A 263,871-nucleotide genomic window follows, 5' to 3' on the forward strand; every position below is an offset into this window, starting at 1 on the left:
GAAAACGAATTATTTTCCTCTTCATTCCTTTCCCTTTTGCCATGTCTTTCCTTTCCAGGTGACATGGCAGAAGGAAAAGGAATCCAGAGGAAAATGCTTCATTTTTCCTGGAGAGCCTCTTTCCGATATATTTAATCGGAAAGCAAATCTCAAGTAACAAGGAAAAAGTCAATTTTCATGTCATTTTTAGCTTTTAAATAAGAAATTCCATATTTGATAATAGTTTTATCTGAAAAAGAAGTGAACACATAAATTTTGTCTCATCAAGGTCTTGTCAGGGAAGAAAAAGGCATGTGGAATTTCTTATTTAAAAGCTAAAAATGACGTGGAAATTAACTTTTTCCTTGTTACTTGAGATTTGCTTTCCGATTAAATATATCGGAAAGAGGCTTTCCAGGGAAAATGAAGCCTTTTCCTCTGGATTCCTTTTCCTTCTGACATGTCACCTGGAAAGGAAAGGAAAACGAAATCCTTTCCTTTCCTTTCCGGGGAAAAGAAGTGACACTCACGAGATAAACGGTTTGATTCAGGACAACACGAGTGCCATCCATTTTCTTGTAAGCATTTTTTAATGCGATTAGGTTTTTTATTTAACAGGCGGACAAAAGTCTTGCCCATTTTTGCAAACCCATCTTGATCCCCTCAATCCATAAACCTTTGCTTAATGTTCTGTTATGAAAATCTAAACAGTTGTTTTTGTCAGCCCGAAATGATCTCCATTCAGCCTGAAATCTGAACCATTGGTTCATTTTCATGCTAGTCTAGAAGATCAGCCATCGAGATTACACATGTAATGACGAGTGCCATCCTTCTTCTTTTTTTTCAAATTTTTGGATGTGACAGGTTTTTTTATCAACTCTTGCCCATTTCCGCAGACCAATCTTGATCGGACGGTCCAAATCCCTTGATCCTTCAACGTTTGCTTAAGATTCAACCAAAAAAATTTAAACCATTGATTTTTGTCATCTGGAAAGGATCTCCATTCGGTGTGAAATCAGATTGGTTCACTTTCTATGCTAGTCTCAAATATCAGCTATCTAGATTACACAAATAAAGACTGTCTGATCCAAATTAAATAATGTTGAATATTATGATTATATTGATCGATTTTGGGCGGTTAAAGATCCGCCATGGACCTACTTCGCAGATTGACGATCTAGATCATCCAAAGGTGGGGCCCACTGTGTGCTGCTGAAACAATCCTCATACTGAATGGGAAAAGAAAGTGACAAACACGACTTCTCTTTTGGCGTGCGACGAAGTTGCAATTGAAACGTTGTTCTTATTTTACTTTTCCAATTTTGGGTTCAAATATACGTTTACGGAACATGATGCGAGAAACCCGAGGAAAAAAACTTCCAGTCTGTGCATCCTCTATTTGACCTCGCAATCCATTTTCTGCCTTTCTAGAAGACCCACCAACCTCACATAAAATACCCTCTCCAGCCTTTTTTTATTCTACACCTCAGGAATCTGAGCTCGCAATTTTCTCTTTTTATCTTCTTTCCAGCTCCAAAGAACTGAGCTTTTTCTCCTATTGCTATTTCTGTTTGGGTTCATCTTTTGGGATTCTAGAAGAGGGTTTTCAATTTTTCCTCATTCAATCTCTTCTGGGCTTTGTTTTGTGTTCGATTCTAGGACTACTCTATTTGAGATTTCTGGGTTTTCTGCCCCTTTGAGGAATTTTTCTAGATTTATTAGGGGTTTTGGGTTTTCTATACTGGAGAAAGATCTGGGATTTTTAAGGGCAACCCAATACCCTAATATGCCTCCATTTGCAGGTCCTTTACCTCCCTCATATGGGTTTTTTCAGAAAAAGTCAGAATCAAATGTCATCACCATAAATGTTGGAGGGCAGCTTTTTCAGACCACCCCACAAACCCTAACCCTAGCAGGCTCAAAATCCATCCTTTCTACCTTCTCCCACAACCCTTTTGCTCAATCTGATATCCCTTTCATAGACAGAGACCCTGAACTATTCTCCATCCTACTTTCCCTTCTCAGAACAGGCAACCTCCCTTCCAAATCCAAAGCCTTTGATCTCCAAGACTTAATCTCAGAAGCCCAATTCTATAATCTCCAATCCCACCTCATCTCAGCCCTCTCAAATCCTTCTCAATTCGACGCATTCAACCTTGAAAAATCCCTAATTCTCCCCCTAAATGGTAGAGACTCCCCCTCTGCAATCTCAACTACTTCTTATGGTTCAATTCACGTCGCCCATGGAAGCAAAATCACATCTTTTGATTGGTCTCTGCGTAAAAAATCCACAATTCTCACTCAATTTTCGGCCATCGATTCCCTCCTCGCACTTTCACCTTCGATTGCGGCCGCAGGAGCTACCGACTTTTCAGGCCTACAAATTCTAGACCTTGATAAGGGTTTTGTTAAAGAAACGCTGAATTGGGAGAATCAGACTAAGTCTAGTTCTACGGTTTTGGGGATTGGTTCCTCGCCCGAATTCCTATTCACGAGTTTCGAATCAGGCCGTAGGAATTCAAATTCAATCATGGTTTTCGATCTTGGAGGAAGTTTTAGACCAGTTTCAGAGATTGCCCATCAAGAAATATATGGTGCAGAGCTTGATTCCGCGATACCTTCGACTAAATTGGAGTGGATTTCTAGTCTTAATCTGTTAATTGCGTCTGGGTCTCACGGAGGGCCTTTTGGGCTGTTGGGTAATATCAAATTGTGGGATATAAGGTCTTGTAAAGTGGCATGGGAGTTGAAGGAGAAGGTGGATTGTTTTTCTGATGTTACTGTTTCGGATAGTCTGAATGCAATTTTTAAAGTGGGTGTGAATTCAGGAGAGGTTTTTATGGCTGATTTGAGGATGCTTAATGTTGAGAATCCATGGGTTTGTCTTGGTGAGGGAAAAAGGGTGAATGGTAAGAAAGAAGGGGCTGGTTGTAAGATTGAAAGTCATGGAAATCAGGTGTTTTGTAGTAAGGGAGGGGATGTTGAGTTGTGGTCTGAGGTGTTGATGGGTTCTACAAGAAGTAGAGAAGATGAGTTGGAGGACAGGGTTTTTAGGAGGAATTTGATGGGGAGGGTGAAGGATATGGGTGGGTGTAAGATAACCCATATGGGCTTTGGTGGAAATAAGATGGTTTTGACAAGGAAGGATCAGCAATCTGTTGAGGTATGGCAGAGTTCAGTCAGGGTTTGATTCAAAATGTATATTTGACTGATACAAAATCATAAATTGGTGCAAACTGGTTCATCAATTTTGTATTTATTCTTATTTAGATTCTTTTGTAAATGAGATGCTGTTGTTCTGATCAATGAAGCCAAATGGCTTTGCTGCTCAGTCTGTAAGCAAATGCTTTGGTTGTATATATGCCTCATGTAGCAGTTCCTTTGTAGAGCTTTTTATGTTGGTTTTATGTAGATGAATGCAACTTGCTTTACCACATGGTGGGCTGAAGCTCAATCAATTGATGTGTCTGTTGAGAGAGAGAGAGAGAGAGAGTTAATTGGTAATCGGTCAGGTGTTATAAAATCCTGCAAAGGCTGTTGAATGTAGCCCTTTTTGCCATTGACTGGGGCTAAAATACTTTCAAGAGACCTATACAATCCTCAATCTATTGATGTGTCTGTGTGAATCTCAGAGAGAGAGAGAGAGAGAGAGAGAGAGAGAGAGAGAGAGAGGGGTCTGTAATTGGTCAATTTAACTAAAGGACGTGATCTAAAATGCATCTTTAAATAGAAGTCATATATGGGTATTGAATGTAAGTTGTTCTCTGCAATTAAACTGACTGAAGTACTTTGAAGTGCCCTATGAAATTGCTTACTCAATTGCTGCTGCTGTGTAAGAGAGAGAGAGATGTCTGTAACTGGTTAGGTTTAACTAAAGCAGGTGATCTAAAATACATCTCTAAATAGAAGTCCTATATGGGTGTTAAATGTAGGTTATTCTGCCATTGAACAGACTAAAATACTTTGAAGTGCCCTATGAAATTGCCTATTCAATTGATGCTGATGTGTAAGAGAGAGAGAGAGAGAGAGAGATTGTTTTTTTGGGATTAGGTTGTCCTATTCGACGGTTGGAAACACGAGGAAACAATATGGCCGTTCAGGAAATGATTGCTCACTCTCATAACCATGGATATAATAAGGAAAAATTGCCAATCGGTGATATAAAAACACACTTTTGAAAAATTGTTAAATAGGGTTGATAAACCCCCTTTTGAGAGTTTGATAACCCCATTTAGAGGATTGATAACCCCTTTTAGAGACATGATAACCCTATTTCGTCCCTCTCTAACAATTTTTCAAAAGTGTGTCCTTTGTTGGCAATACTCGTATTTTGATGTCCCCCACTGGCAATTTTTCCTGGATATAATATATGTTCATGAGGTGTCAAGGGAAGTAGTTGGGTGCGCAGTGAGCTACCATCCCAACTAACACAAATTATAAAAAGCAACCCATGTGGAGAAGCTAATTGCAGTTGGCTATTCATAAAGTTTGGTAGAGGTCAACAAGTATTTACTTATATTTATATAGCTCTATTTTATGTAAAATATTGGTTGTGGGAAATCTTTTCTGCTTATACGAATAAGCCTTCAAATGAAGGATGTTCTTAGGCAACTGTGCAATTAAATTAAGCCTAATGAAGCATCTTAGAATTAGAAACATTGAACTCAACGAAGGGTAAATTCATATATGCATTTAACAAAGCCTAATCCAATAGTCTTGGCATCCTAGACTAAGAAGTCTTCCGCTCAATGGAGTTGATTGGAGTATGAGGGAGAGAGAGAGAGGCAAAGTCTTAATTTGATTATTGAAATATCCAGTGGACATTAGTCGGAAGTAGACCCAGTCTTCATTTCATTATTGAAATATCTAGTTGACAATCGTTCAAAAAGACCCAATCGTCCAAAAGGGAAGTGATATCAGCATACTAAATAAAGGAATTTGCTAGGAATTTCAGGAAAAGCCATTACACTGCCGACTTCTGCATGAGAGAAAAGCTACACATGCTCTCTTTTCAACATATGTTTCTCTTATTCATTTAGTTCTTCCGTGGTGCCTGTTCTCTCATGCAAAAGTCTGCCGAAATGGCTTTCCTCGAAATTGCCTAGAAAAATACTATATGTCTATATGTGAAATCATATTAGGAGGTAGGAACATATGAAGGAGAGACATCCACTTTAATATGACATCGATTTGATTTAGAATGCTCATTTGGTAGGCCCTTCCTGTGAGATGACATAGGCTCAAATTCGGACATCACATCAGAAGTCATTCCAAGTCCTACCAAGGGCTTGCAAACGTAGATCAACTAAACTAAGATCAATCCACATTCCATTCCCCAATCAGGTAGCCAAGATGTTATCTCTACATTAGAGCATAATGCTGAGAGTTGCATCACGTAATATCGCGTAAGGTCTCCTTGGTTGCAGGGTACGTAGTGGAATCAGGCGGCATTTTGTTGTTAAAGGCTCTTTTGTTATGTAAAATTCCTATTTCCGCATATCTTTCGATTGATTACAATTAGTCATAATCAATGTTTAGTATAAAGCACTCGAGATAAGCATGCGAATATAAGGTAAAGATAAGAAAAAGAATATCTTAATCGTAATCCATCTAAGTTACCTAATCCATCCAAAATTCTTGATCCACCACACACAATCCAACTTTCAGATCTGAGAATCCCTGACATTCCTCCTCAAACATATGTGGATTGAAAAATTTACATCCGTTTGATATTACAATACAACTTGCAAATTAAAATTCCTAATTTGATGCACAAAAATGAAAACTGAGAGACCATCTACTGAAGATGTTTCTATGTTGCTGAAGATGATGATTTTCTCTTGCTTGATGACTGATGCTTGTTGCCGAAGAGTATGTACCTTGGAAGATAAAGCTTAATAGGCTTGCTGTGACTCTAGCCTCCATGTACGACCTTTCATGGACCGATTTTTTGTTAGTAAAGGTGCCCTAAAAATGGGATTTCTTCCTAATATTAAGGGTTAGATAGGAAAGATATGATTATTAAAATATCTTATTATTTAAGATAAAATTAAAAGGAATATAAGTTGCATAAGGAAACTTCTTTCCTTGGAGATAAAGAGAGAGGATCTCATGGGAGATTTTTTAGGAGATTCTTATGGAGTTTTAAATGCAAACAAATTTGTGTATAAACAAATCACACACCCAACTTGGGCATGCAAAACGTCCAAAATTTGTTGGACTTTGTTTTTTTTTAAAAAGGTGAAAAAGTTGCACACAACTTTGGGTAAATCTTATTTGAGATCTTTTAGGATTTCAAAAAGCAAAACAAATACAAACTCTAAATATATATAAAGGGGTGGACATTTGTTTTTAGAGTAGATTTGCTTTTAGAAAACCTCCCAAAAGTGAAAATGTTTCTCCATCTCTCTCTCTCTCTCTCTCTCTCTCTCTCTCTCTCTCTCTCCATTACTTCTATTTAATACTCTTAAAGCTCCATATAGGATTGAGATAATCCCACCCATTATATCTGATTTAGATCAGATCCCTAAATAGAAAAAGATTTGTTCTATCCTTTTGTGTAAAGATCAAAGGATCCCATCAGATCAACTTGCGGCGTTCGCGAAGAATGGTTCGTTCGTGACGATTCGGGGAGTAGATCAAGCAGACGATATTCTTCGTGGTAATTTCTACAAATGTATGATTTTTATCTGTTTATTTTATCTCAAAAATATAATCTAGTTCCTAGAAATCCTGGGCTAAGGGCAGAATTGAAAAATGAATAATTATATTATGCGATTTAATCCGCTGCGCATAGCGATTTTGCCTAGGGATTATACGACCCTTCTAACAAGTGGTATTAGAGCAAACTAGGGATTATATTAGGAGGCTAACGAACCAAAGATAAGTCATGCGATTACCCGTTGTAAGTCCGGACGATTATCTCGGTATCCGAGGTTCCTAATCTTTGTGATTTTAATAGACATAGGACTATTTTTAGAAAACAGCGAATCTAATCTGTTTGCTGGATTTTACGGATGATCGCTTTACGTGGTTGGATATTACACTTGAATACGAGTCCAACGCATTAAGAATCATCGAAATCCGACGGGCGGATTAGGAGATATGATTTTTTGAATTTGCATGTAATTTGCTGGAATTGCTGGAATTTTGGTGCGAAAATTAAAACAGGTTTTTGATTTTCACCCCAAACAAGTTTGAAAAACCTGTAACCCATGTATGGACTTTTCATACAATGTCTTGGGGAGTTTGTAGCATGATCAGAACCATGATAGGTCTTTTCGGATAATTGAATCCCACTCAAAGTTATCCAAAAGGTCATGCTATCCGGATTATGTCCCTGGTACAGGACAAATTTTTGTTTTTCCTATCAAACGATATTGTTTTCGCTCAAAATTTTTTATGGTGATTTCTTATTTCTTATAAAAGTGGTTTATGATGATTCTAATGGAAATCAGGATGGTTATGTATTAATTAAAAATTAATCAACCCATTAAAAGTGCAAAATAATAGCTTAAGGTGAATATTGGGTAGAAAGGGAGTTTGGACCTCAACTTGTGCGCTACAAGCATAAGTTAATTTATAGTTTTATGTGCTGATGTGCAAGTGATTTATCTTATCATTCGTGGTTTGTTCCACATATTGTCCACAATGCATAATTTTAGTTTTATTTAATTGTTATACTCCCTCTAGGCAGCTGGGCGGACAACTGATTTCCCATAGAGATTTGATCATTATGTATAGATTACTAAGGCTACTGTAGGATACTAGGGTAGTTTATTTTATATTCAAATAAGCTCAATTAATGATCGGATCATTGACTTGGAGGCTGACGAACGGATCAAATCAACCGGGGCATGGAGATGCTTTAGAAGGTCTGGCAAAGGATGGTGGTTTTTTATTCGACCAAGGACAGACATATATGTTGATGTCGCTGATTTATTTAGCAATTTTTGAGGGGGCATATATCTAAAATTCACCCCTTTGGATGATTCGCCTTGAGGTCGGAGAATTTTCTTAGTGCGAAAGCACTTAGTTACCCAAAATTCACCCTTGGTTTGGTAATGTGGAGTCGTGGGGATACCCTTATTATAATAAGGTTAGTGGGAGTTCCCTACAACCCAAATACCAAATTGAGCCTATGGTTTGGATGGATGTGTTCATGTGATGGATGCCTTATGATTGCTTTATGCTTGTTTAATGTGCATGTTTTATTCCATTAAATGGTTGTTTGCTTAAAACATGCAAGTAATGTTATATTCACACTCCAACTATAAAAATACCCTCATTATAATATTAAGTTGTTAAATGGAGTTCAAATTGAAAGAATTAAACTCCATGGCCTTTCATATCCATCTAGTGGTTGGCTAATCAAGAGAATAGAACGTCACATGCCAAAGTATAAGCCGATTCCATTCCCTTGGATAGAATAACTGTTAGATTCCCATGGGGATAAGGGAAACATGCAAAAATGCAAAAGTCACATGCCAAAGCAGAAGATTTTGTAAATTTACATTATTTTTCTAGGCAATGGGTCTAACTTAACCATTCAAAGGGTATTGAAGCCCAAAGGATAAACATACCGCGATGCTTGGAGGCCAAAAAGGAAAATCGGATATTATGTGAGACATAATGGATTAGAAGAATCCGCTTGTTTAAAGTTATGAATACGTTTCTGATACCCATTGGAGAAATTACAAATTTCTTTTGATTTACGAGGTTGAGGGGCTCGTGAATGAGACGTACAATTGGTGGTACCATCGTAGATCGAAAACCAAGATCCGATGGAAATATGTCATGAAATTAATGAACTTAAATTTGGTAGTCTTACTAATGTGTGTCTCTCTTTTTCATTGAATTTAGATTAATGACTTCCTTCAACTCACTAGCTAGAATCCTAGAAGATAATAAGTTAACCGACCCTAATTACATTGACTGGAAAAGGAATTTGATGCCAGTTTTAACAGCTGCGAAACTTTACTGGTTCTTACGACTGCTGAACCTGAAAAAGCCTACTAACGATGCCTCACAGGCTAAAAGGGATAGGAGGCAGAAATGGACTGATGATAATGAAATAGCTAAGTGTTATATCCTTGGCTCCATATCCAATGTGTTGCAACAGCAACATGTTGGAATGGCTACAACGATGGAAATAATGATTAATCTAAAAGAATTATTTGGAGAGTAGAATCGCACAGTTACACCGATTGCGATAAAGGGCCTTGTATCCACTAAGATGGTAGAGGGAACCCCGGTCAGGGACCATATGTTAAAGATGATGGATTTTCTTAATGAACTCGACATCTTGGGGGCCATCATGGATGCAGAAACATAGATAGACATTGTTCTTGCTTCCCTACCAGGGTCATTCAAAGAGTTTGTAATGGCCTATCATATGAACAAGTTGACAATGACGTTGACTAAGCTATTAAACCAACTCCAGTCAACTGAAGATCTGCAGAAGGTAAATAAGAAGAGTGTCTTCTTAGCTGAGGATAATGTAACTTCAGTCTCCAAACCGAAAGATAAGGGGAAAAGAAGGAGAAAAGGCCAAGCCTCCAAGAAAAGGGCTCTAGTAGTTAAGAATAAGAAAACTTTTAAGAAAAAGTCAACCAAAAGCAACGATGCATGCTTCCATTGTGGCAACCCTGGACATTGAAAGAGGAACTGCAGGAGCTACTTAGCTAGCAAGCAAGGCGACAAGCCTTCTCAAGGTATGTCGCAAGTTTTTGTTGCTGAAACCAATATGATTGGTCCTGCATTTTCCTGGTGTGTAGATACTGGTGCGACCTCACACATCTGCAATGTTTTGTAGGGGTTAAGGATAAGCAGAAGGCTGACTGATGACGAACTCAACCTACAGGTTGGAACTGAAGCAACTGTTGCAGTTCAGGCTGTGGGTGATTACTATTTGGCATTTTCTAGGAGATACTTACTATTAAAAGATTGTCTTTATGTTCCTTTCGTAAGAAGGAATTTGATTTCTATCTCTAAACTTATTTCAGATGGATATTTAGTAGATTTTAATAAAAGTTCAGTTTTTATTAAAAGAGAAAATTCTATTATTGTGGAAGGTGCACTAGTAGATAGTTTGTATCTGATTGACGCAAAATAAAATGTGAGTAACATTAAAAGTATTCCAATCGTTGATGTTCCGAATATCAAAAGGGCATGGAACACTATAATTCCAACTCAACTTTGGCATCTTCGATTAGGTCATATTGGTGCAGAACGGATCACAAGGTTAGTGAAAGATGGTCCATTGAATTCTATTCAAGTGGAACCATTTCCAACTTGTGAATCCTGTCTACAGGGCAAAATGACCAAAATTCCTTTTAAAGGCAAGAGTGCAAGAAGTGCAAGTGTGTTGGAGTTAATACATACGGATGTTTGTGGACCTCTTTCTCATCGGGTTTGTCTACTTTGTGACTTTCATGGATGACCATTCAAGGTACGAATATCTATACCTAATGCGACGTAAGTCTGAGACCATTGAAAAGTTCAAGGAGTTCAAGAATGAAATAGAAAACCAGTTCAACAAGAAAATCAAGACTCTTCGCTTGGATCGGGGAGGAGAGAATCTCTCGGATGAGTCTAATGACTACTTAAAAGAACATGGAATAACGTCTCAATGGACTCCACCTGCCACACCCGAGTTGAATGGTTTGTGAGCAAGAAGGAATCAAACTTTGTTAGACATGGTTCGATCCATGATGAGTTTTGCCAAGGCAACACTGTTTCTTTGGGGGTATGCCATAGAAACAACATTCTATATCCTTAATCGAGTCCCAACTAAGTCAGTACCAATGACTCCATATGAGTTATGGTATGGTAGAAAACCCTCATTGAATCACATGAGGATATGGGGCTGTCCTGCCCATGTTAAAAAGATAAGTCTTGACAAGTTAGAGACTCGAACCGAAATGTGTCTCTTTATTGGATATCCTAAGAAAACAAAGGGTTATTGGTTTTATAACCCTGGTGAACAAATTTGTGTTGTAAGCCGGAATGCCACATTCTTAGAAGAAGAGTTCATCCAAGATGCAGGTGAGATGGAGATGATTGCTTTAGAAGAGCAATCTGATAATCCAATAGAGAGATATGAGGAAACTGAGAAAGAATCTAATGAGCCTACTCCGTCACTTCGACATAGTATTAGGGAGCTCAGAAGACCCAATAGATATCTCTATATGGGTGAGGAAATTAATCCAAACATAGAAGAAACGGATCCCCTTAACTATAGAGAGGTGATGTTAGACATCAATGCAAGAAAATGGTTAGATGCTATGAAATTCGAAATGGACTCTATGTATTCCAACAAGGTCTGAACTCTGGTTGATCCACCAGAGGTTTTAAGCCCATTGGATGCAAATGGATCTTCAAGAGGAAGAAGGGCCCGATGGAAAGGTGGAGACCTATAAGGCACGGTTTGTGGCAAAGGGTTATATTCAAAATGCTAGAATTGATTATGAGAAAACCTTCTCGCCTGTAGCTATGTTAAAGTCCATCAGGATTTTGTTACTTATCGCTGCACATTATGATTATGAGATCTGGCAGATAGATGTCAAAACTGCTTTCTTGAATGAAAACGTTCAAGAAGATATTTGTATGGTCCAGCCAGAGAATTTTGAGGCTGCTGGAGAAGATAATCAGAAAGTATGCAAGTTGCAAAGATTCATTTATGGACAAAAGCAAGCATCTCGCAGTTGGAATCATCGTTTTGATCAAGCAGTCAAAGAGTTTGGCTTCTTTCAAAATGTTGATGAGGATTGTGTATACAAGAAGGTCAATGTGAGTGCCGTAACCTTTTTGGTTCTATACGTGGATGACATTCTACTCATTGGGAATGATGTAGGAATGTTATCTAACACAAAGTTATGGCTTTCCAGTACATTTGCAATGAAAGATCCGCGTGAAGCTTCTTATATATTAGGACTTAAATTGTTTAGGGACCCAAAAAGTAGGAAGCTTGGGCTATCACATGAGGCTTACGTAGACAAAATATTGGCAAGGTTTAATATGGCAGATTCCAAAAAGGGATTAATCTCCTTCAGGCATGGAATCAGGCTATCCAAGAAGATGTCTCCAATGACATATAAGGAGAAGCAGATGATGAATAAAGTTCACTATGCTTCGGCTGTGGTAAGTCTTATGTACGCCATGTTATGTACGAGGCCATATATCTGTCATTTTGTACATGTGGTTAGCAAATATCAGTCAGACCTAGGTCCTCAGCATTGGATGACATTTAAATATATTTTAAATAGCTTAGGAGAACCAAACATTATTGTTTGGTTTATGGGGTAGACGAGTTAGTCATTTTTGGCTTTACCGACGCGGACTTTCAGTCTGACGTTGATGGCATGAAGTCTTCTTCAAGCTTTATTTTCACTTTGGCTAGTGGAGCAATATCTTAGAGGAGTTGTAAACAAGACACCACAGCAGATTCAACCACTGAAGCGGAATATATCGCTGCCAATGAAGCGGCAAAAGAGGCAGTATGGCTGCGGAAGTTTTGGATGACCTTGGTGTCGTTCCCTCTGTTGAGAGACCAATTATGCTGTATTGTGATAACAGTGGGGATATTGCTGAAGCAAAGGAACAAAGATCTCATCAGAAGTCTAAGCACGTCTTTCAGAAGTATCATGTGATACGGGAGATCATAGATAGAGGAGATGTTTCCATAGCAAAGGTAGCTTCGGCGGATAATGTGGCAAACCCTTTCACTAAGTCCCTTAGTTAAAAAGTGTTTGACAAGCATGTAGAGGGAATGGGTCTAAGATATATGCACGACTGGATCTAAAGTCAGTGGGAGATTACTTTAAATTCTAGTGTATCTTGCATTTTTTTAATAAAGAATTATTTCATGACATCTTTGGGTGCTATTTTGTTAATATGTGAGATGTGCATGTTTTTACACATATTAGTCCTTAGGTAGCAAAGTAGGAATACCATGCTCAAGGATTCACAGATCTTAGGGAGCAGGGAGATATGAAATTTCAGTTCTTTGCAAACCTTAAAAGTTCCTGATTGGGGTGGAGATTGGACATCTTCTCCTGTACACAACCAGCACCAGTCTTGCTAACATGCACGTGTCGTCGGGTGACTTATCTCAGTCATTTGGCTAGTGGACCCTAAGCAAGAAGAGTGGGAGCAGCGATTGGGAGCGCGCTCTGAACTGGATCTCATTGGAATAGCCTGTGGACAGGAGATAGTAAGGCTATTCCACCAGACATGACCCTTTACATGTCCTTTGACCCGTGGGCCCGTCCCGTTATCTTGGTCCATCTTACAATGGTTCTCTTATGAATCATTTAGGGGTGGTACTGGAATCGTTGACAAACCTATGAGACTAATAGTGATAGCCGACAAGAAATTCTTCACCTCATATACATGAGGGTACCATCTACAGTTTTGGTTAGAGCAGTAGGCCTATAAAATAACTGGCCAGGTGGATTTGATAAATGTTTTATCAAATATTTTTACGAAAATATTTTGATTGGTTTTAGCAAATGCATTTGCGGGCCTAAGTTACTTGACTGAAAGGTATACCTAGAGTGGGCCCAGGGGTAGTATATGTCCACCCCTTGTAGGACCCAACTCTGTAGATGGAGAATGGAGAAAGGACTTACGCATATTGGATGTGATTAGGGGTAAGATAATTTGACGGTCATCTTCAGGGTTACGTCTCGATGAAGGCCACTGACTCAATGTGATTGTGGTTTTAGAACTACGGAGAAATATTGCAGTGGGGCCCACCATTGGGCTCTGCAGGATCGACCGTTGAATCCATGCAACTATCCCACTCACAACTCGAATGACCAAATGTATTTATTAGATATGGTCCCACATTTATTTGATTGTACAAACAAACTTGTTTCGTTGCATTTGATGCAAAAAGGGAACGGATATCATAGTGTATGTACACTATGTGATAGATTGGAATACCAAATTGGTTAAGTGTTAACCAAAAAGGTATTAAAGGTATTATATAATGTCTAAATGGATCTTTATTCTCATTGGATTGAATCATTTATTTTATTGGAAGAATTAAATAAATATTTGAAAAGGTGCCCTAAAATGAAATTTCCTCCTAATATTAAGGGTTATATAGGAAATATATGACTATTAAAATATCTTATTATTTAAGATAAAATTAAAAGGAATACTAGTTGCATAAGGAAACTTCTTTCCTTGGAGATAAAGAGAGAGGATCTTTTAGGAGATTATTATGGAGTTTTAAATGCCAACAAATTTATGTATAAACAAATCACACACCTGACTTGGGCATGAAAAACATCCAAAATTTGTTAGACTTTATTTTTTTTTAAAGGTGGAAAAGTTGCACACAACTTTGGGTAAATCTTACTTGAAATCTTTCAGGATTTCAAAAAGTCAAAACAAATATAAACTCTAAATATATATAAAGGGGTGGACGTTTGTTTTCAGAGTAGATTTGCTTTTGGAAAATCTCACAAAAGTGAAAACGTTTCTCCATCTCTCTCTCTCTCTCCATTACTTCTATTCAACACTATTAAAATTCCATATAGTATTTAGATAATCCCATCCATTGGATCTGATTTAGATCATATCCCTAAATAGAACAAGAGTTGTTCTATCCCTTTGTGTGAAGATCAAAGGATTCCCATCTGATCAACTTGCGGCGTTCGCGAAGAAGGGTTCGTTTGTGACGATTCAGGGAGTAGATCAAGCAGATGACCTTCTTCGTGGTAATTTCTACGAAGGTATGACTTTTATCTTTTTATTTTATCACGAAAATATAATCTAGTTCCTAGAAATCCTGGGCTAAGGGCAGAATTGAAAAATTAATAATTATACTATGCGATTTAATTCCGCTGCGCATAACGATTTTGCCCGCGGGTTATACGACACTTCTAACATTTTTAAATATCGATCTTCAAGGAAGGAAATGGGTCATAATGGACCAAGCCTCAAAGGACAAATTATCATGGTTGCTTTTACTTACCGATCCTCATGGAATTAGACATCATGGGTCAGCTTTTCTGCTGATCGTCATGGAATTGGAAACTACTTAGGCATGCGCCTCAATAAATCGAGGCACGTCAACTGGGTAGAGCTCCAATTTCATGTACGCATTTCAAAGAGGTACCACGACTGAAATGAATGAGATTTAAAAAAAAGGAGAAAAAAGTAAATGAGATGAGCAACAACAAATGGCTTGCGGAAAATATCAATGAAAAAAGTATAGAGAAAAATGTAGACTGCATGATATTTTTGTTTGGTAGGTAGCAATATCAAATTTGAGGGTGTACTAATGGAAGGTGGGGCTCTGCTATGAAATCCTAGAATGCAACATCTGTTTTTAAGGGAGGTGTTAATATCTGTAGACACCCCCATTTTACTACGCTTTAAAAAGCGAAAGATTCGGTAGTATCTTGAGTCCGTATTCAGCATTAGATTAGGCATCCATGCTTTAGGGTAGATTTCACCTCATTATGGGAGTTTTGAAGTTGATTTGCGATCCTGAAGGTCTCTTTTGGCCTCCGGAAGATGTAAAATCAAGTTTCTAAGCAAGTGAAAAACCTGTTATTTTTAGAATTTTCAGGGTTTCCCTCATTTTTGCCCATTTTGCACTACAGGGGTATTTTGGTCATTCCTGATGTGTCCCGTTTGAACCCCGAGCTGTGTCCGAGAGATCTTGAGCGATTACATGAATTTTGAAAAAGCTGCTATTTTTAGAAACTCATGGGGCTTCCACATTTTCATCATCTTATTGATATTTCAATCATTTCTCATATATCCAAAACCATCTCGAGGGTACGGCTGATGGATTAGGAGTAATTTTGTAAGATTTGGAAAACCTGCTAAATTTAGATCTCTTAAGATTTTCTCTTAGTCTTGCACTTCGGGGATATTTTAGACATTTCCAACATATCATATCTGGTCCCTAAGTTGTGTCTAAGAAATCTTGAGTCCGTTCATAAATTTCAGAAAATCTGTTATTTTTGGAATTTCTCATGGTTTTTCCTAGTCTCGCCAAATTCTAGCACCTCGGGATAATTTGGCATTTTCCTGTGTAATTCTTTTGATTCCCAAAATATGTCTGAGAGATTATGAATGATTTCCTGAATTTTGGAAAACCTGCTAAATTTAGAATTTCTCAGGGGTTTCGCTTAATTTGAAAATTCTAAGTGTTGAGGGCATTTTGGGTATTTTTAGGGGATACCAAATGATCATGTTTAATATTGCTCACCGAAATGACCCAATTTTAAAAGTTTCTATTTTTTATGTTTGACCACAAAGACTTTTCATTTATAATTTTTCCCTTTAGGGGGAACCAATCTGAGGGTATTTTGGTCGCATTTGGATGTCTAACAGTCAAATATGGGCATTTTGGTCCGAAAAGTTATTTTCCAAAAAAGATGGTCTGGTCATGTGCGAGGGATGCACCATAAATGTCAAATGGGTTGGGTCCATATATAGAATGTTGAATTTAGAAAGATTTTATTGAATTTTTACAGAAAAACCCGAAACCTGTGTGAAATGGCCCATTGGGCTAAAGCCCGCAAAAATGGAGCTCATGTGGGTTCACCCATATGGGTCGACCACCATGGTGGGCACCCCACATGGCTGACCCACATGAGTTGAGCACCCAACCTTGATGATGTCACAATGGTGACATCATATTTGTTAAAAGAAAAATAAAAAGAATAAAAAAAAAAGAAAAGAAGGAAAAAGGAAAAGATGAATGATTGCTTAAAAATATTTTCTTCCAAAGAAGCAATGTGAAATGAGAATAGCATGTCTTGATTGACAAGAAATTAAGATTGGAATCAAATCAAATTTGGAAACAAAAAAGAAAGAAAGCAAGAGGGGAAAATTGGAAACAAGCCAAAAAGGGAGCTCTCACATTGGAAACTACTATTTCTCTCTTAATCCTAACTTTTTTGTATAAAAATCAAAGCAAACAATCCTAGAAAGGATTAAAAAAAAATCCAAATTCGTCCTTTTTCTCTCTCCTCCCAAAAAAAAAACCTCTTCTCTCTTAAACTGTGTTTATCTCTCTCAAAGATTTTTCACAAAAGGGATTCTTGAATTCCCTTTTCTTCTTCAACAAATCTCATATCAAGGATCTTTGGGGTATTCTTTTGGGTTTTCTTCATCATACCAAAGGGTTGGATAAAGTGAATATCTCGGATTACCAACCCAAGAGACAAGGAGCGCGATCAACGGTATGTTCTTTATCTTTGTAATATCAAAAGTAGGAAAGCATGCTAGGGTTTTGTGGACCCCGATCCGAGAGAGGCGGGGGGGCGAGCCCCCCTAGAAAGTCTCTAAATCATCCACGTGAAGGAGAGCTCCACCAAGGAACTCTCGAAAGAGTGCCCCTCACAGCATGAGCGGTGATGTAAAGTGAGATACCTCTCGATTCGGGGACTAGCCCGGATTCGAGGCGTACCTCAAACAAAGAAAGAGTCGCCATCCAAGGAAGTAGGCCCTGGATCCCATGCTGTGCTCTGTCGCAACAGATAACCAGAGATACAAAAGGTCCGCGCCTGATGACGAATGGGAAAGGGGTTAGGCGCCCCCAATTCGCCCAAGTGCAAGCACCTGGTCTCTTATGCCATTTATTATTAACTTTGAAGACTTTTGGGCGAAAATCATGCGAAATGGGAACGAATATCCCCGAGATAACGTCTAGGTAATCATGCATGTCTCAGAGATGAATAAGAAGCACACACAAAAGAAATGGAAGACATGTCACCTAAGAATAGTTAGGTTATGAGTGTCATGCCTAATTGGTGTCTGAGTTCTGATGGACAAACTCATGCATGCTACAGCTAAAGGTATAAAGTCTATACATGAAATTAAGAAAACACAGCAAAACACATAACATGACAAACCCTAGACTCTAATGCGATACTTGACTCGGACCAAGATGGCCATCCATCCTGGCTGCACTACGTATCCCGGCCTCGAGAAGAATCAGAGTCAACGTAGTTCGGTGACCTATGCTAAACTACAATGCCTAACCCTCCAGGACCGCTATCCTAGACTCGATCAACTAGACTCGACTAGTTTTTAAAGCTTCTTGCTACTACTTAAGTTCAAGTGAATTGTAATTTTTAGGACTCTCTATATGCTCTAACTAATGCAGGTGGGCCCTACACCCTATGTGTGACTAGGCTGTGTGTCCTAAGGAAAACCATGGGCTATCTAAGCGCATTCTAGTCTAGCCATCGGCTCGACTAAGTGTCTAACCGACCACGACTCGAGACCTCCTAACTCTGAGGACACTCACACGACAAGACTCAGCATATCAACACAAACAGGACAGACTCCTAACTCTAAGATACCCCAATCGCCTAGGACAGACTCCTAACTCTATGGGAAGATCTTTTGAAAATTGTTGGTAAGGTTATTTTGAAGAATTTTTATAGTTTTGGAAGGTTTGAAAGGTTTTGAAGCTTATAGAAGTTTCTGAAGTTATGAAGTTATGACTGAACTCGGGATGCCAGCTGCAAGCCCGAGCTGCCTACGTACCCCTCAGCTAGGGATCAAGCCATCCGTAGTTCGGACTAGATTTTCCTAACTACACTCTTAAAGACTCAAGATTTTTGAGATTTTTGATGTTTTGAAGTGTTTTTGTTATTTTTGACACAAGAGGACAGAATCCTATCATCATAAGGGTATGACAGACTCCTGATATCCCGCAAAGGTTGGACAGCATCCTATGCTTTACGGGGGAATTGGACAGAATCACGACTCTGCAAGGGTTGGACAACATCCTATACCTTGCAAGAGCGGATAAAAATCACATGACTTGATGAGAGGATGGACAGAATCCTAACCTCTATGATGATAGGACAGACTCCTGAAAGATTGACTCTCTAAGTAAGGACAGACTCCTATGCTAAAGGACTGACTCTGAAAGATGGAAGGACGGAATCCTAAACTTTATGAAGGGATAGGACAGAATCCTAAACTCTACAAGGGTAGGACAGACTCCTAAACTCTCTATGACAGACTCTAAAGAGGAAGAAATCCCTTAACCTGGGAAAACTCTAAGGCAGGAAAGGAAAGGGTTGGCTCAAGAAGCATTCCGTCATAGCCTCCCCGGAGGAAAGGAATTTTGAAACCAAAAGAAAACACGAAAACGAAGGAAACCCCCGAACCCGATATATGGATCCCGCGAAGAGAAAGAAAGGAAGGGGAAGATGGTATGAATGCTACCGTGTTTGGATAATGATATCAAGCTCGCCTTGCTTCCCATCACATAACTCCTCTCAAGAAAGAAGTTTTGCTCGACGATTTCGCGAAAAGCCATTTCACAACCAATTCTTGCATGTAACATCAGTTGCCCCCTTTTGGACTGAATGAATAGAACAAAATGTGCTCAATTGTCATCTATGTATTATGGTTCTCACACACAAGAGCTGACAGCAAAACGGCTTTACATGAACTCGCCTAGCAAATCCCAAAAATATAATAACCCCTTGCTGAATAAAATCCTAGGAAAGGGTCAATTGACATACAAGATAAAAAGAAAGAACCGGTCCTATAAAATCAATACCCTTCAACTTCCTATGTAAAATAGAAAGAGAGAGGGTAAGGCTATGCAACAGTATTATCAATGCTGTGATTATGCTTTCTACATGAGACACCATGTCCAAATATTTGAAGAGTATGCAGAGAACATCACTACAATTAACAGAAAACATCTCCAAGACAGTTAAGAAAGAAGAGACGCTGGATTTATTGTAATGCATAAAGCCAAAATTCCCATACTCCAGGCTCAGGCTCAATTCAATGAATGAAGAACAAATACAAGCCCAAGTAAATCGATACATACTTATATATGAATTAATGCTCAACCACAGTCATGGACCTGATGGAATAATGTTTATACAATTTGTAAAGCCCATTTAATTATCATGACCAAGATTCTATCACTGGATTGAAAGACAAATGTAGGGTACGAGCCATGAAACCACTTTAGTAGTCACAAAATTATTCCAAAGCAATAATCATGTTCCAAAACTACATATCTAATATTCACATGACAAATTGCGAGAAACGACTACGAATTTTACTATGAATTATCCCCTAAATTGAATCCAAGAGTTCTAGAACATGAGAGCTAATAAAACACATATCAATCAATCAAAATTAGACCAACTCATGCTTTCAAGAATCTCCATAATTGTATAAGCCGTGAACCAGATGTTATGCTTCTCGAGGCTCAAATATTATTATTGCAGGACCATAGAATCCAAGCAAAACAAAGACATGGATCAAGATAAGATTCTATGGTACTTGAGCATATACTTTTCCGAGATAAAACCATTTTACAACAAGAAGACAATCTGAAATCTAATCATGTATTAAACATCATTCCATCAAAGAGAAAATTGGAAGAGGAATAGTTAGAGAAAACTCAAATTTTACCTGAGTGTATTGAATAGACTTGGACTCACCTTTTCCCCTTCTTTTCTCAGATCTTTCTTTCTCAGCCACTCCCATTTGATTTCTCCCTCTCTCCAGCTATTGATCTGTCCTCTTCTCTTGATCTCTCAACCCTTCTCCACTAAAACTCCAAATGAAGAGAAAAAGATGAGAATTGCCTTTTGATGTTTCAAAGTGAAAAAGAGAAGAGGCTTTGGTGGTCCGATTCAATTGCAATCGGTCGGATTTTGCAGAGGATATAGAGAGATAAAAAAACGGGGAAGATATTAGTGTTGATGGTGGAGGAAATGAAGAGTTTTTAGGGATTTAGGGTAGCTGAAATGACGGAATGGGTGCCGGATTCCAGCACAGTTTGCCGGAGAAGAAGGCTCTCTCTCTCTCTCTCTCTCTCTCTCTCTCTCTCTCTCTCTCTCTCTCTCTCTCTGTTTCTTTCTTGGGGATGAGGAAGCAGATGGGTTCAGATTGGGGTAGAAATGAAGAGGGTTTGAAGTGAAAATGGTGGTGGTCCGGCCGGAATTAATGGAGAGGGCCTTACCGGAGGTGGCGGTTGGAGGAAGGAGAAGAGAGGGGTGGTGGAGGTTGGCTGAGATGGCAGTGGAAGATGGGTGTGCCCGTTAATGGTGGAGGCGCAGCCAGAGTTGGGAGAGTTTGGGTTTTCGAAAATGGGTTTTGGGAAAAACGGCTGAGATGGAGAAGAGGGTTTGGATGGTGTGGGTAAGGGTGTCAATTTTGGCTCGGGCTCGGGCTCGGAAGCTCGCTCGAGCTCAGCTCGAATCCTTAACCAGTCGAGCCGAGCTGGCTCGTTAAGCTTAACGAGCCGAGCCCGAGTTAGGCCAGGCTCGGCTCGGCTCGGCTCGTTAAGGCTCGTTAAGAATTTAATATATTTAAATATATATATATATATATATATATATATTATATATTAATATATACATTAAAAGGGTTGTCCATGGAGTGAAAGGGGGGGGGCAAAATATGTCACTTCATTTTTGGAACCCCATTTGTTACTAGGACCACCCCCCATAGTGTAAAAAAAGTAGTCAAATTACACTAGTAGGGCTGTCCAGGGAAGATGAGGGGTGTGAACATAATATAACCCGAGCTCGGTAAGGCTCACGAGCCTGGCCGAGCCGAGCCCGAGCCGAGCCTCACTTGTGAGCTTAACGAGCCGAGCCGAGCCTGGCCAAGCTCGGCTCGGCTCGGCTCGTTTACACCCCTAGGTGTGCGTGATGGAGATGAGGAAGAAAATGAGGGTTATGGAGGCTCGGATTTCGGTGAGTGGCTGGACGGAGAGGAAGAAGAGGATGGTCGGTGGATTATTGAAAATGGGTTTGGGGAAATGGCAGAGATGGCCGGTGGGGGGAGGTTGCTGAGAAGGGGGTTTGATGGTGGTGGTGGTGGAGTAGTCCTGCGAAGGCCGGCCGGAGAAGGTGGGGTGGGTAGGTTGTAGAGATGGGTTTTAATGGGGTTTTGATGGTGTAGGAGATGGGGATGGTGGCTGAGAAGGGGGTGGAGATGAATGGAGGAAGAAGATGGAGAGGTTGTGGGGGTGGAGGTGGTCGGTGATGGTAGCTAGTGGAGGCACGGCCGGTGAAGGAGCCGGAGCTTCTTTTTTTTTTCTTTCTTTTCTTCTCTGCTCTCTCGCAGCAACGAGTAAAAATGAGAATGTGAGAGCCCCTCCCCAAAACCCTAATTAAATGGCATTTTATAGATGGGGTGAGGTTTTCTTGACAAAAAAGAAATTGAATTTTCACAACCCTTTCTTTCCCAGAACAACCCTCTTTTGGGTTATTCTCACTAGCTTTTCTCTGCCCAGGGCACCCCCTGACTTGACTAATTCAACCCTTTTCTGCACTATTTTTGAAATAAACCCCATTACCCAGGTAAATTCTGTCGAATCTCGACGAAACTTCATAGGGCCCAATTACGGTGTCGAGCTATCCCAGATTTAACCCTGGAGCCTTAAGCTGCTAATTTATAGGTTATTATTATTTATTTTTTTCTTTTCTTTTCTCGAGGACTTATCCGGGTCGAGCTGCTCAGGGATTTTCCAATTTTTTGTTTTTTTATTTTTTTTTGTTTTTGTTTTTAGGGCTTCGTCAAAATGGGGTGTCTACAGGTTTTACTTCTGATAGATCAAATCAATGAATTTTTCCTTCAAATTCCAGTATGTTATAATATAGATTATCATTTTTCAAAATCCAAAATTTCACCAAAAAATTAATTTTCCTCCATTTAATAATGATTTTCTTTCATTTTTTATTCAATATGGATTTAAATCGGATTATTAAAGCAAGAGTTTGAGAACGTGGGTTTATTTAAAAACTGATATTTTTTGGGATTTCTATAAAATAAAATACTACCGTAAACTTAATTTCTAATCGCGGTTTGGCCGTTTTAATTTTCATTCTATTTTTCAAAAAATAACCCTAAAAGGGGTTATTTCTTGATGAACGAAACCAAAAGTATATCAAACCATTTCTAAAATTTGTTAAATTGTTTTTCCAAACCAATTTTTTGATTTCCAGACCACCCAAAAATTTTTGGATATTTTTGAATTTTTTTAATCCGGTTTTAAATTGTTTTAAATTTCGGTCATTTTTAATAAATATTAAAAGGTTTTAAAAATTGATGAAACTTTCCAGAATTAATGTTCAATAATAACTTGAATTTCTCATGAAATTTTGGTTTTTTGAAAAAAGGTTTTTTTATTTGTTTTCTAATCGCTTCTTCGTTTTATGTGTCGTAATTCTTTTTTATATTAAATTGATGAAATTTTGAATTTTTTTCCTACAAACCAGTATTTTAGGCCATTAGAAGGTTAGTGAAATTTTTTTAAAATATTTTACAAAGGTTTAATATGATTTCATAATTTTCTTTTAAAAAACAGGTTTTAATTATAGGAAACGAAATCCCCTTTCTATTTAAAAATTGATTTTATGGAGAAGATTTAATTTTTAAGTTTTGAAATTTTGATAGGAATTTTTATAATCCATTATATATCTACTGGAATTTTTAATTTGATTTTAGGATACCATTAGGGTTGCTTTTAAATAATTCTTTAGTTTCATCCGATTTTTGTCTGAATTTCAATTGGCATCAAATCATAATTAAAACCCATAAAAGTCATACAGTAGTCTAAGTCCATGATTATCTTTATACTGTAAGAGTTTGAGTTGATTTGAAATTGATATGATATAGGTTGCTGTGTTAATCTATAATCTGATTTGAATATTTAAAAATCAAAAATTGATATCAAATCTTAATGATAATTCATTTACATTGTTCAGTAAGCCACAATCATCCATATCTTGTTACTGAAAACTTTTCAACTGATTTGGAGTTCGATTGCCTAGGGTTACTGTGTAATCCTAGCAATATGGTCTTAATGATATTAAATCACAATTTAATAGAAAATTAATACAAAAGTCAGTAAAAATCTCAAAAAAACCTTAACTTTTCATTATAAATTCAATCTCTAACTTTTTTGAAACAGAAACCTTAGGTTTCATAGATTGCCTTTGTAAATTGGCTATGCTGTGACAATTTAACTGCCGAGATCGTAACCATAATCGTATACTAATTGCGATCGATCCAGCATAATTGGAGTGCGTAAATTATAGTATGTTATTGGCTCCGAGGTCCACTGTCCATGGAAATCCTGAGAAATATGCCAGGAAATCATTAAGTTTAACAAATCGAATTAACTTGATCCGCGTCTTAGGAGCCGTTGAATTACGGTCTCATATCGTAGGAACCTTTAGGGCCCCTTAGGAATACTTACGTCACGTTGTGTCCTAAGTTTTAGGGAGTCATAGAGTTAGGGGTCTAGCCTCATCACGGCCGTTTACTATGGATGGCAACCGTGCCATAGATCTAGTTATACTAGTCACCCAATTTTTCCCTAGGATAAACCTAGTTACCGAGGATCTAGCTTAACCTGCATTAGTCTAAGGGACGTCTTGCACTTAGATAGGACCATATAGCATCTTAGACGAAGTCCTAGGATAATAAAATCTTCAACTTGAACTAAACAATTTCTCTTAAACTATTAAAACAGTAAATCCAGTCTAGATCGGTGTCCTAGATGAGTTAGGCATAAGTAACTTAGTTCAGGTGCACCGAACTACGATCGACTCTGATTCCAGTGAGGTTGGGATACGTAGGCAACTTGGATACTTGAGTGGCATACCAAGCCCGAGTCGGCTCCACACATAAGTGGTAGGATTTTGTACATTAATCCTTAAATTAAAAATAATTAAATCACTTAGGACTTTTCATGAAATTAGAATTTTATGAGAACTTTCACTTAGATTTAATTCAAACAAATTAAGAAAATCAAGATACATATTTAGGAATTACACTGAAATTAGATCTTAGGATGCATGTCATGTAGTTCGCACATTAATATAGAGTTAAATGAGCCATTTAAAAGAAATTCAAAAGAGTTAACTTTTGGAATTGAAGACCGATTATCGGGCAGGAATGGTGCATGTGGTGGTAACTCCCCATACCTTCCATTCTCGTAACCAGGTAACGAGTCTAGATTTCTGGTCAATTATGGGTCCTAGATCCCTCATCTAGGTGGCAACTCTGTCACTCTCTTTTGCGTGGAATTCGGATTGCCTTAGTCATCCCAAGTTCACGGAAAAGATGAATTAAATCACACCTTGCTAGCTCGGCGGCTTACCCCTGCCCTTATGGGTACTAGGTTGCACGTTTGTTTGTACCCTACGGCTTGGTTGCTGCCTGCGTGGAGGGTAATTAAAATCAATAATAAAAAGCACACGCCATTCGCGTGGGCACGAGAGACCAAGAGAGAACGTGGCGGCTCGCGCCTCACCCCTCTCGCGGGATCGGGTCCCACAGTTTGGCGACTCTCCTGGGGACCACCTAACTTCATTAAAACTTCAAAGGATAACTCATTTGAATTTAATTTAAATGGCTCATAAAACACTCTATCTTATATCTTATACTTGTTAGATTAGTTGTATGTTTTATTTTCTCATCACATTTTACTCAAATTTAATCTAACAAAACCTGAAGGCATCATAGATTGCGCAAACTTATTGCACACACTTACATCACTTGCATCTAAATCCTTGCATCTCACATGCACATACGTCCTATTTTAGGAACCTGGAGTGTTATCTAGCATGATTGACTGGGATTTCATCACTTGGTACCTCTGTGCTAGAGAAGAATTTCACTCTTAGCCTAGTACCTTTATGGTGCGTAAACGGATCTCTTGTTCAAGTACTGATACGCCGGACATTGGTACAGTGTATTGAGTACGGATTCACACTAAGGGAACTCTTGGCCTTACCCCAAGATTAACCCATACATGCATATAATATACGAACACACGTGCACCATGTGTGTAAGCCTAGTTTAGGATATCCTACCCATTTTTGTCTAGATTAGGTAGTAGTCCATCTTCCAATGGCTACGATCGATCCTTAGGTACACAAACAAAGTCAAGAGTCGAGATTCTTTCTCCACTCCGCTAGATAAGGATTAGGATTGATGCCTTCAGGTAGCACTTGTTAAAATGTAAGAAGATTAAAAAGCTTTTCCTTTGGGATTAGGATATAAATTCCATCATTCCAAAGATTTCATAGGATAGCTTCTTCTTGATCTATCTCTCAGATATATCTTGCACGATCTTGCTAAATCATATGATTATGATATCCTGATTTCTCTCTCTCAATGGCCTAGTCATGCTTGTGTCATTATAGGTCGTGTGACCTATCGCTTAGGCTTTCCCTAGGGCAGTTCATACATCTGGGATGTAGTTTACATATTCAGATTGTTTAGCCTAGATCGTTTTTCTCTTAAGATCATTGCATTAAGGTCAATTCCTTCTGACTCTTGGGGGAACCTTTTTCAAGATCATCTTCTAAATTCCTTCAGAGTTCATTCCGATAATCCTTAAACCAGAGGCATCCCCATGTGCTATGATGTCATCATTGTTATGTTTATTTTTTTTGAGGAACCATCCTTTTATCTCCCATTCCTTAACTAGTCGTATCATAATTATCATATCAATCATAGAAAAGAAAAATTCCCTGAATGTCAAGCTTACATCTCGTGTTTATTATTTCTATGTCAGGATTGGTCATCACTGAGAATCTTGGAAAATTTCTTGGGTTTGAACTTATTCTGGATTAAGTGAGAAAATTTAACTCCCCATTTGTGTTGAAAGTCTCTCTATCCACTTTTTTTTACTAATGGCAGATTCTATGGAAAATTTCCAACTCTTTCATGTCACAGAAACCCTGGCTCTGCTTGTCCAGCAGATGAAAGAACTTAAGGAAGAGAATCAATACATTAAGGCTCAGCTGGATGAGAAACTTGGCCCAGCCATTATTGCTTTTAAGGACAAAAATCATAGCCTTTATGATGCATTGAAATCGTCTCAAAATGATGCGTTCATAAAGATGGAGAAATTCTTCATGAACCTCTCTCTGCAGACAGCCATGGTAGTTGGCGAAGTCCGTCAAGTGAAGAATCAGATACATTATATGTCCACCCATTGTTGTCAATGTCAAAGTTCTGAGCACTTCATCAACATGGATATTATGACTGAAGATGTCACTGCCCAAGGCAGTATTGTCAAAAATTGCGAAAAATCTCTCGAGACTCTAGTCTGTAAGGAAGAGAACCCAGCTTCAAAACAGAGAAGAAAATTCATTGATTTGCCTATCCCACGATCTGGTATCTTGAAAGGGTTTAAGGAAAGGGAAAAGGGGATTAACTGGTCACATGAGCCTATGATAATCGAATATAATCAACCAAGACCTACACCTCAGCAAAAGCCCGATAGGCAATTCGACCCCCTCCCGCTTCCACCATCTGTTATATTGCAACAAGGGTTGGCTTCAGGCGATATCTATTTACCTCGCATTAGGGATCCTCCTAATCCACTCCCCAGGACATGGAAGGCAGATGAACACTGCGACTTTCACCGAAGATCAGGGCACACCATCGATCAGTGTATAACTTTGAGACATGTGATCCAAAAATTGATTGATGAGCGCAAGCTATCATTCCAGCAAACGCCAAATGTTGTGTCGAACCATGCCGCATCATCGCCAGATAAGGGTTAGACACATCGAAGTTTGAGAAGCTCAGGTTTAACTGCAGTAGAACAGTAAGAATCCAAAATTGAAAGTATCAGCCATGATAATGATTCAGAACGAACCAGCCTTCGCCGAGCCTTCAACACCGACAGTCGCAACTGTTAGTCTTAGTCCATCTGCTATTTTTATTGAGTCTAGTCATCTAGTTTTGTCTTCTGAAGTTTGAATAAATTTTTATTTCGGTCATGTCAGTTAAGTCACTGTCAGTGCCTTGTCCAAGCGAGTCCTTTTCTGATAATGTAAATCTTGAGCTTGTTCAGGATGAGTCCAATAATGATATAATTTCTTTCCATTCAATAAAGCTTGCTTCTTCATACATTCTAGTGTGTTTGCTTATAAATTTCATAACAATAAAAATAAGACTCCCGTCTCGAATGAGGAAAGAAATGCCGACGAAACTCCCCTTAGTTTGTAGCATATGCGCAAATAAGAGGAGCGTCGAGCTTGGCCTCTTAAAGATAAAACTGAAGTGATAAACATTGTCATTGAAACTTTGATTCAGTGAATGCCGATTAAAAGTACATTACCCTCTGAAGAGTGTGGAGAATTGATAAACTTATTTCAAGAATAAGAAGATTGTCTAGAAACGCTACAACCGATACTAGGGGCAAGACATAGATAGAAAGCTCAAGAGAATGAAGAAAGTGAGAGACATATGCTATACAAGGGGCATAGAGTGGAAACAACTTTCATATTTCCAATCAATGACCTTGGTTCTCAAATTCATAACATGAAGCTAACAAATTCAAGATAAGAAGTTCAAGAGCAAGCATTGAAAAGTGATCATCAAGTATCAAGAGTTACAAATCCATAGATGGAGCATGTCAAAGAACAAGTTTCGCTCTATGAAAGTCGAAAGCACATATTAGAATCTTGAAAGAAGAAGATCCATTATCTCCTACCTGAAAATGCCGTCAAACTCCGAAAAAAAAAGAAATAATAATAAAGAGAACTCATCAACCTAGATCAATTCCAAACCTGAACATGGGAAGGCCTCCTCTGGCCGAACATATCCCAGAATCATAACCCAATGTCAAAACAAATACCGGTTTGCAAACCCTTTGAGCCTGAATGAAATTTTCTTGAAAACCCATCAAACTAGGGGCATCCGTCCCGAACTACGTGAGACCTGATCCCTACACTGGAGTACGTAGGCAGCTCAGTTAAATCGAGTTCGGTCGATTCAAAAGAAAAGAAAAGAAATTCAATCGTTCAAGAAAAAAAAGATGGACAAGTTCCAAAAGAAGAGAAGGCAATCAATCCAGAAAGAAAGAAAAAAAGAAAAATTAATTAACCTTCAAACAATTTATCTTCAAACTAGGGGCATTCACCCTGAACTACGCACGACCTGATTCCTATCCTGGGATACGTAGGCAACATGTTCACAGGTTCGATCGAAATCTTTGTTAGTTTGAAGATCTGCTAGACTGAAAACCTGAAAAGGCGGTCTAGGCAAAATTTAAGATCATTCCCCTACTAAGTTGAAAACCCGAAAGGGCGGCTTAGGCAAAAGCTAAGGAGATAGCCTGCTAGATTGAAAACCTAGAAAGGCGGTTCCGGCAAAAGTTAAGGCTAGCACGGTCTGCCAAGTTAAAAACCCTGAAGAGATGACTTGGTCACGGTAAGAGAATCATTATAAGAAGGCTACAGCCGGTGTCAAGACTGAAGATCAAAAAGAAGTTCAAGCGAGTTCAAGTGTCATCCTAGAAATTGGGAGCATTGAAACCAAGCAATCCTAGGAATGGTAACCAAATCCTTGAGGCATTACTGTTTTAAGGAAGAAGTCCAGTGTTTATTAATTGAGAAACTACTCTTTGAAAAGATAGACTTACCAAACAAAATGTTAACTAAGTTAGAAGCATCACTGTGTCTGTCAGTGTAGTTAGTCAATCTTTGTCATTCTAAGTTCACTCTTTCGGAATTTCTCAATCCTTTGAATAGTGTCATTTACCCAAATTTCCTCTTTAAGAAGAGTCAGCCGTCGTCCTTGTGTCCAAATGATGCAACTGTCTCGGTGAAATAGGTCCGGTGTCATCAGCTCCCTGCGATTGTACCTGCGCCAAGTTAATCATAAAGAAAAGATCTCGAGAATCTAGTCAAAGAGCTTCGTTTTAAAGAAGATCAGCTTAGAAGCATTCCGAAGTAGAAACATTGGGAAGTGGAGTTTCCATAAGAGGACCATGCCCCAGAAAGGCACCTGAGGCATGGAGGATTTCATATGTGATGATGATTGGGCCAGTTTCTCAGAAAGATGAACCCTTAAAAATTTTAATTTCCTTCCTGGTAGTTGAATATTATCCTGCCTAAGAAGTGTTTATCTAAACACATGTCAAAGGAAAAATCTCATTTCCTAATTTTCAGTATCCAAGAGAGCCGTTGTTCTAGATTACCAATACCAGGTAGTTAGGTCAAGGTTTCAGTTATCAAAATCCCCAGAAGAAAAGACAGACAATCTCTTTGCGAAAAAAAAATCATATTGAAGCTTCCTGATAGCGTTCCTAAACCATTATCGTTAATCATGTTGCATAGTTCATAAGGTTTGTCGTCTCGTCATTCGTCAAAGTCTTAGTTTCCCATATCTTCATCGGGCACGATTTCTATTGTCCCCGATTTCATCCTATACCAATTTCAAGCGTCTAAAATTCATCAAATTCGAGTTTACCTCAAATTCAAGTTTATGAAAAATCTACAAATTCTTCATTGTCGAATTCATTAATTCATCTCAACCGAAGTTGTCTCATCTCTTTTGAACCCGTACAACTACGGTGTCTCATTCTCTTTGAGTCCATATGACTATGAACTCTTATCCTTTTAGGCCTGTATGACTACATTGTCCTATTCCCTTTGAGGCTGTATAACTACAGTGTCTCATTCCCTTCAGGGTCCGTATAATTACGGCGTCATGTTCCTTCCGAGTCCGTACAATTACGGTCTCATTTCTTTGGAATCCGTATAAATACGGTATTTCATTCTCTCTAAGTCCATTCGAAAATGGTCTCTTATTCTCTTTGAGCATCATATAAATACGATGTCTCATTTCCTTGGAATTCGTATAAATACGGTGTTTCATTTTCTCTGAGTCCATTCGAAAATGGTCTCTTATTCTCTTTGAGCATCATACAAATATGATGTCTCATTTCCTTGGAATCCGTATAAATACGGTATTTCATTTTATCTGAGTCCATTCGAAAATGGTCTCTTATTCTCTTTGAGCATCATACAAATATGATGTCTCATTTCCTTGGAATCCGTATAAATATGGTGTTTCATCTTCTCTGAGTCCATTCGAAAATGGTCTCTTCTTCCCTTTGAGCATCATTCAAATATGATGTCTCATTTCCTTAGAGTCCTTATAAATACGGTATTTCATTCATTCTGAGTCCATTTGTGAATGGTCTCATGTTCTCCTTGAGCCCGTTTGTGAACGGTGTCTCATTTTCTGAGTCCATTTGTGAATGGTCTCATGTCCTCCTTGAGCCCGTTTGTAAACGGTCTCATTTTTCGAGTCCATTTGTTAATGGCCTCATATCTTCTTTGAGCCCGTTTGTGAACGGTATCTCATTTTCTGAGTCCATTTGTGAATGGTCTCATGTTCTCCTTGAGCCCGTTTGTGAAAGGTGTCTCATTTTCTGAGTCCATTTGTGAATGGTCTCATATCCTCCTTGAGCCCAATTGTGAATGGTGTCTCATTTTCCGAGTCCATTTGGGAATGCCTCTTATCTTCTTTGAGCCCGTTTGTGAACAGTGTCTCATTTTTCGAGTCCATTTGTGAATGATCTCTTATCCTCTTTGAGCCCGTTTGTGAATGGTGTCTCATTTTCTGAGTCCATTTGTGAATGGTCTCATGTCCTCCTTGAGCCCATTTGTGAACGGTGTCTCATTTTCTGAGTCCATTTGTGAATGGTCTCTTATCCTCTTTGAGGCCGTTTGTGAACGGTGTCTCATTTTTCGAGTCCATTTGTGAATGGCCTCATATCCTCTTTGAGCCCGTTTGTGAACGGTATCTCATTTTCTGAGTCCATTTGTGAATGGTCTCATGTTCTCCTTGAGCCCGTTTGTGAACGGTGTCTCATTTTCTGAGTCCATTTGTGAATGGTCTCATGTCCTCCTTGAGTCCGTTTATGAACTGTCTCATTTTTCGAGTCCATTTGTGAATGGCCTCATATCCTCTTTGAGCCCGTTTGTGAACGGTATCTCATTTTCTGAGTCCATTTGTGAATGGTCTCATGTTCTCCTTGAGCCCGTTTGTGAAAGGTGTCTCATTTTCTGAGTCCATTTCTGAATGGTCTCATATCCTCCTTGAGCCCGTTTGTGAACGGTGTCTCATTTTTAAAGTCCATTTGTGAATGGTCTCTTATTCTCTTTGAGCCCGTTTGTGAACTGCGTCTCATTTTTCAAATCCATTTGTGAATGGCCTCATATCCTCTTTGAGGCCGTTTATGAATGGTATCTTATTTTCTGAGTCCATTTGTGAATGGTTTCATGCTCTCCTTGAGCTCGTTTGGGAGCGGTGTCTCATTTTCTGAGTCCATTTGTGAATGGTCTCATGTCCTCCTTCAGCCCGTTTGTGAACGGTGTCTCATTTTCTGAGTCTATTTGTGAATGGTCTCCTATCCTCCTTGAGGCCGTTTGTGAATGGTGCCTCATTGTCCGACTCTATTTGGGAATGCCTCTTATCCTCCTTGAGCCCGCTTGTGAACAGAGTCTCATTTTCTTCTAAAACCCGTTTGAGAAGGATCTTTGTTCCTTCTCTTCAGAATCCATTCGAAAATGATATCTCATTCTCTCATTGCCCTTTTGTGAACGGCGACGCATCGGGATTATTTTTCATTCTAAGTTTCGTGATTTTCTTTCTTAGATTGAATTCATTTCTCCATTTATTATGAACTACCAACTCATGATAGCAAAAATAAAAATGATTTTTTACTACATTCCAATTCTAGGACTTCGTTTAGGGTCTTGCATTAGGTAGTATATGTTTGCGTCTATGTTGCATTTTGTCTAGAGTCATTTGTTGATTAAAGCTGCGCAAAATGGCTCTGTCACTTTTCCTTTGGTATTCGATGACTACATCATCTCTACCAAAGAAGGACATCTGTAGACACCCCCATTTTGCTACGCTTTAAAAAGCGAAAGATTCGGTAGTATCATCGAGTCTTGAGTCCGTATTCAGCATTAGATTAGGCATCCATGCATTTTAGGGTAGATTTCACCTCATTATGGGAGTTTTGAAGTTGATTCGCGATCCTGAAGGTCTCCTTTGGCCTCCGGAAGATGTAAAATCAAGTTTCCAAGCAAGTGAAAAAACCTGCTATTTTTATAATTTTCAGGGTTTCCCTCTTTTTTGCCCATTTTACACTACAGGGGTATTTTGGTCATTCCTGATGTGTCCCGTTTGAACTCCGAGCTGTGTCCGAGAGAACTTAAGCGATTACATGAATTTTGAAAAAGCTGCTATTTTTAGAAACTCATGGGGCTTCCACATTTTCGTCATCTTATTGATATTTCAATCATTTCTCATATATCCAAAACCATCTCGAGGGTACGGCTGATGGATTAGGAGTAATTTCGTAAGATTTGGGAAACCTGTTAAATTTAAATCTCTCAAGATTTTCTCTTAGTCTTGCACTTCGGGGGTATTTTAGACATTTCCAACATATCATATCTGGTCCTTAAGTTGTGTCTAAGAAATCTTGAGTCCGTTCATAAATTTCCGGAAATCTACTATTTTTTGAATTTCTCAGGGTTTTCCCTAGTCTCGCCAAATTCTAGCACCTCGGGGTAATTTGGTCTTTTCCTGTGTAATTCTTTTGATCCCCAAAATATGTCTGAGAGATTATGAATGATTTCCTGAATTTTGGAAAACCGGCTAAATTTAGAATTTCTCAGTGGTTTCACTTAATTTGAAAATTTTAAGTGTTGAGGGCATTTTGGGTATTTTCAGGGGATACCAAATGATCATGTTTGATATTGCTCGCCGAAAGGACCCAATTTTAAAAGTTTCTACTTTTGAAGTTTGACCACAAAGACTTTCCATTTTTAATTTTTCCCTTTAGGGGTGAACCAATCTGAGGGTATTTTTGTCCGAAAAGTTGTTTTCCAAAAAAGATGGTCAGGTCATGTGTGAGGGATGCACCATAAATGTCAAATGGGTTGGGTCCATATATAGAATGTTGAATTTAGAAAGATTTTATTAAATTTTTACGGAAAAACACGAAACCTGTGTGAAATGGCCCATTGGGCTAAAGCCCGCAAAGATGAAGCTCATGTGGGTTCACCCATATGGGTCGACCACCATGGTGGGCACCCCACATGGCTGACCCACATGAGTTGAGCACCCAACCTTAATGATGTCACAATGGGGACATCATATTTGTTAAAAGAAAAATAAAAAGAATAAAAAAAAAGAAAAGAAGGAAAAAGGAAAAAAGGAATGATTGCTTAAAAAGTTTTCTTCCAAAGAAGCAATGTGAAATGAGAATAGCATGTCTTGATTGACAAGAAATTAAGATTGGAATCAAATCAAATTTGGAAACAAGAAAGAAAGAAAGAAAGAAAGCAAGAGGAAAAAATTGAAAACAAGCCAAAAAGGGAGCTCTCACATTGGAAACTACTATTTCTCTCTTAACCCTAGCTTTTTTGTATAAAAATCAAAGCAAACAATTCTAGGAAGGATTAAAAAAAATCCAAATTCGTCCTTTTTCTCTCTCCTCCGAAAAAAAAAACCTCTTCTCTCTTGAACTGTGTTTATCTCTCTCAAAGGTTCTTCACAAAAGGGATTCTTGAATTTCCTTTTCTTCTTTAAAAAATCGCATATCAAGGATCTTTGGGGTGTTCTTTGGATTTTCTTCATCATACCAAAGGGTTGGACAAAGCGAATATCTCGGATTATCAACCCAAGAGACAAGGAGCGCGATCAACAGTAGGATCTTTATCTTTGTAATATGAAAAGTAGAAAAGCATGGTAGGGTTTTACTTTTGATAGATTAAATCAATGAATTTTCCTTGAAATTCTAATATGTTATAATATAGATTATAACTTTTGAAAATCCAACTTTTAAATTTCGGCCATTTTTAATAAATATTAAAAGGTTTTAAAAATTGGTGAAACTCTCCAGAATTAATGTTTAATAATAAATTAAATTTCTCATGAAACTTTGTTTTTTGAAAAAATGTTTTTTTATTTGTTTTCTAATCGCTTCTTCGTTTTACGTGTCGTACTTCTTTTTTATATTAAATTAATGAAATTTTGAATCTTTTTCCTACAAACCAGTAGTTTAGGCCATTAGAAGATTAGTAAAAAAAAATTATAAGATTTTACGAAGGTTTAATATGATTTCACAATTTTCTTTTAAAAAAACGGGTTTTAATTCTAGGAAATGAAATCCCCTTTCTATTTAAAAATCAATTTTATGGAGAAGATTTAATTTTTAAGTTTTGAAATTTTAATAGGAATTTTTATAATCCATTATATATCTACTTGAATTTTTAATTTGATTTTAGGATACCTTTAGGGTTGCTTTTTAAGTAATTCTTTGGTTTCATCCGATTTTTGTCTGAATTTGAATTGGCATCAAATCATAATTAAAATCCATAAAAGTCATACAGTAGTCTAAGGCCATGATTATCTTTATACGGTAAGAATTTGAGTTGATTTGAAATTGATATGCTATAGGTTGCTGTGTTAATCTATAATCTAATTTGAATTTTGGAAAATCGGAACTTGATATCACATCTTACTGATAATTCATTAAAAAATTTTCATAAGCTCTAATCATCTATATATTTATTCTATAAAAGTTTGGAGTAATTTAAAATTAATCTGATATAGGTTACTGTGTTAATCTATAATCTGATTTGAATTTTAAAAAATTAGAAATTGATATCAAATCTTAATGATAATTCATGAAATTTTCCAGTAAGCCACAATCATCCATATCTTATTACTGCAAAAGTTTCAACTGATTTGGAGTTCGATTGCTTAGGGTTACTGTGTAATCCTAGCAATCTGGTCTTAATGATATTAAATCACAATTTAATAGCAAATCAATACAAAAGTCAGTAAAAATCTCCAAAAAACCTTAAATTTTCATCATAAATTCAATCCCTAACGTTTTTTAAACAGAAACCTTAGGTTTCATAGATTGCCTTTGTAAATTGGCTATGCTGTGACAATTTAGCTGCCTAGATCGTAACCATAATCGTATACTAATTGCGATCGATCCAGCATAATTGGAGTGCGTAAATTATAGTATGTTAATGGCTCCGCGGTCCACGGAAATCCTGAGAAACATGGCAGGCAATAAGATACTATAACTTACGTGCTAAATTATACAAGGGTTGAGAACATGATTCTGTCCCATGGTTGCGATTTAAGGCCGAAACTTGCGAACCATAGAGCTTTTGGTATTCCTTAGATGTTTAGGAATAAAAAATTTTCAAAAATTGAAAATCATTAAGTTCAACAAATCGAATTAACTCGATCCGCGTCTTAGGAGTCGTTGGATTACGGTCTCCTATCGTAGGATCCTTTAGGGCCCCTTAGGAATACTTACATCACGTTGTGTCCTAAGTTTAAGGGAGTCCTAGAGTTAGGAGTCCAGCCTCATCACGGCCGTTTGCTATAGATCTAGTTACACTAGTCACCCAATTTTCCCCTAGGACAAACCTAGTTACCTATACTGGGGATGATTCAAGAATTTCACGCTGGTTTAATGTCTCGGGGGACTCATACTGCTTTGGGTTGGATTGCTTCAGGGGTCTTATGTATGTTTGGGTCGCCTCGGGGGACTCACATTTCTTTGGATTGGATTGCCTCATAGGTCTTATGTTTGTTTGGGCTGCCTCAGGGGACTCACATTTGTTTGGATTGCCTCAGGGGACTCACAATGGTTTGGATTGGATTGCCTCAGGGGTCTAATGTTTGTTTGGGTTGCCTCAGGAGTCTTTAGAATGACTTTGTTGGGGATTGGTTATGGACTCCGCTGGGGAATTGGTTACAAAATCTCCGCTGGGAATTTGATTATAAACTCCACTGAGAATTTGATTATAAACTCCACTAGGGAATTGGTTACAAACTCCGCTGGGGGTTTGCTTTGTAAAATCCGCTGGAAATTTGATTATAAACTCCGCTGGGAAATTGGCTAAAGAATCTGGGAACGTGTGTCCTTTATTAAGGACAGGGTTCAAATGACTCTCCTGAGATATGAAGTGCTTGACTTTCTGGGGATATGAGGTGTTTGACTCTCTGGGGATATGAGGTGGTATATGTTTGTCCTGGACTTGGTCGGGAAGACCGTACGAACTAACACAGTTGGCATGCTCATTTGAGCACCTTTAATCAGCTGAGAGTCAATCAGAGTTGATTCTGATGAAGGGAAACTGAATGTATCGGGGATTTGATGTTATACTGATGAATTTTGAAAGATTAACACTGATGAGGATGGTGAACATCGACGAATAGTGTCAGAATTGGTCGTGTTTGACCGAATCTTGAGTCTGTTTGACAAACGGATTCCCGAGCAGGGGGTTCTCATTTTGGGAACACCTGAAACACATTTGTTTGTCTTGATTCTGGGGGAATGGTTGCTCTATTGGAGAGGTTTTGGATGGCAAAAAACTGCCTCAGAATATTTCCAATAGTAATTGAATGTTGATACACTCAGTTGGGGAAAGATCAGAAAGATTCCGTGCCTTGGATTAGATTCGACATGATGTGAAACTCCTTTGGAGTGATTGAACTTTGCCAGTGATGATGCAAGATATGATGGATTGTCTCCAAGGATCTCGGCATCCTGTTGAAAAAGATTTTTGGACGGCATTGGCTACCTCAAGAGTGCCTTATGTGGACTCTGCGGGGAAGATGTGTATCTTCGGCTATTCGGGTATACAAGCAGCTTAAATCTGCCAGGAGGGCATTGAATGAAAAACACTTGGAATCCCTAGGGAATGCCCAGAGGGTTGATTAATCCATTGTTGAAAGATTCTTGGAATTTGCGGACGAATAACAATCGTATAGGCCGAAACGAGGTGAAAACAGACGAAATTGGGGGAACATTCCCCGAAACTGGGGGAATATTCCCCAAATTTCACCCCAGACGAAATAGGATGTCGCCCCAGGCAAATCCCAATTTCAACCTGGGCAAAATTGGAGGTGTCGTACGGATATAAATATCTGTACGACGCTTATTTCATTCATTTTCAACTCGTTCGAGTTCGTTTTCGCTCTGAAATTTTTGGATTTTCTTCGCGTACTTCGCGCATTTTCTGAGTTTTCCTTGGTTCTCAGCAGACATGGTGCGTCGGCCCCACATTCGAGGGAGGAGGGATATAGGGAGGGAGTCCTCTGGGGATGAGGAGCGGGATCGTGCTCCGTGGTATCAGGGTACGCTTCTGACACGTACGGCTGAACATCTTTCAAGGTTCTACCACGCCGAAGAGGTATGTCTTTTGGATCAAAAGCTCTACAGAAAGATTCCTAACAACATGGTGAAGATCTTGTGTTAGAAGGTTGGAATCCCTTCCTTTTGAGAATGTCACTCTCCTTATTTCTTCCACATGTTGTTTTGCTACTGAATCAACCATAGATTTCATGGAGTCCATTACTCTACGCTCAGTGCACACAAGGTGGTGGTATTCCTGTTGAGAGACCGAGGGAACCAGGGGAGTCTTCAGTCTCTCAGCCTAGGACAGACGCTGCGTCCACCCCAATATCACTATAAGTTAAGGTTAGAGTTTACCAATCATCAAGTGAGGAGGAGGAAAGAAGAGAAGACACACCACAATGAGGAGACACAAGATTTTTATAGTGGTTTGGTCTATCAACAAGACCTACTCCACTTTTTCAACTTTAGCTCATTGGGTAATCCACTAGTGTTGAGATTTTAAGCCTAATCTCTAACCTTTACAACTTCTTCTTCACCTTCAAGGGAACAAACCCTTTTCTCTTCGGATTCTCCTTTGTTATCTGACCGAATCCAAGACCCTCTTAAAATCAAGCTTCTCCTTAAGGCCGAAGCGAAAATCCCTCTCACAACTTCAAGATTCACCATTCTTAACGGACCGAATTGGAGACCCTCAATACAATGAAGAACAAAGAAAAGAAAAACTCGCAAGCCTCTTAATAGGCGGATTACAAAGATAATAATAGCTCACATAAACTCTCCAAAAGATAGCAAAGATAAAGTCTATGGAGATCCTCTTGATAAATGTAAATGCACAAATCAAAGTATGAAGAGGATTAACTAAAAACCTTTGGATTTGAAAGTGTAAGCTTAATAAGATGGGAAATGATCTTTCAAAAGGTTGATTAGATTGTCTAGGATAGGGTTTAAATAGTCCATGAGGAAATATGACTGTTTGGGGGCAAACCGTAAAAAACAGAGTTCAAAAAGTCAAACTGTGCATGCCCCAACGGCTACTTTTTTATATCGGCGCGGTCGACCGAGGTGTCGCGGTCACCAGCCCTATCGGGGGCTCTCTTTTTATTTTCAAATTTCAAACTGGCGCGGTCGACCGGGTAATGGTGGTCGCCCGGCGAGAGCAACCTGGATTTTCATATTTTTGTCAAGTTCCCTATCCACGGTCGCCCGGCCCGACAATGATGGATTGTTTCTAGCTTTCCAGAAACACATCCACGGTCGCCAGAGATGGCCCGGTCGACCGGCCCGCTGTGTTTCGACAAGTGCTGGATTTCCAGCCACTTGCCGCGGTCGCCCGGGAAACCCTGGCCAACCGGCCCTGTTTAAAATTCCATTTTTAAAGTTAAAATCTCAGAGACTTTGGGTCGTGGTCTTTGGGCTTTTGTCCAAGGTTTTCAAACACCTTTTGGGGAGTGTGGATTGTTTCTAAAGATATCAAATTTATTTTAAGAAACCATTTCGAAAACCTTTGAAAGTGCAAATATAAATTTAAAACAAGAGGACTACAAATACAATCTAAAAAGATAAAACCTTGAGTCTTCTTGGATTGATTGGCTCCTCCACACTTGCTTGGACATCTTTGACTTGCGAGTGAACTCTTCGACTTGCTTCGGCTCTTATGGCTTCCTCCATTCTTTGAATATCTTCAGTGGTCTATGAGGTGGTCACCAAGGCTGGTTCATCTCCAAGCTTCTACTAGCACTTTGCTAGGCAACTTGTGGGATCTTTAACTTGAGCTCTTTGACTTGAACATCTTCCACGGATGATGTCTCCAATGTATGTGCAAGCTCTTTGGTCCATTGTGCATATTGATTTTCAAGCCATGTGTTGTGTTGAGTTGTGTAATTACGATATGACATGTGTGGGACCCACCCGATCCCGCGAGAGGGTTGCGGCGCGAGCCGCCACGCTCTCTCTTGGTCTCTCGTACCCACGCGAATGGCGTGTGTTTTTTATTATTGATTTTAATTACCCAACCAAACAGGCAGCAACCAAGCCATAGGGTGCAAACAAATGTGCAACCCAGTACCCATAAGGGCAGGGGTAAGCCGCCGAGCCTAGCATGGTGTGATTTAATTCATCTTTTCCGTGAACTTGGGATCACTAAGGCAATCCGAATTCCACACAAAAGAGAGTGACAGAGTCGCCACCTAGATGAGGGATCTATGACCCATAATTGACCAGAAATCTAGACTCGTTACCTGATTACGAGAATGGAAGGTATGGGGAGTTACCACCACATGCACCATTCCTGCCCGATAATCGGTCTTCAATTCCAAAAGATAACTCTTTTGAATTTCTTTTAAATGGCTCATTTAACTCTATATTAATGTGCGAACTATGTGACATGCATCCTAAGATCTAATTTCAATGTAATTCCTAAATGTGTATCTTGATTTTCTTAATTTGTTTGAATTCAATCTAAGTCAAAGTTCTCCTAAAATTCTAATTTCATGAAAAGTCCTAAGAGATTTAATTATTTTTAATTTAAGGATTAATGTATAGAACCCCACCACTTATGTGTGGAGCAGACTCGGGCTTGGTATGCCACTCAAGTATCCAAGTTGCCTACGTATCCCAGCCTCACTGGAATCAGAGTCGATCGTAGTTCGGTGCACCTGAACTAACCTACATATGCCTAACTCATCTAGGACGCCGATCTAGACTGGATTGACTGTTTCAACAGTTTTAAGAGAAATTATTTAATTCAAGTTGAAGATTTTATTATCCTAGGACTTCATCTAAGATGCTATATGGTTCTATCTAAGTGCAAGACGTCCCTTAGACTAATGCAGGTTAACCTACATCCTAGGTAACTAGGTTTGTCCTAGGGGAAAAGTGAGGTGACTAGTGTAACTAGATCTATGGCACGATTGCTATCCATAGCAAACGCCCGTGATGAGGCTGGACTCCTAACTCTAGGACTCCCTAAAACTTAGGACACAACGTGACGTAAGTGTTCTTAAGGGGCCCTAAAGGTTCCTACGATAGGAGACCGTAATCCAACGGCTCCTAAGACACGGATCGAGTTAATTCGATTTGTTGAACTTAATGATTTTCAATTTTTGAGGATTTTTCATTCTTAAACATCTAAGGATTACCAAAGGCTCTATGGTTCGCAAGTTTCGGCCTCGAATCGCAACCATGGAAGGGAATCGTGCTCTCAACACCTGTATAATTTAGCACGTAAATTATAGTATCTTATTGCCTGGCATATTTCTCAGAATTTTCGTGGACAGTGGACCTCGGAGCCAATATCATACTATAATTTACGCACTCCAATTATGCAGGATTAATAGCAATTAGTATACGATTACGGTTACGATCTCGGCAGTTAAATTGTCACAGAATAGCCAATTTACAAAAGCAATCTATGAACCCTAAGGTTTCTGCTTCAAAAAAATGAAGGATTGAATTTATAATGAAAATTTAAGATTTTTTGGAGATTTTTACTGACTTTTATATTGATTTGCTATTAAATTGTGATTTAATATCATTAAGACCAGATTGCTAGGATTAGACAGTAACCATAAGCAATCGAACTCCAACTCAGTTGAAACTTTTCCAGTAACAAGATATGGATGATTGTGGCTTACGGGAAAATTTTCATGAATTATCATTAAGATTTGATATCAATTTCGGATTTTTTAAAATTCAAATCAGATTATAGATTAACACAGTAACCTATATCATATCAATTTTAAGTTACTCCAAACTTTTACAGAATAAAGATATAGATGATTAAATCTTACTGAAAAATTTGCATGAATTATCATTAAGATTAGATATCAATTTCTGATTTTTCAAAATTCAAATCAGATTATAGATTAACGCAGCAACCTATAGCATATCAATTTCAAATCAACTTAAACTCTTACAGTCAAAATATAATTATGATATTAGACTACTGTATGACTTTCATCGATTTTTATTACGATTTGATGCCCATTTAAATTCACACAAAAATAAGATGAAACCAAAGAATTACTTAAAAAGCAAACCTAATGATATCCTAAAATCAAATAAAAACTTCCAGTAGATATATAATAGATTATAAATTTTCTATCAAAATTGCAAAACTTAAAAATTAAATCTCCTCCAAAAAATTGGTTTTTAAATATAAGAGATCAATTTGTTTCCTAGGCATTAAAACCTGTTTATTAAAATAAATTGTAAAACCTTATCAAATCTTTGCAAAATTAATTAAAAATATTTCTCTAACATTCCAATAACCAAAGTTACTGGTTTGTAAGGAAAAAATTTGAAAATATATTAATTTAATAAGAAAAAGAATTATTGCACGTAAAACGGGGAAACGATTAGAAAATAGTAAAAACCATATTTTTTTAAAAATATTTTTTAATAAAAACCTTCATTTATCATTAATATTTAATTCTGGAAAGTTTCATCTATTTTTAAAACCATTTGGTATTTATAAAAAATAGCCAAAATTTAAAATAATTAATAATCCTATTAAACAAACTCCAAAAAATATGAAACTTTTTGGGTGATCTAAAAACCTTGTAAAATTACTGGAAATTTTTTTTCACTAAATTGGGACATGATTTGATATACTTTTGGCTCCATTCATCAAGAAATAATCCTTTTCGGGGTTATTCTTTGAAAAATAGAATGAAAAATAAAACGGCCGAACCGCAGTTGGAAATTAAGTTTCCAGTAGTTTTGTATTTTATATAAAACCCAGAAAATATCAGTTTTTAAAAAGAACCATGTTTTCAAACACTTGCTTTCATAATCTAATTTAAATCCATATTGAATAAAAACAAAAGAAAACCATTTTTAAATGGAGAAAAATTAATTTTTGGATCAAATTTTGGATTTTGAAAACTCATAATCTATATTATAACATACTGGAATTTTAAAGAAAAACTCGTTGATTTGATCCATCAAAATTAAAACCCTAGCATGCTTTTTCTACTTCACAAAGATGAGGAATCCTTACCGTTGATCGCGATCCTTGTTTCTAGGGTTGTTGATCCAAGATATACGCTTTATCCAACCCTTTTATATGCTAAAAAAGATCGAAAGAACACTCCAATAATTCTTGATTGTGTGATGCCTTGGAGAAGAAGAAGGAATTCAAGAATTCCTTTTTTGAAGAACACTTGAGAGAGATATCACACTTAAAGAAAGAAGAGGTTTTTTTTTTTTTTAGGAGGAGAGAGAAAAAGGACGAATTTGGATTTTTTCTAATCCTTTCTAGCATTGTTTGCTTTGATTTTTATACAAAAAAAAAAAGCTAGGGTTAAGAGAGAAATAGTAATTTCTAATGTGAGAGCTCCCTTTTTGGCTTTTTTCCAATTTTCCCCTCTTGCTTTCTTTCTTTCTTATTTTCAAATTGGATTTGATTCCAATCTAAATTTCTTGTCAATCAAGACATGCTATTCTCATTCCACATTGCTTCTTTGGAAGAAATTTTTTTTAAGCAATCATTTATCTTTTCCTTCTATCCTTTTTTTCATTTTTTATTCTTTTTATTTTTTCTTTTAACAAATATGATGTCTCCATTGTGACATCATCAAAGTTGGGTGCTCAACTCATGTAGATCAACCATGTGGGCCGCCCACCATGGTGGTTGACCCATCTGGGTGAACCCACATGAGCTCCATCTTTGCGGGCTTTAGCCCAATGGGCCATTTCACATGGGTTTCGGATTTTTCCGTAAAAAATCAATAAAATCTTTCTAAATTCAACATTCTATATATGGCCCCAACCCATTTGACATTTATGGTGCATCCCTCACACATGATCGGACCATCTTTTTTGGGAAATAACTTTTTGGACCAAAATGCCCTTATTTGACCGTTAGACATCCAAACGCGACCAAAATACCCTCAGATTGATTCACCCATAAAGGGAAAAATTAAAAATGAAAAGTCTTTGTGGTCAAACTTCAAAAATAGAAACTTTTAAAATTGAGTCTTTTCGGCGAGCAATATTAAACAGGATCATTTGGTATCCCCTGAAAATACTCAAAATGCCCTCAACACTTAGAATTTCCAAATTAAGCGAAACACCTGAGAAATTCTAAATTTACCAGGTTTTCCAAAAGTCAGGAAATCATTAATAATCTCTCAGACATATTTCGGGGATCAAAAGAAGTACACAGGAAAAGACCAAATTACCCCGAGGTGCTAGAATTTGGCGAGACTAGGGAAAACCCTAAGAAATTCTTTAAATAGCAGATTTTCGAAAATTTATGAGCGGACTCAAGATTTCTTAGACACAACTTAGGGACCAAATATGATATGTTTGGAAATGTCTAAAATACCCCCGAAGTGCAAGACTAAGAGAAAATCTTGAGAGATCTAAATTTAGCCGGTTTCCCAAATCTTACGAAATTACTCTTAATCCATCAGCCGTACCCTCGAGATAGTTTTTGACATATGAGAAATGATTGAAATATCCATAAGATGATGAAAATGTGGAAGCCCCATGAGTTTCTAAAAATAGAAGCTTTTTCAAAATTTGTAAAATCACTCAAGATTTCTCAAATATAACTTGAGGGTCAAATGAGACACATCGGGAATGACCAAAATACCCCTGCAGTTCAAAATAGGCAAAAATGAGGGAAACCCTGAAATTTCTAAAAATAGCAGGTTTTTTCATTTGCTTGGAAACTTGAACTTTCATCTTCTAGGGGCCAAAGGAACCCCCTAGAGACCTTCAGGATCGCAAATCAACTTCAAAACTCCCATAATGAAATGAGATCTACCCTAAAATGCATGGATGCCTAATCTATTGCTGAATACGGATTCAAGATTCGATGATACTACCAAATCTTTTGCTTTTTAAAGCGTAGCAAAATGGGGGTGTCTACAGATGCCCCTCTTTGGTAGAGGCGACGTAGTCATTGAATACCAAAGCAAAAAGTGACAGAACCGTTTTGCACAGCTTTAATCAACAAAGGACTCTAGACAAAATGCAACCTAGACGAAAATATATACTCCCTAATGCAAGACCCTAAATGAGGTCCTAGAATTGGAATGTAATAAAAAATTATTTATTCTCGCTACCATGAGCTGGTAGTTCAGAATAAATGGAGGAATGAATTCAATCTACGAGCGAAAGTCACGCAACTTAGAATGAAAAATAATCCCGATGCGGCGCCGTTCACAAACGGGCAATGAAAGAATGAGATATCATTTTCGAAAGGATTCTGAAGAGAAGGAACAAAGATCGTTGTCAAACGGTTTTTAGAAGAAAATGAGACACCGTTCACAAGCGGGCTCAAAGAGGATAAGAGATCATTCACAAATGGACATGGAAAACGAGACACCGTTCACAAACGGGCTCAAAAAGGATATGAGGCCATTCACAAATGGACTCGGAAAATGAGACACCGTTTACAAACGGGCTCAAAGAGGATAAGGGACCATTCACAAATGGACTCGAAAAATGAGACACCGTTCACAAACAGGCCCAAGGAGGACATGAGACCATTCGCAAATGGACTTCAAAAATGAGACACCGTTCACAAATGGGCTCAGGATAAGAGACCATTCACAAATGGACTCGGAAAATGAGACACCGTTCACAAACGGGCTCAAAGAGGATATGAGGCCATTCATAAATGGACTCAGGAAATGAGACACCGTTCACAAACGGGCTCCAGGAAGACATGAGACCATTCACAAATGGACTCAGAATATGAGATACCGTTCACAAACGAGCTCAAAGAGGATATGGGGCCCTTCACAAAAGGACTTGGAAAATGAGACATCGTTCACAAACGGACTCAAGGAGGACATGAGACTATTCACAAATGGACTCAGAAAATGAGACACCGTTCACAAACGGGCTCAAAGAGGATTAGAGACCATTCACAAATGGGCTCAAGGAGATGAGACACTGTTCACAAACGGGCTTAAAGAGGATACGAGACCATTCACAAATGGACTCAGAAATGAGACACCGCTCATAAACGGGCTCAAAGAGGATAAGAGACCATTCACAAATGGACTCGGAAAATGAGATACCGTTCACAAACGGGCGGGTAGAAGATAAGAGACCATTCCCAAATGGACTCAAAAAATGAGACACCATTCCCAAACGGGCTCGAAGATAAGAGACCATTCCCAAATGGATTCAAAAAATGTGATACCGTTCACAAACAGGCTCGAAGAATTTTAAGAGACCATTCCCAAACGGACTCAAAAAATGAGACACCGTTCCCAAACGGGCTCAAAGAAATGAAATAGCTTCGATTGATGAATTCAACAACGAAGAATTTAGAGATTTTTCATGAATTTGATTTTGACGTAAGATTGGATTTGATGAATTTTAGATTTTTTGAATTCAATGAAATCAGGGATAATAGAGATCGTGCCCGATAAAGATATTGGAAACTAAGATTTTGACGAATGATGAGACGACAAACCTTAGGAACGAAGAAGCATGACTAACGAGAATGGTTTATGAACACTTTCATGAAGTTTCAATAAGATTTTTCGCAAAGAGACTGTTGGTCTTGTCTTCTGGGGATTTTGATAACTGAAACCTTGATCTAAATATTTGAAATTGGTAATCTAGAATAACGGTTCTCTTGGATACTAATATGGAAAAGTGAGATTTGCCTCTTGACAGGTGTTTAGATATACATTTCTTGACCAGGATAGTATTTAACTAACTGGAAGGAAATTCTGAATTTTAATGGTTCATCTTTCTGAGAAATTGGCTCAACCACCATTGCATCTGAGGTTCTTCCAAGCTTAAGGTGCCTTCCTAGGGTATGATCTTCTTACTAGAATTGGGCTTTCTGATGTTTCTACTTCTGTATTCTTCTAAGTTGATCTTCTTTTGAAATGAAGCTGTTTAACTAGATGCTCGAGCTCTTTCAGGTACAATCGCAGGGAGCTGACGAGGCTGGGCGTCCTTCACCGAGACAGTTGCATCATTTGGACATAAGGACAACGATTGACTCTTTCTAAAGAGAAAAATTAGATAAAAGGCACTACTCAAAGGATTGAGGAGCTCTGAAAGAGTGAACTTAGAATAACAAAGATTGACTGACTATACTAACAAATAGAGTGATGCTTCTGACTTAGTTAATATTTTGTTTAGTAAGTCTATCCTTTCGAGGAATAGTTTCTCAATTGGTAAACACTAAACTTTTTTCTTAAAACAGTAATGCCTCAAGGATTTAATTACGACTCCTAAGATTGCTTAGTTTCAATGCCCCCATTTTTTAGGATGGCACTTGAATTTGCCTCAACTTCTGTTGATCTTCAGTCTTGATACCGGCTGTAGCCTTCTTATATTGATTCTTTTACCGTGACTAAGTCATCTCTTCTGAGTTTTTAACTTGGCGGACCGTGTTAGCCTTAACTTTTGCCTGAACCACCTTTCTAGGTTTTCGATCCAGCAGGCTATCCCCTTAGCTTTTGCCTAAGCCGCCCTTTCAGGTTTTCAACTTAGCAGGGGAATGATCTTAAATTTTGCCTAGACCGCCCTTTCAGGTTTTCAATCTAGCAGATCTTCAAATTCTGTTTTTTTTTCTTTTTCACTTTTTGTGTTTCGGGACCTAGATCATTAATTCTCAACACCGGAAGGACTTTATAAGTAGGATAGGGCTTTTCAAAGAATGGCTTAAGATTCAACAAAGATTTCGACCGAACCTGTGAACAGGTTTTGTTAGATTAAATTTAAGTATGATGTGATGAGAAAATAAAACATGCAAACTAATCTAACAAGCATACAAGATATAAGATAGAGTTTTTATGAGCCAATAAATCAAATTCAAAGGAATTATTTTTTAAAATTTTAATGAAGTTAGGTGGTCCCCAGCAGAGTCGCCAAACTGTGGGACCCGATCCCGCGAGAGGGTCGCGAGCGCGCGATGCGCCACGCTCTCTCTTGGTCTCTCGTACCCACGCGAATGTCGTGTGTTTTTTATTATTGATTTTAATTACCCAACCAAACAGGCAGCAAACAAGCCATAGGGTGCAAACAAATGTGCAACCCAGTACCCATAAGGGCAGGGGTAAGCCGCCGAGCCTAGCAAGGTGTGATTTAATTCATCTTTTTCGTGAACTTGGGATCACTAAGGCACTCAGAATTCCACACAAAAGAGAGTGACAGAGTCGCCACCTAGGTGAGGGATCTAGGACCCATAATTGACCAGAAATCTAGACTCGTTACCTGGTTACGAGAATGGAAGGTATGGGGAGTTACCACCACATGCACCATTCTTGCCCGATAATCGGTCTTCAATTCCAAAAGTTAACTCTTTTGAATTTCTTTTAAATGGCTCATTTAACTCTATATTAATGTGCGAACTATGTGACATGCATCCTAAGATCTAATTTTAATGTAATTCCTAAATGTGTATCTTGATTTTCTTAATTTGTTTGAATTCAATCTAAGTGAAAGTTCTCCTAAAATTTGAATTTCATGGAAAGTCCTAAGAGATTTAATTATTTTTAATTTAAGGATTAATGTACAAAACCCCACCACTTATGTGTGGAGCAGACTCGGGCTTGGTATGCCACTCAAGTATCCAAGTTGCCTACGTATCCCAGCCTCACTGGAATCAGAGTCGATCGTAGTTTGGTGCACCTGAACTAAGCTATTTATGCCTAACTCATCTAGTACACCGATATAGACTGGATTGACTGTTTCAACAGTTTTAAGAGAAATTATTTAATTCAAGTTGAAGATTTTATTATCCTAGGACTTCATCCAAGATGCTATATGGTCCTATTTAAGTGCAAGACGTCCCTTAGACTAATGCAGGTTAACCTACATCCTAGGTAACTAGGTTTGTCCTAGGGGAAAAGTGAGGTGACTAGTGTAACTAGATCTATGGCATGGTTGCTATCCATAGCAAACGCCCGTGATGAGGCTGGACTCCTAACTCTAGGACTTCCTAAAACTTAGGACACAACGTGACGTAAGTGTTCCTAAGGGGCCCTAAAGGTTCCTACGATAGGAGACCGTAATCCAACGGCTCCTAAGACACGGATCGAGTTAATTCGATTTGTTGAACTTAATGATTTTCAATTTTTGAGGATTTTTTATTCCTAAACATCTAAGGAGTACCAAAGGCTCTATGGTTCGCAAGTTTCGGCCTCGAATCGCAACCATGGAAGGGAATCGTGTTCTCAACACTTGTATAATTTAGCACGTAAATTATAGTATCTTATTGCCTGGCATATTTCTCAGGATTTTCGTGGACAGTGGACCTCGGAGCCAATATCATACTATAATTTACTCACTCCAATTATGCAGGATTAATCGCAATTAGTATACGATTACGGTTACGATCTCGGCAGTTAAATTGTCACAGAATAGCCAATTTACAAAAGCAATCTATGAACCCTAAGGTTTCTGCTTCAAAAAAGTTAAGGATTGAATTTATGATGAAAAGTTAAGGTTTTTTGGAAATTTTTACTGACTTTTGTATTGATTTGCTATTAAATTGTGATTTAATATCATTAAGACCAGATTGCTAGGATTAGACAGTAACCCTAAGCAATCGAACTCCAACTCAGTTGAAACTTTTCCAGAAACAAGATATGGATGATTGTGGCTTACGGGAAATATTTCATGAATTATCATTAAGATTTGATATCAATTTTGGATTTTTTAAAATTCAAATCAGATTATAGATTAACACAGTAACCTATATCATATCAATTTTAAATTACTCCAAAATTTTACAGAATAAAGATATAGATGATTAAATCTTACTGAAAATTTTTCATGAATTATCATTAAGATTAGATATCAATTTCGGATTTTTCAAAATTCAGATCAGATTATAGATTAACACACTAACCTATAGCATATCAATTTCAAATCAACTTAAACTCTTACAGTCTAAAGATAATCATGAGATTAGACTACTGTATGACTTTCATGGATTTTTATTACGATTTGATGCCCATTTAAATTCACACAAAAATAAGATGAAACCAAAGAATTACTTAAAAAGCAAACATAATGGTATCCTAAAATCAAATAAAAACTTCCAGTAGATATATAATAGATTATAAATTTTCTATCAAAATTTCAAAACTTAAAAATTAAATCTCTTCCTTAAAATTGGTTTTTAAATATAAGAGATCAATTTGTTTCCAAGGCATTAAAACCCATTTATTAAAATAAATTGTAAAACCTTATCAAATCTTTGCAAAATTAATTGAAAATATTTCTCTAACGTTCCAGTAACCAAAGTTACTAGTTTGTAAGGAAAAAATTTGAAAATTTATTAATTTAATAAGAAAAAGAATTATGGCATGTAAAACGGGGAAGCGATTAGAAAACAGTAAAAACCATATTTGTTTTAAAATATTTTTCAATAGAAACCTTCATTTATCATTAATATTTAATTCTGAAAAGTTTCATCAATTTTTAAAACCATTTGGTATTTATTAAACATAGCCGAAATTTAAAATAATTAATAATCCGATTAAACAAATTCCAAATAATATGAAAATTTTTGGGTGATCTAAAAACCTTGTAAAATTACTGGAAACAAACTTTCACTAAATTGAGACATGATTTGATATACTTTTGGCTCCATTCATCAAGAAATAACCCTTTTCGGGGTTATTCTTTGAAAAATAGAATGAAAAATAAAACGGCCGAACCACAGTTGGAAATTAAGTTTCCAGTAGTTTTGTATTTTATATAAAACTCATAAAATATCAGTTTTTAAAAAGAACCATGTTTTCAAAATTAAAACCCTAGCATGCTTTTTCTACTTCATAAAGATGAGGAATCCTTACCATTGATCGCGATCCTTGTCTCTAGGGTTGGTGATCCAAGATATACGGTTTGTCCAGCCCTTTTAAATGCTAAAAAAGATCGAAAGAACACTCCAATAATTCTTGATTGTGTGATGCCTTGGAGAAGAAGAAGAAATTTAAGAATTCCTTTTTTGAAGAACACTTGAGAGAGAAATCACACTTAAAGAAAGAAGAGGTTTTTGTTTTTTTTTTTTTGGGGAGGAGAGAGAAAAAGAACGAATTTGGATTTTTTCCAATCCTTTCTAGCATTGTTTGCTTTGATTTTTATACAAAAAAAAAGAGCTAGGGTTAAGAGAGAAATAGTAATTTCTAAAGTGAGAGCTCCCTTTTTGGCTTTTTTCCAATTTTCCACTCTTGCTTTCTTTCTTTCTTATTTTCAAATTGGATTTGATTCCAATCTAAATTTCTTGTCAGTCAAGACATGCTATTCTCATTCCACATTGCTTCTTTGGAAGAAAACTTTTTTAAGCAATCATTCATCTTTTCCTTCTTTCCTTTTTTTTTATTTTTTATTCTTTTTATTTTTCTTTTAACAAATATGATGTCACCATTGTGACATCATCAAGGTTGGGTGCTCAACTCATGTGGGTCAACCATGTGGGCCGCCCACCATGGTGGTTGACCCATATGGGTGAACCCACATGAGCTCCATCTTTGCGAGCTTTAGCCCAATGGGCCATTTCACACGGGTTTCGGGTTTTTCCGTAAAAAATCAATAAAATCTTTCTAAATTCAACATTCTATATATGGACCCAACCCATTTGACATTTATGGTGCATCCCTCACACATGATCCGACCAACTTTTTTGGAAAATAACTTTTCGGACCAAAATGCCCCTATTTGACCGTTAGACATCCAAATGCGACCAAAATACCCTCAGATTGATTCACCCCTAAAGGAAAAAATTAAAAATGGAAAGTCTTTGTGGTCAAACTTAAAAAATAGAAACTTTTAAAATTGGGTCCTTTCGGTGAGCAATATTAAACAGGATCATTTGGTATCTCCTGAAAATACACAAATGCCCTCAACACTTAGAATTTCCAAATTAAGCGAAACACCTTAGAAATTCTAAATTTACCAGGTTTTTCAAAAGTCAGGAAATCATTCATAATCTCTCAGACATATTTCGGGGATCAAAAGAATTACACAGGAAAAGACCAAATTACCCCGAGGTGCTAGAATTTGGCGAGACTTGGGAAAACCCTGAGAAATTCTAAAAATAGTAGATTTTCGAAAATTTATGAACGGACTCAAGATTTCTTAGACACAACTTAGGGACCAAATATGATATGTTTGGAAATGTCTAAAATACTCCCGAAGTGCAAGACTAAGAGAAAATCTTGAGAGATCTAAATTTAGCAGGTTTCTCAAATCTTACGAAATTACTCTTAATCCATCAGCCGTACCCTCAAGATGGTTTTTGACATATGAGAAATGATTGAAATATCCATAAGATGATGAAAATGTGGAAGCCCCATGAGTTTCTAAAAATAGCAGCTTTTTCAAAATTTGTAAAATCACTCAAGATTTCTCAAATATAACTCGGGGGTTAAATGAGACACATCGGGAATGACCAAAATACCCCTACAGTTCAAAATAGGCAAAAATGAGGGAAACCCTGAAATTTCTAAAAATAGCAGGTTTTTTTCATTTGCCTGGAAACTTGAACTTTCATCTTCTAGAGGCCAAAGGAAGTCCCTAGAGACCTTCAGGATCCCGAATCAACTTCAAAATTCCCATAATGAAATGAGGTCTACCCTAAAATGCATGGATGCCTAATCTAATGCTGAATACGGATTCAAGACTCGATGATACTACCAAATCTTTTGCTTTTTAAAGCGTAACAAAATGGGGGTGTCTACAACATGTCGAGTTCCTGTCTAGGACACAACACTCAAAGACAACACATTAGTCCATAAAGACTAATCAATTTAGGTTTGCTAGCACCAAAACAACCAGGTAAAGGTGAATGATTAAACTAATGGGAACCCTTGAGCCTTCAATATGTTGAATGTATTAAATATGCGAAAGCACTTTGTGAAGAACCAAGTGGAAGAGAGAAATTGTTAAATTTTCTAGAGAAAGGCCTAAGGTTGTGCTTGCTTTGTTTTTATTGAAAAAGTTAAGGTTAGATTGGATTTGAAAGTTTCCAATGTGAGGACTCCTATCATTAGTTAGTTTCCAATTTGTGCTTTGATTTTCTCATTCTTTGATTTCCATATTGAAATTATTTCTAAACCTTGTTTCTTGCAAGCTAAGCAATGCTAAATTACACAATGGAGATCCTTCAAGGTCAATCTAGAAGCTTTCTCACATAGGAAACTAGCTTTTATGAATGATTTGTGTCCAAAAATGGCTGCCCTAACTTTGAGCTCGTTTTTTACCTATTTATAGGCTGATTCAGGAAAAGTCATAAACTAGAAAGTTGTAGATCTTTTCGATAAGTTCGAAACAGGTATAATTACAAATTTTTTGGACAAGAAGGTAAAACATTATTGCCATTTTACTAACCTGACCGTACTAGTCCTTTTTAATTATAGCTCTTCCTTTATTATTTTTTCAAAATAAATATGATGTCACCAACCACCTCACCCCATGTTGGACGTTTTTGCATGTGGCATCCCCATGTGGGGAGCCCACTTATGTGGCCGACCCACATGGCTGGGTCCACATGAACTCGGACCTTGTGGGCTTTAGCCCAATGGGCCTTATGATATGTATTTTGGTTTTTTATTCCAATGAAAATTCAATAAAATCCTTTAAATTCAAAAATTTTATTGACGAACCCAACCCATATGACATTTATGGTGCACCCTCGACATATGGTCAAACCATCCCCTTTAGAAGAAATAATTTTTCGGACCAAAATGCCCATGTTTGATCATTACACACCCAAAGGCGACTAAAATGACCTTAAATTGGATTGCCCCCAAGGGGAAAGTTAAAAAATAGAAAGTCTTCATAGTCAAACCTAAAATTAGAAAGTTTTTAAATTTGCTTCTTTTAGTGGGTGATATCAAACAGGATCACTTGGAATCCCCTGAAAATGCCCAAAATGCCCTCGACACACAAAATTTCTAATCAAGCGAAAGCCCTGAGAAATTCAAAATTTAGCAAGTTTTCCAAAATTCATGAAATGACTCGTGACTCCTTAGATACACTCTAGAGATCAAATGAAACACATTGAAAATGACCAAATTACCCCCGAGGTGCAAAAATAGGCAAAAATGAGGGAAACCCTGAGAAACCAAAAAATAGTAGGTTTTCTTACTTGATTGGAAACTTGAATTCTCATCTTCTGGACACTAATGGAACCCCCTAGAGACCTTCGTGATTGCTAATCAACTTCAAAACACCTAAAATGTGGTGAAATTCACCGTAAAATGCAAGAATGCCTAACTTAATGCAGATGACTGACACACACCAAACAAACATTTTGCTTTTTAAAGTGTAGCGAAATGGGGATGTCTACAGATGCCCCTCTTTGGTAGAGATGACATAGTCATTGAATACCAAAGTAAAAGTGACAGAGCCATTTTGTGTAGCTTTAAATTAACAAAATATTCACAACACACATTGCAACCTAAATGCTTCCTAAAGCAAGACCCTAGACGAAGTCCTAGTTTTTTGAGAAATTGGATTATTCGGATGAAATTCTTTGTCATAGAGGCACTAAGCTTTTTCTCTACGGCAGAAGAAAGAATCTTTTTGGTTTAGAAGCTCCTGCGCTTTTACTCTAAACCAAAAGGAAGAAGAATATCTCGATTCAGAGGCACTTTCGCTTTTATCTGAAAAGAGGAGAAATTGAAGATGGAATTTTGATCTAAAGGCACTTTCGCTTTTTCTCTGAAAGGAAAAGGAATTTTCAATCCAGAGGCATCTTCGCATTTTCTCTGAAAAGAAGGGAAAAAGAATTTTCAATCAAGTGGCACCTTTGTTTTTTCTCTGAAAAGAACGAAAAGGGGATTTTCAATCCAGAGGCACCTTCGCTTTTTCTCTGAAAAGAAGGGAAAATGAATGTTCAATCCAGAGGCACCTTCGTTTTTTCTCTAAAAAGAAGGGAAAAGGAATTTTCCATCCAGAGGCACCTTCATTTTTTCTTTGAAAAGAAAGGAAGACGAATTTTCAAATTAGAGGCACCTTTGCTTCTTTTTTTTTGAAAGAAAGGAGAGAGAATTTTCAATCCAGAGGCACCTCGCTTTTTCTCTGAAAAGAAATGATAGAGAATTTTCAATCTAGAGGCACCTTCACTTTTTCTCTGAAAAGAAAGGATTTTCGATTTAGAGGCACTTTCGCTTTTTCTCTGAAAAGAAAATGGAAGATAGATTTTCGATCTAGAGGCACTTTCGCTTTTTCTCTGAAAAGAAAATGAGGATGAATTTCGATCCAGAGGCACTTTCTCTTTTTCTCTGAAAAGAAAAGGAGGTTGAATTTCGATCTAGAGGCACTTTCGCTTTTTCTCTGAAAAGAAAAGGAAGATGGATTTTCGATCCAGAGACACCTTCATTTTTCTCTGAAAAGAAAGGAAAAAGAATTTTCAATCAATAGGCACTTTCACTTTTTCTCTGAAAAGAAAGGATTTTCAATCCATAGTTATTTTTGTTTTTTCTCTGAAAAGAAAGGAAAATGAATTTTCGATCCAGAGGCACTTTCGCTTTTTCACTGAAAAGAAAATGGAAGATGAATTTCGATCCAGAGGCACTTTCATTTTTTCTCTGAAAAGAAAATGATGATGAATTTCGATCCAGAGGCACTTTCGCTTTTTCTCTGAAAAGAAAATGAGGTTGAACTTCGATCCAGAGGCACTTTCGGTTTGTCTCCGAAATAAAAAGGAAGATAAATTTTCAATTCAGAGGCACTTTCGCTTTTTCTCTGAAAAAAAGGAAAAAGGATTTTCAATCGCGAGGCACTTTCGCTTTTTTCTGAAAAGAAATGGAAAATGGATTTCGAAATTTAATCTGAACTTGATTTGATGACCTGAAATGAACTTGAAAATTTGAAATGGACTTGAGTTGATGATTTGAAATAAACTTGAATTTGAAAATTTGAAATGGACTTGAGTTGATGATTTGAAATGAACTTGAACTTGGAGATTTGAGCATGAACTTGAATTTGATAAATTTGAAAATTGATGAACTTTAGATATGTGAAATTGGATTCGAGGACAAATAGATATTGTGGAAGACCAAAATTCAAACGAATGACAAGGCAACGCATATCAGGAGCTAAATGCAATCGCTATCAACATTTATCCCTAGAGAAAAAATGATGAAACATGACTTATGAGAATTGCTAAGAATGCTTTCAAGAACTTCAAAGAAGAGGTTACTGCTTAAAAACCATTTGTCTTCATTGCTGGAGATTCTTGGTATTCATAATTGAAACCCTGATCTAAATACCTGAACTGGTAATCTAGAACAATGGCTCTCTTGGATACTAAAATTGGAAGGTGGGATTTTTTCTGGCAGGTATTTTGACAAACGTTTCTCGATGGTAATGGTATGCAATACGCTGGAAAAAAATTCTGAATTTTAATGTTTAATCTTGCTGAGGAGTCGGTCCAACCATCGTCAAGTATGAGAGTCTCCCAAGCCTATGGTGCCTTTCTGGGACATGGTCTTCTTATGGAAACTGTGCCTTCTGACGTTCTGCTTCTAAATTCTTTCTGAAGTGGTTTGCTTAAACCGAATCTTTTATATGACGACTCATGGAGTTCTTCCATCAAGATTTGTATGGCTCAAGTGCAGTTGCAGATAAGCTGACGCATTACCTCTTTCACCAAGGCAGTTGCAACCTTTGGACTCAAGGACAATGACCGACTCTATTCAAAGGAAAAATCTAGTAAAAGACATTATTCGAATAATTGAGGATTTCTGAAAGAATAGAAATGGATGGACTGACTAGACCAACTCAAAGTGATGCTTCTGACTTAGTTAATATTTTGTTTGGTAGATCTGGGCTTTAAAAGAGTAATTTTGCAATTGATAAATACTGGACTTCTCCTTTTACAACAGTAATAGTCCAAGGATTTGATTACTACTCCTTGGATTGCTTGGTCTCATGCCCCTAGTTTCGAGGATGCAAAGTGTGCCTGCTTGAACTTCTTGAATCCTCGATCTTGATCCTGAATATAGCTTTTTGGATATTTTCTCCTACCATGACTAAGTCGTCCTTTTCAGGTTTTCAACTTGGCAGACCGTTTGACCTTAACTTTTACCTGAATCGCCCGTTCGGATTTTCAACTCAGCAGGCTATCCCCTTAGCTTTTGCCTAAGCCGCCCTTTCGGGTTTTCAACTTAGCAGGGGATCATCTTAAATTTTGCTTAGACCGCCCTTTCAGGTTTTCAGTCTAGCAAATCTTCAAACTCTGTTCTTTTCTTTGTTTTTTGTTTGTTTTTTGCATTGGAACTTAAATCCTTGATTCTGAACACCGGAAGGACTTTATAGGTAGTATGAGCTTTTTCAAAGAAAAGGCTTATGGCTTTGCAAAAATTTCGACCCAACCTGTAAATAGGTTGCCTACGTATCCCAGTGTGGGATCAGGTCGCGCGTAGTTCAGGGCAGATGCCCCTGGCTTGAAGGTAAACTGATTTTTCTTTTCTTTTCTTCATTTTTTCTTGATTGACTCTATTTCTTTTCTTTTTTTTTCGATTGACTTCTTTCTTTTGATTGATTGACTCTTACTTTTCTTCTTTTTGGAACTATTAAATTTTTTCTTTTGAAACGACCGAACTCGGTTTGACCAAACTGCCTACGTACCCTAATGTAGGGATCAGGTCTCGCGTAATTCGGGGTTGATGCCCTTAGTATAATAGGTTTTGAAAGAAAATATTATTCACGCCCAAAGGGGTTTGCAAAAAGGGTATTCTTTTTCACACTAGGTCATGAACTTGGGATTTGTTCGGCCAAAGGGGGCCTTCCAATGTTCAGGGTTGGAATTGATCTAGGATGATAAATTTTCTTTATTATTTTTTCGTAGAGTTTGACGGCATTTTCAAGGGATAATGGGTCTTCTTCTTTCAAGATTATGATATGGACTTTTGACTTTGATTGAGCGAAACTTGTTCTTTAACATCCTCCATTTATGAATCGGTAACTTTTGATATTTAACGATCGCTTTTCAATACTTGCACTTGAACTCTTAACTTAAATTTGTTGGTTTCATATTATGAATTTGGGAACCAAGGTCATTGACTGGAGATATGAAAGTTGTTTCCAATACATGCCCCTTGTATAGTATATGTCTCTCACTTCCTTCATTCTCTTTAGCTTTATATATATGTCTTGCCCCTAGTATCGGTTATAGCGCTTCTAGATAATCCTCTTATCCTCGAAATGAGTTTATTTCGTGCTCTTTTGGAGGGTAATGCATTTCCAGTTGGCATTTACTGGATAAAATTTTCGTGCCAATGTTTATCATTTTAATTTCCTCTTTGAGAGGCTGGGCCCGGCGCTCCTCCTCTTGTTTGAACATATGCTGCCAATCAAGGAGAGTTTCGTCGGTGTCTTTTTCCTCATTTGGAGAGGGAGTCTCATTTTTATTTATTAAGATCAGAAGCAATCACTGAAACATTATTGGGAAGTAAATTTCATTTAATAGAAAGACACTACAAATGATGACTTATCCTGAGCATGCTCAGGATTCACAATTTTTAGACTTGAAAATAAATGAAGAAAAAGACTCACCGACTAAGCGTTGACTCTATAACCTTGTAAGACTAGACTCAATTTCTGAACTAAGATATTGACCAACTCAACACAAAATAGTAAATGACTAAAACTTTAACTTTAAACGCTGCAAAGGTCCGGCTTTGGAGGCTCAGCAAAGGTTGGCTCATGACTGGTACTTTCACCCCCTTCTTCACTGCAACTGAACATGTGCTTCTTTGAACCCTGGGTTGTCTTAAGCATTGGCCGGTGATGGTACTGCATGAGTCGGCATAGGATTATTGACGACGTTCAGCCTTTGTTGAAATGCTAATTTTTTCTCATCAATCAGCTTCTGGATCACATACTTTAAGGCTGTGCATCGATCAGTGATGTGGCCCGGGCCCTAGTGGTCATCGCAGTGCTCATGTGCTCTCCAACTTCGGGGTAAAGGATTGGGAGGTAGTCTAAAGGGAGGCAAAATGATGCACCCTGAGGCTAAACAATCTTGTAGGATTTTAGAAGGTGGAACAGGTAGAGGATTAAAATCCTTCTTTGGTTGCTGCTGGGGAGCGACCATGGGTTGATCATAATCTATGACAATAGGGTTCTGAGGTCTCGGCAGTTGAGGATTGGCACGAGAGACACTACCAACCTCTTTGACCTGTGCGGGTGCAGGCTTCTTAAAATTCTGGGTATAAGGATTGCTTCGGTTATACACCCCTTGTGACATTGCTTCTTCAATTTGTATGCCAGCATTAATGAGGTGCTCGAAGTCAGGATAATAATGGAAAGACATGTGATAATAGAGCTGAGGGGACAGGTTTTTTAGTATCATCTGAACTTTTGCTCTTTCTCAGTAGGACGGTCAATCATCTGTGCTGCCAACCCCCTCCATCTTTTCACAAATGTCAAGAAAGACTCCCATGAATCTTGTTTGGTCTTTTCCAAGTCTTTCTTAGTAATCTCTGCCCCGTCATCATACTTGAATTGCCTCACAAACTGTTCAGCAATGTCTTTCCATGTCCAATAGCGGGTCTTGTCCAATCCCAAAAACCACCTCCTGATTACCTTAGTTAAAGAAACAGGGAAAAGCTGAGCCATTTGTTCAGGAGATAAGTTTTGAGGTTGGCACATGATAGTGAACATCTGGAGATGGGAAGTAGGGCACCCCGTGCCATCATACTTGTCAAAGTCTGGCATCTGAAAATTCTTCAAAAGCCGGATTTCTGGGAAGAGTGTGAGTTTATTTAAGTTAAAGGCCCATTGCTCTTGAATCTGCATACTATCAACCTTCTTAGTTAGCTATTCCAACTTCTCCATAACCGACTTATCAACTGGCAATGAGACCGGGTTGTAGTTCTCTTCACGATATTGTTCTTCATCAGTAACATCAAATGAGCCTTGAGGAATGGTAATCACCATAGGCTTAGGATGAAGCTCTGACATGACAGGGTTCATGGGTTCTTTGCCCTTTGAAGGTGAAGGAAATTATGGACCAAATTTCTCGGCGAATTAGGCTTTAAGAAATTGATTATCTTCTTTGATTCCTTTCATTTGTTTAAGAAATGCGGCCATCATAACTTCAAGGTTATTGGTCTGATGGTTCTCAATGTGTTATGCCATGGGTGTAGATGGAGATAATGGAGAAGCTTCCAAAGGAGATGGAGGAGGTGACTTCCTGACCAGACGAGAGTCTATTCGAACCCAAGTTGCTTGAGCGGGATCAATGGTGAATGCTCCTGACATGGAAACAATAATCACAAGGTATAAGATTGAGATTCAGCAAGTATTTTTTCTCAATGATTAGAGATGACTGTGGCCTTTGCAAGCAATGGGATGACAGAATGAATCCTGAAATGAGAAAGGTATGACAATTGCAACATGATAAGTAAAGGGGAATACCACTAGTCTAAGGACTATGCAAATGAACACTCAGTTATTAAGAGATAAGATTTGAATAATGCCCCTAGTGCAAAGTAACATAATCTTATACTAGGAATGCAATGAGCTCAAACTCGGGTGTCATGGAATAGACTTTCTTGACTAGAATGAGACCAATGAGTTCTTCTAATACAGCCTTAGGTATGAGAGACGAATAGACAGACAATTGAGAGGAAATGATAACCGTGACAATGATCCGAACAAATACTGACGAGGTAATAGACCTATGAAATGGGCTTTCTAAACCTCAAGATGATGAATATTAAGCAAGAAAAATTTAGAAGATGAAACTAATGAAAGCTACGGGATCAGATTTAATGGGACCATAAATATGGAGATAAAATCATCGTTCTTAAGAGATGGATCATAGATAAAGAATGATACAATCACGATGAGATCGTATATAAGGGATAATCTAAGAAGATAACCTATGAGATCTTGGGAAAAGATGAGATTTATATCCTAATCTCAAAAGAAAAGTTTTTTAATCTTTTTACATTTTATGCAATGTTACCAAAGGCATCAAGTCCTAACCCTGATCTAGCGGAGTGGAGAGAGGATCTCGACTTATGACCTTGTTTGTGTACCTAAAACCGATCGTAGCCATTGGAAGATGAACTACAGCCTAGGATATCCTAACCTAGGCTCACACACGTGATGCATGTGTGTTTGTACTATATGCATGTGTGGGGTAATCTAGGGGTAAGGCCAAGAGTTCCCTTAGCGCGAATCTGTGCTCAATATACTGTACTAGTATCCGGCGTATCAGTACGTGAACAAGAGATCCGTTTACGCACCATAAAGGTACTAACTTAAGAGTGGAATGCCTCTCTAGCACAGAGGCACTAGGTGATGAAATCCCAGTCAACCATGCTAGATAACACTCTGGTTCCTAAAATACGACGTGTGTGCATGTGAGATGCAAGTGATATAAGTCTGTGAAATAAGATTGCGCAATCTATGATGCCTTCAGGTTTTGTTAGATTAAATTTGATTAGGATGTGGTGAGAAAATAAAATATACAAACTAATCTATCAAGCATATAAGATATAAGAAAGAGTTTTCATGAGCAAATTAAAATTAATTCAAATGAGTTATCCTTTGAAATTTTAATGAAGTTAGGTGGTCCCCAGCAGAGTTGCCAGTCTGTAGGACCCGATCCCACGAGATGGGAGCGGCGCGTGACCCGCCTCTCTTGGTCTCTCGTACCCAAGCGAATGGCATATGCCGTTTTTTATTATTGATTTAATTCATCTTTTCCGTGAACTTGGGATCACTAAAGCAATCCGAATTTCATGCAAAAGAGAATGACAGAGTCGCCACCTAGATGAGAGATCTAGAACCCATAATTGACCAGAAATCTAGATTTATTACCTGATTAAGAGAGTGGAAGGTATCGGGAGTTACCACCACATGCACCATTCTTGCCCGATAATCCGGTCTTTAATTTCAAAAGTTAACTCTCTTCAATTTCTTTTAAATGGCTCATTTAACTCTATATTAATGTGCGAACTATATGACATGCATCCTAAGATCTAATTTCAATGCATTTCCTAATGTGTATCTTGATTTTCTTAATTCATTTGGATTCAATCTATGTGAATGTTCTCCTAAAATTCTAATTTGAGGGAAATCATATATATTTAGTTAAGAATTTATATAAAAAAACAAACAAATAAAATCCCACCATTTATGGTGGGCCGACTCGTGCACGGTATGCCATTCGAAGCATCCCCAGCTGCCTACATATCCAAGCCTCACTGGAATCAGAGTCGATCGTAGTTTGGTGCCTGAACTAAGCTACATGCCTAAGACATCTATGACACCAATCTAGACTAGAATGATTGTTTCAACAGTTTAAGAGAGATTATTTAGTTCAAGTTTAGTAGATTTTATTATCGTATGACTCCATCTAAGATGATATATGGTCCTCTCTAAGTTCAAGACATCCCTTAGACTAATGAATGTGAACCTACATCCTAAGTAACTAGGCTTGTCCTATGGGAAAAAGGGGTAATTAGTGTAACTAGATCTATGACTCAGTTGCTAATAATAGCAATCGGTTGTGATGAAGCTGAACTCCCTAACTCTAAGACACTGAAATTCCAAGGGTGGTCCCGAGTACTTACTCTAATGGCAACTTATGAGGAGAAAAAATTAGGTTGCTAACAAGTTTTAACCTTTTGAAAACTCAAACCCAATTTCGAAGATTAAGAGATCAAGAATGAAATTTGAAGCACATGAGTTAAATCCTAAGGTGCAATGCAAATGTAAAGGAAGAGATTAAGAGAGAGTGCACCCGAGATTTAAAGTGGTTCGATCCTCCAACGCGAGGCCTACTGCACTCCACCAACCAAACTCGTTGATGGCTTCACTATTTGATCTTCTTAACTTCGGCGAAGATCAATGCCGATTACAATTCTGATCGCCTTTAACCTTGGTGGCAATCTTCACCACGGAGAGTGGGCTCCGCTTCTCCGAATACTCACCCAATACAATGTTCTTGATAAGAAAGAAAGAACAAAAAAATCCCTCACAAGGGTTTACAAGATTTGTCGAAGATGTACAAATTTGAGCCTAATGATCCAAATCCTAAATCTAGAGGATGAGAGGCATAAACAAGTTTGATTCGCTCTTAGGATCTTCAAGTAGGTTTTTAGAGTGTTAGGATTGATAATTGGGAAGTTTAGAATGCCCATATATATAGAAAAATCCAATATGACAGTTTGAGTGGCATAGTGGTAATTCTGTCAAAAATCCAAACGGCTATAATTCTTCCCGTTATAGTGGTCTCGGAGTTCCGAGAAATTTTCTCGGAGTTTCGAGAATTTATCTCGGAGTTCCGGGAATACAAACAGAAGTTGGAAAATTTCTACTGGACCAAATCTCAGAGCTCCGAGGATTTCTCAGAGTTCCGAGCTCGGAGCTCCGAGAATTCTCTCGGAGTTCCAAGCTCGGAGCTCCGAGAATTCTCTCGGAGTTCCGAGAAGCCTATCAGCAGCATATTTTCAATTCTATTTCTTGGGCTTCCAATTCTACTCTAAGTTGGGATTGCTATGAGGGTTCCAAAGTGTTTGGAACACCACAAAGACAATCTCTTATACATTTAGGGTGTGTGAGATTAACTTAATTTATGCCTCTAAACACGTAACCTAGGATTGGATCTTATACATTCTAAATTGACTTTGATCTTCAATGCGATTCTTCAAGTCTTCATTCGTCTTGGATCTTCGATGTCTTTGGCCTTCCGAATGTGGTCTAATGAGAGCTTCTTGGCCTCAATCCAAGCAATCTTGTCTTAGCACATTTAAGATCTACAACTTAGACACACAAACACATTAGTGATCTTAAATCACTTGTGTATTGGAATCATCAAAAGAAGACGGGAATGCTAATGTGGGAACCATTGGGCTTACAATCTCCCCCTTTTTTATGATGACAAGCACAAGAGATTTTCCAATAAAAGCATACATAAATTTCCTTACACTAGATTTCTCTCCTCCTTTGGCATCTATCAAAAAGATAGGGTAAAAGAAAATTAAAGGGATAAAATTTACAATTTTAAGCTCCCCCTTTTTCAAGGAAAAAGACAATCATAGAACTCCCCCTATTTAAAGTTTTTATTCAACACAAGAGGGGATCTTTATAAAACCATAAAAAGATTTTCAATTTTAAGACCTAGCCCCTAATCTAAGCACATATGAGGAGAATCATATGGGGGCTTTAGGAACCCAAGCTTTCTTGGTTCCACCACAATTCCTAATTTTAGATGCACATTGGAATTGGTAATAACCATTTATTCCACAATAATGGCATCTAACATGAGGGTTAGATAGACTAGTCCTATCATAAAATGCATGATTAGGTCTATGACTAGCCTTCTTCAAGATTATGTCAATAATTTTACCACCATTGAGGAATCCATGGAGACATAATCTTAACCTTTCATTTTCATTATGAAGATGTGTTATTTGATTTAGAAAATCATTAGTGTCATCTTCATAAGATTTGGAAGAGCTTGCCACATTTTGAAATTGTACTAATTGGCAAGATTTCTCATCCAAATTACCCTTAAGGGTTTCAATCTCAAGTTTAAAATTTTCAATTTGTGCTTGAGATTCAGATATGGAATAAGTTGACTCATTTTTCAAAGCATCAAGTTCATTTTCTAATTTTGAAATAGATTTTTTAATAACTTTATTTATAGAAATTTGAGAATGCAAAGTAGTGCACAATTCATCATAAGATATGTTTCCACTATCACTACTTGATGAATAGCAAGAGGGGTTAGAATTTACCTTAATTTCATGGGTGAGTGCCATGAAGCAAAGATTATCCTTATTAGCTTCCCCTTCGCTTGAGCTTTTGCCCGACGTGCTTGACGCATCCCAAGCGCCGACGAGACCCTTATGTTTCTTCCAATCCTTCTTCTTTCCCTTGTACTTTGAGGAAGATGACTTGAGAAGTGGAAACTCCGGTTTTTTGTGTCCCGTTTTCTTGCAATTGTAACACCTTATTCCTCCTTCTACTTCACTTTCTTCTTTCTTCTTCTTTTTGTCCGTTTTGTGCTTCCTTCTCCATAAGCTTTTAAATTTTCTTAAAGCTTCTTCCTCATCACTATCCGCTTCACTTGAGGATGAGTCCATCTTGGAGGCCTTTAGAGCTAGAGATCGACTTTCTTTTACTTTCTCCTTCGGCTTCTTTTCTTCTCGACGGCTAGTAAGGAGCATCTAATGTGTGATAAGAGATCCTACAAGCTCTTCCATAGTTAGTGTCTTGAGATCCTTTGATTCTTGAATGGCGGTGACTTTTGGATCCCAATGTGGAGGAAGTGACCTAAGCAACTTACTCACAAGCTCATCAGTAGGATAAGATTTACCAAGATTAGCTAATTCATTAGAAATTTTAGAAAATCGGGTATACATTTCGAAAATATTTTCATTTTGACCCATTCTAAACATTTCATATTTGCTCTTTAACAAGCTTATTTTGGAATCCTTGACTTGTGATGTTCCCTCATGGGTAACGGAAAGAGTATCCCAAATAACCTTGGCGGAATCAAAAAGAGCTACTCTATTAAACTCCTCCGTAGATAGGGCGCAAAACAAAGAATTTATAGCTTTGTAATTTAAATTTGCATGCCTTTTCTCTACGGCATTCCATTCTTCAAATGGTTTGGAAGGCAAAATGTATCCATTTTCAACAATATACCAAAGTTCAACATCTATCGAAAGGAGATAAATGCGCATCCTTGTCTTCCAATGTCCATAGTTGGACCCATCAAAGAAAGGAGGTCTAGTTGTGTAATGGCCCTCCGGAAGTCCGGTTCCATTTTTGTTTGCCATTTCACAATTAGAAAAGTTGCCAAAGATCTTATGATATTTCTCTTGTTAAAATTTTTAACAAAAATTTACCAAAGATTTTAAGAAAATGAAAATCTTTTAAGAGCCAAGGTTCTGATACCAAGTAAAATTCCAAGGGTGGTCCCGAGTACTTACTCTAATGGCAACTTATGAGGAGAAAAAATTAGGTTGCTAATAAGTTTTAACCTTTTGAAAACTCAAACCCAATTTTGAAGATTAAGAGATCAAGAATGAAATTTGAAGCACAGGAGTTAAATCCTAAGGTACAATGCAAATGTAAAGAAAGATATTAAGAGAGAGTGCACCCGAGATTTAAAGTGGTTCGGTCCTCCAACGCGAGGCCTACTGCACTCCACCAACCAAACCCGTTGATGGCTTCACTAATTGATTTTCTTAACTTCGGCGAAGATCAATGCCGATTACAATTCCGATCGCCTTTAACCTTGGTGGCAATCTTCACCACGGAGAGTGGGCTCCGCTTCTCCGAATACTCGCCCAATACAATGTTCTTGATAAGAAAGAAAGAACAAAAAAATCCCTCACAAGGGTTTACAAGATTTGTAGAAGATGTACAAATTTGAGTCTAATGATCCAAATCCTAAATCTAGAGGATGAGAGGCATAAACAAGTTTGATTCACTCTTAGGATCTTCAAGTAGGTTTTTAGAGTGTTAGGATTGATAATTGGGAAGTTTAGAATGCCCATATATATAGAAAAACCCAATATGACCGTTTGAGTGGCATAGTGGTAATTCTGTCAAAAATCCAAACGGCTATAATTCTTCCCGCTATAGTGGTCTCGGAGTTCCGAGAAATTTTATCGGAGTTCCGAGAATTTATCTCGAAGTTCCGGAAATACAAACAGAAGTTGGAAAATTTCTACTGGACCAAATCTCGGAGCTCCGAGGATTTCTCAGAGTTCTCAGAGTTCCGAGCTCGGAGCTCCGAGAATTCTCTCGGAGTTCCGAGAAGCCTATCAGCAGCAGATTTTCAATTCTATTTCTTGGGCTTCCAACTCTACTCTAAATTGGGATTGCTATGAGGGTTCCAAAGTGTTTAGAACACCACAAAGACAATCTCTTATACATTTAGGGTGTGTGAGATTAACTTAATTTATGCCTCTAAACACCTAACCTAGGATTGGATCTTATACATTCTAAATTGACTTTGATCTTCAATACGATTCTTCAAGTCTTCATTCGTCTTGGATCTTCGATGTCTTTGGCCTTCCGAATATGGTCCAATGAGAGCTTCTTGGCCTCAATCCAAGCAATCTTGTCTTAGCACATTTAAGATCTACAACTTAGACACACAAATACATTAGTGATCTTAAATCACTTGTGTATTGGAATCATCAAAAGAATATGGGAATGCCAAGGTGGGAACCATTGTGCTTATAGACACCCTAAAACCTAAGATACAACTTGACGTAAGTGTTCCTAATTGGTTCTAAAAGTTCCTACGAAGTGATACCGTTATCCAACAGTTCCAAAAGCATATATCAAATGATCTTAATTTATTAAGTTAATGATTTTTAATTTTTCAAAGATTTTCGATTCCTAACATCTAAGGAATACTAATGGCTCTATTATTGGCAAGTTTTAGCCTCGAGTTGCATTCGTGGAAGGAAATCGTGCTTTCTACCCTTCCATAATTTAACACGTAAGTTATAGTAAGTTATTGCCTGGCATAGTTCTTAGGATTTTCGTGGACAGTGGACCTCGGAGCCAACAACCTACTATAATTTAAATGCTCAAATTATTAAGGATTGATCGCAATTAAGATACGATTATGAACGCAATCTTGGCGATTAAACTATCGTAGTACTACAAATTTACAAAGAAAATCAATGATTCCTAAGGTTTCTGTTTCAATAGTTTAAAGATTGAATACATGATGCGGTATTAGAATTCTCTCAAAAATTTTATAACAAATTAAATTTATTTCGATTTTATTAAGGATTTCAAAAATTTTAGGTCAGATTATAGATTTACACATCAACTTATAGCAAATATTTTCGGATTAAGCTGAAATATTTACAGTATCTTTCTCTTGACCAGATAAGATTAATGTAAAATTTTCATGGATTATAAATATGCTTTGCTATCAGTTTTACAATGTTGAAGAGTTCTGTCCAGATTATTGATTTACACAGTAACTCATAGAAAATCTATTCTAAATAAGTTCAAATTTTTACAGTAACGTAATCTTGACAAAAGAAGGTTTTTGTACAATGTTCATGAATTGTAAATGTGATTTACTATCAAATTTTGAATTTAAAAGTGTTTGTCCAGATTATGAGTTGTCAAAGAAAAACATAGTAAATCTAATTGAAACAAGATAAAAATTTTACCGTACATTTCTCTCAACTAGAGAGGATTACTATAAAATTTTCATGAATTTTAAAGTAGATTTACGATCAATTTTTCAATTTTAAAAGTATCTGTCCAGATTATGAATTTACAAAAAAACCCATAGTAACTCTAATCCAAATCAATCCAAACTTTGTGAACACATGTACTTACAACAGTAAATCTCAATAAAATATTTCCAAACATTTTCATCGCAATTTGCTATTTGTTTATGATTTAATATGGCATGCTTGATTTGAGATAAAAAATCGTAAACAAGTATGTAACAACAACCAAAAATCTTACAAAATTCACAGGAGATTAGATCAAGTCTTAGTTACGTCTCATCTAAATTTTAATCTCTGGAAACTCTATATATCTTTCAAAAATTAGATTTTTCCAAAAATACCCTTAGGATTAAATAATTTTGTAAACCCCTTAAATTAAATCCAAAATTCTTCAAAAACTTCGTACTGTTTTAAAACCTTAAAAGTCTATTATGTTTAAATTTTCATTGATTTTTAATCTGTTTTGACATCTTTTTAAATTTGATCTTGAGAATTTTAACCCTTTAAGAGTAAAGTTCAAAAGGTCAAATCGTGGTAAAAACGGAGTCAAAATTTCTGCAAATTTCAGATTTCTATGCTTTTTAATACACAAAAGACTCAGACATTGAGAAATTCAAGAAATTTCAAAGGTTTATTAAAGTTGCCTTGTAAAGTGAATTTAACCCTCTTAATTTCAAATTTTGGATTTTAATATTAAAAAATAGATTTTTCAAGAAAAAATTTAGATTATGAAATAACCTACACCTGATCTCATCTCCACAAAATTTCACATGCAAACAATTTCATATTCATAGCTTTTCAAAGAAAATTACAAATTCAATTCTAGCATGCTTTTAGTTTAAACTACATGAAAGAGGGTTTTGGAAGACCAACATTGGTAGCTCTCATTGTCTCTAGGGTAAGTAATCATTGGATAAACGCTTTGACTTACCATTTTAATCGCAAAAGAAAACCCAAAGAATCATAAATCAGCCTTCAATATGTTGAATGTATTGAATATGTGAAAGCACTTTATGAAGGACGAAGAGATAAAGGGATGAATCTTCTAGAAAAAGGCCAAAGGTTATTCTTGCTTTTTTTTATAGAAAACGTTAGGGTTAGATTGGATTTGGAAGTTTCCAATGTGAGGACTCTTACCTTTAATTAGTTTTCAATTTGTGCTTTCATTTTCTCATTCTTTGATTTTCATATTGAACTTATTTCTAAACCTTATTTCTTACAAGCTAAGCAATGATAAATTACACAATGGAGATCCTTCAAGATCAATCTAGAAGCCTTCTCACAAAGGAAACTAGCTTTTATTATTGATTTTCTTCCAAAAAGGGCACCCCGAAGTTTGAGCTCATTTTTTACATATTTAAAGGCTGATTAAGGAAAAGTCATAAACCATAAAATTGTAGATCTTTTCAAGAAGTTTGAAACAAGTATAATTACAAATTTGTTGGACAAGAAGGTAAAAAGTTATGGCCATTTTACTAACCTGACCATTCTAGCCCTTTCTAATTATAGCTCTTCCTTTCTTTATTATTTTTACAAAATAAATATGATGTCACCAACCACCTCATCCCATGTTGGACGTTTTTGCATGTGGCCTCCCCACGTGGGGATCCCACTTATGTGGCTGACCCACTTGGGTGGCTCCACATGGACTCTCACCTTGTGGGCTTTAGCCCAATGGGCCTTATGACAAGTATTTTGGTTTTTTTTTCAATGAAAATTCAATAAAATCCTTTAAATTCAAAATTTTTATTGATAAACCCAACCCATATGACATTTATGGTGCACCCTCGACATATGGTCGAACCATCCCCTTTAGAAGAAACAATTTTCGGACCAGAATGCCCATGTTTAATCATTACGCACCCAAAGGCGATTAAAATGACCTTAAATTGGATTGCTCCCAAAGGGGAAAGTTAAAAATAGAAAGTCTTCATGGTCAAACCTAAAAATGGGAAGTTGTTAAGTTTGCTTCCTTTGGTGGGTGATATCAAACAGGATCACTTCGAATCCCCTGAAAATGCCCAAAATGCACTCGACACACAAAGATTTCAAATCAAGCAAAACCCCTGAGAAATTCCAAATTTAGTAGGTTTTCCAAAATTCAAGAAATGACTCGTGACTCCTTAGACACACTCTAGAGATCAAGTGAAACACATTAAAAATGACCAAATTACCCCCGAGGTGCAAAAATAGGCAAAAATGAGAGAAACCCAAAAATAGCAGGTTTTCTTACTTGATTGGAAACTTGAATTCTCATCTTCCGAAAACTAATGGAACCCCATAGAGACCTTCGTAATTGCTAATCAACTTCAAAATACCTAAAATGAGGTGAAATTCACCCTAAAATGCAAGAATGCCTAACCTAATGCAGATGACTGACACAGACCAAACAAACCTTTCATTTTTTAAGTGTAGCGAAATGGGGGTGTCTACAGATGTCTCTCTTTGGTAGAGATGACATAGTCATTGAATACCAAAGTAAAAGTAACAGAGCCATTTTGCGTAGCTTTAATTAACAAAAGATTCATAACACATAATGCAACCTAAATGCTTCCTAATGCAATACCCTGGACGAAGTCCTAGAATTTTGAGAAATTGGATTATTCTGATGAAATTCTTTGTCATAGAGGCACTAAGCTTTTTCTCTATGGCAGAAGAAAGAATTTTTTTGGTTTAGAAGCTCCTGCGCTTTTACTCTAAACGAAAAGGAAGAAGAATATCTCGATTCAGAGGCACTTTCGCATTTATCTGAAAAGAGGAGAAATGGAAGATGGAATTTTGATCGAGAGGCACGTTCGCTTTTTCTCTAAAAGGAAAAGAAATTTTCAATCAATAGGCACCTTCGTTTTTTCTCTAAAAAGAAGGGAAAAGAATTTTCAATGGAACCACATAAATGTGGGACCTCTATCCAATAGTTTATAATATGTCAATCGGGTAGTGAGTGGGATCGTAGCAGGGATTTAACGGTAGATCATGCAGAAACCATAAGTGGGCCCCACTGCGATTATTGCCCCGTGGCTAATGCTACAATCGCATTGAGTCAGTGGCCTCCATCGAGACGTAATCCTAAAGATAACCTTCAAATCATCATACATCTAATCACATCAAATGTGCAAGTCCTTTCTCCAAGTCGACATCTACCGAGTTGAGTCCTACGGGGAGTGGAAATTAACTACCCCTTGGGCTCACTCATGGTATACCTTTCAGTCAAGTAGTGTCGATCTGCAAATACATTTGTTAAAACCATTTCAAAACTTATTTTATGAAATTCTTTTGATAAACATTTATCAAATCCACCTGGCCAGGTATTTTTTTAGGCCTACTGCTCTGACCAAAACCGTAGATGTTATCATATTAAATAGGCAAAGAATTCCATGTCGGGTATCACTATTGACCTCGAAGGTTTGTCCAACACTCCAGTACTACCCTCTGGTGACTCCAAGAGAATCACGGTTAGATAGACAAAAAATGAGAGACTCACCAACAGACCAATATGACCCCTCAAATAAAAGGACATGTAAAGGGTCTTGTCTGGTAGAATAGCTCAACATTCTCCTGTCCACAAGGTATTCTAATGTGATCATGTTCAATACGTGTTAGCCAAAGGGTTCCCATGGGTTCAACTATTTATCTTTACCTTCTTGTTTCGATGCTAGCAAACCCAAATTGATTAGTCTTTATGGACTAATGTGTTGCTTTGGAGTGTTGTGCCTTAAATAGGAACTTCATATGTCATATCGCATTACACAATACAACACAACACAAGGCTTGAGGATCAACATGAGCAAAGGAACTAAGAGAGCTTGCACACATTGGAGACACCATTCTTGAAAGATGTCAAAGCGTAGAGCTCAAGTTAAGGATCTCACAAGCAAGCCTAGCATATGCCAAGAGGAGCTTGAAGATGAACAAGTGTTGGTGACTATCTCAAGCATTCAAAGTGAAGATGATTGAAAAAGAGGAAGTCACATGTACCAAAGCATTCTCAAGTGTTGGCTTACAAGCCAAAAGCCCAAGGAAGACCTTTGAAGATAATACGATCAAGGTGCTAAGTAGTTTAACTTTATAGATTGTATTGGAGATCTTTTTCAAATGATGTTGCATTTCAAAGTGTTTTTCAATATTTTTTCAAAACCAACCTTGAAACCTATTTTTATTTCATGTAAAAATATTTTCAAAGGTCCTAAATATTATTAAAACAAAAGTCCATAGCCCAAGAACGAAAGCCCAAGTACTAACTAAAGTTTACAAATGAAAATGACTGACATTAGCACTTGAATTGTGAAAATAATAGCTTAAAACTGATTTAAATAGTTCAAAACATTTTCAAATATTTTTGAAAATATTTTTAACGGATAGCTCTCATTTTTCTCATGTTCGTAGAGTATAAGAACATCAAAATCCGATAAGAAACGAGGGAGATATGAATTTTACAAGAAATGACTGAAAAACTATTTTTTTCTCGAATTCCAGCAGACCAGCAGCAAGCTACCGCCCTACCGCGGTCGACCGGGCACCCCCACGGGCTACCGCGGCTGGGTGAAAAACTAGTCGTTGGGGCATAACAGCTAGTTGCTTTTTTATCCGTTTTTTGTCTTTTGTTTCACAAACTACCCCCAAACATTGAGCAATCATTGTGGGCTATAAATATGATGTTTTCTCATGGATTCCAAGACTTTTGGACTTATTAAAAACCTCATTTGAGCTTTAACCTTCAAATCCATTGATTTCTTCAAAGAACTTTGAACTTGCTCATCTATTTGAAGAATATCTCCTTAGGCTTCATTGTTTTCTATTCTTGGAGAGATTTGTGAGCTATCTTTGTATTTGCCTACCTATAGGCTAAGAGATTTTTTCATTTACTGTTTAAAATTCCAACGATAGGCCCAAATATTCTTAATGGCAACTTAGGAGGAGAGAGATTAGGTTAATTGTAAAAAAAAAAAATTACCCTTTGGAAAACTCTTAACCCAATTAAATATTAAGAGATCAAAAAACAATTTAAGCAACTAAGTTAAATCTAAAGTGCAAATTCAAATAAAAGAGCAAGAGTCAAGAAAGAATGTACCCGAGATTTAAAGTGGTTCGGTCCTCAAACACGAGGCCTACTCCACTCCACCAACAAAACACGTTAACCTTAGCGAAGACCAGTGCCAATTACAATCTCCAATAGCTTTAACCTTGGTGGCAATCCTCACCATGGAGAGAGGACTTCACTTATCCGAACACTCGCCAAATACACAGTTTATCAAGAAAGAAAGAACAAAGAAAAAATCCCTTCCAAAGGGTTACAATCTTGAAGAAGATGTACAAATGAGAGCCTATGATCCAAATCCTAAATCTAGAGGATGAGAGGCATAAATGAGTTTGATTCACTCTTAGGATGTTCCAATAATGTTTTAGAGTGTTAGGATTGATGTGTGTGAAGTTTAGAACTCGCATATATATAGAAAACCCAAAATATGACCGTTTGGGGGCATAGTCGTAATTCTGGGAAAAACCCCAACGGCTATAATTTTTCACTCGACATAGTGTTCTCGGAGTTTCGGGAATACAAACAGAAGATGAAAAAAATGTTACTAGACCATTTCTCGGAGCTCCGAGAACTTCCTCGGAGTTCCGAGAAGCCTATTTCCAGCAGATTTTCAAGTGTGAAATGCTGATTTGTTTTGGGCTTCAAGGGTTTCCAATTCTATACTTAGATGGGATTGTTATGAGAGTTCCAAAGTGTTGGAACACCACAAGGACAATCACTTGAACATGTTAGTCCATTTAGGGGTGTGTAATTACTTCATTTATGCTTCTCAAAAACCTAAACTAGGATTGAATCAATACAATCTGAAAAAAGACTTAAAATGGTCTTCACTTTGCAATGCTTCAAGTCTTCTTGCTTCTTTGATCGCCAATGACTTTGGCCTTCCGAATGTGGTCCAATTAGAGCTTCTTTGTCTCAATCCAAGCAACCTTGATATAGAACAATCATGATCTACAACTTAAGACAATCAAACACATTAGTGACATAAAATCACTTGAGTTTGAAATCATCAAAAGAAGATGGGAAGGCCAAGGTGGGAGCCATTGGGCTTACAATCTCCCCCTTTTTGATGATGACAAGCACAAGGGATTTTCCAATAAAAGCAAACATATTTTTCTTACTCTAGATTTTTCTCCCCCTTTGTCATCAACAAAAAGATGGGTAAAAAAAATTAAAGAGATAAAATTTTCAATTTTAAGCTCCCCCTTTTTCAAAGAAAAATTCAAACATTGAACTCCCCCTAATTGGAATACTAATTCAACACAAGAGGGGGGTTTTAAAAACCATAATAGAATGATGTTCAAATTGAAGTGCTAGCCCCTAATCTAAAACAAAATATGAATAGAATCATATTGGGGCTTTGGGAACCCAAGCTTTCTTGGTCCCACCACAATCCCTAATCTTAGATGCACATTGGAATTGATTGTGACCATAAATTCCACAATAATGGCATCTAACATGAGGGTTAGATAGACTAGTCTTGTCATAAAACATATGCTTAGGTCCATGACTAGCTTTCTTCAAGATTATGTCAATGATTTTACCACCATTTAAAAATCCATGAAGACATAATCTTAATCTTTCATTTTCATTATGAAGATGGGTTATTTGATTAAAAAAATCATTATTGGATTTCTCATCCAAACTACCCTTAAGGGTTTCAATCTCAAGTTTAAGATTTTCAATTTGTACTTGAGCTTGAGATTTGGAAAAAGATGATTCATTTTTAAAATATCAAGTTCATTTTCTAATTTGGAAATAGATTTCTTAAGAACTTTATTTTTTGAAATTTGGGAATGCAAAGTATTACACAATTCATCATAAGATATGTTTCCACTATCACTACTAGATGAACTATGAGAAGGGTCTGAATTTACCTCATCGTCATGGGAGAGTGCCATGAAGAATAGATCATCTTTATTTGCTTCATTTTCACTTGAGCTCTTGCTTGAAGAGCTTGATGCATCCCAAGCGGCTACAAGCCCTTTGTTCTTCTTCCAATCATTCTTCTTTCCTTTATACTTTGAGGGTGATGACTTGAGAAGTGGACACTTCGATCTTTTGTGCCCCGTCTTCTTACAATTGTAACATCTTATTCCACTTTCTAAGTCACTTTCTTTTTCTTTTTATCTTTCTTGTGCTTCTTTCTCCATAAGCTTTTGAATTTGCTTAATGCTTCTTCTTCATCACTATCCGCTTCACTTGAGAAAGATGAGTCCGCCTTGGAGGCTTTGAGTGCTAGAGACCTACTCCCTTTTTCTTTTGGCTTCTTCTCCTCTTGTCGGCTAGTGAGGAGCATCTCATGAGGGGTAAGAGATCCTAAAAGCTCCTCCATAATGAGCTTATAGAGATCCTTCAATTCTTGTACGGCGGTAACCTTTGGATCCGAATGTGGAGGAAGTGACCTAAGCAACTTACCCACAAGCTCATCATTAGGATAAGATTTACTAAGATTAGCTAATTCATTTGTAATTTTAGAAAATCGGGTAAAAATTTTGGAAATACTTTCATTTAAATTCATTTAAAACATTTCATATTTGCTCTTTAACAAGTTTACTTTGGAATCCTTGACTTGAAATGTTCCCTCATGGGTAATGGCAAGAGTATCCCAAATAATCTTGGCGGAATAAAAAAGAGCTACCCTATTAAACTCCTCCGTACATAAGGCACAAAATAAAGAATTAATAGCTTTGTAATTCAAGTTTGCTTGCCTTTTCTCAACAACATTCCATTCTTCAAATGGCTTGGAAGGCAAAGTATATCCATTGTAAACAAAATGCCAAAGCTCCACATCTATCGAAAGAAGATAGATGCGCATCCTTGTCATCCAATGTCTATAGTTTGACCCATCAAAGAAAGGAGGTGTAATTGTGGAATTGCTTTTCGGAAGTCCGGTTCCAATGTTTGTCATTTCACAAATAGAAAAGTTGCCAACGATCTTTCCCTTGTTACATTTAGAAAAATCTTACCAAAGTTTAAAAAATCCAAATTAAGAGCCAAGGCTCTGATACCAAGTGAAATTCCAACGATGGGCAATGGTAACTTAGGAGGAGGGAGATTAGGTTAATTGTAAAAACATATTTTTACCCTTTTAAAAACTTTTAACCCAATTAAAAATTAAGAGATCAAAAAATAATTTTATCAACTAAGTTAAATCTAAAGTGCAAATTCAAATAAAAGAACAAGAGTCAAGAAAGAATGCACCCGAGATTTAAAGTGGTTCGGTCCTCAAACACGAGGCCTACTCCACTCCACCAATCAAACACGTTGATGGCTTCACTATGTTGATCTTCTTAACCTTGGCGAAGACCGGTGCCAATTACAATCTCTAATAGCTTTAACCTTGGTGGCAATCCTCACCATAGAGAGAGGGCTTCGCTTCTCTGAACACTCGCCCAAATACACGGTTTATCAAGAAAGAAAGAACAAAGAAAAAATCACTTCCAAAGGGTTACAATCTTGAAGAAGATGTACAAATGAGAGCCTATGATCCAAATCCTAAATCTAGAGGATGAGAGGCATAAATGAGTTTGATTCACTCTTAGGATGTTCCAATAATGTTTTAGAGTGTTAGGATTGATGTGTGTGAAGTTTAGAACTCACATATATATAGAAAACCCAAAATATGACTGTTTGGGGGCATAGTCGTAACTCTGGGAAAACCACTCGACATAGTGTTCTCGGAGTTTCGAGAGACTTTCTTGGAGTTCCGAGAATTTCTCTCGGAGTTCCGGGAATACAAATAGAAGATGAAAAATGTTACTAGACCATTTCTCGGAGCTCCAAGAACTTCCTCGGAGTTCCGAGAAGCCTATTTCCAGCAGATTTTCAAGTGTGAAATGCTGATTTGTTTTGGGCTTCAAGGGTTTCCAATTCTATACTTAGATGGGATTGTTATGAGGGTTCCAAAGTGTTGGAACACCACAAGGACAATCACTTGAACATGTTAGTCCATTTAGTGGTGTGTGATTACTTCATTTATGCTTCTCAAAAACCTAAACTAGGATTGAATCAATACAATCTAAAAAAGACTTAAAATGGTCTTCACTTTGCAATGCTTCAAGTCTTCTTGCTTCTTTGATCGCCAATGACTTTGGCCTTCCGAATGTGGTCCAATTAGAGCTTCTTGGCCTCAATCCAAGCAACCTTGATATAAAACAATCATGATCAACAACTTAAGACAATCAAACACATTAGTGACATAAAATCACTTGAGTTTAGAATCATCAAAAGAAGAGGGGAATGCCAAGGTGGGAACCATTGGGCTTACACTGTTCTTCATTGTATTGAGGGTCTTCGATTCGACCCGTTAAGAAAGGCGAATCAAGATTGTGAAGAGGGCTTATGCTTCGGCCTTTGAGAAAGGAGAAGCTTGATTGTAATCGTGGGTCTACGATTCGACCCGTTAACAAAAGTGAATCCGGTGCGAAGAGAGTTTGTTCCCTTGGAGGTGGAGAAGGTGTTTGTACGGCTAGGAGATTCGGCTATTGTGGAATCTCAACATTAGTGGAGTACTTAATGAGATAAACTTGGAAGAGTATAGTAGGTCTTGTTGATAGATCGAACCACGATAAAAATTTCTTGTTCCTTGTGGTGTGCTTCTTCTCCTTTCATTGCACTTGGTGATTGGTAATATCTGAACCTTCATTTATGTTTATGCTTAATTGAACAAGGTTAGATTCAAACTTGTAATGCTTTTCAAAATCCTAATTAAACCTATAATTGCTAATTGTTAAATTAGTTTTAACATTACACTTAATAAGGCAAAATTTTTAAATTAACCAATTCACCCCCCTCCACCTCTTGGGTTGCCCTATTAGGATTTCAGTAAGCAATCTCATTGTCGTACGCATTCTATCTTGCTTATGGTTCAGTAACCAAGTGATTGAGATAAGTCACTCCACATCTCGTGCATGTAGGCAAGATAGATGCTAGTTGTGTACAGGAGGAGGTGTCTAACCTCAACCCCAACAAGGAACTACTAAGGTCTGGAAAGAACCGGAATCTCATATCTCCTTGCTCCCTAGGATCTGTGAATCCATGAGCATGAGTTTATTACCTTGCTACCTAAGAACAAATACATGTTAATAACAACATACGACATATATTTAAATTTTAGTACCCATAAATGTCATGAAAAATAAACTTTTATTGATTAACGTGCGAAATATACTGGGTTTTAGGGAACCAACTCTAATAGTCTCCCACTTGCCCTCAAAGCCAATTTATGCATATATCTTAGACCCATCCCCTCAACATGCATGTTAAACACTTTTTGATTAAGAGGCTTGGTAAAAGGGTCTGCAACGTTATCCGCTGAAGTAACCTTTGCAATAACCACATCTCCTCTGTCAATGATTTCGTGTATCACATGATACTTTCGAAGTACATGCTTGGACTTCTGATGAGACCTCGGTTCCTTTGCTTGAGCAATCGCTCCGTTGTTGCCACAATACAGCATAATGGGTCTCTCTATAGAGGGTACGACTCCAAGGTCGTGCAAAAACTTTTGCAGTCATACTACCTCCTTCGTTGGTTCGCTCGCAGCGATATACTCAGCCTCAATCGTGGCATCTGCTATGGTGTCTTGCTTGCAACTTCTCCAAGACACTGCCCCATTCGCTAAGCTGAACACAAAACCTAATGATAATTCCATGTCATCAACGTCAAACTGAAAGTCTACATCGGTAAAACCATAAACGACCAACTTGTCTGCACCGTAAACGAAACAAAAATGTTTAGTAATCCTAAGATACTTGAAAATACGTTTAATTGTTGTCCAATGCTCCATACCTGGGTCCGACTCATATTTGCTAACCACACTTACAGAGTGACAAACATCTGGTCTTGTACTTAACATAGTATACATATGACTTCCCACAGCCAAAACGTATGGAATGTTGTTCTTAACCTGCTTATCCTCAGGTGTCTTGGGAGACATCTTCTTGGATAGCCTGATTATATGCCTCAAAGGAACTAATCCCTTCTTGAAATCTGTCATGTTGTACCTTGCCAATATCTTATCTACGTAAGTTTATTGTAATAGCCCAAGCTTCCTATTCTTACGGTCCCTAAATAATTTAAGTCCTAGAATGTATGAAGCTTCTACCAAATCTTTCATAGCAAACTTGCTTGAAAGCCATAACTTTGTACTTGATAACATTCCTACAGCATTCCCAATGAGTAGGATGTCATCTACATATAGAACCAATAATGTTACCGCACTCCCACTGACTTTCTTGTAAACACAAACCTCATCCACGTTTTGATAGAAGCCAAACTCTTTGACTGCTTGATCAAAACGAAGGTTTCAACTACATAAAGAATCATAGGGTCCATCCATTTTCCCGCATCGATGTCTAACATAGCCTCTTTGTAGTGAAGGGGATCTGTATCTTCTGTGTTCGCTTCACCCAAGTAGAAAGTCTATCGGGTTGTTTGACCTCCCTACTACTACATAGAAGTGTTGGAATATGTTTATGGGTACTTTCTCAACTTTCTCATATCTCTCCACTAGATTTTTGGGGTTGCTCTTCTAAGGCAATCATATCCTTTCAGCTTGCATCTTGAATGAACTCTTCTTCTAAGAATGTGGCATTCCGGCTTACAAAATAATTTTACACGCCCGGGTTATAAAACATATAACCATTCGTTTCTTTAGGATATCCAATAAAGAGACACCTAATGGTTCGTGCCTCCAACTTTTCAACACCTATCTTTTTAACATGGGCAGGACAACCCCATATCCTCATATGATTCAATGTGGGTTTTCTGACCGTCCATATCTCATATAGAGTCCTTGGTACTGATTTAGTTGGTACTCGATTAAGGATGTAGAGCGTCGTTTCTAGGGCGAATCCCCATAGAAACATAGGTGCTTGTGCAAAGCTCATCATAGATTGAATCATGTTTAACAATGTTCGATTTCTCCTTTCTGACACACCGTTTAACTCTGGTGTTGCAAGTGGAGTCCATTGAGAAACTATTCAATTTTCTATTAAGTAGTCCTTAAACTCATTAGAGAGGTATTCTCCTCCCCTGTCGGCGCGAAGTATCTTAATCTTCTTATTTAACTGGTTTTCTACTTCACTCTTGAACTCTTTGAACTTTTCAAAGGTCTCAGACTTACGTCGCATTTGGTACAGGTAACTGTACCTTGAATGGTCATCTGCGAAAGTCACGTAGTTCACAAACCCTCCTCTCGCAGGATGAGAAAGAGGACCACATACATCAGTATGTATTAGTTCCAATATAGTTAAGCTTCTTCCACTCTTACCCTTGAAGGGAATTTTAGTCATTTTGCCTTGGAGACATGGCTCACAAGTTGGAAAGGGTTCCACTTGGATTTAATCCAATGGACCATCTTTCACTAACCTTATGATCCGCTCTAGGCCAATGTGACCTAATCAAAGATGCTAAAGGTGTGTTGGAATATTCTCAACATTACTTATGTCCTCAAAGGCGTTAATTAAGTATAACCCATGACTCATTGTATCTTCCACAATCAAGGAATTTTCCTTTTTAATAAAAACAGAACTTTTATTAAAATTAGTAGAATATTCATCGTCAAATAACTTTGAAACTGAAATTAAATTCCTTCTTATTAAAGGTACATAGAGAGAATCCTTTAATATTAGATAACTGCCTGAGAACGTCAAAACGTAGTCTCCTACAACTTGGACCGCAACTGTTGCTTTAGTTTCAACCTGTAGGGTGAGCTCGCCCTTAATCAACCTTTTAATTTTTCTGAACCCTTGCAAAACATTGCAGATGTGTGAGGTTGCACCTGTGTCAACACACCAGGAAAATAAAAGACCAATCATATTGGTTTTAGCAGTAAAAACTTAAAACATATCTGAGATAGGCTTGTTGCCCTGCTTGGTGGCTAGATAGCTCCTGCAGTTCCGCTTCCAATGTCCAGTCTTTCCACAATGGAAGCAACCGTCGTTGCCTTTGGTTGACTTCTACTTTTTAAAGTTCTTCTTATTCTTTACCACTAGCATGTTCTTCTTACAGCCTTGGCTTTTTGCTCTTCGTTTTTCTTTACCTTTCGGCTTAGGTGTTGAGGGTCCATTACCCTCTGCTAGGAACTGTAAGCCAAATGGTTCCCACCTTGGCATTACCTTTTATTTTGATGATTCCAAACACAAGTTGATTTGTGCTGTTTTCTAATATGTTTGATGTTTCAAAGTGCATGTATTAGAAATCAAGAAATCAAACACCAAAGTCATGGAAGCATGGATCGTGGCATGAACCAATTGAAGACATCTCATTGGAAGGCAAAGGAATTCGAAGGCTTGGAGAAATCAAGGAGACATCTTGAAGAGCCAAAGAATCAAAGAGAAGATCCATGGAACTAACCAAGACATGAAGAGCTTCAAAGTTGAAGATTTGTTTGTAATTGTCTTGTGTTAGAATGTAAGTCTAATCCCACTTAGACATCCAATTTAGAGGCACAAGTAATTGAGTTTCAAAGGCCTTAAAATTATTTGAAATTAATTTGAAAATATATTTGAAAGCATAGGGAAAAACCCAAAGACCTTGGCCCAAAAGCCCCTCAAGTTTTAAAGTAAAAATGGAATTTTTACCAGGGCCGGTCGACAGGGGTTTACCAGGCGACCGCAGAAGCAAATCTGGAAATCTAGACTTGGCTTTCAATAGTGGCCCGGTCGACCGAGGGTGTTTCGGTAGACCGCGGATGTGTTTCTGAAAATCCAGAAACAATACAGTAATGTCGAGCCGATCAACCGCCAATAGCCGGGCGACCGCGGATAAAAATCTGGACAAAAATAAATATGTCCAGGTTGCTCTCCCTGGACGACCGCCATGGCCCAGTCGACCGCTGCGGTTTGAAATTTGAAAATAAAAAGATGACCCAGATAAGGGCGGGCTACCACTGTGGCCCGATCGACCGCGACGGCCTGGCAATGTAGCCGTTGCAGCCTGCAGGGCTTGACTTTTTCAACCCAGTTTTTTACCTTTTTGCCTTCAAACGGTCATATTTTCAAATGAGCTATATATACTTCATCCAAGACCTTTTAGAAAATAACTCTCCCATTCCTAAACATGTTTTAATCTTTGTGAAGTGTTATTAACACCTTTGTGCCTCATTTGGGATATATCTAAAGGGATTAGATCTAGAGCTTCAATTTGTACATCTTTTGAGCAAGTTTTATTTGTATAAGCTTGAGAGCTTCATCTACCCTTGAAGACAGTTTTGTATTTTCATTTTCTTTTACATCTTTGTATATTCGGCGAGTGCGAAGGGACACGGAGCCATCCTAAGAGCGAGTGTTGGAGACGCGGAGCTTTCTCCGGTTCGTGGCGAGTCTTGGGAGGCGTAGCCGAACCAAGTTGTAATTGGGTTGATTCCTCGCCATTAAAGGAATCCATAGTAGAGCCATCAACGGCTATGTTGGTGGAGTGGAGTAGGTCCGAGGTTGGGACCTAACCACTTAAAAATCTCGGTGCACTCTTTCTCTCTCACTCTATTTACTTTTGTGTTGTGCATTGGATTTTTACTTTGTGGGCTTGATTATTTATTTGCCATTTGATTTCTCTTCCGCATTTATTTTTGGCAAGAATTTTTTAATACCCAATTCACCTCCCCTCTTGGGTTGCCATCACCCCTTGGATTTCACTTGGTATCAGAGCTCAATGCTCTTATCTAGGAATTTTTGAATTGTCAAAAATTTAAAAGAGAAAAGATTTTTTGGCATCCCTTGGATTTTCATCTTAGCCAATCAATTTTAGATCCACCTATCTTTGATGAAAATAATTTTAACAAATAGAAAATTCGTATGAGTTTCTTTTGAGAATCCTTAAATTATGATATCTTGGGTGTGCTTGAAAATGATTTATCTTTTTCTAAAAGGAAAAGGGGGAAAATTGATTCCAAATGGCTTGATTTGAATGCTAAAGCTTTAATCGTCATTTGTTGCTCGTTGTCTCCTCATGTATTTGAGAAAGTTTTAAAATGTAAAAATGTTCATGAAATTTGGACTAAACTTGAAAATATCTATAAATCTCATGATTGTCAATTTGCATTTGTAAATTCTAATGCATCTCATGTACATGATTGTGTTGTGAATCCTAATGTGCATTCAAAGTCTTTTGATTGAAAGATTTCAAGATTTCAATTTCCAACATGCAAAAAGAAATTGATTCTTTAAAAATAAAAATTGATAATTTTTCGCTCAAAAATGATGCTTTGAATCAAAACTTGATAAGTGCTAATTTTGATTTGATTCAAAGATACAATTCATTTGAGGAAGAAAATGAAAAATTGGTTTTTGAAAACCATGATTTGCAAGAAGAGAAGAAAACGCTTGAAAATCATAAATCATCTTGTGAGTTTACATGTCCTTCTACATGTTGTGCTAAATGCAATTTTTGTGGTAAAATAGGACATTATAAAAATGAATGTGTGTTTAGAACTTTACCTAAAACTAAAGTGATTTGGATTGAAAAGAACACTTTGGGTAAATCTAAACCATTTGGAACCAAATGGTGTGGGTTCCAAAGGCCCCAATCTAGTTTTCTATGCTTTTGCATTAGATTATGGGCTTGTGCTTTAACTTGAATATCTTTATGATTTTTATAGTTTGTGCCAATGGTTCTCGTCTAGATTGTTATATCTATACCTTGGCAATGTGTTTAGATGATCCCCTCATATATTCTATTTGTATTTCAAATAGGGGGAAATTTGATTTTAGGGAAGCTTGAAATTGTGTTATCTTTCAAAACCCCATTTATGTATCTAAACCCTCCATGTTTTGAATTTTATTTTTAAATAGGGGGAGTTTTAGATTGTTTCATTCCTTGACAAAGGGGGAGTTTTATTTGTATATCTTATACCCTTATGCTTAAACTCTCACCCCATCCTTTTTTGTTGATGACAAGGGGGAGAAGTATTAGGTTTAATGTGCTTAGATGTGGCAATCACCTTGTGTGTTGTCATCAATAAAAATGGGGAAAATGTAAGCCAAATGGTTCCCACCTTTGCATTACCTTCTTGTTTTGATGATTCCAAACACAAGTTGATTTGTGTTGTTTATCTAATATGTTTGATGTTTCAAAGTGCATGTATTGGAAATCAAGAAATCAAACACCAAAGTCATGGAAGCATGGATCGTGGCATGAACCAATTGAAAACATCTCATTGAAGCCAAAGGAATTCGAAGGCTTGGAGAAATCAATGAGACATCTTGAAGAGCTAAAGAATCAAAGAGAAGATCCATGGAAGTGACCAAGACATGAAGAGCTTCAAAGTTGAAGATTTGTTTGTAATTGTCTTGTTTTAGAATGTAACTCTAATCCCACTTAGACATCCATTTTAGAGGCACAAGTAATTGAGTTTCAAAGTCCTTAAAAATTATTTGAAATTAATTTGAAAATATATTTGAAAGCATAGGGAAAAGCCCAAAGACCTTGGCCCAAAATCCCCTGAAGTTTTAAAGTTAAAATGGAATTTTTACCAGGGCCGGTCGACCGGGGTTTACCAGGCGACCGCGAAAGCAAGTCTGGAAATCCAGACTTGGCTTTCAATAGTAGGCCGGTCGACCGAGGGTGTTTCGGTCGATCGCGGATGTGTTTCTGGAAATCCAGAAACAATCCAGTAAGGTCGAGCTGGTCGACCGCCAATGGCCGGGTGACTGCGGATAGAAATCTGGACAAAAATAAATATGTCCAGATTGCTCTCCGTGGACGACCGCCATAGCCCGGTCGACCGCTGCGGTTTGAAATTTGAAAATAAAAAGATGAACCCGATAAGGGCGGGCGACCGTTGTGGCTCAGTTGACCATGTTTTAATCTTTGCGAAGAGTGATTAACACCCTTGTGCCTCATTTGGGATATATCTAAAAGGAGTAGATCTAGAGCTTCAATTTGTACATCTTTTGAGCAAGTTTTATTTGTATAAGCTTGAGAGCTTCATCCACCCTTGAAGAGGGTTTTGTATTTTTATTTTCTTTTACATCTCTGTATATTCGGCTAGTACGAAGGGACGCCGAGCCATCCCAAGAGCGAGTGTTGGAGGCGCAGAGCTTTCTCTGGTTCGTGGAAAGTCTTACGAGGCATAGCCGAACCAAGTTGTAATTGGATTGATTCCTCGCCATTAAAGGAATCCATAGTGAAGCTATCAACTGTTTTGTTGGTGGAGTGGAGTAGGTCCGAGGTTGGGACCGAACCACTTAAAAATCTCGGTGCACCCTTTCTCTCTCACTCTATTTACTTTTGTGTTGTGCATTAGATTTTTACTTTGTGGGCTTGATTGTTTATTTGCCATTTGATTTTGCTTCCGCATTTGTTTTTGGCAAGAATTTTTTAATACCCAATTCACCCCCCCTCTTGGGTTGCCATCACCCCTGGGATTTCAGGAAGGCTCTTTTCTTATTACTCTTTTGCAGATCCTCAGTTGTCTGAAGTTGATTCATCAGCTCTGTTAAGGTCATTTCCATTTTGTTCATGTGGTAGGCCATAACAAACTCTTTGAATGCCCACATAGGGAATACATGACAATGTCAATCTGCATTTCGGCATCCATGATGGCCCCCAAGAAGTCGAGCTCGTTTAGATAGTCCATCATTTTTAGCATGTGGTCCCTAACTGGGGTTCCCTCTACCATCTTGGTGGATATTAGGCCTCTAATCGCCAACAACATAGCTGTGCGATGTTGCTATCCAAACAATTCTTTAATAGTAAGCATTATATTCGAAGCTGCTGCCATTCCAATATGTTGCTGCTGCAGCACATTGGACATAGAGCCAAGGATGTAACACTTTGCCATCTCATTGTCCTCAAGCCACTTAGACTTTCTATCGTGGTATGCTTGAGGCGCATCGAGACCAGGTAGTTCAGTCTCATCAGTGGTAAGAACCCAATAAATTTTAGCAGTTGTGAGCGCTAGCATTGGGTCCAATTTTCAATCGAGGTAATTTGGACCAGTTAACTTATTTTCATCTAGGATCTTAGCTAATGGGTTGAATGAAGCCATGGTATCTGTGCGCAAAGGAAAGATGTATAATTAGTAAAACTACCATTTAGTTAATTTCATGACATATCCATCGGATCTGGGATTTTGGTCTACAACGGAACCGCCCATTGGAGGTCTCATTCACAGGCTCCTCAACCTCGTGAATCAGGAGAAATGTATAATTTCTTCAATGGGCATCGTAAACTTATTCAACAACTTTGAATAAGTGGATTCATCTAATCCTATGAGATCCAATTTATGTTCGGCCTCCAAGCATTGCCGTATGTATATCCTTTGGGTGTTAATACCCTTTGGTTGGTTAAGTTATACCCACCGCCTGGAAAACTATGCAAATCTACAATGGCTTCTGCTTTGGCATGTGACCAATCTATCATGCACATTCTCCTTCTCCTAGTAGGAATCTAATGGTTACTCTAGTCAAGAAACATGATCGACTTCTACTTTGGCATGTGACCGTCCTATTTCCTAGACTAGCTAACGGTTAGATGGCTATGGAAGGTCACAAGGTCTTGTCCTTTCGACTGAACCCCGTTTATCAACTTAATATTATTAAGAGGGTTATTTAATATGGGAGTAATGATTATCATTATGTATGTTTGATTAGGCAACCATTGCATAAAAGAAAAACATACATAGCAAACCTAACCATGACATCCATCATATGAAAAGGAAACAAACAAACTATGGAAATATACACACACCATCCATAAAACCTAATTTGGCATCTTGGATCATAGGGATTCTTCACTTAACCTTACTTGAATAAGGGAATCCTTACAACACTATATTGCAAAATTGAGGGTGAATTATGGGCAACTTTGTGCAACAGCATAAAGAGAATTTCGCTGACCTCAAAGCAAATTCCCAAAGGAGTGTAATCAAATTTGCCTCATTATATGAAAAATAATAACATCATCAACATCAGCAAGTGCGTCCCTCTTTGGTTGGATCAAATCCGCCTCAATCTGCCAGTCAATCTAGAGCATTCTTATGCCGCAGTATCCACGATCCAGCGATTGAGTTCCAAGAGAATGATTTCATCCTCAATTGGTCTTGGCAAAAAATATAAACTACCCTAGTGTCCTACACTAACCTAGGTAATCTATACATCATCATCAATCACCATAGGAAACGAGTCGTCCGCCCAATTGCCCAGAGGGAGTACATTAGAAACTGAAATTATTAAATTACAACGCTGACTTTAATATTACAAACCATAATATAAACCATCAGATCACAACATCAATAGAAAAATCATGCATCCCATGCATGAGGTAAGGTCCAATCTCCCTTTTGCCCATCTTTCACCAATAGCAATCAATTCACACAAAAATTAGGTTAATTCAATTTTGATTAACACATAACCATCCTGATTTTAATTAGAAATATCATAAAACACTTTTATATAGTCTAATAAATCAGCGTAAAAAATTTTGCATGAAAACAAGATCGTTTGATTTTAGAAAAAAACAAAATTGTTCCATATCGGGAACACAATCCGGATAACATGATCTTTCGAGTAACTTTTAGTGGGATATAGTTACTCGAATCCTTTCTCAAGGATCTGATCATCCTACATACACCCCAAGATATTATTTGAAAAGTCTATGCCTATGTTTTAGGCTTTACAAATCGTTTCGGGGTGGAGAAACAAAAGCCCAATTCAATTTTCAGAATTAATTTCCTGAATTTCGGTAACTTGTACCAAACTTTGAAAAATCATTACTCCTAAACTGCTCTTTGGATTTCGATGATTCTTGATGCGTTGGATTCGTATTCGAGTCTACTTTCTAACCATGTAAAGAGATAAGTCCAAAAATCCACCATGCGGTTCAGTTTTGCTGTTTTTTGACAGATAGTCATATGATTATTAAAACAAACAAAGACTAAGAACCTTGGATAGCCAGGAAAAACGTCGGGCTCACCGCAGATTACCGCATCATCTATCGTTGGTTCATTAGCCTCCTAATCTATTCTGTAGTTAGCTTTGATACCACTTGTTAGAAAATGTTGAAAACCCCCGAGAAAAATCGCTACACGTAGCGAAAGAATAAACTATGTAGAACAAAAAAAATTCCTCTAACCCAGGATTCATTGCGACTAATTGATTTTTATTATGATTTAATAAAAAATAAATATAAATACCTTTAAGTTGTTGTAGAGAAGAACTCGCCTGCTTGATCTACTACTTGAAAATTCGTCGACGATCTAATCGACACGAAACCGCAAGTTGAATCGATGGATTCCTTTTGTTGTACAAAGGATCTTGTAAACAACTCTTTGTTTACTTTATAACCTAATTTTAATCAGATTATAATATGTGAATTATTGTTTAGAACAATGGAGATTAGTTGGATGAATGCCTTTGGGTTAAAAAACCCAAAACTAGTTGGTGAATAGAGAGAGAGAACAAAGGGGATGAATTTTCTTGTGTGTCTCTTTTAATTTCCAACACATGGATTATGAAAGAGTTGTGTAAAACTCTATTATTTTGTCTTGTATTTATAGAGATTTGAATTGCCTTTGATACAATCCAAAGTTTCTAGTGAATTTTCAAAAATAAGGAAACTAGTCAAAATTGGGAGCTTCCAATTTGGAAACAAGCTACCCACAATGGGAAACCCGCTATATTACTGTTGGTCAAATCTCAACTTCATTTTTGTACAAGTAAATGGACGAATTAGAAAAAATCATAAACTACAAAGTTGTAGATCAATCAAAGTTTTTCAAAACGAGTACGTACACATTAATTTTGGCAAAAAGGTGGGTAAGTTATTACTATTTTAGTAAAACGAGTCTATAAGCTAAACTTACAATTGTTTATTTAATTTTTTTAATTAAATAAACATATTTCCTCTCATCCAATGGGATAAAAGCTCCATCCTTATTTTTTTATAATTTCCAAAATACCCTTTAGTTAGCATTTAAGTAAATTGTTATTCTCATTGTGTCCCATAGTGCATATACACTATATACATTGTATATATCCTTTCAATGCATCCAATGCCACGAAACTAGTTCGTGCAAGCAACCAAATAAATGCAGGACCTCTATCCAATAGATTATAATAGATCAATGAGTAGTGAGTGGGATCATAGCAGGGATTTAACGGTAGATCCTGCAGAAACTACAAGTGGGCCCCACTACGATTATTGCCCTGTAGCTAATGCTACAATCGCATTTAGCCAGTGGCCTCCATCGAGACGTAACCCTGAATATAACTGTCAAATCATCATACCCTCAATCACATCAAATGTGCAAGTCCTTTCTCCAATTCCACATCTACTGAGTTGAGTCCTACGGGGAGTGGATATTAACTACCCCCTGGGCTCACTCATGATATGCCTTTCAGTCAAGTAGTATCGGCCCGCAAATGCATTTGCTAAAACTATTTCAAAACTTATTTTATGAAATCCTTTTGATAAACATCTTATCAAATCCACCTGGCTAGGTATTTTTCTAGGCCTACTGCTCTTACCAAAACCGTAAATGGTATCCTATTAAATAGGCGGAGAATTCCATGTCGGGTATTACTATTGACCTCGAAGGTTTGTCCAACACTCTAGTACTATCCTCTGGTAACTCCAAGATAATCACGGTTAGACAGATAAAAAATGAGAGACTCGCCAACAGACCAATATGACCCCTCAGAGCAAAGGACATGTAAAGGGTCATGTTTGGTAGAATAGCTTAACGTTCTCCTATCCACAAGCTATTCTAATGTAATCCTGTTCAGTACGCAATCTCATTGTCGTACCGATTCTATCTTGCTTAGGGTCCACTACCTAAGTGATTGAGATAAGTCACTCAACATCTCGTGCATGTAGGCAAGATAGATGCTAGTTGTGTACAGGAGGAGGTGTCCAACCTCAACCCCGACTAGGAACTACTAAGGTCTGGAAAGAACCGGAATCCCATATCACCTTGCTCCCTAGGATCTGTGAATCCATGAGCATGGGTTTCCTACTTTGCTACCTAAAGACAAATAGGTATTAATAACAAGTAGCATATCACACATTTAAATTTTAGTACACATAAATATCATGAAAAAAAAAATTATCGATTAACATGCGAAATATACTGGGTTTTAGGGCACCAACTCTAACACTATCTATCTTAATCATTTTAGTGTTGTTGTTTACAAACACACTTGATTAAAGAAGTTCCTTTTAATGTAAATAAAGTGCTTGACAAAGGTCACTTCCTTAAATCCGGTTATTTGTACGCAATAAACAATCTGATTAACAATAGGTTGTTCTTCTCAATATTCGATACAAAGAAGCATGGGCCTAGATGCCCCCCTCGATATCAGGAATCTGCAGTACAGTCTATGTCATTCATTTTTAGTGTCCTTGTCTACAAACACACTAGATTAAAGAACTTCCCTTTAATATAAATAAAGTGCTTGACAAAGGCTATTTCTCTAAATTCGGTTATTTGTACAGAACAAACAATCTGATTAAAGATCTTCCCGATGCTTGTACAACGAAGTGTTGTGTCGTCTATCTTAATCTTTTTAGTCTTATTGTCTGCAAACACATTTGATTAAAGAAGTTCTCTTTAATGTAAATAAAGTCCTTAGTAAACGATATTTCCTTAAATCCGGTTATTTGCACGCAACAAATAATCTGGTTAAAGATAGACCTTCCTTCTCGTTGCCTATACAACGAAGTGTTGTGCTGTCTATCTTAATCTTTTTAATGTTGTTCTCTACAAACACACTAGATTAAAGAAGTTTCCTTTAATGTAAATAAAGTATTTAAAAAAGGATATTTTTTAAATCCGGTTATTTATACGCAACAAACAATCTTATTAACGATAGACTTTTCTTCTCGGTAGTCAGTACGGGGAAGCATGGGCCTCGATTCCCCCTATATCAGGAATATGCAGTACAATCTATCTCAATCATTTTAGTGTTGTTCCTTATAAACACACTTTATTAAAGAAGCGCCCTTAATTGTTTAAATAAAAAGCCCTTTTCCCTCTCTTCATAAAGACTTTCCTTTAATTTTCACTTTTCGTCTTCAGTAATCAGCTAGCTTGTGATTGCCTCCGCTTAGGGGTGCAACTCAAGTCCTGTTGGGTCAAGTTGAGGCAAACCTAACCCAACCCGAGGAACCCATTTTTCCAACCCGGACTCGACCCGACCCGACCCGATTTCCAACCCAACGAGTTTCAACCCGACCCGACCCGACCCGAGGAACCCTTTTTCTAACCCGACCCGAGTTTTTAAGCTTAAAAATAAAAAATGATAAAAAAATGTCGAGTTTCACTCGGGTCAGGTTGCCGAACCCTCAACCTGAACCCAACCTAAATTCAACCCGGGTTGGAAAAACTCAACCCGAACCCGACCCAAACTCAACTCAACCCTACCCGACCCGACCTTTCTTCGGGTTCAACCCGACCCAAGTTGCACCCCTACCTCCGCTTCTAGGTGCTCATTTGACTTGTTTAAGATGGCTTACGCCTAAGAAGTAGATTTAGGAGCGATCTCAATCTTTTCAAAATTACCATTCACCGGAGATTGAATTAAAGAAAACCCTTTAATTTTTTGTAGAAAATAAAAAAAAGCTTTCTTTCATTTCTACTTGCTTTCTTTACTGCTTTACGCATTTGTATTCAATAACAAGCAAAAGACCTCATTTCCTTACTGTTTTTACCTTTCTTTCTATTTGAAATCCAACTCGGGAATAAGCTTAATCTTAAAAAGAGTGTAAATCATTCTTGCTAAAGTTTTCCTAATATCCACCAATTCAAGTCAAGAGACCGGGTTTCCTGGGGATGAGGGGTGCCTAACACCTTCCCCTCACGTAACCATATCCCTTACCCAGATTTCTGTCAAGACCATGCCGAAATCAGAGTTAATCAGGGGTTTAGGCCCCAACTAGACGGCAACGTCAAACCTTGCATTTCTCGTGAAATTCGGATTCGTATCCCTAATTCACTAGAAATGCAGATCACGGGTCCTGGGCCCTAATCTAGATGGTGATTCTGAAAAGTGAAAACCTCTCTTTTCCTGTGAAATTCGGATCCTTATCCCAAGTTCACAAGAAACACAGTCATAAACACACCCCTGACTAAAAAAGGGACCAAAAGATAACAACACACCAGCAACGCGCACACCCCCGAGTGTGGGGAGACGAGCGAAGGCACAACACGCAGCGACAACCCCCCATCCAGGATCCACATTTCCTATTTAGGGATGGTGTCATGTACCCCTACTGGCTATCTAATAAACTGGTAGGGCTCTCCATCAAACCCTATCTTACCTATCAAAAAAATCTGTAATAATTGGTAGGTTTTTATACTTTTCAAAGATCAGTCCTTTGTCTCTGTGTTTTCACATCGAGAATTCTTTGCAGATGGAGAGATGTCGAAGGGGCTTATTACTTCCCAAAGAAATCCTTCGATCGAGATATCATCTGTTTCACCCAAGAAAGATTAATTAAACCATCAATAATTCAATTTTGAGCGTGAAGTGCAATGCAATTAGATCAATTTATTTGTTGGTTGGGATAACTTTGATGGGTGGGTTTTAAAGAAACCCACTATGACAAACTAGTCTTGTGCTCGGTGATCGAAATTATTTATCTCAAGAGCAATGATTTTGAAAAAAAGGGATTTCCTAGCATTCATCGCATAAGGCATTTATTGGATAGTTTGTTGCAACTGACAGCATCCATAAAGGCTCACTTTTCAGTAGATTTTGTTTTCATTCACGAAGTGGCTACTGTCAGATGCAACAGACCATCCGCGAAATGCCTTCTGTGATGGACGCTAGCAAATCCCTGAAAAAAATATGTTTGTAAATGGTAAAATCGCTTTTATAATTTTTGGATGAATGAAATTCTTTGCCAAATGTGAAATAATTTCTTTTTCTTGTAGACCTAAAAGTATTATGATGAATTTTAAAGGTACCCACTAGCGAGACGATCTTGTCTTAACCAACAAAAATGACCCTTAAGTCAATGCACACCAGGCACTTGTGCTCGGTGATGGAGACTATTTGTCTGATTATTGATTACCTTTGATTTTTAAAATAATGGTGTTTGAAAGTGAAAATTTGCTTTTAGGATTGAATGAAACAGAAATTCGAAACAATTATTTGTTTTTTTTATACTTAAAATGTTTGATGATGTTACTTTAAGATACCACTAGCTAGACAATCTCAGTTTGAAAAACAAAAAAGGCTCCTAATCCAAAGCGCGTATGTGCTTAGTGATCCATAGTGTTGATTTGAACTGCATTGATTTTTAAAAAGGGGTTTGAAAGTGGAAAATTCTTTCTCTTAGTGCTGTAGGACACGCTTTGCTAAATTTGATATAATTTCTGGTTTTTTAAACTTAAAACTTTGGCACTGATATTTCCCCCCGTTGGAGGCTATTTTCCTCCTTGACGGCCCACTAATGGGAAAAGTGACACGTAAGTCACGTAACCCATAAAACATGCCCACCCCAAAATATCATTTCCAAAGGATGATCCTAGCCCTCCGATCTAAAGAGAAACTGCAAGTTATAGAAATCTCTATAGATTGGAGGGTTGTGATCATCCCATGGAAATGATTTTTGGGGCACATCCTATTTACATTGTGGCCGATCAAATGGATGGTTTGTATCATCCTATGGTTCAGGTTGTACAGTAACATTAAGCTCAATTGTAGGCCCCACTTATATTTTTTAAAATGAAGTGTACGGTTGTGGACCCCGATCCGAGAGAGGCGGGGGACGAGCCCCACACGAACAGTCTCAGGATCATCCACGTGAATGGAGAGCTCTACCAAGGAACTCTCGAAAGAAGTGCCCCTCACAGCATGAGCGGCGATACAAAGGGTGAGATACCTCTCGATTCGGGGACTAGCCCAGATTCGAGGCGTACCTTTAAACAAAGAAGAGTCGACATCCAAGGAAGTGGGCCAAGAATCCCATACTATGCTCTGTTGCAACGGATAACCAGAGATATAAAAGAAGGTTCGTGCCTGGTTACGAATTTGGAAGGTCCGAAGAGCACCCCGTCCGCCCAAGTGCAAGCACCTGGTCTCTTATGCCATTTATTATTGATTTTGAAGAGTTTTGGGCGAAAGTCATACGAAATGGGAACACATATCTCCGAGAAGACGTCTATCTAGTCATGCATGTCTCGGAGGAATACTAATAATCACACATAAAAGAAAATGAAAGAAGTGTCACCTGAGAATAACTAGGTTATGAGTGTCATACCTAATTGGTGTCTGAGTTTTGGTGTGCAAACACATGCATGCTACAGCTAAAGGTATAGGATCTGTACATGAAAGTAAGAAAACACAGCAAAACATACAACACAAATAAACTCTATATATGACTGGACAAGATGAATCCTAAAACTCTAATGCGACTTGACTCGGACCAAGATGGCCGTCCATCCTAGCTGCTCTACGTATCCCGGTCTCGGGAAGAATCGGAGTCAACGTAGTTCGATGGCCTATTCTAAACTATGATGCCTAACCATCTAGAACCGCTATCCTAGACTCGATCCACTAGCCTTGACTGATTTTTAAAGCTTTTTGCACGATTGCTTAAATTCAAGTGAATTGTAATTTTTAGGACTCTCTATATGCCCTAACTAATGCAAGTTGATTAGCCTTAAGCTAATGCAGGTGGGTCCTACATCCTATGTGTAACTAGGCTGTGCAACCTGATGAAAACCATGGGCTGACTATATGCTTCCTAGTCTAGCCATCGGTTCGACTAAATGTCTAACCGATCGACTCGAGGCCTCCTAACTCTAGGGACACTCACACGACAGGACACACCGTATCAAACAAATCAGGACAGCCTCATAACTCTAAAACACCCCAACTATCTAGGATAGACTCCTAACTCTAGGGGAAGATCTTTTTGAAAAGGTTTTGAAGAGTTTTTTGTATATTTTTAAAAAGTTTGAAATGTTTATTTTTAAAAGTTTGGCTGGACCTGGGATGTGGATCCCAAGCTGCACTACGTACCTCGTGGAAGAGGATCAAGCCAACGTAGTTCGGAAACAGAATTTTCCTAACTACTCTCCTATGACTCAAGATTTTTGAGATTTTTGGTTTTTCAGATGTTTTTGTTATTTTTGACACAAGAGGACAAAATCCTATCATCATAAGGGGAGGACAGACTCCTGATATCCCGCAAAGGTTGGACAGCATCCTATGCTTTGCGGGGGAAAGGAACAGAAACACAGCTCTGCAAGGGTTGGACAGCATCCTATACCTTGCAAAGAACTGGATAAAATCATATGACTTGACTAGAGGTTGGACAGAATCCTAACCCCTATGATGATAGGACAAACTCCTGAAAGAAGGACTGACTCTGAGAAGGGCTCTAATGAGACATGACATGTCTCCTAAAACAAAATGATATGCAGGGCCAATGAGACAAAGCCTGTCTCCAAAAGGATTTGACATTCATGCTGAGACACAGCTTGTCTCTTAAAAGATGAGCTCAAGATGACTCTTTCATTGCCCTTGCAATGATAAGGCTCATAATATACAAGGGATACACACTTAAAAGACTGGGTAAGTCTTTTAAGTAAAGAAGGGAGTGCTACTTGGACTGAGCAAGTCCCCTAAGAATGGGCTTGGGCTAGCGCCTTCATCGCCACTACGATGATAGAGGTGTTAACAATGAAACTTGGATTGTGTCTTAATTGACATGTATACTTGATCAACACACAACATATTGTTATCTTTAAAATCATCTTGAACATAATTGTCAACCCCAAACATAACAAGAACATAGCTTTCAAGCCTATTCTTCTGAAAAACAATCCATAACTTCACATCTTAAATCTTAATAGTTCTATAATCCAAAATCAATTATATATATGGCTTCCTATCTTAAACAATGAATAAGCATGAATGATCAAATAGAGAAAGCTTCATGTTCAACAATAGAAATCCAGTCCAAGAATCCACTTTTTTTTTAGTTCCAACAAGGCAACAACACTAGTTCTATATTTGACTCTTAGAGGCTTAAGTCCCTTCACAAAAATGTAAATTGGTGCAATTTTAAACATCAAGGCTTAGTCCCACTCACAGAGCCATTCAATCGAACACATGGTGGCCATCGAATGTTCACATAGGTGTTTGATCATGAACCAATAGACTGATTCCAACACAAGTTCAACGGTTGAGAAAGAGAAAACTCAACTACTTGTTAATTGTAATGAAACTCAGCTGTAGCATTACAATTCACTTCCAAGTGAATCAAAACTTTGTCCTGAGAGTGAGATTTCAGCCTCGAAACTTATAAAATATACTGGATGCACATCTTCAAATCCTCAAAAAAATGCGACACAAGATTTTCATGGCAAGCAGAAGTTCTTAAACATGCATGTAAGGTACTTCAAGAATTATCAAAGGTCTCTGTGAAACCTCAGGATCAAAATGCTATATAATTGCAGATGAATTTAACAATGCAAGGGCAGAACCGAGCACACAGGAATTGGATATTTCTTGCTAAAAATTACTTTCCAAAAATTCTCTTTTAATTTGGCATACTCAAGTATAGTCTAGAATCAATGATATTTAGTTGGAATAAATGGCGAAACCATCAGAACAAAGGCTCAGAACAAAGGCGAGGTGATCAGAATTCAAAAGAATGGCGACAAAACTTTACAGATCTGATCCGAGGTAGGAGAGCTCGCCGGATATCCAACATATTCACACAAAATCAACAAATTTGGGGGAAAATGACAGAGAATTACCTCAATTGCAGATTTCGGACAGATTTTTGCAAAGAACTTACAGATCCATACAATTAATGTCCTGATTCAGCGTAATCCGAGAACTTCCTTCTTTCCTTCTTCTCCACGGTCTGTAGATCCGCAAAATTCTCAACCTCTGAGATTTCATCAGATTCTCCGAAGGTTCCTTTTAAAGAATAATCACTTGCCTCCTTGAATCTCCTCTGATCTCATTCGGAGCCTTACAAGCAGCTCTCCTCGTCCTTAAATTCCATGGCCTCGCCGCCGATTCTTCCTCTTACTCGCCGGATTCCGGCACCGGAAGATCCTATACGGAATCGCTCAAGAGGCTGAAAATTTTTGGACGGAATCGATGAAGAGAAATGATTCCGCGAGCTCTGATTTTCTGAATAAGCTCTTTTTCCACCGTCTGATTCGGCTTCAGAGGCTGAAGATCTGAGATCGGGAGAGAAGATATCTCCGTTCTGATTCACCTTCATGCAGCAGAGATGCTTCTGGTTCCCCCATTTCAAAAATGGCATGGAAAAGTTGCGGAGTGGCTGAGATTTTGGCACCAGAGCCATTAATCTATGCGGTGTTTCTGTCTCGGACGTGCCGGATATCATCACCATAGATCGGATCGGAAAGATATGTTTGGAAACTTGAAAAAAAATCGGATTCAAGGAAGAGAAAATCGTTTGGAAGGGAGAGTTACAGGGGTTTTCAAGAGAGAGAGAGAGAGAGAGCCATGGAGGTGAAGCCGGAATTAGAGAGGATCTCGACGGCCTTGGGGATGGATCCAGATGAGGGAGAGATGGAAGAGGAGGGAGAGATGAGGGAATTAACCAAAGCAAAGAAGATAGTGGTGATGTGTGGCACTTCGGCGGTCGGATCTCCGGCGGGACATCCGGATTTGGGCGAAATCTCGTCGGAGAAGAAGGCTAGGGTTTGGAGATTTGGGGATCGGTGGATTTTCTTCTCTCTATCTCTTTGAGGTATTTTTTAGAAAATGAAGTCCTCCTCCTCAACAAATCCCACTCGATGGGTTTTATAAGTGTGTGGAGGTGCGCTGATTTCAGCATACCTCCATTTTAGTAATTGCACACTCCCACTTGGCTTCTTCTCTTTAGACATCTCGCATACACAAATTGGTCTTGGTACCCCCAGGTTCTGCTAAACTACTCCCCTTTATATAGAAAATGATATATTTAGACCCTCTTTTTCGTCTCCTGTACAGGCCCTCACGGTATTCATGAATTTTCTTACAATCAAAGAGGGTGGCCTGGGTAGGAAATGGAAATCCTATAGCTAAACTTCTCTTTGCCTTTGGACAACCCTTTTATGTATGACTCACCCCTCTTCTATAAAGGGAAATGACATTAGCACACCTATGCATTTGACAAGCACACTCCTCTAACTTGTCTTTTCTCTCTTGGGCTAAATGAACAATGGAATTGATATGGGGATCTTTGATAAGCCACCATCCTTAAGCTTTGATACTTGCACCACTCATTTTTATATTTCACACCCCTTTTGATTGGTTTTGGGATGAAATAAGGATTGAGGTGCAACTTATGTTAAATTTCCTGAGGTTCGGGTTATTCTTCACTCTCAGGAATTAGGGTCCGGTCAAAATGGGGTGTCTACAACGGTCCACACAATGGAATGACTTAAGCCGTCCATTTGATGGGCCACAACGTAAATAGGTTGTGCCCCCAAAATCATTTCCACAGGATGATCGCAACTCTCCAATCTATAAGGTTTCCATAATATTTTGGGGTGCAACCTATTAACATTGTGGGCCATCGAATGGATGGTTTGCATCATCCTATAGTGGGGCCTACCTTGCTTGATGTACGGGTGTAGAGTAGAGGGGGTGATTTTTTCCTGGAAGGGAAGAGAAAAAGGGAGTGAATGCTTAGCCCGTAAAAAGTAGTAGATAGGAAACGTGCTTTATAGTCAGTGGGCTGTCAAGGTTGGGTGAGTGGGGCCAGGGGAGGAATAGCCTCTGAGGGAATATCAGCGCCCTAAAATTAATTTTGACGATGTGCCTTTTAAAGATACCCAGGAGCTAGATGATCTCATCATAATGAATAAAAATGACCCTCAACCAAATGCACACATTGTAGATGTGCTTGGTGATCGAGACTGTTCATCGGTGGGCCATCCTAAGGGAACCCAGTGGGTCCAAGTTTGATGTTGAACGGAGACATCTTCAATTTTGATGAATGCAAAAAAAAACTATAAGACATCTTGAGGACGTCTATGTTTTCTCATGTTGATCATCTGTCTAGGATCATCTTATGAGGGATAGATCAAGAGCAATAGGTCATACGTACGATGACCAGCATTATTCATAGACCTGATCGTGGCAATGCGTCTTTCCCTAATCAGGTCATTTTCCTTAACCGAGACAATTATCGTTCAAAAAGATACTTGGGAATGTACTTTAAATTTCTTTATTATTTTGAAATTGGAAACAAGGTTGGGAAATGACGTGCAACTCCGGTCGGGTTAGATTTAGTCGAGGCCAACCCTAGCCCAACCCGAGATAGCATTATGTGAACCCCGATCCTGAGATCCTGGGGAGGAAATGAGTCCCCCATCAGTCTTTTGGATCATCCACGTGAAGGTGAGCTCTACCAAGGAACTCTCAAAACAGTGCCACAGTCAAGCATAGCACGAGTGGCGATATAAATGAATGAGATACCTCTTGATCCGGAGCTAGGGCTCGAAACCAAGACGTACTTAAAATAACTCAGAGTCGTCATCCATGGATAGGCCATAGAACCCAAAAACAAATCCTCTGTGCAATGGATAACCATAAATATATATGGGTCATTGCCTGATTACGGATGAGGAAGGTCTGAAGAGCATCTCAATCCGCCCGAGTGCAAGCACTTGGTCTCTTATGCCATTTATTATTAACTTTGAATAGTTTTGGGCAAAAATCATGTGAAATGGGAACAAATATCCCCGAGAAAAATGCCTACCTAAACATGCATGACCCGGGGATAGAAATAATAAGCACACACAAAATAAATGAAAGAATTGTCGCCTAAGCATGGCTAAGTTATGAGTATCATGCCTAATGGGCGTCTAAGTTCTGATGGGCAAACACATGCATGCTACAGCTAAAGGTATAAAGTCTGTACAGGAAAAGAAATCTAAAACTAGCAGTTAATCATGAAATAAATTAAGAATACAGTAAACGAAATAAAGAATAAACAAAATGACAGACAGATAAAAGAATAATGGAATGGAACTTAGGGCGAACACATAGCGCCTATATACATTAGGGCGAACACATAGCGCCTATAAATTAGGGTGAACACATAGTGCCTATTATAATATAAGATCATGTATATGCAGCAAAATGAATATATATGTATATAATGAGATGAACAAATGAAAAAACTACAGCTACACATGAGTTAAGACAATAAAAAAGTGGTGAATAACTTATAATTAAGCAAGAGTATGAGCAGTAATGAAAACTGTAAAGAACAAAAAGGGCTAAGGCTAAGCATGATAAACTACAACTAAACAAGTCTATAGTGAATAGATAACGGCTACAACTAAAAACTGCAAATGACAAATCACTATCAATCAAAGAATGAAAGCACACTAGCATGATCCTATGCAATAAACAGTAGAGAACAACAAACACAACTCCTAAAATACTAATAACAGACCCTAAACTCTAAATGTATTCCTCAACTCTTGGATGGTCTGATGTTCATCCAAGCCGCTTACGTATCCCCGCCTCCACGAGAATCAGAGTCACGTAGTTCTTCGCACCTATTCTAAACTATGATGCCTAAGACATCTAGACCACTAAACTAGACTCAACCTAAAAGACCGGACTGATTTTTAAAGTTTTTGGAACGTTATTTAGGTTAAAGTGAATTGTGAATTTTAGGATTTCCTATATCCCTAACTAAATGCAAGTTAGCTTTAAACTAATACAGGTGGTTCCTATATCCTATGTGTAACTAGGCTGTATGTCTATGTGTAACTAGGCTGTATGTCCTAAGAAAAATAAGGGACAGACTAATGCATCATATTCTAGTCATCAGTCGGCGATGTGGATCGCCAACTGACCGGACGGAGGCGCTCCTAGCTAGGACAAACTCCTAACTCTAATACAAATACACAACAACCAAAACACTCTATCTAAGACAAACTCCTAACTCTAGAGGAAGAGCTTTTTGAAAACAATGTTTATCGAGAAAGTTTTGAAATATTTTTGTATTTTTGAAAGGTTTAAACGGTTTATTTACAAAGTTTGAAATGTTTGTTTTGAAAGGTTTGACTGGACTTGGGATAAGGATCCCAAGCTGCCTACATACCTCGTGTAAGAGGATCAAGCCAACGTAGTTCGGAAAGAAAATTTCCTAATACACTCCTAAAAATTTAACATTTTAAATGGTTTTGAAGTTTTGATGTTTTTGAAATTTTAAAATATTTTTCAAGTGCTTTTGAGTTTCAAATTTCTAATGTTTTTTTTCTTTTTTTAAATTTCAAGTATTTTTAGATTTTTTTTTTAAATGCTTTTACCCTTTTGGTCAAAGGCCAAAGGGAACACACAAAGCAATACCCTAGGACAAAAAACCTTAGGGCTAAAAAGGAAAACCCTAAACAAATAACCTCACTAAAAGTGAAATGATCCCAAAATGAGTGACCTAGTGTCCCAACTATGAAAAATATGGTAAGATCCCAAGTAGGTAAACTCTAATAATACTGATATAGTCTCTAACAAAGAGAAATAGCAAACACACTAAATGACAAACTTCTATGATAGAAGACAAACTAATAGTCTATGAAATAGACTCCTAAACAAACGACATTAAAAGGGGGTACAGGTAAGTCTAAGTATAACTAACACTCTATAAGGGGGTGCAAATAAGTCAAAGACCTCTAATAACGCTAGCAAAGTAAGGGCAAATAAGTCAAAGACTCGCTAATAATTCTACTAAGAATGTGGTGCAAATAAGTCTAAATCTCTCTAATAACGCTACAAAAATGGGTAAATAAGTCAAAGACTCGCTAATAACACTACAAAAAATTTGGGCAAATAAGTCAAAAACTCGCTAATAACACTATCAAAGAATGAGGGGCAAATAAGTCAAAGACACAAGAGTGCTAGTGAGACTGGGCAAGTCTCCTAGACACAAAAATGGGCTCCAAGTATCCCTATCATTGCCCTTGCAATGATAAATATGGACAATGCAACTAACAGACCAAGTTGGTCTTTAACTAAAGGGGTGCAACTTATGAGACTTGAGATAGTCTCTTAACATAACTCATTAATGAGACCACAATGGTCTCCTAAATGGGGGCTCTAAATGACTCTTTCATTGCCCTTGCAATGAATAAAGCTAACTATCTAAAGGTGTCTAAAAGACTGCGCTAGTCTACTAAATATAGAGGGGAGTGCTACTAGGATCGAGTAAGTCCCCTAAGGATGGGCTTGGGTTAACACCTTCATCGCCCTTAAAAATGAAGGGCTATCTAAGATTCGAAAGACATCTAAAAGAATGAACACTCTCTACCTAAAGAAGAGGGAAGAAGAAGACAGGGGGTACTACCATATCCTACTAAGTTCTCCTAATGATCGGCTTGGGCTAACGCCTTCATCGCCTTGCTATGAGGGACGGATTAAAGGAAAAATGATGATGTGTACAAAAGATGTAATCAATGAGCAATGATGCAACCGAGAGGCAAAAGAAGTAAGCAATGGATCTCAAAGACGGAATGAGACATGACATGTCTCCAAGAATGAAACTCGCAAAATTTAGAAGGTTTAAACATGTTTTAGAAGTGATCATAGAAGTTTAGATGTCTAGTTTGACATGTAGCACGGGTTCCATTCATTTAGCATTGAAAAATAAAATAAAAGCACTCTACACAACATGCAAATTTAACAAATAAGGCTCTAAAATACAAAACAAATTATGAAAATTGATCAATATATGATTTGTGACTTGCTAGTATGCTCATCATATCTCAATACAAGCATTAGAATCAATATAGGCTCAAAAGAATCTAAAAAAATGTGAAATTTCCACCCAACATGTAATTTTCACAAAAATGGTCAAAAATGCCAAAAAATTCATGAAAATTATTCAATATATGATTTAAAACTTGCTACCAAGCTCAAAATATCTAAAACAATCATTAAAATTAAATAAAGCTCAAGTTGTCCATAAAAAAATGACATAATTATGACAATAGTGTGAAAAATGCTACTTTCCGTTGAATTTTGGACCTATCAAACATCATAAACACCAAAAACCTCATCATTCAAAGTTGTAGATCCCATCATGAATAACATTCTCTCAGTTGACCACTTCGTCTGGTTCCAGCTGGAAGTGATCGGAAAACGGCCGTTTCCGGCTCATCACCATTAAAAAGCATATTAGTGTTTCAGCTGAAAATTCGCGTTCAGTTTTGACACTCAAAACATTGTTTTTAAAAATTTTACTCAAGTACAAAGTTTTAGGAAATCATTCAAGGAACAACTTCGTCTTACGCGGCTCTGGCCAGATCCTGCCAGAAGCACCCCAAAAATAGCCGACAATCTGTTGTTACAGCAAACACAGTTTTTCCAGAAAACTGAAAGTTTGAAAGTGATTTTTGACACACCGGACATTGCTTCTGAAAAAATGCACACATTGACAAAGTTTTAGGAAATCTCATAACGAACAAATTTGTCTTCTATGGCTCCAGTCAGATCCTGTCAGAAGCACCCCAAAAATAACCGACAATCTGTTGTTACAGCAAATAGTTTTTCCAGAAAACTGAAATTTTGAAAGTGATTTTTGACACACCGGACATTGTTTATTAAAAAATGTACACAATGACAAAGTATTAGGAAATCTCATAACGAACAACTTTGTCTTCTACGGCTCCAGTCAGATCCGGCCAGAAGCGGCCCAGAAGTTACTTGACGCGACAAATTTTCAAAAACTAGAAAAATTAACACATTGGATGGCTAAAACTTAAAAAGAGCATAGCTCTCTCATCCTTCGGCCAAATTTGGGCTGCCATATGTCGAACTAACCGGCTCGATGAGATCTACAAGATTGATATGTTTGTTTTTTAGAAGTTTTGAGCATTTGAGGTAAAAAAAAAAGGAAAAATTCAGAACTGGACAGCATGAGGATCACCATACTGAGGAGAATACAGACACGTACACATATATACACATATACATTCACAAACACATACGCATACACAGACACACATACACACGTAGACTCACACACACATGCACACACATATATACATACTAACACACGTTCACACACACATTCACAAACACATACGCATACACAGACACACATACACACGTAGACTCACACACATGCACACACATATATACATACTAACACACGTTCACACACACTCATATACACATGCATAGATATATACACAGACACATACACTCAGACATATGCGCACATATATACATAGATACACTCAAGTCATAGTACAGGCATGTATATAACAATCAGGACATTTTGGTCCTTTTCAATGAGTAAAAAAAAAAAGAACTATAGTGAACATTTTGGTCACATTGTTGGCTTGACCTGATTTGCAAAATTCATTCAAATGTAATGACTATTTACAGATTTTAAAACTAGCATTCTTTTCGAATATAAAGCAAAGTAGAAGTCTTTTGCAAAAACCCCCCTAAAGAAAAAGGTTTATTTTCGGCCTTTAATAGCCGCCAAAATGTACATAAATCCCTCTAAACTTCACGAGTTTTTATATGGTGTAAGCCTTTAGATCGGAGAGTTGGGATTATACTATGGAAACAATTTTCCGGGTATAATATATTTACATTGTGGCCCATAAAATGGGCGGTTTGGATCATTTTATTGGTAAGCTGTAGAGTACTTTTAAAAAAATGGAAATGATATCACCACTACGATGATCACAATCCTCACATTATTAAAAAGGAGTTTTTATATGATGAAAGGCCTTAGAGTCCATTATTTTTTAGGAAGTACCGTAAGGCCCACACCATAGGATGATCTAAACCGTCCAAAAGATGGGACACAACCTAAATAGGTTGTGCCCCAAAAATCATTTCCTAGGTTGATCCTAACCATCCGATCTATAGAGGGGCCACACATTAGAGGGTCGAACATAGATCGGATGGTTAGGATCAACCTATGGAAACGATTTTTGGGGCACAACCTATTTATGGACCATTTGGATCATCCTATGTGGGCCGTACGGTAGTTTTTGAAAAATAATGGACTCTATGGCCTTTCATCATATAAAAACTCATTAAAATGTAGGATATGGCTTGCACCATAGGATGATTTGAGCCGTCCATTAGATGGCCCACAGCCTAAATATGTTGTGCTCCCAAAATCATTTCCATAGTTTGATCCTAAACCTCTAATCCAAACCATCCATTAGATGGGCCATAGCCTAAATAGGTTATTACCCAAAAATTATTTATAGGTTGATCCTAGCGAAATGATTTGGGGGGGGGGGGGGGCACAACCTATTTATGCTGTGGCTCATCTAATGGACGGTTTGGATCATCCTATGGTGCGGGCAATACCCTACTTTTTAATAAAGTGAGGAGTGCGTTCATCAAAATACGGTAGTGCTGATATCATTACTCTCAAAATAATAGTAGACAATACGGGCTTAGAACCACACATAAAAGTCGCAAATTCCACACTATCCTCTTTTGGACGACAAAATTCCGAATTCGCGCTTTTCCCCGACGCTCGCTGCTCGCCATGGTGAGCAGAAACAAAATCCCTCCCATCCCTTCTTTTACTCCATTTATTAATCTTCTTTGTTAGCGAAGAATCTACGTGTTTACGGTTTCCCTTTCTCTGCAGGATTACCTCAAAACCGTCGTTCCTTCTCAGCTGATCGCCGAACGGGGTTCAAATCTAGTAATCATAAACCCAGGTACCAAAACCCTAACCCTAATTTTAGCAATTTTTTCCACACTAATCTGCTTCCATCTTTTGATTCTGTTATTCCTTGAAGAATTCCGACACTTACAGGTCGACAGGAAAAGGTTTTCTTGCAGAAAAATGCTTTCCTGGTTTTCTTTTCCACCGTTTTCCACCGTTTCCAAGATTTTTTTAGCTATTTGGTTTAGAAACTGAACGAGTTAGAGGGAACTGAGAAATTGAATGGATATCATTATAAATTAATGGTCACTGTAAATATGACTTGAACTCTGGTGGTTCAAGTTACTTTTTTTTTTCATGTTTAATAAAAAATGGAAGAGCATGAAATTTTGGGAATAGTTATTCTTTTCCAAACTTTTCGGAAAAATTTCAACAATTCAAACAGCTCCTAAAACTCTGTAATTGATGTGGTGGACTTTCTACACCTTAGGTATTATAACTAAGCAACTTGATTTGTTAGGATATCATTAAGAATTAATTTTCCGTGTGAATAAGACTTGCACTCTGGTGGTTCAAGTTACCTTTTTTTTTCATGTGTAATGGAAGAACATGAAATTTTGGAAAAAGTTCTTCTTTTCCAAACTTTTCTGAAAAATCCTTGCAATCCAAACAGCCCTAAAACTTTTCTAAAGCTCTCCCTATGCAAGTCAACCCCATGCATGTTACCTTCCCTTCCGATTACAATCAACCTTGCTCTCAAGGCTGGAAATAGGAACAAATAACTCTTTCAACCATAGATACTGGAAACTTACTAATTGGATGGGTAGCTCACATCCACAGAAACTTGCTTCTGAAGCTAAGTTCTCATTGCTTCCCAGATTTAGGGGAAGTGTGCTTACCAGATGCTTCTTACGCTTTTCCTCTTTTTTTTTTTTTGATGGGTAAGCTGGGGTTAGGCGGGACCCCTACCAGATATATTAGATAAAAAAGGAAAACATGAAGCAGGAAAAAACAACCCTCTTACAAACCAAATGGGGAACAACAAAGGAGCCGCACAGGGCAAAACAAACAACAACCACAAGGGCCAAAGCCAGCAGAAAACAACACCAAAACTAACGGAAAGCAAAGAGGCTGATGAAAGGAAGCCCCAAGACGGAGGGCAGCGGAAGGCAGAAAACAAGCAAAACCATAGTGTATAGGCCAGACAAAATGAAACCACGCCAAGCATAGCCAAGAGCGGGAGCCACAACCAAAATACCTCAAATCTTGAAATGACCAGGTATGAGACCCTTGAAGATTGGAGGAGTTCTCATTCCAGGGAGGGAAGGAATTTCCCTTCCTTTTTGAGACTAAATGCCAAGAATCATTTCCATTGGAAGAGGAGGGAATAGAGGGGGAAACCTTCAAAGCATTGTCCCACAGATTGGAACAATCCTCAGATGACTGGTTCCTCTCTTTTTCATCAAGAGTTGAGAATCTGTTGGACTGTTGAAGGGAGGGAACTTCCATGGCAGAAAACTCTCCTGGATGGTCACTTGTGGCTTGGAATCTGTTATCATTAATTTGCTTATGAGAGGAATTCGATCGGGAAAAACTGATATTCCCACTAGTGCTCTCTCTGATATTGGAGGGTAAGATTTTTCCGACTAGAATCCAGCTTGGGAAGAACATCTTCATTTCTTACTTTAGGAACCGGCCTCCACACTTTTTTAGCCTGGTTGCATGCTGGGCCTAGGGGAGTGCAATCTTCCTAGCGATGGCTGAAATCGTTGCAAATTGAACAAGCTTTCGGCTTCCATTCATATATGATTTCTTGGATTTCTTCACCGTTAGAGGTTTTGAGAGTGATTGAATCGGGTAAGGGCTCACCTGCCTTGATTTGAATGCAAACTCTCGCGAAATTGAGCCTAGTAGCCTCAGCAGTATGAGAGTCAATATATAATGGAGTACCTATCATACTAGCAATCCTGCTGAGACAGTGATGTGTCCAGAACTTTAGATGTAGGCCAGGAAGCCTAATCCATACCGGGACTTCAGAGATACGTTTCTTCTGGAAGGTTGTTTCAGGATCCCAGCGCTGAAGGATAAGAGGTTTACCACCAAAACTATGATCAGTGTCTTTGAGGATTCGGGCGCAGTCATTAGGGCTACTGAATTTGAAAAGGAAGAATCCGTGCTCCAAAGTATAGATACGGAATTCCCCTTCCAACTTCCATCTACGAGCAAGGCTGTCCCTTAGAGATAGGAAGAAGGGTGTCTCTTACCTAGGAAATACCCTACAAGACAGTTAGCCCATTTATCTTCAGATTCCTGAATCGCTTCATCTTTAAAGAATAGAACCATTTTTTCTTTCTCACTGGCACAAGGACTAATATGACTGAGCTTAGTAACGGCAGGAGGAGCCTCATTTGGTTTTGAGAATAACATTTTCCAGGAGGGTGGGAGCCCATTTCCTTGGCTCCCTCCAGGGAAAGGAGGCTTGTTACTAACTAGAGAGCCATGATCTGAACAGGGGTTCTGAGCAATAGCCTCAGGATTCTCTTGAGCATTGGATGGTGAAATGCAAGTTGGGGGCCTATCAGCTTTTGAACTTGAGATAGGGGTCCCATAGTTGGATGAGATGACAGGGTAGGTTGAATCCCCACTGGTATTCACAATTGAGGTTGGATTCTTCTTCTTACTGGAACCAGGAGAAGCTAAAGCTTCTACTGTTGCATTTGCTTTTCCAGCATCAGAACTCTTAGAGTTGAAGAGGTCAAGAGGAATTTGATCTGGTGCAGAACCACTCAACAGATTAGAGATGGCGAAAGGTAGCTCGTTTGTGCCTTTAGAATGACCTCGAGATGCTGTTTCAATAGCTGGGGCATCAGGTAAGGCAGAATTTCTTTCCTTAGCCAGCTGGACATTTCCCAAAGCATAAGACTTGGAGGCAACTTCCTGGTCCAGGTCTTTTTGGTTTTGAATATGTTCAGAATTTTGAAATTTGGCTGGGCGGGAATCAGCAGGAAAGAAGGATAAAGAAGAGATTTCCCTGTCATTTTCGTCCTTGGGTGAGAAAACCAAGTCATTGTGGGACTCAACACAAGCCTTCTCAAGGCAAGATGCTGGCATGGAACAGCCTTTGCTGACATTGAGCTGCTGGATAGCTGTCATATTAGGACAAGCGGGGAGAGTCAAGTTGATTTGTCCTTGAGCTGTAGGACTGTTTGGGCTCCCAAGAGCATTGGATTTCGTGGAGGCAACTGATTTGGACTTCACCTGAGAGCCTTGCTGACTGGGAACTGAGCTACAAAAGGCATTGGTCAAAGCTGTCTTCGCTTTCTCCTCAAGACCAATAGCACTGGGAAGTACAGCAGCAGGCACATGAGCATTAAATGTAGAGAGCAGAGGGTCATGAGCTGCATCTGATCTTTCAGTTGTCGTCAGGTTGTAGGGGTCTAAATCAGTATGGCTCAAACCAGGTTGTTGGATTCCAGATACTGGGTGCAAGGAAACCAGAGTGGTTTTATCGAAACCAGAAGTTGGAGAAATGGGATGGTCGTGGGTTGGTTGCAGGATAGAGGTGGAGTCGATCAGATCAGAACTGGTAGGTAATGGCTCCTTTAAAACAGCTGGAGGTACATTCATGAGAGACTTAACTGTGGTTTCATAAGAAATAAACTCCTCCTCAGCAATTTTTTGCTTGAAACCTGCAATTGCCTTCTTCCTGGACTTCTTGGATTTCTTCTTAATGGAGCTACAGGGCTCACTTGAGGTTGAAGAAATTCCTGATGCGGATTTATGTAGAAGTGAAAGCTCATCTTCTACATCTTTGAGGATCCTCATCTTCTCCTTGACCGATAGATCTTTCTCAAAGCCTCCAATATTTGCGTTTTCTCCCATTTTCCTCAGATTATCACTAAGGTGGGATGCACTATTAAGCTTACTGCTAAGGAATTGGGAGAAGGTCACGAGCTGCGGGTCAGACTTTGTTGGAGTCTCCATACCTTTATTCTTGATTCCAGGAGACCGGTTGACATTGAGATTTCCAAATGGATGAGGAGCTAGGTCTTCATCTGAGAACTCACCAAACTGGATATCTGAAGCTTCTTCCATGGATTCAGAGAGATGACTGATCTGAAGGAGAACTGAACAAAACTAGAACTAGAACTGAACAGAGCTTGGACAGACCTAAAACTGAACAAAAGCTAAATCTAAAAAATCTAAAACAATCATAAAACCAGGGCTTAACTAAGAAAAACCAGGGAGAAGAAGAAGAAGGAGGAGAAGGCTAACCCATGCTTCAATCATTTCACAAACTTTTGTTTTTACGACCAGAGCAAATGTTGAAAGGATTTTTTTTTACCACCAGAGCCACCCTTTCCTCTTAATTAAGTGTAGGCTTCCTATTTAGGTGATTATGTCTTCCAAAAGTATATTTTTCTCGTTTTGATAGCAGATTGAGCGTATTTAAAAATTGAAAACTCATCTTATGTTGCAAATGAAAACTATGTGGATATTTTTTTCAAAAAATTTAAATTAAACATACATGAATAAAGTACGTGGAAATGTAAATTCATAAAATTTGTAATTCTAATTAGTCGCGAAGTCTTCTTTTCAACTTGAAATCCTTACCCATATTGACCCTTCTTCCCTAAACTACTACAATCATACTCTTTCTATGTACTTCTTATTTGCTTCCAACGAGGTTTATTTCATGTTTCATAATGACATTCCATTATCCCTCGCATTTACTCTTTACTTTCTTTAGAGCATTTTGCTTCTTGAGTTCTCTCTTTTCTAAACCCCTCGCTTCCCGCTTTCGCTTCTCGCACTCGCTTACGACTTTGGCAACTTTGCTTTCAACTGTCGCCACACTTTCGACTTCGCATTTGTCTCATCCAGGTTTAACCATTTCAAAAAATATCCACAGGCTCAAAACGAATTTGATCACCATCGTTGATCACTAATAGTTCAGTTTGGGGCTTAATTTTGTTTCCCATCTCTTCCAAGGCATGAAACATGGAAAACATAATATACATGTTATTTCGATGATTCCAACTTATATGCCACCTTCCCGATTTCATGCATGGGCAGCCTAGTGCACGAGGCTCCTACCATTGTGGGGTTTGGGGAGGGCTAGATGTACGCAGCCTCACCCCTGCTTTGCAGAGAGGCTGTTTCTGTGACCCGAACCCGTGACCACCAGGTCACAATGGAGCAACCTTCCCCATTTCATGCATGATACTATAAAACTCGTATAGCACGGATGAGCACAGTAGCTTGTTGATATCAACCACATATTCACCCAATCCTTGATGTTAAAGTCTTTTTCTGGACAATGTTTATCCACAAGTTGCTTCTCCTATTTTGAACCTACTGCAAGTTTGCCTCCATGTGCGTAAGGCAGATCTGGTCGTTGGTTCGTCCTATTTTGGAACCTGTAAAAGGACAAGGCCTGATCTACGATGTCAAGGAGTGGGAACCTAAGCCCAACCTTGAAAGCCTCCGCCTAAAAAGCCACCTCTCCTTCCACAGAACTCTCATAGATTCATTCCTCGTCTGATGGAAGACGAAGCTCGTATTCCTCGAAATCTGGTATTTCTTCCGGATATCATCCAAATCCTCTTGCTTCTGTCGACACTCGGAACTCATGGGAGGATCCGGCCTGTAAAGAAGGCCCTCCCCATCGCTCTCGCCCTCAAATCGCTCTGCCTCCTCGAGAGGCTCGGTCTTGATTACCTTACGACCGGCCGCCCCCAGGCTCGACGTTTGGAGGTCTCATATCCCTCACCAGACTCGTCGTGTACCAGCGAAACCCTAACTTGGGAACCACTAATGGCTGTCTCAGAGCCCCCTCCCCCCTCCCTCTATTCCTAGTTCTCTTGGCCACTGGTCCGGGCCCATACCCGCCTTCCCCAACCATGGCTACTGGAAGAGCGTCCACATCAATAACGGGGGCTCTGAGCCCCGGCCAAGTTTGAGAGCTCACTGTTTTGGACATACTAAAAATTCAAAAAGAAAGAAGGGGAAGAGAGAAGGAGAAAATGTAAGGAAGAATGAAGGGAAAAAGACTCATCGACAGTAAAAGAGCTTAGAGGAAAATCTTGCGGAGAAGATTGAGAAATCTCGACGGATAGGTGCCAACGCCACCAGAGAAGATGACCGGAAGTGAGAAAAGCTGCCTAAAAACCAAAACCTTATCTTGAAAAGGGCAAATAACGTATGGAAGAAAGATAACAATCATTCTGTTTATAGAGGAGACCCCAATCGTGCCAAGGGTCCCGTCGCTTCGGAAGGAGTCCCTTGCCATGTGGCACCTTCTGTATTGCTCCTGGGAGCCGCACTCATAAGTATGTCGTCATATCCTCATTAATAGGGATGTGCCATTACACGGAATGCCGCGCCGTCACAACGTTCCCAAAAGACGTTTTCTAAAAGTTGTGACATTTCAATTTCCTGCCAAAGGAAAAGATGCTCAAGTGTTGAATCTCATCCCTTAGGATTGAATTCCGCAAGAAGCCCGATAACCCTAAGATCGGACTCCGAAGCTCTAGAAGTCCTTCAAGGCTCGGGAGCGCTCGGAATCAGGACGCTCAAAGATCGGCATCGAAGAATGTCCGGAAAAACCACCTCCGCCCTTGGATGGGATTACTTTCCTGACCTTCCTACAAGCTCGGGGAAGTAGGGGCAATATGTTGGGGATGAAATCGACGTCTCGCGATGGGATCTCGACATTTGGAATGAAGCACGCTGGCATGTGTCCCCATCCACGTCGTTATCCGCCGCTCCACTGACACAGCTTCACCGCCTGAAACGGAAAGTGACCCCCCACACGCGCGATGCCATCATCATCTCTTATCGTATAGGACCACAACACTTGGTCCACACATTGAAAAACGGTGTAGGAGCTTTGCATTCTACAAAAGCCCCCACACTAGAAGAGATCAGAACTTTTTCTCTCTTCAATTCTTAGACCATCTCCCCATCGTCTTCAACCTTGGAAACCTTCAGATAAGCTTACATTTCTGTCATTTTATATCACTTGGTTTTCACTATTGTATTGATTTCTGACTTGAGTGCAAGGTTTTAAATTTCGGTTTCGGTTTCGAGCCGAAATTTCGGCGATTTCAATGGAAATTTTCGCTATTTCGGTGAATATTTCATAAATTTCAGTGGAAATTATAACATTTCGGTGGATCTCGTAAAAAAGGCTAAAAATGAAATTTCAACCTAAATTTTGGTGACATTTCGGCGAAATTTCGAAATTTGTGAAATTTTGCCGAAATCTTGTAAAGAAACGACTTCATGTAAATTTCGGCTGAAATGAAACGTTTTGGCTGAAATTTAAAACCATGCTTGAGCGTTCGAGTGGCTTCCCGGAGCCAAAGGCCCGGGTCCCCTAACGCTTTCTGTGTGAGTGCAGGACGGTGTAGATTGAACTCCTTCTAGCCCTCGAATCAGAGAACCAGATCTCGCCACTAGGCATGTGGCATCCAAACAGAGCCTTAGTTCCACCTATCTCAGTCCATTCTTCATAGCCATGTTGCGCAACGCTCTCTTCTATCCAGTATTGTCCAATAACATCTAGATTGGACTCGGAAAAAAGGAAGAGGGGTTTAGGTCACTCAAAAGTGCTGTGGTGGGTGCTTTCCAGGTATCTATCATCAAAGGTTGGTTGACAATGAGCAGATTGCTTACTCCTTGAGAAAGAAGGAAAAAGGGTATGGACATCTGGCTCCGACGATCTATGCAAATGTAGAGACACAGGTGAGCGGGGAAGAGGCCGAGATTTTACTGTGATTTCCTATCCGTCCATAGTTTCTGGCGAGAGAGGAGGGTGAGAGAGTTCATTGTGGAGAGGAGAGGAGCCAAGAGTGTGGAGTGTGAACCAAACATTGGAAAATGGTCATAAGTTTGGAAAACCTTTTCCTTTCTTCCATCTTCCTCCATTTTCCTGTCAATCAAACTGGCCCTTAGATTTTTTGGTATTCCATCCCAATCTTCATCGTATATTTAAGAAATGTATGGTTAGTGTAACCACTCGTCTTTTGATACCCACTGTGATGGTTCAGTCTAAAATCTTACCAATTGGTCGGTCCTAATCATTCCATCAGTGGACTTTTGGCCATTGAATGTGAATTTCCGGCTCTTTTGTTTAGAGTGTGCATTTGCAGGCCATTAATCAGATGACCACCGGTGAGATTTTGTACCATGGTCCATCGATGGTGGGTCACACAAGGGTCGAAAAGTTCCAAATGTAGAAAGCGGTCTGAAGACGACTAAATTGACCTCAATTTAGAACATGGAATGGATTATGGAAGAAATAAGAATCAAATTCTTTCATAGTTTTGTTGTGTTTTTCTTTTTCTTGTTAATTTTTTCAATGTAAAAATGAGTTTCAGTTATTCTCAATTTCTTGCTTTGATCTTAGGATTAGGTAGATAATTGTAAATGGAAGTCAATTCCTTCTGTGATCTTAGGATTAGGTAGATAATTGTAAATTGAAGTCAATAATGTTAATTTTTTGATTGTAATTTCATTTTGTAAACAACCTATTTGGTTATTATTATTATTATTATTACTATTCCGTAATTATTTATTTTAGTTTCTGATGGCTTATTCGTTAATGGAATTTTACTTTTGCCTATTTGTTGAACATTTTTCTTGTATATTTAAAGGTTCTGCAAGTGTTCGTATAGGCCTTGCTCATCAGCAAGCTCCTTTTAACATTCCTCAATGTATTGCGCGTTATATGAGTGTATCGGAACAGGGACCTAAAAGAACTGTGCAAGATCAGGTAATAGAAGGATATCATAGAAAAAAAAATTCTTTGTGGATAGAGCCAGTTTTCTACATTCTTAATATCACTTATTTCTTTTTTTGGTTTCACATGTTCATGGTTTTATATATTTAATGCCCTTTTTTTTTCAGATGCTTAATACTCATATTACTCCGTCTCAGCACTTGGAACGTGAGAAGGCTTATGATATTGTATGGAAAAGATCTGCACTTGGGTTTGCTTCTACTTTATTCTAACCTATTGTCTTAGCCCTGTGCTTATTAGAAGATAATAGTTTTGATTAACTCCCTTATACTTTTATTTCAGATTGCGTCATTGCTGAAGATTCCATTTTTGGATGAGGAATCTGTGAACAACTCTTTCCCTCGCAAAGTATGTGTAGCCAGGAACCACTAACTTGGTCTTTCTTAATTTTAGTATGAAACTACAATGGAAGAAGCCGTCTCTAATGTTTCTATGACACCTCCTATATTATAGTTGCATATGCATACCACACTGTTATTTGTTTTTGAATCGTTTTTGTGTATTATTGGTGGTTCCATGATGAAGAGATCGTATTTCACTGTCCCTTGCACATTTAGTTGTCATTTTGGTTTCATTCTTTTCTTTTTTATACCCGGAATTGTGCACTAAGGGCCCGGGGCGGACCCGAAAATTTTATTAATACTCAAAAGATTGATACACTGGTTTTGAGGAACCCATCACGACGGGACCCAAAAGTCCAAAACTAAACAAAAACAGATCTACACTAGACATGTTTCAATAAATGATTAAGGAAAAACTATCATCCTCAGATGAGGTAAGGCCAATTTATCACTTCTTCTAGCTCCTCTCGCTACTCTGGGAAGATCCCTCCATTTGTAGTACTGCCTGTTATTTTGAGTAATACACCCCTCATTGACTAAAGCGCCAGCCGCTCCATTCGCCTCCCGATAAATATGAGATATGGTTGGAGAAAGATCCTGCATTAGCTCCTTAATCTCATTCCAAAAGTATTTTATTCTCCACGGTATATGGAACTTTGATTGGCCTTTTCCACTATAGTTTTGCTATCGGATTCAATAGATATATGATACAAATTTAGTTTTTTACATAATCTTAGGCCATCTAGAAGGGCCCTACACGCTTCCGGCATACTCGATCCAATTCCATAGTAGTGGGAGAATGCCACAACCAAATTAGTAACTTCATCTCTGATCAATCCTCCTCCACCCGATCGCCCTGGATTCCCTTTAGCCGCTCCTTCTATGTTGAGCTTATATGGTCCTGGGGGCTTGAGAGACTAGTAAATAGTCAAAGCTCCTCGACCCTCAGCCTCTATGCTAGTAAGGTTGAACCAGTTCAATATCTCCCAATCAGCCCTACTTATTTCTTGCTTAGCTTTGGCGTGCTTATACTAAGGTCGTAGCTAATTTTTAATCTTCCACTCCTCTATTAATCTGATTTGAGAGTGCTTCCCTTCCATTCTTCTATTACACAGCTTGAGCCATATCTCCCATAGGCCATAGCGTGAAGTGAATAGAGCAGTTGAGATCATCAACTTTGCTATTACCTTATTGTTTCTCCCGTCGGCGAACCTGATCCACGCAATTAATCTGTGGTGAACAGTTTGATTTACGCAACTGTCTTCTTGATATAATCTCATAAATGTTCCCCCACAACGCTTTAGCCATATCACTATCAACAAATAGATGAGTAAGGTTTTCTTCTTTCGGTTGGTGCAACAAACACACCTAGATGCCATGTGCACATGAGCCTCTTTGATCCTGCTGCCCACAGTTGCTGCATTCTTAATTATTTTCCACACAGGGATGCTCACTTTTGAGGGTGCTCCTTCCAAAATGTTTGGAGCCAATTCCACTCTCTCTTTAGTTTCACGAACAAGATCCCAAGCAGTTCTCACTGAAAATGATCCTGAATGGGTAGCGCACCAAACCAATTCATCTCTGTTGTCGTTAATCTTCATTTTTGTGTTTATAATCTTTTGGTAAACTTGGGTTGGAATTAGCTGTTGGAATAAATTTATTTTCCAACTCCTTATCTCTCAACTGCTGGTTCATATCAATACCAACCCTTGAATTTACTAGTTCTATTAGCGGTTGGTTGCCTATCCACTTGTCAGTACAAAAATCCAATGTTCCTTGTCCTACACGTCCTGCAACCCATCTGCTGTTTCGGATCCAGTCTTCACGCACCGTAAGAGTTTCCTTCCAATGCCTCGAGCTAATGGTTCTTATTGGAACCACATTTAAATGTTCCCCTTTGGTAGACATGGCTTTTAACAGTTTGCTCCATAATGAATCACTTTTATGAAGTCGGTGCAATGCTTTCAATCTAAAAGCTCTACAATAGTCCTCAAGAGATTTGATACCAAGACCACCTTCATTTAAAGGTTTGCAAATGTCGTGCCAGGTAATCTAGTGTCGTTTATTTCTCTCCTCTGATATGCCCCACCAAAAATTGGTGATTGTTTTATCTATCTCCTTAATAACAGCCTTGGGAGGGGTGATGGCCGATAATAGGAACATAGGCATGGAGATGAGAGCTGAGTTGATCAAAATTAATTTACCACCACTTGACAACAATTTAGCCTTCCACCCCATCACTCTTTCTCGAATTTTGTTTATCAACTTGTCATAGTAATCCATCCTCATTTTTCCTTTGAATATAGGAGCTGCCAAATAGGACACTGGACCAGTTCTATGCTCAAATCCTGTAGTGTTTCCAAATAATCTCTGCCTTGCAAATGTAGTTTTTCTGGAACAAATAAAGCGACTCTTTGTTTTGTTGATTTTCTGGCCTGAGGCTTTCTCATACCTGGATAGAAATCTCAACACAACACTCAAAGTGGATTTCATAAAAATTATCGCATCATCAGCAAAAAGACTGAGTAATAGGGATGGACCCCCTCGGATGGCCTTACCTTATAGGAAATCTTTGTTAAGGCCCCTACTTAGAGCCTCCTCCACTAAAATGAAGAGACTCGGCGATAGAGGGTCTCCCTGCCGCACACCTTTTGTAGAATGAAGCATCCGTGAGGTTCTCCATTGATGAGGACAGAATACTAACAATTTTGGATGGTTTCCACAATTAAAGATCTCGTCTCTACTGAATCCAAATTTCTCAAGCAATTAAAGAAGAAAATCCCAATTCAGTCTATCATAGGCTTTAGCCATGTCTAGTTTCAGACTAACATTACCACCCCCGCCTCCCCCCCGCCCCCGCGTGAGACACTTTCAATCTATGTGGTGCATCATTTCTTGGGCAATGTTGTTGTCTGTAATACTTCGACCTTCGACAAATGCGCCTTGCTGAGGAGAAATGAGTTTGGGTAGAATAGTAGCCTGCCTTGGCGATAGAGGGTCTCCCTGCCGCACACCTTTTGTGGAATGAAAGCATCCGTGAGGTTCTCCATTGATGAGGACAGAATACTAACAATTTTGGATGGTTTCCACAATTAAAGATCTCGTCTCTACTGAATCCAAATTTCTCAAACAATTAAAGAAGAAAATCCCAATTCAATCTATCATAGGCTTTAGCCATGATAAGTTTCAGACTAACATAACCACCCCTGGCCCCGCCCCCCACCCCCGCGTGAGACACTTTCAATCTATGTGGTGCATCATTTCTTGGGCAATGTTGATGTTGTCTTTAATACTTCGACCTTCGACAAATGCGCCTTGCTGAGGAGAAATGAGTTTGGGTAGAATAGTAGCCTGCCTTTGGACTATAGTTTTAGCTATAATCTTATAACATCACCACCACGCCCGCGCCGGGACACTTTCATTCTGGTTGGAACTTCCAAACAATTCCTATTCAAACATAGTCAAAACTTTCCCTTTTGAATTCCAGAAATTTTGGGGTGTTTTGATTGGATTTCCAAGTTTCGGAAATCCTGGCAAAGAACCCTGTGTTGGTTGGAATCGTAAAAAAATGCAAGAAAAATTCTAATTACGACATTCTATTGGTTCTTTTTTTCAAAAAATTTGCCCCTCAAATGTTGATTGTTTTATGATCGTTCAGGGGCTTTTAATGTAATTTAACCTTACCAATCAAATGGAAGCGTTAAAACACATCGAAACTCCTCTTTTGCATACATTACTATTTTTTAAGTTTCTAAAACCCTATCCGAAGGTCAAAGACGACAATTTCTCAACATATTTTTTGTTCATGCTCTCCTACACCTAACTTTCCATTGCATTCTACAGTTAAGAGTGTCCTATTTGCCTCCATCAAAGTTGTGATTCGAGGTGGTATGCTATTTCTGTTTTCTTTTACCTTATTTCAGTTTTTCCTTCCATTTTCTTATTTGTAGAAGGTACCCCATATATATATATATCCTCGTATATTTTTCGAACCAATTTGGTTCGAAAGCTGTAGCAAATAAGAGCCCTTCTTTTTGGCCTACGATGGACTTTTGAACATGATTTGAGACACGTAATTGTGTAAGGGCACTCAGCTAATGCAATTAGTTGAGCTTTGAATGTTTCAAGGGGTCCGTGGCGGATTCAAGGGCTAATTGCAGAAATCCTGGACCTTATAAGAATTTTGGAACCCAGGATTGAACATAAAAGAAGATCGGCTAATTATGCGCCGGACATCTTAGCAAAAGGAGGAGTATCTAGGGAGACCATGTTGGTCGTTGCTTGTTTTAATTCTGCATCTGTACTTGGCGTGGGACATCTTGTCCCCTCCTTGATTATTAATGAAATTGTCAATTTTCGAAAAAAAAAAAAAAGGATATCATTAAAAAGAGGCATACAGTAAGGATTTTAAAGTGGGAAGCAGGCCTCTTGTCAAGATTTGTAAGTCCTTGAGTGTGGAAGTAGTTGATGAGGTGGGATCATTTTTTTCAAGGGTTATACCATTTAGCGTTGGTGTTGGTAATGTGGCTATAGTAAGATCTTTGATGTGTGAGTCCCTTTTTGTGTCGTATTTAGCTGTGTTTATAGATCAGTAATGTATAGAGTTGTTTGGTTTGGGATTGTAAAGATACTAGAGGTAAGAAGGTGCCATGGGACCTTACTGTTAGGTTTAGGACTTTGAAGGATAATAGGTTGGATATGGTGTATATGAGTCCTTAAGAACTCTCATCAAAATGGATTGGTGGTGGTATGAGAGATCACAAGGGTGGTGTCTGATTAACCATCTCTAGGCCTATTGGTGTTAAGGACTCAAGCGAGGCAAAAATCCTAGCATGCAAACTAGAAATATGAAACTAATGATAGAATAATTTTAGGGTTATTTCCAAGTTGAAGGGGATTTTACCAATGTAAATTATGTGGTTAGAGAAGCTAAGGGAGTTACTTGTCATGCTTTGTAGAATTTGTAGGGAGGGTTCCTGGTAGAGCCAATTAGAATCAACATTCATTACACATTATTCAGGGTTGAACACCAAGGCCGACTCTCCAGCCACGGAGGGATTTACTTATAATTTTTTTGGTTGAGGTTTGTGTCACAATAGTTTTGGTACGAGTTTTCTCCTTTTGTAGTTTTCTCTCATTGTTTTGTTATATGACCATCACAATCATTTGATTTTGTTTTATTCTCTCTCAATTCAACTCAACTCAACTCAACTAAGGCTTTGTCCCAAACTAGTTGGGGTCAGCTAATGAATCCTTTAGAAAATTTTTCATGAAGAAGGTGAAAGAATCTACTCGGCTCAAAGTGACTAAGTCTAATCTCGACACTAGTTGGGTTTGTCTACATGGATCATTTTCTTCCATTCTCTCCTATCCAAGGTCATGTTCTTTGTTATGTTCCTAGCCATCCCGCCTTTCGTCACTGTTTCCACCCAAGTTGTTTTCGGTATGCCCCTACCACTTTTTACTACATCAACTTGGCACGAGTCACTTCTTCTCACTAGAGCATCCAAAGGCCTACCTTGGATATGCCCAAACCATCTTAAGTAGTACTCTCTCATCCAAAGGCCTACGTTGGATATGCCCAAACCATCCAAAGGCCTAGAAATAAAACCTTGGTTCATATTTACAGCAGCAACAACCAAAAAATATAGATGACAATAAAATAGGAAGTAAGGCCCCCTTGATAGATGACAATAATCGGTATTGGCGGTACGACAGAAGTAACGCGCTTGATATTTGATCTGGCGGAAGCACCTTAAAAAGTGCGTTGCTGTTGGATAAAATATCAAGGATGGTACCGCCAACACTGATCTACATGCACATTCACCGTATAAATTCTCCAATAGGGGTATATTAGAATGCATACTTCTTTTGGGCATTTCATCGAACAATAGCAGCGTTCACCGATAGCCTGAATTTCAGATGGTTTCAAGAAGCAGGTGATATACTTGTTGGACTAAATGTCATATGGTTTCAAGAAAGCAGGAACATTTATCGAAGAGGAACATAAAGACTCAAATATATATTCATGGATGGAAATTAAAGAATTATATATATATATATATATATATATATATATATATATATATATATATGAGAAAAGGGTTGCTGGTAACGTTACCATCTAGCTTAGCTGCACTCGAGTGCATAAAACAAGGTCGGGCCCACATGTTTTGGGTGATCCTAAGCATTCATCTCAAAGGCCCCACATGGATGGGGTGTGTACCAAAAATCAGCTCCATTGGATCATCTTAGGGTGTCCATTTGTGGTGGGGAAATGGACAGATACTGTTTGTCCACAAATCTGATCATTTTTTCACGCCACAAATGAAAGGGTTAGGATGATCCAACGGAGCTGATTTTTGGTACACACCCATCCATGATGGGGCCTTTGAGATGAATGCTTAGGATCACCCAAAACATGCTGGCCCACCATGTTTTATACACTCGAGTGTGGGTCCACCATGTTTTATGCACTCGAGTGCAGCTAAGCTAGCTGGTAATATTACCAGCAACCCTTTTCTCTCTCTATATATAGATACTGGGATCCTAATTACCAAACAAAAATAAGGCCCTGGACCCAAAACCCTAGATGCAAAACAGAAATCCCAAAACAGAAACGAAAATAAGGCCCTGGAATAGGCTGTAATGCAAAGGTTGACCCCAATCAATGGCTTCCATAGCCTGCAGGTGAAGGAAATGTCTTACCCAGTACCAACTGCAGAGAAGGTAATAAAAGATGTCATACCAAAGGAAAGTGGAAACTCAGAAATTGATGGAAAGATCCATCTCTACATGATCTTTTTGTTCAAACATTCCCCATTCTCCACGTCAAGCCCTACAATTATCACCAAAACAAAATCAATGAATCAAAAATCTATAAATAAAGAGACAGGATTAGGAAAACAGAGGAAGGAAGAAAAAAATATTTTCTTTGAATCAATAAAATCTCAGAGAAAGAGATCGATTGAGTTAAAGTACCTTGAAATGGGATCCTGAAACTTGGAGAAGCTTCACCAATGTCGAGCATGTGAGCCCTTGTTAAAAAATGCCTCTTTTCTAAGCTCTTTGAACTCTCAGGTTAGGGTTTCTTAAAACCCTATAACCTTCCATGCTTGAAGCACATAAATCACCGAATAGAGGTCTGACGGAGGGGGTATTATCTGAGAGAGAGAGAGAGAGAGAGAGAGAGAGAGAGAGAGAGAGAGAGAGAGAGGGGGGGGGATGCCAAAAAGGGGAAAATCATGGCTTTTGGTAAGTGGCATGCGACATTCATTATTTTACCCTTGCAAATAGATATTGATAGTATAAGAGTAAAGGGGTAGATGGTAAAAAAAAATCGGAAACTGATGGTTGCTTGTAAATTTGACAGAATTTACAAAAAATAGGAAAAAATACTGACTCTTCTGCTATATAGTATATATATATATTGAAATTAATAAATGCTAAAGTATAAAAGAATAAATAACGCCTTAAGCTTTTGAAGAAGTCGGTAAGTTTCTAACATGGTATCAGAGCCAAAGGTCTCGAGTTCAAACCTTCCTGATGTCAAAAAATCCACATGCAGTGGTCCGCCCAAGGTGGGACCACATGTGCCACGCGTTTGCCAAGTGGGCCACACGTGAGGGGGAGTGTTAAAGTATAAAAGATTAAGTACTGCTCTTCTCCAACAGCTTAAGCTTTTGGAGAAGTCGGTAAGTTTCTAACAATATATATAAAAGAAAGGATCGAGAGAATATTAAATTTTTTTTGAATGGCTAAGAAAATATTAATATAAGAAAGGAAATTATCATAATAGTTCCCAAAGATCGAAATTCTTGATCAATGGAGGAACAATATCACCATTTTTTTCAATTATTCTCTTTGAAATTAATATATATATATATATATAAAGAAAAGAATCAAGAAAACTCCAAAACTCCCCAATTTTCACAAAAAATGTCCTAACATGAGCTTCCTACAAAGCCTTGTAGTGGCGTGAATAATGTTTTGAATAATGACGTACAGTGTTGTGAATAGTGACATAATAGTACCGTGGGAGTGGAGTGGGCCTTCTTTTATTCTAATTCATTTAGGAGAATTCAGTGGAACTTAAAACAAATACCTATTATACCCCTATGACTCATTTAGAACCGATAACTTAAATAAAGTTACTTTGGTACTAAGGATGTGCCGCTTCTGAACTTCTCGGCAACCATCATTGAATTGAAATTTTTTTCCTTTTGTGTACTACTTTCTGCCATATATCCTTTTGTGTACTACTTTCTGTCATATATTTCAACTCATCATGGAATGTGAACAATTTTTTGCCCTATAAAGATGCAACTTACATATATGCAAATAGGATCACACCAATTTGTATGCAGATGGGACGTGTGGATGGATATAATCCACAGAGTGGCAGGAGTGATTCAGCTTTTAGTTGGACAAGTGTCATCAAGAAGAATCTTAGTTCTTCTTTGTCAATAGGTAACATTGAAACTGCTTTGACCAATTCAAGTTCATTTAACTATTTTTCTCATGTACTTATCAGTTGGCTATCTTATTGTGTACTTGGATTGGTAAGTGCTTAAATATCGAATGTCGTTTCATCCTTCTCCATATTGAATTCTACGCATCTTTCATTTCTAGTACTTGTTAAGCTTCCAACTCTACCACCCTATGACAAACTGGCATCAGCTAGTACAACTTACCCAATTTTTAGTTGAAAGTGAAGCCAAAGCTTGCCTGCTTTGGGTTCTTGTGATTGCTTCTACTAAACTTAAGCGTGATACACCTCCTGTATGGTCGGATCCAGTAACTGAGAACCTAACACAAGATCAATACTTATGGTACACCTCAAGCTCTGGTCAGCATATATATATATATATATATATATATATATATATATATTTTGAAAATTGACTTCTATTAATCAAGATGAAAATCGGGGGACAAGATGTCCCAAGTCCCAACCATACAGCAATTACATCCCCAATAATAAAACAGAAGAAGTTACAAATGCAGCCAAAAATTAGTGCATTGGTATGTCTGGTTCAAGTATCACAGACATCGACTCCCTCCTCATGCCTTCCTTTGCCAGCCCATCTGCCGTTTCATTTGCTGTTGTCCTCCGATGAGAGATTAGAGGCTGAATGGCCCGCACCAGGTCCCTAATTTCAGAAATCAAATCGTGAATATGCCACGGGCCTTTGCATCGATCATTAGCCCATGATATAGCATTTACATAGTCACCCTCCACCATTAGTTGCCCCTCATGTTTTGATGGAACCATCCCAGTCCAAATAATAATGCTCTAACTTCTGCTTCGTTGGCGTCGCATGATCCCACGGGCCCCGAAAATGACATGATAATCTTTCCGTTTGAATCTGTTATAACCCCTCCGATACCGGCTAAACCAGGGTTGTCAATAACACTACCATCGAAATTCAATTTGAAGCAACCCGGTGGCGGTGCTACCCATCTGGGTAAAATCTTCTCTTTCTTTTTCCACTCCCTTATTATAGTGGCCCAATTCCTTAGCATTTCCACAGTTCCATAGGTGATCTTCTTCTTCTCCTTTACCCATGAGATTAGCTCAATTTTGGTGTTGAGCTTTACCCTATTCAACCCCAAAGATGCATCCTAAAAAATTATGCGATTCCTTTCCTTCCAAATATTCCAGATAGCCGCGTAAGGGGACAGCTTCCACAATGCTAGTCCTGTTTCGTCTAGCGGGATTCCAACTCAGCTTCCTTTCCTTCCAAATATTCCAACTCAGCAACAGACTTCTGATACTCCTTGGAGAGACCCATGCCATCCTGAATGATCTAATAATATCGACCCAAATACTAACATCCTCTTTTTTAGTCTGTCACAGGAGTTTATACATCTGTTAACTACCGTCCAAGCGAAAGTTGCCACTCGCGGAGGGGCATTGGTCTTCCAAATGGTGGCTATTCGTTTAGCACCCCTCCTCCCTTTGTTAAGATCTTCAAAGAATGATTTTACCGAGAAGTCTCCGTCAGGGCTTGGAATCCACACCTTGACGTCGTTAATGAATTGGGAGCAATAGAGTTATTTAAGATATCCAGCATCTCCGCCAAATTGTTAATTTTTGCATCCTTCAGATTTCGCCGGAGCCTGATGTCCCAAAAGCCCCTACCACCATCATTCGCCCGAACCAGGTAATCCAAAATCCGAGCTTCACTGTTGGTTGCTAGCCGAAACAAACTCAGGAAAGCTTTTTCTAACCTCCTGGGCCCAACCCACTGATCCTTCCAGAAATGCACAAAGTTACCCCTACCCACTTTAAATTGGACAAGCTGGTCGAAATTTGATCTTACTTCCGTGACGGATCTCCACACCCCTGACCCTTTTCCTACAGCCGCCCTACGTGCATTCCACCCGCCCCATTCGCTTCCGTATTTGTCCCCAATTACTTTGTGCCACAAACTGTCCTGCTCTTCACCGTACCTCCATAACCACCTCCCAACAAGTGCTTTGTTACGTAGCCGTATTTTTCCGATACCTAATCCCCCATGCTTCTTCAACCTTGTTACTTTGTTCCAATCCAGCAGATGTTTGCTTCGTTTCGATGTTCCCCCACCGTCCCAGATGAAATCCTGTTGAAGCTTTTCAATACGTAGGCCACCTCTGCCGGGATCTTGAACAAAGACATGTAATATACAGGCATGTTGGCTAGAGCGGCTTTGACCAAGGTAATCCTTCCCCCAAACGAGATGTACTTACGTTTCCACATAGCCAATTTTCTTTCCACCCTCTGCACCACCGGGTCCCCCTGAGAAGCAGACGGGATTCCGAACCCAAGGGGCAACCCCAAATATGTAATTGGCAGTGAAGTCGCTACACATTTTAATCTAGATGCGTACCTTTACACCACTGCTTTTTCCAGATTAATCCCTGCAATAGCGCTTTTGCAGAAATTGATCTTTAGTCCCGAAGATATTTCAAACCATTGAAAGACCCTCTTCAAGTTATCAATAGACTCCCCGTCATCTTCCAGAAAAACGAGGGTGTCGTCCGCGAATTGTAGATGAGTCACCGACATTCCTTTTAAGTACCCCCGTGATTCTGCTCTCGCGATCCATCAAGCTTAAAGCCTCAACCATCATGATGGACATATATGGGGAGAGCGGGTCCCCCTGCCGGAGCCCTTTGGAACTTCTGAAATAACCCTCCGCAGAACCGTTCAACATCAGAGAGAAAGAGGCCGTAGATATCAGAGCGTTGACCCATCCCCTTCACTTCGTTCCAAAGCCCATCTTAAGAAGAATAAAGTCCAGAACCTCCCAGTCAACATGGTCGTACGCCTTCTCAATATCAATTTTCACAACTAATCCCCTCTGGCCAGTTCTTTTTGCTGAGTCGAAGATCTCGTTTGCTATAAGAACCCCATCCAGAATCTGCCGTTTGTCTACAAATACTCCCTGGAACTTAGAGATGATATCACCCATTACACCTTTCAACCTTATCGACATTGTTTTCGCCACAATTTTATACATGCTGTGTACCAAACTGATGGGTCTGAAATCCTTAATCTCGGTAGCTCCCTGTTTCTTGGGTATGAGAGTAATAAAGTTTGTATTTGCTTCTCTGCACATAATGCCTCGTTCATGGAACTCGCTTATGAACGAGGCATCTGAAATCCATCTGGTCCAGGGGCTCTATCCTTTACCATACTGGATATAGCCCCCAGAACCTCCTCTTCTGTGAATCCTCTTTCAAGTCCTTCCCTTTGCTGCATGGATATTGAACGGAACTCGAGCCCGGCTAGTTTAGGACGCCAATCATACTCCCTGGAGTACATATTGGAGTAGAAATCAATAAGCTTCCCCTTAATCATCTCCTTATCTTCAATGAGGGTATCGTCGTCAGTGAGATAGTTAATTGCATTGGATCTTCACCGCGCATTTGCTATCCTGTGAAAGAACTTGGTATTCCGATCCCCCGCTTTCAACCAGAGTGCTCTTGAATTCAGCCTCCAGCTGATTTCCTCCCTACGCAATATTTCATCGTATTCCTCCATCAAAGTAATTCTTTCCAATCTGTCCGCTTGCTCAAGGGCTGTCGATTCTTCTTTTATTTGCAGCGACTCAAGAGCTTCCAGAATTTCCTCTTTTCTTAATTGCCTGATCGCCTCCTCCCCCTTTTGCCATTCTTTAATCTTGATCTTCATATCTTTAAGCTTCTTGAAGAAAATGAAACCTTTCCACCCATCATAGGTGCCCTGACTCCACCATGACCGAATCCTATCTTCAAACCCAGGAATTTTGCAAAGAGCAAGGTTGAATCTAAAGGGTCTTGGCCCGCTGGAGAATTCCGTTGCTTCAAATAAGATCGGGTTATGATCAGAGGTGGGACGGGGTAGTGCACGCTGATAAATGAAGGGGTAGGACTCGTCCCATTCTGAGGAGTTTAACACCCGATCAATTTTGCTCATCACAAGACGATCTTGGTTATTAGTCCAAGTAAATTTTGCGCCTTCAAGAGGAAGATCAATGAGTTGGGATTCTAGTATGAAGTTTGAAAAATTCCTCATACTAGTAGATATTCTGGTTACTCTGCTCTTTTCCTCCGGGAACCTGATTGTGTTGAAGTCTCCCCCCACTAGCCATGGCCCCTGCCATTGTTCCCGTGTCTCCTTGAGTTCATCCCACAACCCGCTTCTTTCCACCGCCCTTGCCAGTCTGTATATTGCAGATAAACACCATCTATCCGCCCAGTTAGATGACCTGAAAATAATATTTACTAAGAAACGCTTAATGGAAATATCTTCCAAAGCAAAGTAGTTATCCTTCCATATAGTGATTATTTCGCCAGCCGTAACAACAGCATCCTTTGCAATCCACTCCCTGTTATTTCTTCCCCATATGCTATTGATTAACGATTCCGTAACCCCCATGATTTCGGATTCAAAAATTGTAATCAAATCCAATTTCCCATCATGTATAAAGGCCTTAACAGCATTCTTCTTCCCATCAGAACCCAAACCACGCACATTCCAAAATCTCATCTTCATAGATAACATTTGCAGCCCACAACCCCATCCGTACCTCAGAACAGAGCACGGAGTTCCCTAGACCCCTTCTGGGTTATCATTATCGATCTTGTTTTTGACTCATCACGTAACTCTGGTCAGTATGTAGTCACTTGCAATGCTGCCTTATCTACTGGATTATCCCAACTATGATCTTAAAGTCCTACTATTTCTTTTATGCCATAAACTGCCCATTGTCTTTCCTCTTAAACTCCGAAACATTGCAAAGAATGTAATGGGCCATTTCCCCGCATCATAGACATGGAAAAGTTCCATTGTTTAGTAGGTCTACCCTTAAAACTATCCGAGACCACTGCTGACTAAAACGTGCGAAGGAAGCTCCAAATCTATAATCATAATCCGCAATCGGTCATTAGATAAAAGCTAAGTTATAAATGGACCGGAATTCCGGTTCTGGTTCGGAATCTGGAACGGAACGACCATATTTTTCGTTCCGGTTCAAATTCCTGTCGTTCCGTCCGGAATTCCGTCAAAGTCCGGAATTCCGGATGAAACAGGCGGAATGCCCTGTTTTGTCCGGAATTCCCAATTTTTTGTTTTTTCATCTCTTCTTGGTTTTCTTTTCTTCCTTTTTCTGCTGAGTATTTACATGTAAAGTCATTTACTTAAGATTTACATGTAAATAAGGGAATACCCCCCATTTGGATCTATTAAAAATAATTTCAAGACCCAAATCTAAAAGGATAAAATGTCAACTTTCCAGTTCTAGTACAAAATTCGAAAAAATTGGTCGGGTCAAAATCTTAACTTCCAAACCATGGGGTATTTTTCCAATTTTAAAAATTCATAAATTCTATGATGTCCAAACATTATTAAATCCCAAAAGTCCGGTAAAAAAAATCTCATAATTTGGTCTCTAAAATTTTTTCATCTTGTGAGGCATTGGTCAAAACACTGGTCAACACGCTGGTCAACACAGGCATTTCAACTGATAGTAGTTTTCCTTTAAGTAAATGTTGGATCTTTTACATATTTTGTTCATCTAATTGTTTCTTATATTTTTCTAACAATTTCTGATTTTTTTTGCATTCTTTCATATTTTAACTATTAAAAAAAATTCTCTCGTTGTAGCGGAACAAATTCCAACAAAACGCTGTACGAAACACCGAAACGTTCTGTTCCGGTCGCCAAAATGAAACGGCGAACGAAACGGAATATATAACTTAGGGTAAAAGTAGTTTCTCTACATTGGTGGCAATGTAATCAAGGTGAGAAACCATTGTGGTACCAATTTATTTGTAGTCAGAATCCTAATACTGGCTGTTATATATGAAGAAGTTAATGGCATAGATCTCTATGGTCAACTCCTTTGATACTCATTCTAAATAAGGGTTGAATCGCTCCACAACAAAAGAATTGCCCATTTCATACCAATAAATGTCCATAGTTGCTATTATTCAGGATGCAAATTATATTTCTATCAGTTTTCACTTGATGAAGTGAGTATGCAATTTTTTCAGTTGATTAAGTGAATATTCAACTGATTGAGAAACCTCGAAGTATATTTGCTGTTTTTTATTGTGAAAACCAACAACAAATAAACATACATTTTAAAAAAGTTTAGCTCAACAAAACCTGGCTGAAACGAGTGTGTTTACATTTATAGATTGACCCTTCTCACCTCCAAAATACTTCCTAGACACAATACTCTAGATCTATCCTACGCACTTTCAGTTTTAAACCACTTCTGAAAAGCATTCCTTAAACAAGTTAGAATCCTCTAAGAAAAAAAATAGACTCTCTAGAAACCTAACTCAAATCTGCTCTGAAAATAAGAATTCTATCCTCAACTACTTTAGCTATAAACCAAACCGAACAGCTAAGTGGACTTGTCCCTTAGAGATTTTCATCAAGCTCAATTTGATGGATCCTTCAGAAATCCTGGCCCCACAGGCATAGCTGGAGTTTTTGGTGACCATACAGGTACAGTGAAATTGGCCTTTTCAGCTCCTATCAGGACTAGGGATTCTGATGAGGTCGTCCGTTCTTTCTTCAAGGTTTAAGCTTTTCTATTTGCTTGAATAAATAATTCCAGTTTGTGGAAGTTGATTCGACGAACGGGTCAGGTGGGTGTCTCAAGACTCTATGCTCCCATGGAGGTTGGCATATCCCATTGAAGAGACCCTTGATTTGGCTCATCGACAAAAATAACATAAAAGCGTGATCCAAAAAGAGAACAGGAGCGGGACCCCAAACATCAGAATGTACTATGTCATGAAAAGAAAAAGACGTGTTTTATAGGTAGAATCATATGATAGCTGTTCATGTTTCCTCAAGCTGACAACTATGATGACCTCTATGCTTGGGATCTTAAAATAGATAGACTTTTACCATTAAAAAAAATAAACTGACTTGACAAACAACTATAGATAGCATGATCTAAACGATGATGACAAGGGAACATATGGCATCGAATTAGACAAGGCTTCTAAGTCTAGATGGAAACCAATCAACATGAGGATAGTATTGAAATATTTGCACACTGCAACTATCGAGGAAGTTCCTTGTTTGTAGATCCCTCAGAATGACAATAGTAAACGCAAAATAATAGTTAAGTCTACCAGAGAACCAAAATGAGGTGAGATAGAAGTGGAAAAGGCCCATTAGTGTATATTGAAGCTATGGTGGGATTCCATCGTAATATCATTTTATTTCCAGTAGAATTGACAATTCAAATAATCAAATTACAACCCAAATTGTTATAAGGGGCAACACTTCTTGGGATGCTAGGGTAGAATGTAGTGGGAGGTCCATGGCGTGGTGGAGTGGGAAGAAGTCCGAATTGTGGACCCATATTTCCAGATCTAACAGATGGAGCATATCTTTGTCAAGGTTGATAAGATCGTTGCTTAAAAGATGGCTGGTGTGGCTGATAATAATTGGTGGCTTGACCTTGTTTGTTGCCTCATCCATTCCTTTTGTTGATAATGATCCAATAGAAGAAAGAACCCCATTATTATCAGTTTGAGGGGATTTAGAGTGGGGGCTGTTTCTTTTTTGATTTAGTGGATAAATCAGACCATCATTTTGAAGCAGTAAAATCCCAGAAAAGTGTGGGAAAACTAGGGGAATCACCATTGAAGTAAACCGAAATTTCGGCCGAAATCCGGTAAAAAAAAAGAATTAAATAATCTTTTTGGTAATTTCCACTGAAATTTGGGAAATCCAAAATTTTGGATTTCACAAAATTTCGGTTTCGGTCCCAACTGAAATCCGAAATTGATTTCGGACGAAATTTAAAACTATTATACTAGCTGCAACATATTCCTGACCTGACCAAGTCATCTATATCTGGCTTTGTCTTTATCACCCATGGGTTGCTTTATGGCTGCAAAATGGTCAATTAAATCTTTCATTCAATTCAGAAAATCATGAATGGAGAGAGCTGTTTCTGCAATTCCATTTGAAGGAGCATTATTCCAGCTTTACACTGTTGAGCATATGGAACATACAGAACTTGAATGAGAAACTCAAGTGTTAGGGTTGAGTTGGTTCAAACTATAATCAACTGATCCTTTGCATTTCACTCTGCAAAGTTTTTCTACCATTTAAGAACCATCTCCTCTATCTAATGTGTACTCTGGTGGTGGAATATATGAATCACATAAATGGTCCAAAATTTCTTGTCCACTAGCGATGGACAGATCTGATCCTTCCAAAAGAATTTTTTTCATGGGAATGATTAATGGTCACTGGTCGAGGAAGGGAGAGATACCACCTATAGAAGCACGAGAAAGGAGTATAGAAGGAGAGGAGCAATTGTCAGACCCAAATGGGAGTACAACTGGGTTTTAGAAGAGAAATTAATTTTTCAATGAGAAATTTAGATTTGGATGAGAAAATGAGCCTAATATTTGAGAATGAAACACCTGTTTAATTGAAACGATTCCTCACTTGCTCTTAATCTTGTTGACATGTGCTTAGTCTTAGTTGGGTTCAAATTGGCAAAGGGTCAGTGAGGAAAGATCTTTCGCTTCAAGGAATTAATATTTTGTAGAGAATGGGAATGTTATTTGCAGATGACATAGTATTAATTGACAAAATCAAAGCAAGAGTTAATGCTAAGCTAGAGTTATGGAGAACTACTTTGGAATCCAAAGGTTTTAGGCTGAGTAGGATTAAGACAAAGTATATGGAGTGCAACTTTAGTAATGGAAGGAGGCGGGGTGAGGATGTAGTAAATATGATTGGATAGGAGGTACTTAAGAGGGATATCTTTTGCTATCTGGGTTCAATCCTACATAAGGAAGGAGAGATTGAAGAGGTTGTTAACCACAGAATAAGAGTAGGTTGGTTGAAGTGGAAGCATGCTTCAGGAGTTCTGTGTGACCGTTAAGTACCTACCAAGTTGAAGGGAAAGTTTTATAAGACAGCTGTGAGGCTAGCCATGCTATACGGCTTAGAATGGTTGGGCCATCAAGAAGCAGCATGTGCCTAAGATGAGTGTAGCGGAGATGCGAATGCTTAGATGAATGTGCTGCCACACAAGGTTAGATAGAATTAAAAATGAAGACATCCGTAAAAAGGTGTGGGTGGCACCAATTGAGGAGAAGATGAGAGAGCACCACTTAAGATGGTTTGTGCATATACAACGTAGGCCTTTTGATGCTCCAGTGAGAAGAAGTGACTTGTGCCAAGTTGATGGTGTAAAAAGTAGTAGGGGCAGACCAAAAACAACTTGGGTAGAAACAACGAGGAAAGACTTTGGCTAGGAACATAACAGAGAACATGACCTTGGATAGGAGAGAATGGAAGAAAATGATCCATGTAGACGAACCTAACTAGTGTAAGGATTAGACTTAGTCAATATGAGCCGAGTAGATTCTTTCACCTTCTTCATGAAAATTTTCTAAAGGATTCATTAGCCGACCCCAACTAGTTTGGGACAAAGGCTTAGTTGAGTTGAGTTGAGTTGAGTTGAGTGGAGAATGGGAATGTTAAAAAGAAGGGATGATATGAAGAAGCTGAGAACATTTTCAAGATGATAACTCGAAGTTATGAAAGATTTGAAGAAAGCGAAGATTTTTGAGAGGAGAATGAAAGTGATGCCTTATTTAAAAAATAAAAATAAATGAAAGTGATACCTTGGTCGATGGGAGGAGAATGTAAAGGATACCTTGGTTAATGATTTTTTTTTGCAATAACGATTTGTATTAAGCGAAAAGGGAGCACCCGAGAAGGGCCAGCCCAGAGAACAAAAACAGGAAGAAGAGACAAGAAAGAAGAAAAAAGACAACAAAAATTACAACATCATACTACGGGGGAAGATGATCGAACCAGAGAATGCTCTCCCCACCAACACCCTGCTTAGCTAGCATGTCCGCCTCTTTGTTTGCCGACCTCCAAACATGTTTAAAGACAATAGTAGATCCCGCTAAAAAATCCTCAATTTCATCAAATAACGCCAAAAATCTCCAAGGAGGAACTGCTCCGCCCTTTAAAGACAATAGCAGATACCTTGGTTAATGATAACCAAATGCTTTCATCACAACTTAGCTCTGGTACTCTATGTCATAAATATCGTTATTGGGAATTTCTCGGCAGGGGAAAATCTCGAGATATATTAATCTTTTTTTTGGGTTTATATCGGGGAAAAATCTATAAAATAAAATAATTTAAAAATATATAAATTTAGTAAAAATAAGACATAATTTTTTCGTAAAAATATCATGATATTATCACGGTAAATGAAAATATTACAATATTTTTAAAATTCTCTGGATTTTATCTGGATTTGGTCGTTTTATCCATAGTTGCAGGAAACGCCATACCAAGGTGGGAAATGCGTTTCCATGGAAACGTGTTTCCGAGACGGAAGCGAAACGCATCTTAAAAACAGGGGGAAACATCTGTGAAACGTTCCAGAAACGTCTCCGAAACGCTCCAAAAACGTGTTTTCTTCCACTAAAAAAACACAGATTCTCAAAAAAAAAAAAGCGATGAATCTTACCTGGAACGTTTCGGAAATGACGATATTGAAGGAGATGAAGTTTCACACACCCCTTGGCATAATCTCTGATGGAGATGATAAGATCGAAGATGAGTATAGTCTCTTAGGACCGAATACTCCATCGTTTTCTGCTTTTAGTCCAAAGTGAAAGCCCTAATAAATGGTACTCTGGAAATCCACTACTATTAAATGATAAAGACACCCCCACTTGTTAATTAATATTAAAATACTATCTTTTATTTGATATTGGCACTCCTCGAAGAGGGAACTAAACCTTGTGATTGGATATCATTCATTGCTGGCTTTTTATTAAAAATTTCTTGCATGCGTGACTTGAAAGGCAGGCTTTTTTTGGCATGCATGACTGGCTTGAAAACTGTGAAAAGCAGCTTGAAACCCGTGGAAGGCACCCATTTGTTGTACTTGGGACAGCTCCTTTAGTGAAAAAGAGTAGTCATGAACACACTTAAGGTTTTTGTTGTACTTGGGATAGCCCCCTTTTGGCAATGAATGGAGTAGAGTATCAATGGATTGGCGGCACAGTAGAGTGATTCTGACTGAGACTCCCGCTTGATCTGTTTCGAGGCCCCCAGCCAATGAGCAGTCATAAATACACTAGAGAGGGCTGTCCCAAGTAAGGAAATGGGGTGAATATACCACATTCCTTACATTAAATGCAAAGCATGAGAGCATTAAAAGTATGATCTGAACCGTCCACTTGCCAGCTGTGATCAATATAAATGTTGTGAATATTAAATGTAAAGAATTTATTAAGGGAAATGATGCCAACACTGCCATGTTTTGATATTTCCACCAAAGCATCTTGTCTTTTAGTATTTAAAGAGCTCAAAAAAGGCTATTACAGTTCCCAAAAAGCTCTCCCAATCTGATTAATAAAGAAAAGAAAGGATGGGATCTTGCACTATCAAAACTTGGTTGTGTTGATATCATTTCCCTTACTTTAAATGTAAAGCATTTACTTGCTAGCTGAGAATATTAGTTGTGAATATTAAATGTAAAGCATGTGACTTGAAAGCATGTGACTTGAAAATATGGTCTGAACCATCCACTAGCTGTGAATCACTTTAAATGGTGGATTTTTAGCGTTTCACGTTTCCCCTTTAATTTTTTTCACGTGTTTCACGTTTCCGTTTCACGTTCCGTTTCCCGCATCCGTTTCCCGACCTGGCAACTATGGTTTTATCAAAATATCGGGATACAATTGCTATATTTTTAAAATATCGGAGATATTTGTGACATAGCTGATACTATTTTTAAATAAAGATCCCGTAGGATTGGAACATATAGGAACAGATGAAGAAGCAGATAGCAGTTTGTTTCCTGAATGGGTGGAGAGGAGAATGGTTTTCACATTAAATCAATATGGACAAATGGCCAACCGAAGATACAAGTAATTCACAAAGTGAAAGACTAAAATATCCTTGATAGTAAATTGGAATATTTGAGTTGATGGTTCTATCATGATTTGTCATCAAGCCGGCTTCTGGAAATTTTGCCTGCCCTTGATGCTCTTTTTGCATGAGTTTTGATTTCATATGTGCATTTTATTATTTTCAAATTGGAATATTTGATCTACAATTTTCTTCAGAACATTTGGAGAATGTGGGTGTCAAAGATGAGGCCTTGAACAAACCTGAAGGTGTTGATAGTAGAGAGCATTTTGAATGGAAATTTAAAGAGATTATTTATGGTGATGAAGCACTCAAAATTTCCTCAACTGAGCCATATTGCCTGCGCCGTCCTATTCGCCGAGGTCACTTTAATATTTCTCAGCATTATCCAATGCAACAGGTAATCTCCTTTCCTTCTCTTTTCCGCCTTGTTGGTCACCTCCATGGATTTAAATTTCGGTTTCGGTTTCGGTCCCTACTGAAACCAATTTTTTTCTTTTTTTCAAATTTCAGTCATTTCGGCTGATATTTTTACTATTTCGGTCAAAATGGCCAAATTTCGGCCGAAAACCAAACCGAAATCTGAAATTTTCAGATATCGGTCCCAACCGAAATTTAAAACCAAGTCACTTCATCATAGCAAAGAGTCAAAGATGATGAAGATTTAGATGTAGCTTCTATTATTTCTTGAAAATTCAGGACAAGAGACCGCTTAATATTTTCATGCAAGATTCAATGTGGTCATATCATATCTTCTATTTCACAAGCTACAGAACATACATGCGAAGTTTGGTATATGATATCAATTTCACTAAATCTCGTATCTAGTTATCTTGGAAAAGTGATGAAAATGTATTTTACACTTTATTGTTCATTCATAATCAACCATGATTTGCCACTCAACTACATACTTGTGAGGATCCTAATTTAATAATTTTCTATGTTGCAGGTGCTTGAAGACTTGTATGCAATTTGGGACTGGATTTTGAATGAAAAACTGCATATTCATCGGGATGATAGAAACATGTTCTCTGCTATTCTTGTTGTGCCAGAAACGTTTGATAACCGTGGTGTGTATTCATGATTCTTGGTCTAGTTTTGATGGTATATTTCCTTCAAACTTTTAGGAGCTGTTTGGGTACAAGGATTTTAAAATCCTGGATTTCCTCAAAATCCTGGATGGGAGACAGAAGAAGGAGACCGTCTGTCGTTTTCTGATTTATTGCCCCTTTTTTTGTTGAGTGAGAGAGAGATAGGAGATCGTCCCGTGTTTCTAGGTTTTAGAAGTCTCAGGATGGGGGAGAGATTTCTAAAACCTGTATTTCTTACTTAAAATCAAGAAAACAATTGATATCCAAGATTTTAAAGGAGTCCGTCCATCGTTATCTGAATTCTCGCCCTTCTTTCGCACTGCTTTCAAACTAAAACTTGGATTCTAAAATCCACGTATCCAAACAGCCCCTTATTGTTTTAGACATTCTGTTTCCTTGAAATTGTTCCAGACTAGGTAACGAGATAAATGTAATGCAATTTTCTATTGGTCATAAATGTTGCTCTTTGGTTCTCATGAAAGTTGTTACTTTTTGATCTTGGATGGATGAATTCTTGTTATTGGTAGGCTATGAATTACATTGTTCCATATTTGTTAGTTCTTGATAGCATCAAATTATGATCAGCTTACCGCTTCATAAGCTTCTTCATTCTACACTGCTAAGCCTGCAAAAATTTTGATTACATAATCGTAACATTTTAGAATGCAAATTTTTCATGAAACCTGTGGCTTACATGTGTAGTATTTATATTGATAAAAGTATCCTAGTATTCACTAATATATCCTACAATCATTCCATATTGATGCATTCTATATCCTATGCATTTTATTGCTATATACCCTATGCTTTTCTCATATATTTTTAAGTGGTTAGATGGGGATGTCGAAACATTCATATTTCTATAAACAGTATTGTACTACCATAAGAGAAAGTTTGGGTTTGATGTGTGTACAATCCAAAAGAAAGGGTGAGAAAAGACTAAAAATTCAACAAATAAAACAAATGAACTCAACAAAACTACCTTGGAAGTGAAAGAAAGGGCACTAAAATTCAACTCTAATTTAATGACTGTAAAAATGCATTCTATCTGAAACACACAATAACCTGAATCTTTTTTATTTTATAAGATTGCCACCGAAATTTCCACCCAAACTGTAATATTTGCATTCTTGTGCCGACCGAAACCGAAATTTAAAACCTTGCTGCCACCTTGACCTTTGGGATGAGTGCAATAAAGGTTGCCCGTGTTCCTTTCTGCAGCTTTTGGCCATTGTAAAATTCCTTGAAGAAATTGAGGTCCCCTTTCACATAATCTCATTAACTTTGAAAAAATGCTAGTAAAAAATCGTCAGGTCCTGGAGCTCGGTCCCTTAGAGCAATCAGACCCATTCTTATATCTTCTTCATTGAAGGGTTTCTCTAAAGAGGCCCTATCTCCTTCCAACAATGTGCTAAAAGGCACACCATCTGATATTTGGTTCTTCTTCAAGCTTAATTTCCATAGTCGTTTGATTGGGAACTCTTCTCAAAATATTGTATGGAAGAATTCATCAAGCTCTGGAGCTCTGGATTAGGTACATTTGCGTGATTGAACTTAGTGATGGGCTGAGAGGATAGTTGATTTGCATGAAGAAATTTAGAGAAAGCTGGAAGTAACTCAAAATTTAAACAGGATGTTAATGCTCATCATAGACTCATGATCAAAGAAGGGGACTTAGAAATAGTTTCTTTGTTCAAGGGGATTTAAAAAATGGTTTATTTGTTTAAGGAACAATTTCTGGTTAGGAAACATTTCTAGTTGCCACCTTCAAGAAGTTAAAAACTGAAGAAAGTCGGTTTCAAAATTCTAAAGAAGATTAGCAACGCATATTATTTTGAGCTTCTTTAGGGCCTTAATACATCGTCAACACTCAGTGTACTGATTTTTATTTTTACTATGGTTATAATGAAAATCAAGACGTGACTTGTGATGCGAAGAGATTCAGATGGTGAACAATGCAAGATCAAATTTTAGAGAAGTGAAATTGTTGTTACAACTTATGCTCCTTTTTTTAAAGAAAAAGCAGAAATCACTGATCTGGAACTATTCCCCAAACAACATCATTACAAAGGACCCAAAAGTTGATAATCTATCTGCTTTGGAGTTTCCCTCTCTTCGAATATGGGAGTAGGAGCACCCGAAAAAGCCCTAGCTCAATGATACCATTTCTCTAAAAGCCATCATAACCTCCATAGAGGCTGTGATTTTCCTTTAAGACAATTAATGGTGATTAGGGAATCACTCTCCATTTAAACTTTCACGTAGTTGCATCCATCTCCTGGTCATCAACTGCAAGAATATACAAAATCCATAACTACTCTACTGCTAGGGTTGTAGATAGTTCCCTCATAACAAGCCACTAATAGGCTGGCTGAAGCATCCCCAATTGCATTATTGTTGTCGTCAAAATTTGGTTTGAGCTAGCTAAGAGGAGGGGTGGTGGTGGTGAATTCCACAAGAAGGAGAATAAGACAAGCAAGAACTATCCGAGAATTAAGAGATTTCATTAAAAGGTTACCCTCTAGGGGCTCACTCGGATACTTCAACTACTTTTTCTAAATGACTACTTTTTCAAAATTGACTACTTGAAAGAGGCTGTTAAGATTTACATGTAAATAGTGGAATACCTCCATTTAGATTTATTAAAAATAGTTTCATGACCCAATTCTAAGAGGATAGAAGTAAACTTTCCAGTTATAGTACAAATTTTCTACCTTTTTCGGTCGATTTTGAGTCGGGTCAAAATCTTGATGTCCAAACAATACAGTGTTTTTCCAATTTAAAAAATTCATAAATTCTATCATATTTGTTGAATAATCTACAAGGGTAGTTTAGTCATTATCCTTAGGATAGAGGGTATTGTAGTCTTTGTACTCATGTTGCCCTAGTTGGGCCTATATATACATCATATCACATGGAGAGCTCCTAAGTGGAGAATCTCACCATCTTCTACCTTACTCTTCTTCTTCTCCTCTCATCCTTATCTTCTAATATGGTATCAGAGCTAAGATCCTAACGGAAAGGAAAAGAAGAAGAGATCTCCCATCCCTCTCCCTCTCCCATGCATCTTTCTCTCCCCCTTGCCGTAAATGAGAGTCAATGATCCCGAAGATGCGACGAGACAAGATGCGAGACAAGATACCCCAATCTCACAATCTGAAGACGAGACAAGACGAGACAAATCCCTTTCTTTGTGGATTTTTTCCCTCAACCCTAACCTGATGCAGGAGCATCCCCTAGATTTACTACATCAGCCCATATTTTCTCTCTAGTGTAGGTTTCCTTTGTGTGCTTTTGTCATTTGTACTACTTTCCTATGTAGTAGGGTAGTCTAGTCATTAGACTAGTTGATGAGTAGTTTTTAGTCATTTTCCTTTACTTAGGGATAGTTAGGTCAATTTACTTGTAAATGGTCTATAAAAGGGACTTTTCCCTCCATTTGTAACCTTGTTTGAATTGGGAATAAAAATCTCAGATCTAGACCTGAAAATTAGGTTTTAGTGGGAAATTTTTAGCTTGAGCTGAAATTTTTACTAGAGTCTCCTTTGTCTTTCTTGTAGAATAGAGAATTGAAGGCTGTAATTTCAGTTTTTTCCCTATTCTTCTCATCCCTAAATTTGTAGTTTGCAAGGGTTATAGAAATCTTGCATCTCCTTGCAAGATTCTTGGAGTTTCTTGAAGAAATCATCAAGAAGATCACTAAATTGCAAGATCTACCCTTAAATTTTAGAGTTCTGGAATTCTTGGAGAAATCGGCGAATACCGCTGCATCAAATTGGTATCTGAGCTGGAAAGCAAAGCTTCTCAGCCTTTGCAGTTCCTGGAACCAAAAGGACAGGATCGGATAGAGATTTGGAGTTCTTTCGATGAAAAACTTGAAGGATTTCAGGATCTGTCTAGAAATGCCTAAATCTGCTGCAACCTCAGAATTTCATGTTAGTTTCAATTGATGTCTCATGGAAATCCTTTAGATCTGTAAGTGATCTTACTTTCTTTGATTTTCTCTGCAAGTTGGTGAAAACTAGAATCGTAGTTGTTCTTGGCCATCACTGTAGCAAGCTGAAAAAAAAGGACATTTAGTGTGTTCTTGTTCCAGATCAGGCCCGAAGGATCCTTCTACTAACTGGAATGATTCGATGCCAAAAGATCAACTTCTAGACTTTGAAAGTGCTATTTTAGTATTCCTATGTGTTAGAGCTTTTATAAACCTGTGCTAAATGACATCGATCTGGAGATGTTGGAATTGTTTCTCCAATCCCAAATATTAGATCGTTCTCCTTCTGTTCCGTGAAACGGAATTCTCCCATTTCACAAGCTGCTCTTCAGGATTTTGACAAATATTGAGTTCGAGACAGCTAGCTTGCAATTTCAGATTTGGATCCTATGATCTATAGCACAGACAAATTAAAGAGTCACTTTCTTTAATGGAATTCCAATTTCATGACATTGTATGGGACGAAAACAATTGGCGTGTTTTCAAGTCGCTGAATTCTGTCACCATGTTTATCCTTTTTTTTTTCCGCTGAAGACCTATCAGTTTTAAGCTTCACTGAACCCATGGTAACTCTGTGATGATCTTGTTTGAAAGGCTTTGACTTTGATGAAAGAAGAGGCCTCAATTTAAAGTACATTTCATCAACCATTTCAACCTAGTTGTGGACATTTTGGGGACTGTAGCCCTCTTTTTTGTCAGCTTTAGCAATTAACCGGTGAATGAATTAGTGACAGGGTAGCTAAATTCATCTCAGCCTTCTGTTACAAAGGCAACTAAGCCTATATTGGATGCCGCCTATGACCAGTAGTTCTTGTGATAATTTTTTGAAAGGTAGTGTTTGTGGATACTTCTCAGAAATGCTCTTATAAGGATGGTTTCTGGATGTGAGAGCAGCAAGTGGCATCAAATAAATAAACCCAGCCAACAAGTGGCTTAATGAAGTAGAATTAATTGGCCACCTGTCCTCATCACTTGAAGGCAAGTATAAAGCTAAGCTAGTGTTGCAAGTTGCTTTTGAAAAGAATGTGACACATGGGCATTGTTGCATGATAGCCATTTGGGAGTTATTTGTTGAAAAGCTACTCCATTTGAATGAGTTGTTACTTTGGAACCAAGCGAAGTTAGTGCAATTGACTAGGAAAAGATATATTGACTGATCCTTCTAAGTCAGAACTATTTTATCCATACTCCTAAGTTTCACACTTGCTGTAGTGCAACTGATTGGTCCAAGGATAAATTCATTTCAGGAGCCAGTGTACATCAAATTCAAGTTTAATTTTCTCAAGCTTTATTGCTGCAGTGTTGTGAATTATTGAATATCTCCAGCACTAGAGCCTGAAATCTTCAAGGTTCTGCTAAAGATTACAACTCAAATTTAGTTGGAGTTAGTCAATTCACTTGGTTCCGATTTATAGCTGAAAGAGCCTCTTTCTTGGTTAACATGACCATGAATGCTTTGTATTAGATAGTTGGAGACGTGGCTTCAAGAGAAGTAGATTACAATGCATTGCTTGCAAAATATATGGAAGACGAGAGGAAGATACAAAAAGGATTGTTAGCTATTTTTCAATGCATGAATCAGAAATTCGGCGAGATGTTGGAGTTGCAAGAAGGGGAGACGCACAAGTACAAGTGGGATCGTCACTACAGGTATGGTAATTTTGGCTATTGTATGGAGGAAGATCTTCAGCAAAATCAACCCATGCTAGTGCAAGAAGATGATTATGATGGACATCCACAACTAGAGAGCCATGATACTAGTTACGAGCCGGCTGACCTTGATGATGTGGTTGACGATGATGGTGGTGGTGGTGGTGGTGGTGATCCCATTTCAGGGCATGTCGAGTCTGAGTTTGTCACAGAGGTTATTGTTGAGCCTTCAGAGATAGTGACAGAGGGTGTAATCATTGATGATGCATTGCTAGCGCATGGAGAGCAGGAGCACCTCATTGAGCATAGTGCTAGTATTGATTCCACATTAGATGTTCAGATTGAGCAAGTTGATGAGTCTTTTGTCAAGACAGCAGATTTCAGTCCCCAGGACCATGCCCTTATTGATGATAATCTTGGATTGGTGTTGACTCCACATTAGATGTTCAGAATGAGCAGGTTGATGAGTCTTTTGTCGAGACAGCAGATTTCAGTCCCCAGGACCATCCCCTTATTGATGATAATCTTGGATTGGTGTTGACTCCAGTTATTGCGCTAGTCCAAGAGGAGTATGTGGCAATCTTTCCAGCTTCTATGTTATCCATGAGGGGATTGCATATTTGTGGTTCTTCTTTGATGATATCTGCACCATTGTAACGCCTGTATTTCATGCTACTTCCATGGGCATTATTGGCTTCTTTACAGACAGGCGCCTTCGACGGGTTATTGCTCCTACTGCTAGAGTGGGTCATTTACGTATTTGACCCAGGTGGACTTCCACATTGGAGAGGCTGATGGGGAACTCGAGGATGAGTTCTTTCAAGAAGGGGAGTTTGATGCAGGAGCATCCCCTAGATTTACTACATCAGCCCATATTTTCTCCCTAGTGTAGTTTTCCTTTGTGTCCTTTTGTCATTTGTACTACTTTCCTATGTAGTAAGGTAGTATAGTCATTAGACTAGTTGATGAGTACTTTTTAGTCATTTTCCTTTACTTAGGGATAGTTAGGTCATTTTACTTGTAAATGGTCCATAAAAGGGACTTTTCCCTCCATTTGTAACAAACCTTGTTTGAATTGGAAATAAAAATCTCAGATCTACATATGAAATTAGGTTTTAGTGGGAAATTTTTAGCTTGAGCTGAAATTTCTACTAGAATATCCGTAGTTTTTCTTGAAGAATAGAGAATTGAAGGCTGGAATTTCAGTTTTTTCCCTATTCTTCTCATCCCTAACCTTTTAGTTTGCAACGGTTATAGAAATCTTGCATCTCCTTGCAAGATTCTTTGAGTTTCTTGAAGAAATCATCAGGAAGTTCACTAAATTGCAAGATCTACCCTTAAATTTTAGAAATCTGGAATTCTTGGAGAAATCGACGAATACCGCTGCATCACTAGACGCCCACTCCAACCTATCTTTTTTTGTTTTTTTATCAATCCTTACTCTTGTTGGGATCCTTCTAGTCCCCTATCATTTCTTTCTTTATGGTTTAAATCCTTCCTTTCTTCCTTTTTTGATCCTATCCCCCCATCCACTCCATGCTACTCTTTGTTTTCCTTCTCTATATTCGTTGTATTTCATGGCCTTTATCTTGATCTCAAAGGTGCACACCAAGTGTTTGGTGGAATGTTCGAGAGATGTGTTGTGTGTTGAAGTGGTTCTTTTCGTTGCAAGTTGAAGGTCGTCGGCCTCAACTTGAGGGGGAGTGTTGATGTAGGTTCCATAAATGGAGTGTTGTATTGTTGTCTTAGTGTTATCTTGTTGTCGTTTCTGCATGATGTAGTTTCGTCATCTTTACTGGTAGTTCATTGGTTAGTTGGTTTGTCGGTTGGGTTGATCGTGGTTGTGATCTTGTTGTTGTGGTTCATTGTTGGTTAATTGGTTGTGGTAGGTTGTTGGTCGGCTGGTGGTGTCTTTGCGTACTAATGTGTTGGTTGGTTAGTGATTTGTTAGTGGTTGGTTGGTGATTTGTTGTTTGTTTGTTGTTGTTTAGTTGGTGGCTTGTTCGCACTTTGTTGGTGGTTCGTGCGCCCTATTGGTTGTTGGTTCATTGGTTGGGTTGGTTGGGTTGGTTGTTTTGTTGTTGGTTGTTGTGGTTGGTTGTTTGTGAACTCGCTTTGTGAGTCGTGTTGTTGATGCTTCTACATGGTGAGTGTCGTTGCTTGGCGTAGTGTTACGCCTTGGTTGTTGTTGTTGTTGTTGTTGTAGTGGTTTGCGTTGCAATCCACGTTGTTATTGCTTCTACATAGTGAGTTTAGTTGCTCGACGTAGTTTTACGCCTTTGTTGTGGTTATAGTGGTTTGCATTGCAATCCACTTTGTTAGGGCTATATGTCTGGTCGTTAGCGTTGCTCTCGGCATTATCGTTGTTGGGGCTATATGCCCAACCGTTAGCGTTGCTACCAGCCCTGTTGTTGTTGGGCCTATATGCCTGGTCGTTAGCGTTGCTTTCGACCTTTTCGTTGTTGGGGCTATATAGCCGGTCGTTAACGTTGCTTTCGGTCTGGTCGTTGTTGGGGCTATGTGCTCGGTCGTTAGCGTTGTTTTCGGCCCTATTGTTGTTTCTTCCAAGTGACACGCTGTGTGGCCGTCGTTGGTTGGTTGTTGTAATAGGCTGGTCTTTATATTGCTCTGTTGGTTGGTTGGTTGGTGGTTCTTCTCATAGCGATGTGCTGTTCAACAGATATCTTCTCGTGGTGCTTTGTCGTTACTCGTGTGCGCACCTTTGGTATGCCCCTTTTGCTTGCTGGATAAAAGCTGTTCCTGTCATAACGCCTCCATTGCTTGTTATATGCCGATCTATTCGTCGTGCTCTCATTTAGGGGGAGGCTTTGTTTGATCGCTCTCGCTGTTGTGCTACTTTAGAGGAGCTGCTATTTTTGATGGCCATTGATCTCGATGCTGTTTCCTGTGGCCACTGTTGTCCTTTTTTAAGTGTTATGCTTTCATCATGTATTCATCACACCAGCTTGAAGAGTGTTTTACTAAGCTGGATGTGTGTATGAGCTTATTGTACTTTTTGATGTATGGTCATTTTTGTTGTATTTTTAGTTGTTTGTTGTAGTTCTTTGTAACAAGCTGGAGTTTCATAGTATATACACTCCAGCTTGAGGAAGAGAGTTGAATAATGTACAAGGTAGTAGTTTAGTCATTAGTCTTAGGATAGAGGGTATTGTAGTGTAACGACCCAGATTTTTGGACATAATTTTTTTTTCAACCAGGATCGTTACCCAAAAGAAACAAGCTAAAACTCATTAGATGTAACAACAACTGCTATCTTCTATCCTTTAAACTTATAAACTACAAACTTCAAAATTAAATATTTCTACTGACATCAAACATAAAAAGAGAGACATACCAAGACGGGATATTCCGTCAAGGCCACATAGCCAAACGAACCACTCTGTATACTTCCTCTTTACTTTTCCCTAGTTTCATTAGCATTTGTCTTGATGATGTCGATTGTATCAAAACCTGTGGGGGATTTTTAGGTATTTTTTTCAAAGAACTACGTAGATTCATCCGGTATCCTAAACTAATACAAGTAAACAATTCTTGAATTAAAGTGTATAACTTAAATTCATTATTCAACATGTATCAACAATAGATCTCTAAATGAGCATGAAATATAAATAGAGGAGATATGTAACACTTTCCAACAATAAGGATCAAAACTACTCTAACCGAGCATATAATAAATAACATCAGGAGGTCTAAATATAATATGAATGATGCAATATGAGACGACTCTCCAAGGTAATCCAGCTCCTCATAGCTTTGTTACCTTGCCCTCCAATACGTTCCACTACCCTCGTCTATAGGTAGTGGGCATGTGGGACATTTTACGATGCGCCTACTGGCCGCTCCGCCTCTTTGACTCTTGGTTCCCGAGGATGCATTTACCACCAAGGGGGTGCGCTAAAACCCAAGGCCGACTTGGAATTTAATTATTCCTTGACTCCTCCTCCTCCGCCCAAACCACCATAATCCTCATGCTCATGCATTTATTAGTCTTACCAGTGTACTGGTATAAAATCCTAATTTTTTCCGACTGTTGTTTTTCCCATGTCAGTTTAAGCAATTTTCTTACTTCCAGATTTCATTCGAACATAATAACATGATATCCATACGTCGCAAGCTATTGACATAACAGGAATATGAGAATAACTTGCATAATAAACTGACTGTGAATCAATGATTTCTACATAATCATTATCATAAACAAATCTCTTGCTTGCTAAAGAATTTTCATCATACACATTCAAGTCAACCATTGTTTAAGGTATAAGGTTAGGGTACCGTCACCACCTTGAATTCAAACCTGAGTTATGCGAATGTTGGAAATTTCTTTAAGTGAGATAGGAATGAGAATAACCTGAAAGCAAGAGATCAAACAAATTTAATCTTTCACTAATTCGTAAATTAAATTACATTCTAATGTAGTTGTGGGATCACTAAATTCTAGTTCTTATTCCTTTAAGTTTAGATCCTCAAGATTTTAGCTTTTTTTTCTTCCCGAGCATCTCTTTCTGAAGAAACTTGCAATTTTATCCATTTAAATACATATATGTCTCTTTATACACATGAAGTTTTTAAGTTTGGATATTCTACGCACATACACATATACCGGCTAAAATTCAAGATTTATCTTATGACGCATATGCACATATATGTAACTGATAAAACCAAAATTTTATTTAGGCATGCATGTACGCATAAGTATACTGGTAAAAAAATTAGATTTTATGTAATTATTATTATGTACATGGTATACGTGATAAAAATTGATTATGCGCATAGATATATACTGGTAGAGAAACTCAAAAGAACTTACGTGTGCATGCATGTGCGCATAAGCATATCAATAAAATCAGGGTCATATATATATATATATATATATATATATATATACAACTATTTAGGTTTGGAAAAAATATATATATATATATATATATACAACTATTTAGGTTTGGAAATTAGGATTTATTCAAAAATCAAGAATTTTCGCACTTATAAACAACTGTCAATGGGGTTTTATGTTTATACAAAACCATAGTTTTTCAATTACACATATGCACTGTTAAATCTTCGGAATTGATATATATATATATATATATATAGAGGGAAATGATTGTGAGCTTGAAGCTCATATAGCTTATATGAGCTTGAGGGCCCAAACACATGTGGGCCCACATTGTTAGGATGATCCAAAGCATTCATTTGAAAGGCCCTTACATAGATAGGGTGTGTACAAAAAATCAGCTCTATAGGATCATCCTAACCCATCCAAAAGTGGAGGGCAAAATGGACAGACACCGTTTGTCACAAATCTGCCCATTTTTGCCCTCCACTTTTGGTGGGGTTAGGATGATCCAATGGAGCTGAATTTTGGTACACACCCTATCTATGATGGGACCTTACAAATGAATGGTTTGGATCACCACAAAAAATGTGGGACCCATGTGTTCGGGCCCTCAACCTCATATAAGCTATATGAGCTTCAAGCTCACAATCATGTTCCTCATATATATATATATATATATATATATATATATATATATATATATATATGTATGTATATAAAGATCATAGTTTTTTTAACACCCACTATCAACGGTTAAATTACCTTTTTTTAAACTATTAAATAACAAAGATACTATTTATTATAATTATATTATCTGATTTTATTTTCTGGATTTATTTAAATCCAAAAATACTATTTTTAATCCATATATCAGTGCTTTTATTTTCTGGATTTATTTAAATCCGAAAATACATATTTTAATTTATTTATTAACTGTGTTTATTTGAAATCCATAAATACTGTTTTAAATATATATATATATATATATATATATATATATATATATATATATAGAGAGAGAGAGAGAGAGAGAGAGAGAGAGAGAGAGAGAGAGAGAGAGAGAGAGAGAGAGAAGTGTTCCTGCGTAGCTGCTCAGATAGCTTATCTGAGCAGCTGTTTCAAAAACTCATGTGGCCCCACATTTTTGGGGTGATCCAAAGCATTCATTTGGAAGGCCCTTCCATGAATAGGGTGTGTACAAAAAATGTGCCCTGTAGGATCATCCTAACCCTGCCATTTGTGGAGGGAAAAAATGGTGAGAAACAGTGTCTGTCCATTTCCCCCTCCACCTTTGATTAGGTTAGGATGATCCTATAGGGCTGATTTTTGGTACACACCCTATCCATGGAAGGGCCTTTCAAATGAATGCTTTGGATCACCCAAAAAATGTGGGCCACATGAGTTTTTGAAGCAGCTGTTTAGATAAGCTATCTGAGCAGCTGCGCAGGAACACTATTCTCATATATATATATATATATATATTAATGGATATATTTAATATACTTAGATTCAAGAAAATTTCCTATGTGTGCCTTAGATTTAATCTAGATCTTGAAGATTATTAACCTAGACCCTATATTGTTAAAGAAAAACTACAAAATCGTAACCCTAATGAGAAACGATGGTCACATGATGTGTGCTTACTTGGATTGGACGATGGCGAAACCCTTCTTCCTTATCCTTAATTCTTCTTTCTTTCTTTTCTTCTTCTTCTTCTCACCCAAGTTTTAGGTTTTGGGAAGAGTTGTGAGCACGTTTTCGTGTGGTGGGATTATATGTTCTTTATAGTATTTGTTTTCTATTATCCCTTAACTTTTTTTATTACTTTATCTCTTGCCCTAATTGTAGTTTCCTTATTGGTTAATAAAAGCAAATAGGATTCGTAATTATGTGAAATACTAAACTTGTTTGGATTGTTGAAGTAAGAAAGTGGGGTCTGCTTATCCTTAGAGAAAATACACAACCCATCACGTTTTCCCCTTCCGTGAGTTTCCTAAAAATTTGCTAAAAGACTCTTAAAATAGAAATCCCTTAATAAACCCATATCCCTACCGTAAATGGGCCATAACTTCTCCAAATCATGTTCGAATCGTGAAATCTTGGTTCCGTTGGATAGGTAATCGAAAAACCCATCCAATGAGACCAAAATCAAGTCAAACGGACAAGATTTGATGCCCCAAAAATTGGTTCTACTTAAAAAAAGGAAGATATACTGTGATTTTTGGTCTTGGATCTATGGTCCAGATTTAATTAAGGCTATTAACTTCCTAGGCCCGTGTGGGGCCGGGTCTTTACATTTAGTCTTTGTACTCTTGTTGCCCTAGTTGGGCTTATATATACATCATATTACATGAGAGAGCTCCAATGTGGAGAATCTCACCATCTTCTCCCTCGCTCTTGTTCTCCTCCTCTCATCCTTATCTTCTAACAAAATTCAAACATGATTAAATCCCTGGTAAAAAATCTCATAATTTAGTCTCCAGGTCAGCACATGCATTTCAACGTATAGTGATTTTCCTTTAAGTAAATATTGGATCTTTACAACCTTCATGTTATGATGGATTGAGTTGCAGGAGATGACCTTGTTCCAATTTTAGCAATTATTTTTTTTTGGATTATTTTTAAATTAAACTCTTAAAAACTTTCTCCGATCATACTGTCTTTTCCAAAACGAAACGCCAAAATGTTCTGTTCCACAAACCAAAAATGAAACGAAGGGGTGAACGAAACGAAATTTACAACTAAGATCCCCAATGAGTATCCTTTCATGAGTAACTAGCCAAAGGAATCCAGCAACTCTCAGCGTGGGGTATGAATCCCAAACGATAGGTATACTGAGCTCCAACCTAAAAAGGGAAAGTGAATAATACCAGGTGATAGAAAAATGCTTCAAACTGTCGGGAGACCATATAACCTTATCAAGGATGTCTCTAAGAGAAATATAAACACTTTTTATTGTGTTCGAAAGTTTAAGAAATTCAATACATGTTTAAATAGATGGACCTTCCCTAAGAATTAGATTTGTGACCACTTGAGGATTGCAATGATTGATATAGCCCTCAACCATGGTCACAGGGTTTAAAGCTTTCTTGAACTGGGTGGGATAATCCTTTCCAGAGAGGAATCCCTGCACCATTTATCAAGCCACTTCCAATATTAAATCCAATTTCATAGATGAAAAATTTGCAAACAGGCTTCCAAGACTTCGAGAAATGGGAACCTTAGCATTCCACTCCCTAAGAAAACTAGGAATCCATGGTACTGGTACTTGGCATAAATGATTCTAGTCCAATGGTCATCAAGGTCGGCAAGGAGCCTCCACCATCATTTAGGACTTTTTTGGTGTGGCTGATATTGATCTTTAAATTGGGGGACTTTTTTTACAGTTGACAAAGCTAGATTATTCCATTTTATAATGAACGTTTGCTCTATGAAAAGATCATATTTGATCTCTTGATTTTTTCTTGTTATTTTTTTTTTTTGCAAATAAGTGGGCTTTCATGTGGTGGATTTTCTTGTTTCTCTTCATTAAGAGGATACCTCTTTTCGAGGGTCGTGGTTGGTTTGACTCGAGTTTTGTTCTTTTGCTTCATTGCTTCTTGTACTGCTATTATAGTTTTGTCAAACAACGATGATACAATTTGGTATTTAGATTGTATGTAAACTATTGTAAATTTGAGACACTTTTACTTTCTATCAACAGAAATCAAGGAAACGTTATCAATTTTATTGAGATGATACAATTTGGTCTTTAGATTGTATGTAAGTTGTAAACTATTGTAAATTTGAGACACTTTTACTTTCTATGAGCAGAAATCAAGGAAATGTTATCAATTTTATTGAGAGACTTAAGGTTTGCTTCAGCTGTGGTACATCAGGTATGTGAATTTTTTACATATTGGATATGTTGATCTTCAAACTGACTCTAAATACTTTTAAAGCAACTATTTAAAGATACATTAAATTTTTATTTTTATGCAAAATTTGATAGGGTTACTTATTCCATTTAGGTGTGATGAGAAGTTTTTTACATATTGGATGTGTTGATCTTCAAACTGACTTTAAATACTTTTAAAGCAACTATTTAAAGATACATTAAAATTTTATTTTTATGCAAAATTTGATAGGGTTATTTAATGCATTTAGGTGTGATTATTTTCAGCTGTAGACATTGTAAGTTTCTAAAACAACATACTAGATTAGTAACGATTCCCTTCAAGCTAAAAAATTTGTTACCAAGAATCAAAAGAACAAACAATTGGCTTTGTGAGCGTATGGGACTAATTGAGGCTTTTCTCTGTTGTGGGTGTTCATGTGAATGTCCATCCTTCATAGGATCAAAGGGATAGGAGCTATCAACATCTTGATATTTCTGATAAAACAAAGGTAGAATGTTGCAAATCCATGCACACTAATAACTTGAGTGAATGTATATGTTAGACAATCTACGTTGCTTTGATCATAGGGAATATCTATCATTTTGTAGCTAGTGAATCCTTCATCTAGAACTCAAAGCTCAAGTCAGTTGTTGATACCCACGCGAAATGCTAAACAAGCTAGAGTGAGAAACTAGATGAACTGAATAACTAACGAAATTCGTGTTAGCAACAGAAGTATAGAGCTTGAAAAATACGTGGACTTTTCATAAATAGAGGATTCCATGTGACTGTAGATACCTTCTTGACATGACTCGCACCCTCACCTTCCAGTTGAAGGTGCCTAAGTCTTATTTGGGTGATGTTGTCCTCACTACCTGCTTCTTGGCAATTCGTCTTCCTCCTCTATTGCATAATTAAATCACATTCTTTGTTCTACACCCCTCTTGGAACCCATTTCTACTGCTCCCACAAGTCTTTGGTTGTGTCTTCTTTGTTCATAATTTGTCCCCTGGCTTGGACAACTTAGATCCTCGTGCTGAGAGTGTGTTCCTTGGTTAGTCCTGTACCCAGAAGGGATATATGTTCTACAGTCTTCGCTTGCGGAAGCTCTATGTTTCTCGGATGTCAGTTTCTTTGATATTATACCTTCTCTATTTCTGCAGTTGACACCCTACAACACATTGGACTACTCATTCCTCTTTCATCTACGTCTGTGGACCCTTTCTCTTCTCCTTTATAGGTGTACACTCATGGCCCTCGTCAGATCATGTGTACTCCTGATGATTTTAACCCTTAACCCGATCACCCACATCCCCAGTTTGACAGATCCACATCGGGCCCTTAGGTAACTGATGTTCCTTCTACTTATGTTGATTCTCCCGTTGCATCTCGCACTCGATCACGTAACGTATCCTATCCTATCTCTGACTTTCTTTCCCATGGTCTGATTTCTCCTGATTATCATACATTCATATCTGCTTGGTCTTTTGTTATTGTGCCTAGATTTGTTGCAGATGCCTTAGCTCACCTAGGTTGGTATGCTTCCATGGATGCTGAGATGCGTGCACTACACTCAAATGGTACTTGACAGTTGGTGTCACTTCCTCCTGGTGCTCAGCCTATTGGATGTCGTTGGTTATTCTCAGTTAAATACTAGCCAGATGTGGCGGTTGAACGTCTGAAAGCATGTTTAGTTGTCAAGGGGTACAATTAGACCTTTGGTGTCGATTACACTGAGACTTTTTCTCCGGCTGCAAAAATCCTATCAGTCCGTGTGTTGATATCCTTAGCTGTGAATATGGGCTGGCCAATATATCAATTGGATGTGAAAAATGCATTTCATCATGGTGATCTCAATGAGGAAGTCTCTTAGAGCAACCTCCAGAGTATGTTGCGTAGGGGGAGATGAAGCCCTCTCTATGCCTTCTGTGTAAAGGACTATATGTGCCTAAAAAGTCTCCTAGAGCTTGCTTTCGGAGATTCAATAAGGCAGTTATGCGTTTTCTCATGAATTAATGTGCAGTAGACCACTCGGTTTTCATCTCGCAGTCTGATGGTGGATATGCTTTTCTGGTAGTTTGTGTGGATGAAATCGTTATCATTGGGAGTAATAAGGAAGGCATACAAAAGCTGAAGGACTCCCTTCAGAACGAATTCTATACCAAAGAAAATAAGGCATTTGTACTTAAGGGAGCCTATTCACGTGGTAGACTATCACTGTCTCAAAGAAAATATCTTGGATAGATTAAAAGAGATAGGATCCTTGGGGTGAAACCTGTTGAGGTTCCCATCGACCCTAATGTTAAGCTTTATCCCGATCATGGGGATTTATTAGAGGATTGAGGCAAGTACAAACTATTAGTGGACAAGTTGATCTACTTGACCTTGACTCATCCAGATATTTCGTTTGCGGTGTGTCAATTTATGAGCTCCCTACATACCTCTCATCGAGCAACAATTCAGATAATTTAGTATTTGAAGAGGGCCCCTGGTAAATGTTTATTCTTCAAAAGACATAATCATATGAATTTGGAAGGGTTCACGAATGCAGATTGGGCTGGATGCCCTTCGGATAGAAGGTTGACTATAGGGTATTGCACTTATGGTTTTGAATGGAGAATACACTTCTCTCTCTCTCTCTCTCTCACACACACACACACACACACACACACACACACACACACATTTCTGATTGTTCTCTTTCTTCCATGGAGAGTCGGATACATTGAACATCTCTCTTGGTTGCATTATTATGTGTAAAAACCTAAATCCCTTACCTTGTTTTCCCCCTCCCGATGATCTTTCCTTGTCTTTCCAACTTAAAATCCCCCTCTTAGAGTTAGTGTCCTAAAAGCCAGTACATTTCATATATCGTGTCATTTTAATATTAATAAAGGTTATATTTCATCACATCTATTGGGTATTAAATAAATGAATGTGTGATCTGCTTAATATTAGACACATATTCGTTCTTAGGTAGCAAAGTAGGAATACCATGCTCAAGGATTCACAGATCCTAGGGAGCAAGGAGATATGGCATCCCGGTTCTTTGCGGACCTTAAAGGTTCCTGGATGGGGTCAAGATTGGACATCTCATCCTATATACAACCAGCATCAGTCTTGCCTACATGTCCGTGTCGTGGAGTGTCTTATCTCAGTCACTTGCGTAGTGGACCCTAAGCAAGAAGAGTGGGTGCGACGATAGGATCACGCATTGAACAAGATCACACTAGAGTAGCCCGTGGACAGAAGTTGGTAAGGCTATTCTACCAAACAGGACCCTTTACATGTCCGTAGACCCGAGTGTTCATATTGGTCTGTGGGCCCAGCCTAGATTCTTGGTCTATCTAACCGTGGTCTTTTTATGGGTCACTAGAGGGCAATACGAGAGTCTTTGACAAACCCACAAGGCTAATAGGGATACCCGACATGGAATTCTCCACCCCAATTACGGGGAGATCAACTACAGTTTCGGTCAGAGTAGTAGGCCTATAAAATACCTTGGCAAAGTGGATTTGATAAATGGTTTATCAAATATTTTACTAAAACACTTGAATATTTTTCAAATGCATTTGCGGGCCCTAATTGCTTGATCAGAAGGTATATCACGAGTGGTCTCAGGGGGATACCCCTGTAGGACCCAACTTAGTAGATGTGGAATGAGAAAGGACTGGCACATATTATACGTGATTAGGGGTATGATGATTTCACGGTCATCTTCAGGTTACATCTCGATGGAGGCCACTGATCCAACGCGATTGTAGTTAACTACGGAGCAAGATTGCAGTGGGGCCCATTATTGGGTTCTGCAGGATCGACCGTCAGATCATTGGAACGATCCCACACAACTCGAATGACCCATTTATATCCTTTGGATAAGGGTCTTACATTTAATAGATTGCACGGACGGACTTGTTTCGTTGCCTTTGATTCAAGGGAAAAGATTTACGTGGTTGCTTTGGTGTACACATACCACTGGACACATCTGGAATATCCAAAGTAGTTAATTGTTAACTTAAAGGTATTTTGGGAATTATTGAAAATCTGAATGGTGCTTTTATCTTATTGGATGGGAGGAATTAAGTTTATTTAATTAGAGAATTAAATAACAAGTGTTTATTTAATTACAAAATGAGCTAACAGACACCTACTATTAAAACAACCATATCTCACTAACCATTTGGCCAAATTGAGTGTGTAAATACACTTTGGAAACGACTTTCAAAGGGCTACAACTTCCTAGTTTGTAGCGGGAATAAAATCGGTTAGCAGCTTTGTAGCGGGAATGCACCTCATCGGGGTGGGCCCCACATGCAAAAATGCCCTGCCCAAGCATACCACTTTTTTCCAAGCTTGGGAACATGCCCAATGTTAGTAGGGAACCTCCATAGGTTCCCACTCTGTGTTGGTTTCCAATATTCAAAGTCTAGTTAACTAGTTTTCTCAATTTGAGTCAAATTGTGAGAGAAACTTTATGAATTTTTTAAAGTAGGAAACCAACTATATATAAACCATCATAGCACATTTTTGGAGGCTATTCAAGGATGAAAAATTCATGCTCCCTCATTGGAAAAACATCCAAGACTATTTATCTCTTCTCCTCTCAAGTTTTCTCTCTTTATCTCTTAGTTTTTCAATTCTCGTTCAAATTGTTTTGAGAAAACCTAAAGCTCAATCAAGAAAATTCAAATTCCCATCCAAAGGTACTTATATATATCAGTACATATTTTGAAGAAAAGTACTTCAAAGTCCCTTCACGCAATTTGAAGGAATTCATCAGTTCAACTTGCGGGTCTGCGGCGATCGGATCGTTCGTATCCGTTCGAGGAGTAAATCAAGTAGAGGCTAATATTATGGTCTGTCATAAAGGTATTTTTATGTCTTATATTTTTATTTGAATCACCATCAGATCATCTAGACTTTAGGTTCTTGGGTTAATGGGCGAAATCGACGAGAAATTTTTTGTTCTAGGTCTGTTGTGCATAGAGATTTCGCCTGGGGTGAAAACTCTTCTAACCCCCTCCCCCGGCGCGCGCAATGTGCTATCGTGCACCTTTGATCTCTGTGACAGAGTTTTTTGTTTTCATCATCTACTTTTCTCATATCTTCATTTCTCTCATCTCTAAGCTCTTTCGAAATTAGCTATGATTTGGCCGACACTTCGAATTTATTGTTGACACACGTGTCATGTCGTGTCCGACACACACCCGTGTCCACACGTGTCGACACTCTTTTAGACACTTTTAAATGTCCGCTAGAAGTATAGGTAACTTTATATGTATGTACGTGTATGGGGGTGCCACTATTTCTAGATTTTTAGGGATTAGCCATGTTAGACACCCCATATCCACGTCGAAACTTAGCACACAAATCTATATACACAAATCAAGATTATATATGGTATCTATTTTAGGCATGTCCCCGTTTCTAAATTTTTAGGGGTTTGCCGTGTCCGACACTTCGTGTCCGTGTCAACACGCGACACTCGTGTCTGTGTCCACAAATCATAGGAAATTAGCATCTGATCTACATGACAGTTTTGATCTACTTTTCTCGTGTTTTATTTTCTCTCTTCTCTAAACTCTCTTCCATAACCATAATTTTTCCTTCTCCTCTCTCGTGTACTCTCTTGATTGCATTCTTCCGCGTAAAAACCCTAAATCTCTTCTCTCATTTCAATTTGAATCTCTTTCTATAGTCCCTTACCTTGTTTTCTCCCTCTCGAAGATCTTTCCCTTCTAACTTACAATTGATCATCCTTTTTTGGCTTTCGTGCACCTTACTTTTGTTAGGATACTTAATTGAGTTTGAAATCCACAAACAAGGTAGTAATCCGCTAATCTTTTTTTTTTCTTCATTAAAACAAAGAAAAAGTGGCTATAAGCCGATAACCAATACGAAAGAATCGAACCACAAAAAGTAAAGAATGATAAAGAGATCACAATTCCGACATTTCTTGCTAGACCGCTACATCGTTACAATGAACACCAAAATTGGCCAAACCTATATTATAAAATGGAACGATCTACCCTTCCTCTAGTAACAGCGATATTAAAGACAAGAAAGTAAATAAGCTTCCATAGTGAGAAACAACGTACAATAGCAAGGTCCAACGCAAAGGCATGCTAGACCAAAGTATTGAGTTATGGCTTCTGCTAATGTAGAGTTCAGCTGGTTGGGACATTTTTTATAGAGGCTACACTGGAGGTTTGATTCTTATATCATCTACTGTGATTATCAAACTGCATTAAAGTTTTCTTGGAATCTAGTGTTTCACATCAGGACAAAGCATATACAGACCAATTATCACTTAGTTCATGAGAAGACAGAGAGTGGCGAAGGTCCCTCTATGTTCCAAGGAGCACATAAGCTTGAGGGTGGATGCTGGAAATAATTGTGTAAAATATATTGTGTGCTCTTTGTCGATCAACCCTCACTACATATATCTTGGTCTTTATGTAAATGAGCAAATACTTGTATTTGCGTAAGGTAATGGGAAATTAGAATTTTCTTCTCCTTAGAGAAATTTTGTCTTTTCCTCCTTTGATCTCTCTATTCACCCCAAGGTATTTTTAACATGATCAGAAATTAAAATTTTCTTCTACTAATAGAAATTTTGTCTCTTCCTCCTCGATCTCACTATTCATCCCAAGGTATTTTTAACATGAACAATTCTTGTAGCTTGTTGGATCTTTATATTTGTAGTTTACGTTTAGCGAACTGTTTTCTTTAGGGTAATACGGTTTTAGATCTCATACCGTGTGTTCATGGATATATCTGACATAGTTCTTGTTGCCACGTTTCCCAATTCACCAGAACTGTGATTTTCTTCTTTTCTTTTCCTCAATAGTGAAATGCAGACAGTTTTTTGATGTGATTAATATGTATGGCTTTAGATTACATCCATTTTACTTTGTTTTGATATGTTGCCATTTTGGGATTGAGCCTCTAGCTCGATGCTCAAGGTTTTGTTTTTCAAGCTAGAAATCGGTGGTTCAATCCCAGCTTACCTACCAAAAAAACATGTTGCCATTTCTATTTTAGATTTTTATTTTTCATTTCTTCAATACATCACTCATCAATGTATTTCATGGAAGCAAATAAAGGTATGTGATCTAGTTTTGCTTTTCTTTTCATTGTTCTTTAAATTTGGCCATCCCCTTTTCGTAACAGACCTACTACTTTCTGCTTTAGTCAACCTTGTTTCTAGATTTTGGTTATTTATTTTGATCAATCTTGCATTTGTTAATGCCACCACCCCAGGAAGCTCTTGCTGCAGTTTTTGGGAATGGATTGTCAACGGCATGTGTTGTGAATATGGGTGCTCAAGTGACATCTGTTATCTGCATTGAGGTAAGAGCATTTTCTTTTTCAACTTTTAGTACTTGGGATTTGCAAGCGTCCATTGCAGAAGTCCATTTTACGGAGTATCTGTTGCATGAGAGAGCATCCACATCAGATTACTTAAATGAATAAGACAAAATCTGAGCCTAGGTGGCTGCTCTCTCAGGCAAAAGACGCTCCATGAAAGGCCTTCTGTGATGGACGCTAGCAAATCCCTTAGTACTTATCAATGTTTAAGGCTTGCTGCTCAAACTGCGATGGACGCTAGCAAATCCCTTAATTCCATTTTATATCCTTGCATTTGGGGTATTATGATATTTAGCCATCTCAAACTGTCACATTTGTTGGATTAGGAAGTTTAAAGCTTTCACTCTATGAGGTATATTTCAATAATTGTAATCCTTTTATATGTTCAGGATGGAGCGGCTCTGCCTAATACAGGTGTGACTTTGCCCTATGGTGGAGAGGTAAGCATTACTTGTTTTGTTCATGATTTGCCCCTCATTGTTGCTATTTCATGTTATTTTATCCTTTTTTAGTGGAAGAGATTCCAATTGCAAGTATTATTTAATTAACAACCCATATCTGCTTGGAGCTATGACCTATACAATCGAAATGCTTTGCTACATGCATTGGGTACTGAACTCCTAATCACAGGAATTGATTGATTTCTTCACTCTGCTCATAAATTTCATGGAGAAAACCGTAGTTTGTGTACTGAACTCCATCCTGTCGGCACCAACCAATATCTAGCACTCTGCACACCATAAAAGTCGGCCACAAAGAGCCAAGGTTCAAGGTTTTGGTTTCGGTATGCATTTTGGTCGTGATGGAAATGAAGACATGTCGGTTTCAGTTGAAATTTTAGTGGAAATCTTTTAAAATTGCGGACACGTAGAGAAACATAAGCAAATGATGGACATATCAGATGAAACTTCAATAAGTGCTAAAATAAGCACACGTATATGCTCAAAAACCATCACATAAGCAACATAACTCATAATCGTTTTACAACATCGAACACCTAGTGACATGGCCTGTTGCGCATGTCTGATTATATAGTACACACCAATTTCACTTGTAATTCATATAAATATTTATCCATAATACATACGACACATGTCACATGCCTTGACGATTGAGCTAGAGGCTCAATCCCATTTCACAGGCAGTTCATATCAATATTAGTGTTATATTATATCATTATGAGTTTACATAATTATATTGATATGAGCTGCATGTGAAATTACTTGTGGAATGATGATGACGGGTTCATGATGCCTCCACTATATGCTCACTTGGAATACCGTGGATCGTCAAGCACACTTTACAATGCCGCATGTGCTGGGGCAAACTTTACAATGCCTCATATGGTGGTGCACAAGGTTTTAAATTCCGGTTCGGTTTTGCTCGGCATGGAAACGAGACCATTTCGGTTTTGGTGGAAATTTCGGTGGAAATCGTTTAAAATCACGTAACGTATGGAAACATATGCAAATGATGAAATTTTTTAATCTCTTAGTAAATGATGAAATTTTAAGATGAAACTTTGGGAAATGCTAGAATAAGCACAAATACATACTTATAAACCATCACATATAAACCATCACATAAGAAGAAAGTCATCCATAGTGGCTTAATCACATTGAACACCTAGTGACATGCATTGTTGCGCATGCCTAAAATAGTTAAGTCAATAAAGAAGTAAATGTAGTGAAATATAAGAAAGTACAATGACCGGTCTCCCCTTTAAGGACCCCAACTCTTTGTCAATACCATAGAGTTCTCAACTCAACTCAACTAAGCCTTTGTCCCAAATTAGTTGGGGTGTGCTAATGAATACTCAATTCAATTCAACTAACCCTTTCTCCCAAACTAGTTGGGTTGGCTATTGAATACTTATGAAAATTTTCATGAAGAAGGTGAAAGAATCTAACCGGCTCAGAGTGACTAATCCTGACACTAGTTGGGTTCGTCTACATGGATCATTTTGTTCCATTCTCTCCTATCCAAAGTCATGTTCTCTATCATGTTCCTAACCATCAAGTCTTTCCTCATTGTTTCTACCCAAGTTGTTTTCGGTCTGCCCCTCCCTCTTTTTACTCCATCAACTTGGCACGAGCCACTTCTTCTCGCTGAAGCATCCAAAGGGGCCTATGTTGGATATGCCCAAACCATCTTAAGTGGTGCTCTCTTATCTTCTCCTCAATTGGTGCCACCCCCACCTTTTTACGGATTTGTTCAATTCTAATTCTCTCTAACCTTATGTGGCCGCATATCCATCTAAGCATTCGCATCTCCGCTACTCTCATCTTATGCACATGCTGTTTCTTGGTGGCTCAACATTCTGAGCCGTATAGCATGGTTGGCCTCACAACTGTCTTATAAAACTTTCCCTTCAACTTGTAGGTATTTAACGGTTGCGCAGAACTCCTGAAGCATGCTTCCACTTCGACCAACCTGCTCTTATTATATGGTTAACATCCTCTTCAATCTCTCCTTCCTTATGTAGGATTGAACTAAGATAGCGAAAGATATCCCTCTTAGGCACCTCCTGTCCAATCATATTTACTACATCCTCGCCCCGCCTCCTTACATTACTAAAGTTGCACTCCATATACTCTGTCTTAGTCCTACTCAGTCTAAAACCTTTGGATTCCAAAGTAGTTCTCCATAGCTCTAACTTAGCATTAACTCCTGCTTTGGTTTCGTCAATTAATACTATGTCATCTGCAAATAACATACACCATGGCACCTCATTCTGGATACCCTCCGTGAGTTCATCCATAGCTAGCATAAAAAGATAAGGGCTTAGAGCTGATTCTCAATACCACAAAGAGTTACGAGGTATTATTGGTCCCATGTGACATCCCATGCGTAAGATTCAATTACTTTATTGTGCAGATCAATGATGTTGCCTACCAAATATCATTCTCTACATTAGTGAAACAAAATGCAAATAATATCTTTTCATTTTTTTTGTCGTTCCGATCGTTTCGGGTGAATTTTAGGAATTTCGGTCAAAATTTCATAGAAATAATGACATGAAAGGAAATCATGTAGATTTCGTTTCGGTGGGATGGAAATCAAAACATTTTGGCCGTTTCGGGAAAATTTCAGAGAAATTTAAAACTATAGTGGCGCAAGCTACACAATGCCACAAATAGTGGGCCAAACTTTCGTAGTGCCGCTTAGTGGGGTTGTCACTCTTATATTTTGTGAAATCCTTTTCTATATCATGGTGTTTGTCTATGTACTGTTTGTTTTATGTATATCGCATTCTTTATCCACTTTATATATAGACTTATGTTCTCTCTTTTGTTTATTTTCTGTTTTTCAAAGTTTATGTTTCTTTTAGATGTTTATTTGCACTGTTGAAGTGCAATAATGCCCGCTTGTGATTATTGCTACCTTAAAGATCCTGCATATGTTTATGCAGATGTAATCCAAAACCACAAAGTTGTGTTCCATATGATTTGTGATGCCGCCAAATGTCTTTTCTCCTTCGATTAGTAGTTGTTGATCGTGTTTCTTGAGTGTCATTTATGGGTCTAGAAAGAGATGGAATGAGACTTATCAGATCAAGAGTTTCAGTAGGGGTGCAACTCGGGTTGGGGTGGGTCGGGTTGAGGCCAACCCGACCCAAACCCGAGGAGCTCAACCTCCAACCCTAACCCAACCCAACCCAACTCTCAACCCGGCATTGCTAACCCAACCCAACCCAAATTGGTTTTTCCTTAACCCAAACCCAACCCGAGCCAACCCGAATTCCCAAGTTGGGTTTTTCCCTAAAATGAAAAAATGATGGAATCAGCCCAAATCGAAAATAAGGAAGAAAACCCTAAAACCTAAAACCAAAAAATGATGGAATCAGCCCAAATCTGCACTCATTTTTTGAAACCTAAAATATAAATGCTTTCTCGAGAGAACAAAACACTCAAATGAGAGAGAGGGAGGGAGTCGTACCTGGTTTGTAGAGGAGATGGAGCTTCGGGGCTTCAATGGAGAGAGATGAAGTCTGCTTGAAGAAGATGAAACCGAGCTTCTCAATGGGTTTTTACTTTTAGGGCACGAAAAAAAGACTAAAAAGTTATGGGACTATGCAATCGTTTGAGACTTGAGATCATCCAATGAATCGTTTTTTGCATGCTTCAATCTTGCGGTTGAGATCTCTTCTAGGTTAGGGTTTTTACTTTAGTTTACCTTTAGCCCTTTGCTTTTTGTCCTTTTGTTTTTGATAAGTATCTATTATTATATTTGCAATGATAATGATAGAAACAAAAAACAAAACGTCAGGAACTACACAAAGTCAAAAACCTGTATTTATCTATGCCGGGTTACGGGTCGGGCCGGGTCGGGTCGGGTTGCCTGATGCCCAACCCAACCCAACCCGCCCAAAAATCAGGTTCAACCCGACCCAAGTTGCACCCCTAAGTTTCAGAGACCTTGCTCTGGTACCATGCTAGAGAAGAAGATGATTTGAAGGAATGGAGAATAGATTTGTGTATACACGCTCTATTTAGAAAATGTTTCCAAGAATGCTTTTGGTTTGCTAACTTCCATGGGGCAAAGAAGTAGTTGATATGAAGGAAAATTAGAACGGAAAATATTTGGGCTAGTGAACCGTTTGGTAGCACGGGGTAGTCTATGTGGAAGTCAATTCCTTATTTTCTAATATGGAATATTTGGAAACAGTGAAATAACATGATATTTGGATAAAAGCAGAAGTGGCGGCACCGAATTGTTATTGACATCAAGTTAGCCGTAATAGCATGGACTGGAGAAAAAGGTTGGTTTTACTTATAGTGTTGGAGAAATTCTTAGAAATTGGCTTGTGGTTTTATGGGAAAAGAAAAGAATCTCCTAAGCGGAAGTCCCCTCCGGTGTGTTGGGTCAAGTTGAATTTTGATGGAAGCTCTATCGGTAATCCGGGTTGAGCCGGAATCAGAGGTTTGATTCGTGATGATAGTTGTGTTGTATTGATGTCATTCTCAGGTCCAACTGGAATTTGTGGTGCTAATGACGCTAAAGCTAGAGCTTTGCTATTTGGTCTTAGATGGTCTACAAAGAACAACTTGGGCCCCCTCATTATCGAAGGTGATTCATCAAATGCTCTAGCATGGGCGTCTAACAAGTGTAGGGGTCCTTGGAAGCTTGAAAATGTCATAGTGGTGATTCGGGATTTGGTGCGTTTTCTTTGTCCCAAAATTCAACGTATGAGAAGGTCTGCCAACGAGAAGGCTGATCGATTTAGGGTGTGGAATTGGAAACGGTTGATGTGATTATCCTCCTGCTTCAGGAGGGTGTCGAATAATCTTATGTTTGCATTTCGAAGTTGACGTGTACTTGTTTCTCTTTCTGTTTCTAGGAGTTTTTTGCTTTTTGTTCGGTATTACCTGATGCAGGCAATGTCTGTCTTGTGTCTCACATTTGGGGACAGCTTGTCCCCTTGGCTGTAACAATGTTTCACTTGGAATGATATCATTACCTTTCAAAAAAAATAAAAATAAAAATCAGAACAGAAAATAATGACAGAAAAGCTATGATTTGTCCGACACTTAGAATTTATTGCGTCATGTCGTGTTCGACACGACACCCGTTTCCACACGTGTCGACGCTTCTTTAGACACTTGAAGTGTACTGCTACCAGTGTCAGTAACTTTATATGTATGAACGTGCAACATTGTCAAAATCGTACGATTTACAATTCAAATCGTACGATTTGAATCGAATCGTACCCTTGCCAATTCAAATCGTGGCCAGGAATCGTTTTTGAGCTGAATCGTACGATTCACAATTGAATCGTACGATTCAATTTCGAATCGTGCGATTCATGTGAATCGTGCGATTCATGTGAATCGTGCGATTCATTTTCACTTAGTGTATGTTATAAAAAAAGTGGGTCCACCCAATTAAGTTATAATCCAAAAACGACTTTTACTTTATTCTTCTCGACTCTCTCATTTCCGAGTTTACACGAGAGAGAAAAAAACCCAAATCGACTTAGGGTTTGCTGCTGAGGGTTGCGACTTGCGAGCTTTGGGTTTCGGAGCTAGGGTTTGGGCTCTCCTACCACGGTTCCACCACCTTCCACCACCTTCCAATAGTTTCAAGGACTTAAGCTAAGCTAATTTTTCAGTTTTTTCTCCTCATCTCCTCTTTCTTTCCTCTACTTTCTCATTTTTCTATTTTCTCATCATCTCCTCTTGCGGGTTAGGGTTTTTTTTTTAACTTTAATTAGTTCTTAAAATCCAAAACAAACAGTGTTTAGAGTCCCAAAACAGTGGTTAGGGTTTTTGTTAGGTCATGTTTGGTTTAGATTTTGAGAATCAATTTTTGTTTTGGAGTCCCAAAAAAAGCCTCAAGGCTCTGTTTCTTTTGGATTTGGAGAACCAATTTCGAGGCCAAAACTGATTATTGGACCCAAATTACGTTTAACTTTGGGGAAACTTAATAAGTTCTGGACTCACAATCGGTTCTCAAATTCCTAAGGCACTGTTTGTTTAAGATTAAACAACCGATTGTTAGTACATAACTGATTGTTAGAGCCAATCAGTTCTTAATATTAAGGCTCTGTTTTTTTTTTTTGGAACTGGAATGGGCTCTGTTTGTTTTGGATATTTAGAGTATTTATGTTCCCAAAACAAACAGAGCCTTGGTGAATGATGAGAATATGAATTAAACAGTAATGCTGATATTTCTTAAATCTGACACTCTGAGTAGTTAGAAGAGATGTTAGAAAGAATTTTCAAAAAAACAAAAAAGACAAACAGAGCCTTAATTAACTCACAATCTGTTCCCAAAATCTGTTGCCAAAACAAACAGAGCCTTAATTTTGAGTTCAAAATCTTCATTTATGTTAGTATTTAACTACTTACTAGTTACTACACTCCATGCATGTATTTTGGGAAGATTGTTAAGGTAATTTGCTTTTTAGTGCTGCGAATGCAATCCATTCATGTATTGTAATTTGTCATATATGATCATTCATTTCAGGCATTGAATTTGCAAGTTTGTATTGCTTTGAGAAGTTTGACGTGTAGTATAAAGATGGTTAAATTTAGAGAAGTGGATGTGACATGGGAGATTGTACGGCGGTCGTTCCCAATAACAAGACAAGATTGCGGTGTAATTATTGTGGGAAAGAGTATTCTGGAGGTCTATATAGATTGAAACATCATTTGGGACGTACAAAACAGAATGTAGCTGATTGTACACAAAATTCGGATGACATGGCCGATAAATTTAAGTTACTATTGAAGGAAAATGAAGAAGAGAAGAGAAAAAAGAGTGGCATTATTTCTAGATTTTTAGGACTTTCCATGTCAGATACTTCGTATCCGTGTCGAAACTCGGTACACGAATCTATGTCCACAAATCATGATTATATGTACTTTCTATTTTAGACGTGTTCCCGTTTCTAAATTTTGGGAGTTTGCCGTGTCCGACACTCCGTGTCCGTGTCTGGGTCGACAGGCGACACTCGTGTTCGTGTCCACAAATCATAGCAGAGAAGGAAATATAAATGTCATAAGGGACAAAATGTTTTTTTTGTTTTGAAAGTTGACAAATATATTTATACTATGAGAATTACATTGGGGACCAGAGGTACCAGCTTGCATTACATAGTATATCTGGTCAGGAGCATGCTCCTGAACCATAAGGTAGAACAAAACTTGACCATCTTCTTCCAATTCCGACAGGATGAAGTTAACAATTCAATCATTCCATTTACATTGCAAAAATACCATCTAAATAAACAACCCATCAAGCTTCCCAACAAACCATCAATCATTCCCTCTCAACACCAGTCTCCCCGAAGCCAAGTAAAGATCTCAACAAAAAGCCTCCAAAAGCGAAAGACCAAGGTCTCTCAAGCCGTTGGGGATCTTTTTCGTTATATATGCTCCACTGCTTCCATGATCTTTGAAGCTTGGTGAAGATCTACCTTGTATCAATAGCTCTCTTACTTCCTCCGTAGAATTTCTACTGAATCAATCAGGATCGTATTAAAGTCACCCCCAATGATCTACGCTCCCATCCAGCCATTACGAATATAGCTTAATTCCGGCCAGAGAGTCGATCGCTCACGCGCCTGCGGAGGGCCTTATACCACAGTCAGTAGCCACTGTAAATTGTTGACGGTAGAGGTGAACCTTATTGAGATACTGTGTTCACGAATAACATGATCGTGCATCAGAAACAGATTTTCCTTCCAGACAGTGTTGCATGGATTCGGATTCGCGTGTCGGGATCCAACACGGATTCGAGGTGTCGGATTCGGCAAACCTCCAAAAGGAGGATTCAAATTCGGTATTTTTTAAATAAAATAAATTTTCAAAATAAAAAAAAAAGAAAAAAAAATTATATATATATAGAGGAAAATGATTGTGGGCTTGAAGCTCATATAACTTATATGAGCTTGAGGCCCACATTTTTTGTGGTGATCCAAACCATTTATTTGCAAGGCCCCAACATAGATAGGGTGTGTACCAAAAATCAACTACATTGGATCATCCTAACCCCTCCAAAAGCGGAGGGAAAAAATGGGCAGATTTGTGGCAAACAATGTCTGTCCATTTTGCCCTCCATTTTTGGATGGGTTAGGATGATCCTATGGAGCTGATTTTTTGTACACACCCTATCTATGTAAGGGCCTTTCAAATGAATGCTTTGGATCATCCTAACAATGTGGGCCCACATGTGTTTTGGCCCTCAAGCTCATATAAGCTATATGAGCTTCAAGCTCACAATCATTTTCCTCATATATATTCATGAAAATTTTGAGTGTAGAGGGTTGAGGCGAGTTTTGTATTAAGAGAATTTAAGGAGGAAGGGGGTCGATGTTGGAGGGTCCAGGCGCTAGGGTTTTTATTAAAAGAGTAAGGGTTGTTGTTGCATATAAAAAAAGTTAAAAAGAAAATACGTTAGAGGGAAATTATACGTGACTCGCATTTCAAAAGAGACAACGATGAATCGGATTCGCCCAGAAAAATAGGATTCGTGCGGGACATGGCTACGACAAGAATCCGAGTGTGTCCCATGTGGATCCATGTCCGATTCGGATGCGGAGACGTGTCGACACGGATTCGGCAGAGGGGGGGCAAAGAACCCCTGCAGCATAGCTTCTAAATGACGATTATCCCACCCGATCTTCCTCTAGCATCCTTCGCTACCCACCGTCGATTTTTTCGCCCCCACACCCCGTTGATGGTTGTCGCCTTTGACATAAGTCTTTGACAGTCGTTTTCTTTCTTTCCGCCCCTATCCCTCTAATATTTCTGAAGATTAACTTCATTTTGAAAATAATTTGCCCCCAAATCCCTTGCGAGGATCTCTTAACACAATCCTTTTAACTCCTGCATGCCTCTTCCCGATAATTTTCCTTTTGAACTTGTATACAATATTCCCTCAACAAAGGCATTACCTGATACATTTGGGAATTTGTTTGTTCTTAGATCATGGGGATTTAAGGTAATTGATTTTGTAAAAGTTCAACCTTTAGCATGCTAGGTGAAGTGATTTTCTACAATAATACAATTTGTTGTCAAGCCTAGGCAGGAGCACAAAGCGGATAACTGATGCTCTAAACCAACGACCGCTATTCTTGTGGGCCATGATGCTTGAATACTTGTGTTGGCACGTAGTATTCTGTCAACATAATACAATATCGGTATGAGTACTGAGTGCTTCATGAATATTTTATGGGTCAAAGTGACTGATGTTTGAAAAATGTCACTTTTCATATTAATAGCCATTCTAATTCTTATTAAGTTTATGGTATTTTATTTTACATATCCTATTTTTTATGTCATGGGATGGGATACCAGTATTCTTATCCATGTCTATGTCCATGTCCGTATACTTACAAGTATCTGGGTCTTTAGCTTGTTGGGTTTGAAGCGGTGAAAGAACACTATTTGGATAACTTGTATTTTTTAAAGTTCATAAAATAAACATGAGAAAGGGTTGTACCATTCCTCTTCTCTAATGTATGATGGTACATCTTCCATTGTACTAGGTTTTGTAACCCCGGAGGAACTCCATGAGAGCAAATCATTCATGAACGTCATGGAAGAGATATTGGATCCATATTCTGAGCGTATTATATTGCACAAGGGGCTTCATCTTGGTCGCAGTTACAAAATTGCAACGCTAAAGTAACGTTTTTAGATACAAAATATTTTGGGAAACTATCCCTAAAATTAACTCCAAAAAATTATTAATAGTTATATGTAAAACTTTTTAGAAATACCCTTGGACATTCAAATCAACTTAGTGAAATATTTTGAACACTGGAAAATTTGGGATTTGATCAAATTTGCGTTCAACATAAAAAATTTAGGAGGAAATATCTCCTATCCTACTGCCATTCAAAAAATAATCTCCCATCCCACTAATTATGGAGTAATATCAATTGTAACAAGGTTTTAGGTTTCCATTTCAGTGTGCATTTCGATTATGATGGAAATGGAAACATGTCGGTTTCAGAAGGAAAATTAGTTGGAAATCTTATAAAATCGTGGAATTTCCTTTGTTGGAAATCTTATAAAATCGTGGAAACATACACAACTGATTGATATTGAAGATGAAACTTCATTAAGTGCTAAAATCATCACGGATACACTAAAAGTCATCACATAAGCAACAAAACCACCCATTATTGTTTAACAACATCAATTCAGTTAAAAAAATGGTTTAACAAAATCAAACACCCAGTGACGTGCTATCAGGTATGTACTAATTCAGTACTTACTACAGTCACATGTAATCCATTTAACTATTTATACATAATACATTCAACATATTTCACATGCAATTCATATGAATATAATTATGTAACACATACTTGGGATGCCCATGGACTTGCTTTAACCTTGGAATGCCAGCTTGACTCATTACCCTCCACATACTTGGGGCTTCCGCTGGGGGTAGGTCGACCTAAAAGACCTTATGGGACCCAATTGTTGAGCGGATTGCATGAAGGCTAGATACATGGAAAAGAAACCTTGTTTCTAGAAGGGGCATGCTTACTCTGGTTAAGGCTGTGTTGGCCAATATCCCCATCTACTTCCTTTCTCTGTTCAAATGTCCTATGAGTGTTGTTTTGAGAATTGAACAGATTCTGCGGAGGTTTCTTTGGGGAGGATCTGATGATAAGAAGGGGATGGCACTGGTTACGTGGAAGAAGGTTTGTCTCCCGAGTAAGAATGGTGGTTTTGGGTCTTAGACGAGTTAGAGAATTTAGCCATGCTTTACTGGGTAAGTGGTTGTGGAGATTCGGTGTGGGGCAATCCCAACTTTGGGTTAAGGTGATTGGGAGAAGTATGGTTTTAGGTTTGGGAACTGGGACGCGGACAACCTTTATAATAAGACAGATCTGACTGTGTGGAGAGATATTTGGAGGATGAGTTACGAATTTAACAAATCTAACGGTTCAAGGTATATTCAGGGGATCGTCTCGAATTTTGGAGCGATGCCTGGTGTTCTGTGGAACCTTTAATGGTTCTTTTTCCGGATCTGTATGTTGTAGCTTCCAATGAAGAGGCATTAGTTTGTGAGTGTTTTGACCGTGAAGGAGATCGTTTGGTCTGGAATCTGGGTTTTAGAAGGTATTTTGTTGATAGAGAATTGGAATCGATTCCTCACTTCTTAGAACTCATTGAAGGGTGCTACATTAAACGGACCGGGACCGATAAAAGAGTATGGACCAGGGATTCCTCCGGGGTCTTTTCTGTAAAATCTTTCTATTCCCTCTTGGTGCCTTGTGGGGTACCTTTCATCTCAGCAAAGGTATGGAAATTTCATTGTCCTCCCAGTGTTTGCTTCTTTGCTTGTACGGCGAGTTGCGATTGGATTCAAACGATCAATTTCCTCTGGAAGTGTGGTATGTGGATTTTGGACCATTGCCCAATGTGCCTTGAAGATGGTGAATCAGTAAGTCACTTGTTCATACATTGCAAAGTAGCTATAGAGATTTGGGGTTAAATATTGATGAGGTTTGGCATTTCTTGGGCTTTCCCGTTTACTATTCCCGAGTTGATATTAAGTTGGGAGATGGTGCCTTGGAAATGGAATGTAAAATGTTGTGGATGATTTGTCTTCTGGCCACATGTTGGGTGTTAGGGAAGGAGAGAAATTCTAGGGTGTTGGATGGGGAGTCTAAATCACCTTATTGGCTTTATATTAAAGTCATTGGGGAGTCTAAATCACCTTTCGTGGGCGAAGAGTTTACCGGCATTCCACTTTATATCGGCTTATGATTTGTGGGAAGGATGGCGTGCGGTGTGTGCTAGTAGGGAGATTATACCATGAATAGTGCAAAAGTGGGAGAATCTGCCTTTGGGTTTTCTCAAGCTTAACTTTGACGGATCGAGCTTGGGGAACCCGGGGCCGGCGAGCATAGGGGTTCCTCTTTCCGGATGATCAATATTTCTCAGAACATGGAGTGTGAATCAAACCCATGTTTGAATGTGATTCGGATGGTGCTGTGTTATGGGCTTATTCGGGTCCAATTGGAGTGTGCGATGCTACTGAGTTGGAAGCTACAACGGTATATCAGGGTATTAAATGCCTCAATAGATTTTCTTGGTGGTATTATTGTGGAAGGAGATTCTCAAAATGTGGTTAGATGGCTGAGAGGTTTAGCGGTTCCTCCTTGGAGATTTTCCTCTGATGAAATTTCAGATTTTGACTTTTGGGTCTTCCATTGTATTCATTCATGTGAGGATATCTGCTAATAGTGATGTAGACTCCTTGGCCAGGTCTGGTGTTCATCGGGTAGGTCTCGAGTGGTTTGATTACTTGCCTCCTTGATGTATCTGTATTTGCTTTTTATTTTTTCTTTTCTTTTGTAATTCGGTTGGTCCATCTCGGCCCATTCATTTATTATTGTTATTTTTCACGACTTCAAAAAAAATAAAAATATGTAACACGTACTGGTATAGTAGACCACTAATACACTTATGATTTGGGTTTCGATATGTGTTGCGATGGGGATGGAAATAGAAACATTTTGGTCGTTTCATGTTGGTTTCTTTGGTTTCAATGAAAATTTAAATTCATGGTTATATCCTTCATGTGAATGGTAACCGTGGAAAATCTAGGTGACGAAACCATTAAAAAAATAGAAAATCTAGGTGACGATTATAGTTTGTTAGTATATATTGGCCAGCAAAGAGCTTCGCTCTTTGAATAAATCTTCATTCACGACTTCAATGGGTTGCAATTTCCAGGTTCCTCTTCACATCTCGATGTTGGTAGTGGCCGTGATTGAGAGGGAGTAAATACCGTGGGATGTGTTTTGTTGCATGTGAGTTATTGTGGTTGACTCTTATAGAAGAGATGGTTTTTACTCATTATGTCTCATGATAACCATGAAGCTACTTATATAGTGAGTAATCCGATGTTTCATGAGTAAAACACGCTCTTGGGAGAAGTCAATTTGTTTATTTATTTTTTTTCCAAGCCGGGCATGGATGGTATCTATGCTCTGTCTTGAGAGACGAGAGAAGGGGTGGGGGCTGTTGATATTAAAATGTGTTTTAGTATTAGTAGTAGTAGTAGTAGTAGTATTGTGTGTGTGTGTGTGTGTGTGTGTGTGTGTGTGTGTGTCTATATATATATATATATATATATATATATATATATATATAGAGAGAGAGAGAGAGAGAGAGAGAGTAAAGGGTTCATGCGCTCGAGCTCAGATAACTTATCTGCACTCGAATGCAGAAAACAAGGGTGGGGCCACATTGTTTGGGTGATCCTAAGCATTCATTTGAAAGGCCTTATCATGTATGGGGTGTGTACCAAAAATCAGCTTCATTGGATCATCGTAGGGTGTCCATTTGTGGGGTGTAAATGGACAGATACTGTTTGTCCACTAATCTGCCTATTTTTTCACCCCACAAATGAACACCCTAAGATGATCCAATGGAGCTGATTTTTGGTGGACACCCTATCCATGAAAGGGCCTTCCAATTGAATGCTTTGGATCCCCTCAACAATGTGGGCCCACCCTTGTTCCTGCACTCGAGCGCAGATAAGCTTATATGCGCTCGAGCGCATGAACCCTTTATATATATATATATATATATATATATATATATATATATATCAGCTATATATATATATATATATCAGCTTGAATAACAAGCTATACATTATTAAGGGTATTTATGCATTGGCTTATGGGATTCCTTCACGTTATAAGTTCCAGATAAGCTAAAAAAGACTTCCCTTCTCCTATTAGCTTCTCTTTTAATTAGAGTCCATTCCCTTTTAATGAATTCACCATTTTCTCCCTAGGAGTTGGGGAGGACTTTGATGCTTGTTCTTCGTTGTAGTTCATGCCCCTAATCCTTCAAAGAAGTTCCTCCAGACCCAGCTGGTTTGAAGGACGCTTCCTTTTCCGACTGTCTGAGTAATGAAGCAAGTTACTTTCAAGATTCTGATGTTCCATTCTCCTTACTGTCTGAGTAATGAAGCAAGTTACTTTCAAGATTCTTATATCAAAGCGGTAACCGCCAAATAAGATTAGAAACTAGATGCTAAAACCAATAACCACCCCCTTAACACACGAAGTATGAGGGCTCCAATCTTGATTTGAAAGCATTTATGGAGCTCGATACAATCATGACCAAAGATTCTACCTTTTCAACTTCCGAAGGTAATAAGACAAAAATTCCTGTATTAATGTAAGCATCGGTACAAAGACCCTAGCATGGACTCTGATATGCTTCTAATCATCACCTTCAGATATCCCAAGGCACCATAAATGATCTACTATAAATAATGATGGCTTTAGCCATAGTTGTCAAACTCTTACGAGTCAACTCTCGAGTCGAGTCGCTGGGCTTTCGAGTCTCCTCTGTTGAAGACTCTTACGAGTCGTTACGAGTCGAGTCGAAAAAATAACTCTTACGAGTCAAGTCGAGTCATTGGCCTGGGCATTCTTATTTTGATGGTTGAAAGCTTGGAAGTTGGAACTGAGAACTTTTTTTTTTGAATGGCAATTGCATTAAATGAGGAAAAAAGACCGAGGAGGTCTATACAAATGAAGAGATATAAAAGGAAAGACAAGAACAAGCCCCACTGCAAGGGTCAAGGAGGAAGGAAGTCAAATAGCTCAATTCTCTCCTCAGAGACACCATCTCTAGCTAAATTGTCTGCCACACCATTAGTTGACCGTCTTACATGATGGACGGATATCGATGCATCTCCCAACCTGTTTTGGAACTCATCGAAGAAAGAGGCAAATCTCCAGGGGAAGGATGAGAGCCACAAGCCACCTTATCACAGCAACTCTCCTTCTACCACTACCATATTCAAATCTTCATTCTCAATATACCTTATTCCTTGGTAGATAGCACACATTTCAGCTTCATTAGCGCCAACGACTCCAATGGGACCTGCAAAAGCCCATTTCATAGATCCAAATTCATCCCTCAAGACTCCCCCAATTCCAACAAGACCAGGATTCCCCATGCTAGACCCGTTAAAGTTTAGCTTCAAAAAACCATGTGCGGAAGGCTCCCAGTCTTGGACAATCTTGGGTTCTTGGCCGGAACCAACACAAATTTCCTTCCAAACATACCATAAATCATGGGAGGATACAAATCTAAAGCAAGGAAGGGTTTTCACCCATGATTAAGTTCCAACTAGAACTTAATTATTTTTGTCATGCAAGTTACAAGCATATAATTATTTATATTTTTGGCTTAGTGCATTATCTATGTGCTATTGGGTTATATTTTTTACATGCTTCATCTTTTGATATATAATTATATTCTTTCGACTATATTTCTGTTCTCGTAAAAAACTCTTACGAGTCACGAGTCGAGTCGAGTCACGAGTTATAAAACTAATAAATCGAGTCACGAGTCAAGTCACGGGTTGACAACTATGGCTTCAGCCACTTTAAGAAGGAGCGCCTCACCTCCTTCTTGACCTTTCCGATAATCACGATTTAATGCCTCGATTTTGAGTTCCCAGGTTAGTAGCATACACGACTGACTTACTTTTTCGATTCCCAAAAAACCTAGTCCATCTAGAATTCATAAGGAGCTCCTAAAGATAAAGACCTCTAGGATTAGACATCCAAACACACATGGGCCCCACAGGTCTCCTTGGAGGAAAGCACGGCGGGAACCCCTCCACTGATTAATTTGCCAGGACAGAGAAAGGAAGATGGGAGGGCAATCCAAAAAGGGAAAACAAAATTTACTACGGGATTTGAAATTTGAATTCAACAGGGGGGACCCATAGGAACTACAGTCTTTTTGCCTGTTACCCTCCAGCCAGACGACGCCTGGTTTACACTCGCCTTCGGTAGAGCCAAGGGCGCCGACCGGATACGAGGGACGCTGGGACGATTCAAGGATGGCAATTCTAGAGAGTTCGGCAATGGATAATTTGAGGTTCTATAGGAAACCAAGGATTGTCCCATGCTAAATTCAATACCTATAGTAAAAACCTCATCTAAGACCCAGAGGAGAACAAAAGAGGAGAATTTCCATCTGGGGGCCAGAATTTTAGCAGAAACAAAGCTCATACACTGCCTATGATCTCCCTCCATCCCTACCTCCAAGACTTGACCAAAGATACTTCCCAAAGCTTCCACAGTTGAAGTTGCCCATGCATGTAGGGGGATTCCATAGATGTTGACCCAGGTTTCTTCTGTTCCCTGAATGAAGTCCCGAGACCAAGCTCAGAGGGAAAGTAATTGGTTGCCATATGCTTCCCCTCCTTCAGCTAGGATTTGAGATTCCTGGTCACCTGATTCAAATATAAAGAGAATCTCATCCTTCGCTAACAAACAGGGGCTTGCAAGGGACGGAATACTCCAAAAGCTTTTAGCCCACAACCATAGCTCGTCTAGAGTTCCGTTTGGGTCATTTTTTGTACCCACCAAACATGCTTTTAAGATATTCATTCGAGATCTCAGTTCCTTTCTCGCTACCGATAAGGACGAGACTCCTTTTTCTCTGTGGAAGGAAATTTCTCTAGAATCCGGCCATGATTCCCCCTAAACGGAGGCTCGAGATTGTTGATTGATATGCCCAGGAGGAAGGGGATCTGATTTCTTTCTTTTCTTTTTTAGCTGGGATTACCACCGGTAGTTCGTATGCCATTTGAAGTTGTGATAATGACAATATGGACAATCCCAATTTCCTGGCAATCTTTTTGAATTAGCCTTGGGGGGGGGGGAGGTTATTTGGGGCAGGTTTCTTCCTCCATTCAAATTTCTTCCACCACACATAATTCTTCCTCCACTCAGAACCCCTGAACCCTCCGCTCATTGCTCCAACTTGGGTAACCTTACGTCAGCCTGACAACATTTTCATACAGCGAGAAGACAAAGAGCACCCAGACCAATCTCAACTCAACTAAGCCTTTGTCCCAAACTAGTTGGGGTCGGCTAATGAATCCTTTAGAAGATTTTCATGAAGGAGGTGAAAGGCTTGTGAGAGCTTTTTGGGAACTGTAATAACCATCGACTGATGTTTAAATAATAAAAGACAAGATTAGTTAGTCCAAATATTAAAACATGGTAGTGCCACCTCTTGTTTATTTTGTTGTATGCCTTTGCATTTGAAAAATTTCCCTCAAGATGAGGCTGCTTTCCAAATGAAGACATTCGTAAAAAGGACGGGGTGGCACCGATTGAGGAGAAGATGAGAGAGCACCACTTAAGATGGTTTGGACATATCCAACGTAGGCCTTTGGATGCTCCGGTGAGAAGAGGCGACTCGTGCCAAATTGATGGAGTAAAAAGAGGTAGGGTTAGACTGAAAACAACTTGGTTAGAAACAGTGAGAAAAGACTTGATAGCTAGGAATATAACAGAGAACATGACCTTGGATAGGATAGAATGGAAGAAAATGATCCACGTAGAAGAACCCAACTAGAACTAGGATTAGAGCCGGGCAGATTCCTTTTCACCTTCTTCATGAAATTTTTATAAAGGATTCGTTTAGCCGACCCCAACTAGTTTGGGACAAAAGCTTTCTTGAGTTGAGTTGAGTTGAGGATGAGGCTGCTTTCCAATTAGTGTTGCATCAGTGAGATTTTGTAACGTGCATGAAATAGCCTGATGAGTGGATGCACTTGTAAATTAATGCCAATAGCATGAAGTTTCGGTTTCTCTTGTAAATTGTTGTTTCTTTTGTTTTGATTTAATTCCCTCGCCACTTAGTTAGAGGCCAAAAAGGAGCTGCTGAGATTAATATTTCCTGGCTTCTGATGTTTACACCCTTATGCATTAGAAGGGCTTCTTATCATTTTCTTGTAGGATATGAATATCCACTAATTTCCCGCTGAAATTTTCTGGTTGCAGTTCTTTAAGTGTTTCCTTGTTTTTGCTGAATATTTCTGTTTTGAACAAATAATTAATACATGCATTTCACACAGGATATATCAAGGTGCCTTTTATGGGTTGAGCGACACCATCAGACGTGGCCAACAATTCGTACTGACCCATTGGCGAAGCCCATTGACATGTTGATGCTCAACAAATTAAAAGAGTCATACTGTCAGATTAGAGTATGTATATCTATCTTGTGTTTAACTGGGCCGACTCCTGTAGTGGTTTAGAAATTATCTTTTATTCTGTTGGGCAGCAACAAAATCTTCTCTTCAGTGAAATTTGTCTGCTTTGTGACTGGAGTGTCCCTGTTTTCTTAGACTGTCTTGCAGTATATGAAATGCTCCAGCTGTAAGCCTTGGATATTTATCCTCCAAAAACATTAACTTCCCAACTCCATCTTCTTTGATTTCCCACTGTTTGCATTCGCAAGTTCTTTTGCCATAATTTATTGCAATGATAGGTTAAGGACAAATATTACAATCAATTATCTTGTCATTTCACTCTTGGAAGATTGTTGTTATTTTAGACCTCCATAGTTTCGGTAGCATGTATTCAAATGCTTTCTGATTCATACTGTTTAAATATGAAGGCAAGGACGCCTGTTTCAAGTATTGTAAACAAAATTACTGTTGCTGGTTTCATTGTCTTACAGACTATAAAATCAGCAATTATTAATGCAAATAATAGTTAACTGATACAGTGACATAATTTAACAACATGATGGGTTCTGTGTGTATGAGGGGACTATAAAAAATCTCCAATTGTAGTTATCAAATTCAGATTCATGACCAATGCAGCGAGACTCATCTTCACAAATTTCTGTAAATGTTCGAATAAAGTGAGTTAGGGAAAATTCGGAAAAATCCAATTAATTTTGCATATTTATATTGAGGTTGCTGTTCCTGCACAAGTGTGCAGGTAAGCTTACCTGCACACGAGTGCAGAAACAGGGTAGGGGCCCACATTTTTTGGCGGTCCAATGCATTCACTAGGAAGGCCCGCCCTTCCATGGATAGGGTGTGCCAAAAAATCAGCCCCATTGGATCATCCTAACCAAATCAAAGGTGGGGGAAAAAATAGACAGACACTGTCTGTCCATGTTTCTGCCCATTTTTCCCCTCCACAAATGGCAGGGTTAGGACGATCCAATGGGGCTGATTTTTGGGCCACCCTATCCATGGAAGGGCCTTCCAAGTGAATGGTTTTGATCCCCCAAAAAATGTGGGCCCCCATCGCACTCGTGTGCAGGTAACTTTCCTGCACACTTGTGCAAGAACAATTTTCTCATTTATATTATGTTTTTTTTATTATATAACATATTTAGATTATGAGGCATAGTGGTTAAGTGTGGTGGTTTTATTTTAAGGGTTATCGGTTCAATTCGCAGATGCTTTTAATGGATGTTTAAATCTCTCATTTAATTTCCGAATGAATTGGAAATTATTCTTAAAACCTGATTTCTATTTGGATTTTGTTTTCAAAAAATCGTCAATAATTTAAAATTTCGCGATTTGTGAACAAAAAATGCTCACAAGGAAAATTCACGAATTACTCGCATTTTATCTGAACAATCTTTGGATATGAAAGGTATTGGATAATATCTCATGTTTTTAAATATCTATATATATATATATATATATATCATGTTTTTAAATATCTATATATATATATATATATATATATATATATATATATATATAGAGAGAGAGAGAGAGAGAGAGAGAGAGAGAGAGAGAGAGAGAGAGAGAGAGAGTTGTTATCTACACGCTAGGCTTAAAATACTGTGGGGGCCACATTGTTTGGGGGATCCAAAGCATTCATTTGATGGGCCGTCACATAGATAGGGTGTACCCAAAAAATCAGCTCCATAGGATCATCCTAAACCTTCAAACTATGGAGGCAGAAATGGACAAATTTATGAAGGTTATTACACGTCCACTTTTAACTCCTTGAATCGTAGGGTTGGGACGATCCTATGGATTCGGCATAGGGGGGCAAAGAATCCATCCAGCATAGTATATACTATACACCACATACACACATAAACTACAATGAGTAGAACTTAATTGTAAGTGGCATGCATTATATACATTCATTACAAAAGTGGAATCCTAATTTGTTTAGTTACTGTTCTGTACAGGAAGGGGAGCTTGATGCTGTGGCAGTAGTTCATTCTTATGAGGATGGCAAGCCGGTTGGAGTCCATAGATCAAGGCTATCTGCTCTCAATGTATGTTTCTTAAAAAACCTTCTTGCTTTTGTATTTTTTGATTTACATTTACTATAATACAGATAGGCTTTTATATATATATATATGGGGAAATGTTATCAGTGCTACCATATTTTGATGATATCACTCCTCACTTTATTAAAAAGTAAGGTATGGCCCGCACCATAGGATGATCCAAGCTGTCAATCAGATGGGCCACAGCCTAAATAGGTTGTGCCTCAAAAACCATTTCAATAGGTTGATCCTAACCCTCCGATCTATAGAGGGACTGAATCTTAAAGGGTTGATCCTAATCCTCTGTTAATCGGAGGGTTAGGATCAATCAATTGAAATGATTTTTGGGGCACAACCTATTTAGGCTGTGGCCCATCTGATGGACGGTTTGGATCATCCTATGGTGCGGGCCATACCTTACTTTTTAATAAAGTGAGGAGTGCGATCATCAAAATATGGTAGTGCTGATAACATTTCCCTATATATATATATATATGGGAAAACTGTTTGTGCGCTTGAGCGCATATGAGCTTATATGCGCTCGAGTGCACAAAACAGGGTAGGCCCACATTTTTGTGATCCAAACCATTCAAATCATTTGAAAGGCCTTTACCTAGATAGGGTGTCCACAAAAAATCAAATCCATAGGATCATCCTAACCCCTCCAAAAGTGGAGGGAAACAATGGGCAAATTTGTGGACAAACAGTGTCTGTCCATTTTTTCCTCTACTTTTGGATGGGTTAGGATGATCCTATGGATCTGATTTTTGGTACACACCCTAACTATGGAAGGGCCTTCCAAATGAATGGTTTGGATCACCCTAAAAATATGGGCCCACATGAATTTTGTGCACTCGAGCGCATATAAGCTATATGCGCTTGAGCAAACCGTTTTCAATACACACACACACACACACACACACAGAGAGAGGATACAATGGGGGCACACATTGTTTGGATGATGCAAACCATTCATTTGATGGGGCCCTCACATAGATAGGGTGTGAGCAAAAATTCGACTCCATACGATCATCCCAACCCTTCGATTTGTGGAGGTTAAAATGGACGGGTATAAACCTTCACAAATGTGTCCATTTTTACCTCCACAGTTCGAAGGGTTAGGATGATCCTATAGAGCTGATTTTTTTGGCACACCCTATCTATGTGAGGCCCTATCAAATGAATGGTTTTGATCACCCAAACAATGTGGGCCCACTGTGTTTTAAACCGACGGAGTAGATATGGTTTTGATCATATATGAGTTTTTATATAATGCCCGACCGTGAAGTACCGTCAAAGCGGTACCACCCTTGATATTTGATCCAACAGCAGACCACTTTTTAAGAGGCTGCTGTTGGATCAAATATCAAGGGTGGTACCTCTGACGTACGCCCTTGACGGTACTTCACGGTTGGGCATCATATAATCCTTTGGACCTGATTTTTGGTAGGCACCCTATCCATGTAAGGGCCTTTCAAATAAATGCTTTGAGTCACCCCAAAAATGTGGGTCCACATGAATTTTTGAGCTGGAGCTGAGATAAGCTTTATCTGAGCTCGAGCTCAGAAGCACTTTCCTCACACAGACACACACAGATATATATATATATATATATATGAGAAAATATATATATATATGAGAAAATGGTTTGTGAGCAGCTGCTCATATAGCTTATCTGAGTAGGAGCTCACAAACACATGTAGCCCCACATTTTTGGGGGGATCCAAAGCATCCATTTGGAAGGCCCTTCCATGGATAGGGTGTGTACAAAAAATCAGCCCTATAGGATCATCCTAACCCAATCAAAGGTGGAGGGGAAAATGGACCGATACTGTTTCTGCCCATTTTTTCCCTCCACAAATGGCAGGGTTAGGATGATCCTATAGGGCTGATTTTTGGTACACACCCTATCCATTGAAGGGCCTTCCAAATGAATGCTTTGGATCCCCCTAAATATGTGAGGCCACGTGTGTTTGTGAGCTCCTGCTCAGATAAGCTTATCTGAGCAGCTGCTCACAAACCATTTCCTCTCTCTCTCTCTCTGTATATATATATATATATATATATATATATATATATATATATATATATATATATATATATATATAGCAGAAGAGAAAAGGAGAGAATTATTTGAATTTCTCCCAAAATTCTATGAGAATTACACATCACTTTTTTTGACTTTTTTTTAACAAAGGCACCCATTCAACCCACATAATTTCAATCCTATCCCCTCGTTTATGCTTTTTAACAAAGGCACCCATTAAAGCCACTTAATTTCAATCCTACTCCCCCTCCTTTATGCTTTTTAAATTATGGAAATGATTTTACGGGCACAATCTATTGATGTTGTGTTCATCACATGGACAGTTTGGATCAACCTATGATGTGGTCCGTACAGTTCTTTGTCGGCCCGTGCATTGCACGGGGTTTTGTACTAGTATATATATATATATATATATATATGTATATATATATATAAATGAGAAAAGAGTTCCTACTACCTAGAGTAGATAACTTATCTACTCCTTAGGCTTAAAATACAGTAGGGGCCACATTGTTTGGGTGATCCAAAGCATCCATTTGATTGGCCCTCAAATAGATAGGGTGTTCCCAAAAAAATCAGCTCCATAGGATCATCCCAACCCTTCGTTTTGCGAAGGCAAAAATGGACGTGTATAAACCTTCACAAATCTGTCAATTTTTTGCCTCCACAGTTAGAAGGGTTAGGATGATCCTATGGATCTGATTTTCTAGGCACACCCTATCTATGTGAGGGCCCATCAAATGAATGGTTTGGATCACCCAAACAATGTGACCCCCACTGTATTTTAAGCTAGGGAGTAGATAAGTTATCTACTCTAGGGAGTAGGAACTCTTCTCTCTCTCTCTCTCTCTCTCTCTATATATATATATATATATATATATATATATATATATATAGGGAAATGATATCAACACTTCAATGTTTTGATAACCACGTTCTCCTCGCTTGTCTTTTATATATTGAGAAAACGGTTTCTACACACAAGTGTAGATAAGTTAACTACACACTAGCTTAAAATACAGTGGAGGCCCACATTGTTTGGGTGATCCAAACCATTCATTTGATTGGCCCTCACATAGATAGGGTGTCTACAAAAAATCAGCTTTATAGGATCATCCTAACCCTTCTAACCGTGGAGGCAAAAAATGGACAGATTTGTGAAGGTTTATACACGTCCATTTTACCTCCACAAATCGTAGGGTTGGGATGATCCTATGGAGCTGATTTTTTGTGGACACCTTATCTATGTGAGGGCCAATCAAATGAATGGTTTGGATCACCCAAACAATATGCCCTCCACTGTATTTTAAGCTAGTGTGTAGATAACTTATCTACTCTTGTGTGTAGAAACCGCTTTCTCAATATATAATATATAATATGTGCACGTGCTCATGTGTGTAGGCATTTTCACAGAGAATCGCCACCTCATATGAATTAAATGAACAACACAAATTCAGATATGAGGTGGTGGCTCCTCTCTTCAAAAAGAAGGGCCATGAAATGGCTTTGTGTGAAATTACCTAGACACACACACACACACACACACACACACACACACACACATATATATATATATATATATATATAGGGAAAAGTGAGTATGAGTGGCCTCTCATACTCACTTATATGAGGTGACGGCTAGAAACTTATGTGGGCCCACATTTTTTGGGTGATCCAACCCATTCATTTGATAGGTCCTGACATAGATAGGGTGTGCCCAAAAAGTTAGCTCCATAGGATCATCCCAACCCTTCGAACTTGGGAGGTGACAATGGGCACTTATAAATTTGCGCAAATTTTTCCATTTTTCACTTCCATAGTTCGAAGGGTTGGGATGATCCTATGCAGCTGATTTTTTGGGCACACCCTATCTATGTCAGGGCCTATGAAATGAATGGTTTGGATGACCCCAAAAATGTGGGCCCACCATGTTTCTAGCCGTCTCCTCATATAAGCTTATATGAGGGGCCGCTCACAAACACCTTCCCCTATATATATATATATATATATTGCTTGGGTTTGGCAAGTAGGCACCATCATTTCACATTTTGAATAATGGATGCATGTTCCATGGTTTCTTATCTGTTTTATGGAGATTTCAGTAGGGCATACATAACATAACCAAACCTTTAAGGCCTCGATGAATTAATGTCTCATCTTTGTTCATGCACTGAGTCTAGGCAGTAGTTATGCTTATTCCTTGGAAAATGTTTGTAATTTCTGTTCGTTTTTAATGTATATTTACATTTGTTTCTCTTTCAATTATCAGCTGGCATGCGCTATAGTTGATTTGATAAGTTTAAAGTTCGTCAATATTTTTGTTATTTTATTTTGCGGCCCTCTTTGGAGAAAGCGTTTGATAGGGTTCCCAAGAGTGTTATGTGGCGGGTCCTTAAAAGGAAAAAAGTGCCTACAAAATATGTTGATGTGATTAAGGATATGTACGATGGAGCAGTAACTAGTGTCAGAACCACGGATGGCACGTCTAGTGAGTTTCCAATTACAGTAGGATTGCACAAATGATCGACTCTAAGCCCCTATCTTTTTACGGTAGTTATGGATGAACTTACAGAGGGTATCTAAGATGAGGTATCATGGTGTATGTTATTTGCAGATGACATAGTAACTGCTAGACGAAAGCTCCTCAGTCTCACTATTTCCTTCATAACTCTCAAAATACTAGGAATTTTTCAACTCCGTTTCTTTCGTTGAAAACTAAACTTCGACAGCTTTGATTGGGCGCAAATTTCACTGAATTCTGAGTTGAATTGAGTGAGTTCTGGTCGTCCAATCGGAGGTAGGTCTGAAAACTGCTAGACGAAATCGCGCGAGTCTCACTGGTTCCCTTATAACTCTCAAAATACTTAGAATTTTTCAACTCCGTTTCTTTCGTTGTAAACTAGACTTCGACAGCTTCGATTGGGCGCATATTTCACTGAATTCCGAGTTGAATTGAGTGAGATATGGTCATCCAATCAGAGTTAGAGTTATGGAGAACTACTTTGGAATCCAAAGGTTTTAGACTGAGTAGGACTAAGACAGAGTATATGGAGTGCAACTTTAGTAATGTAAAGAGGCGGGAGGAGGATGTAGTAAATATGACTGGACATGTGGTACTTAAGAGGGATATCTTTCACTACCTTGGTTCAATTCTACATAAGGAAGGAGAGATTGAAGAGGATGTTAACCATAGGATAAGAGCAGGTCAAACAATAAAGAGTTCCGTTAGCGGTCTTCGATAAAAAGAGGCGGGCTAGTAACAGATTCATAGATGAAGCTAGAAGCTTGCCTCAGGAGTTCTGTTCGGTCGTAAAATCCCTATCAAGTTGAAGGGAAAGTTTTATAAGACAGTGTGATGCCAGCCATGCTATACGGCTCAGATTGTTGAGCCACCAAGAAACAGTATGTGCATAAGATGAGTGTAGCGGAGGTCCGAATGCTTAGATGGATGTGCAACCACACAAGGTTAGATCGAATTAAAAATGAAGACATCCGTAAAAGGGTGGTGGTGGCACCAATTGAGGAGAAGATGAGAGAGCACCGCCTAAGATGGTTTGGGCATATCCAACGTAAGCCTTTGGATGCTCCAGTGAGAAGAAGTGACTTGTGACAAGTTGATGGAGTAAAAAGAGGTAGGGGCAGAGCGAAAACAATTTGGGTAGAAACAATGAGGAAAGACTTGAGGGCTAAGAACATAACAGAGAACATGACCTTGGATAGGATATAATGGAAGAAAATGATTAATGTAGACGAACCCAACTAGTGTCAGGAGTAGACTTAGTCATTTTGAACCGGGTAGATCCTTTCACCTTCTTGAAAATTTTCTAAAGGATTCATTAGCCGACCCCAACTAGTTTGGGACAAAGGTTAGTTGAGTTGAGTTGAGTTATTTTGCTGCTCTCTTTATATGTTATGAATTATACTTGCAAAAATCATCGAGTAGTGTTGTCTCACCCTTATATCAGTGGTAACCGTTGAGAGATCAACCCAATCTGGTTGAATTGCAATATGTATGTGGATTTTTAGGAAGTTAGCTTTAGCAATGGATGCTATTACTTGAGAAGGCATTCTAGAGCCTAGTCTTGCATAATTAGATTCAAAGTATCGGCAAATTGGTTCCTGTGAGTATTGTACATGCATGTTGTTGTCAATAATTTCATGAGGTATTCTGAACTGAAGGGCGCCCTTGCAGAAATGGGGTGAAAGGGTGCCTCATTGGTTGCTAGGAGTGGTTATGCATTTAATGCACTTTGACTTTGAGCCATCATAAATGCAGAACTGCTCTTTTCAGCCAATGGGGGCGCCCTTTCACCCCATCTCTACAAGGGGGCCTTCAGTTTAGAATACCTCTAATTTCATATGCCTCTTGAATGAATTTTGCAGGATGTCTGTTCCTAGAAATGGTTGTTTTGTTCTCAGAATTTAGTCTCTTCATTGAAGATAACTTTGTTTTTTGAGTTTCTTGTAGCAAGTATGTTTGATTCATTAAAATTCTATTTCCCTATATGGTTACCTTTGGAGCAGAAATATAAGTTTGGCATATTGTTGCATGTACAAAAATGGTTCCTTTATTTCGACCAATTCCTATGGTTAATTTGTGGTTCATTCTGATTGTTTATTTATTACACATTAGATTCTACATCTCTGAAATACATTCATGATTAATGTCCTTTTTCGGTTCTAATCTGGCACCGCATTTTTCTCTCGTATGCTTGTTAGGGGCTATTTGGCAGAGGACTCGTTGAAATCCAGTTCTTGATTTCTTCAAGTTTTGATTCATTTTCTATTTCCAAAAAAAAAAAGTTCAAAATCCTCACCATTAACTAGCGCTGAGTAGTCAGTTTAGAACCCTTGGGTGCTCTTTCAGATGACTCCTGATCATCTTGTGGGGTTTTTGCTATCCAAGTTCCTTATATACACTTGTCAGAGCTTAACTTCTCAATTTGTAACTGAACTACTGTGCAACTGCTAATTCTGTTAACCAAAATATATTTCCTATTCCGCCTCGTCCAGATATTATAAACTAAAGACACAGTCCAGGGATCATAGTGATCCTTAAATAATATCAACATAATCAAATAGGTTTAGGGTTTTTGTAAATTATGCAGCTTAAATAAAACAGTGATGCTTGAGTTCCATAGGAGTATCTATAGACATCCCGATTTCTTGAAGGCCGAGGACATGTTTTCTTTAAGATATGAAAGTCCCATGCTTTTAATGGATTAGTTCAATTCCAGTTCTCAAAAGATCTTTAGTGTTTGGTACTTGAGTGATGTGGTTTTCAAGGCTTTGATAGGTGTATCATCTTTCCTGTGAGAACAATTTCATCCACCTGCACACAGAGAATTGTTGTTCCCTCTTTCCTTTAATTGAAGAAGAATGAGTAGTCTTCAGTGTAACGGCAACCCCATTTTAACTACGCCTTTTTATCCATTGGTGAGATTTTAGAAAGTTCGCAAGGATTCAGGTAAGCCCTGTTAGGCTTTTTTGTTTATTTTAATGATAGCTAAGCTGAGTTAGGATATGCTCTGCTTGTTATCATACAGTCTATTATGTGCCTTTTGGGGGTTAGAGCTTCTGTTTTTCTCATTCTTCTGAAATTGGAGGTTTCATTTCCATGCTATTCCTATATTTGGACAATGGAATGTAATTTTCCGAAGTGTGTAATTTCAAAATGTATTTGTTCCAATAGAAGTCCAATAAAAGAAAATGATGCTGAACCTTTTTCATTTATCATCCGCCACAGTGAGATTTTCTCTCTCTTTTAATTGTTTTGAATAAATAATAGGAAAATGATGGTGGTAATTTGATTTTTCTCCTGTTTGAGTATGAAATGAATTATGATGGTCTTCAGGAAGCAGCTTGTTTCTAATAGTTTCTAAAATAGGTACCTCCTATGGGTCTGTTCTTCCCATTGCTTTTAGTTCCAGAGGAGTACCCTCCACCGCCTCGTTCTTGGTGAGTTGTGATTCTTTTTTTTTTCTGAATGTTTCTTGGTGTGTTATGATCTTCCTTTTTTTTCATTCAATTGGTTCCTTCCATCGTATACTAGATTTGAAGAATTTCACTTCTTTTATATTTACTTGGATAATTGTTTTGACATTGTTACTAGGTTTCATGACTTTGAGGATATGCTGGAAGATACTTGGCATATGGAGTTTCCAAGACGATCTGACATGTCAGATGGTTTGTTTCTTGGTGTTAATGGTGGATTAAACATGTGGGAAAATTACCCAGTTTTTCCAACTAGACTCAAGAAGGAGGATAACCTTGGCCTTGCAGAGGCAATTACAAGTAGTATTCTATCAACAGGTGAGTTTCGTATTATTCATATTTGGGACGGTAGAACTGTTTCTGTTATTACTACTGACATTGTTTGATACTGTTTTGACAGGGCGTATAGATCTTCAGAGGAAGTTGTTTTGTAGCATACAATTGGTGAGTGGCTTTGGATGATTTTTCTTTTGTATATTCTCTATTTTTTGGAATATTAAATAATAGATTGTTGTTTTTTCGATTCAGATTGGTGGAGTTGCTTTGACTAGTGGTCTTGTTCCAGCAGTGGAGGAAAGGTTCACAGCACCCCTTTAGTAGCAATATTTTATTCACTCATCATTCAAAGGACTTGACTGACTAAATACTAGGGGATTGTTTGATTGCGGGATAATCTAACCTTTAAGACCTTGTCCCGAGCTGCATGTCGTCATGGATAACTTGTCTTGAATTGGTTTATCTTTGGTTTGTTGACATTGTTTTCCATCATGGAATTATTTTTGTCCGTTGTTGTACCATGAAGGAATAAATTATCTAAATGAATGATAAAGTGAAGGGTGATGCTTCAAGAACCCAACGGTAAGGGTGCCCCATTGTATCCACATCACTTACGACCACAACAGGAGCAACCCTACCTTATAAAAATTGACCAAAATACCCATATCTCAAAGAAAATGACCAAAATACCTATGCTATGAAAAATGGCCAAAAATACATCTATCTGATAGCGAACGCATCTCTATCTCATAAAAAATTACAAAAATACCCCTGATCTCTTGGAGGTATTGGTGAAGAAAAGATGACGGTATTTTGGTTACTTTATGAAATATAGAGATATTTTTGTTATTCTGTGAAATAGAAGGGTATTTTGGTAATGATATATGAAATAGCACTGTTTTGGTCATATTTTTTAAGATGTGGGTATTTTGATAATTTTTTGAGACATTATTTTCTTAATTTTTTGGGTGGGGGTATTTTGGTAATTTTCATGATAAGGATATTTTGTTAATTTTCTATGAGATAATGGTACTTTGGTAATTTTCAATAAGATGAGTCTTCCAATGAAATAATATTTTTCTAGGCTTTTTTCCTTTTTATGGATACACAAACTTTATGTAACGGTAGTTTGGTCACATTTGCTATCAGGTAGACATATCTTAGTTAATTTTTCTTTGAGAAGGGTATTTTGGTCATTTTGTATCAGATATTATTATTTTAGTTACTTTTTAAAAGAGTAGAGATATTTTGGTCATTTTCTATGAAATATAGATATTTTGGTCATTTTTTATGACATGGCGTATTTTGGTCATTTTCTGTAAGACAGGTCGTTTAGACATTACATATAAAATATAGTTGTTTTAAAAAATCTCCATTATTTTGCTATGAAATATGGGTATTTTGGTTATTTTTTATGACATGGCGTATTTTGGTCATTTTCGATGAGATAGTAGTAGTTTAGACATTATATATGAAATGTAGGTGTTATAAAAAATTTCCCTTTTAAAAAAAATTATTTTATTGTTCTCATTTTTTTGTCCCAAGTAAGTGAAATTTTATCTTTCATCTTGAATTCGAGTTGCCCTCGTTCTCTAGGTTGAGGCATAAGTTAGGATTATTTCTGTTTGGGATGGTTATTCATCAAATACTGAATAACCACTTACTCTCTAATAAGTACTTCCCTGAAAAAAATTATGCTGCAATCAAACAAGCCCTAAAAGTGATATGATTTATTAGGAATTTTACGGTCTACTTTCACATTAGCAGGAACCTCATATATCATCCCGAATTTAGTTCTCTATATGATATATTCTAACTTGTTACCTACTGTCTGTCTGTGCTAATGTGGGGTTGTTACCGTTTTGATCTGCGTACTCATTTGTTTTAGTAATTTTGCTTATTTACCAAAATTTGAAGAAAGGTTTCATTCATTTGTCGATAGTATATATCATGCAATGTTGAGTCCCATGCCACTTTTAAATTCCAGTATTTATAAGCGAACTCACCTCTTAGCTATTTATTTTTCAATCAGTTACTATTAAATCATTCCATGTGATTTCCTAGCCTCTTTTTCTACAAGTCTTGATTTTATGCCTTTATTATGTGTTTGCAAAGATTTTCTCCTCTCATCACCATTTTTCCATGGCATCTGAGTGGTGATATGTATCTAGTCTCTTCGCTTCTGTTCCTTTTCCATTCCATCTAACATATTGATGCCATCCTGAGAAGGGTTTGCTCGCACCAATCAGTCCAAAATGAACGTTGGAACTTATCCCAACAATCACAGATTGTATGCGATTGACCACAAGACCTTTTGACCACATAAACAATCCCAACCATCCCGCTGTCACTTAAGTAGAATTTCTTCCTAGTAGGGGACTGGAACAAAACGAGAACTGTGACAAGCGAGGTCAAGCTATAGAAGAAAGCTTCTTCCGGTTCAGCAACAGCCTTGCCCGGCCTAAATTGATCAGACTCATAGCTTTGTTGGAAAAGAACAACCTGACGCTTGCACCTCCTCTCGCTCTTCTTTCTAGTGACTCGGGGAGCTGATAAATGCACTTCCAAGGGAGGGAAGAGAGCAGATGGCCAAAAGGAGTGGTCGGGCCTCTCCCTAATTTTTTTGATAAATGAGAACAAAAAATGGTTTTCAGAGGGGTTTTTACCGTTTCAAAGGGCCTTTTCAAATAGATAGGGCCATAGGGGTATGAATAACTACTTATCTTTCATAAGTGACCTTTAGAGTAGAGAAGCTTGGCCTGGTCGGCTGCTTCATGCCTGAGAAAGTCATCATCGGCTGGGAAGCGAAGCTTCTAGAATGCCGACTACATGGGAACAGATTAAGGATAGGTTGATTCATATTCTTGCTGCCCGCTCGATTTCGAGATGTTCCCTAGAAGATCTTGTGAGAAAGCTCGTCAGTGGAAATGGGTAAAAAGTGTTGATTCCGAGGAAGAAGGATCTGTTCCCATGTAGCGCCCTATATCTCGAGATTTCAGCCGAAACACCGGTAAGTGCGGCGGAACGGCCGTTAGCCCTCTCGGATCTTGGGGTCGAACCGTAGGAATTGGATAGATCAATCGATTGGTTCGTTTCTACGTGTATAGGAAGACTGGCAAATCTAAGGGCCCTATTTGCATGGATGTCTATTTGTCGGGCTGCCCACCCAAACGACAGGCAGTTATAGATGCTATAACGAAACTTCGTAAGAAAGTATCTCGATAAATCTATGAAGATCGGTTTTTCTCTAGCCAAATTTCCCACGTTGCAATGTAAGGAAGAAAGGGGATGGGTTTCTCATCTTCAGGTGCCATGCGGATTTGGTTGTACCCCATGTATCTGTCCAGGAAGTACAAGGCTTCATACCCCGTGGTGGCGTCCACTAGTCACCCCGTAATCGGAAGAGTGGGACAAGGCGCTCAGGTACTTCCCTCTGTATTTAAGCTTATAACCACCCCAGATAGTGCAGGGATGGAGTAACAAGAAACTAAAGATGTGTACCTGCCTTGGAACTACGCCTCTCACATAAGGCGTAAGGGACCCCTTCTAGTATAGGGCTTTATAGGGCCCGGCAAGTGCCTGATTCTGCTATTCAATCTATGCTTATATACGTACGTATGCACAAAGATAAGATCAATCTATGCTTATATACGGCTTCGAGGTTATGCAGCTAGAATTAGAGTTGCAGCAAACTTGACTGCTGAACTCTGGGCTTGGGCTGTCCGTACTGGTTTGGGCTGTCTGAACTCAGGAATAAAAACCTACACTGGCTTAGTAACAGATTCAAAGAGTTTAGTTAGTGACATGGTTTAAATTTCGACCGAAATCCGAAATTTCGGTGGAGACCGACACCGAAATCACCCAAAACCGAAACGGTCATTTATTTCAGCAGGAATTTCGGAATTTCGGTCGACATTTCGGAATTTCAGTCGAAATTTCGGTTTTTCCAAAATTTGACCCAAAAAATCTGTTTTTTTTAATATTAATTTAATATTTCACCTAAATTTTGACCGAAATTTCGAAATTTCAGGGTCCGAAACCGGTACCGAAACCGAAATTTTAAACCTTGGTTAGTGGTCCTCGCTCTGGGGATTTGGCTTAGTAACCGTCTCCGTCCACCTTTTCGGCTTAGGTTCTCACGGCTTGCATGTGCAAGATCATAGTGAAATCGCGGCTTCACCGCCGTTCTCGCTGATCCCTAGGGTGCTTTAATTAAGTCGTTGTTGCTTACGTTAGAAGAAGGCGCAGACAAATACGGGAAGTTTGATTTCATTTGATCAAAAGGAGGAAGTACAAACGGAGGAAGGCAGGATAGGCCGGCCGATAGACATAATATTAGATTCCTGAAGAATAATCCAAAAAAAAAAAAAAAACGCATTAAGCATTCCAATATTGAGAGAAGAGAGGAGAGGATATCACTTGCTAGAAGGTAAAGTAGCGAAAGACAATCCTAAAAAGTAGCCAAAGGCAATCCCAATTAGGACAGAATATTAGATTATGGAAGAATAATCCAAAAAAAAGCATGCAGCAATCAAATAATAGAGAGAAGAGAGGAGAACAACTGTATATTATTGGTTTTCCAAATATTTCTTGTTACTGATCAATAAGCTTGCATTATTTTCAAGTACATGACTGTTCCTTACATGGATAGAGATTCACCGGTTGTATTTGATCATTATCCCTCATGAGGGTCTCTTGTTTTCAGTTTTTCATTGCTTGTGTGTAGCCTTTGACTATCTTGCTTGTATGTAGCCTTTTACTATCTTCGGCCACAACTGCCTTTGGCTTCTACCTTAATAAATTTTCCATTAAAAAAAAAAAGCTCGTGTATGTTGGGAGCATAAAAGAAGATAAAAAGGACTAATTAGTAATATAATCCGTCGCGATCATAGAAGCAAATACCAATGACTAATTAGTAATCTAATGCATAGCAATATCTTTTGAAAATATATGTCTCGAAACACTCCCCTTCAAGTTGACAATTGGATGCCATTCATGTCCATCGTGCCCCAGCTGTCATGTATTTAGGGCTGGCAATTTCACCCGAAAAAGCGGGGATCCGCCCCGCCCCGCCCCGTTTGGGGAGGGGATTCCCCGATTTGAAAGGGGAAGGGGAAGGGGAAGGGGAATATAAAAATTCCCCGGTGCGGGGAGGGGAAGGGGAAGGGGATGGAGTTGTCCCCGCCCCGCCCCGCCCCGCCCCGCCCCGCTAATCAATGCCATTTTTTGTAAATTTTTAAGTGTTTTTTTTAAGGAAAACTACTAGAAGCTCTGTGGATCGGCTACAAGATTCCCCCAAACATAAACTTAGCTTGTCTTTTCCTTTTAATTAGCTTCTGAGAGCATTTTGGGAACTATAATAACCTTTTCACAGATGTTGAAATAATAAAGACAAGCTGAGAGCCTGAGACGCTGAGTGTATGCAATTATCAAAAAATCGTAGTGCCAACAGAATTTTAGGGTTGGATTGCAGGTTTTAATTTTCAACAAGAAAAATTTAGCTACTAGAAATTTGTTTCATGTCAGCACTACACTGAATTGCAGTTAAAGAAATAAGTCATTTGTTGATTTTGTTCTCTTCTCCATTCTCATTTCTCATGCTCATCTGGGGGTTAACATGCTATACAGAATGAACTAATGAACATTATTTTGCGTGTGTGAGCGCCCACTTATGGACTTTTAAAGTTCATTGTGACTACTGAAATAGTTACTTTTTGCACATTGGCTGCCTGTTAATGAAGGTAATCCTGGTGCTCATTTCCTATTTATCATTCCATAATTTATGCAGAAAATTGCTGAAAGATGAGGTCCTGTTGTTATTTATGTTTGTTGTCTCATCCATGCATTTCTTATTTTGTCTATCTGTTTGTTGATCACATGAATAGAATCATAGCATTCATCACAATATTGTCTGTAATGGACGTAGAAGAAAGAAGCTCTGTTTGCTGGTTTGGTTGGGTTCCAAAGAGGGGGCGGGGCGGGGATTTTGTTCCCGAAGGATGCGGGGAGAGGAAGGGGAAGGGGAAGGGGAAGGGGATTAGATATTCCCCGCGGGGAGGGGAGGGGGATTCCCCACCATCCCCGCAGAGGGGAAGGGGAAGGGGAGGGGGAAAATTCCCCGCAGAGGGGAAGGGGAAGGGGACCCCAACATCCGGCCCCGCCCCGCCCCGTTGCCACCCCTACATGTATTTGTCATAAGGGTTCAATAACTATGACCATTTCTACTTGGTCTTTGTCCCTCTCATATGGAATTTGTAACACCCGGCCCCACCAAGGGTCGGGAAAGGTAATGATTTTATCTAAATCTAGGCCGTAGATCTTTCAATCAAAGATTAACGGCTAGACCTTCGATTTTGAGTTTTTGAACCGTAGGATATGTAAATTAGATATTGGATCGATCCCCGATTTGTAATATTCTCGTGTATTTCCTATCCCGCATTAGATTAAACGAAGGCGGGGCTAGTGCTTGTTGGGTATTTTGGTTTGACATTGCTTCACACCCAAAAAGTTCCGTCCGACTTGCATGTGTAAGCATGCCACGAACGTTCATCCTGAGCCAAGATCGAACTCTCCATGAGATTCATTGTTGCATTACTTATAGCTTTCTTGTTCGTAGACAAAGCTGATTCGGAAGGTCGTTTATCTGCTTGGCTAGTCAAGCATGAGCTAGTGCATAGATCTTTGGGCATCGATTACCAAGGAATAGAGACTTTACAAATAAAACATGATTTGGTAATACGCCAATTTGGCCACTATTCGTGGATAAATTAATTTCTTTCACCTCTGAATCACAAATAATTCGATTAGGAGTCAGTACACAAAGATAAAACTGCTTACTTATGTCATGATATGAGATAAAAGTTAGGAATCAACTTATGTAGTAGAGTCGATCTACTAAGGTATTGAGCAGCGGTGTAGCATCAGATCCCAAAGATAGTACGTCCTTTCTTTTTTTTGGAGGAAGGAAAATCTTTTTCAAAGATTCTATGTGAATTTCTATATGAATGAAACCGAGATAGTTACCTTTCATAAAATTCTATGGGTAGGGGGAGGATACCTATCCTTCATTCTTCTGAAGGTGGGAGAAAAGATAAAACTGATTTGATTATTGATTCAAATTAGAGTTTGAAACTCATGTAATTCACCTCTTCTCTTCTGGTTAACTCGATAAAAATTGGATCTATTTACGAGAAATCTCATTTAGTTAGATATGGTAGATTAAGATGGGACACCAAAAGAATTGACTATTGAGCCGTATGAGGTAGGAAACTCTCAAGTACGGTTCTAAGGGATTGAATCGACCCACCTATTCCGACCGGGGAGAACAGGCCATTCGACAGGGAGATTCTGAAATTGCAGAGGCTTGGTCCGATCAAGCTGCTGAATATTGGAAACAAGCTATAGCGCTTACTCCAGGTAATTATATTGAAGCACATAACTGGTTGAAGATCACACGACAGTTCGAATAAGAACACTCTCTTTTATAATTCATTATAATGTTGGATCCATCCATCAAATAAAATAGATCGTTCCTCCAGGAAGAGCCAATCAAGGAATTTCATTATATCCCTTCTAAGATCATTGCATTTCACTGGTACCTCATAGAGATAAACGATATGGATACGGATACAGTAAATGACTAATGAATGATCCTTTGATTTGTAATAGAATAATATAATACCTTCCGTGTAAGATTAAGATATGAAGTAGGTCCATCTAAGCACATATACATTGAGATATGAATACACTAGGTTGCACCAAAAAATCTTTTTTGCCGTCTTTTCCTTGAACCTTCCAATCTATGGATAAAATACGATAAACGATGATATTATGAGGACAATAAACCCATTGTTACGTTTCCACATCAAATTGAAATAGAGTACTTAATTTTTCTTTCATTTTATGCCTATTGGTGTTCCAAAAGTACCTTTTCGGAGTGGGTAATGTTGGGGTGAATCAGAAAAATTTGGGTAGAGCCGAATCTAAGTGTTGGCTAGGTAAGCGTCCTGTAGTAAGAGGAGTAGCTATGAACCCTGTAGACCATCCCCATGGGGGTGGTGAAGGGAGGGCCCCAATTGGTAGAAAATGGAATATGACTACCGAAATTGCATTGTACATCTAGAATAGGCCTGAGAAGACATGATACCAGGCAGATACTTGGCATGTCCCCCCTCTTCCAGGTCCGTCACAAGGGAAATGAAAACCAAGATTTGCTTTATCAGGTATCAAATGTGAGCTATGGGCAAATAGAACACCTTTCAGTAGTATTAATACAGTCACATGGATCGTAAATGCATGAATGTGATGTACCAAAAAATCTGCGAATAAACGATCTTAAAAATCAATGATCATAGTGTATTTTCGTCACTTTTTAGTATAACCTATTTTTGGGCATCAAATCTTGTCGGTTCGACATGATTTTGGTCCCAGTAGATGGGTATTTCGAATACCTATCCAACAAACCCATGATTTAGTCATTCAGACGTGATTTGAGTAAGTTATGACCCTTTTTCTATTAGGGATAGGCATAGTTACGAGTTTTGTTTTATTAGGCAACTTTTAGGTTGTTTTATTTAAAAATTGATAAAATCTAAAGTAGCCTATTATAACCTAAATAGTAATAATATATTAGAATAAGCTAGGAATTTCCAATATTGATATTTCCACACCTCTTAAGTTAGTATTAGAATATAATTAGGATTCTAATAGTTAGAAACCTTATTGAAATAAAACTCTCTGGGCTAAGTTTATAAATAAACCCATCTAGGGTTATTTTTAATCACTAAAAAATTGAAGGAAAGAGAAAAAAAAGAGAGAAAAGGAGAAGGAGAAAAGAGAAAGAAGAAGAAGAAGAAGATATAGGGTTTGATCTTCGGATTGATTTTCGTCTTCGAATAAGTGCCCGAAAATCCTATTTCTCCTGTTTTTCATTCGATTTGGGTATAATTATTCTCCTTTGATCTTGATTTAGCTAAAGTAGGATTTTTAACTAGGTTTCTTAATTTTTATCAATTTAGCCTATGCGTGCGATTTTATAAGGGATTTGTCACTGTTTTTAATTGAAATCAGCTTGTATTAGGGACTGTTTTTCCAAGATTTTGGTGTCTAATTGACATATGATGTGAGCATATTGTTGTATATGAAGGATATGATATGGTGAAAGGTTATGTTCGATTTATATGGCGTAATTTTCCAAAATCAGCACACAAAACAGTGGTATTAGGGACTGTTTTGTGTGATATTTTTCCCGTACATATTATAAAAAGGATATATAAATCCTACACGAAAGATATGATATATATAAGCCATATATATATGCGTTTTAGCAATGTTTTCAATTAAAATCAGCACCAATAAAGGGCTGGAAATTTGTTTTTAAAAGGAACAAGATTTATAGTTGTGTAACTATGTGCTACACCAATTATTTTATGTAAAAATCGATTTTCATAAGTGAAGTTTTATTCTTCAACTAGAGTCTTTTGAGAACTTGTACGAAAGTGATTATACATCTCTATGTTTTGATGGGGTTTATAATAACAGAGATATATAATAAATACGATATAAATATGAAGGTGACTTCTAGGGTGAAGGTTTTACTTAGAGCTATGCATAGGAGTAACTTAGGATAAGTTATAACAAGAGGAAATAAATAGGTTGAGAAGGACGACTTTAGTTAAGGAAGAATTAGTAATTCTTGACTAAAGAAATTGACACCGAGCTAATTATTAAATTTGGACCTCAGGATCCTCATCTTTAGATCAGTGTCAGGACTTCATTCGATCACCTGGGCTTCAATATCATGGCAAGTGATGACGAACTTTTATAATATTAGTTACAATTATGATTTCTGAGATTATATTTATGTTTCCTATGATTATTCGCATTCTTTTTACACCTATGTCATTGAATTAACTGATTATCCCCGTAGAATTTCTTGTGGTACGACTTTTTATTTTAGGCCATAATCTATATGCACGGTGTTTTGTTTATTATTATTACGCCTCGTGCTGTAGTGCGAGAAGGCCATAGAGCTATGTGTGGCCACTTATCGACGGGTTTGTGATGATTACCATCGTGTATATACTAATGAGGAGATAAATATGATCTGTATACCTCGTCGAGATGACATGATACTTCTCGTAGTTTACCTGTCTCTACTTTGTTTGATTGAGGCTCTCTTATATGATTCCATGATTTGCCATCTTTAGTATATTCCCTTGACATTCTCACATGCTTATTGATATTCTTTGTCCTTATTATAAATCTTATAATTCTTATTGTTTTTCCTTATAACATGTGAATGCCATGAGAAACACCTTTATAATGCAGATTTTCATTCTTGTCACTTTTATTATCCAAGCCAGTCACATGAGCTTGCTGTTTGACTTTGATTATTTTTTCAGACTTTGTAAGTGAGGAAAATTCAGGACCTTTGCCGATGAACAGGTTTATGTGAAACTTAGGATGGGAGAGAGCACTCATAGGATCTCTTTTAGGGGGGTGATGACTTGTTGTCATGCCGATGGAAGTTTAGTTGTTTTTATTCATTTTAGTTTGATATTAGCAGTTGAGATAAATCATGTAATAGACATTCAGTTAATGGAATAGAATTGTTTAGATGTTGATTTTGATCGAAAACTGTGCTTTAATAACTATATATTGTATATACATATTACTCATTTCATATACATACACTATATGCTATTTCTACAAAAAGGTACACACAAAACTGCCCATAGTTACTACTGTTTTGTGCTGATTTTGTTGGGAAAAACCTCATAAAATATTGCAAAACCCATTATCATAATATATTCACCATTAAAACCCACTTATTATCACTTACGGCTGCAACAGGGTCGGGTTTTTCAAAACCCTAGCCCAACCCTGGATCCCATTATCTCGGCCCTGACCCTGAGTCAGGGCCTAAAAACCTCAACCCATGGCCGCCCTACAGGGCTCAGTGCTGGCCCTGGCCCGCCCTGATTGGGCAGAGCCGGGCCGGGCCAGCCCTAAATGACCCTTGTGCAAATACCTGTTAAGAGTGCCAAAAATAAAGCAACCACTTATCATATAGAACAAAATGATCAATAAATAGAGAAAGGGAACAAAATAAGACATTATGAATTCAACAATCCAAGATAATAGAAAACATTAGCAAAAGAAACATGCATAGATGGTTCAATTCTATAATAGAAAACTTAGGGTCGGGCCGGGTCAGGGTACCCGAGGCATTAACCCAAAACCCGACCCGACCTGAGTCAGGGTCTAAAAAAATGAACCCTGACCCACCCTCAGGGTTGGAAAATCCAGCCCTGACCCTGTTCGGGCTCAGGGCGGGCCAGGGCTGACAGGGCCAAACTTGCACCCCTATTATCACTCTAGGTTAAAACCCTAACCTATTTTCTTGAAAAACAGTCCCTTTAAGTGCTGATTTTTTTAATTAAAATCGTTGAACCTCTTAAAGACTATATGAATAGCCTTAAATCTCGAAAACAAGTCCCTAACACAATCGATTAGGGCTCCTACAACAAAACCCTAAAGAAAATCCATGAAACCCTCTCTTCTTGATTAGAAAAGTTTCTTTTTCATCTAAAATTATAGAAAACCTTAATAATTAAAACAAAATTTCAAGTTTAGGCACTTACTTGATGGGAGAAAAAGAAACAATTCAAGGAAACCCCTATTTTTCTCCTTTTCTTCTATTTTCTCTCTCTCTCTCTCTCTCTCTCTCTCTCTCTCTCTCGGTTTCAGAATGGAGTGCACAAGGAGTGCGAATAAACCCACGTTTTGGGTTTTTGTAAGAAAAGTCATATTTTCTATGCTTCCTACTAAATCTTGATAAGTTTAGTCACTTCCCTTTTTTGTTTCAATTACAAGGTGAGTTTCCTAACTCTATTAGGTCTTTTTTATTCTTATCTTATTACTTAAGCTAACTAAAAAGGAAAACACTAAATTTTAATATTCGCACTCTTAAAAATTGCGTAATAAGACAAAACTCGTAACTATGCCTAACCCTAACAGAAAAATGGTCATAATTTGCTCAAATCACGTCCGAATTGCTAAATATTGGGTCCGTTGGATAGGTATTCGAAATACCCATCTACCGGGACCAAAATCATGTCGAACGGACAGGATTTGATGCCCCAAAAATTGGTTATACTAAAAAGACGAAAGTACACTCTGATTTTTTGTCTGGGGATCTACTCTCCAGATTTAATTAAGGTTATTAACTTTCTAGGGCCGTGTGGGGCCGGGTCTTTACATGTTTTGTGTATGCATTTTTTATAGAAATAACATATAGTGTATGTATAAGATTCTATATGAAACGGGTGATATGTTTATACAATATATGTGTATTTAAGTGCTGTTTTCGATCAAAATCAGCACTTAAAAGTGGCTGGAAATTTATTAAAAATATTGTTTTCAGGATGTGTTGGATATACATGTATGAAATAACAACATATATGAATTAGTTTAAGATAACACGACAATCGAGTATGTGTTTTAATCATGTTTTGGAGACTGTTTTTAGTAAGACCAGCCCCTATATATGTTAAATAATAATTGTTGGATTTGGGCGATGGGAAAAAGTATTTTTTTGAACTTAAATGGATGTGTTGAGATAATGACTTTTTAAAAACAATCCTGTAAGTGGAAATCCTATGGTTTAAATTGAGGCTTTTGGGAAGGAATAATGTATGCCATGGTTAGTGGGTTCTAGGAAATAAAAATAGGTTACATAAGACTAGGAAATAAAAAAGAAGAAGGGATTTTTAGGATGAAAAGAATCACATATGAATAAATAAGGGAAGTGAAAGTACTAGGGAATACAAATAGGTTAATGGGGAGCAAAGAAAAGAAAGAAGTATTTGAAACATCAAATATATTTGGATTGACGATGGAAGTTTAGTTGTTTTTATTCATTTTAGTTTGATATTTACAGTTGAGATAAATCATGTAATAGACATTCAGTTAATGGAATAGAATTGTGTAGTTGTTGTTTCCCTTTTTAGGGTAGCGATTCAGATTTCGGGATTTTAGAATTTGGAAAGAAAAAAAATTGTTTAAAAATTTGCCCCAAATCCCGGTCGTTACAATTCTGTGTCAACTATATATCTCGTCTTGTCTCGCATACTTAGTGACTTGAATGGGTTTCCTTCTCAAGGTAAACTAGACTCAAGGAAATTTGTATGACAGATGGGTTGTTACGATCATATTGAAAGACGAAACTCGACTCAACACCTAAATCCGTCTTGAAAGTTATTGACCACAATAGCTTATATGTTGTCCAAGTCATTGTTCTATATTCCGTGTCAACTATATATCTTATTGTTACTTTTACTCATCACTGTTTTTACTCCAATGAGAGTACATTAACTAGAAGTAGGTCCTGTTTTTCTGGAAAACTTGCGTATTTTGCATGTGGAAGGGCTGAAATAGAACGATATTCATGCAAATTTGATAGAAGTACTTTACCGAGAGAAATCTCCCTGAATATTGCTCATTGCGTTTTACTGGGCAACCAAATTATGTCCTTGAACTAATAGACGCTTAGTTGTAAATATCGTTCTGGTGACCATTTCGTTTTGGTCACCAGGACGAAATGTTCCGGTCATTCCGGTCATTTCATCCAGATTCCGTTCGAAACTTTTCGGTCTGAAAAAAAATAGTAAAAGATATTGAAAAAATTCCGAAAAAATTCTAAAATTGTTGAAAAGATGTAAGAAACAATGGATTTGCTAGGGACCATCGCAAAAGGCATTTCGCAGATGGATCGCATGTCAGACCGCCACCTCATGAATGATGACAAAATCTGCTGCGAAGTGAGCCTCTATGGCTGGTCTGACATGCGACAGACCATCTGTGAAATGCCTTCTGCGATGGTCCCTACTAAATCCCAAGAAACTATTAAATGAACCAAGTGCTGGGTATTCCCTTATTTACATTTAAATCTTAAGTAAATGGACAATAAAGATAGTAAAGACATTTACTTAAATGACTTTACATGAAAAACAGAACAAATGAGTATTCCGGACATAATGACCGGAATTCCGACCGGAATGGACCAGAATCCCGGCCGGAACGAAATTTATGGTCATTCCGGATTCTGGACAGGAACCGGAATTCTGGTCCCGGAACGGAACGGAATTTATAACTAAGAATAGATGTCTTCCACCACATAAACTAGACCAAGCCTACTAATGGTAAAGTATATCAGTTTTTCATCAGTCACGGATATGCTCTAGGCCTCTAGGATCTTTATATGCTCATCTTTATGAGCTTTCGATGCCATATGGAGATTTGTTTACTAGATTTAAATAATAATCCTAAGAAGTGATTCAGTGGGCCATGATCCCATGATCCCTGTTGTCAAGAACTTTGCTTAGATATTTATTCAACTCTAAAATGGACTAGATCTCTAAATATCATTTCCTGTAAGGGCTATGTGGTCTATATAGCATTTTAGAATTGTAGTTTATTCTTCCCTTTCTTATAAAGACATCATTTAAATCCAATCTTCACCACAGTGCCACTATATCTCTCCAACCTTGCTTTGGGGTATTGTTGAGGACATGATTGCCTTAATCTACGGCAATTTTGTCCCTCAACCCCGCCGACAATGAAAACTCGGAGGAATGGACATATAAATGATCTTTTGGTGGTCCCCATGAAAAGCATTTCATGCACCCATTTAATGTAAAATTAAATTCTTGTTTATACCTATTGAGAAATTGCTAATATAATTCATTTTATCCATAGGAGAAGAATTTTCTAGATTATTCACTATATACGTTTGTTTGGATCCCTTTGCAACCGCAACCGCAAGCTGTTGGCATATCTTTCATTCAGGATGGACAATGCCTGAGGTATACTTGTAGATCTTTTGGCTGTTGAGATGGCAAAGATAATCGCCTTATACAAAGTAGTCAAAGCTAGATAGTACAAAAAAAAACAGATAATCGGATGCGTAGCACACTACATTTTTGGTTTTCCTGGAACAATTGGAATATCTAAGTCAGAATGCATTGAAGAGAGAAGTGAGTAAATAGTACCTGTTCAACGAGAGTTGCATCAGCATTACATTATCCTATTCTTCCTAGTCACATTTCTAGTTTGTTTAACCTTAACAGGAACAATTATGTTATTAATTTCCTTGGAAAAAACTACATATTCTTCATTGTTTTGGTTATGGTTTGAGTTCTGTGCATCATTATTCTGTGAATTATGAAGCTAAAAAGATATTTTGCATTAATTTCTTGCTGATTTCAGAGTTTTACATGCCATTCCTTCAAATGAAGCCATTGATACTGTTGAGGTTAGTTGTTTTTACATATTATGTTGTTTCATAGAACATTTCCCATTTTGTTGACTACTATAGCATTAATATGTACCAGTAAAGGTTGTATGGGTGCTTTAATTCTCATCTCAAATGGTCAATATTGGCACTCACTGTTCAGATATAATGGTTATTTATTTTGTTGTATTTAAAATGATGATTTATATTTTTTATAAGCAAATATGATGATTACACGTACCCTCGGGAGATGTAACTTTTAAGCTTTATTGATGATAAGCAACAGCACCTCTTGATTTTATCGAGAACTTTATTTATGGAACTACTTCCATGTATGATCCCCATGCTTTTGTATGCTATCAGCATGGTTATAAATTTCAGCGTCTGAGACCAAAATTTAAAACCAAAACCGAAATTTAAAAATTCGGCCGAAATTATAAGATTGTCACCAATTATTAGATTTTCACCACTGAAATTTAAAACCAATTATAAGATTTTCACCACTGAAATTTCCACAAAATTTTGTTTTAGGCTGAGGCTGAAGCCAAAACCGAAATTTCAAACCTTGGTTATGAGTGTGTTCTATGTGAGAAATAGGAGCTACTGTTCGCTAGAATATTTAAGAATATATACGTAATTTTCATTTATATTTGATTCATCAGATGCTGATGGTTAAATTATCTAAACTGTACTTTGAACAGGTATTGCCATCAAGATCAGATCCAACGTTTGTATCCTGGAAAGGCGGAGTAGTAAGTCATGCACCTATCTGTATACTGTAGTGTCAGATTTTCCACTTCCTTTTCCTGAGCGCTGTTAATTTACATAATATGTCATCTTTTAAGCTGTGCTTCATGGAGTTGTCACTGGAAATATGGAGTCAGAATTGTCCATACTTTCTTGGAGAAAATCCTCATTTACTCGAAAGTTGAATGCTTCTCTTGTCATTCATTTTTTTTTTTTTGTTTAGGTCTCTAGTTTTTTATCAGGATAAGATTTTGGAGATCCTATGTTATTCTTTAGACTAAGAAATGGGACTATGGGCATTCTCTAGTCGCACTGCTTGTGACTTACCAAATAGAAACACTGTGATCAATAATATCAACCTAATTGAATAATTCGTCACACGCATATATTGAAAGCTGAATATGGTACTTTCACCTTGTATACTCCAAAATTACATATAGAAGATAATCCATAGATCAGACCAGCTCAAAAGTGACAAAAGATTTGGCGACCCCTTTATAAATATAAGGAAGAGAGGGATACCATAGGCATGAAAGCTTGGATCTTCAAAATGATGCCTCCCGGGTTTTGAAATTCACATTCTTGAGTCTCTAAATCAAGTCTGCTTCTTTTTCCCTTTGCCTTTTCTGTATGGTGCTTCTGCACAATGACTTTCTATGGGGCGAGGGCTCAGGACATAGGACCTTCATGACTAGTTATATATGATTCCCTAATAACTTAAGTTTTCACTTTGGGCGGATAAATTATCATCTGATGACTATTCCTTGGTTATGGGTGCATACTTTTTGCCTTTTCCCTTTCACTTAAAAGGGGGAGAAAATTCTTTCCTTTGTAAAAATAGCATTAAAATAACATGTTACTTATAAGAAGATTGAATATAGGTGAGTCATAACTACCTTCAGGTTACATATAATAGCTAAATGGATGATGTGCCCATCATTTTTATTTTAGAGGAGGCAAGTTGGATTAAACCTGCAATCTCAAGATTTGGATGATATGTGTGAGATCCCACATCGGAGAGGGAGGAAAAGTTGCTTGGCTATATATGTGGATTTCTCCTCTCCCTATGTAGACGCGTTTTAAAACCGGGGAGGGTTGCAACCTAGAACCGGACAATATCTACACAACGGGGCAGGAGCGTGACATAATGGTATCAGAGCAGGACCTCCCATCCAGTACGGTGTGCCAGCGAGGACGCTGGGCCCTTTAAGGGGGGTGGATTATAATAAGTCCCACATCGGAAGCGGAGAGAGAAAGTTCCTGGGTTATATGTGTAGACCCCCATTCCCTATGTAGACGCGTTCTAAAACCGGGGAGGGTTGCGACCCAGAACCGGACAATATCTGCACAGTGGGGCAGGGGCGTGACATAATGGTATCAGAGCAGGACCTCCCATCCAATACCGTGTGCCAGCAAGGACGCTGGGCCCCAAGGGGCGTAGATTGTGAGATCCCACATCGGAAAGGGAGGGAAAGTTGCTGGGCTATATATGTGTATTTCTCCTCTCCCTATGTAAACGCGTTTTCAGCATCTCCAAGGGGCGGCCCCCGCGAAGTTGGTCGGGCACGGTTAGTGCTGCTGGAAAACAAAACTGGGGAGGGTAGATGACCCAGAAATGGACAATATCTACACAGTGGGGTTGGGGCATGGCATAAGGTTGCAACCTAGAACCGGACAATATCTACACAACGGGGCAGGGGCGTGACATAATGGTATCAGAGCAGGACCTCCCATCCAGTACGGTGTGCCAGCAAGGACGCTGGGCCCCCGGGGGGGGGGGGGGGTTGGATTGTGAGGTCCCGCATCGAAAAGGGAGAAAAAGTTGTTGGGCTATATATGTGGATTTCTCCTCTCCCTATGTAGACGCGTTTTAAAACCGGGGAGGGTTGCGACCTAGAACCGGACAATATCTACACAGCGGGGCAGGGGCGTGACAATATGTTTAACTATTAACTAATTATATGAGTAGGTCCACAGCTGGTTATGAGAGTTAGAGGTTACCGTTACTTCCTCAGAGACACCATGCACATAATAAATAATGAGCTGATAGCAAAGATGTGCATCTCTGCAAAGCAGAGCGTAAGACTGCGTACATCTGACCCTCCCCAGACCCCCAATGGCAGGAGCCTCGTGCACTGGGCCGCCCCTTTTTTTGCAAAGATGTGCATCTGATTATGAAAGTTGTCAAAGTTATCGGTGTAAACGCTTCCAACAAAAAGCTCGTCTTCATAATAGATAACAGCTTGCTATCAAAGAGTAGGAACAAAAGACACTTTTGGAGTGCATAAAAGATGTGCCTGTGTATCCCTAGCTGTTGGTACCACTTTGATTGCCATTTAAAAGATGGATGTGTTCCTTAATATTCCTAGCCTTTGGTACCAAGTCGTGATTTATTATGAACATGGGATTTTGTTGGAATTTAAAACTTGTTAGTACTCATTTCCAGCTCTCCGCACTTCCACAGTCCCCTCGTTGGGGGGGGGGGGGGGGGGGGGGGGGGGGTTATGTTGCCTCTCATTGTTGTTTATGTTGGAAGATTTTTGCAATTCATGTGTGTGTACCGGAATTGCTTGTCCTCACCATTTTCCTCTCATAATTGATTATGTTGGAAGATCTTTGTAATCCATTTTGTGTGTATAAGTGCATGCCTGTGCGTGCATGTACTAGATTGCGTGTCCCCACCATTTGCCTCCCATAATTGTTTATGTTGGAAGATGTTTAGAATTCATTTGAATGAAAATTATTTCATTCTACAAAGTCATAATGTTGAGATTAGTTACCTGATGTTGAGGAAACTTGCCAATTCGTGACAGCTTTTCTGTTTTTGAGTTAATGATAGTATGAATTTCATATTTCTTATGTGAAACGAAGTTCCATGTACGTCTGCCCCTAATTGCCATTTTGGTGTTTCCAATGCTTTTATTTTTTATGTCATGGAAAGCTGGTGGATCTTTTTTTTCATTCACTTTCTAATGATATTCATTTGTTAAATTTTTGTTTTCCATGAGTTTACATACGACAACATTGCTCATTCAACTGTCCATGTAAGTCCCAAATTTTCATACATGCACACATGACGTTGCCTGTTCGTTGCAGATTCTTGGTATTCTTGACTTTGGTCGGGATGCTTGGATCCATCGAGAGGACTGGATTCGCAGTGGGATCCACATTGGGAGTGGCAGAAAATACAAGGATTCGTATTTTCTTCAGGCACAGGCAATGTGTTACATGAATTCCTGACAGGTAACTCCCACTGGTTGAATTCTCATTACACTTGAATTCTCAACACAAATCATTTTTGTATTTTAGTTTTTATACTATGGATTTTTTATCTACTTGCGGGCGGAAATGTTTGGCTTGATTCAAAAACTGAATTTTTTAGGGGATTGATATCCGCATGACCATATTTTAATAATGGAATGAACTCTACATGTTTTAACCAGCTGTCAAAGACTTACATTTCCAGAAAGCTATCAGCAGCCCATGAGAGAAGTGTAAACAAAGTGAGTATCATTTTCAAAAGATGGTTGCGCGGATATCAGTAGCCTTCTTATATCTCTTCATCATACAATATTTTCGTATGAAATTCCTCTTTTGCTCTTCATTGACACCTGCCTTCATTGCTTTATAAACTGCTCATACATACGTTTCTTTAAGCACCCAGTCATTATTTCTATGGACTAAATCAAGAATCGGCCAACCTTTTGATCGATGGGTTCCCATGATTTTTCATGTATAGTATGGCAGCTAGTTACTCGGTTGAAAGCTTCATCAATGATTCCTATGCCTATTAGCTATTGTAAAACTACCAATTACTCCAAAAGCTTAAGCCATTGGAGAACGCGTTATTTAATCTTTTATACTTTAACACTCCCCCTCATGTGTGGTCCCTCTTTCTATGGTTGGCCTACAGGTGGCACATGTGGCCCCACTTTTGGTTTGGCCATTAGATGTGGATTTTTAACATCAAGGAGTTTTGAACCCAAGACCTTTGCTTTGATACCATGTAATATATCCAGCTGATATTTTCTCTATAGTGAAAGGCCACTGCAAGAATAGGCTACCTCACCTCAATCCCTAGAAAATACCATAGACAACCTAGGTCTTTGGTGGAGAATTCTCTCTGTAGTAAGATCTTCAGCTTCTGTATGCCAATCGTATCACTCTCAGTAATGATAATATCCACATACACTATCAAGAATTCAAGACAACATACCCAGCGTCAGACTGATGGCTAAACATTGAATGGTCAACCACACACTGCTTCATGCCAAATCGCATGACAACATCACTGAATCTCCCAAATCATGCTCTAGGAGATTACTTAAGACCATAAAGAGATTTGCGAAGACGGCAGAATAAGGAGGACATTTCCCCCTGAGCAACATACCCAGGAAGTTGCTCCATGTATACCTCATCTGTTAGTGGAGAAAGGCATTCTTAGCATCGACCTGATATAATGGGCCAACCCTGGTTGACGGCCAAAGAAATCAACACACGAACCGTGGGAATTTTGGCAACCGGGGAGAATGTCTCAGTGTAGTTGATGTCGAATGCCTAAGTGTAGCCCTTCTACTGTCCCATCGGGAAGGTACTTAATGGTAAACACCCATCGACAACCAACTGGCTGAGCACTAGGAAGTAGCGAAACCAAGTCCCACATATGATTAGCATGAAGGGCTCCCATCTCAATCTCCATGGCCGCACACCAACCTGGATGAGCAAGAGATTACGCCATAGACTTTGGTAAACCAACAAAAGACAATGAAGACGCAAAACTACGAAAGGAGTTAGATGATCATAGGAAATGAAATTAGAAATCGGATGAGCAACAGTATGTGAACGAGTACGAGAGGAACAAGAGAATCAACAGGGAGAGGAGATAGCGTAGGATCAAGTACCTAAGAAGTGGATATGGTTCTGTCTGACGGAGAAGAGGATGGCTAGGGCGCAGAGCGGTGGACGACTTGGTGAGGACCACACTGATGTACTTGCATAGGGGATGAAGAAGAATCCATAGTAACGGGAAGAAGAGGAAAAAATAGGCGAGTGTCAGCTACAACTCCATCGGTCGAGGTTGAAAAGAGTGACGTAGACTCGAAGAAGGTGACATCGGCAGAAACGAACAGCTTGCGCAAACAAGGACTGTAGCATCTATAACCTTTCCGGGTACGAGAGTACCAAAGAAAGAAACATTTCTCCGCACGAGGATCCAATTTGTCCAAACCAGAAGTAAGCTTATGGACAATGCAAACACAACCGAACGCCCTAGGAAGTGAAGGAAAGGGATGACGACTAGGATGTAGAACAAAGAATGGGGACTTACTGCCTAAGACAGATCAGGAAAGGCGATTAGCCAAGAAACAAGATGTGGGAACAGCATCGCCCTAGTAAACTTTAGGGACCCTCATTTGAAACATGAGAGTTCTAACCATATCAAGCAAGTACCGTAGCTTCCTCTCAGCTATACCATTTTGCTAAGAGGTGTAGGCACAAGAGGACTGATGCAAAATACCATGGTGAGTCAAAAAATATTGAAAGCCATTAGAAACAGAGAAGTGCTTACATACATTATCAGTGTGTAAACCTTTTAGATTGCAATTATACGGTGTAGTAAAATCTACGAAAAGTATTAAATACTTTAGAGCGATCTTTAAGAAGAAACAACCATGTCATTCGTGAAAAGTCATCAACAAAGACCATAAAGTATCTGAAACCAAACATTGACGTAGTCCATGAAGGACCCCATACATCATAATGCACCCCATACCCCAATTCAAAAGGTCTAGAAACACGATTAGCAAGTCGATATGGAAAGAACACGCGATGGTGCTTTCCAAGCTCAAAGGACTCGTACTGAAACAAACTAAAAAAAACGGGCGGCCCAGTGCATGAGGCTCCCGCCATTGTGGGGTCTGGGGAGGGCTAGATGTGCGCAGCCTTATGCCTGCTTTGCAGAGAGGCTGTTTCCGTGACTCAAACCTGTGACCACCATGTCACAATGGAGCAACCTTACCGTTGCACCAAGGCTCGCCCTCTTACTGAAACAAACTAAGAGCTACAAATAAAAGAGGATTGTTGAAGCTTCTGGAGAGAAGGATGGCCGAGACAACAATGGCACTGAAATGAGTCTACCAAACTGCATAAAGTTGCACCAGTGGTACCACAATCTAGGTAATAGAGACCACCCCTTCACGACCCGAACCAATCTTCTTCCCAATCGACAGATCCGGAAAAACACAACTAGAAGGAATGAATGACACACAACAGTTAAGATGCTTCGTTAGCTGACTAGTAGAAAGTAAATTAAATGGAAACTTTGGAACACAAAGAACGGATGATAATGTTAGATTCAAATGGGGAAAGAGAGAACACCTAATATCATAAACATGGGTAGTGGTGCCATCGGCCAGAGTAACACTGTGAGTAGTAGAAGTAAAAGATTGAAAGGAGCTGACAAAAAAAAGTAGCAGATCAGGGGTAAATGGAGCGAGGAGAGCAAGGAGAAGCTGAGCGAGGGGAAGTAGAGCACGTGGCAGCTGGACTTGGAGGAGGTGACTGGTCTCCGCCTTGGGTGGCTAGTGGAGCTAATCTAGTTCCTCTAGGTGGATCCGGTTTTGTGGCTCGAAGGGGTCTAGTTGGAGGTAACGTCATTCAGAGGCCTTCATCTGAGAACAGATGGGTTTTGTCAAAGGGAAAGAGATCCAAAAGGGTAGACAGGGTTTTGAAGAGACGCAAGGAAGGTGGATTCGGAGATTGGAGATGTTGTAGATGTGGGTTTAAGAACTTTAAAAAAGGTTGGTATTTTGGGAGTGTAACAAGGTCTGGTCAAGCCTTGATTTTAACTTTGCTCAGTAAATAAGGAAAAACCCGGTCTTTGGCAACCAAGAAGAAATTCAGTCAGGACTGAGATCAGGAGAGGTTTCTCCGCAGACTTCGAAAGGAGTTGCCTTCAATCTGGAAGTGGTCCTCCTGAAATCCATTAGTAATGCTGATTTGGGCATTTGGGAAAACATTAAACCAGGTTGGTTTGGAGATTTAAAGGCCATGGAATCCTAGCTTACTTGAAAGAGTGGATTTCAATGTGAGGTAATAGTTTATGGGATCTCTAAGCTGGAGATATTGATTACACCTTCGATGGGGATTAATAGATATCAGCTCATGTCCGCCTGGAAGAATAGGCGAAAAATAAGAAAAGTGGTGGAGGTGGATCCTTCATGTCAAGTTGGAAATTGGTATTCATTTGCTAAACTATTAATTTCCTCTGTAGGGGTGTTAGGTAAGGAGATATCCATTCAGGTGTCTTTAGATGGGGTTGTCAGATGGGTGAGGGTGCAAAAGGAGGAGGAGAAGGGGAAGAGTATTTCTGAAAGGGTTTCTTCGGATCTTGATGATACGGGAAGTGAAGATGAGTCAGGGAGTAATTTTTCGGTGGAGGTATCATTCACTGAGGATCTGGGATCGTTGGAGATGATGGCGGACGGCGACAACCTTTCTGGTAGAGGCGAATGTTTTGGAGGAGGAAGCTCACGATAGCCTTGGATGCTATCCTACACTGCATGGGGCGCATGTTAGTAACAGGACACTTGGCGGTGAGTTTGAATTTCAAAAATGGTACATCACCAGTAGGTTACAGGTGGAGAAGTCTCAGTGGTCGAAATCCTGTAAATTCGGCGGTGGTGGACCCCTCTTTTTCGATTAATAGTTTCCTTCATATCATCGATGTGATTTCTCCAAGTTCCACTCATAAGGAGGTTTCTTTTTTGACTAACTCTTATCGGTTTGCGGGTCAGGCTAGCCTTGAGGGTGTAAGTGGGCCCTGGGCTTTGGGCTCTAAGAATGCTGAAATCGAAATCGGGCCTGGAGAAAGCCCATTAGCAATTGATAATCAATCTTTGGTGGTGTCTTTATTGAACCTGAATGGCGGGCCCAATGATAGTTGCCGAAGTTTGTCTTCTTCTTATGTCTTTGGTGGTTCCTGGCAGTTTCTCTATTTCTGTCCAGGAAGAGCTCTCTGTGGAGGAGGCTGGTGATCGCTATTCGGTTATGCAGAGCAGAAACATGTTTCTAAGGGGGGTCGCTTCTCGTCTGTATTTTGATTCCGAGGGCAAGATAGATGATCGTGGCAAGGAAGAAGTCTCGCTGGTTGAGGTTCTGCCAGAGACCCAATTATCTAGATTAAGGTCAGCAGTAGTTGGTCCTTGTGGAGGCGGAAAATTGCAAGATCACCTCTTCTTCCTTCGGTTTCTCTATCATGGGGGAGAGGGTGGGTTTTCGATGAGTATTTGTGATAATATTTGGGTGGAGGTGCTTGGAGGGGGGGGGGGGGGGGGGGGGTCCTTTTTGTTTTAATTCCTTTGATAATCTGGTTACCATCTCCTTGGAAAATTTGTCTCTCGCTAAGAATTATTCTGTGGATTGTTTGGGGGAGAAAAGAATTAGAGGGTTGGCTGATCCATTGGAGTCGGTGGGAGACATTGAGTCCTTTTCGGAGTGTTATGTTCGTGGGAGTGCCAGAGCGGTAAAAAAGATGTCGGGTTCTGAATTTCATCTTCTAGGTGGCTCCAATTTTGAGATGTCTCATGAAGTGTGTACTGAGGAGCAAAATTCAAAGTCTCAGACTTTTGTATCTCTGGGTAATGAGGAGTTTTTGGAGGGATCTCGGGAAGTGGAGGTGGATTTTTGTGTGAACTATACTTTGGGTGTTAGCAAAGAATTGGGTTTGGTCTTTGTTGGTCGTGAGGAGGACTTCAAGGGTGAGATTAAATCAGCGGAGTTAAGTGACTCGGAGGCTCAAGTAAATATTGAAAAACGATTAGAAGAATCTGGAAAAAAGAAAGCTCGGGAATTGCAATGTCTAAAATCAGATATTAATTATGATGGAGGAGCGTCTGGGGTTGGATCTCTATCGGAGCAGGTTGGGAGGAAGTCAGATGGGAGGAAGGGGAGGAGCACCGGATATGAAGGTCCATTATGAAGATAGTCTCATGGAATTCAAACGGATTGGGGTCGCATGATAAAAAGATACATGTGGAGGAGTTATTAAAAAGATTGATTCCTAATCTTTTGTGTATCCAGGAAACAAAGTTGGAGTCTAGAAGTGTCATCAGAAGTTTGGGTGTGAGATTGGAATGAGATTTTGAGTATGTTCCATCTGTGGCGGCTTCAGGGGGTATATTAGTGGTTTGGGATGGGTCCAGTCGGAAGAAGCAAGATGTATGGCAGGGTAAATTTTCTATAGCTGTGGCTCTTAAAAAAGTGGAGGATGCGTCAATGCGGTTGTTCACTGGAGTCTATGGTCCTGTTCTAAGGGCTGAAAAAGGATTATTTTGGGAAGAGTTGGGGAGGGTAAGGAATTCTTGTTCCTTGGTGTATAGGAGGAGACTTCAATGAAGTGAAGGTAGTAGGGGAGAGAGTGGGTTGTCAAAGATCTAGTCAAAATATGAGGGCTTTTGCAGATTTCATTGCGGAGCATGAGCTTGTTGACCTTCCGTTAGCTAGTGCATTTTTTACATGGTCTAGAGGTGAAAGTCGTAGTCGATTAGATCACTTTTCGATTTCTCCTGGATGGTTGGATCTTGTTACGGAAGTTTTTCAAAGAGCATGGGTTCATTCGGAATCGGACCATTGTCCTATTCTTCTTGATCCGAGATTGGAATCGTGGGGCCCACCTCCTTTCATATTCAAGATTGCGTGGCTTAGTTCTCCTCATATGGAGGATAGGTTGGGTGAGTGGTGGGTTTCCTGCCTAGTGGAGGGGCCAGCGGATGTGGTTATAGGTCATAATTTAAGATTTGTTATGAAGGAGCTAGAAGAGTGGGTAGAGGAGAGCAAGAAGCAATTGGTTGAAAGAAAGCAATGGTTAGAGAATAGGATGGAAGAGTTGGTAGCTTTAGATGAGAGTGGTTTTGGGGGCGGAGGAGGAGTGGGAGGAGTTGGGTAAAGTTAAGCAAGAACATAAGGCTATTCTTCTCCATGATGAGATAACATGGCGTCAAAAATCCATAGTGAAGTGGTTGTTGGAAGGGGACAAAAATTCAGCTTACTTTCATCCTATCGCTAGTGCTAGAAGAAGGAGGAATAGAATTGAAGCTTTAAATGTTGATGGTCTCATAGTTTCCAGTGAGGAGGGAGTTTCTGCGGCGGTTGTTGACTTCTTCTCTTCTTTATACTCGTTTGATAACATCTCGCGTCCTTTACCGGAGGAGGTGGAATTTAACAGCTTGAGTCTAGAGGAGTGCTCTAAGTTGGAAAGGCCTTTTGAGATTGAGGAGATTGAAAAAGGAGTGTTCTCTCTGGCAAAAGATAAGGCCCCTGGGCTTGATGGATTTTGCTTAGCTTTTTTTCAGGCTTGTTGGTCCGTTGTCAAGAATGATATTCTAAGATTTTTCAGAGAGTTTCATGAGGGTATGTCACTCGACAGAGGTACAATCGTTACTTTCATAGCTTTGATCCCTAAGGTGGAGGGTGCTTCTAGGGTCTCCGAGTTTCGGCCTATCAGTTTGGTCGGTTGCTTATACAAAGTTTTAGCTAAAGTGTTGGCGGATCGACTCAAATTGGTACTCCCTTCCATTATTTCTGATAGTCAAAGTGCTTTTATTAGTGAGAGGCAAATCTTGGATTGCTTATTATTGCAAATGAAACCATAGACTCATATTTAAGAAATGGTGAAAAAGGGGTGTTGTGCAAACTTGATATGGAGAAGGCCTATGATAGAGTGGAGTGGGATTGCTTGGACTATCTTCCTGGGAGAATGGGTTTTGGAAGCATATGGAGAGGATGGATACGGAAGTGTGTTTCCTCTACATGGTTTTCTATTCTCATAAATGGTTCTCCAAAAGGCTTCTTCTAGTCTTCTAGGGGTTTAAGGCAAGGGGATCCGTTATCACCTTTCCTTTTTGTTATAATAGAGGAAACTCTCAGCAAGCTGATTCATAAAGGCAGCGGGAAGGGTTTGTGTGAAGGCTTTATCATTGGGAGAAAAAGTGGAAGTGTCGATTTTGCAATTTGCAGATGACACTCTTTTATTTTGTGCTCCTGACATTGTTAAAATTATGAATCTCAAGGCGACTCTTAGATGTTATGAATTGATCACAGGTCAACGGTCCAACTTCCAGAAATCAAGATTGTATGCTCTAAACATCTCTGCTAAGGAAGCTTGTAATTTTGCTAAAATTTTGGGCTTCAAATTAGACTCTCTTCCTTCATCCTACCTTGGTTTACCATTGGGGGTGGGAAGACTGAACAAATCTCTATGGGACCCAATTGTAGAAAGAATAGAGAGAAGATTGGAAACTTGGAAGAGAAATCTAGTTTCTAAAGGGGGGAGACTGACACTGGTTAAGTCGGTCTTGGATAACATTCTGGTGTATTATCTATCTTTATTTAAGTTCCCAGTAAATGTGTCTTTGAGAATTGAGCAGATTCAGCGAAGATTTTTATGGAGTGGATCGGATGATAAAAAAGGTATTCCTCTGGTGAAATGGGAGAAGGTTTGCATTTCGATTAAGAATGGAGGTTTGGGCATTAGAAGAATTAAAGGTTTTAATCAAGCTCTTCTATGTAAATGGCTTTGGCGGTTTGGAGAGGAGGAATCTTCTCTATGGGTGAAGGTGATAGGTAGCTACTATGGTTTCTTATCAGGAAAATGGGAATACGATAATATCTTTGCTAAGAATGGCTTAACAGTGGCGAGGCATTTTAAGCATGGGGCACGAGCTTAGGCAGGGAATCTGATTTAAAGTATACAAAGGGGATCGTATCAGATTTTGGTTAGATGTGGTGTGCAAAGGAACCTTTGGATTTGTTGTTGGTAGCCTCAAACAAGGAAGCTCTTGTGTGTGAATGCTTTGTCCGAGTCGATGACAAGATGATTTGGAGACCGAGTTTCAAGAGGAATTTCTTTGATAGAGAGATAATTCTATTTCGCACTTATTGAAGCTTATTGAAGGGTGCTATATTAAGAGAAGTGGGTCTGATAGAAGACTATGGATTTGGAACTCTTCCGGGTTTTTTTCAGTCAAGTCTTTCTATTTTTGGCTCTCGCCAATTAATGAGGATTCTCTTTCGGCTAAGGTGTGGAGGTTTCATTGCCCCCCTAGAGTCTGCTTCTTTGGGTGGGCAGTCAGGAGAGGGTGAATCCAAACTATCGATTTTTTGAGAAAAAGGGGTATGTGGCTAGTAGTGGATCATTGTCCTCTTTTTGCTTGGAGGATGGGGAATCTATAGATCATATATTTATCCACTGTAAGGTAGTGAGAGAAATTTGGGATTTGATTCTAGTGAGATTCAGAATTCAATGGGTGTTGCCATCATCAATATCGCAACTTCTTGATTGTTGGGATTTTGTGCCTTGGAAGAAGGGGGGGAGGTCTTATGGTGGATTTGTCTTTTGGCTATGTGGTGGTCCTTATGGAAAGAAAGAAATGCAAGAGTTTTTTAGAAGAGAGCCAAGTCTCCCTATTGGGTGTTTCTCAAAATTATTGCTTCAACTATTCTGTGGGCGAGGAGTCTCCCTTTGTTTAGATTTGCGATGCCTTTGACCTTTGAGAGGGTTGGCAGATTGTTTGCAATGAGATGGAAAGAAGATCTCGGGTTATTAAGCACTGGGACCCGCCTCCTCATGGTTACTTCAAACTAAACTTTGATGGAGCTTGTTTTGGCAATCCGGGTCCGTCGGGTATTGGAGGCATATATAGAGATGAATTTGGGGAGGTAGTGTGGGCTTTTTCTGGCCCAAGTGCTTCTTTGGGTGGGCAGTCAGCAGAGGGCGAATCCAAACTATCGATTTTTTGAGAAAAAGGGGTATGTGGCTAGTGGATCATTGTCCTCTTTGCTTGGAGGATGGGGAATCTATAGATCATATATTTATCCACTGTAAGGTTGTGAGAGAAATTTGGGGTTTGATTCTAGTGAGATTCAGAATTCAATGGGTGTTCCCATCATCAATATCGCAACTTCTTGATTGTTGGGATTTTGTGCCTTGGAAGAAGAAGGGGAAGGTCTTATGGTGGATTTGTCTTTTGGCTATGTGGTGGTCCTTATGGAAAGAAAGAAATGTGAGAGTTTTTGAGAAGAGAGCCAAGTCTCCCTATTGGGTGTTTCTCAAAATTATTGCTTCAGCTATTCTGTGGGCGAGGAGTTTCCCTTTGTTTAGATTTGTATCGGCCTTTGACCTTTGAGAGGGTTGGAAGATTGTTTGCAATGAGATGGAAAGAAGATCTCGGGTTATTCAGCACTGGGACCCGCCTCCTCGTGGTTACTTCAAACTAAACTTTGATGGAGCTTGTTTTGGCAATCCGAGTCCGTCGAGTATTGGAGGCATATATAGAGATGAATTTGGGGAGGTAGTGTGGGCTTTTTCTGGCCCAAGTGGAAGAGGTGATTCAAGTGAGGCGGAAGTCAGAGCGGTATATAATGGAATCCTGCATTTTAGTAAAGACCAATTGGACAAGGTGATACTGGAAGGAGATTCTTCTAATGTTGTTAGTTGGCTTTCGAGGGTGGTGTCCCCTCCTTGGAGGTTTCTTAGTTTTTTTTAGGAGATTTCAGATTTGGTTTCTGGGTTTAGAGTGGTTTGATTTCTTTCCCCCGTGAATTATATTTTGTATTTCATTTGCTTTTTTTCCATCTGTAATGTTTGAGGACCATCTCGGTTCCCCTTTTATTCAATATATCAATATTTCAAAAAAAAAAAAAGACTGAAAGGAGTTAAGAGAAGCAGCATTACCAGTCATATGATTAGAGGCTCCAGAATCGATGAGCCAGGACCCGGAGGTAGAAAGAAAGCAAGAAGCGGAAAGTTACCTTTATGTTCAAATGTAGCAGGAGGATGCTGACTGCTGTTACGAAGGCGTAAGAGCTCATCATACTCAGTTCGGGATACAAGTAGAGAATCATACGGTGCAGCAGTGCCAAAGGAGGATGGAGTGGACATCTCAGGAAGGCTGGTAGAGACATGGTGATCAAAACGGGATGGACGGAGATCGGGATGTAAATCACAATAGAAATCAGTAATGTGGCCCTCCACATGACAATGGGTATAATTATGAGGTCCCCATGGCACAGGCCTCCCCCTAAATCACGACCACCATCACTGTCGTGACGCCCACGACCACGGCCAAACCTACCACCACCACCACGGCTAGAACGATCACCTCCAACATAAGTGGCAAGAGGTGAACCATCAATCGTAGGGTTGCTGGTTCGCACAACCCTCATACAACGTTGTATGCGGGAGAAGATCTCAGTGAGTGAGGGAAGGCACCCTGAGCCAACAATCTGCTGTTGAATTGGTAGAAAATCAGTGCCCAATGCATCAAGAAATTGAACAAACCAGTAAGTCATCTTGACACTTGGCAAGGTCGACAAGATACACGTTAAAGGGCATATATAATTCAAGTTGTTGACTTAGTGCAACATACTGACTGTAGAAGGCGGCCACAGGCTTGTCCCCATATTGGAGGCCCGTACACTCCGAGTAGACATCACAAATATGGGTGAGATTATTAACGCCGGAATACAAGGTTTCAGCATGCTGCCAAATGTCCTTTGATGACTTAACGATACATCATCGTGCCAGCCACTTGTGGTTCCATACTATTCCATTGAAGAGTCCTCATCGGCGCATCATCCTGGCACCACTTAGCATAGGAGTTATCACTGGCAAGATGGGGGTCACACTCAATAAAATCTACTTTACCACCTGCAAGAAGATAGGTCTCAACTGCCATACGTCCAGGAGGGTAATTTGACCCATCAAGGTTGATGGAAGTCATCTAAGGGAAAGGAGCCTCCGCCCAAGAAGAACTAGAAGATGGAGTAGCGATGAGGAAACTAATCAACAAGGTGAAGAAACAAAAAACACTACTAAGGGCAACAAACCAAAGGCAAATGAATAAGGGGAAGGGCCATCAAAATCACGGGTCCACGGACCACAATGTGGCTCCATAACACATACATTCCGCAAAAATACATGGGACTACGAGGAACAACCATAAAAGTAGCAATCATACTCGATTGGAGCCGCGAGCCGCAAAACCAGGAGAAAAAAAAAGTTTGTAGATTATTTAGGTCATTAAATAAGGGGTATTGGGAAAAGAAATCGAGGATAGGGTTTGGGATTTGGGGTTGGGGCTAGAGAGAATATGGTAATGGAGGTGGGAAATATTGAAGGGGGGGGGATGTAGATTGATGAAAATGGGGATTACGGATTGGGTGTTTTTGATTTGGGATTAGGGATTTGAGATTTTGGATGGAGAGGATATTGTAATGGAGGTGAGAAATATGGAAATGGGTGGGATGGAGGATGTGGTAATGGAGGATGTGGATGGGATTTGGGATTGGGTGGTGAAGTACGCAAGGCGTGGGGTGTGGATACGGCGTCATGTTGGTAGGGTTTGGGGGTATGGCATCAGGTAGCTAGGGGTTGGGGGTATGGTGTACTGGGAGGGGTTTTACGGATGAGAGACTTGCACGCGCGAGAGAGAGGGAGGGAGGCATTATTTAATCCATTGGAGAAGGCGTTATTTAATCTTTTATACTTTAACAACTATGATTTAGCCTACACTTTGAATTTATTGCTGACACGTGTCCGACACGACATGCGTGTCGACGCTCCTTTCGACCCTTTAAATGTTCAGCTGGACTTGTGAGACGTAATGTGGGCATGTTGGCATGTTTTTGTAATGTGTCAAGTGTGACTTTATTTTTTATTATTGAATATTGTGTTTACCTCTTTTATTATCAAGTCGTTTGTTTATTAGAAACTCTTCTTTTAGGTCATCTGTAACAAGTATTTGCTGTTAAATCCCCTCCCCTAAATCTAAAACCCTAAACAAACTCTTATTCCAATAATATTTTCATTGTATCCTATTGGTCTCCCTTTCTTGTTCCATATTGGAGACTAAAGTGAACTAGATTAAATTGATGAGTACATTGTTATTAGATTATCTCACGTTTGTTTTTAGATTATAGTGGATTGATCCTAAGATTTATTAGTTTCTTAAATGAATACCGTATATATGGGATTTGCTAGCGTCCATCACAAAAGGCATTTCGCGGATGGTTTGTTGCATGCCAGAGCAGCCATCTCATGAATGAAGACAAAGTCTGCTGAAAAGTGAGCCTTGGTGGCTGCCCTGACATGCAACAGACCATCTGCAAAATGCCTTCTGCGATGGACACTAGCAAATCCCCATATATATATATATATATATACTAGTAAAAAAACCCGGGCCGAGAAAGAACTGTACGAACCACACCATAAGTTGATCCAAACCGTCAATGTGATGGAACACAACATCAATAGGTTGTGCCCGTAAAATCAGTTCCATAGGCTGTTCCTAGCCCTCCAATCTATAGAGGTTTCCATAATTAAAAAAGCATAAAGGAGGGGGGGGGCGGTAGGATTGAAATTGTGTGGCTTTAATGGGTGCCTTTGCTAAAAAGCATAAAGGAGGGAGTAGGATTGAAAATATGTGGGTTGAATGCGTGCCTTTGTTAAAAAATGTCAAAAAAAGTGATGTGTAATTCTCATAGAATTTTGGGAGAAATTCAAATAATTCTCTCCTTTTCTCTTTTGCTATATATATATATATATATATTGTTATAAATTATGATAATAATAAGTTTATATGTATGGGCGTGTCACCATTTCTAGTTTTTTAGGGGTTGTCACGTCAGACACTTACATCTATGTCGAAACTCGACACATGAATCTGTTTCCACAAGTCATGATTATATGGCTACTTATATACTTTCTGTTTTGGCAGTATCTCCGTTTATAAATTGTATCTCCGTTTATAAATTTTGGGGTTTCTGTTTCTGACACTCCGTGTTTGTGATGGCACGGCACACTGTGTCCGTGTCCACAAATCTTTTTTTTCCTAATTAGTCGAACGTAAACAACCTCAATAAAAAGTGACCCCAAAAACTCAATTCTATGATTATGAATGGCTACTCTAGAATAATGTTAGTTCTTCACTTCATGAACAAGTCATGATTTTATAGCCCAAATTAAAGCAAGTACTCACCTCGAGCCAAACAAATCTCCCGCCCAAATTGCATTTCCCCAAAAAGGTCATTATCAAATTCAAAATTCCTTTTCTAGCCCAAACCCCACCAATATCCTATCCGAAAAAGCTCCTGGTACTTCTGATGCTACCACTAGAGACTCCTCTTCTTTGAATAGTCAACATCCATTGAGCCCCAAATCGTCAGACCCTAGAACTGCAAGCCCTATTCTCAACTCTAGGCTTGCAAGAGCGGGAAGATTTGAATCTGTTGGAGGAACTTCTACAGTAAACTCCAGTTCATCCATTTCCCTCTCCATCCCTGGTTCATACTCCTGTCCCATTTCAGGCCAATCAGAGCTCTCCTCTGAAATCCCCCCCTGGAATTGCAGCCCCTATCCTCCTCTACATAAAACCAATCCAAACAGATCATGGAGCTCTATCGTTGCCAAACCAAAAACTCAAACCCCTTCAAATCTGAGGCACATTATCCTGCCCAATGATGATAATGGAAACATTCTGATAAAATTTGAGGAAGCAGAAATAGCTATGGAAGCAAAGAAATGGGAGAATTGTCTCACTGGATATTTTCTTGGTAAGAGGCCATACTTAAACCTGAAGGATAACTTAATGAGAAAATGGAAGCTAAAACGAGATATGAAAATCCATACTCTCAACAATGGCTTTTATCTGTTCAGATTCTCCAACCCTGAAGACAGTAAGATGTTCCTGGAAATGGAAGATCACACGTATGCTAGGATGCTAATGATCCTCAGGAAATGGACTCCAATAAGTGCTCAAGAAAAGATCAATCTTACATCAGTCCCTGTTTGGATTAAATTTCCTGTTCTACCTCTTCAGTTCTGGAATCCCAACGGACTAAGCAAGATCGCTAGTGCAATTGGAGTTCCTCTCTACATGGATACCCAAACAACTGAAGAATCGAGACTCAACATCGCGCGCGACTCTGTGTTGAAGTTGAAGCAGGTGCTGCATACCCAGATACCATTCCAATCCATATGCATAACCAGGATGTGCAATATGAATGGAGACCCTCGGCATGCCTAAACTGCAGATTTTTTAGCCATTCCACCTCAGCTTGCCCAATGGGAGAAGCAAGGTAGGAAGTGAAATCTAGACAAGAATGGAGGCCAGTGGCATCAAAATCCCAAGTCCTTTGAGATTACTGAGGTTAACTCTCTAATTCCCTTTGAAGAGAACCAGGAAGAATCTCCCTACGAAAATATTCAGAACAATTGTGAGCCTAACAATATCCTTTCTGTTAACCCTTATGCTGCTCTGGCCAATATTGACCAAGAGGAAACCGAATTTCCTACTCCCTCTCTGAAGGATTTTTTTATTAGATTGATCCCAATCTCAGATTCAAGATGCAACCTGTGTAATGCCCATCCAGAATCAGTTGATCATTTATTTTTCAATTGTGGTTATTCTTGTTGGATCTGGAGATCCATCCTTTGGCGTTTTAATAGAAGAAGAAGGCCTCGGAACTCCTTACTAGAAGAAGAACAATGGATTCGAACAAACTGGCCTGGCAAGGGTCAAGCAGCTAAAGCTATTCGAATTGCATTTGCCTCTGCAATATTCAGAATATGGAAGGAGAGAAATGGGCGGCATTTTGGAAATAGAAAAAATCACAAATCGGCGGTTCTTAGGAGTGTTATTCAGGATGTCAAAGAAAGAATCAATTGGCTAAACCTCCAAGATGAAGACAATCAGGAAAGAAGTTCTATTGCCGCGTTAATGGGGTATAAATTTAGAGCAGATCAAACCCACCCAAAACAATGCTCCTGGATCCCTCTGAAACCTGGAGAATTCAAAATTAATTCTGATGCATCTCTGGACAGTGAAGGAGGAGGATTGGGAGGGTTAATTCGAGATGATAAGGGTATGTTAATATCAATGTTCTCTCTGAATGTTGATATGGAGATTTATGAACTGGAAATAATGGCAATTCAGACTGGTATTGTTCAAGCTTCTTCTATGGGAATAAAAAATATTTGGATTGAATCTGATTCGAAATTTGCAGTTGATGTCATCAATGGCAAGACTTCAACTCCTTGGAGAAGTCTCGACACTGTAAACCAGATGAAGGACATCCTCCCCTCTTTTAACTGTTGGAAAATAACTCATTCTTGGAGAGAAGCTAACTCAGCTGCTGATTTGCTTTCAAAAAGAGCTTGGCCTTGGAAGGAATTCTTCATCTTCCCCTATGTTCGCAAAATCTTCTATCCTGTCTGTCATTGGATAGAGAGGGAGTTGTATTCCAAAGACTGTTCTCCCTTTTTTTCTTGTATTTTTCTCTGGTGGGGGTCTGCCCAACACCAGCTTATCAATCACAAAAAAAAAGTCATGATTTTATACATGATTCTAGCTGACAGACCTTTGCTTGTTTCTGATTCCAGATCAGTAGCGACTTGCAGAATGGCATCCTTTGGGTCCATGTAAAGAAGTTTAACCGCATTTGACGGGGCGCTGCAGAAAAATCAAATAATCTCCAAAAAATGTTTAGCAGATGAGATGAGCGCCATTTGAAAATTTGGAGTCAAAGGAATGAAAAGCCTTCAGGCCTATCTGGCTTTTTGCCGGATGGGTGAACGATGTAATTTTGAACTTGACCTAGGTGTATAGTTTCTTTGTTTTTTAATTTCTAATTTTTCTTTTAAACTGCCCCTTTTGTAAGTTTTATGATGAAATCCGGAACATGAATCAGAGAGTATCCACGTGTTAAAGAGGACTTCAAAGAGTCCAATCATCTAAATCTACTTTTTATCAGGAATGAATCAATATATATTTTTTTTTTCAGAAATCACAATCCGATGAAAGGGTGCTTATGGGTGTTATTAGGGGCTGATATGCCGCCCTTCTGAGTATGGCTTGTGAGATGGGCACCACTTTTAGCACTTTAAGAAACCCATTGGGTTCAGCACCATACTGTCTGATTCTCATTCTGCATTTCTTGAGTACTCTCGGTAACAAAATTGTGTTCGGCAAAGTCATATGCAAAATCAATTTTTCTGTATTTTTAGCAGAATGGCATTCGGCTATAAAAAAACAAAAATAATGAATTCTGATATGGGATTTGCTAGGGTCAATCGCAAAAGGCATTTTGCGGAACGTTTGTTGCATGAGAGGGCAGTCACATAGGCTCACTTTCCAACAGATTTTTTCATTATTAGTGACGTGGCTGCTCTCGTGCAACAGACGTTCTGGGAAATGCCTTTTGCGATGGACCCTAGCAAATCCCTTCTGATATTTATTCGAGGGATATTTGTTGATCAAATCATTCAAATTTTGGCCCCTCGCATCTTGGACCAGGTAAAGTAGATGTGCCGTAACTAGATAAACTATTCATGTAAACTAGAGAAACAATTCATGCATCTCTAAGACTTCTCCAAATTTAGAGAATTCTCCAGCAAAACTCATCATTAATTTCAGGTGAATAATCTAGAAAGTTTCTGTATAATTTGTGGTAAATACCATCATTTTAGTGCTTGTATTTGAGGTCATACTATGATTAATTTCCACAGATTCCAAGCCCATAATATTAAGCCCTTGGTACATTTCAAACACCGAATCCACTACCGCATTTATAGTAATACACCAGGTGCTTTTTGCATTTTAGGCAGAGGACAAACCAGCAGATGCAGCAAACTTCAAAAGAATACTTTAACACTAGTAGAGAAATGCCGCAGAGAACAAATGGGGAACTGAAAGGCTTGGTTTCAAATCTAGAGTTTTTGGTATGAGTCCAGAAAGAAAAAATCCATAAAATATCAAAGGAAAAGCATCACAATCCAGAAACCCTAGCTATGAATCTCGGGCAACTATTCAGGTTCTGCAGAAATGTGTGGGATCCGATTATGGTCCAACGAATTACAAAAATGCCAACATAGTATAAATTATAAGTGTGTTTTAATAAATTATTATAATATGAGTTAATAGAATTTTAACAGTATTTTAGTAGTTTTTATAAAAAAATGTAAATATTCACTCTTTGCAATTGGTGTAACTTGCGTTACATAAATTTGTAACGGCGGTAAAATAACCTAATATTTGTCATTCTATTGTGGATGATTTGGCCGATGGTTTGGATATGAATGGACTTGGATTCAAATAATTTTTTCAATGGAGATGTACAATGTGATGAGGATCAGAGCTGGACATAGGTGAATCTGTTCCAAAGTTAGACAAGTGTCCCTCCTACCTAAACCTTAGGGGTCAATTTGTTCTAGGTAGTTAGAGTAGTGATGTAAATAGTCAGCAAGGAGGATACAAGCCCTCGTAGTTATCTGGTAGAATGGTGGTAAGTAGTGTTTTGTTGTCAACCTCGTATATAGTGGTAAGGGGTGTCATCACCAATATCGAGAGAGTGAGAAGAGAGAAAAAGAGAGAAAAAGTAATGGATTTGTATGGAAAAGTGGAATAAGCTCTTAGAGTAGTGGAATAAGTACTCAACAGGGAGGAGCCAACATTGGATTTGACTAGAATTACTTTGGAGTATAGTAAGTACGGGGTGTTATTACAAACATAGAGAGAGACAGGCACCATCACACAAAATTTCAAGCAAAACTCCTTTTTTTTTTTTGTAGAATTTGGTTTCAAATTTATGAGGGGGCATGAATGCTACCTAGCTGACATGCAATAGTTACTCAGACACATCCCATGGAGTCTCCAAGGAGTTCAATGTTATATTAGCAATGAAAAAGGGAATGACATCTTAAATCCAAACAAAATCTCAACAGCTGCCAACAACATGTTACGTGCAGGGAACGATGTCATTTAAGACATAAGATGAGAAAGGCATATTGGGCATGATCAGTTTAGAAGGTTGCTAGCTGCAATTAATTAGTAGAGTTAAATTAGTAACTTGCTACTACGATAGATTGTTGCTATTAATTAAGAGAATTAAGTTAGTATGTTGCTAGTAGGATTGCTTGTTGCTCTTAATTAGGAGTGCACTTATTTAGGAAGTCAAAGATGTGAAAGGTGTTTCATATTTGGTAGGATTGTTTCCTGTTTTATTGGTAACTAGAGAGTCCAATAAATATTGCTTGATTGTAATTGTAAGAGGATTATTGAATGAAGAAACTTGTTCCAAAACATGTCTTGTGCACAAAGGAGGATTGATGCTTCCCTTATAGTGGATCAAGAGGTTGATCTTCTCTCCAAGAAGATCAAATTCCTTACAATCCGAATCTGATTCGTAACAATTTGTATTAGAACGGTCGATCCTCCACTATGGCTACGTCTTCAGATTCAATGCCTAAAGATTTTCAGAAGATCAAAATACTTGTTTTAGATTTGAAGGAAGTACATTGAATGTTGGTGGAAGGTGGAAGCCCAAGGGTTCCCATGGGTTAATCATTCACCTTACCCTCTTGTTTTGATGCTAGCAAACCAAATTGATTAGCATTTATGGACTAATGTGCTGCTCTGAGGTGTTGTGTTATATACGGGATTTTCATGTCATAATTTCCATTTCACAACTCATTTCAACACATAACTTGTGGATCAAGAAGCAAATGAACTAAGAGCCTGCACCTACAGTGAAGACATCCTCATTTGAAGATGTTCAAGTCAAGAAGCTCAAATATGAAGATCCCACAAGTTCCTAGCAAGTGTCAAGAAGGAGCTTTGAGTTGAACATGCCCTGGTGACTCCTCATGCACCTCTCAACATGATTTGAAGATTCGAGGAAGTCATAAGAGCCAAGACAAAGTTTAAGATGTTCACTCAAGCCGAAGTAGTCCAAGAAAGTGCAACGGAGCTGATACATTCCAAGAAGACTCAATGGTATTCATTTTTAGAATGTATTTAGAGTCCTCTTGATTTTATGTAGAATGCACTTTCAATAGGTTTTCATACTTAACTTTTTGTATCTACGAAAACCATACACACACCCAAAAATGTGTTTGAAAACCTAGGAGTTAAGCCCAAAGACCATGGCCCAAAAGCCCCTGTACTTTTAAAGTAAAAATGGAATTTATTCAGGGCCGGTCGACCGGGGTGTCCCAGGCGATCGTGGCAAGGTAACTGGAAATCCTGCACCTGCCGGATATTGGCGGGCCGGTCGACCGGGGTGATCCAGGCGACTACGGAGGTGTTCCTGGAACGCCAAGAACAATTCGTCATGGGTTTGGGCGGGCGACCGCCGTGGGTCGGTCGATCGGGATAGGTTTTGTGAGCTGAATTTTTGAGCAAACAAGTAGCCGTCGCCGGGCGACCGCCATGGGCCGGTCGACCGTGACGGTAAGAAATTTGAAAATAAAAAAGGGCGCCCGAGATGGGTGGTCTACAGCGGTGGCTCGGTCGACCGCGACGGTCGGGCAAACTAGCCGTTGGGGCTTTCGCAGGTTGACTTTTTCAACCCAGTTTTTTACAGTTTTACCCCCAAACGGTCATATTTTCAAATACACTATATATGCACTATCTAAACCTATCTAACCAAGATTTTGAACATTTGAGAAAGATCAAATCCCATTTCTTTGAGCAAAAATCTTCTTATCCAAAGCTAAACCTCTTTGAACTTGCATTTGCACATTCTATCAAGAGGAACTCCATAAGCTTTACATTTTATCTTCCTTGGACTGATTGTGAGTTAAAGAGTTGTAATCCGCCTATCAAGAGGCAAGAGAGTTCTTTTATTTTTCATTTTCTTCATTGTATTTGAGGGTTTTCTCTTCGGCCCATTAAGAAAGGTGAAGATATTGTGAGGGTCTACTCTTCGGCCCGGTAAGAAATGAGAAGACGTTGAAAGAGGGAGTATGCCCTCGTTAAGGCTTCGTGCAGAAAGGGTTTGTTCCCTTTGGAGTCGGAGGAGTTGGGTGTACGGCTCGGAGATTCGCCCTATTGAAGAATCTCATTGTTTTAGTGGAGCACCCAAGGAGATAAACTTGGAAGAGTGGAGTAGGTCTTGTGATAGACCGAACCACTATAAATCTTGGGCCTTGTGGATGCTTCCTTTCCCCTCTCTCTCTTGCACTTGTGGTGATTGGTAATCTCTACCCTTTGCTTGTATTTATGTTTTATTAAAACAAGGGTTAGAGCATTCGACCATAAAGTAACATCTAAACCCTAGTTTTCATTATCTTACTTGTTTGAACAAGGGTTAGATTAATTAACGCTTAATTAGTAAATTAATTTGAATAATCCATCTAATTAAGCCTAAAATTTTTAATTAACCAATTCACCCCCCCTCTTGGATTGTCACACCTACATTTCATTTGGTATCAGAGCTCAGGCTCTTAAAGAGATTTTTAACTTTAAAAATCTACAAGAGAAAAGATCAAGTGACAATCCAAATGGATTTCGAGTTAGGCCAATCCGCTCTAATTCCTCCATTTTTTTATGGAACGAATATTGGAGCTTGGAAAGTAAAAATTTTAGACTATCTCAAATCTATAGATTATGAAATGCTAGATGTCATTGAAAGGAGATTTTCTATTTCATGGAAATGTAGTAAAAATGATTTAAAATTATTTTCCTTGAACTCAAAAATAATGATTTTATTGTGTTATGGTTTAACTCCAAGCATCTTTGAGAAAATTTCAACATGTATAAATGCAAAAGACATTTGGACTACACTTGAAAATATTTTTGAGAAAAATGTTTGTCTCTTTTCAAATGACGAATTTTTTGAACAAAAAGAGACTCGGAAATATTTTGCAAACAAAGAGAATGTTGAAAATTCAATTTCCTAATTTAAGAATCAAATTAAAGATTTAAAAATGAAAATTGTTGAAACATTAAAAAGAAATAAAAATTAAGTCATTTAAGCAAAACATTGATAAATAACAATAATGACTTAATCCAAAGATGCAATGCTTTGGAGAAAGAAAATAGAAGCCTTGAAAACACAAACATGGTTTAGATGAAAAGTACAAACATGTTTGACTATGTTTGTAAAAATGAAGAAAAATTGAAAACTAGTTTATCTCATAAAATAGATTGTCTTGAAAATCATTAAATGAGATAAAACTAGTAAATAAAGAATTCTCATTAAAGAACCAAAGATTGCAAGAAGATAAAGATAAACATATATGTTCTCATGCGTATTCTTGTGGTTCTAGTTGCTCTTCATCTACCCATGCTTATTCTTGTACTTATTGTGATAGATTTGGACATCACAAATCTATGTGTAAGCTTAGATTTGTGAAATCAAACAAGTTAGTTTGGATTAGAAAAGACGTACTCCCGCAAACAACCTTGGTCGGAACTAAAGCAATTTGGGTTCCAAAGTCCCCCACTCAAATCATTATTTGAATTTATTGATATATGGGATTTGCTTTATTGTTATATCATATGATTTAACTTTTAGATACTATATTTCAATGTTCCAATTTTTTTTGTATCTTGATTTCATGTGCTTAATTGTCATATCATTTATATTCCTTCTAAATACCTCTCCTCATTGAATTTCCTTTGTATCTAGAGTATATGAGCTTAATTGATTAATATCTTTTTAAAATGTTTAAAGTACATATGCTTAAAACTTATTCTCAATAAGACTTTGATGCATTGCATTTCATTGTTATATCTATTGGAAAAGGTTTCCTAGATATCTCATGTTGATATCTAGTTTATATTTGTGCTTAAATATCACATCACTTTGAAAATATATTATAGATACACATTTGCTTACCTTCCTTTATCTATATGTATCTATACTCATAAACTCATGTTATGGTCCAAAATAGAGAACACTCTCTTATAATGGTATGATTATGTACCTTGGTCTAAGTGTTTGATGTCTCACTTGAAACTCATTCATACACTTAGTACTCTTATTGACCCATAGGAATAGCTTGGATAGTTCAAGCTATGTTCCTAAATCCAACATCTTAAAAATTGAAATAAAATGAAACAAGATTGGGTCAAATCACAAAACTTAGTGAATTTCCAAGACTATTGTTAAGATCATGAGAAATTCATAACTTGGCTCATTAGCTCAAGATGTTTATCATTTATGAGAAAATATTGAAGATCCTTGGCTTCTGAAATAATCCCCTTGAACTCAAAACTTAGAACTCTTAAGGGAAATTGATAATGAGTCAATATGAGAAATCCAAATGGGTTATCCTAATCTCATCATCGAACTAATCATGTCTAAAAGCTTTAATATTATCATCCTCCTTTGACATGAAACTCACTTGTTGAAAAGAACTCTAAAATTAACGTAAATCAAACAAACAAGTGAAATTGTAATTAAAAAAAATTTAGGGGTTGTGAAGTGCTAAGAAACATTAATCATCTTAAAATCCTTCGCACCAAACATAGGTGCACTAAAGAAAGGTGAACATGATAAATTTTGATTTAGGTGTGCACATTTAAACACATTGTCATTATGGAATGTATTTTCCATAGATTTCATCTATATGACATTGATGAGTTTACAAGGTAATCAAACTTGAAACATTATAAATATGTTAACTTCAAACTAAAAGTGGAATCAATAAATGATAGGTTATTAAAATCCACTTAGTTAAAGGCATGTGTTCTAAAGAAAAGATACACTCACTTCATGCCTAAATATGTGATATATGTATAACATAATAGAATATTCCCAAGCTAGATCACTATAAGTTTGAGTTTTGTGAAAACATTCTTACCATTCACTCAAACTTGCATCTCATGATGTTTCTACAAACTTTTGAACATCATTAAAATCATGAGATTGTGCCTATAAAGCCATAAATGTGCTTAAAATGAGAAATGTATAAAATCTGGCTTTAAAAGAGAAAATTGAAGTGAAATGTGTTTTGAAAATTGCACTTATTCATTTAATTGAAATTAATTCATCAAAACACATGTTACAAGCTAATAGGGAACATGAAATGAAAATGAATCTTTCCTAAATATTTGAGAACTAGTTTGTTTTATAGGAATTCTTCTAAAACTAGTAGTCTTCAATAGGATAGAGTTGCTTGTTCTATGATAGACTTCTAAATCCTTGTCATCTTTTGCTATCCATTGTGTGCTTATATTTGTTTATCTATAGCACTCTATATTCCCCTTGTTTGGTATTAGCTACATGGTAAGATGTCAAACCTTTAAATTAAAAGCTATTCAATTGGTGCTTTTAGCCTTCTTACTTGTTAAGAAGGAGATTGTACCCTCATCGTTAATTAAAACATCTAATCTCTTTGGCTTCTAACCAGCATCTTAACCATGATATGCCATATGTGTCTTGAATTGTTATATATATATATATATATATATATATATATATATATTATATGCACATAGTTAGGGGGAGCATAGTCTGCTAGGCTGTCATCTCATTTGGTAACACTTGATTACCCCTAACAATCATGCATTAGTTGCCCAATGGTTGTTTTTCAATTATTTACCTCTCAAACCCTTGGTGACTATGTTGGACTAACAAAGGGGGAGCCATATATATGTGAAATATATGTTCGTCTATCTTATCATATGTTGATTAATATGTATATCACATTACATATGATAAGTGCACTCATTTGGAGCCCCATTGCTCCATTTGTAGTGTAGCTGGGTCTTGTCCTATACCTTCTTGTTTTAAATAATCTCTCATGTATGGCAAGTACCCTTAGCCTGAGCATCAGTGTCAAATTCTCATAGGCTTTATACTTATCTTGGATAGACTCATATGTTTCTATCTCTTCCATTGATAAGTATCTAGTTCTAGAGTTTGAAAACTCTCCAGAACTCTCCTTCATAGGATAGTGCTTAAGTTGATCATTTTACTACCTATGAAGTAGTCTCTTATCATGTATCATTAAAAGTAAATACATCATTCGTCATGATAAGATCCATTGGCTATATATTCACTATCATATCTATAGCCATTCTGTATTGTCATGCCTTGCCTTATAGATTTTATCAAAGGCAAATGACAATTTCTTGAAAGAGAGAGTTGATTCTTTGAGCTTTAACTGTTAAAAAACTTCCTTTTTGGTTCATGTATATGGAGCTTTGTCTTTGTTTCATCTATATATATACATGTCCCATTATTTGCCATGCATATGCCATTATTCTTGTATCCATGTGCATTTGTGTATCAGACTATATTCATTTTATTTCTATATCTTTTGTCTGATATTCCTCCATTCACATTTAAATGTAAAACTCTTTTGAATGGATCAATTATGAATGGTTAAAGGTGTAAGAATGCAAATCATTGTCCTATGTGCTTGAACTGTTACATTTAGTCTATATGCACATAGTCAAGGGAGCTTTAACTTTAAATCTCTAGGGTAAGCAACCTGTGATCTCAAAAGTTATTTTATAGTTCAGAGCATATCCATGATCTGGAATAGACTTGTCTGCTTATTGCCCAAGAGTCCTAAGTCAAACCCATCACCTTTTCCATCATAATTCCTTGTCATGGATATCACATAGGTTTATGTTAGAGTATATGCTCTGGAAAGCCAGTAGAATGACATTTTCTAATCAATAAAGATTTATTTAATGACTTGAGAGTCGGCCAAGGGGGTAAATGGTGTCCACCTCCCGTATGACTCAACTCAGTAGATGTGGTTACTAAAAAAGACTTGCACATACATGATGTGATTAGGGGTAAGATGATCTGACGGTCATCTTCAGGGTTATGTCTCGATGGAGGCCACTGACCTAATACGAGTGTAGTTTAACTACAGAGTGAGATCGCAGTGAGGCCCACCATATGGTTCTGCAGGATTGACCGTCGGATCCCTACGACGATCCCACTCACAACTCGAATGACCCGGTAACATCCAAATGGATCAGGGTTATGCATTTTATGCAATTGCACGGACGGATATGATTCGTTAGATTAATGTGGATATTATATATGAGCTTGCAGTTCCTGCGGGTGCCCTCAGCTAAGCTTAGCTGCGGTGGCTCTTTAAAAACATAGGGGCCCCACATTGTTAGGATGATCTGAAGCATTCATTTGAAAGGCCACATCATAGATAGGGTGTGTACAAAAAATCAGCTCCATTGGATCATCCTAATCCCTCCAAAAGTGGGGGAAAAATGGGCAGATTTGTGGACAAAATGTGTCTATCCATTTTTGCCCCTACTTTTGGAGGTGTTAGGATGATCCAATGGAGCTGATTTTTTGTACACACCATATCTATGATGTGGCCTTTCAAATGAATGCTTCGGATCATCCTAACAATGTGGGGCCCCTATGTTTTAAAAGAGCCACCTCATATAAGCTATATGAGGGCACCCTTAGGAACCCTTTTCTCATTATATATATATATATATATATATATATATATATATATATATATATATATATATACATGTCTTTGTTAGGAAAGTAACAAAAGACAATAAGAGAATGTTTCGAAGACAAATTGGAGCCGAAATAACTCCCATTAGATGTGAGTTATTAATCGATTAAATTATTAATTAATTATTATACATTATTATGTATTATTAATTTGATTAATAATTATCATAATAATGTGTAATCCAAATGAGGATAGTTATTCCCAAACCAGTTTTGCAAAAGTTGCGAAATTGGAACGGAATTGGGAATTGGGATAGGACTACACATTTGGATAAGGTTTGTGAGGCCCACAACACTCCTAAATCAGTTGGAGAGCCTGGAATAAGAGTCCCAATTGGTCAAAGACTTTGAGTTGCATTCAAACTCCTTGTTGGATAAGAATTGCTAAATTATAGGATCTACAAAGCAAGCAATTTGTTTTCAACACCAACTCTTATGAGATAAGGCCACAAGGGCTGGAGGGAGGCATCCATACATGTTCTCCCATGTATCTTTAGTGTCCCCACATAGCTTTGGAGGTTGGGGAGAGTCCCATGCACTCGAGGAGTCTCAATTCAAGTCGGTTTCTCAATTGGATTGGAATTGGGAGAGAGAAACAAGGATTTATCAAACCAAAACTCTACTTTATATAAAAGAGAGAGGGGAGAACGAAATTTCAAGTGTGGAATACTCAAAAATTCGTTCTCCCTTGCTTTCCCCCTTTGGAAAATAGTTTTCTATCTCTCTCTCTCTCTATCTCTCTTCCAATTGAAATAGTTTCAAAGAGAAAGGCTTCAAATCAAATTTTTTATTCTCTACAACAAAGGTACTGATTAGATTAGACCTTAAATAGGTGAATAAGAGTTATTCACATCCACAATAGTATAAGCAAAGAAAAAGAATCCATCGGTTCAACTTGCGGGGTCCGCATCATTTAGAACGATCGCAACCGTTCGAGGAGTAGATCAAGCAGCGTGATTCCTTAATATCTTCTTCAAAGAGGTATATATTTATATTTAATTAACTTAATTAACTAATCTAGATTCTAGGATCTTGGGCAAAAGCAAGATCAAAAGAAAAACTTAAAATTCTACGCGATTTTTGTTCTGCTGCGCATAACGATCTTGCCTGAAGGGGATAACATTCCTTCAGTTTCACCCAGGACTAGAGACAAATTCATAGGGTGAGAGCCAAATGGTATCATATCCATGTCTATATAGACCATTGTGATCTGCTCACATTGTTTATTGCCCCCATAGATGTGCTTACCTTGCAAATCTTTAGAACAAAAAAAAAAGGCTTAGCATGCATCTCACTTTTGTTTTATCTTTGATAATCATCATAAGAGCTTAAATGTAATATCATATACTTGGCACATAGCTTACATAAGCTATCATTAACCTTGACACTCAATTTGCACTTTCATTGTAAAATTCTTCCTTTTTGCTGCTGCCAAAAGGGGGAGAGTTTTTGGAATTGATTAGGTAGTCCATGTTTTATATGCAACACGTGCTTTACATTCATTTATTATACTTGTGCATATAGTGAGGGGGAGCTATGCTCTATTGGTATCATTTTAATCTCTATATGTCTATATTTTTTTATATCTCCTTCCTCCCTAATCAATTTGTTTGCCATCATAAAAAAAGGGGGAGAATGTAAGCCCAAGGGTTCCCATGGGTTAATCATTCACCTTAGCTTCTTGTTTTGATGCTAGCAAACCAAATTGATTAGCATTTATTGACTAATGTGCTGCTCTGAGGTGTTGTATACGAGATTTTCATGTCATAATTGCCATTTCACAACTCATTTCAACACATGACTTATGGATCAAGAAGCAAAGGAACCAAGAGCCTGCACCTACAGTGGAGACATCCTCACTTGAAGATGTTCAAGTTAAGAAGCTCGAATATGAAGATCCCACAAGTTCCTAGCAAGTGTCAAGAAGGAGCTTGGACTTGAACATGCCATGGTGACTCCTCATGCACCTCTCAACATGATTTGAAGATTCGAGGAAGTAACAAGAGCCAAGACAAAGTTCAAGATGTTCACTCAAGCCGAAGTAGTCCAAGAGAGTGCAAAGGAGCTGATACATTCCAAGAAGACTCAATGGTATTCATTTTCAGAATGTATTTAGAGTCCTCTTGATTTTATGTAGAATGTACTTTCAATAGGTTTTTAAATGGTTTTCATACTTAACTTTTTATATCTTTGAAAACCATACACACACCCAAAAATGTGTTTGAAAACCTAGGACTTAAGCCCAAACACCATGGCCCAAAAGCCTCTGAACTTTTAAAGTAAAAATGGAATTTTATACAGGGCCGGTCGACCGATGTGTCCCTGGCGACCGCGACAAGGTAGCTGAAAATCCAGCACTTGCCGGATATTGGCGGGCCGGTTGACCGGGGTGATCCGGGCGACCGCTGAGGTGTTCCTGCAACGCCAGGAACAATCCGTCATGGGTTTGGCCGGGCGACCGCCGTGGGTCGGTCGACCGAGATAGGTTTTGTGAGCTGAATTTTTGAGCAACCAAGTAGCCCTCGCCGGGCGATCGCCATGCGGCCGGTCAATCGCGACGGTAAGAAATTTGAAAATAAAAAAGGGCGCCCGAGATGGGCGGGAGACTGCAGTGGCTCGATCGACCGCGACGGTCGGGCAACTAGCCATTGGGGCTTTCGCAGGTTGACTTTTGCAACCCAGTTTTTTACTGTTTTACCTCCAAACGGTCATATTTTAAATACACTATATATACACTATCTAAACCTATCTAAACAAACTTTTGAACATTTGAGAAAGATCAAATCACATTTCTTTGAGCCAAAACCTTCTTATCAAAAGCTAAATCTCTTTGAACTTGCATTTGTACATTCTACCAAGAGGAACTCCATAGGCTTTACATTTTATCTTCCTTGGAGTGATTGTGAGCTAAAGAGTTGTAATCCGCCTATCAAGAGGCAAGAGAGTTCTTTTATTTTTCATTTTCTTCATTGTATTTGAGTCTTCTCTTCGGCCCGTTAAGAAAGGTGAAGACATTATGAGGGTCTACTCTTCGGCCCGGTAAGGAAGGAGAAGACATTGAAAGAGAGAGTGTGCCCTCGCTAAGGCTTCATGTAGAAAAGGTTTGTTCCCTTTGGAGTCAGAGGAGTTGGGTGTACAGCTTGGAGATTCGCCCTATTGAAGAATTTCTTTGTTTAGTGGAGCGCCCAAGGGGATAAACTTGGAAGAGTGGAGTAGGTCTTGTGATAGACCGAACTACTATAAATCTTGTGCCTTGTAGATGCTTCCTTTCCTCCTCTCTCTTGCACTTGTGGTGATTGGTGATCTCTACTCTTTGCTTGCATTTATGTTTTATTAAAATAAGGGTTAGAGCATACGAGCATAAAGTAACATCTAAATCCTAGCTTTCATTATCTTACTTGTTTGACAAGGGTTAGATTAATTAGCACTTAATTAGTAAATTAATTTTAATAATCCATCTAATTAAGCCTAAAATTTTTAATTAACCAATTCACCCCCCCTCTTAGATTGTTATACCTACATTTCAGAAGGATTGAACAAAATCAGCATGGCATTCGAGAAGTCCTGCACTGTGAAAAAGAAACAGTGAAACGGAAAAAGAGGAGAAAAATAGGTGGAAAGAAAGCAAATAGAAGAAAAGAAAAATGCAAAAAGAAGAAGAAGAAGAAGAAAGCCATCAATAATTTGAAGTATTGTTGAGTTCGATGCCAGAAAATCCGTCGTTCATCTCAAATTGTTGAACGCCAGCGTGATGATCTTCGCGCACAACCATTCGTACATCCAAATCTCAATCACTTTAAAATAGTATTACAAAAGAGCTTTGATGAACAACATGATGAGATTCGTTTGAAGATGGAGCTCTTGCGGCCCTTAAGGATGACATGCTAAATGATGACTTATTGTAAGATGAAGAAAAGAAGAAAGGTGGGAAGGGGGAGAAAGAATAAGGAACGGGCAAGAGAGAAGAATTTTGGAACGCCTTATGCAAGATCTCAGTTTTCATGGCGCTTAATCTCCTACCTTGATGACAAGGTTGATTTCAAGGCGAGTGGAATGTTATGTGCAGGGAAAGATGTCATTTAAGGCATAAGATGAGAAAGGCATGTTGGGCATGATCAGTTTCGAAGGTTGCTACTTTGATAGGTTGCTGCTATTAATTAGTAGAGTTAAATTAGTAAGTTGCTATTAGGATAGATTGTTGTTATTAATTAAAGAGAATAAAGTTAGTTGGTTGGTAGTAGGATTGATTGTTGCTATTAATTAGGAGTGCTGTTATTTTGGATGTCAAAGTTGTGAAAGGTCTTTTCTGTTTGCTATGATTGTTTCCTGTTTTATTGGTAGCTAGAGAGTCCATTATATATTGCTGGATTGTAATTGAAAGAGGATTATTGAATGAAGAAACTTGTTCCAAAACGTGTCTTGTTCACAAAAGAGGATTGATCCTCCAAGTGGATCAAGCAGGTGATCTTCACTTTAGGAAGATCAAATCCGAAGTGAACCGGATCTGGTTCATAACACAACCCTGCATGAATGGGCAAGAGCCCTAAGCTGGACAAAGTGAGTAGAAGCCCTAGTGGGAATGGTAAAGTTGTGGAGACTGGTGAGACTTTGAATAATGATTTGAGGCTGGTTTACAAGGGTTAATTCCATTTCTTGGGTAACAAGCTACTCTTGAATAATGATTTAGGGCTGATTTATAGGGATTATTCTATTTATTGGGTCACAAGCCGCCCAAAAGGACATGTTTGGCTACAATTAGACCTGGCAAACGGTGGGTCGGGGCGGGTCACGCGGTTGCGCTTCAAAATGATCCGCATTCCTACGGGTCAACAACTGTAGACACCCCATTTTGACCGGACCCAAGTTCGCTGTGTTTCTGTGAATCCCCACCCAACCACCAAGCTAGGATCCCAAATTTCATCCTAAGCTACGTTGGGATCCTACCGGGGTCCCTGCAAATTTTCATCGAAATCGGAGCCAATTTGCCCGGCGAACAGATCTGGGCAATGAATGTAGTACGCTCCTAAAAGAGGGTTGATTTATCCTGCAGCGGGCCAACCCAAGCAATAATAGGACGAATTGACAGGCGCGCCAATCAATTTTGTGCGCCCATCAATTTTCAGAGTGCCAATATCGACAGCCATCAGGTGAGTATATAAAAAAAATTAAATAAAAAAAAAGGAGAGGGGATTCTTCGTTTTTCAGAAAAAAACAGAGAGAGAGAGAGAGAGAGAGAGAGAGCGAGAGCAGAGGGGACTTGGGCTTTTCTTTTCTCTCCATCGATCGCCTTCTCCGACCGTTTGCCGGAGATCCTACTTCCGATCGGAAGTTGTGAGAGAGAAAGAGAGAGAGAGGGAGACTAAGAGAGAGAGAGAGGGAGACTAAGAGATAGAGAGAGGGAGAGATTTCTGATCTTCTTTTCCGGTGTGTTCGACCGGAGCTCCGGCCATGTCCCGATCATCTTCTTATACCATTTATGCAGGAGATCCGGCAATCTTATCACTTTAAATCTATGTAAGGTTTGCTGGAAATAGTTTTTTCTTCATTTTTCCCTTCATCCCTCCTTCTCCGATCGGGTTTGGCTCGGATCTGTTTTTTTTTTTAACCAAATCCATTACAGATCCGGTGACCTTGCCGAGATCTGACCATTTTTTAGCTTATACTTTCATCCACCATCGTCTTCAACTTTCCTTAGCCACCACGGTCATCCTATTCTTCTCTATCTCCATCGTCCTCAATTTTTCAAAACCCCAAGATCCATCTCAACTCCCTCTAGATCTGTCATCTCTGAGATCTACCATTACCTTCACCTTCAAACCCTAATAAATTTGAGAAAATCTAGATCTGAGGCCATTTCAGCCATCACTCTTTTCGATTTCCGGCAAGCTTTGCCGGAATGCCGTTGATTCCGACGGCCTCCACCATTATTTCCTCATTTTCCACCTCCTTCAGATTGGGATGAAAATTAGAAGTTGAAGAATCATGAGAAAGGGAATTTGTAGTTGGAAATTAGAATAAGTGGAAGAAGAAGATGAATATGAGGAGTTTTTCATTGGTCTGCAAATCGAGAGAAAGGAAAGCTAGTCAGGAGATCATTTTTTTGTTTGTAGTGCTTAGCCCCATCCTCCTTATTTTTGTTTAGTATCCTTTGATTTGGGCTATTGCAAGCATTCGGCTATCATTTTTGGTATTAGCATCTAAAGGCTCTGAAGAGACCCTGCTCCAAACAGGTAGCACTTTTACCTCTCAATGATTTTCATTTGTTTGAGTATCGTTTCATCCATTGTCTTATGTTGCTGGCTGATGGTTATAGTTCTGCTTTATATCCTTCTTCGTAAATCCTAATGGATGTAAGCAGGCCCAGCCATTTAATAGTCTTCATTGGTTTGATTTAATGGAGTTAGTTCTCACTATCTATCAATTCAATACCATAGATCAGATGCGCATGCTGTGTGAGTATTACACGGGAAATGGAGTGTTTCCTTATTAGTCATTTGGAAATATTGAAGTTCTTAAATGCTGGAAATCCCTCTTCAAATTGAATTAGTGCCTGTACCAGAGAGTCTCTTGAAAAATTGCCAAAATAGATTTCTAAGGAATCAAGAAGTCATCTGCTCTCTATTTATATTAATGACCTTTTGGAGGATGCCTATTTTCCAGTTGAAGAGGAATTGCTACCAATCTGTGATCATAGATTATTGATCTCAGTAATTACAGCTTTCGTTGCTTTGACTTGCATTGTATGATTGTTCCCTTATAGCTTTTATGGACCAGTTCTTCCCCCTGCAAATAATTTCCCTTATGATTTTCATTGTGTTGCATGATGAGTTTTAAGTCTGTAAAATGCTTTTTATTGAAAACTAATGATTTCCTTTAGACGATTTCATCATGACCACTTACTGGTTGCTTTATATCATGATTTTCATTGAAGTGCTAAGAGCTTTGAATTCAATGAATGGTTTCTTTAATTTGCAAATGATTTTGGTGTCAACCAGTTAAGTGCCTCTTATAAATTTTCATTTGTAAAGATGATTGTCTATAAGAATCCTAAAGTTGGCAGCCTTGTTATCTGTTGTATGCTATTGATCGCGACTGATAAGCTCGTGTTATAAACCTGACAAATATTGCGCTATGCTTAGAGAATTAAATGTATAGAGAATTATCGGGCAATGATGGCAATAGTCGGAGCCTCCCCTTTAGAGAGACAATTTGTGTCTCTATAGAACAAGCTCATTCTTAGGGGACTTGCTTAGTCCCAGTAGGGTTTCCCTTCTATTATTTAGAGGCTTTTTTCTAATCTTTTAGATGGTAGCTTCTCCTTTTCATTGCTTGGGCAATGAAGGAGTTGTCTGGTGCCCCATAGGAGACACATACTGTCTCATTAGAATTTGGTTGTATCTTTGAGGAGACAAGCTCTGTCTCGCTGGAAAGTCGTACATTCTTAGGGGGACAGGCTTTGTCTCGATAGCGAGTTTCTTTTTTAGGAGGCTTATTCAGCCTCATGTTAAAGGTCCCCTTTCTTTTGGAGCGATTCTTTGACTTGTTCATCCTTTTAGTAGTTTCATTACAGAGTCTTTGACTCGTTTGTCCTTTTGGTGGCTTTATTAGAGAGTCTTTGACTCATTCGTCTTTTAGCAGTTTTATTAGAGAGTCTTTGACTCATCCGTCTTTGACGCTTTCGTCTCTTAGTTGGTATTATTAGAGAGTCTTTGACTCACTCGTTTTCTTAGTTGGTATTATTAGAGAGTCTTTGACTCACTCGTCCTTTAGCAATATTATTAGAGAGTCTTTGACGCATTTGTCCTTGTTAGGGAGTCTTTGACTCGGTTGTCCTGCTTAGCAGTGTTATTAGAGAGTCTTTGACTCATTTGTCTTTATTAGGGAGTCTTTGACTCATTCGTCCTTTAGCAATATTATTAGAGAGTCTTTGACTCATTCGTCTTTTAGGCAGTATTATTAGAGAGTCCTTGATTCATTTGTCCTTTTAGCGGTTTTATTAGGAAATCTTTGACTCATTCGTTCTTTTGTGGTGTTATTAGAGAGTCTTTGACTCATTCATCATTTGCCAACAATATTAGGGAGTCTTCGGCTCATTCTTTAGTGCTGTTAGTAAGGAGTTTCTCCTTTGTCTTGTTGTCATTTCTTCTTCTTTGGAGACTAGCCCCGTCTCATTAGAGCTTTGCCTTTTGGGATCGTAGATCATTTTGTTGTCCTTGATAGTTAGTTTACCTGGTTTAGGGGTTTCTCCTGTGAGCCTTAGGGTTTGGCCCTAGGGTTTTGCTTTGTATATTCCCTTAAGTCTTTTTGACCAAAAGGGTGAAAATTCTTTACACTTCAAAAACATTGGAAAAAGTTTTAAAATCCAAAAACATTAGAAATTTAAAACCTCAAAAACATTAGAAATTTAAAACATCCAAAACATTTGAAAAACCTTAAAAAAGCCTAAAGTGTTGAGTGTTTTAGAATTAGTAATTAGGAGAGTTCGTTTCGAACTACGTTGGCTTAATCATCTCCCACGAGGTACGTAGTGCAGCTAGGGATTTATATCCCAAGTCCTGCCAAACTTTTGTAAATAATATTTTAAATCTTCTTCAAAAACCTTTAAAACCTTGTTTTCAAAAGATCTTCCTCTAGAGTTGAGAGTTTCTCCTAGATAGAGAGTTTTAGAGTTAGGATTTTTCTTTTGATAGGTTGTTTGTTTGTTTGTTTGTTGTGTGCTTGTTTTAGAGTTAGGGGTCTGTCCTAGAGTTATAGGAGCGCCTCCGTCCAGTCAATCGGTGATCCACATCACCGAGTGATCTCTAGAGCAGGATACGTTAGTCCACCCTTTATTTTCCTTAGGAAACGCAGCCTAGTTACACATAGGTTGTAGGAATCACCTGCATTAGCTTAGGGCTAGCCTGCATTTAGTTAGGGCATATAGGGCGTCCTAAAATTCACAATTCAATGGAATTTAAATAATCGTACAAGAAGCTTTAATAACTGGTCCGGTCTTTTAGATCGAGTCTAGGATAGAGGTCTAGGTGTTTTAGGCATCCTAGCTTAGAATAGGCGCGAAGAACTACGTGGCTCTGATTCTTACGGAGGCGAGGATACGTAGGCTTCTTTGGATGAATACCAGATCCTCCGAAGACTCGGGCTAATCATTTAGAGTCGTAGGATTTGTTGTGTAGTTACTGTATTTTTTTGATGTGTTTTTGTACTTTCTTGTACTGATCATATACCTTTAGCTGTAGCCTGCATGTGTTTGCACATCAGAACTTAGACACCCATTAGGCATGTCACTCATAACCTAGCTATGTTTAGGTGACACATCTTTCATTTTATTTTATGTGTGCTTATCATCTTTATCCTCAGGAAATGCATGCTTAGGTAGACGACTCCTGAGGATTGTTTCCATTTCACATGATTTTTTACCCAAACTTCTTTGGAGTTAGTAATAAATGGCATAAGAGACCAAGTACTTGCACTCGGACGAATTGGGGGTGCTCACCTTCTCTATTCGTAACCAGGCACGAACCCATATATATTTCTAGTTATCCAATGCACAGAGGATTTAATTTTAGGGTTCCATGGCATATCCATGGATGGCGACTCTGAGTTTATTTCAGGTATGTCTTAGTTTCGAGCCTTGGCTCAGGATCGAGACATATCTCTTTCATTTTAGATCTCCACTCGTGCTATGCTATGAGGGTGGCATCCGTTTCGAGAGTTCCTTGGCAGAGCTCTTTTTCACACGTGGATGATCTAGAGGGTGCTAGGGACTCGTTCCCTCACCGCCGTCCTATCTCGGATCGGGGTCCACAGGCTGGCGACTCTGCTGGGGAGTTCTTGAAACATTGCCTAACTCTATAAAAATGCCATTTTTACTAACTTTGAAGAAATTTGGGATTAAATCATTTTAAATGGGAACTCTATCGTTAGAATCCAGGGGCACCAGATAGGTGCGTAATTAAAATAAGGGATTCACACACTGCACATCATATGTTATCATATTGTTTATTTCATTAATTGTTTTTCATTATTATTGGCTCCACGGGATAGATACAATGTGCGCCCGACTGAGATGTCATTACTTTGATGGCGTTGTTGTATCTATTTCCAAGCTATGCGCCGGTGCTGCAGCCATAAACACTAGGTGTACTTGTGTTTACAGCAGCCGATGAGCAATGAAGCATACTATTTATAACACTAGGTGTACTTGTGTTATACATGTTAAGTATGTTTCATTCGCATAGTACCCATTAGATTGAGTCCGGAGCCCTACTTTGTTTTTATATATTATGTATATACTTACTGACCTAGTGAAACTCAACTAGGAAGTACCCGTGTTTATATAAGTATATTGCATTCATATAGGGGTCGAACATGTGTTGCTTACACATGTAAAGCTTAGAGTTAGGAGCTTTGTCCTACTTGTAGACTAGAGTAGCTCATTTTACATGGCTACAGCACGGTCTTAGTACACTCATCAGTCTGTCTTGAGTCGAGATTTTCTTGACTCGGCTAGATTAGAATTAGGGCTGGTGCCCCTGGTTATGATTTGTGTATGTATATATACCTATATATACTGATTATGTATATTATGGTTCTCCTCTTAGTTAGAGTTCCCTATTCATTTCAATCAGTTGTATCCATTCGTTATTCAGATTTAGATCTAGTCAGTAGCTTTTGACCGTCATTACCTTGGCCATGATTTGTCCTTTGATCTGTTGATTATAGGGTTTGACCCGTTCTTGTATATTCTCACCTTTGGTCAGTCCTTTAGTTGATCACCTTTTTCTGGTAACCGTTATTCACATACCTTTGGTTGAGCTGTGGGAATCCTTTGTATAGCCGTTATGCTGCCGGATTTTATCCCGAATATTATGAGCATGACCGCTATTTCTTAAAGTTAGGAAAGCCATGAGTTTATCTTACCTTACTTTCTTGTTTAGCGCTGTTATGCTGCCGGATTTGGTCCAAAGCATTTTGAGCATAACCGCTATTTCTTAGAATTAGGAAAATCATGAGTTTGCCCTACCTTGACTTTCTTGTTTAGTCGTTATGCTGCCGAATTTTTCGCAACATATTTTGAGCATAACTGCTACTCTTTAGAGTCAGCTCACTTAGTCTGGGCCTTGACCTCCTTGTATAGTCGTTATGCTGCTGGATTTTATCCAAAACATGTTAAGCATGATTGCTATCCTTTGGAGTCAGTCTACTTTGTCTTGATTCCCATATATACATTGCTCAGTAGGATTAGATCCTTACCTGTTTTATCTTGAGATCTGGCCGATAGCTCGTTTGCTGTCCCTTGACCATGGTCTATCATTTCTGATCATATTGATCGTACAGTTGTTGATATCCATCATTCAGATTTTAGATCAGGTCCTTGACCCTACTTTTGTCAATCTTATGGCCATTTTCTATTACCTCAGCCATTGATTTTTCATTGATCCGTGTTTACCTATCATATATCTTTTACCCTTGGATCATATCGAAATCATTGATGCAAAAGTTTGATCTTACCTGTATTCTTTGAGTGCATGATCATTAATGAGATCGAAACTTATTTTGATTAGGGATGTCTATCATTCCTGACTCTTTCATTCTCAAAAGAAGAGCGGTTATACTCAAATTAGACTTAAATGTGTGGATTGAGAATTCATTGAGACCCTGTTGATGTAGGTCATATGATCACTGTCTATTTTTCTTTAACCTTCATAGACAGTATTTCTTTGATTTTCAGAATAAAATACCCTTTGGTGTGTTTCAAGATTACTCTTTTCTCTATTTGTTCAGAATCTTTATCTCATGACTATTGATCTAGTGTATGTGCTTCCAAGTCAATAGTCTATGTTTAGCGAAAGACCATTCTTTCTAAAGACTGACCATTTCCAATCATACTTGATCCAGGCAGTCTATTGTTTTACCCACAGTGTCAACATAAGCCTTTTGTTGCCCCATTTAACCTAGACCTTGTGGAATTGCCTTTTCTGGGATTCCTACTCCAGGATCGAACTTTATAGTTATCATCCTCATGAGGAAAGGTGTATCATCTATAAACTTTCAGTGTCAGTTCACTACTTTTGAAGAAGTGTCCTGTGTCTTTAGATTTGCCTTTCATTGAGTGTACATCAACTTTCTTTTCTCTAAGTTGAAAAAGTTCAGTTATGTAGATGTTAAAAAAAGAAAGAAAGAGAGAAGTGTCATATCTGTCAATCTTTCTTATATAGAGTCAGTGTTCTGTTTTCTATCAGAACTGATGAAGAGCCCATTGAGGTGTGTCAAAAATCATCAATGTACTTACAATCTTCAATTCAATAAAATGGTTGATTTCGTATCTTTGATACTCTATGATTCACTCTTAGATCTAATGTTTAAATAACTAAAGACACCCTTCTCGGATGAGAATACAGACGAAATTCACCTCGAGATCTGAAAGATGGTCAAACGAGAGAAAGAACGTCGAGCATAGCCACTTAAAGAAGAAATCAAAACCATTGATAGTGGTATCGAAATCCGAAATTCGGGAAAGATGGATTGGCAAAACTTTATCTCCCGAGGAGCGCAAAGTATTGATAAACCTGTTTATAGGGGTTTGAGGTAGTCTTGCTTGATCCTATAAGGATAAACCAGGGGAATGCCCTGTCGTTGAGCAAAGCAAGACTTCATCTGCTTTAGACATCCAGTTGAAGAGTAAAATTTTAAAGAGATAAGCATCAGACATCCTGTGGAGCTGATGAGATATTGAGAGAAGATTTTCAGGCAAGAAAGTTGTATTGTAAATTTGAGCCCTAAAAATTTTCTTTTTGGGCTATGTATTTTCATTATGATTTCGAGGCAAGATGGGAGTGGAGCACAGTGATTGAAGTTTTGCCTGTCATGCTGTCAGACTCCTCAAAAAAAAAAAATTCTAAGTCTTTGAACCTTAAGCAAAAGAGCTTGTACATCAAATACATCAGGAGGTCATCCTTGGACGTTTGAGCCTTTATAGCCAAAAATCCCAACGTTTAAAAAATCTTTTTGTGAGCCCTTTGAGCTAACACTTTAAAACTATTTCTTTTCAAACACATTATAAATCCAGGGCATTTATGCACCCGAACTACGTCGGACCTGATCCCCATTTCTTCAGGGGTACGTAGGCAACCTGATTAATTCAAGTTCGGTCAAACCTTGGGATAAAATCCCTTTTCAAAATTTTGAAGCTAAATGCTAAACCATTCTTTGAAAAGTCCTTAAGTGAACTACACGGCCCTGATCCTCCATTTTTGGGATACGTAGGTAGTCTGGCTAGACCAGATTCGGTCCAAATCCTTATAACCTTAGGTATTCAACCCTTTCGAACCCAAGCTCACCTAGAAAGTCCTTCTGGTGAAACAAGCAAAGGTTCGAGGCGAATGAAAGAAAAACAGAAAGAAAAGAATGAGAGTCTGAAGACCCGCTAGGTTGAAAACCCGAAAGGGCGGCCTAGAGAAAGGTGAAAGTCATTTTTCTTGCTAAGTCAACAAGCAAAGGGATTGACTTGTAAGAAAGTAAGCCTAGTGGTTTGCTGGATTGAAAACTTGAAGAGACAATCTAGTCAGAGGCGAATACTTCCCATGAAAAGTTGAGTTGAATAGAAGCAGAAGGAGTTCCTCAGTTACGTAGAATTCCCAAGTTTGAGTACAAGCGAAAGTTGAGACAAGTGGTCTTTTAGACTGAAAACTTGCAAGCAAAAGTTGAGACAAGTGGTCTTTTAGACCGAAAATTGGAAGGCATTAGTTTTGACTTCTTTCGAAAAGAGAAATCAAGGAGACGGAGAAGCAACCTCTACACAGGGCAGGATCCTGAAATCCGAGTAGTGTCGACAAGACTTACTTTGATATCCTTTTAAACTAGGGACATTAAGACTGCGCAATCCGAAGGGGGTAATAACCATGACGGATGTCCCGATGGAGGAAACTAAAGCCTCTTGACATGTTTTTTGAGAGTACTCTAAGAGTGACTAACCTTACCATTTAAAAATAACACATTTTATCTAAGGGTGAATCAAAATTTAGTCAAGTCCTTTGAATATTGTAAGTCTTCTTTGAAAGAGTCCTCAGGAGTTTGTTCCTTGTTTATCATTGTTTTCTTTTAGAATCAAAAGTGTTTGGCACTGGAGAGAATGAGTGTACACCTTCCGAAATGTAAAGAAAAATCTAGAGTAGATCCTGATTTAAGAATTAAAGAAGGGCAAGAGATTTGTTATTCAGACTTGCCTGAAACATCAAAGCCTCAAGCAATGAGCAAAATGAAGAATTCTTGCGTTCTAGCCTTTGTGGAGTTAGTTTTACCACTATACCAAAGAAAGAACCCATGCAAACACAAATTTTTCCTACTTACCTTGGTTCTGCTTTCTTAAGATCTTGTCATGGAAGCACATCATACTAGGGGCATCTTTTATGACTTGCGTCATAAAAGATATTACACAATGATAACTGGGATATCTATTCTTAGCAAATGGAAACCAGAGAAGTTTGAACATACTCTTTGAGTTGAATTCCTTGATCAAGTTGTTTCTTTTGGAGTCAGTTTCAGAAACTTCAATTCCCATTGGAGTATAGAATCTATTCCTGCATCCTTCAAACCTCATCAGAATGCTTTTCACCTGTTAAAGAGAGTCAGTGCCTGAAAATCTCATCAATTTATTTGAGTTTTGCTTTCAGCAAAGATCATGCGCTCCTAGTTATTCTCGGTAAGAGATGACTGGCCCATTAGTGAAATTAATCAAAGATGGTAAATTCTTCATTTCTTTTGAAAGTTTTTAATAAGGATAGAAATTGATGGTTCCGTGTTCCACGGTTTGGTTTTTCTTCCATGGTTTTAGAAAGTTTTCAATAAAGGAAGAAATTACTATATTCTGTGTTACACGGTTTGATCTTTTCTTCCATCATTTTAAAAAAAAAAAACCTTTGGTTTACACTTGTTTTAATTTTTTTTTTAATATAGCTATAAAAAAAACAAAAAACTCTTTGAGTGATTAGTGTGTACTTATCTGATTTGTACTCTTTGAGTGTTTGATTTTTGTTTGCTTTGACAAAGTTTTAATATAATGACAAAAGAAAAGGAAGGATGAAAATTACCGAACCTGTGTTACACGGTTTGGTCTTTTCTTCGATCGTTTTGAAAGGTTTTAATAGGGGAAAAATCATCGATCCTGTGTTACACGGATTGGTCTTTTCTTCCTTCTCCCGGGTATTTAGTACCCTGATGATTAGTAATATAATGTCAAGTAGTGACCTACCTAATCATTGTTCCGCAATGTGCAGCTTCCAAACGAGTTAGGAGTCGTGCGTATCTGCGAACAGGTTTGTATGGGATTGTTTAGCAGGACATATGAATTTGGGTTTATGTGGAACTGTTTAACAGAACCGCGTGATCCAGAGTGATTCGCTACCTTGAAAGAGAGGAGTCAGAGTTACTCGGATAGTTAAACAGATGTATTTTCAGCAATGATCTGTATATCTATCGCCAGGCTTGAGACTTAGTTTTGCCTCGGGTATTAGAAGTTTGAGTTTAGCTCGAATATTCGAGTACCCTAATAAGTGGTCGAGTAAGTTTTAGACTTATCGACGAGATAAATTACCAAACCTGTGTTACACGGTTTGGTCTTTTTGAAAGGTTTCAATAGAGATGAAAATTACCGAACCTGTGTAACACGGTTTGGTCTTTTTGAAAGATTTTAATAGAAATGGAAATTACCGAACCTGTGTTACATGGTTTGGTCTTTTTTGAAAGATTTTAACAGAAATGAAAATTACCGAACCTGTGTAACACGGTTTGGTCTTTTTGAAATTTTTTAATAGAAATGAAAATTATCGAACCTGTGTTACACGGTTTGGTCTTTTTGAAAGATTTTAATAGAAATGGAAATTACCGAACCAGTGTTACACGGTTTGGTCTTTTTGAAAGATTTTAACAGAGATGGAAATTACCAAACCTGTGTTACATGGTGTGGTCTTTTTGAAAGGTTTTTAACAGAGATAGAAGTTACCTAACCGGTGTTACACGGTTCTGTCTTTTTGAAAGATTTTTAACAGAAAGGGAAATTACCGAACTTGTGTTACACGGTTTGGTCTTTTTGAAAGGTTTTTAACAGAGATGGAAATTATCAAACCTGTGTTACACGGTTTGGTCTTTACGAAAGATTTTAGCAGAGATAGAAATTACCGAACCTGTGTTACACGGTTTGGTCTTTTTGAAAGGTTTTTAATGGAAGAACTCGTTGAACCTGTGTTACGCGGTTCGTTCTTTTCTTCATTCGTTTTAAAAGGGGAAAATTATCAAACCTGTGTTACACGGTTTGGAATTTTCTTCGATTGTTTTGAAGGTTGCAATAAGGAAAATATTTCCGATCCAGCATTACGCAGATTGGTCTTTCTTTCCTTCGCCCGGGTATTTAGTACCCTGATGATTAGTAATGTAATGTCAAGTAGTGGCTCACCTAATCATCGTTCCGCAATGTGCAGCTTCCTAACGTGTTAGGAGTCATGCGTATCTGTGAAGAAGTTTGTATGGGACTGTTTAGCAGCACATACGAATTTGGGTTTATGTGGAACTGTTTAACAGAACCGCGTGATCCGGAGTGATTCGCTACCTTGAAAGAGAGGAGTCAGAGTTACTCGGATAGTTAAAGAAATTTATTTTCAGCAATGATCTGTATATCTATCGCCAGGCTTGAGACTTAGTTTCGCCTCGGTATTAGATGTTTGAGTTTGGCTCAAATATTTGAGTACCCTAATAATTGGTCAAGTTTTAGACTGATCGGCATGATATAAAAAAAAAACTCTTTGAGTGTTTGGTTTTGAACTTGTTTTGGGCGAGTTTTAATACATTGGTCTTTGGCTTATTTTTGCAAGTTTCTAAAAAATAAATAAATAAAAAATGAATGAAAAACTCTTTGAGTGGTTGAAGTGATTAATTTGTTTGTTTGGTTTGTGCTCTTTGAGCAATTGTTGTGTGTACTTTGGTTTAGCCAAATAAAAAAAAGGAAAAGGAAAAAAAAGTGTAATTGTGTTTTATTACTGTTCGTTCATCTTTGCTAGCTAGTTTAAATAGTCGAGTCGTGAGCGTTAGAGAGAGGCTATCTCTTTGAGATATCTTAGTTGCCGAGTTAAGAGTCGATGAGAGGCTATCTCCCTATTGTTGGTAGAGTCTTATCTTTGTGAATACCGTTCTTAGAACCAAAAATCCAAAAAATTGCTTTGCTTTCGGGTCGGTCAAAATGTGTCGTCTGTTCAGCTTTGCCATTCGCGTGACAAGCACACTCTGCCAAAGAGGGGCATCTGTAGACACCCCATTTTGACCGGACCCAAGTTCGTTGTGTTTGTGCGAATCCCCACCCAACCACCAAGCTAGGATCCCAAATTTCATCCTAAGCTAGGTTGGGATCCTACCGGGGTCCCTGCAAATTTTCATTGAAACCAGAGCCAATTTGCCCGGCGAACAGATCTGGGCAATGAATGTAGTACGCTCTTAAAAGAGGGGTGATTTATCCTGCAGCGGGCCAACCCAAGCAATAATAGGACAATTTTGTGCGCCCATCAATTTTCGGAGTGCCAATATCGGCAGCCATCAGGTGAGTATATAAAAAAAATTAAATAAAAAAAAGGAGAGGGGATTCTTCGTTTTTCAGAAAAAAAATAGAGAGAGAGAGAGAGAGCGAGAGCAGAGGGGACTTGGGTTTTTCTTTTCTCTCCATCGATCGTCTTCTCCGACCGTTTGCCGGAGATCCTACTTCCGATCGGAAGTTGTGAGAGAGAAAGAGAGAGAGAGAGAGAGAGAGGAAGACTAAGAGAGAGAGAGCGGGAGACTAAGAGATAGAGAGAGGGAGAGATTTCTGATCTTCTTCTCCGGTGTGTTCGACCGGAGCTCCGGCCATGTCCCGATCATCTTCCTATACAATTTCTGCGGGAGATCCGGCAATCTTATCACTTTAAATCTATGTAAAGTTTACTGGAAATAGTTTTTTCTTCATTTTTCCCTTCATACCTCCTTCTCCGATCGGGTTTGGCTCGGATCTGTTTTTTTTTTTTTTTAACCAAATCCATTATAGATCCGGTGACCTTGCCGAGATCTGACCATTTTTTAGCTTATACTTTCATCCACCATCGTCTTCAACTTTCCTTAGCCACCACGGCCATCCTATTCTTCTCTATCTCCATCGTCCTCAATTTTTCAAAACCCCAAGATCCATCTCAACTCCCTCTAGATCTGTCATCTCTGAGATCTACCATTACCTTCACCTTCAAACCCTAATAAATTTGAGAAAATCTAGATCTGAGGCCATTTCAGCCATCACTCTTTTCGATTTCCGGCAAGCTTTGCCGGAATGCCGTTGATTCCGACGGCCTCACCATTATTTCCACATTTTCCACCTCCTTCAGATTGGGATGAAAATTAGAAGTTGAAGAATCATGAGAAAGGGAATTTGTAGTTGGAAATTAGAATAAGTGGAAGAAGAAGATGAATATGAGGAGTTTTTCATTGGTCTGCAAATCGAGAGAAAGGAAAGCTAGTCAGGAGATCATTTTTTTGTTTGTAGTGCTTAGCCCCATCCTCCTTATTTTTGTTTAGTATCCTTTGATTTGGGCTATTGCAAGCATTCGACTATCATTTTTGGTATTAGCATCTAAAGGCTCTGAAGAGACCCTGCTCCAAACAGGTAGCACTTTTACCTCTCAATGATTTTCATTTGTTTGAGTATCGTTTCATCCATTGTCTTATGTTGCTGGCTGATGGTTATAGTTCTGCTTTATATCCTTCTTCGTAAATCCTAATGGATGTAAGCAGGCCCAGCCATTTAATAGTCTTCATTGGTTTGATTTAATGGAGTTAGTTCTCACTATCTATCAATTCAATACCATAGATCAGATGCGCATGCTGTGTGAGTATTACATGGGAAATGGAGTGTTTCCTTATTAGTCATTTGGAAATATTGAAGTTCTTAAATGCTGGAAATCCCTCTTCAAATTGAATTAGTGCCTGTACCAGAGAGTCTCTTGAAAAATTGCCAAAATAGATTTCTAAGGAATCAAGAAGTCATCTGCTCTCTATTTATATTAATGACCTTTTGGAGGATGCCTATTTTCCAGTTGAAGAGGAATTGCTACCAATCTGTGATCATAGATTATTGATCTCAGTAATTACAGCTTTCGTTGCTTTGACTTGCATTGTATGATTGTTCCCTTATAGCTTTTATGGACCAGTTCTTCCCCCTGCAAATAATTTCCCTTATGATTTTCATTGTGTTGCATGATGAGATTTAAGTCTGTAAAATGCTTTTTATTGAAAACTAATGATTTCCTTTAGACGATTTCATCATGACCACTTACTGGTTGCTTTATATCATGATTTTCATTGAAGTGCTAAGAGCTTTGAATTCAATGAATGGTTTCTTTCATTTGCAAATGATTTTGGTGTCAACCTGTTAAGTGCCTCTTATAAATTTTCATTTATAAAGATGATTGTCTATAAGAATCCTAAAGTTGGCAGCCTTGTTATCTGTTGTATGTTATTGATCGCGACTGATAAGCTCGTGTTATAAACCTGGCAGATATTGCGCTATGCTTAGAGAATTAAATGTATAGAGAATTGTCGGGCAATGATGGCGATAGTCGGAGCCTCCCCTTTAGAGAGACAATTTGTGTCTCTATAGAACAAGCTCATTCTTAGGGGACTTGCTTAGTCCCAGTAGGGTTTCCCTTCTATTATTTAGAGGCTTTTTTCTAATCTTTTAGATGGTAGCTTCTCCTTTTCATTGCTTGGGCAATGAAGGAGTTGTCTGGTGCCCCATAGGAGACACATACTGTCTCATTAGAATTTGGTTGTATCTTTGAGGAGACAAGCTCTGTCTCGCTGGAAAGTCGTACATTCTTAGGGGGACAGGCTTTGTCTCGATAGCGAGTTTCTCTTTTAGGAGGCTTATTCAGCCTCATGTTAAAGGTCCCCTTTCTTTTGGAGCGAGTCTTTGACTCGTTCATCCTTTTAGTAGTTTCATTAGAGAGTCTTTGACTCGTTTGTCCTTTTGGTGGCTTTATTAGAGAGTCTTTGACTCATTCGTCTTTTAGCAGTTTTATTAGAGAGTCTTTGACTCCTCCGTCTTTGACGCTTTCGTCTCTTAGTTGGTATTATTAGAGAGTCTTTGACTCACTCGTCCTTTAGCAATATTATTAGAGAGTCTTTGACTCATTTGTCCTTGTTAGGGAGTCTTTGACTCGGTTGTCCTGCTTAGCAGTGTTATTAGAGAGTCTTTGACTTATTTGTCTTTATTAGGGAGTCTTTGACTCATTCGTCCTTTAGCAATATTATTAGAGAGTCTTTGACTCATTCGTCTTTTAGGCAGTATTATTAGAGAGTCCTTGATTCATTTGTCCTTTTAGCGGTTTTATTAGGAAATCTTTGACTCATTCGTTCTTTTGTGATGTTATTAGAGAGTCTTTGACTCATTCATCCTTTGCCAGCAATATTAGGGAGTCTTCGGCTCATTCTTTAGTGCTGTTAGTAAGGAGTTTCTCCTTAGTCTTGTTGTCATTTCTTCTTCTTTGGAGACTAGCCCCGTCTCATTAGAGCTTTGCCTTTTGGGATCGTAGATCATTTTGTTGTCCTTGATAGTTAGTTTACCTGGTTTAGGGGTTTCCCCTGTGAGCCTTAGGGTTTGGCCCTAGGGTTTTGCTTTGTATATTCCCTTAGGTCTTTTTGACCAAAATGGTGAAAATTCTTTAAACTTCAAAAACATCGGAAAAAGTTTTAAAATCCAAAAACATTAGAAATTTGAAACCTCAAAAACATTAGAAATTTAAAACATAAAAAACATTTGAAAAACCTTAAAAAAGCTTAAAGTGTTGAGTGTTTTAGAATTAGTAATTAGGAGAGTTCGTTTCGAACTACGTTGGCTTGATCCTCTTCCACGAGGTACGTAGTGCAGCTCGGGATTTATATCCGAAGTCCAGCCAAACTTTTGTAAAGAATATTTTAAATCTTCTTCAAAAACCTTTAAAACCTTGTTTTCAAAAGATCTTCCTCTAGAGTTGGGAGTTTCTCCTAGATAGAGAGTTTTAGAGTTAGGATTTTTCTTTTGATAGGTTGTTTGTTTGTTTGTTGTGTGCCTGTTTTAGAGTTAGGGGTCTCTCCTAGAGTTATAGGAGCGCCTTCGTCCGGTCACTCGGTGATCCACATCACCGAGTGATGACTAGAGCAGGATACGTTAGTCCACCCTTTGTTTTCCTTAGGAAACGCAGCCTAGTTTACACATAGGTTGTAGGAACCACCTGCATTAGCTTAGGGCTAGCCTGCATTTAGTTAGGGCATATAGGGCGTCCTAAAATTCACAATTCAATGGAATTTAAATAATTGTACAAGAAGCTTTAATAACTGGTCCGGTCTTTTCGATCGAGTCTAGGATAGAGGTCTAGGTGTCTTAGGCATCCTAGCTTAGAATAGGCGCGAAGGACTACGTGGCTCTGATTCTTGCGGAGGCGGGGATACGTAGGCTTCTTTGGATGAATACCAGATCCTCCGAAGACTCGGGCTAATCATTTAGAGTCGTAGGATTTGTTGTGTAGTTACTGTATTTTTTTTATGTGTTTTCGTACTTTCTTGTACTGATCCTATACCTTTAGCTGTAGCCTGCATGTGTTTGCACATCAGAACTTAGACACCCATTAGGCATGTCACTCATAACCTAGCTATGTTTAGGTGATACATCTTTCATTTTATTTTATGTGTGCTTATTATCTTTATCCTCAGGAAATGCATGCTTAGGTAGACGACTCCTGAGGATTGTTCTCATTTCACATGATTTTTTACCCAAACTTCTTTGGAGTTAGTCATAAATGGCATAAGAGACCAAGTGCTCGCACTCGGACGAATTGGGGGTGCTCTTAGACCTTCTCCATTCGTAACCAGGCACGAACCCATATATATTTCTGGTTATCCATTGCACAAAGGATTTGATTTTAGGGTTCCATGGCATATCCATGGATGGCGACTCTGAGTTTATTTCAGGTATGTCTTGGTTTCGAGCCTTAGCTCCGGATCGAGACATATCTCTTTCATTTTATATCGCCACTCGTGCTATGCTATGAGGGTGGCATCCGTTTCGAGAGTTCCTTGGCAGAGCTCTTTTTCACACGTGGATGATCTAGAGGGTGCTAGGGACTCGTTCCCTCACCGCTGTCCTATCTCGGATCGGGGTCCACAACAACCAGGTGACCCGTACCCAGTGCAAGTGGGTCGGGTCGACCCGCGGGTTACCCCCATTTTTTGCCAAAACAGTGTTTTTTTGGGCGGTGATAAATTCACCCCCTAATTTTCAAAATGGACGGTACAGCCTACACCATAGGATAATCCAAACCGTCCATTTGATGGGCCACAACGTAAATAGATTGTGCCCCAAAAATCATCGCCATAGGATGATCCCAACTGTCCAATCTATAGTAGTTTCCATATTGTGAGTCCCTCTTTAGATCGGACGGTTAAAATCATCCTATGGTAATGATTTTTTGGGCACAACCTATTTACATCATGGCCCATCAAATGCACGGTTTGGATCATCCTATGGTGTGGGTTGTACCGTCCATTTTGAAAAATAGGGGGTATATTCATGCATAGCCCTCTTTTAAAATAAAAATATTAAAAAAATCCAAAAAACCCGTGGGTACCCGCGGGTTGAACCGACCCGACCCATGTTTTTTGCAGGTTGGGTGACCCGTGGTTCGATTTTGACGGGTCACCAAAACTCCAACCCGTGCGCGCAAATTTGCGAGTGGGTTGGGTCACTTTTGCCAGGTCTAGCTACAGTTGAACTTGTTTTTAGTACATGTAAATTTTCAGTTGTCATCAACACCCTCAAAAATTCCTTTTTCTCGTTTACCATGGTTTCTTGTAGGGCTGCAACTTGGGTCGGGTTTTACCCGACCCGCATCGACCCGACCCGAAAATAGCTTGGGTTGGGTTCATGTTTCTCGGGTTTCGGGTCGAGCCGGGTTTACGATCCAAAAGCCCGCATCAATCTAGGATCGAGCCGGGTTTGAAGGGGCCCGACCTGACGTGAGTACTTAAGTTGTAGTATTTTTTTTTTTTCTAAAACTTTGTTACTTTGAAAGTGAAAACTTAAAAGTAAAAGTCACGTACACACGCAATCACAGAGACTCCTTCCATCTTCTGCTTGTTTCCCCCCTTTAGCTCTAGGGTTTCAAGTTTCAACTAAATAGTTAATGCACTAAATAGTTTGTTGTTTATCTCATATGAGTATAATCATTTTCATTTGGTAATGCATCAATTTATTCTCTTTGGACTAGTTATTATTAGTTAATGCACTAAAGAGTTTGTCATGCTCAAGTTTTTTCTACTTCTATGAGTTGAGTTGCCTTGCCAAACAAGAGTTTTCCTTAAAAAATTGCGTCAAAGTAAACAAACCCGACCCGACCCGAGATTTATCATGCGTAGGGCCGGGTTTGGGAATCGTGGGTTTTTCGAAAAAAAAAAACCCGACCCGACCCGACCCTAGATATTTCTCGGGTTGGGTTGGGTTCTTCAAAACCCAACCCGCCCGACCCGAGTTGCAGCCCTAGTTTCTTGATGAAAAAGTTTTCCATGAAAAATAGGCTACTAAATGCCAAACTTGAATTGGAAAAAAAAAAAAAAAAAAAAGCTTTCTCGGGGACAAAACTTTCAGCTAGACCAAATATGCCCAAGAAAACCGAATTTTGACACAACTCATGAGTTTAGAATTTGATTAGAGGGCATTTTTTACAAGAAAAAATATTCTACAAGCGAACGTTTACTATCCATTGTTTGGAAGTTACAAGTTATTTGGTTGCCCAACGGATCATAAGAAGAAAATGGCTTAAAATTTTGAGATTTATAGGCAAAAGTCCCGGTTTGGATTCCAGGAATTTCATGGAAAAGTTTCGGATGGAAAAATATTTCTAAAACTTCTTACTTTTTCCCCCAAAAATGATAACTTAAGCCAATTCTATACATTTTAATTCAAAGGGACCTTCAATTTATGATATATCCCTCTAAAATAACCACAATCATATCAATTCCCTCTAATTTGTTAAAAGAAAAAATTTGCAAGAAAATGTTTTCCATCAGAAATATTTTCTCAAGGAAAAAAAATTCCAAGCTCTAGTAGGTACGGGAAAAACTTTTTTCCCAGTCCCTTTAAACTATTCGTCCTTAGTTCAAGTAGGACCCGCAGAGAGATTACCATGGACTGGACATGATTTGCTACAACATTTTTTACTGTTGTGTGGAGAGAGAGAGAGAGAGAGAGAGAGAGTTACCGGGGTTATTCTACTTCTAGAGTTACAAGCCCGACAAACATATGCTGCTACATCTATTTCTTGAGGCTCTGTTCACTTCTTTTCCCCGGAAAGGAGAGGAAAGGATTTTGTTTTCCTTTCCTTTCCAGGAGACGTGGCAGAAGGAAAATGAATCCAGGAAAGCTATCAAGGAAAATGTTTCGTTTTCCTTGGAAAGCCTCTTTCCGATATATTTAATTGGAAACCAAATCTCAAGTAACAAGGAAAAAGTCAATTTCTACGTCATTTTCAGCTCTTAAATAAGAAATTCCACATCTGATAATATTTTTTCCTGAAAAAGAAGTGAACACAGAAATTCTGTCTTGTCAGGGAAAAAAAAGGTTATTTTCCAGGGAAAACAGCACCGGGGAAAAGTGAAAAGAAGTGAACAGAGCTGCCTCAGTAACAAGCCACCCGGAAAAACATGTTTTGCTACAACTGTCTTTAGTACGTCTAATTTTTTGTGTCATCAACACCCTTAATAATTATTTTTTCTTCTCTTTTCTCATGGTTTCTTGACCAAAATGTTTTCCATGAAAAAAATGGGTTAAACTCCAGAGTTGAATTAAAAAAAAAAACTTTCTGGAGGAAAAAACTTTCAGCTCAACCAAATATGCAGTTATAAGATAAAACCAAAGCATTTAGGATTTGATTTGAGGGAATTTTCAACAGGAAAACAAAATGTAAAAATAGACTAATACCATTAGAGTTTGGAAGTTGTTAAGAAGAAAATACCTTAACATTTTAAGATTTATAGGGAAAAACAATGAGCCGTTTGGATGTTGAAAAAAGAAAATTATGAAAAAGAAATATTTCTGGGTCAGTGATAAATTCACCCCCTTCTATGACAATATTCACCCCTTATTTTTCAAAATGGATTGTACAGCCCACACCATAGGATGATCCAAACCGTCCATTTGATGGGTCATAATGTAAGTAGATTATGCCCCATAAATTATTTCCGTAGGATGATCCTAGCCGTCCGATTTATAGAGGTTTGATTATATGGAGTTCCCCTATAGATCGGATGGCTAGGATCATCCTACGGAAATGATTTTTGGGCATTGTAGCCCATCAAATGGATGGTCTGGATCATCCTATGGTGTGGGCTCTACTGTTCGTCTTGGAAAATAGGGGGTGAATATTGTAATAGAAAGGGGTAAATTTATTACCGCCCTATTTCTATCTAGAGATTTTAGAATTTCAAGTTCTAATAGCTTTACAGGCTTTATTGAAAAAGCAATTCCATGAGAAGAATTTATTTTACCAAAACGCTGGAAATTAATTTTCCATGAACTCAGTCCCTTTAAACTAATCCTCCTTCGCTCAAGTGGGACCCCACTATGAGAACACGCTGGACTCAAAACGGTTTTTCATCATCCACTGGGAGAGAAAGATAAAAAAAGCGCTTCTGGAAGCCTCTCCTCTTCTCGAACCTTCTACACCCTTCTCGCACTGCCCATTAGACTCGTCCTTCTCTCTGTATAAAGTTATAAACCCTGCAATAATCCCATTCCAAAGCATCAGGGAAAAAAAAAAAAAAACTTAATTTCTCTGGAATCATTTTTCAATGGCTGCCATGATTGCTACAAGGAGAGCTATTTCTTCAGAGCTTTTCAACATCGCTCTAAAGTCCCTTGTGGGTCCCTCTACTGGACGATCCTTCAACACGAATGCTCAGTTGCTTGATACCGACGATGGTGAACGGAGCATTGATGTTGATCGACGGTCCTATCAGTCTCGGATCTCTCGCCGTGAGTTGACTCCTCGGTTCTTATCAGGTAGTAGTAATAATCGCATTCCATGTTTGCTTTTCCTTTGGATTTAACACAATGTTGAGAAAGATGTGGTTATAGAGGGTTTGTGAAAGGAGAAATGGAATGTGATTTGAGAAAGTGTAATGTTTCTTAGCTCTCTCTCTCTCTCTCTATAAATTTTTGTTTCTTGGTTCTCAGTAGTTTCTATCAGAGGCTTTTTTATCTCAGTTTTCTCTCTTTCTCTAAATTTTTGTTTCTGTGTTTTCACTATTTGCTGTTGCAGAGGTTTTAATCCCAGATTTCTCATCATTTTCTGGGTTCTCACTATTTTCTGTTACTGAGGTTTATTTTATCTAAGATTTACCTCTCTCTCTCTCTCTCTGAATTTCTATCTATGTGTTCTCACTATTTTCTGTTACTGAGGATTTTTATCCAAGATTTCTCTCTCTCTCTCTCTCTCTCTCTCTCTCTCTCTGTGAAATTCTGTTTCTGCTTTCTCACTATTTTCTGACACAGAAGTGTTTTTTGACTTAAGACTTCCTTCTCCACCTCTCTCTCTCTCTCTCTCTCTAAACTTCTGTTTCTGGGTTCTCAGTATTTTCTCTTACTGGATTTATTTTATCTGTAAGACTCTCTCTCTGAATTTTTTATTTTTTTTTATTTTTTTTTGGGTTCTGACTGTTTTCCATTACAGAGGTTCTTGATCCGTTCTATCCATCAAGGAGCTTAAGCCAGGTGCTGAATCTGATGGATCAAATGATGGAAAACCCCTTTGTTGCTGCATCAAGAGGAATGGGAAGCGGCTCTCGTAGGGGTTTTGATGTGAGAGAAGACGACAATGCTCTGTACCTGAGGATCGACATGCCAGGGCTTGACAAAGAAAATGTCATGGTTTCAGCTGAGCAAGACACACTCATCATCAAAGGCCAAGGAGAGAAAGAATCTGAAGAGGATGAGACCGGACGAAGGTACAGTAGCAGGATTGATCTTCCTCCAAAACTCTACAAGATTGATGCAATCAAGGCTGAGATGAAAAATGGTGTTCTTAAAGTGGTTGTCCCTAAGGTGAAAGAAGAGGAGGGGAAGGATGTTTTCCATGTGAAGATTGAGTAATGTAGAGGGTTGCAAGTGGGTTTTCTGGGTAGACATTGTGTCTTTTGACTCCTTTGTCTGGTCTTTGTTCTCTTGTGGTTATACGCTATAAGGAGGGTCTTATTTTGATTGGGATAGGGTTTTGAGTGTAGGTCTTTGTTGTAGAGAAATACTGAGGTGTGCATTTCAGCAAAGTAACTGGGTTCTTTTATGCTCTGTTTGGTTGCTGGGTTTTTTTTGTTCCCAGGATTTATGTGGGTAAAGTTTTAGTGGGGTAAAGTTTTAGTGGTCACATCAGCTTTTTCTTGCTGACATCAGCAAAATCTTGTCTTGAAAAGGGTGTTCTCTCTTTCTCTCTCTAGCCTCTCTCTCCACTCATCATAATATCTTTCTCTAATTAATGCTTCTCCCCTCTTTTTTCTCCTACCTTTACCCACATAAATCCCAGGAAAAAAAAAAACCCGGCATCCAAACAGAGCATTAGTCTTTATATTTCTGGGTTAAAACTTAAAACTAATAGCCATAATTTTCGAGATCAACCCTGCACTTCGGCTTGTGAACTAAAGAGTGGAAATTCAGTGTAAATTCTCCCAAAATCAAGTAAAATTGAGAGCTTGAAAGTATGGTTTAACAATCCAAGCGTTTCATTCTTTTCTTTCTTATTCTCCGATTTTTATGTGGGACCCATTCCTTTCATTATTCTCTCGCTCCCCCAAAACCTTGGTAACACGCTAATGCTGTCTCATCTGTATGTCACGTCTCTCTTTACTCTTAGGCTGCATTTCTATTTTTCTATCTTGTATATTTGGACAGGCTCCATCAGATATTACATGATTTTATGGGGATATTAGAGTAGATAAGATCTACAAAGATCCCTCTCTAGTGGTTCTATACTATGACAGGAGGATGCTATTTTGGTTGGGATAGGGCTTGAGAGTAGGTTTCAGAGAAATCCTATGTTAGGGTTTATGGTTCCCCAAACTTGTTAATGTGATGAAGTATGGAATACTAAAATGAAGAGCTTGTGGAGATCGTTCTTCAATGATCTCATGGTGCATCTTAGGAATTTACCACTTGTTATTGGATTGCAGGCATTTTGTACAAAAGTTTGGAAAGGAAAAAATATATGTGAAATGTCCTACTTTTTGGGCATAGGAAAAGTGATAGCTTGAGCCAAACCTATTCAATTTTTACTTAGTGCTATCTTCAATTTATGATAATATCCATCTAAATTAACCATGAACATATCATTTCTGTCTGAATTGTGGAAAGAAAATAACTTTCCAAAGAAATTTTTTCCTTTAGAGTTGTTTTTCTTTAAATCCAAACAGCGCCAAAGGAAGTTGTTGTTAGTGTTAGGATGAAATCCTAACCGTAGGTGGCCTTGGCGAAATCAACGGCCTAGATCAACATGGTTTTACTAAGTGTTTTATTTTGGTCGAATGACTAACTCTTCTAGAAAGATGGAGATAAGGATCGTCGCCTATTTTGCTTATCCTAAAAGAGTTGTGAACCTAAAATCAAGGAGTTTAGAGTCGATCTTGAAGAGTTTGATGGTAAACCAAACGACTCTAAACTTCTCTATAAATACCTCGCCATGGAGACTGCTTGCACACGATTATTGAATAGTTGTCTTCTCTTTCTAAATTTGGTAATCCACAAGCCTTTAGGAAAGTTGTGGCCGGTTCCCATCGCCGCTTTTATCGTGGAGCAAGGAGGATCCAAGGAAAGGCAAAAGTTGCAACCGGAATTACCAAACCCACTTGAATCATGGCATCTGGTAATGTCTCTCTTGCTATAATTACTTGATAATGTTATGCCAAAATAATTTTCTCCAAAGATTTACGCCAAAGTGTTATATATTATAAATTATATTATATTACTAATAATATATTTGATATTATAAATTATATTATATTACAATAATATGTTTTGAAGGGAAAAAGTCATAGTTTTTTAGACTTGTGCAAGTTCCCTCCATTAATTTGAAGGGAAAAATCAAAGTCTTGAAAGTTGTGCAAAGTTTCCTCCATCTTTTTCATTTGAAATCTTTTCAAATGCTTTGGTGGGAATTATTTGAATTTGGTGAATCCCACATGGAGATTTAGGATTCAAACTCTTTTACTCCTTCATCTATAAATAGGAGATAGTTTCACTCATCTCATTTCTTTGGAGCTCTTTCCCTTTGAGAGAGCACTATGAGAGAACTTCAAGTAATAATAATTATTAATATATATATATATATATATATATATATATATATATATATAGAAGAAGAAGAAGAAATAAAAAGACGGTTAAGACCTAACGGCTATAACTGTCATTTAAACAAAAGAGTTTAAATTTTAATTGACGAAACAGTTTTCTGTTAAACGGCTATATTTGAAGAGTTACGCCTCTTCTGTAGAAGGGTGCGAGTCTCTTCATGAGCGGGTGTCTTAGCACCGATTCAGAGTCTATAAAAAGACTCGATTCGAGTTTGTTAATACTTCTTCGTCAATCGTTTTCTTCTCTCTTTCATATACGTTTAAATTTTTTTCTGAGAGGGTTCTGATTCGTAAGAATACAGGAAGTGCAGTCCTGTTAAAATTCTCGGTGTTGGGCATTGTATCTTGGAGATAGAATTTCAAAAGTCCATCTGCATCTATACGTGGGAAATTACTATCTTAAAGATAGCTTCCTGGAAGTACCTTGCTCAATTAATTCTTCTGTTCTATTTTCTGCATTCTGTTCTGTCTTATTTTCTACAACAATTTTAAGATAGTAATTTATTCCAAGATGGATTCTGCAATTGTCAAAATGCAAGTTCAGAATGTGGAAAGGCTTGAGCAATTCAATGGTCTGAATTACAAACACTGGAGTTTGAAGATCTTCTATCAACTCACGATTGCAAAGGTTGTCTATGTACTGAGCACGGCATATCCACACAATCAGTCAGGAGAAAATACCAAATAACTTAATGATGGGCAAAAGAAATGGCCAGAAGGTGATTATATTTGTCGATTCACCATTCTACAGGCTATGACGAATTGCTCTTCAACGTATTTCACAAGTATTCTATTGCTTTTGAATTGTGGTCAGCAATTCAACGAAGGTATGTTAATGAAGATGCAGGGAATAAATCTTTCCTTATTAACAAATATGTTGAGTTCAAAATGGTCGATTCCAAACCTATTATTGATCAGGTTAATAAATTAATGATATTACAACTGAATGTTCTGATGCTGGTGAACCAATTTCAGCAACTTTTCAAGTTTCTACTATTATTGGTAAATTGCCTTCTTCTTGGAAGGATTACCAAAAACGTTTAAAACACGAGAGAAAATCTCTAAATTTGGATCAATTGGTTCAACGCATTCAAATTGAGAATGGGGCTCGTAATAAAGAAATATTTGTTGATCAAGGAAAGAAAGATAAAGTTCTAAATGTTGAAGTTCCTGCATCGACCTTTAAACCCCAACCCAAGTTTCAGAAAAATGGAGGCTCTTCAAATAAGAGAAAGAGAGGACGAGACAACAATAAAAATGAGAAAAATAAGAAGAAGATAGGTCCCTGTTTTGTATGTGGAAAGATGAGTCACTTGGCCAAAGTTTGTCGCCATCGCAAATGGCAGAAATCTGTTGAAACAAATGTGGTAACTGAAGACGACATGGTTGCAATGCTCACTGAGGTTCTCATGGTCAACATGGAAGAAAACTGGCGGGTTGATTCTGGTGCGACATGCCATGTGACTCCATTCAAATCTGCTTTTAAGAAGTATGATGAAATCAATGAAGACAAGACTGCTTTCATGGGAAATTCCTCCACAAGTGCTTTTGGTTGCAAAGGGACTGTACAACTCCCTCTTACTTCTGGAAAAGTGTTAACTCTTCAAGATGTTTATTAGATTCCTGGTCTTAGGAAAAGTCTTGTCTCTGTTAGAAAACTTGATGATCATGGGTTTAAGGTTGTATTTGATTCCAAGAAGTGCAAAAAGTGATCATAAGTAAGAAAGGATTATTTGTTGGGAAAGGCTATGCTAAGGACAATATGTACTTGCTTAATATAAATAAGAATGCTTCTATTTCTGCTTATATGATTGATGCAAATGACATGACATATATTTGGCATTATAGATTAGGACATATTGGTAGTAATGCTTTAATTCGTATGGCTTCACATAATTTGATTCATAATCTAGTTCTGTTTTAACCACTAAAACATGTGAATGTTGTGCAAAAGCAAAAATTACTAAAGTACCTTTTAAATCTGTCACTAGAATTACATCTTTGTTAGAACTAATACATACAGATTTATGTGACAATAAAGACAAATTA

General features: G+C 38.4%; 7 protein-coding genes across 13 annotated transcripts; 6 read left to right on the forward strand and 1 right to left on the reverse strand.

Annotated features, from left to right (window-relative positions):
* The first annotated feature begins 1,305 nt into the window (after positions 1-1,305).
* LOC143857328 (BTB/POZ domain-containing protein At5g41330-like) lies at positions 1,306-3,365 on the forward strand. The gene has a single exon (XM_077367753.1). It carries the CDS (start codon positions 1,766-1,768, stop codon positions 3,167-3,169), a length of 1,404 nt encoding a protein of 467 aa, XP_077223868.1. The 5' UTR covers positions 1,306-1,765; the 3' UTR covers positions 3,170-3,365.
* Positions 3,366-8,845: 5,480 nt separating this feature from the next.
* LOC143857066 (uncharacterized) lies at positions 8,846-9,166 on the forward strand. The gene has a single exon (XM_077367338.1). The coding sequence runs from the start codon at positions 8,846-8,848 to the stop codon at positions 9,164-9,166; it is 321 nt and encodes a 106-aa protein (XP_077223453.1).
* Positions 9,167-10,784: 1,618 nt separating this feature from the next.
* LOC143857067 (uncharacterized) lies at positions 10,785-11,306 on the forward strand. The gene has a single exon (XM_077367339.1). It carries the CDS (start codon positions 10,785-10,787, stop codon positions 11,304-11,306), a length of 522 nt encoding a protein of 173 aa, XP_077223454.1.
* Positions 11,307-78,686: 67,380 nt separating this feature from the next.
* LOC143857068 (secreted RxLR effector protein 161-like) lies at positions 78,687-79,172 on the reverse strand. Its single transcript, XM_077367340.1, has 2 exons — positions 78,965-79,172; positions 78,687-78,883 (listed from the first exon to the last, which is right to left on the reverse strand). Exons 1-2 carry the CDS (start codon positions 79,170-79,172, stop codon positions 78,687-78,689), a joined length of 405 nt encoding a protein of 134 aa, XP_077223455.1.
* Positions 79,173-105,537: 26,365 nt separating this feature from the next.
* On the forward strand, positions 105,538-222,849 carry ARP9 (actin-related protein 9). Of its 5 annotated transcripts, none has more exons than XR_013238581.1 (22): positions 105,538-105,640; positions 105,743-105,815; positions 114,424-114,542; positions 114,677-114,736; positions 114,852-114,917; positions 123,277-123,379; positions 135,530-135,732; positions 136,282-136,402; positions 150,742-150,806; positions 158,070-158,159; positions 158,567-158,617; positions 176,562-176,693; positions 178,658-178,747; positions 186,676-186,746; positions 186,901-187,100; positions 187,183-187,226; positions 187,311-187,360; positions 202,329-202,374; positions 203,055-203,105; positions 206,197-206,343; positions 206,483-206,603; positions 222,536-222,849. XR_013238581.1 is itself a non-coding variant. In XM_077367722.1 (21 exons), the coding sequence occupies exons 1-20, from the start codon at positions 105,638-105,640 to the stop codon at positions 206,338-206,340; spliced, it is 1,782 nt and encodes a 593-aa protein (XP_077223837.1). In that variant the 5' UTR covers positions 105,538-105,637; the 3' UTR covers positions 206,341-206,343; positions 222,536-222,849. The 5 variants fall into 5 exon arrangements, 1 of the variants encoding a protein (XP_077223837.1); XR_013238580.1 differs by having other exon boundaries at positions 206,544-206,603; XM_077367722.1 differs by lacking the exon at positions 206,483-206,603.
* LOC143857069 (uncharacterized) lies at positions 212,543-214,823 on the forward strand. The gene is made up of 3 exons (XM_077367341.1): positions 212,543-213,039; positions 213,164-213,525; positions 214,114-214,823. Exons 1-3 carry the CDS (start codon positions 212,543-212,545, stop codon positions 214,821-214,823), a joined length of 1,569 nt encoding a protein of 522 aa, XP_077223456.1.
* Positions 222,850-258,203: 35,354 nt separating the features above from the next.
* On the forward strand, positions 258,204-260,189 carry LOC143857264 (small heat shock protein, chloroplastic-like). Of its 3 annotated transcripts, XR_013238563.1 has the most exons (3): positions 258,204-258,490; positions 259,158-259,659; positions 260,044-260,189. XR_013238563.1 is itself a non-coding variant. In XM_077367679.1 (2 exons), the coding sequence occupies exons 1-2, from the start codon at positions 258,277-258,279 to the stop codon at positions 259,574-259,576; spliced, it is 633 nt and encodes a 210-aa protein (XP_077223794.1). In that variant the 5' UTR covers positions 258,204-258,276; the 3' UTR covers positions 259,577-259,766. The 3 variants fall into 3 exon arrangements, 2 of the variants coding, with proteins under 2 accessions (XP_077223794.1, XP_077223795.1); XM_077367679.1 differs by lacking the exon at positions 260,044-260,189 and having other exon boundaries at positions 259,158-259,766; XM_077367680.1 differs by lacking the exon at positions 260,044-260,189 and having other exon boundaries at positions 258,204-258,487; positions 259,158-259,766.
* The last annotated feature ends 3,682 nt before the right edge of the window (positions 260,190-263,871 follow it).

Source organism: Tasmannia lanceolata, unplaced genomic scaffold (genome assembly GCF_043159265.1).
Source record: "Tasmannia lanceolata isolate RefF3 unplaced genomic scaffold, GAP_Taslan_0.1 ptg000024l, whole genome shotgun sequence".
In the NCBI taxonomy this organism is placed as follows: Eukaryota; Viridiplantae; Streptophyta; class Magnoliopsida; order Canellales; family Winteraceae; genus Tasmannia; species Tasmannia lanceolata.

Excerpts from the sequence above, each read along its gene's own strand:
- LOC143857066 (XM_077367338.1), top strand. The coding sequence starts at position 8,846 with ATGACTTCCTTCAACTCACTAGCTAGAATCCTAGAAGATAATAAGTTA.
- LOC143857328 (XM_077367753.1), top strand. The coding sequence starts at position 1,766 with ATGCCTCCATTTGCAGGTCCTTTACCTCCCTCATATGGGTTTTTTCAG.
- LOC143857069 (XM_077367341.1), top strand. The coding sequence starts at position 212,543 with ATGAGGGCTTTTGCAGATTTCATTGCGGAGCATGAGCTTGTTGACCTT. Across the intron at positions 213,040-213,163 it reads GGAGGAGTGGGAGGAGTTGG|TGCTAGAAGAAGGAGGAATA; the intron begins GTAAAGTTAAGC and ends TCCTATCGCTAG. Across the intron at positions 213,526-214,113 it reads GGGTATGTCACTCGACAGAG|ATGACACTCTTTTATTTTGT; the intron begins GTACAATCGTTA and ends TGCAATTTGCAG.
- ARP9 (XM_077367722.1), top strand. Across the intron at positions 187,101-187,182 it reads AAGTAGTATTCTATCAACAG|GGCGTATAGATCTTCAGAGG; the intron begins GTGAGTTTCGTA and ends CTGTTTTGACAG. Across the intron at positions 202,375-203,054 it reads AAGCCATTGATACTGTTGAG|GTATTGCCATCAAGATCAGA; the intron begins GTTAGTTGTTTT and ends TACTTTGAACAG.
- LOC143857068 (XM_077367340.1), bottom strand. The coding sequence starts at position 79,172 with ATGACAGATTTCAAGAAGGGATTAGTTCCTTTGAGGCATATAATCAGG. Across the intron at positions 78,884-78,964 it reads CAAATATGAGTCGGACCCAG|ACAAGTTGGTCGTTTATGGT; the intron begins GTATGGAGCATT and ends TTTACGGTGCAG.
- LOC143857264 (XM_077367679.1), top strand. The coding sequence starts at position 258,277 with ATGGCTGCCATGATTGCTACAAGGAGAGCTATTTCTTCAGAGCTTTTC. Across the intron at positions 258,491-259,157 it reads TCCTCGGTTCTTATCAGGTA|AGGTTCTTGATCCGTTCTAT; the intron begins GTAGTAATAATC and ends TTTCCATTACAG.
- LOC143857067 (XM_077367339.1), top strand. The coding sequence starts at position 10,785 with ATGACTCCATATGAGTTATGGTATGGTAGAAAACCCTCATTGAATCAC.